This window comes from Platalea leucorodia (genome assembly GCF_965183815.1).
Source record: "Platalea leucorodia genome assembly, chromosome: 3".
NCBI lineage: Eukaryota > Metazoa > Chordata > Aves > Pelecaniformes > Threskiornithidae > Platalea > Platalea leucorodia.
In genome coordinates, this window is record NC_138825.1 from 76,147,670 (window position 1) to 76,436,027 (window position 288,358).

Below are 288,358 nucleotides of genomic sequence, written 5' to 3' on the forward strand. Positions count from 1 at the left end.
CTGTTTAGTCTGTCTCTCTCCTTCGTGAAATTTAGGTCAGTCATCAGGCACAAATTTACATCTGCTGTCTAAGAGCTTTTCTAGAACTAAGTCTTGGCAGAGGTTAAGGATATCTCCCCCTCCTTTGGGACACATACCTTTGTTGCATACTCTTAGGCAGCAGCAGAGTGGTTAGGACACTGCATTACTGAATAGCAGCTGAAGAGGAAATAGGAGATTGGATTCTGGGCCTTCTGTTGCTTGAATGACACCAAAGCAGGTTCTCCTGTCTCCTAGGAGAGTGCCCCTATCAGCAGGTGGTTGCATGTGAAGCATCTCTTATCTTCAGCTTGGGTTTTTGCCAATCAGTGCTGAGGAATAGAAGACTTAAAGGCCCAAAAGAATAAGGAAGCTTTAATCTCCTAGGCTTGCTTATGTTTTTTCATTAAACAGTAACTATAAAGCTTGCATACATTGTACTGAGTGCAGGGACTAAGGACTCTTCAGCAAGTGCCCTTATTACTCATTTATTTGGATATTATGAAAAGTTAACTAATGTATTTGAAGCACTTAGAAAAGAAATCAATCAATCAGTGGAACTGAATACCCCTAAAAATCTTGTTCTGAATTTGGCAATTTGGCACATCTAAAGGTGTGATAAAAGATAAAGTTACTCTGGATAAGCTTGAAAAACCATGGATGTTGTTGATTTCTTTTGTTTAAAATAAGCAATTTCTGAAGCACTGCAGGCAAAAAGCAATTCTGTGTCAGTCAGGAAAAGAAGAAATTAGGGAACTGACTAGTAATCTCATGCTGGAGCAATAGAGAGAAACTCAGGTTACTGGTAGTGAAATCTTTATCACAAAACAGGTTTAAAAAGTTCCAGCTAGAACATGTGGTCTTTAAACACGTATTTTTTTTCTCCAACAACAACTAAGAAAAGGTGGAGGTTTTTTGGTAAGAAATTCAATTTCCTTTAAATAAATAAATAAATAAATATATAAAAACTTACAGTGATTTTAAAAGCTTATTTATTAAAGTACAAAAATATAGTCTGGTTTTTAAAGTATACCTAAAGATTCACCAGAACAGCCACAATAACTGCTATCTTTAGAAAATGATGAAGAAAAACAATCAGGGGATGCAGGAAAGGTATTGTGTAATGAAAGACATACCCACTTTTCTCAAAGCACAAGAGGTCTTGGCACTGACAATTCTTGTTTTAAACGTCCAGTCCTAACGCCTTATTTCAGAACGATATGGTTTTGCAGACAAGCCCACAACTACATTTGATTTACTGACTGATTCTCTTCTGTTTCCTTTTAAAGATAAAGAATGTGTTTAAAGCCGAGTGTGAGAATGTGATCACTTCTTGGAAGGCTCTCTTCCCTCTCTGAACAATCTGAGACTCTTTCAAAGTTATTTTTACAGCATAATCATTTCCTATTTTTCCCTGCGTATTAGTACTTTCACTCAAGAATCATTTTCTTTGAAAAAAGCATTGTCCTAATGCAAACACACCACTTACTTAATTATTAGAGAAAAAAAAATTAAATAGGTCAAAAGCTTAACTCCTGTCCTCAGAAAAACAGCTACACAAAATACTGTCTTCACAAAATAGCTTACAAAGTAGCATAGGAAGAGGAAGGTGGAGGTGCAGTGGGTGGGGAGACTGCAATATGGCATAGTACTTAATACTTTACAGATTGGGGGCAGTGTTGTTTAATCTTATTAGCCAAGCCACCAAGTTCCTGCTTTTGGAGGAAAGCGAGTATCACTGATTTTCTAACTAAAGCAGCTGCAAGATTACTCAGGACACATCAGGAAACGCACTGTATTATAACAGAATCCAGTCTCAGGCACTTAACTGCACAGTTTCCAGAAAGAATTTATCCAATTTCTGTACTTGACTAGGACTCCATAAGCAACACATAAAATTTTCCTCCCAAGGATCCGGAAACAGAATCATGGTGTCTTTCCTTACAATCTCTCCTAACTTCAATTAACATATCATATTAGATTAGCAGATCTACTCTATAAATTTGTTTTCTTCCCAAGTTTGTATCTCCAATGGTACCTATCTCATGCTTTGAGATATAAAATGATCAATATACTGGTAAGAAGATTAATTTTATTTGCGAGACTCCAAAATTATTGAGGTAGACCTGTGTGCTGATGGGGCCTGCATTTTCAGTGTCATCCTTCAGTAGATACTACTAGAACTGGTAGGTGATGATAGTATCTCAAGCACACAGAGAAGTATTTACAAAGGGAATATATATCTAGGAAGACCATATTCTGAATGAACTTCATCTCCAGTGATCTCTTTTGGGGATTACCCGTATACTACTGTTTGCATTGCCTTTTTTTCCATGTGCATATGCCTGGTAACATCTACTTTGTGCACTGCCTTGAGAGTCTGTAAAGTGAATTTACACAAATACAGTATTATTAATTAGCATAAATAGCAGTATTTCCATCTTTAAATGTAGGTGTGCTTTGATTTTGGAAAGAGTAAGAAGTGCAACCATGTTTAACTGATAGATATTACACTAAAATAAAATTTTACCAATTTCTGGCTAAATATCATATACCTAGTAAACAGTTCCCTGGTATCTTTAGATATTATGTAACTCAATTTTGGGAAAGCATTTGGTACTCTCATGAAACCTCAAAAATCACTCAGAATGTGTTGGATAGATTACAATGCTGAATGAGAGGTACAAAGACAAGGACTGTGTGAAAATTCTGAAGCTTCAGGAAAACAGTGAATATTGCAGGGCTCAAGATAAAACTGTGAAAACTGACAGCAAATAAAAGAATCTCAGGATAAAGGACAAGTAGCAACCTATCTATACGTGTGGTGCCACAGGAACTGTTGTGAGGCCTTGTTTTATTTGACATCTTCATTAATCCCCAAGAGGCCACAATGTGGACAACTTTGAGGACACTGAGATATCTCAAAGTAACTTAGTGTGGCTAAAATGCAGTCAGAAAACAGTAAAATGAAATTGAGTACAAGAAAAAGCAAGCTACTGCTATGGAAAAGACTAAGAGAAATATCCTGGAACAGATTCTGGAATATATTCAATAGGATAGAAATACCCCAAAGGCATAATATTTGTAAAAGATCTAAGGATAACAAGCAAGCAGAAACTACAAACAGATTTGTAACAGAGTACCAACAGAGAGACTAATTTAGATTTGACTTGCATACTTGGAAGCACCGAATCCTGGATCAGGAAGGTAACCGTTTCTCTATATATAGCTGTACAGCAGACTGTAGAACATTTTATTTGTGGACAACCAACAAAGTCCTTCAAGCCTCTTGGTGGACCAAACATTGATACCCTCAAGTAATTAATTCTGCCCTACACATGGAGGTCATATGGTTGCCTGAAACAAAGTAAAAAACTCCATCCGGACATAAACCATAAATTCTTCATCCACGCTCTTTACAACCATGCCTGGAATTTACCAATGAGTTCTAGGCATATTATGAGGAAGATCTCTGCAAATTGGATGGAATTCACATAAAAATAACAGAAATTCTTTGGGAGCTGGAAAGACTCAAAAGGAAATGTTACACACCTAAACAGGTGTTACCTTACTTGCTCAAGGTAAGCAAGTAAGAAGTTCAAAATGTTTTTTTCTTAACATTCAGTTTCTTCTGGAAAATTATTTCAAAGGAACAAACCCCAAGAAGGAAAAATAATTATTTGAGGTGATAAAAGGTTATATATACATAATTAATTAGGAACAGAAAGATTTAGACAACACAGGAAACATATACTGAGTTCTAAACTACAGGTAATTGTCCTAATAGAAAAAAACAGTAGGCATCTGAAACTGCAACATTCATATATTACAGGGATCGATACTGACAGAGATGGACAAAGCATTTAATGGAGCTCTGCCACCTCTAATCTAATCTTAAAACGTTTTAAGTTTACTCTTATGGCGACACTCCTCTCTCTTTTTGGATAACAGATGGCTGTTTGTAATCTGCATATTGGACTGAGGCTTCTTTCACTTTGTCTGATGCATGAATGAGGAATGCCTCCCATAAGTCAGACTACATGGCAGAAAAAAATATAGCATCTAAAATTAAATGGATTTCACCACTTACCATCCAGCCCCTTTTCTGTGATTCATTCACAAAAACACATTTCACATTTTAAAACAACAAAAATTCAAATAATAACCACACGTTCATGTGTATTTGGCTACATAAGTTATAGGAGACTGACAGGGCTTCTGGCAGTTACAGTACTTGAAGATTTTCCATTATGAAATCTTTTTAATTACTTACTATTTGAACCATTTGGGCTAACTCTCTTCACACCAGACATATTTCTCAATGGAGAGTTTCAACTAAATGCTTCAGCTATTTATCAGAACTAGAATATGAAAAATTATGTTTCACTTGCCTGTTTAAAAACAATTCTTACAACCATTTCCCTGAGCTGCGTTGTATGGAATAAAAATTTCAGAGTTTGGTAGGGATATGTACACATGTAGATATGTGTACATATAAATTACATGTAGATATGTGTACATATAAACTAAATAATACACTTTTAAAGTTAATAAACCCCACCCAGTCACATATGCTTTCTCCTGGGAAGACGACGGAAGGATCAACCAAATGCAGCCTCAACTGGCAGCTCTGTTGTAAAAATAAACCAATGACTTTTATTTTTACAACAAAAGCTATTCAAATGCTCAAACATTTTTCCCTTTATAGTCCACTACTTGCCAGTAACTCTCACTGTTGAACATACCATTCCCACAAACAGTATTAATGTTCAAATGTTATATGCCATTACACACAATTTTCCCTTTTAAGTCCATACCCAACTTTTATAGTCATTAGACCCAAGCATTAGATAGCAAGTTTTTTAATTATGCTGATTCAGCAATGCCACTCATAAAAACAGCTCTAGTGCTATTCCTCAATTACCTAAGATTTAATCAGTTCATCTTAATCAAATTTCATCAAAATTCTCATTGTCATACATCCAATCACCAAACTTCACTTATTACTATACTGTTAACTGTTCCCCAACAATGCGTGTGTTCTTGCTATACTAAACTTAATTCCTTATGCAATCATATAAATATTTTGCTCTTGACAATAGGTCATTCTCCAAGCACGGGAGGGAGCCTCAATCCCATGTACAGGATGACATGTAGAATTCTGTCAGAACAGAACAGATCAGGAATCTCATCTTTAGAATTAAAATTAAGTTTACTGACCATTTTCTTACATTACGCATAAGCTGCTTCTCAATTAAATACACTTTCTCAATTTTTTTAAAAAAGTCATATAGTTCTACATTGTTACACGTGTAATTCTTTATTCATTTTTTCATTTCAGTTTATATAATTTTCTTGAATACTTATGCGTTTTCCTGTACACGCATTCACTGGCAGGTTTTTCTGATATGACGCAACGGCAAGACCTGAAAATGTTGGAAAAAAAAAAATTGTTACTTTCAAAACAAGCAAAAAATTTAATAACTTTCAAACAAAACTTCTGTTTGAAATATAAGTTGCTAAATGCAAATACAACCCAGGAAACAAAAATGGTCAGAGGTGGCTTTGCATTTTCATATAAACATTACGTATGCGAATTTGTGTACACAACTCATTTACAGATATGAACATATACATAAGGACATGACACGTGTTGTAACAGGGTTGCATTTTGTGTTACAGTCAAGGTTTTCTGAAACAGAAAGCTATACCATATCCATGGTATACAATGTATTTTGTATGATGATGAAAACTCATTTATCCTAAAGGCTAAATTGTCTGCATCAATTAGAGGAACCCGCTATTGAAATGTTTGGTGAACTACATGCAGTTCTTCTAGAATGTTGATCATCAGGTGCAGTCACATGTGATAACCAGCAAACATCATATAACCCTTTTCATAATCTCATCAACCTCCATATTAAAACTTGCTCAAATGCTCTGCCGTGCTACTTTCACTGAGAGAAGAAATTCATTCCTCCATTGGTTAGAGATCTTCTTTCATAGTCAGTTAACTTCCAGTTTATATCTAATCATTCTACATCAACACTGTTCTTTGGCTTAAATATTTTTTCTTCTTGCTTACTCCAAAGTTATGGATATCCTTACAAAGTTCACTTATATTCTTATTAATTCTTATATTATTTGTTTTTCTAGATGAAGCCAACTGACTTTTATCTTCTTGATAAAACAGGCTTTTCATATCTATAATAATTTTTAGAACCCCACCCTGTACCTCTTCTAATTTAAATTCATCCCTCTTGATGACTTAAAAAATAGTCCAAATAAGCTATGACCAAGATCTTGTATAATCACATTGATATATCACTTGCTTTGATAGAAATAATTCACCTGATGAAGTTTAGGATTGTATTTATCTTTTACACCCCATCATGGGGCTAGATTCCTACTACTCTGACTCCCAGATCTTTTTTTCTGTCATTTCTGACATTGTAGTTCAGAGCAGAAAATTCTTAGCCATTTTAAAGTGTAAATTATTGCTTTTCATATGCAAGATGTTATGACATTTCTATTATTCCAATCCAAACCACACAATTCTTCCTACATAATATGCCTGTTCTCCTCCAAATTTAAGGTTACCAGGAACTTTTATTTCTACACTAAATAGGACTGCACTAAAGATATTAAATGAGTGGACTCTACCTGTAGCCAGCTTCCAGTTTTACAGTCCTTCTTTCAACACAATCCACTGTCATTTCCCATTAGCAATTCTTTACGTTATGCATCCTACTTAATTTCTCATGTGGCACTATACTGAATCTATTTATGAAGTACAGATTAAATCTATTTCATTTGTCAATACAATTAATTATTTTATAAAAAAAAAAAAAAAATAGCCAGTTACCCCAACGAAATCTACCTTTACTACACCAATTTTTTTTTTTTTTTACTTCTATGCCTTTGCTTATCCTATGTTTTAATTTGTTTCCCATGTCCCACATACTGCAACAGTTGCACGTAACACTTCCTTGGGCTCTCCTTCAAACACATTTGTTACTTTCCAATCACATGGCACCATTCTTGCCCAGATAGGTTTATTAAGAGTCTTTGCTAAAAGACTGCTTTGATACTTCTAATATTTTCATAATCGAGACCTAGGTTAATTTTCCCATCAGGTTTCTAATGGCAAGACATTGTTGGTGTAAAGCCATTGATCAAAAGCGTGACTGCCCTGGTTCTGACAGAACCTGACTGCATTACACTTCAGAACCTATTGCCTAGCCTGTATCTATTCACTGAGAACTAAAAAATAAATAAATAAATAAATAAATAAAATAATTCTCATGAATTAGGATCCTAAGCATTATTTCCAAAGCACAAATGAATTCAGCAGCCTAAGTGGCACTTTAAGCCAGTTTGGTATCCTACAAGTGGCTCAATTCCTTGCTGTTCACATGCTGTCCTTAGATTTTTATCTGAAACATCCAGAGAGTACTTGACTTTCCACTGGTATGATGGGCATGCACAATGTTGCCTCAAATTCTGGCAAAAGTGGGCCTAACTACCTGGACCATAAGCAAGGCTTGCCAGGACTCTCGTATGAGGAATCCTCTTGTGTACCCTGCCTATGACGTTCAGTCTAATAAGCGTTCTTAAAACATGGAAGACCATCAGAAATCAATCTTTCCTAATATTTTGCATAGGTGCATTAGTTCATCCATTAACCTACTGTTAAGGCACTCATGTGAAATGCGGATCTGTTTTCAAATCCCAGATCCAGTCGACTTGGAAGAGCAAACTACCTTTCTCTGTTCTTTTATCTCCCAAGTAAGATAAAGGCTGTACTTGCTTAGGTACCTAACTCTAGGACTCCAAACTGAGAATCCTGAGAGAAGACTTCAGCCTTACTCCTTTGGGCAGGGGAATATTCAGTTTATACTTTCTCAGCATTTCTGGACAGCTTCTCACCCAGTGTACTCACTTTTGTGGACTAAGAGGACTAGTTCTTGCCCTGAGTGTTTAGGGAGCCTTAGAGCCTAACATGAGACTACGGATTTTTATATGTGGCAAAGTATGCACAGGTTTGGCAGTCCAAAATTACACAGCATAGCACCAAATATTTTAGTCTGAAGATTTAGACTTTTTTCATTCACTTATCCCGTGGGGCACACCGGGAAATAAACTTCCTGTGTAATGTAGACAGTTTGACTGCCTAGGTCAGGATACCAACTGGGCCGACCACACGTTACTCCTGATCCGTGTGCCCAGGTTTTCTCCCTGCAGAAACCATGTTTCTGTCCCCTGAAAAATCAACACCTGAGAATACATGGGCCACACTCAGCCCTCATTCTGAAATATAGTTTGGATAAATCCAGGGCATCCCCAGACTGAGAGAGCACTCCAAGATTTCAGACCATAGACCTCAGAAATACTGAACATCTGGGAAATCAATAGGAACTCAAACATGGATACATAAGTCAGTTTTGAAGTTAAGATGCACTGTTCGAAATTTTACCTTTGTGTTATAGTCTAAACTTTTATCATCAAGTTCTGTTGCATTCTGCTACTATAATTAGATATTTGAAAAATGTGGCTTTTCCCTGGCCCCTATCACATATAGTCAATAGATGTGTCTGCTCATACTTACATTTATAATTTTTTGTGAACTGCAGATACCATTTTGTGATGAGGTTTTTTTTTTTTTTTAAGTAGGTACATAGTAAAGATTAGAAAGAAAGTAAGAACTGATCTGCGTTTTGTGAAAGAAAAAAGGCAAAACTATATTGATTTTACAGGGAAATTCTAACTTTTAAGACAGTCATCAGTTATGGTGACAACTAATACTATTAATACTCAAATTTTTATTGTACAGCTGTTTAACTGTGCATGATTAGAAGCAGTTATGTATTCAAGCTTGATTATTTTCATGCAAATACATGGCTGGCTAACGGGGAGAACAGCTGCTGCTTAGCAACTGGAGGAACAGAGAAAGGGGGTGACTTGCTTTGTAACAGGAAACTGGATAAACCTTAGAGAAAGTACATACAGAGTTTGACAATACCAGGGAAAATGGGTGGCAGTGCTCTCCAACCATGATGTTTCCTTTTGCAATTATTTTCAGGTAATAAAGGATAAACTACAAGAAGATTTATATATAGTAGATGCATACACACGTGTGGATCAACAACAAATAAAACAAGTGCTAAAGGCAAACCCTGATGCACAAGCCAAAATGTAGGAAATCAAGAAACGGGCTTTGTGTCTGTCATCTACTGTAGGGGTTAAACTGACTTTAAGACTTCAGCAACTTAAACCAGTGATCAACTTAAGCTATCACAAGCCAAGACTGCTGGAAGAAGTGTTCTCTTTTTCTTCCTGCTGCTCAAACTCAGCCCCTGCACTGCCTCCTTCTCTGTGCAAGCACAGGTTTTTACACACCTACATAATGAGGCAGATCAGGGACCTGATCTAGGTTAAAACTAACCCATATTTTTTTAGCTGGATCACTTTTACCTGGATCAGTTTCCAAATCCAGTTTGTTATGCAGCTATTCAAATGCTTGCACTGACATGAGGAGGAGGGCAGGGGACCTCCCGTGACAGTGCTGACTCAAATCTTTTCTGAAAATATATTCTTACCTTGGTGTGACCCTGCAGACTAACTTATTGACTTGACTGCAAGAAGAATACGAAAGCAGAAGTGCACTCTAAGAAATGAAGGGAAACGGAAAAGGTACAGCTCAGAAAGCACGTGAGTTCCATATAAATGTCTGCATGACTCTAAGACTAACACTTGGATCGAGCTATTTACATCAAAAAGGAAAGTCACTTAACTTTTTTTCTGACGGCAACGTTCAACGTTTTCAGAAATCAAATTAGTACCTCATACGAGCAGGAAACTGGCTCTAGGTTAGGTATCAACTGGTTTCATCTCAGTCCTGCTGTCTTCTGTTTGCAACAGTGCGTCCTAATTCAAAGCACAGTTCTCTCTGATTTAATAAACATTAAAATTTTGTAATGAAATAGAAGACTCTGAATGACATGCTTTAGTGAATCCTTCTTTATGCTTCTGAAAAGTTAGTTATTCCAGCTATCTACGCTATTCTATTTTGGGCAATTGCTTTCTCTTCAGCAAGACTACCAGATATGAACTTGTACCTACACCTCACACACCACACTCATTTAGAAGAAGCCAGAATCCTCCAGTAGCTTAAATGTCTTGGATTATATACCAACCCAGCTGCGGTGCAGACACACATCGTGTCCTGCTGCCTGTGTATATGACAACAGAATATAGTAATGGACTGGTATCCCCTAGCACAGAAGAGGACTGCAGATGTCGTATCTTAAACTCATGCAGGAAGGGGCACCAGAGGACATTTGCCGGTGTTCAAAGACATTAAGCCATCAGTGAATTAAACAGCGGTGGGAAGATAACAATGCTCAGGAAGTTAAGATGATCATGTGAACAGAAAGACAACAGAGCACGGAATGGAGTAACATGAGAACAGAGTAGTGCCCCTACCAGTCCTACGGAAAATGAGGAGAATGTATTTAGTTAAGCAGCAGCATAAAATGTATTCAAATAACGAGAGTTAGAGACGTTATTTGTTAACGTGCTTCACCGGTAACCTCCTAGTGATTTATTAGCTTTTGTGGAATTTAAGTATTCATACGAATATTCTTGCAGTTCCAAAGGTTCTCCAAATATTAGCCTTGCAAATGTAAATATCTGTCAAAAAATTAAAGTTGTAGCTCAGTTATTCTTTAGACACAGTGAAAATAGTTTGGGTTCCAACCCTATTTCAACTACTTACTTCTGTGACAAGATTTCTTGACAACTAGGTAGTTTGACTTTTTTTTTCTGTTTGCATAAAAATGAGTTTAAGGAGGAAAACAGAAGCGAGCTGGAGAAAATAAACAGCTTACAAAGAAAGAGTAGGAAACCAGTTACCCTTGAGCAGACAGGCAAGCTTCCTGTTCATTACAATGAAAAAATGAAGGGTAGCAACTGCCTGACCTGTCTTTTGTTCAAATCTAAAACCAAAACATATGTAAGCAAAATGTGAAACATATGTTTTACATATTGGACTTTTGTCAGATTTTATAGATTTGTACATTTGTCTCATATCATCCAGTCTTGCACGCATATGTAACAATATCATTCTAAGTATATGTAGGAATATTTGGCCTTTTTATAAGGATGATCTTCCACATTGCCAACTCTTTCGATATTTGGTGGTTTGTTTTTTTTTTTTTTTCCCCAAGCCCTCAGCTCTGAGACAAAGAGACTGGAACAAGAATCACAACTCAAGGTTTTTGTTATCATTTTAAATGAAAACCTGCACGAGAGAGCTGGAAAACGCAATATAAGCTCTCCTAAAGGCGCAAGGACCAAGTAAGAGAAACCTATATCCTCATAAATTTTACCCAAATTAATGACAGGGGGCAGGGAGGCACCTAGCTCTCAGGACTCGCTTCCTCCCCGCTAACGCAGGTCTCGGAGGGGCTGTCTCGCCCACTTCTGCTGGGGCTCAAGCCGGGTGCCTGACCGCAGCCTCGGGGCGCCCCTCCCCAGCCGGAGAGGGCCCGAGCTTGCGGCCTCGGTACTGCGGTACGACAGGAGGCCGCCCCCTCACCCCCGCCAGGTACCAGCGCGGGCAGCTCCCAGCCCGACCTTTATTCCCGGGTCGCAGGAAGGTAACGGGCAACCCCAGAGAGAGGGGCGGGCAGGGGAAGACAGAAACGCGGCGGCCGTGGGGCGAGCGAGGGGGGAGGAGCGCGGTGCTGGAGCACGCTGCGAAGAAGGGGGAGGAGGAGGAGGAGGAGGAGGCCACTGACGCGGGGCTGAGCCGCCCCGAAGGTCGGCGGGGAGGCCGCCAACAGGCCGCGGCCGCGGCCCAGCCCCCGCCGCTCCGCCGCAGCGCGCCCGGCCCCGCCCTGCCGCCACCCGCGCGCTCGGCAACGGCACCAACCGCCACCGCCCTTCCACAGGCCTCGCCCCCCACCTCCCCCGCCAGCCGCGCGCAGGGACCGTTACAACCAAAGGGGGCGCCGGCTGCAGCGGAAGCGCCACCTGAGCGGTGCCGCCCCGCCAGCAAAGGCGGCGGGAGGCTTCCCCGTCTCCCTCCTCGCCCCCTTCCCTGCCGCCTCCATTTTTTTTATTTTTTTAGCCCCCCGTCTCCCCGCAGCGTGCGGAGCCTCACCTTCCCGCAGCGAGGCGGCTCGGCATCCAAAATGGCGGCCGACCCAGCTTAACCCCATCGCGTCCCAGCAGCGCTCCCTTCCCTTCCCCGCCCCGACCCAACCCGTCCCATCCGCGGCTCGGGATTCCGCAGCCTCACCCCAGCCCGCCCGGCCGATCGCCGAATCGCCGAGCCCCCCCCCCCGCCTTCCGCCACCGAGGGGAGGAAGAGGACTGCAGAGATTCCCCCCACTCCCACGCACGCTCGCGCCGCGGCTGCTGCGCCCACCCGAAAGACGGAGGGGAGGGCGGGTGGGTGTGCTGGGGGAGCGACACCTCCCCCGCTCGCTGCCCCCCCGCCCCGCCCCGCCCCGCCCCACCCCACCCCGACACACGGCCCGTCCACCTCCCCGCTCCCCCAGTGGTTGCGCCCGTGACATCATCATCATGGCAACAACAGCTGCAGCCCGCAGCCGGGCAGCCGCCGCCGCCGCCGAGGCGTCCGTGCTGCCGCGGGGGCAGGGGCCCGCGCTGCCCGTCAGGCGCTCGCGGCCGGCCGGGCTCTAGAGCCCGCGGGCCGCCCCGGCCGAGCGCGCGCCGCCGCGCACGCGCCCGGAGGAGCAGCAGCAGCAGCAGCAGCAGCAGCAGGAGGCGGCGGCGGCGGCGGGGAGAGGGGGGGGAGAGAGAGAGCGAGTGAACAGCGACAGACAGAGAAGGCGCGTGCGAGGGCGCGCGCCTGAGTGTGTGTGTGTGTGCGCGCGCGGGCGGGCGGGCGAGGAGAGGCAGGCGGGGGGCTGCGCTCGCTCGCTCGCTGCGGCGGGGGGAGCCGTGCGGGCTCCGCGCTCGCTCGCTCGCTCCCTCCCTCCCTCAGTGCGTGCCTCGGCGGCGGCGGCGAACAACATGTTCTCAGTGCGGATCGTGACTGCCGACTACTACATGGGCAGCCCGCTGCCCGGCCTGGACCCCTGCCAGTCCCACTTCCGAGAGGCCCCGACCAGGCGGGTGCCCGTCGTCAGAGTCTTCGGCGCCACCCCTGCAGGTAAGGGACCCCCGTCGCCGCCGCCGCCGCCCCCCGCCGCCGCCGGCGGCCGGGCGGGGACGGCCCCGCTGCGGCGCGGGTCCGGCTGGCGCCGGGCCCGCCGCCGGCCCCCCCGCGGCGGAGGCAGCGGCAGCCCCTGCTCTTTGTGGCTGGGTCGCGCCCCCCCCTCCCGCCGCTGCGGCGCGTCTCACCTGCCAGCGGCGGCTGCGAGGGAGCGCGCCGGGCCCAGCCGGCCCCCGGTGCCGCGGGGCGGCGGCGGCCGGCGAGGAGGGTACCTGCCCCGGGCGTCCCCGCGGGGGAGCCCGGTAGCCGCTGCCGCGGGCGGAGGTGTCGTGTCGTGTCCCGTCGCCGCCGCCCCCCCCTCTCCCGGCCGGTGGCGGTGGGGGGCCGCGGGGCCGGGCCGCAGGTGCGGGCCGGGGCGGAGGGCCCGTGGCCGCCGGGGCTTTGTGCGCGGCGGGGGCTGCCCCGAGCGAGCGGCGGCAGCTGTGCAAACACGGGGGGCAGCCGCCCGCTCCGCGCCCCCCGCCCCCGCGAAGGGCAGGGTAGCGGCGGGCGGGCAGGGGGGTGTGTGTCTGCGGGGCGAAGGGGCGAGCGTACGAGGGGAAATCTTTGGACGCAGTCACAAGTGAGACTTGTGCGGTACTTACAAAGTGGGGGGGTGGTGTTGGTCTTACGCTGGCGTGGTACAAATCGCCTAAAACGACTGGCGTCGGTGCTGCACTGCAGGAGGGAACGTCCTAACCGCTGGCCACATGTTGCCCCCTGAGACTTCCTAGTGTCACATCCCGCTTCTTCATTGCCTCTTCTCTGTGGGCTCCTCTTCCCCATGCGTCTGAAGTACGTTTCTGACCGTCAGAACAAATTTCTAACAAATTTAATATTTAGAGAAATGAATTTAACATTTATTGTAATTTACTCATACATTAAATATTAAGTTGGGGGAAAAAAAAGTGTTCTTTGAGATGTTAGACATGTTAAGCATCACTGCTTGTGATCCCTTTATACTTATGTTGTGTAATACTGACCTTGGGAATTAAGGTATTTCTGCATATTTTATTGACTTACATGTTGAAAATGAGGTATTGGCATGTACGTTAAATGTTAGGCAAGACAAAAACGGTGTAATAAAAAAGCATACTAAGGGTATCTTTCCCATCACCCAGTTATTATAGCAGAGCAGATTTTTTTGTTGTTTTGTTGGTTTTTTTAATTTTATTTATTTAGAATTACCTGTCTGTTCTCTGTTTAGGCACAGAGAAATGTGAGATATAAAAGCTGTTGTGATCTGATGCATCTACAGCTCCAAATTATTAAGTGGATCAGTGGGATTAATAGATAAAATATTGAAATAGTGGGACCTATTTTATTGTAGTTCTAATTTTGCATACAAATGAGATATTATGTAATAATATTTATGTAATGGCATGAGTAACTATTTCATTATTAAAAAATGTAGAGCCCGAGGTTGTCTGGCAGGTAGCAGGCTTTCTGTGCGTGCATGTGGTTAACTCATTAAGGCTTATTTTCTTCTAAGAAAATGTTTAGGCTATGCCATATCATGAATGTGGCATCATAAAGTAAACAGCGAAGTAGTTTAGTTGTCCAGCTATTAGGAACACAGTAGGAAATCCCTGGCTTCCCAAACCATAAACTTTAATATTAGTTTGCATAATGGAAGTGTTTCTAATTCGTCTTGGTTAGACGAGACACTTCACTACAGTCTGCAAAGGAAGTGTGACTTGGCTATCTTCTATTTATTTCCCTGTTAAATTTATTTCCTTGTTAAATTTCCTTGGTAAAGGCTTTTTTTTCCTTTCTCTACCTTTGGTAATGTTTGCTAATGAGCCTCAAGAACTTCTTATTACATCTCTGCGTTATTTTTTTTCTTTTTAAAAAAAGGAAACAAATGTAATTCTGTCTCTTTTCAGAGGTGTTGGACCTAAGCAGTCATTGTCAGAAGTAATGTATGTGGCTTCAGAGAGAGGGCTCTCCAATTATTTACTTGAGTGTTGAAATATAAAATGAAATTAAGTAAAATCACTTATATCTACACTGACATTTTCTTTGATGAAAAAGAAATAGTAAATACAGCTTCTAATATAATGTACAAGACAACAGGGTGTACTTATTGTTTGGCTTACAGGTAGTGTGATGCTTGTCTTCACTTGAGTTGGTCTGGATAAGAATAACCCTTTCTCACTGGGTTTAACATGTATGTCTTGCCCGCGGGAAAGGTGCTCAGTTGCCATGCTGCCTACATGACAGCAAACTGCGATGTCTGTATAGGCTGCTTCACCTCTGGCATGATTAGCTCTGCACGAATCTTAGTATGTTTAAAGCTGTGTGTCCATGCTGTGCAGCTAATTGGGAGTCAGGTTCAGAACAGACTCCAAATTCCACCTGCTGAGTGAAGGGGGATTGATTGGTATGTGGAAGCGGCTTATGCAGGTGTTCAGAAAGTCGAACGTCTAGCAGCACTGTATCTTGTGTCTAGTATCAGCTATGGACGTTGGCTCTGAAGGCACCTACCTACTCTTTCTGCCTCTTTTTCTGGAGGTATTGTGCTCAGTGAGGTATATGAATGACAAGGATTGCCAGTGTTCTTATCTTTGAGGGCTTTTATGTAATCCTTTACTCAACAATTGATTTGTAAACGTTGGCTGGTACGATCTATAAAATGAAAGTGGTTTGTGGTGTGGTGGTTGGGGGAGGTAAAAACCAGACTTTTAATTAAAAATAATGGAAGGATGAACTCCTAGAATGGACTGTGTTGGCAGTAACGTTTGACAACTTCTTTAGGTCTTTTGAAGAAGAAATCTCATTGTATTTGGCAAGACTATGCAAGTTTTCTCTTGATGTCCTACATCTTTGCATAATAAGAGCTCGAAAGGCAAGGAATCAAAATTTTGCTTAAGCTCAAAGATCCACCTACTATTTTCTGTTGTTCTGTGAAATACGACGAGTAAAATTCTGACTACAGTAGCAAAAGGTGGCGTGAAGCACTATAAAAATTTACGTTTGAATACATCTTAGCTGGTTGAGCCATTTCATTCCATTTTAGCTGTTTGGTGCTTGAAGCAGAGTGGCATGTCTGTTGACATAGTGACTTGGACAAAAGTATAATTTCAGAAATGCTACAACACTGCCATGGTGGTTATACAATGAATGCAGTGTTAAATTCATGCTTTGTTGTATAAGATCGTAGGTATTATTTGATATAGTAGTCTTTGTATCTCTAAAGGAGTCTTGTAATATTGCTGTTTATATTTAAAAACAATAGATTTTAATTCACTAGGTAATGCTCAACTATGAACAAAATTTCATTATCTTCTCAGGCAGTATTTCTTTTTTGCTACCTAGCAATTTTTGTAAGTGCTTTTCATAAAAAAAAAAAAAAAAAAAAACCACACCCTTTGAGAAATTGCAAGGCCTGTTTATTAGCGTGAAATCATAATGAAAATTTAATTTTCTGTTTATGTATGGTTTTTTGTTTAATTGGTAATTCTTGAATTGTCGTTCTTACTGCTAAGTTGCGGTGTATGGAGGTATCAAAGTTTTTATTTATTTCCGACTAGCTTTTGGCCATTTCAAGCCCTCGGAATCTTTCCTCAAGATTTCACTGACTACTTCAAGATAAGTATGTGAATGCTCAGTTGGGTGTTTCTGTCAGGTGCTTATTCAACTCGAGGAAGACAGAACCAAACTGTAAATCCATCCATAAAGGAATCAGGGTGAGACTAGATGTTAGGAGAGACATTAACAAACAAGGTGAGGTTGCTAAATTATTGCTTCACTTAACAAGACTGAACGCAAGTAGCTGAGGCCACTAATGGTAAACTGCATCAAGATACCTGTTGGCATATGATAATGAGTATTGTAAAACAGATAGTTGAAATATTTTAAACAATCAGAATTCCAATTTGGGTGTGATTTGAGGCTGATATAAGTGATAAATTTTACAGAAATAGTTACACATTTTAAAATTGCTTTTGAAGGGTGTTAGGCTGAGAAATGTGTGTTCAATTGACAGGAGGGACTTTGGAGAAGGCAGATTAGGAATTTACCTAAGAAAAAGCAATGTGTAATTTGAGGAATAATATAACTCTGCTGTCCTCAACTGCCACTTTATGTATTTGTCTCTTCTTGCAGGGTTTTGTATTTTACATTATGAAATCACTGATGAATCTTACTTCAGGGCAACGCAAAAACTCAGCCAAAGAGGAGGATGTTTTTAAGTTACTCTTGCATGCTTCTGATGCCAAGTTTTTCTGAGGCTAGGTGTAATTTAGAGTAGGGGTTTACAGTCAGCAAAATCTGCATGTGTTTCAGGTAGACGTCTAAGTTTGGTGGCTTCACTTCTCTTTGGTTTTCTGAGAGGGGGGGGGAAAAAAGCAGAGGCAAATGCTCCAGCTCAAATGTGGCTCCCTTCCAGCAGCAGTAGCTCTGGTATGACTCAGTGAGGGAGCCTGCTTATCTTCTTTCTTCTGCTTTTCCCTCCCCTTTCCCCCTTCACTGACCTGGCGAGCCTGTATATCTGATCCCATCCCAGTGTCTTTTTCTCCTCTGTTGCTGCTCACTTGAGAAGGAATGAGCTCATTGCAGGAACTTGCTGCTTTTTATGCTCTGCTCGTGATTAACTTTTTTCTCCCCTCATTTTCGCTACCATTTCAGACACTGTGTCCCACAATGGTCGTTCCCCATATCCTCCTCAGTTCATTATCCCAATGTTCACAGCTGAGCATCATTCCAGTTGCCGCTACTTCCCATATTCCATTTCTCAGAAGTGGGTGCTTCTTGTTAACAGTCTTCCAGTCCCTTCTGTGGCATCATAGTGAGGGTATCAGGATGCAAAATAGGATACAGCCATTGTGGTGAGGCTTATGCCTCTGCCTTACCTTTCCACGCCCTCTCCCAAAATATATCAGCGTACAACTCTTGATAGGGGGTTATTCTGTGGACTGCAGCACAGCCTAGAAGATTTTCAGCGTCGTACGGTGTAGTTCCACTTCCAGCATACCATTTCTTCATCTTGCACTGGCAGGCTTCTCTTATTTCTGAAGAACTATTTGAAAAATAACCTCATGTCCATTTGTTTCTCTTTTCTCCAGAGGTTTATAGCTTCTGTGAGATGTGAACAGGGCTGGAGTAGGAATGAGGAATTTGAGATAATGTATTTATTCTGAGATTGTTTTCAGTGTTTGAGTTTTGTCAATGATGTGATTGGAGGTCATTAGCCTGTAACTTACCTGGTTCTTAAAAGGATGTGTTTTCTAGTGTGTTGTAGGTTTGGGTTTTGGGGGTTTTTTTGAGAACCTTCTCCTTTTTTTGAGGCATTCGTTACATACTTTGTATAGATTGCTGGCTGAGTTGTTTGAGCAATGAGAGGCTGCCTGAATAAACTGTGAGATTCTGTTCTGCTGGCATGAAACTCGTTAAGTAACAAATTTAGTACCCATGTATATACAGTTTGCTTTAATTCTGTTTCCTAAATAAGCCTTAAAATATTGTGACAAAATCGATGTTCTAACTAGAATCCAGATATTGATTTCATAACCATTCTTCTGTTTGCTACTGTAGAGTACCTCTTGGTCAAGTCACTGAATATATTTGCGCTTTTGTAATTGAATCAAAAAAATACATGTATAACTGACACTACGTGCTTAGAACTCCATCAGCTGCAGAGTTCAAAATGTTTCACAAAGTGGCTGCATCTATATTGGGTCTAATATATAACTTGGGACTGATTTTTATGATCAGTGCCCCTGGAAGTAGACTAACAGCTTCTCTGTCTCAGCTACAACTTCCAGTTCTGTTACATACTTCTTTTTGGCTGCTTGTTGAAATATCTTTTTTTTCAGTGTGTAAAATGAACCTCCTCAAAATAACACACTGTCCTGAAAATAGTTGTCTCTCTTATTTTTACCAGAGTAGCACATGCATATCACAACAGAGGTTGGCAGGATTAGACAATGTGTAAACACTCAGTGAGAAACAGCTCCTGCTTAGTAATTTTTGCAGTCTGAGTAGACAAGATGAATCTCTGGAAAAAGGAAACAGGTGCGGTAACACCATGCTATCTGTTTCTTCTCAGTCTCTTGTTTCAGAGTTCCAGTATTGATCGTTTAATACCCTGTTCTGCTAACTGTTGTCATTACCCTGTTTTTGTCCTTTACCCTTGATTGACTTGATTGACCTCCGTGTGCAGTGGGCCTCTGAGAGGGATGATGATGATAATGAAAATGTAACCATTTGGAAAGAGGCAGCATGAACACTCACACAAAAAGATTTACAGTGGATGTTCAGTCTTACAGATGAAGCAGCTGAAATCTTTCAGAAAGATTGGACAGGGTCACTGGAGATTCAGTCTCATGTTAAGGGAGATCGGCTGATCAAAATCTCAGGACAATTAGCAGTCAACTTTTTTTTTTTTTTTTTTTAATTAAGCATTCTATATCTCCAGCTATTGCAAAGCCAGTTTCTGAAAAGCCAGCATCTCATCCTCCTCATCTGTCATCTTTGGATGTGGAGTTGATAACTGATGAACTTGCTTCTTCCTTTTTGTCCGCCATGTCCTATGTACTGTCCCTGTGTGTTACAATTGGGTGCATTTTTTAAGTTCCTGTATATGTCTCCTCTATATTACATTTATTCTATGGGGAAGAATTGTTTCACTGTCTGTTGAATTGCTATCTCATGTTTCAGGAACATGTTCTTGACAGACAGCAAGGTATACCTGTGTAACGAAAAGAATGGATTTGCTTAGGGTCCCACATCGAATCAATAGCAGAACTGATAGTACAATGAAGAAGCTACTGTCTACAAGCAGTGTTATTTCTGTGCTACTACCCTGCCGAATAATAAATTAATGTAAACAATAATGTTCTTTTTTATGTTGACCCAAGCTATAGTTGTGGTAACAAGTATAACATTAAGGCCTAGGCTTGATTAACAAGGTCCAGGGACCGGTTGCAAAGATCTGCCATGAAATCTGTATAGTTAGGCTGTAATTGCACTGTTATTCATGATACCTATATGTATTCTGGTGAAACCAATAATTTTGAGGAATGCAGTGGAATAATCAAGTATATGAGCTTGCAAACAAGCAGTATTTTTCTGCCTGTGATACAGTTACTTTAAGACTGAGGATAGAGCTCCAAATACGCAAGAATCTAAATAAATACCAGAAAAGTTTGTACTAGATATAGGCCCTGTGTGAAATGCCAGTGTTTGCATAGGCTTCATTCACGCATGTTTGTTAAGGTTCTTTTCTTTCAAGAGCTGCTTTTTATTATAGGGAAGTTATAAGGTGTGTAGAAGTTTGTGGGTTTTCTGGCAGGACATTTAAATAAAACTTCACACTTGCTGGCTGGGGTGGGCCATATGGCTTATTAGGGAACCATTTCATGTCTGTATGCTCCACCCTTTCTGTGATCAGCATGCAGACGGCCATTTCGGATAACTTATTCCACCACTCATATATATGCAGTCCGTCATGTTGACTGCACGTTTATGAGTTCATGTTATGTGACCTTGGTGTACGTGTGCATGCCTTCTCAGATTCTCAGGTTGAGGAGTCATCGTCCCTGGAGATATTCAAAAGCCGTCTGGATGTGGTCCTGGGTTACCGGCTCTGGGTGGCCCTGCATGAGCAGGGGGTTTGGACCAGGTGACCTCCAGAGGTCCCTGCCAACCTCAGCTATTCTGTGATTACTGAGATTACTCTTGTCAGCAGTGAGTATCCAGGTGCTGTGTACAGCCTGCTCATGTGTCCAGGCAAACACAGTTGCAGCCAAATGGTGTGGAAAGGTTGCCAGGTAGCTGTCTTTATGTTGATTACCCTGCAGCTGTAAAAGTTACTGGAAGGTTTTGGCGGTGTTAATGAAAACTGATTTAGATTTGGAAAGAAGAGAAAAAGAAATGGTCATTAGAGACCATTGCTAGGCTGGGTTTGTCCCTCAGTGGTGGGTTCTTTTCTTAAAAACTACAGAGAAAGTAGGAGCAGCCACTGCTTATTTACATTCAAGTTGTGCCTCTGTACTGTTTGCTGACTAAACCAGTGTTTACTACAGCAAGGGTCTATGTCTTATTTTAGGTGCAATACCAACATGCGGCACTCAGTGCGAATATTGAAAGGGCTGTGGAATGTTGCACCTAATCCACAATACTTGGCATTACTCCTCAGGGGAGGTTTACAATACAAGTTTTCTGAGTTTTGTATAATGAGATGTATAATGAGTCTTTCATTTTGTGTTTGAAACTACCTAGGTGGGTTTCTGTATAGCACAAATCTTATTAAGCAGTGGGAATTGGAAACTGATTCAGCCTTCACTTATGCAGGTACTGCCTTCAGATCAGTAATGAACAAATTTTTATTGCTGCCACCTCTGTTATATTTATTATCCAGATGAGGAGGTTATTTTCTGGAGTTCTCAATATAGCAGCTTTTATATTTCCTTTTTAAAAGTGACCTATTTAACATAGCTAAAATGTTACAAAAGACTTTCATTGCAGATGAATCTCCCTTCATGTTCTTGTATGTTTTTATCCATTGACGGTTAAGCAAATGGTTTTGTGGCATTCACGTTTGTAAGTAGTGAAACCTATTTTACTGTCTGTAGGAAATTACAAGAGATTACAGGCAGTTTCTTATGCTGACGTAAAATGAATATTTTTATGAAATACTTGGTATCAAATATTTTATTTTTTGAGCTGTTTGAATTAGCTTTGGAGAACTGAGGCTTAACCATCTTTACTGTTAGACCTAAATAGCAGCAGTAAAAACAACCCACTTCTGCTGTGAGTATTATGTGTTTGTCTATTTCCTGCAATAGAAGTGTGTTTTTACCCTCAGATTAATGTTGAAGTTGGAAGGGACCTCTAGAGATTGTCTAGTTAGTCCAAGTGCCCTGCTCAAAGCAGGGTCACCTAGACCAGCTCCAGGGATGGAAATGCAACAACCTGTCTGGATAAGTTCCAGTGTTTGACTACCCTCACAGTAAAACAAAACAAACAACTGGGGACGGACACACACACACACAAAAAAAAAAAAAAGTCCTACCCAAAACTTTAAGTTTCTTGTGCTTCAATTTGTGCCCATTGCCTCTCGTCCATTCACGGGGCAGCACCAAAGAGAGGCAGACTCACTCTTCTTTACTGCTTCCTGTCAGGTATTTATACACATTGATAAGATCCTTCCCCCCCGCCCACAGTCCTTACTCTTCTTGAGGCTACAAAATCCTGGCTCACGCAGCCTTAATCATCTTCATGGCCTGGCTCCAGTATGTCCATGTTTGTCTTGTACTGGGGAACCCAGACCTGGACCCAGCACTCCAGATGCATCTCACCAGGGCTGAGTAGAGGGGAAGGGCCACGCCCCCCGACCTGCTGCTGCTGTTCTTCCTAATGCAGCTCAGGAGGCTGTTGGCCTTCTTTGCGGCTGAGGCACGTTGCTGGTTCGTGTTCATCCAGGATCCCTGGGTCCTTTCCTGCAAAGCTGCTTTCCAGACAGTCTGCCTCCAGCCCATAGTGATGTGTGGAGTTATTCCTTCCCAGGTGAGGACTTTGCATTCTCTTGTAGGGCTTCATGAGGTTCCTCTCTGCCCATTTCTCCAGCCTGTCAAGGTCCTACTGAACGTTAGCACAACCCTCTGGTGTATAAGGCACTCCTCCAAATCTTATCATCTGCAGACTTGCTGAGGGTGTACCTGTTCAATGTCCAGGTCATTAATGAAGATGTTAAACAATATTGGCCTCAGTATTGACCTCTAGAGTACACCACAAATGACTGGCCTCCATGTCCTGTTATTGCAAGGCTGCTTCTCCGCACTTAAGTTTCATTTCTCTCCCTGCTGTGTAACAGATCTGTTTTAGAGCTCTCCAGTGTGTGTTTTGCTGTTACCTCTTTCTTTTTTTAACGTGCCATCCTCTGAGGTGAAAGTATGTGCACTTCATTTCATTTCTGATTACAGCAAGGTTTGTTTTGTAGCATTTATAAAAACTTCTAGGAAGATATCTCGGGTACGGTATGACTATGTAAAAGTAATAAATCCTGAGTCTGTATTTTCTGGGTTTTGATGGCATGTTTTACCTGGACAGAAAACATAGGAATGATGTAAAATAACTGAAGATAAGTCATTATTTGACTAAAAAGGTGTTCTCTATCAGAAATACAGTTTAAAATTGTCCCATATTCAGGTCATTATTCAGGTCATTATTATGTTTTTTTAATGTATGGTCCTTAAGGAATTTGTGCATTCACGTGTACGTTTGTAAACCTGCGGTTCCCATGCAGAGATGAATTTAGTATCTTTACAGTTTCCATTCCTGTTTTGAGTCTGATGCATTAAAAAAAAAAAAAAACAAACAACAAAAAAAAACCCACCAACAAATCCTCCACCTTAGGATAGATGGGAAGAACAGAACGAAGTTCTGCTAAGCATTTACGGATTGTGCCAGCATGTCAGGTTTTGGTGAGCTTGTGTTCTTACGCTGGCAGTTGGAAACCTAATCAAGGAAATAAATAGTCATTTTTGACCACTGCTATAAGAAAGATGAAAGACTTAAGAACAGAAACCAGTTGGTTTAGGCAGTGTGCAGATAATGGTGGATAGTCCTCACTCCAAAAAAATTATGTTCTGTATAAACAGAGTGTTAAAAGGTGTAGAAAGAGTGATATGTTATGAAAACAGATGGCATGGCAATATTGTTAGTCATTATTTTGAAGTGGAATTTTGTAGGAGGGATTGCCTGAATGGAAAAACAGGAGGAGGGGAGGATGTGTTGAAAGGAAGGCTGGGAACGGAAAGGAATATGTGGAGCATGTGAGGTGAGCTGGGGAGGGGGGGTTGGAGGACGGAGAATGCAGGGAGCCAGGACTGTGGAAAATATTGACGTTGGAGTTGCAACAACAGGGACCAGTTATCTAAGGCAGTTCCCTTTTGGTTTCACTTGCTTTGGCTCACGGGGCTGATTCATCCCCTGGAATTTCTTATCTCCAGACTTGTGGCTGGAAGTAGATGAGGTGTTACATGAGGTTTATTGCTCTGTGCAGTGGGAGAAGAGAAAGAAAACAAAGTGGTCTGTCCCCTCTCCCCCGACTGAGAACTGTCCAAGAGGTGTAGAACATAGCGGAGAACTACAGTATTCTCGTGAGCACTGTGCAGTTTGTGAGCATGTTTTGTGTTGCCTGCTTTCATGAAAATTTGTATTATTATTTTTAGGTTAGGGGATGTGAAAATGTAAATAAAACAAATTCTAAATGTCTGGTGTTCATCTTCCCAGTGTATCAGTAGAAATAAACTAAAACCAGCCAGGCTTCAAGCCTGACTGCAGTGTGGTGCATGCACAAGAAAACACATCTTTTGCTGGCAGAGAAAGATAGGTGGGCCTGCATAGTGTAGGTGCATATGGGGCAAATTTAAAAAACAGAACAAAAACCACACACAGTGACAAGCAGATCACTTCTTCAACTGATCACCTCTTCCTCAGTGTAAATGGGCTTTCTGTAGCCTGTTCGTATGCCGTGTTCTTCAGTTGCTTCCATAAAAATCTCACTTGTTTTGTGTAAGCTTGATTTGTTGAAAGACAGCCTTAGCAACATCTTATTCTTTCCAAGAAGTCTTTGGCTTTTTCAGAGTGTCATTCTGTTATGGAAACCACTAGCAATACAATGTTTTAATTCTATTAATAATTTGGCTTATGTACCCATCTGACTCACAGTAAACCATTTAATTTCACTGAACGTTTGAATTCTATAGTTTTTAAAGGATGAGTGATTGCATTTTTTCACTTGTACCCTCATGACCAGGGACTTGGTATTTTGATAGTGGAACACTGATGGTGAGAGGCTGAAGCTTATGCATTTGACAATAAAGTTGTGGAGATAGAATGGTGATGGAAAAATAACAGTAGATCAGAGTGGAGTTGGCCAGAGAATCTTTAGTAAGAAGTTAGTTTAGGAGAAGACCTGGTGACTAAGATTGCAGTGTAATGCTTTTATTATCTGAAGATATATAATTTGCTATACGAGGGTCAGGAGGAGCACAAATAATGTTTAAAACTGAGTAGTACAAAACTTCGGCTGTTTTTACAGCGGCTCTGCAGCAGCCGTCAGTTGAAACTTAAAGCTTGATCATACAGTTGAATCTCTGCACATGCCTCTAAGATAGATTGATGAGTTTTCAAATCCAGTAGCTTGCATTTTTTTCCTTCTGTATTTAGTTAATGATTTTAAATGTTTTATGGTGTGTAGTATTGAACAGGAGTCTCTTAGTCCAAGACTTTGATGGAGTAAACATCACTTTGCATAAATGTTGCTTTCTGAAGCCATCTGATTTTATTTGGCTTGTGTTTGGACAAATGCACAGTGTGGTTATTACTTAGTGCTTTTACACTAGGAAGTCACTTAGAATTGCGGGGAAGAGGAGGGGAAAGACTGATGCAATATATTTGCTGAGTTGAGGAGGCTTGGCGGGGTGGTGTTTGGTTTTGTGTTGTTTTTTGGGTTTTTTTGTTTGTTTGTTTGGTGTTTTTTTTTTTTTTTTTTTTTTTTTATGGAGGTAGACTCAGTCTGTTGTCCTCAAATAATTGGGTTCTTTGTTAGCACAGTGTAATTGAGGTTTCAACTGTTCTAGACCTGAAAAGAACTTACTGTTTCAGAGTATTTTGTGAGCTGCTTATTGATGCTGTAATGGGTAACTAAAGAAGGGGAGACAATTTTCTACCAGTTGTGTGTTCTGAAATATTGCACACACCGAAGCTCTGCAGAAGAATTCTGCTGTTTCAGTTCATCAAAGCAGTAAAACGGATACCGCTAGTGCTAGAGGTAGTATATTCATGTGAGGATTACAGGAACAGATATACATGAAGAGAAAAAGAGAAAAAAATAAAACTTGGGGAATTAGAAGTCCATTCTATCTGCATTCATGAAGGAGTCTCTGCTTTTTTCCTTCAAAATGCTATTAAAATGGTTTCTTAATTTCTTCAAATATATAGTGATCTGTTACATATACCAGCCATTCCTTAATGTAACTAGACATGATGGAGTTAGATATACTCTGCTATTCTGAATATAAGCCTGGCTATTCAATGTCTGTAGATTGTATATTTAAATGCATACCCAGAACCATAGTCTTTTTGACAGAATAGAACCTAGTATAGCTGTTACAAATCTTATGATACAGTTTTCAACAAAATTTTGGATGTTAAAATTTAATATAACTCTAATTTTTCACCTTTTTTTTTTTTTTTTCCAATTATATGTGATAGGCAGAGCTGTCCTCTAAATCTTTGGCTCTGTCAATACTAGCATGATTGGATATGAGCGCAGTCTCTTGTGATTATACTTTGAAGTGTATGTTTCATTTGTTGGTGTGGGTTTGTTAGGGAAAATTAAAATGTTTGGGAGACTATTGTTTAAAATTCAGTTTAAAGATGAAACTTGTCATTAAGGATGATAGTGTCATCTATACAAAAGGAATGGCTTCTAGTAAACTTCTATAAAACTGATGCCAGTTCTTTTTTTTTGTGTCGGTTTTCTAAATATTCTTAAAAATAGGTTATTTTCACTGATGCCAGCCAATATCTCTCAGTGTTGCTTTGTTACTTCTTGGGTAGATTTTTCAATGACACTTACAGTGCTAGTGAAAAGGATGGCACGATGTGGTTGTCATAGTGGTGGTGAACCGGACCTTAGTTGTAACTCCACAAATTCTTTCCAGTGTTCCAGCTAAGGAATAAACCATGAAATCCTAGTTGTGATTACTGTTAGAATACTAATCAATTATTTTTAAAAGCAGAATTTTTCTTTCCTCCTTATAGTGCTTGTATTCTCACCATCTTAAAAGAAATGTGAGAACTAAATGTAGTTCTATGTAATGTCTTAAAAAATCACTTTATGAAAGAAAGCAAGATTTACATATTCCAAAGTACAGCAGCTACTTTACAGCATCTGATTACAATGATTGTTTTTTCCAAAGCACTGTGTTCTAAGCAGTCTCTAATTTGAGTGTTTAATGTATTGTGATTATTAATACATAGAATCATAGAATCATTAAGGTTGGAAAAGACCCTTAAGATCATCGAGTCCAACTGTTAACCTATCACTGCCAAGTCCACCACTAAACCATGTTCTCAAGCACCACGTCTACCCGTCTTTTAAATACCTCCAGGGATGGAGACTCAACCACTTCCCTGGGCAGCCTCTTCCAGTGCCTGACTGCCCTTTCGGTGAAGAAGTTTTTCCTAATATCCAACCTAAACTTCCCCTGGTACAGCTTGAGGCCATTTCCTCTCGTCCTATCACTTGTTACTTGGGAGAAGAGACCGACCCCCACCTGGCTACAACCTCCTTTCAGGTAATTGTAGAGAGCAATAAGGTCTCCCCTCAGCCTCCTCTTCTCCAGACTAAACAACCCCAGCTCCCTCAGCCCTCCTCATAAGACTTGTGCTCCAGACCCTTCACCAGCTTCGTTGCCCTCCTCTGGACACGCTCCAGCACCTCGATGTCCTTCTTGTAGTGAGGGGCCCAAAACTGAACCCAGTACTCGAGGTGCGGCCTCACCAGTGCCGAGTACAGGGGCACTATCACCTCCCTGGTCCTGCTGGCCACACTATTCCTGATACAAGCCAGGATGCCATTGGCCCTCTTGGCCACCTGAGCACACTGCTGGCTCATGTTCAGGCAGCTGTCAGCCAACACCTCCAGGTCGTTTTCTGCCAGGCAGCTCTCCAGCCACTCCTCCCCCAGCCTGGTTGTTGTGACCCAAGTGCAGGACCCAGCACTGAGCCTTGTTGAACCTCATACAGTTGGCCCCGGCCCATCGATCCAGCCTGTCCAGGTCCCTCTGTAGGGCCTTCCTAGCCTCCAGCAGATCGACACTTCCACCCAACTTGGTGTCATCTGCAAACTTACTGAGGGTGCATTTGATCCCCTCATCCAGATCATCAGTGAAGATGTTGAACAGGACCGTCTCCAGTACTGAGCCCTGGGGAACACCACTCGTGACCAGCCGCCAGCTGGATTTGACTCCATTCACCACCACTCTCTGGGCTCGGCCGTCCAGCCAGTTTTTAACCCAGCGCAGAGTGCACCCATCCAAGCTGTGAGCAGCCAGCTTCTCCAGGAGAATGCTGTGGGAGACAGTGTCAAAGGCCTTACTAAAGTCCAAGTAGACAACATCCACAGCCTTCCCCTCATCCACTAAGCAGGTCACCTTGTCATAGAAGGAGACCAGGTTAGTGAAGCAGGATCTCCCTTTCATAAACCCATGCTGGCTGGGCCTGATCCCTCGGTTGTCCGCACATGCTGCGTAATGGCACTCAAGATGATTTGTTCCATTACCTTTCCTGGCACTGAGGTCGGGCTGACAGGCCTGTAGTTCCCCAGATCCTCCTTCCGACCCTTCTTGTAGATGGGCATCACATTTGGTAGTTTCCAGTCATCTGGGACCTCCCCAGTTGACCAGGACTCCTGATAAATGATGGAGAGTGGCTTGGCCAGCTCCTCTGCCAGCTCCCTCAGTATCCTTGTCCATGGGGCCAGATGGGATCCACCCTTGTGAGCATCCAGGTGGAGGAGCAGGTTGGTGACTGCTGCCTCTTCAACAACTGGGCTTCATTCTGCATCCTATCTCCATCTACATAATGCAAAGGAAGTTTATATTCTCTAATATTATTGTTTGCAAGCCAAGATCGGAATTGAAAGGAAAGAATACAAAGTTTTTGTATGTAAGGAAGCAGTCTTTTTTTTTTTTAACCTTTTTTTTTTTTTCTATTTTTGATTAGTTTTCAGTTGACCAACAGAATTCATCGTGATACATTACGTATTTTACAAGGAGAAAAGTGGGTTTTTTCATCAACCTATGTTCTAGTAGCTGCCAGCATTTAGAACAAGGAAATCTCAAAGTTGATCTTGGAGGCTAGCCATGTAAAAGGATAAGGCGCCAACTGCATGAAGTGTTGTTTTTTTGGCAAATAGCTTCTGTGTACACTCATCCCTAACTCAGAAGTACATCTGATCTGAGGTAGTTTCTGCTTTTGTGAGTTAGTTTAGCTCTGAATTCATGAAGCATAGGTCACATCTGTAGTGAAAATTGTTGATCTTTGACTGTTTTTGTAGTTGCACAGTGAGGTCAAGAGCTCTTTTTCCATTCAGGAACTTCAGTCACATTTTAAAATAAGCTCAGTTGCAATTGGACATCGTTGTCTCTCATTGCCAAGCTGTATGTTGAACTATTTAACTTTGAAAAGGCTTCTAAAAATCATCTCTCATGAGGCTTAGTGGTATTTCTACATAGGGCCAATCATAGACAAGAGGGTTTGTAATGGTTGGAATTGTTGTAGTTTTGTACTAAAATTTGCTCAAGCAGTTAAGAAATGTGTTTAGAAAATGTCGGGTTTTTTTTTTAACTGTTAGTAAAGAAGCTGATGAAAATGGAGTGATCTTTTCCAAAAGTGAGAAAGAAACTGATACAAAAGGAATTGTGGATGCAATTAAAACTCACAATTTCCATTAAGTATGAAAGGTGAAAAAAGTGAGAAATGCAGTAGAAGATTATGATTATGATTAATATGTATTTAGAAATGGTTGCACTTCTTCCAATGGGGAGACAAATATTTATGTTCTGTAATTGTCTGTTAACAAAGAACTGGATACCTAGCTATTGAACAGTAGCAGCCACAATAACAGGATTAATGTGTCAAAAATGTCACATTTAAAGGTTTTTGTTAACTCGCCATTGTTGTGGGAAATCATGTATTAGATCTTTCTTTCTTTTAAGACAGTTTCTTATTATTTGAGACATTAAAATTTCAAGGGACAATTCTTCAGTTGGGTGCAAGGAAGTTTGTCAGTAGATGATATGGCTAATGTGGTTCCATAAATTGAGACTTGATTTTTCAAAAGTGTATAATATTCACAGTTCCTATAAAATCCATGTATTTCTGACCTACCTCCAGGAGTTCCACCATTTTTTTTTTTAATAGAAATGTGCTACGAATGTTTTTATTTAGAAACAATAATTGGAATCCTGTGTTTTTTCTAATGCATAATTGTCAAGGGTAGTTAGTTATTTGTAGGAGAGAATAAACAGAACCCACGGTCTCATTTGTGATTTGTGTATAAGGTTAAGTTTTTAGTTCTTTATGACTGTAATTTTTAAGTGATTGCTATTTTTCGTGCAGTCATAACTTCAGGTTTTTGTCTCCCTCACAACTCCCCAGTTCATGTCCTAAACAGGATTTTATACATCAAGACCCGAAAACCTGATAATAGCAAGATAAATCAAAAGACCTGTCATATCAAACCACTGCCCTTTTAAGGAATATCTCTGTTGTTTGGTCATTACTTTGTACTTTTACTAATTAGAGTTATTTTAAATTAGATTAAAGTCTTGCATTCGTCCAAGTTGGCCTTTCAAGATTATGTTCAGATTGAAAGCTGAGAATCATGTGCAGAACCTTTGCAAAGACATTTGACTTTTCTTTGTTTTAATTCTGCTCCTGCAAAGATTTTTTTTTTCTTAGTGTTTATCACACATATAGACTGCATTTCTGTCTGAATGCCACGTATGCAGTTAGCGAATGATTTTGTGCTTTAAAATACTTAAGTAATTCTTAATTTGGTATTATAGGTGTAGGGCCAAGACTGAGGGATTGAATGACTTGTACGAGGTCATAAGGGGTTTGAAGTGGGATTCATCCTTTTCTTGCCTTTAAGTGTCTTAATCACAAGACCATCATTTAAGATCATGATATGCACCAGTGTTTCTAAGAATTCCTCACGAGATATCTGCCTTTATGCCATAATATTGTGTGCAGATTTGTACAGCTAAGCTCATGAGCAATAGGCTGGAAACAGACATTGTAGAATATGTATGGAAAAGTTACAAAACAAAAGATGTTATTAAAAGGTTATATTTTGAGGGGAACTAAAGATGGCTAAGTTCATCAATTTCAGCTTGTTTCATCAAAGTTCATGCTTTTCTCATCGCGTGTTAAGAAAGATTTTGAGTATTCTGTACTGATGAATTATTTCAAAGGCTACAGCATAGCATTTTGTTTTCTGAAGGTTCAAGTTTTGACTGTGCTGTGTCTTCTAATGTTTTTGAACCATATTCAAATACAAGTCTGCATACGTGCTAGTGCACTTCCACTTTCTGAAAGAATTGTTTGAAGGATAGTCCCTGACATAGTTTGGCTCACAGTTCCTTTCTTTAAAAAAAAAAAAAAAATCCTGGACAGGGAAACTTGGCAGACAGTCATATTGGAAAATAATAAACACGCCTCTGCCAGAAGTGTTTGAATTTGTTACAGTCATCTGGTCTGGACTAGTAGCTGCTTGGAGATCTATGAATAGCAACAGTAGAGGCAGAGGAGCAATTTTTCTACAGGCATAGGGTTGAAATGATTCTTATTTGGAAGTCTGCCTTTGTCATCAAAGGGTTAGAAACATAGGTTTTTTTCTCTTAAAGTTTTTTTCTGAAGAAGTTAATATGTAGTAATAAACAGAATTTAAAATTTGCTGGAACGTTCATTATAGAACAGGACAGTGCAGAAACACCCCGGTGACACTGATGAATGATTTTCTGACCAAAGCCAAGACAAAAAATAAATAGCCTTACCTGTGGTTTTAGATCTCAAGGTCTTTGGTGGTTTTGATGGCAATTCTTTTCTGCTTTTCCTAGAAATAAAGGAATTCTTTGTCTCTTAAAGGGCTAGAGCCCCAGAGGTTTTAATATTCAGCTTCTCTTTAGAGTTGCACAAGACTTACTATTATTTTCTCTCAATACGAGGTTTTCAGGTTGTTTTCCCAGTCCACAGCCATCGCTATTAGTACTATGATGTAGCAGTCACCTGTGTGAGAAGTTCCTGTTGGTCTGTGCTTTGCTCTCCATGCACTTTGTATTTATTTTACTTTTGATATATTCAAGGTAATCGACTAGAATTTGAAATAATCAGTTAAGTGTTGGTCTTAACTATGCAAAATACTTCTTAAGCACAGATTTTTATTCCTGGTTATGGTCTGTTTTCTCCAGTTGTCCAAATGTTTGAATGTCCACTGGAAGAGTAAGTGTTGAAGAGCAGTCTGATGGTTAGGGTGCTAGAGTTTAGATTTTGTTTTTTCCATCAATTTCCTGTGAGGCTTTGGAAAATGCTTCTAATATCTATAAAAATAAAAAATAAAGTAGAACAAAAGTCCTAATTTATAAATTGGCACAGTGCTGCGCAGGTAGTCTGATCTAATAATTTGAATCTACATTATTGTATTTTCACCTCTTGGTCTAATTGCAAATAAAAAATATGTCCTTTTCTCCATTGTCCTGAACTTTGCTATCAATACTTCCAGGTTGTTTTGTTTTGGATGCCTGAACAAGTTCAAGTGTGCCAGTTTTTTCTTAAAATCATTGTTAATAATCTCATCATTATTGTTCAAAGGTTTGAATTAACCCTTTCTCTCAGAAGGACCAGGAGCTGGGACAGCGAAATAGGTTTCATTGTCCAGAATAAAAGTGATACCATTAGTACTGGAAATAAAATGCAAATATTTCAAAATCTGAAACACAAGAACGGGAATATTTGTTCTGTGATACTGCTGTTCTCAGAGATTTTTCTAGATTTGAACTAGGGTCTCTAGTTAAGTAGTACTCTTATTGCTTTACAAAACTGGGTACATCCTGAGAATTTTTTTTTTTAAGTGAGTGAGAGATGATGGTGACTTTATACTTCAACAGCCCAAAACCATTTTACTAATTAGTAATCTTTATGGACTGTGAGTTCTGCAGCAATAACTGTCCAACAGACCTCAGGGACAAAAATATTTGAGGTATGATGTGTCAGTGTACTTCTCAATTTTTATAAACTTCATCTGTCTCCTGACCCTGGATGATTAGCATGAAGTTATTGCATGGCTTCAGGAAGACAGCCATGGAACTCTTGGAAATGTAAATAATTGCTCCTGAGGAAGACTCTTAAGTGCTCTTTTAAGGTGTGTCTTCACTAAGCAATTAGCAGTAGTGCTTTTGGTTCTTGCCCAAAAGCATATCATATTAACTAACTAATACCATTTACATTAACAACCTGCATGTGCTTTCAGATTTGGTCAAGTTTACTGACTTTAGGGAAAGTCATAGATTGGAATTCAAGCACATTTCTTACTCAAGCTTGCCATGACAATGCAGGTAAAATTATTTGAGGGCCTGTAGTCCTCCAGTCCTCTTGCTGCAGTTGTTCTCTAAAGGCATGTAAGCTGACATAATGTGCTGGTAAAAGCTCTTAGAGGATCTCAGCATGAAAAGTAGAATATACCACTAGAGATACATGGATGAACAAGAACGGTATTGAAGATGCAGAATCACTGAATGGTGTTTTACAAGGTTAACCTGGGTCTTCAGATCCGATTGCTAATCTTTGAATTCTCCATGGGGTAAACAGCTGCAAAGGGATCTAAACGCACACGTGAATAAAGCAAAAGCTATTTTCAAAGAGGTGGAGACAATGACTTCTCTGACAATGGAAAGAAAAATATGTTCAGTAGCTTCTAGTCCTCTTTGTTTTCTTTTAGAGCTAGCTTCTACTATTCCAGTAGTTGTAGCATGGGAAAAGAATGGTTTGGGAAGACTACCATATGTGTATTCTGCCATCAGCTGAAAAAAAGACCTAATAAATGTTTGTTTCTGTAAGCCCTTGGGTAAAAAGCAATAAAGCCACTACAGAAAACCAACTGGTATGGAATAAACTTGTTTCAAATGTTTACTTTTATAATAGTTTCATCAAAAGTTATATTCAAAATGCATAAAATTAGCTCTCATCGCTAATCTATAGTGTTATGCCCAAGTTTTACCTGTTACTGTGATAAGGAGACTTCATCCTGTTTACTTACAAAGTGTTCAGTGTCCTGGGAGTTAAATGGATTACATTTTGTTTAGTTTTGTCCCCTCCCCATTGCTCCCTCTCTTAGGTAATATTTAGTCCTAAAACTCTCCAATGTGCTTTTTGTTGTTTTGGTTTTTTTTCAGATCTGTACTACTCCTGCTTTTGTACAAAAACCCCTTAGTCCACGTGGACCTTTGATTAATGCAGTGAGATGTCTGCATTTTGTTTGGATGTTGTTATTTCAGTTATCAGGTTGTAGTGAGGAGCTTAATGAAGTCCTATGGGTATCTTAAATGTGGGATGTCCTCCATCCTATTAGTACAATAGTAGCTTTCAAACAAATTGCAGATAAAAAGTGAGGACTTACTTTGATCCAACTAGATGATGATGATGATTACTTTCTCAGTGCATTGGAAATGCAAGTTCTCTTGCATTTGTTTTAAGCATTCCTGTTGCTGTTGATGATCCATTCAACTCAAAGGCTTAATACAGTAAGATTTGAAGTATTCATATTAAACTTGTATAGATATTTGATTCCTTTTTCTAAACATGGTAATGAGTAGACATAAATTTACAAAACCTGAATCAATAAGGTTCCGTTAGTGGAACTTTGCATGCAGGTTTGTGTAATATATGCTATTCCTTGCCAGCTTCAATTTAAGCAGGATTTTGTGTAAAGCCAAGCTTCTAAGAATAATAGCAGCAATCCCAGGGGAGATAAAAGAAAGCATCTTGAGATGCTTTCCCAGGTAGACCTGTGTTTTTTGATTTGTCATCTTAACTTTGTTTTCAAATGAGAACTAGTTCTGTAGTTACAGAAACATTCAACACCAAAACCGAGTCAGTCCAATAAAATGCTGTCTGCTTGAGCTGTCAAAGAGCTTAAAACAATAGCTCTGAGGTATGAACTAACCCATTCTTAAAACTATGCCAATTTGAGTGCCAATAGCGATGTTCTAAAAGCTCAGGGTACTTTACTGTTTCACTCTTCATTGGGCTCTAGAAAGTAGTACCATACTTACATGCATCTTATTCGCATTCTGAAAAATGTAGAGCTGAAAGAGTCAAGTAAATGAGTAAAAGAACATACGTACATGGATATTAAACTAAACAGCAGCAAACCCTTAGATTTGGAATCGCTCTTCTGAAATAAGTATTGTAAAACTTCAGATTTACTGATACAATTACTGTCAATTCAGGATGCTTCAGTCATAGGGCATGCACATGTTAATTGCTGAAGTTTAATGATAGTTTTTCTTCAAGGAAATAAATATCTTCACTGCTTTTTATTTTGTTTCTTTTTGTTGTTGGGCTTAAGGTTAACTGTGATTGGATGGCTTACACATTTGTCAAAATACATTCATGTAGAAACTGGAGTCAAATGAAAAAAAAACCCTACTAAAATACTAGATGATGTTGTAGGCAACCTGCTTTAGGTGATCTTGCTTTGAGCGGGGAGGTTGGACTAGATGGTCTCCAGAGGTTCCTTCCAACCTCAACTGTTCTGTCAATCCGTTATGTGACAGAAGAATTACATTTCATATACCTGCATTAAAATAAGTTTATCCAACTAGTTTGTATTTCGGATTATTTTGTTTTTTGTTTTGTTGAAATATTTTAACTTGTTCTGTTGTCTTCAATTAAAAGAAAGAATACCTAAGTCATTTCTACATAGTATTTATTAATGCAATTGAAACTAAAAACAAGTTTTCAGCTCTTTCTCGGTTTTGAATAGCATTGATTTATTTGCCAAAACTGAAGATAGTTGTTCTGCACCTGCTTGAGAGACATGGTCTCTGTCACAAGCTGGATTTAGAAAAACTCTGTAATTCTAGTCTGCTTACTTTTCCATTTCCATGGATTGATTTTTCTTTAAAAATGTTTGTGTTGGGCATGGTTTCCTTAACTTTTAAAAGCATTTAATTGAAATTATGTTCATGGCTTACAGCAAACATAAACCTCAGTATAAGTTGTTACACTTTCAAACTTAATCCTTAAAAGGTTTACTTTAAAAGGAAAGAGTTTGTTTGAAAGTTACTTAAATGGAAACAATTTGGGTTTATGGCTGTCTCCTCCTAATATGACCCTATCAAGAAGTTTTAATAGTTTTGTGTATTTAGTTGCTGAGGGGTTTTTTTTTGTATCCATTCTGTGGGAGTCAAATAGTACTGCCCACGACTTATTTCAGTGGTTTAAGGCTCAGGGCTGTGTTGATTATATTTTAGTTTACATTAATTGGTCTTTTCAGAAATGTGATTACTAAATAGTGCTGACATATAATTTGTGACTCCCTAAAAATATAGGGGTGACAGTTAACTGTTTGGATAAAGGACCACGATTTTAACCAGGTGAAATTAAGGGAGAAATTCAGTACAGCTAACAGAGGTGCGCTCTAGTTGCTCATGCTGAGGTATTGCAGCTGTTGCACTCAAGCATTACAGACTTCTAAGAACTATCTGAGTTTGAGGAGAGACAGTACTATTAAGTCAGTAAGTGATTAAATCTTCAATCATGGAACAAAGGCAAACAGCCAACACTTAGTAAAATTTGCATTATTCAGATTAAGTTACATTTGCTTGTTGGCATTTAACAGCTCACTTAGCATGCAGAGTGTGCCTACAGCAGATTTGCATTTGTCAGTTTTGGTGATTGCAATGAGTACCAAAGAACTTTAACCTAGGAATACTTCAACACGAGTGAAAAGAGGAGGGAAGAAAAAAAAAAAAAAAAAAAAAATTCTGAGTTTGGCAGTGCTCTTTTAGTCCTGCAAGTAAAGTTTTAGAATATAGACATTTCAAGTGGAGTGGTCCTTATTTGAACGAACACACCCACATGCTGTAACTACTATATATATATAGATTAAATGTACATAGTTAAAATGTTATTAAGTTTTCTAATATACAATGTATCTTGCATTCAATTTGACTGGTTTTGAGCTCTATCATAAAAGTACTAATTCTTGCATGCTTTTGCACATATGTTTTTGTTATTGTTATTGATGCATTTTTATGTTTTTGTTCTTCTACTGTTTGTTTTATTGCAGCTTTATTGTTCTTTAACCATGTGCCATGGAGTATAAGTGTACTGGCTCTTTCTGGCCTGGTGAACAACAATATTCATTCTAACTGTAATAAAACTAATGAAAGTAATTTATTGAGAGTAGAGGACACAGAAGAGCTGCTTGGCAATTTTTTTTTTTTTTTAAATACTCACTGCAATGTACAGAATTCAAGGTAAAAGTTTTCTGGTAACTCAGAACATGTCACCTGATACTATATGCTTTCGTTTGTTTTGAATTGTAATATGTGGTTGCAGAGTAAGAGCTGGAGTTCGATTTTTAGAGAATTTTAATAACGTTGGGGCTTTCATCCCTTTAAGGAGCAAAAATATTTCACATGAGAAGTTACTGGTTATAATATTTATTTATAATAAACTATTTTATTGCAAGTTTACTGTGTAATTATTTTGTATCAATAATGTATAGTCTTGATAGAATTCAAGGAAGGCAAAGAATTGCAGAAAGTTAAATAGTGCAGCAGTCATACATAGTTATGTAAATCACTTGATAGAGTTTGGGTATTCATACAAAGCGGGATGTTGTATGTAAGAACAAAGAACGTAAGCAGTGTCCATGGTATAGAAAACGGTGACTGTGAAAAGAATTTAGGGTCGTTGCAGACAAGCAGCTGAATGAGTATCAGTGTGATGCTGAAAGAGCTAATGTCATTTTTGGTTACATGAATAACAGGAGAATGCTGCAGAGGTTGAAGGCAGCATTTGTGAAACAGATGTGAGAAGCCGTGTGTCTGACTCCTGCGCCAGTGTATTTTAAATTATGTTGAAAAAATATAGAAGGCTCAGAAGAGAGCTCAAACATGCTTTTTCCTCCACTAGAGGATATTAAGATATATTTTTGTTAGATTGTATCAGGAGCTTGTGAAGAAGTGATGAGAAGTTCTAGTTGAGTGAAGAAAACCATGGAAAGAACAAATACCTGAAATTTAAGCTGGTCAAATTCTAACAACAGCTCAAACAAATATGTAAGCAGATAAGAGTTTGAGAGGGGAGTTTAAGGGATTTTGAACTGCCTGTTAAAGGGAAGTGGTAGCCTTCTCCTAGGGCTAGACATGGATCTTTCTAGAATGACTGCTTCTGTCTTGTCAGCTACTGGACAACCAGGTTAACTTGTAGGTCTGTAATATCCTTGAAGGCAGATAAATTGAACAAATCTTCCCCCATAACTTAAAAAAAAGAAAAAAAAAGTACATTAAATATCAATCCGCTGCATCAATAGGATTCAGTGCTCTATCAGTGCAGGGTTGCATCTGGGTGGGAAGTACTGCTTCTAGTTCAGTCTCAGCAATGTGGACTACTAATCATAGGCTTGTGAAGCAGAAAGATTTGAGTTCCAGTTCCCCATTAGGCTCCTTGCATTATCTCAGAGCTTACTGGCTTGTGCTGATCTCAGGTGTATGTAAACAGCTGACCCCAAGTATTGGGGATTTAGATAAAATCTGTGGGTAGGATTGTGGGTTCCGTAGCTTGGAGCTCATGGGAGAGCTCACTAGCTTTGCAGCACTGCTCGGATGGTGTTACCCTGTAGTAGCAGCTATGCAAACTGTCATGGCAGGAGCAGCTGATACATTGTAAATTTATGTGCTAGTTCCACCTGCTGTAACTTCTGCGTGTGCTCATGCTTCCAGGGATGACAGGCAAAACATCGTGCCTGTACTTTCAAGCATTTGAGCAGTCAGTTGTAGTGTCTTCACCTGGTGTCACTGTCACCATGGGTGCTGTCACAGCGCAATCAGAATTTGAAGCTAAGTGTAACTTTTCTATGAAATGTGTCCTGGGGTAATCAGGGTCTTTCTCTGACATCTTACTGTGAGGGAGGGAGGTTAAGTGTCATAGGGCAGGGAAGCCTGTATTGTCTTCCAAAAGCAGCTGTTAAATGCACAATTTGAGTAAACTTTAGCTCGATAAACCAACTTTTGAGATTGGCTTGTCCTTAGAAATGCATCTGATTAATAATTCAGCATGTGCAGGATTGGATTCTCCTGACTGCCTGTGACCTAAGAGCAGATGCCAGTACTATGAGTGCTCTCAGGACGTGTAGCTCACGGCATAAAGGGCAAGTGGCTTCAACCTGCTGTCTGTTGTTTCTGGTTATAAGACAGAATCCTATGATGAATGCATACTTTACTCTTAGTAAGTAACTAATTAAATTCTTAGCTTATAAAATAGATGTGATATGGATAGAATTTCCTTGCCCCTTGATTCTTTCTCCCTTTCAGATAAGCGGTGGTTCTTTATGTGTAGTAGCCTTTCGGCCAGGTGCAAAGCCAGAAATGTTTGGGTTGAATCATTGGGCTTCATTATGTATCCATTATTGCTGAATATGTCTGGTGCTTATTGCATTTTGGCAGATACTATTTCATTGTTTTCTTTGTGTGAGGAAGCCCTTCTCCAAAAAGGTGTAAAAGACACATGAGATACCTTTGCAGGCAGTGTTTGATCTGATTAGATCTACAGAAAGATCAGGCAAGCATGTCAACCTAATAAAGCCAGTATTTTAGTAAACAGAAATGCAGTTTGGCATACCCAGTCTATTTTTATTCAAACCTCTTTTCATTATATAAAAAAATAACACTGTAAAAAGCAGCTTCAGGAGAGTACAGCATCAGGCCAGACCTGGTTTGATTCTGTACAGCATAAAATAGAAATAGAAAGCCTCTGCTGTTCTTTTCTAAAGCAAGTGTGTATTTGTTCCTGTTAGTGTTGAGCACTTCAGCATCAAGTGTACCAATGCAAAATACAGCATCACAATATTCTTTGAAACAGTTATCTTTATCTCTAAACAGATTTATTTGTTTATGGCAATACAAGTATTTCACTGGTATTGCTCTGATTTATGGCACTGAGAGACCTTCCTGGCACTGTCATTGCCCTTGCGTCTTTCTGAGAGTATGAGAGGTCATTGCAAATACCAGTCAGTATTGTTCTGGAAACAAGTGTTTCCAAATAGTCAGGCCCATCTACTGAAAGAAGCTCACCCCTTGCCGTCAGAGATTTCTTACTCAGTCGTACTTTACACAGCCCATGTTGATGAAATACAAGTTGGAATGAATCATTGGAGAAATCTCAAGTGGAATGGAGGGATAATTGTGCTCATACAAGGAGCAGCTGACATTGTCATGTTTACTCCAATACCTGCACCAATCACAGGAGGACTGGGCCTCTTCTAGGCAACCGGCTTTATTTGTTGTCTCTGAAGTTAGATGTCCTTCACTGAATATTCACTGAATTCAGTATTATTCATTTATGTCCTTCACAGAGTATACGCTCCAGCTTGAGTGAGTGTTGTTCCTGGTTGAAACCCAATTCTTAAAGGGGAGAAACTAATAAAGGAAGAGATTATTTGCCAGAAGATCACTGCTTTCTGGCCAGTCCAGCTATAAAATTTGCCTATTGTTCCCCTTCTGTCAGCAGTCTTCATCTGTCAATTTGAGGGTTCAGGCAACTCACAGAAACTCCTAAGCTACAAAGCTATGCCAGATCTTCCTTTTTGAGGGGCAAAAGAGAGGTCTAAAAAATGGGCTTAGTTGAGAGGACTTTATGCTCTTTAATGTCAAGCTATCAAGCAGTCTTCATTGTATTCTTCATAAAGCTTCATAGCATAGCATCACTATGATTTGCTTGGCAATGTAAGTTGCATTTGATGCTTCTGATTAAACGTTGCTGTGGCTTTGCTCCTAAGAAGGTTTTAAGGAAGTGATGACCATTGATCATTCCTCTGCTTAAGGAAGGCAGTGAAACTTACAATTTAATTTAAAATTTTACAAATATTACAAAGAATTGATTCTCTTTGTGTTTATGAAACATCATTTTGGAGGGTTTTTTTCCCCCTCAGCTTCAAAGGGAAATGATAGCATGACAAAAAGTGGTGCTCAGTTTCTGTTTTATGTTATATATTGGTGTAAAGTTTTAGCTTGGATGGTAATAGGAAGAAACCTGATTTAGTATCATCTGGCAACTCAACAGAGGTGAAAAGTCAGGCAACTGTAGAACGTGGTGGAAAGTATTGGAAGTTTGTTAGAAGATGAATCTGGTGGTGAGAACCTGAAATTTCACCCAGCTCTTCCAAATCTTTATGCATGTAACATGCCTCTAAAATATAGTTCCAAATTTACATGGCAGGGAATCACTTTTCCACCTTCTATTGCTGTTCTACTTTCTAGCTGTTTTTAGATGTAGCTGATTGTGCCCCTGAAACACTGGGGAGGTGTTGTCTGTACAACCACTGTCTTAAAGTAGGCTGAATTACCTGTTGAAGGGGTCCATCTGCCCCTACTCCTCTTTGACTTAGAAGCAGCATAATGCTTGACTCATTAGACTGGATGAACCTCGTGATTAAAAGAAAAGGTAGGCCTCTGGACCAAGAAAAAAGATCCATCTGACTAATAGTACGTAGGTATAATATGCGAATTGGTAGAGTTGATGGTGTTGTTCCTACTTTTTTTTTATGGTTCTTTCTCAACACTTATCTTTTTCCTTTTTCCTTGTAGGTCAAACTTAAGTAGTAGGAGTCCTTATGCTCGTTTCACTGTTAGGTTCATGTAAACAGTACTGTTCTGTTGACAATTAGATGCATGAAAATAAACGTGCTCTTTTTTTCCCCAGGGGGCAACAGTACAGAAATATCTTTATGGAGTGAACGGTAGCGCAAAGTATGTGATACAAGTTTTGGATTCAAGTACACAGAGTGAAATGAGCCAAGATAGGGAATTGCAAATAAAGAGCCTCACACGTAAACAGGATGCATGGGCCCTAAAAGTGCAGGCAGGTAACTAGACAGATCATGTTATTTATACATGGTGTGATAACTACATGAAGAGTAATTTTATCAGTATAGTATCTTGTGTCTACTTATTTTTGCAATGATTCTGCTTTTGCTGGAGTAATTGACTTGGGACTAGGAAAGTTTTAAAAATTACTTTGACCATATTAGCTTCATTTGAAGTTAGACAATCCTTTATTAGATGTGTTTCCATTAGAAAAAGGAAAGTTACATTTATGCATGTTTATCATGTACACTGGGGGCTTGTCTGCACAATTTTTTTATAAGCAATGAGCTGCAAATTAGACTGTTAAGCATTTCTTTTTAACTAGAATAAAGAGACTTCAGAAAATAGCATGTTTTGTAATACACATCCCTAGAGCTATATGTCTTCCAGTTGAGTGCAGATGTTAATTATTAGTTGGTTAACCTCAGATTTCTCTGGAGCAAAAATGTAAGCCTGGTCACATGGCAGGCCGCAAATGTTGTTTTCTATCATCAGTACTTCTTAAAAGTTTTCTTAACAATAGTCTTACTTTTTTCTGAATGTTTAAATAAATTGGCATTCTTTTGCGTGCCTAGCTACAGATTGTGGTGGGTGTGTCTTGAATCCTCTGTTGGGGTATTACAATTAGATTGCTTCTGTTTCACTTTAAAAGAAGTGATCTGATAAATCATAATTCTGTCACAGTAACTAAAAAGTGCTGTACTATCCCTGAGGAAGCATTTGTGCAGATATGTTTGAATATCCAATGCTGAGCCAATTTCTTGTGCTATGATTTCTTTGAGAACTTTCATGCATGTTTGTTTTCACTGTATAGGTCTTTATTTATAAAGGACATTCCCCAAACTGGCATTGGTTCGCTTTAGGGTGGGGGGGAGGGAATTGTTGCTGTATGACACTTTTGCAATGTTTGCGTTAAAAATTCTTTTAATTGGTTTGGGAGTCATGGCTGTTTTCTGACCAGTAGGTGTTCAGTAAATCTGTCTTAAAGCGGTGCACTGGAAACTGTACTGGTTTTGTTCATTTCTGGTGTATTGTGATCCCATAGCTTTAAAGTGTGAACACATGATTTCACATTGCTTATTTATTCTATCGGTTTATGTTGTCCAATAAATAACTGTAAAGTATATAAAGCTTTACTGGTACATTTCTTGATTATGAACAAACCCCCTTTTAAAAAAAAAAGGAGGGGGGGCAGAAATGCAAATTTCCCCATTGACTAGCCACTGTCTGAACTCTGATCCAGTTATGTTAACATTGATATAATTGCTCTGCTTTTAGAAACACTTAATTTGCTTTACATTCTGGATTAATTAGGTTTTTTTCTTCACATGAAACTCAAGTCATCTTATGTTGTTTACAACCAGTAAGAATAACAGGAGTTGTGTCTTAAAAACGTAGAACAAATCCCCGTTTTATTAGTCTTTGGAAGTTACTTGCTTTGTCAATCTAGTTTGCCAAAACTATTGTAAAATACTGGCTGGGCAGCTTGCTTTAAAAGGAAGGAACATCTAGAGATCATTATTGTTTTTAAAATCACTTACAATACTTTAAGAGTTTTCTGTCAGTAGCTCATGAAAGGCTGACCTCAAAAAAGACTGTTTGCTCAAATATTTTATAGCAGTTAGTTAACTGGCATTCTAGTATTTCCTTGTATTTGCAGAAAATACTGGTTTTTGTCTCTCTTCAGTGAAATTGTGGAGGGGGCACAATGTAAAAGCTACATACGTGTGCGTACATACTGTCTAACCATTCCTTCCCACTTTTAAGAATGTGGCAGTACAAGATTGTTTTCCTTTGCTTTTAAAGTAGCTAACATTTAGGTTATAGTTTTGAATGCTGCTTATACTCTATTAGCTGACATTAATACTGTATGAAGGAAGAACTGCGCATAGCTGCTCTGTGCAGCTTTGCCTCTGTGTGTGCTGGCACAGTAAGTTGTGCAGTTATGGTGAACTTGGGGAACTGCTATGTGTTGAAAGGGTAATCTTTTTTGCAGGATGAATTTTTAGCCAGATCAGTGTTCCCAGCTCAGTTCCTAGTGCAGATGTCCAAAGTCTTGTACAGTCTGAAAAGAGAAGTGGAGAAAGGGAGCAAAAGCACATGACCTAGGCAGTTTACTTTTCATCTGATTTGTCTCTACTGTACAGCTGAATTGCTTTTTCTAAAGGATGATCTTTCTGTGTCATGTCTTCCTTCTGTATAACCACCTGGAGGATGTTTTTGTATTGAAATGCTCAGAGCGCAAAGTTGGGTTTGGGGTTGGTTGTGGGGTGTTTTTTTTTTTTTTTCCTTATGCTGTATTTTGCTTTTTTCCCTTTCCCTTGCCTTTCCTAGAGGAATAAAAGGGTGAAAATAAAAAACTAAGGAGCATATATAGCAGGTTTAATGCTTTGGTTTTGTATAGCTGTGTGTTATTTCACTTCTTCGTAAGTGTTGTTAATGTTAAAAGTGGGTGGGGGAAAGAAGGTAGTATCTCGAACATTGAGGTGTTTTCCATTCAATTCACTATAACCTGAAAACTCAAAGATCTAAATGGACAGTTTGTTATATGTTATATGATTCAAATGATGCTTTAATAAATCTCTTTAACAAATTACTTTAAAGTGTAATAACTTAAAGCATGCTTGTATTTCAGCAATAATTCATAGCTCATATTTAAATAATTTTGACATTTTAATTTGGAAAAAACAGCCAGTAAGCAAGAACTTTAACTCAAATGAATCTGTATACCTTTATAATGTAGCTTCCAATGTGCTGGTATGAGAAGTAAATCTTTAGCAATTCAGCTGTAGTATTTGCAACCAACTGCATTCATGGTTTCACCTTTTGATATGCTTGCTGAAGGTGATGTGTGCAGATGCTGAACATGCAGTACTGTCATAAAACTGTTTTTAGATTAAAGTTCATAAGGAATCTAGTACATTATTCATTCCAGCCACAAGGTGACTCATGCTGCTATGTTGCTCTTATAGGGCTGGAATTGTATGAGAAAGTATAGATTCACGATAAAGGACAGCATACAGAAATAGCTGGAACCAAATGCGGTTTGTAACGTACCAGGTTCCCTCTTTTTGGCCTGGCATGATCTTCATTGAGAAGATTAAATAGTGTGGTAGATGTCAGTTGTGCTGAGGTTGAACTTACTGTTGGTCAATTTGTCTTTGGTAGGTGGTAGTTCTCAGAAATTACATGCAAGAGCTGATGTCATTCTTACACTAGTAAAGAATACATGTCATGATACTAATCATGGTTGCTTAGTTCTGTATGTTCTGGTAATATATTGCTGTTTCCTATAGGAATTTTATGACTTACCAGCAACCTTGAACTTCGGTAAATTGATGCTTTCAGCTTAAACACGTCTAGCTTTTACCTGTCTCAAACTCTTCCATTATTCAATGTCTTGTTGTTAATTTGCTTGCTTCTTTATACTGTTTATCAAAATGTAATAAATCATCAGACGCCTAACCTGAAATATCAGCTACATCTAGGCAACGAAGGAGAAATACAGGCTTATGGACCCTTGCAAATACCAACAGAAATTTTGATAATAAAGACTTTTGGTCCTTCTGTGTCCTGAGGGGAGGTGGAAGTTACTTCAGTTCTTGATCTAGCTCAGCAAGGTCTGTCAAGTGGCATCTACTGGCCAATTCAAATTGTTTTTTCACCTTCATAGAATCATAGAATGGTTTGTGTTGCAAGGGACTTTTAAAGGTCATCTAGTCCAACCCCCCTTCAATGAGCAGAGACATCTACAACCTTCAAAGCTGCCAAACTTTAACTAGTTCCCCTCCCATTTCATCTTGTCCTCATCTTCTGTAGGAGTTCTGCAGTCCCTGTTTATCAGTGTTGCATATAAATTCTTTGTTAAAAGAACACCAGGGTTGCAGTCACTAAAAATTGTGATGGTATGCCAGAAATCTTTTCCCCTGTGTGAAAGCATTAGGATGATTTTCAATAATGTGATCAAATGCTATTTTTTCACATTCTCTCTAGCAATTAGCACATGGTGCTTAGTGACTTTTTATCCAATTACTCAGCTGGTAGGCATAATCTTATTTATTATCCACAGTCAAAAACTTAACCCAAATAAAACATTCACTTTGAGAGGTTTGTTTCCCCCCCCCGTAATATTGATGTATTTTTTGTGAAGGTATCTGCAAGTCAGAGCTGAGGTAATATTATCTTGAACATGAAGAACTGAGATTCCAAAATGAAGATATTAGATTTAAATTTTTTTCAACTTTTGTGGGGTCTCAACCTGAAAGTATTAGGGTTTAAGTTTTTATAATATTACAGTGATTAATGATTTAATTAAGTATAGAGATACTTAGCAGTTTTCTAAATAATTTTTAGCTGTCTCAGTGTAAAAAAGGCTCCCTCCGCCTTTTTTACATATGACTTACTCAGCATCACAATAAAAATTCCAAGACAAAGGTGGGAATGGTATCTGTTTTCTAGAATGATATTCATCTGCCTCAATGATGAATCTTTCTGTATGTGTTGGTGCCTGCTTTATTGGCATAAATTTCTAACCACTGTGACAAATGAGATATGCATTATGCAAGTAAACTCGTTCAGCATGTAGTTCTGACTTACTTGCAGATTCCAGGTCTGTCTTGTGTATCAGGTGAAGCTAAGGTTCTGTGAAAGAATCCCTATCAGTTGCACAATTAAATTTTTGTTTAATACTTATACCTGAGGAGCCAAAGGCTTAAGGAGTAGCACTTAGTTCTGGCACGCACTAAGATTTCTGTCAATAGATTGGCTGTTTGAGTTGCAAGTTGAATTCAGGTTGTTATCAGTGGTTATCATCTGCCAGACTGCTCTGTCTATTTTTCCTGTCATTCTCACTCCTGCTTCCTGTTTTCTCCCTGTATTTCTTTATCTCGCTGTTTATCTTTTCGCTCCCACTCTGCATGCATGGTTTGTTTTTTTGGGTGGTGGTGGGTTTTGTTTGGTTTTGGTTCCCCCCCCCCCCCCATTTTTCTTTCTGCGCAGATTGTCAAGCACTGGAACAGGCTGCCCAGGGAAGTGGTTGAGTCCCCCTCCCTGGAGGTATTTAAAAGATGGGTAGATGTGGTGCTTTGGGACATGGTTTAGTGGTGAACTTAGCAGTGCTAGGTTAATGGTTGGACTTGACAATCTTAAAGGTCTTTTCCAACCTAAAAGATTCCATGATTCTACATCAGCGACAGATACTTCTGAGTAACACTTCAAAACATTTCTTGAAGAATGCAGACACTGCTATAAAAACCTTGTCTTGGCAAGTGAAACATCTAGTCTATGCAGTCTTTACAGCCACTCTGAAGGTTATTGAGTAAATACAAGACAACCACATGAAATGATCTGTCCAAGGCAAGCAGTCTTTGGATACACGCTTTCTGTGAAGTGCTCAAATGTTTAAATTTTTTTGCTGTAGCACTGAGACAGAAAAAGATCTTGCAGTTCTAATTATATGAAGAACTAGAACAGTGTGTGTGCTATCAATTAATGACTGTAACAAGCCTAAGATAAGAGTGCTACAAAGACTGGGCATTCTTTGCAGAAAGAAAGGCTAGAGCAGGCAAGAAGCCATGAAACCCTTCAAGTGCTGCCAAGAGACAGCAGACTTTACAGAAGATGAAAAGAGGGGGATGGATGCCTAATTCAAGATGAGGAAGTGAAATAGCGTGTCACAAAAGAAACCGAAATAGGAAGTAAGATACTTTAATAGTATTGCAAAATGTGCAGAATAAAATAGTAACACCAGCTGTATTACTGAAAGAGCATTCATTTACATATTTTGTAATATATAAAAGAAGAAGGCATAAAAAGATCACATTTGAAGAGCGACAGATGCTGTGCCTGCATTTAGCATCTATTGACTTTAGTGAATGCTAAGGTCTTTGTTTACCTGGAGTGGGGGAAAAAAAGATGCTTGTTAGTAACCAAAGCTGAGGGTGTGGCAGAGATCTGAGGACTATATTCACAGTAGAAGACAAAAAGCTGAAACAGAGATTCTTTTGAAATACCATGGATAAATCTGTAGGAAAAGAGTAAGTCTAAAAAGAGCAAGTTTCATTTACTTTTGGTTTCAAGGACTTCTTTTCTTGTGTAAGACTCTTACCCTCCCATGTCTTTTGACAAGCAAGCAGGCTATCTAATGTTTTGGCAAGCAAAATAAAAACAGAGAAATAACATAATTGCAGCGTGATTTCCGTATACCACGATATTGTAGTGTAAAGGAGGAGAACATCTTTTGTCAGAATAAAAAAAAAATACTGAAAAATACTATAATCTGAATTTTATTTTTCTAATGCTGCTATTGTTTCTACTGCTTAAAACCGTTATTTTTGCACTTGCACAGTACCTCTCGAGTTAATCCTGAATAGCTGTTGAAGATAACTATAATAATTATTGAAGAACTGTTAAACTGGAGCGAAGAGGTTAAAAATGATCTGAAGGAAAAAGGGATGGTAAGATTTTTTTTGTGTGTGTGTACGTGTACAATACAAACTATAGAATTGCTCAGGATTTACAATTCTGTTAGACGAATCAGGATTCAGACCACCAGCTTTCAAGAATACAGCTTCTGTAAATCGTCTGTGGAGCTGCTCCCTCTGTAACAGCTCTATAGATTTGAATTTGGCTGGGCATCAATTCATAGCAAACCAAAGGCTGCTATATCAGCTGAAAATCATTTCCCTTGTGTAGCTGGTTGAAGGGTCCTATCATCAGAATCCTTAGGGAAAACTTCTAATAAGGATTTGAGGTATGTGCAGTCTCAATTTATAGCATCTTTTTTGAAAGCATCAATGGATTAGAGCATTTTATCACCCTATCTGCTTGCTGTAGCTTCTTCTTCCCCCACTTGGAAATGTCTTGAACGTTCTGCACCTTCGTGTGTAGCCTTCCTTAGAAGGCTCATGAACCGGCTTATCTTTCACTAGTATGTTTTAAAATGGGTTTGTTGTTAAGGATAATACTTTCTCCCACATTGTTTAATTATTATATTAATACAACAAATGGACAATGTTTATACCATTGCGTTATTTAATGTAAGTTATGGTAATGTGACTAATTTATGGAAAGTTTGTGGTTAAATATGTTGTTACATTGAAAGGTTTTATTACTTTGGGGATTGGGGCTGTGTGCTGTTTTTTGTTAATATGGGTAGGCTGAAAGTTCTACTCTTGAGTAAAGGTTTAAAGCAGTGACTTTCAGCTGTAACACCCTCTGAGATCTTCTGATGAAGTTATAGATCCCAAGGTAGCAGGTATTAAGTCTACTAACACTAAGACTTGCTTTACTTTGTTACCTTTTCCAAACCTTCTGAAACAGTTTGTAGGCTCTAGAGGTTGACATCCAGGGGATTGTCTCTGTTAACCCGTGTGTGCCAGGTTAGGCTTGGCTAACAGCCAGATTCCCACCCAGCTGCTTGCTTGTTCCACCACCACCACCCCGCCTCTGGTAAGGCAGGGGGATAAAACAGGAAAAACAGAAACAGTAAAGCAGTAGGTTGAGATATGACAGGGAAATTGCTTACCAATTACCATTGTGGGCAAAACAGACTCAATTGGGCAAAATTAACTAATTTATTGCCAATTAAAATCGATTCAGGTAGTGAGAAAGAGACTCAAAGATTAAAACAGCACACCTTTCCTCCCCCCTCTCCCAGGCTCAGCTTCATTCCTTCACTCCAGACTCCCCAAACCCCATACGCCACCCCTGGCCTGCAAGCTCACACGGGGGATGGCAGGGGGGTTGCAGTCAGTACATAGTGGTATGTCTCTGCCACTCCTTCCTCCTCACATCTTTCCTCTGCTCTGGTGTGGGCTTTCCACAGCCTGCAGTTCCTTCAGGACTATCCTTGTGCTCCACTCTGGGGTCCTCCGCAGTCTGCAGGGGATATCTGCTCCGATGTGGGCTCTTCCATGAGCTGCAGGGGAGATCTGCTCTGCCACGCAACTGTTTCTCCTCCTCGTGTCTCTGCCTTTGGTGATCCCTTTCTTAAACGTGTTTTCCCAGAGGTGCCCCCAGCTTGGCTGAGGGGCTTGGCTGTGCTCTGCAGTGGGTCTGTTGGAGCTGGCTGTCTCCTGCACAGGGCAGCCCCTGGCCTCTTCCCACAGCGGCCACCCTTGCAGCCCCCACCAACAGCTTGCCACATAAACCCTGAACACGAAGTTAGTAAGATGTTAAGAATACAGTTTATTTTCTGGGTCGTGAAGTTCTGTTCCCTGCTATTACTGTCGCACACCATATAGCCCTTTCAAAAGCTTATAGAGGAATTTAAAAGGTGTCTGAAGTAAGGAAGTACTCCCTAAGTATGTTGCTGCTTGTCCAAAAATGGTAAGCTTAGAACATACAAAAGATGTTAAGAACTTCTTTAATAAAATAAAAAGGTATGGGCAATAAGGAGTATCAAGTGTCGCAAATTTGCTTATGGGTATCCTAAGGACAGTGCTTGTTTTTGTGGAGCACGTCATCTGGCTTTCATCAGCTGGAGGAATAGGCTGACATGACAGTTACCTGCAAGTGGGAGATCTTAATGCAAATACAAAAGAAAAGAAAAATTCCAAGAAATATTCACAGAATTAGTTAGCATTGTTTGAAGAGTAGAAGAAGAGAAAACAAACAGAATGTGGTGTCATTTACTTGTTAATGTAAACTAATCTGACTCATGAGAGTGTGTATACTCTACAGTGTATCGTTTCTCTGGGATAACACAAGCTTGGTGGTGTTCAGGAACTTATCAATAGTCAACATTTCTGAAAAATGTCTATTGAAGAGAATACTGATGAAAATCACTGTTAACCTCATCACAATTAATGTCAGGGTTTTTTACCTGCAGTTTACACTAACAAATAGTCTTTGGCAATATTTCTGGTGCTTTTTTTCTAACTAGCTATCTAGCTGACAGAAAAATACCTGTTTTCTTCCAGTTCAACAACAACTTTTCAACTGGTTTTGTCTGACACAGGAAAAAGAGGTGAATTGTGATTGGAACAGTGCACACTCATTACAGTAATAGGCAGATTAGCCTCCTGCGGGGGTGAAAGTTCAAGTTCAGTTACCAAGCAGCAAAACTTTTTCTCCTTTGAATATATATGCACCAATTTCCATTTACATGTGGCTTGTGTTACTTTCATCAAGAAAGACTAATAAGATAGCTAAGAGAACTTGTGTAGCAGTAACAGTCTTTAATGAAAGCTAGTTGAAGGAAATGGAAACAAAAGGCTGTGTGACTACTCTGCTCCCCCTTTTTTCTGCTGACTTATTTTTTCATCTTTTACACAATGCAGTAAAGTACACACCATTGGTTTATCTAGGACTAGTAAATATGCTCTTTTCTATTCAGCTATGCTTTGGTCAGTGTGGTCTAGTATGGACTGCCTCTGTTGCATTCATGTGGTTGCTTTTCTTACTGGAATAGCAGCTTGGCCTGTGTTGCCAACCTGTGTATGATAGCTAGAATCTGTAGCTGGGGCCAGCTACATTTTCCTCCTTGATGTGTTCTAGTTCATTTTAGCTGGCATCCTAGTGATTTTTGACACTCCTTCTAGAAATATTGATATTGTCCAGCTGCTTATTTGAGTAATCTGTCAATAGAGGAAGCAAGAATAACGTTTTGTATATGGCTCATTTTGTAGATGGGTGTTTAATTAAGCAAATACCTAACCTTGCCTTGTGTGTCTGCTTGTTTCTACTAAGAAAAGAAGAAAATATTGTTGCCATTTCTCATAACACACAAGTAATCAAACTTGTGAAGAATAGTTTGTACATAGCTCATCCTTGATCTCTGAGGTGCTTAACTTCTTTGGTCTCCATTATTTCAGGAGGCTTGTACTTTTAAATTATCTTCTGCATTTCTGGACTTTCCTGGTTCTAGTTTGACTGCATAACAGTAAATTTCATGAGATATTTTTCCTACAATCTCCACTATGAAGTCAGTTATTTTGCTTGGTGATAACTGTAGGCAATAGCTGTTCCTTTCTGATGATGTACCTGTACATCCTATAAATGGTTAGGTTTATCAGTAGTTCTTCTGCAATTGGAGCCCAGATTGTTTTCTAATGTCACAGCAGGAATTCAAAAAAGGTCCTAATCAATCCAAGGCAGGAGGAGGTAGTTTTATGGAGATCATCAGAATATCTTCACTGAGTTGACATATTAAATATCCTGTCTCAATTTTTATGCTTTTCTTGGGGTTTGCTCATTATTTATGTGCAAAGGAACAACAGAGTCTCTCTTGCATATTGGAATAAAACCCCACAAGTTAAAAATTCTCAGTAAGACAGGTAGTAGCCTTGCTTTTGGGGCTTACATCTGATATTTTCCATCAACAGTAATGCCTAATGTAAACAGTAGCCTGAGAGGCCTCAAAGAGTATTTCTTTCGTAGGTACCTCACAGTTGAAAGTATCTGATGGACTTCAGTTTTGTGTGACTATTGTATGGCTTTCTAGACTGGAGAAGACAAGACTTGGTGAACCAGGTGGTCTCTCGGACTTAATGTTTCCAAGTCATACAATCATAGAATGCTTTGGGATGGAAGGGACCTTTAAAGGTCATCTAGTCCAACCCCCTGCAGTTGGCAGGGACATTTACAACTAGATCAGGTTGCTCAGAGCCCCATCCAGCCTGGCCTTGAATGTTTCCAAGGATGGGGCATCCACCACCTCTCTGGGCAACCTGTTCCAGTGTTTCACTACCCTCATTGTAAAAAATTTCTTCCTTATATCCAGTCTGAAACTACCCTCTTTTAGTTTAAAACCATTATCCCTTGTCTTATCGCTACTGGCCCTACTAAAAAGTTCCTCTCCATCTTTCTTATAAGCCCCCTTTAAGTACTGAAAGGCTGCAATAAGGTCTCCCTGCAGCCTTCTCTTCTCCAGGCTGAACAGCCCCAGCTCTTTCAGCCTGTCCTCATAGGAGAGGTGCTCCATCCCTCTGATCATTTTTGTGGCCCTTCTCTGGACCCTCTCCAACAGGTCCATGTCCTTCTTGTACTGAGGACCCCAGAGCTGGACGCAGTACTCCAGGTGAGGTCTCACCAGAGCAGAGTAGAGGGGCAGAATCACCTCCCTCGACCTGCTGGCCACGCTTCTTTTGATGCAGCCCAGGATACGGTTGGCTTTCTGGGCTGCAAGAGCACATTGCCGGCTCATGTCCAGCTTTTCATCTATCAGTACCCCCAAGTCCTTCTCCTCAGGGTTGCTCTCAATCCCTTCGTCCCCAAGCCTGTACTGATACTGGGGATTGCCCCGACCCAGGTGCAGGACCTTGCACTTGTCCTTGTTGAACCTCATGAGGTTCACACAGGCCCATTTCTCCAGCCTATCCAGATCCCTCTCTATGGCATCCCGTCCCTCAGGCGTGTTGACTGCACCACTCAGCTTGGTGTCATCTGCAAACTTGCTGAGGGTGCACTCGATCCCGCTGTCTATGTCATTGATGAAAATATTGAACAGCACTGGCCCCAGTACGGACCCCTGAGGGACACCACTCGTCACTGTTCTCCATCTGGACATCGAGCCATTGACCATTACCCTCTGGATGTGACCATCCAGCCAATTCCTTATCCACCGAACAGTCCACCCATCAAATCCGCATCCTTCCAATTTAGAGAGGAGGATATTTTGGGGACCGTGTCAAAGGCCTTACAGAAGGCCAGATAGATGACATCTGTAGCTCGTCCCTCATCCACTGATGTAGTTGCTCCATCATAGAAGGCCACTAGGTTGGTCAGGCAGGACTTGCCCTTGGTGAAGCCGTGCTGACTGTCCCAAATCACCTCCTTGCCCTCCATGTGCCGTAGCACAGATTCCAAGAGGATCTGTTCCATGATCTTCCCAGGCACAGAGGTGAGGCTGACAGGTCGGTAGTTCCCAGGGTCCTCCTTTTTACCCTTTTTAAAAATGGCTGCAATATTTCCCTTTTTCCAGTCCTCAGGGACTTCACCTGACTGCCATGACTTTTCAAGTATCATGGTGAGTGACTTAGCAACTACATCAGCCAATTCTCTCAGGACTCTCGGATGCATCTCATCAAGACCCATAGACTTATATACATTCAGGTTCCTCAGGTGGTCACGAACCTGATCTTCTCTTACAGTGGGAGGACCTCTGTCCAAATGATTAAGACAACTTATATTTGATATAAAAAGCTGTCTGAGCAAATTAATTGAATGGATACGAGTTGGAGATGTGACAACTGAAGTGTGTGTTTAGGCACTCAGTAAAAATCGGAGTTTCAAATGTGATTTTATTTGGTGTTACCTATGCTGTTATCTTTGAACCTCTGAGATGTAGAAACATCTGTTCCAGGGTTCTCAGACCTCTGGACCTTGGGACCTGCCTGACGCGTTTGCTAGAGAACTTGAGAGGAATTTGTCTTTTGGAAGATAATGGATTCAAGGAAGGTTGTGGACTTCTTGCTTGAATCTAGAAACTGCCCAGAAATCTGGGCTTCTGGGTAGAGGATCTTTGTGCTGCTTTCAAAAGCACAAGAATGCCATTATGCTTCTAGGTTTGGAGAGCGATGCCATGTCCCCAAAATCAACGATACATTGCATTTTCTTCTAATTTGTGAGATCTCCTTATTTGCTTTTAGGAGCCTATTGAAGTGGTGTGATGATTATTCCAATTTTGATCTTTTTTTTTTCTTTTTTTAATATGGAGAGAAACTTTCCTCATACTAATTTTTTACCTTTTTTCTCTTGTAGTGGTATATTTAGGCATCTTATATGTTTGGATTGAGTTTTTTTAAACGTAATTCAACTTTACATCTGAATGTTCTGCTTTTCTCCCATCTTTGTTTCCTCCCCTAGTTCAAGTGGAAGAACAAATTTGTTGACTGACTTTTCTTGCTGCACTGAGCCATCTCATAGATGGAAGATTGAGGTCATATATTTTTCGTATCATCAGGTTGTTTGAATTTTACTGATGCAAAAGTGTTGAAGAAAGCTGGGCACAATTTCAGGGCTTAGTAGTGTGAGATAAAAAAGGATACAGGGGGCCTGCTATTGGAAGAAGAATACTTTCAGTAGTCTGATTCTAGGCCTATAAATTACTCGTGAAAGTTTTGTTTCCTTTCTTGAAGACTTGCTGAGACAGACATGGCCATATCCTGAATAGGATACTGCTGCTCATTTGAACACTTTGTCCTGTGTCTTCCTAGCTATTTTGTACTCCTAGAACCCATCTTTTTTTTTTTTTTTTTTTTTTTCGCTGTGTTCCTCTTGTATATCTATCCCTGTAACAGATTTTTTCAGATATGAAAGTACTGTTACATCCATTTCACAACGAGAAAGTGCATCATCTATGGTAACTAACTTGCCCAAGGCCACACATGAAGTCTCCCTAGATGGGAATTGAACTCTTGTCTCTTTGATTCTAGGCTAGGTATTACTTCAATATGTGCATGGTTATACAGAGATTTCTAATTTTAAATTACAGATGGAAAACCTAGCTCTTCTCCCTCTCTAAGGATCTTTACATCAAGGATGAGGAATAATGAGGAGTCACAGGCCCTCATTTTCCTACTGGATAAGCTTTCTTTTATTTTTTTTCATTTCATGAGAGTAGAGGTATTACATGTTACAAGGAACAGTTACTGACTAAAGAATTATAAATAACCAAACACTCTATTTGGATTCAAACGAATGTAAGTAAAAAATTTTTTTTTTCTGTCTTGTTTACAAATATTCCTGAAAGAAATGTTTTCTCACATGCCAGGGAAAAACTGAAAGCCTTGACACAAATATGTAATATTATATATGAAATATGGTCTTTAGGCTTTGTTCTTGATTTTGTTTTGAGGATATCTTCCTGCTGCAAGACCTTATTTTATTATTCTTGTTTCTCTAGTATCCAGTATTTAAGACTACAATGTGTGTAGTCCTCCCTTCCTTCTCACCCCTTGGAAGAAAGCTGACTTGATTCAGGACTCTGGGAAAAGGTTGAGAGTTTCACTTAATCACTGAAAAAGTTACATTAATGTAATGTACTACTAAAGAACTCTTTGACATTAAAAGATTAAACTCTTATGTTTTTGAATGACACGTCAAATGTTTTAGGAGGGAAAGACCTTCCCAAGTTTTGCTAGGGAAGGGATTTGTCTTCATCAGAGTATTACCTTACTGGTATCAGTCCGCGTATGTGATCTATTTGCTTTCTGTGAGAGGTACAGAATGGTGACTTTAATTTCGTAAACTGTATTAGCACTGTAAAGTAATTGAGTCCTATCCAGTTTCAGTAGCTCAGTTCTGAGTGATATTCAGTGATCCATGTCTTGACAAGCCCATTCCAGTGAGCAACGCAGCTTCAATTCAAAGCACTATCTAAACTGTGCAGAAGATGCTCACATTGCACCTACCTAGCAGAGTAGATTAAGTACTCCTGTTACAACGTGGTGTTGCTCTCTGAAGCCTGTTCCTGGAGAAAGCATGAGTGAGATTGCCTATGGTATGGTAACTTTTATTGTGGGAAAGAAATTACTTTGAAATTGGGTTCTAATATTTATCCCACTGACAAATTTTCATTTTTGGAGTTGTTTTTCCAACAGGATTGTTACTTTTCCCACTCTCTCTAGTTGTCATTGTTCACCAGTTGTTTTTCAATTTTTTTTAATCTAGATGGTTCAACAGTTATTTTCAAATACCTATTAATCTTTTAAAGATGGTAGTGTCATATCTTTTGGGTTCTAATTACTTTGCTTTACTATTGCTGTTAAAGGAAGGAAATCCCTTATGACTGTCTAGCCTCTTCTGCATCCTGCGGTGACATGCTTGATGTATTCACATGCATTCTTCTGCTAATACTGTCCGTGTTTATTTAGTCCTGCCGCTTTACAAAACTGCGCTTAAAGTACTTTTAATAGATGGCAAGTGTATAAAAAGCCCTTTGTCTTCAGTCTTCTGCATCCTTTTTTTAATCTTCAGCCAGAATTTTCCTAAAATCTTGGGATTTTGCCATGTATTTAAGTGCTGCTGCATTCTCCTTTTTACTCCCACCCCATTGTATTTTACAATTGTCTGGGAGAAATGGATCATAGTTCAGCAATTAAAATAAGTTTTAGGGAGAGTTTCAACAAAACTGGTTGTTCATTTACATATGGCAAGGAAGGAGCCTTCAGTGCAGACAGTAGGTTGCAACGAGTGCCCAGGCCCTTCTCTTGGAGAAAGCTAAGTACCTGCAAAGATGCGCACAGGCTGATGATCTGTTGCGTCAAATGGCCGAGTTGCAGGAAACAGTTAAAAGGCTGCGCAGTATTAGAGGGGCTGAGATGGAGATAGATAGGTGGTTTCAGAACCATGTTCCTGTGGCAGACACCACAGAGAATGAGGCATCTTGGACCCTGGTGACCCACAAAAGCAGCACCCTGATTCAGTCCCCACCCTCCAGCATTACAATCAAAAACAGATATGAAGCTTTAACAGCTGTAGACATCCACGAGCAAGGAGAAACTGTACTAGCAGCACACAGTGGATACCGCAAAAAGAAACAATGAGTGCTCGTACTGGGTGGCTCGCTGTTAAGGAGCACTGAGGCGCCTATCTGCCGGCCTGACAGGGAGTCACGAGAGGTATGCTGCCTTCTAGGAGCTAAGGTGCCACAACTTGTCAAGAGCGCAGACTGCTATCGGTTGCTGCTCTTTCATGTGGGCACGAATGACCCCGCAAGCTGGAACCTGGGCAGAATCAAGGAAGACTACAAAGCCCTGGGGGTGCGAGCAAGAAGTATTGGTGCCCAAGTTACCTTTTCTTCCATTTTACCAGTTAGAGGAAAGGGTGCAGCCAGAAATAGACGTGTAATGCAAATCAACTTCTGGCTTCATGGCTGGTGCCATCTTGAGGGTTTTGGCTTTTATGACGATGGGACATTCTTCGATGACTATAGCCTGTTAGGGAGGGATGGCATCCACCTGTCTAGAAATGGCAAGGGAATCTTTGGCAGCAGGCTGGCCAACTTGGTGAGCTTAGCTTTAAACTGAAGGACTTGGGGGGCGGGGTCCAAAGTGGCAATGCTCCCGCCATTGCAACCAACTGGGGAATAAGCTAGGCCAGCCAGAGCAGCGACAAATGTCCCTTAGCTGCCTCCCAAGATGAGAACCAGAAGACCAACCACCTCAAGTGTATGTATACCAATGCATGCAGCCTGAGGAACAAACAGGAGGAACTGGAGCTCTGTGCCCAGTCAGAAAGTTATGATGTCATAGGAATAACTGAAACATGGTGGGACAACTCATATGACTGGAGGTTCGCAATGGATAGCTATAGGCTGTTTTGTAAAGACAGGCAGGGAAGAAGAGGAGGAGGAGTCGTGCTCTGTGTTGAGGAGGATCTTAAATGTTTAGAAACCAACTACGGTGATTGTGGAAGCCCTACTGAATGCCTCTGGGTCAAGACCAGAGGGGTCATCTCCAAGAGGGATCTTACAGTAGGCATCTGCTACCAACCTCCAAGCCAAGACAATAAGGCCAACGAAGCAGTATTTGGGTCACTTAAGCAAGCTTCAGGTCAACAGAACCTGGTTCTTACGGGTGACTTCAACTACCCAGTCATTTGTTGGAAGAACAATACAGCAGCTCACATGTCATCTGTCAAGTTCCTGGAATGCATTGAGGACTGCTTCCTCATACAAATGTTAGATGTGCCAAGTTAGTCAGTACTAAGACAAAGGCTCTAGATTTTAGAAGAGCAAACTTCAGCTTTCTCAGAACTCAGTTGGATGGGATTCTGTGGGAAGCTGCCGTGGACGATAAAGGAGCTAGTGAGTGCTGGGAGTTTGTCAAGAACACTCTCCTGGAAGCACAAAAATAGTTCATCCCCTTTAAAGGTAAGGGAAGTAGGTGGAGCAAGAGACCCCCTTGGCTTTTCTGTGAGCTTCTGAGTCTGCTCAAAACCAAAAGAGAGGCATACCAGACATGGAAAAGTGAACGAATACCTGTTGAGAACTACAAGGGCATTGCCAGGGTGTGCAGAGATGCAGTTAGAAAAGCAAAAGTTCAGCTCGAATTGAAATTGTCCAGAGGTGTCAAAAACTACAAGAAAGGGTTCTTCAGGTACGTAAACAACAAGCAGAAACAGAAGGAAAATATTGGCTTGCTGTTAAACAGGAGAAGTGAATTAGTCACCAACAACGCTGAAAAGGCAGAGGTTCTCAACACTTTCTTCACCTCTGTCTTTGCCAGCACTGTTGGGCCTCAGGCCTTGGGAACAAAAATCCAGGTTGATGCAGACACAAACCCACCGTCAGTGAAGGAAGAGTTGGTATGTGACCTATTACAGGAGCTTGACCCCTACAAATCGATGGGCCCTGATGTTGTCCACCCAAGGGTGTTAAGAGAGCTGGCTGACGTCATTGCGAGGCTGCTTTCCATAATCTTTAAGAAGTCGTGGAGATCAGGGGACATCCCAGAAGACTGGAAGAAGGCTAATGTCACCCCCATCTACAAGAACGGGCTTGAAGGAGGATCCAGGAAATTACAGGCTCATCAGTCTTACTTCAGTCCCTGGGAAAGTTATGGAATGAATCCTCCTAGGGGCTATCAGAAGTCAAATGGAGCATGTGATTGGGAAAAGCCAGCACGGATTCACCAAGGGCAAATTGTGCTTGACAAACCTGATCGCCTTCTACGACAAAGTAACCTGCTCGGTTGATGTGGGGTGAGCGGTGGACATAGTCTACCTGGATTTCTCCAAGGCTTTTGATAAGGTTTCCCACAGCCTCCTCCTAAAGAAACTCATGTGTTACGGTCTAGACAAGTGGTCTGTGCAGTGGGTGGGGAACGGGCTGACAGGCTGCATCCAGAGGGTGGTGGTAAATAGCTCCTTTTCAAACTGGCAACCTGTCACAAGTGGGGTCCCCCAGGGATTGATATTGGGCCCAACGCTGTTTAGTATCTTAAGTGATCTGGGCGATGAGATCAAGTGTACCCTGATGAAGTTTACTGATGATACCAAACTGAGTGGGGAAGTGGATACTTCGGAAGGGAGAGCCACCCTGCAGGAAGACCTGGATAGGCTGGAAGAATGGGCTAACAAGAACCTTATGCAGTTCAACAAGGACAAGTGTAAAGTCTTGCACCTGGGAGAACATAATCCAGGAGTGCAGCACACAGATTTTCATGTGCTAACTGTGGTGAATCCTTAGGTGCTCCTCGTCTAACTTGTAAATTTTATTCTTAAACTGGACAATACAGTAAGGTCCCTTCTTCATAATTTTCACATTTTTCTTTTGTACAGAAATTTGTCCTATTTTATTTTAGCAGAAAGAAATTTTTAGAAGTTTAAGGCAAAATCAATTTTTTCAGATGGTGAAAAAGCATTTCTCTGAGGACACTTGAATAATAATCCTCAGGTTCTCTAGCTTGTTGTGCTGTGAAATTAGGTGTTCATATGCTTGGGCGGGGGGGCTGGACCAGGTGACCTCCAGGGGTTCCTTCCAACCTCAGCCATTCTGTGATTCTGAATAGATTGCATCTCATTTTTATCCATACCAGATCATCCTGTACAGCTGAGCATTCTGGTGGTCAGAAGACATCAGTTCTTGCATCTTCTTGAGTAGTTGTTGAGCGACTTAGCATTCCTTTATCATACTGGTTTCAGTTCTCTTCTAATTATATTGAATTTTTCTGTCTTAGGGTTGCTACAGGTTTGTCTTCTAATATTTTAAATGATACGGTAGCTCAAGGATTATGCTTGGTACGAGTTCCTAATAGTAATGCATATGGCAACCATCTTCAAAAAAAAAATAGCAGGCTGGCTTTCTTAATCTCTCTTGTGAGTTTCAAGTATGCAAAATGCTGTATTTTCGTTTAATACTTCAGTAACATTTATGCTGCTTGCTTTTCTAAGTATGGGTTTGGGGGGTGGGCTCACTTTCTTTACTGTCTGAAAATATTGCATTTATATTATTTTTGAAGTATTGGTTCATTATTATTCTGGCTATTCATCTATATTGACATTTAGTTTGCAGTTTCTTCTTTTCAGAGAAAATAGCCAATTTGCTAGTTGAGTATCTCATAATATCTCAATGTTTTGTGTATTGCCTCTTTTCTATGTTTTAGCAGCACTTTTTGTGTTCCTTCATCCACCACTTCATTTAGCGCCTGAAAAAGACTTGTGAATAAGCCTCAGCTTTACTTCTAGATTTCTATATGTTTACTCAGCAGTCCCCTTGCGTCATACACTGGGATGCTTGATCTGTGACTTGCAGATAAATTCAACCAGTGCAGACTCCATTCTTTAAGAGAGCATGGGCCAGAGAAATTGTTTGGGCAGCAGCCTCCTCCTGGCTGATAACCCATTATCACCACAAGCCCTAGCATTTACGTACACATTATGTTCATTTGTTAATAGAGATATCGTATGTACTGCTTGTGTACAGAATGGTTGTGGTGCACGTGCACAGTAGGTCCATGATGAGGCCACAGCATGAAACGTTTTAGTGGCCTGTCCCATCTGAAAACTCTGGGAATCACTTCGAAGCATCCAGTTTTGCATCGGGAAATTCTGAGGAAAGCGATCATATAAACCATACGTTTTTTGCTGCAGAATCGCTGTCGAGCACCACTTCCATTGATTCTACAGATGTAAAGAGACTGATGAATAGATGTAAAAATAACATCTGCTGGTCGCTGTAGCAGTCACTGCTGTTGTAGTGGTACAAATTTGCTTCTGTCTATATCTCTGAGAAGAAACAGAAACGTAAGATTGACACATTTAAAGCATAAAACTTCTTAACCTTATCCCAAGCCAAGTTTTTAATTTATGTTAATTGATGAGCCTGTGTGACCTGAGACCCTCAGTGGGTAGATCTGTTTTCTCCCTGTGGCTCTATTGGAAAGAATCCACTAGAATTTGTCATGGCTTAGTGCAAACCATGGTTGCTATTACTGGAGTCTGGTCTTCAGACTCAACACCGTGATATTTGGTGCAATTTGATGCTTTTACTTAAATGATGGTAGCAAGCGACTGTTCTTAATACTAGCAGGGTAAGACTTGTACTAATGTGGATTGTAAATAAAAATAGCAGTATAACCAAATACCATGGTAAATGAGTCAGTACTAACAAGGATCAAAGTGAGCAGCTGTATGAACCCCTGTAACTTTACAGCTGCTGGCCTAATAGGAGTCTTAGATCAGCAGTGGCTTGTTTGCTTTCTCGACAGAATCAAAAATGAAAAGCAGCTCAGTGTGTATAGTTTATAAGCTTTCCCTGGAGTTAGGTGGTAATTTGACTCTTTGGTCATTTGAAGGCTATGGTGTTTTTCATGGGTTTTTTGCATATAGAGAGGAGTGCAGGGGAAGGGGACAAAAGGAAATAGAAGGAAGCTTTCTTCGTACGTGTTCTTTTTTTATTCAACAATAAAATGCCATTTCAGTTCAGCAAGAATTGTTAAACTGCTGCAGTAGAAATGGCTATATTGGTTTTTTAAATTTAATTAACTTGAGTAATCAGGTGCTAGCTATAAAAGCATTATTAATTGTCTTGCGCATAACTTGAAAGGAACCTGTATTTAAGTACAGTAAGTTTAGACTGTCTTCCAGTTCTATTTATTCCGATGCTTTCTAATTTTGTTTTCTGGAGAAATAATTAACTATAACTCAGAATAGTTGGGCAACCATTAAAGCAAAGATTTTTTTTTTTTTAAAGTGTTATCAAAAAGAACAAGAGTTCATAGCTACTAGTGTTAAGAAAAAAAAAAGTAAGTGCAGAACTGAGTTTGACTGACAAGTTGTCACCTGAATTTATAAAATTTATAGGGGGATAGACCTATATATTTGCCAGAAATACTTAGTCTGTAGCTCCAATATCAAATTTAGTTTGGGGTAGGCTGGTTTGTTCACTTGTTTTTTAGAAGCTTCAGTAGGCATTCAGACAAATAATTTGTATGAATTCATTTGAATTTGTCCCTGAATGTGATCCTAGCATACATTCAAAAAAAAAAAAAACCTAACCCCCCCACCGCTCCAACCCAACTAAAAAAAAAAATATGCAAAGCCCTCCCAAAAAACCAACCAAACAAAAATGAATAGAGGTACTGTAGAGTTTAAACAACTAATAATTTTCTCTTAATTATACCGGGGGGGAGGGAATCCTTTATTTCAAAGCCAGTCTTAAGTACAACCTTGAGTAAACACTCAGATATGTTGGTGGCTTGGTACAGAAAATAAATGGTCTGCTACCACTGCATGGATCAATACTCTCTCGGTTGACGTGCTACTAATAAATGACTTATCCCACATTAGGGAGACAGAAGTTTTCCTGCCATATAAAGCTGTTACTGTCCTTTATTTTACCATTAAAAAAAAAACCCTCTAGTTCGTAGTTTCTCTTTCTTTAGTTTCCTCTTTTTTTTTTTTTAGTGTATTATTATTTGAAATACATAATACAGCAATTTCTTCTCTTGAAATAGTTTAAAAGCATGGGCAGAATTCATCATAGATGATGACCTCAACATTATGCGTATATAGGTTGTATTTAAACATTGCTGAAGAGACTTGATGGGGATGACTTATAGGAAGAATAAAATTCACCTTGGAAAATGGATTTGTACTACCATCCTTAGAGCAATTTCTTTCACTTCTAGACATTATATGAAGGTCTGATAAATATTTGAAGAAAGAACAATACATCTGACCCCCAGTAAAAAAAATACAATGCTGTTTATGGTATTTGGAGGCATGCATTTCACAAATGTAAAAATCTGCAAGCAGTCTTGATTCAGAAGCTCTGTTCTTCCTGTGCTTTAATGGATCTACAGCTGCGTTCCCTGGGTGGCCAGTGGTGCACTAGTGTGGGTATGAATGAGTGTAAATAGTTCAGGCAAGGTCCACCTGCTGAGAAATAATCTGTTTGAAAGAATGGACTTTTGGAAGTCTTGTCATTGGTCTTGTGGACCAGTGAAGTTGTGCACCCTATTTATCTCCTGGTTGATGAAAGCACCGCCTTTAGATACTGTTTTGCTATCTTCATGCAGGGAGTTTATCCAAACAAAATGCAAGATGATATATTTGGCCTATCATTATGGTGCGGTGGGGGTTAATCAGCGACATGCTTATAGTATTTTTCTGTGAAACTTTTTCATTGACCAGTGAGAAGTCATGAATGATTTTTGGGGCTGGAAGGGTGGCGAGCAGGACCTGATGTTAGTTTCAGCAGTGAATGCATGCTCTGTTGTATTGTGGTGAGGAAAGAACAGAAAACACACATTACAGTTGAGACTAGTCTCCCAAAAAACATGGTAGGTTTGGGAGATCCCGGTCCACATCACTGTACTGCCTTGTCTGAAACAGAAGCTCAAGCTGTGGTCTAGTAGAATGGTTTTCATGGTGTATTCTTTCATTCTGCTGTTACTGCGGAGTCATGAAAGTTAACGCTGGGAAGTAAACGTGTTGTTAGAAGGCTAGAGACCTGCATATGCAGTAGAGACCTTTCAGGGATCCACAGATTTAAAATGTTGAAAATCACCTGGGTATTTTTTTTTCCATATCCTAACTTGCACCTTAAAAACTAGAATCTTGACTGGCCTTGTAGATGTTCTGAATGGTCTTTTTAATTTCTGAGAGGTTGTATGCTCATCCCAGTGAGGAATGGGAAAAATTTTGATACGGCAAAATTTTCACAAAGGCTGAGAAACCATTAACCATCCAACAGTGACTCAGTACGAAAAATTATTCTCAGAGAGGTGTTGTGTTATTACTACAAAGAAAATCGTTAGGATTACGATTGTATAACAGCAGAATTTGCCACTGTGTATATCACGTAACCACATCTGTTCTGTATTGCTGTTGTCAATGAATCAAATGTGAGAACTGCTCTAAATTGGTACCTTTTGTTTGAAATACACCTGAACTTGTTTTGTAAATTTACCGCAGAACCTGAAAATAACCTGCAAAAATTCAAACTTAGGGACTCCTTAAAAGAAGTAAAAGATGTAGTCATTAGAAAATAAATGTTTACCTTTTCTTTTTTAGGTCAGAAGACTTGTCTCCACTTACATGGTATCTTTCCTTACCTCTATGTACCATATGATGGTTTTGGACAGCATCCGGAATACTATCTTCGTCAAGTGGCATTCAGCATTGACAGAGCACTTAATGTGGCTTTAGGCAATCCATCTTCTACTATTCAACATGTTTTCAAAGTGTCATTAGTATCTGGAATGTAAGTATGACCTGTTAGGATTTCTGGTTATTTGTTTTGAAATGTGTTTGCAGTTGTACTAAATAGAAGCACTTACTATGGACTTGAGTGACTGCAGTGCTTTTCCTTTTTCTTTTCCCCCATGTGTGTCTTCATACAGGCCTGTACAACTACTAAATAATTCTTCTCACTTGCTTTGATTTTAAAATAATCAACAGGTTTTCCCCCCAAACACTTGACATAACCATTTTTTCCTAAACTTGGATCCTAGTGTCTATAATTTTTCGAAATCTGTTCCTTTTAGCTTTTTCTGTCTCTGCTATTACAGCAGTACTTTCCAGCCAGCATTTTCTACCTGTCTGGGTTATTCTGGGTTCCCTGTGACCAGCCATGTTTTGCAGGAGCCTGACTCTAGATCTCCTTTTCTTTGTTCACCTAAGATGGCCCCTTTAGGAAGCACATCACAGAGACTGTTAGCTCATGTTTATCCATCTGATTCTCCCAGCAGCACAGGCCATGAAGTGGAGACTCTTAAACATTAGTTTTCTTATCTGTCAAGCTGACTGTTGTGTTTTATTATTTGGTGTAGCTTTCTACTACTGCTGGAACTATATGCTATTATAGAATGTTAACATTTTAAGGATTCTCTTAATTTTTGAGTCGCATAACCAAAGACTGAAAAATATGTCAAATCATAGTGAATAATAGGAAGCTGTCCTGGAGGAACACAGTTAGTCTATACGTGCATTGAATTTTTCATCTTCAAAACAATGTGAATGCTAATTTTCAGTACTGTGCAGCACTATCTTTTACTTATTTTTTTTCCCATGCACTTTTGAAATATGTTCTTTCTCAGTTTAGGAAGATAATCTTTCTGTTTCCAGCCAGTTTTAGTGGTACCTTCTAGATATTGCTAGTAAAGTGGCTACAATAACTTCTTTTCCTCTTCAATCAGAACTTTCTGATGTGTTTTTGCAGTAACAAGGAAGGTAACCCACTGCATTTCTTATTTTTGTCCTTTTTCTGAGAACTATGTGAATTGTAGTATAGCTGTTCATCTCAACAGTAAAAGCTGGGCAGAGTCAACTGCTGAAGACAATCTTTCCTCGAATCAGTGAGAAAACAGAGATTAGGAGAACCTGCCTCTTTCACCTCTCTTGCCTTACAACTTCAAAACAGTCCTTACTGAAAGTTCAATACTCATTGCCTCAAAGAAGCATAGGAAAGAGCATTTCATCTATTGTGTTTGCTTGCATAAGAGGCTAATGGGAAGCACCTAACAGAAATTATAATACGTCTTCATCTTTACCTGGGTAGATAGACATGCTTATGTAGTCACAAAAAACTATTTGTTTTCTTCTGTTCTGACCTGAGTCAGATTCTGCTCATAAATATTATAGTGTCTCCATGGTGAGAAGCCTATATTTTTCTTTAAATCTTGGAGTTTATCTTAAGCCTTCTCTTCTACATTAGCAGGAAAATTGTTATGTAATAAATAAATAATAAAGGTGTTTGCTAAACCCTTGTAAGTTTAATGTAAGACTTTTGTTGCATTAACTTCCAAACATAGTGGAGGTCCAGGAATAAAAAAAGAGGTGAAATATACTGTCCTTGTGCATTGTGAAGTTAAAGTAGGTGTTCATAGCTAACCTTGGAAGTGTTATAAATCTTGCTCTCCCTGCTGCCATGTCAATGTGAGTATGGATCACTTGCCATGCAAGTGCTGACTTTTTTTTAAAGTAGCTTTTAATTTACATGCCTACAGTACACTGAGTCATTATAACTCAAGGTATATAACCTGTCATTAGGTTTATACTATCTCTATAAGAAAGAGATTGATTCATTATACACGATCTGATCTCCCTTTTCAGCTTAACAGCTTGAAGTTTGTTTTTTCAACTTAGCTCAGTTTTAACAGCATAAACATTTTTTTAAATGGTTCAGTCTAGCTTTTGGAGATATTAAATGTGTGCATATTTAACCATATTAAGGATGGCAGTATTAATGCTGTAGTTGTGCAGTTCTGCTGAGTTTGCATTTAATTTAGGACTGAAATCCCTCTTACTACTGAACTTCATTTTTTAGACTTAGCAAGTAAGCATCCCAGTTGCATTTTTATATAATATTTTTGATAAAGACATTTTATTTTGTTTTTTTTTATTTTTTAAAGGTGACATTTTTAATGTATGCTTTCCTGACTTTCTGTTGACTTTGGTTGTGATTACTGCAAACTGTAGACTTCTTGCATTCACCCAGTGTGTTGAATTATGGCCTGTTTTCTTAACAAGCTGTTTTACAAGCATGCTAGATTAGATTAGAATTCTAGATGTTGAAAAGTCAGTAATTCAGTCAAGTATTACCAAAATTAATGCTGGCTGTTCAGCCTCAGTTTAATCTTGACATATTCATTATGCTATGTATTCTTTAATTGCATTCTCAAATCCTATTTTCTTCAGGATTCATGCCTCATTTAGTGCACGAGATGATTAGTAATCACTGAAAAGGGGCAACTATTCACTCTTTTAAGCTGTTCTTATTGTTCAGTTATTTATGTTACACAGCCAGTATTTACTCATTTGCACCTGATCTGCAGAATTAATGTCCTTAAGGACTTTGTTACAGCATTTATCAGAAGGGCTGAAAGCTGTTTTGGAAGCAGTCCAGCACTAATAAATTTGTTAAGAGTACTATTATGATGGTGTGCCATCAGTATGTTTACATGTGCGGAAAGTAAGAAACAATGTTAAGCCATAAATGCCTTCCAATTTTTTTTTTTTTTTTTTTAGATATTTTGATATGCATAGGACCTATTCTTTTTATCTTTGACATATTATATAGTAATGTAGTGCTCCCCTTTGGCCTGACGTGTGGGAATTTTCATTCTCCTGGATATGCAGTTTGTCTTCTAATTTTTTTCCTTGGATTTTAATACTCTTTATAGTAAAATGCGGTTGAATAAATGCCACAGCATAACTGGCTAGCTTCTTTCTTTTACTTCTTCCTCTCCAGGCCTTTTTATGGTTACCATGAAAAGGAGAGACAGTTTATGAAGATTTATCTTTACAATCCTGCAATGGTAAAAAGGTAAGGATGTGGTGATATGAAGTTCTGGCTGATTTCCTTATATCTTCTATTAAAAAGTCAATTTTGAAGCAAGATTCATCTACATCTTAACAAAATAAAAGCAACAAAATTTTTGTCCAAATTTTTCAAAACACATAAAATTGCTAATTTTAAGCACACCAATATTATTTTTAAAGCAGTAGCATGTTAGGAAAGCAAGACCAAAATATACTTGCCTTTAGTTGTCTTGTATTAACTGTAATTCTTGAACACTTGAACAAATTTGCATCATGTTACTTTTCCTGTAACTCTTAAGGAAAATGAGGAAAACTCTTAAGGAGAACAATGTAGTACTCTGTCATATATTATGAAGTGAATTTTAGTAGTTTTTAAATTCCAGCACCCATTATTAAATTTAAAATATACTTGAAAAACTGGATAGTTTTTGTTATTAGACAGTTTCTCTATTTCTCAATAGAGTAATGTTCTGTTAAATGAAAGCACAGCTGTTCTCAATCTTACTGTCACAGTAGTTGCAGTAAATTCAGGAATAAATAAGGAGAAATTATTTCTCAAGCATAAACTGAAAACCCTTGCGCATGTAGTATTACCTGTTGTAACTGTGTTTTGGTTTTTTTTTTTAAAGATCTAATACATGATCATAAGATAGGATTGTCTGGGTTTTGTTCTAGGCTAGTAAAATTTTGCATGATGTTAAATTTCTGTCTTAATGTAATCTATATGCATGTATGACATGACAGTTGTTTCGAACTTTGGAGCTTCTCATGTTTGAATTACTCATATCCAAATAAGGACTAACACTTCACTTAAATTATTCCTTTAATTTTTCTGTATAAAACTTTATTTTTTAACCCAGTTTGTTGCATTTAGAAATGCTTAGTGCTTTTCTTTGATTTATAGATATATCCTGTTAAATTTATTGCACCAATTTATAATTATCCAAATACCTGCAGTTATTTTTTAATGTGTAGATGTTTAAAAGAGCAGATTTGTCATGCTTCTAGGAAGTTGTTAAAATACTGCTTCTGTGTATACAGTATGTAACTTTAAAACCATGCAGGGCATCTTTGTATATATGTCAAGGAGAACTAGAGAGACTTTCAAAGTTATTACTGTTGTGTAGGCATACAGCTGCCATAGTTACTCTGTAGAAAGATTTTCATGGACTATAGTGGCTTTGGATCAGTTGCAGGAATAGTACATAGTATGATGGTTTTTGAGATTTGTATGTTTGTTTAAGCTGGAGTATTCGCAGCTCCTTTGTAATTAACACCCAAATATTGAATCATTATTAGCAGAGATCATTTTTTGTGGGTCTGTTATTGTGAAAACAAAATTCTTAAGTTAAAAATACAACTAAAGCAAAATTTAAGAAGTTTAAGTATTTTATATTTTGATAAAATCAAATATCAATATTGTTGTACTGGAATAATTTTTGGTTTATGTCCAAATTGTCTTTAATTTTAGAGTATGTGAGCTTCTGCAAGGTGGAGCCATAATGAACAAATCTTACCAGCCTCATGAAGCCCATATTCCCTACCTCCTTCAACTCTTTATAGACTACAACTTATATGGAATGAATTTAATAAACCTGGCTGCTGTCAAATTCAGAAAAGCAAGGAGAAAAAGTAAGGTGTTTATTTCTTAAGACCGAATAATTTTTTTGAAGGCTAAAAACTACTATTTTGAACAAAATGTCGCTAGCTCTCAGACTTCTGCCGTAGTTTGTGGCTGAATGGGAATCTTGTGTTGTTGCCCTATAGTTTGCTTTCTGTGTCAAAACAAAGTCTGTGTGTAGCTTTCTATCATTTTTCCTTTTTGTGCCTGTGTATTGGGATTGAGGAAGAGTCTGCTTCCTGAAATGAGATGCTATACATCAAGAAACACATGTTCTGTCAGCAGCACGGCTGTGACCATTTTCACAAGATGATCACACCTCTTTCCAAGTTAGAAGATTAAAAATAGTTGATATTTAGTTGAAGAATTTCCATGGACGATTGCATACTAATACTGTTGCTTTAATTTTTTGACGTTTGTTTTTGATCCCTGTATCAATTATAATTCATTTTTTTTGCTGTGGTCTTGTCTTTACAAAATTATGGCTAATCATTATGCTCTGCTGACAAATAATGTTTTTAATTGAAACGCTTGTGTTTTGTACTAAGGTCATTTGCTCTCAGGTGAAATTTGAAATACGAATGTCTGAGCAAAGGAGGTATTTTAAATTTTCATTTTAAAGAATTAGTTTGGCATTTTGAGTGTCCACACTTAAATAAAAATGAAGTTGGACAAGAACATCCATAATGTTTTCTAAATGCTTCAGTATAAAGGGGAGATAACAGTAGGAAAACCATAATGTCTTTGGTACTTAACATTTAGGAAAATAAGTATTGTTTACTTAAATCATAATTGTTCCTACAGCTAAAGCAAGAGTTGAAAAGAATGGTAAAGTATCTTTCTCTAAAAACAGCAAGTAAGAATCATGCTGACTTTAATTTTTTTCCCATTATTTTTATGCATATATATTCAGACAGCAATAGATTATTTTTTGTAAGTGATTCTCATCTAAAGAAAAATATTCTTTTCATACTCAACAATAGGCCACACTTTTTTGCTGGTGTCCAAACTGTAGGAAGACAAAAGCTCAGCCATGGACAGAGCATCTTCAGGATCTTCAGTCCTGAGGAAGTATAGTCAGGTACCTTTAGCCTTCCAAACCTCCAAAGCGGCCTTCTGGAGACATGCAATGCGATTGTATTGAGTAGTTGCTCCCATCCTTTTTCCATAGCTCTTCTCGCTCTCTCTTTCAGATGATAGGTGAAAGACATAAGCTATTTATATTCTCCTTCATCATTTATTTAAGGATTAGAGACCTAGGTCTTGAATGGGAAGAACAGGGTGAAAGAGGAGCATGGGCTGAGGCCACTGAACTGTAACTATTCTGGTAGGGAAGAATCCAGTAGGATAAAAGCAAGAAAATGACAGACTACCTTGTCCTGGCTTGATCAGATAATGGCAGCAGTGCTCCCAGCAAGTATCATAACGCTTTGAGTGGCTCCACATCACACATGTATAAGGAGCCTGCCTCAGTCTGTTGCAGTCCCCGGGCACGGGATCACTGTCTATTACTCCTAGCACAGCAGCTGAATGATAAATGGTTTGTCCCTGGTACAACCTTATAGAGGCAATGCTGTCAAGAGGCCAGTCCTTGCACAGCAGCCCTGAGAAGAGCCAGCCTTTCTAAGCTCAGACCTGTTAGAGTGGTGTAGAAGGCACAGCCTCTGCTTATGACTGACACGCTTACCTGCCTGTTCCACAGCTTCTGTGTCTTGGGGGTGTGCATTCATTTTAGTCATGTGTAGTTTGTGCCGTGCAGGCCAAGCTGAACGTTGTTTCTTAGGTGGCAGTAAAAGCCTTTGCCTAAAGATGTGCCGCAAACAATTACTGTTCTGCCCTTGCAGATGATGGTATAAAAATCAGTCTGGCAAGAAATAGAAAATTCAATAATAGATCTGTTCCTAAATGTAATTAAGCAGCCTCAGGAGCCTGTTTCCAGTGGTATTTTTTTCATTGAGATACGTAGACTGTTTTGAAGGCTGAGAGAGGTCAGCAGGCAGATTTGTAGTAGCAGGAATACTCTGCCTTCATCAGCCTGTATCGAGAAGATGCAGGAGTTCTTTTTTTCAAGTTCTCTTTATGGATAGTGAGGAACAAGGCTGCAAATTCATTTGTGCACCACACGCCACTAAAACTATTACAAAAGTTTTATTTTCAATAGTTGAATCTTCTTCTGTACTATGACTCTGAAAGACCTTGATGTGTCGCTGCTACTGTTTTTCAAGATCTTTGTGTCAAGCAAAGGGGAATATTGAGTCTCCTTAAATCTCTATCCCTGTAAGTAACTTTACTGAAGAAACAAACTGATACAGGAATTCAAGCCTCGATTTTTAGAAGTATTTGAAAGTAGGATTCTTAGGGAATAAGAAAGGGGGTAATGCACTGAAAATGCTCTGGTGTGATATTTGAAATGCATATGATTTTTAAAAATAATAGTATATAATTTACCAGTTGGCCTAAAATCTTGCATAGCTGCTGTGATATATTTTCCTTTAGAATATACATCTATTCAGTCCCATTTCATCAACTCATAATAATCAAGTTGCAGATGAAAAATAACAAGATGTTTCCATGCATAGTCAGCTTGCATTTTAATATGGACTATTAGTCGATATGCCACACAGTAAAACATGGTTGTGTTTCTTCCTGGACCAGCTCTGCCCAGGGGCAAGTCGTCACTTTTGAACAGCACAGGCACTAAGCTACGCTAGATTTGAGCTGGGTCTGTGCAAACAGGATCAGATATTTTGTGTTGTCTTTCTGGAATCACTTGCTTAGGCATCGCAGTGCATAGACCGTCTTAGTGCAGGTGTGGCTGAATGTGAGCTAGCTCCTAGATAAATACAAGCATGTCTTTTCACCACACTTGAGTGCCACATTTCCAGTGTGAGTTTAGTGTCTGTGTGCCATGTCAGGACACTTAGGAGTCTGAGGTAGGGGCAGGGTTTGCAGGAACTAGTCTAGGTACAGTAGGGTTGGTCTGGAACATATTTAATAAAGCCTGCTGGATTTCAGTTGCTTCTATTTGTAGCTCCTAAGGCACTTTTGGCATGGTGTTTCCCAGTTGCTTCTGTAGTAACTATATTACTCCGGGCTTTTTGCTACATGACATATCCCTATCCCTGGTATTCCAAGTACTGGAATTCACATTGGCAGGACTTCTATGAAATTTACTTTGAAATTATAGAATAAAAATGCATATTCTAACAAATATTTATTTATTGAAGGTCTCTGGCAATTGAACCATTCAATTAGTGTATCTTTAACAAATGCAAAAGTGTTTGCTATGGCTGAAAGGTAAATTTAATAAAAAAACCTGCTAATGTGTGACACCAACATAGCTGAGAAAATTCAAGGTTCGAGCTGGTCTTTCACATAGAAGTGGGAGACTGAGTAATTTTCAAGGTCTTCTCCCATTCCACCTCCCCCCAGCTCCATTCCTGGGCTTTTTTCTTTCTTGTGCCACATCCTGTGTATATTGTCTTTCCTTCCTCTGAAGAGTGAAGGTTCAGGAGGAGACAACAAGGGAGGTAGTAAATCTTCAGAGGGGACGTCTCCGGCATGACTTTGGAGCACACTTCCTTACACTGAGACCTCCGAGCAAACTTACACGGTGTTTTCTTTATTTGTAGGTCAGACAACATCTGCCTTCATTGCAGGTTTTCACTTACTGCTACTGCATCTGGAATATATTGTGTATTCTCTTTCAGCTCACAGATGAGAAAAGGAAAAGTGTGAAGTAGAATTCAGTGTTTTCTTTGACTTCTAATTTCCATTGGGATCTGACCTGAGGACCCAGACACTTGGAATTCTGAAGTTTACATCAGACTCTGCATGATTTACTTTGAAACTCACACAAATAGGAAAAGATTGAATTTACGTTAAGATATGACTAGAACACAGCAAATGTAATTCTAATAAAGTCAGTGTGTTGAGAATATATTTTTCTTTTTATATGTATCTACGTATTAGAAAGAAAGTTAAATCATTTAAATGCTAGCATAGTTACTTTTTGAACATGATATCATGCAGTGCTATTTATTCTTTAGGAGCATTTGGACTGGTAGTATTAAATAATAAATGCAATTACATAATTATATGTGTAAAAAATATTGCCACATAAATGAATTAATTTCTCATTCTATTTTTCTTTCTAGGTGATACATCAGGTGTAAGTAAACGTCATAGAATTCATTTGCCAGAAAATTCAAACAGCGCATCTTTCATTGAATGGGAAGAAGATGAAATACCAAGGTCAGCATGCCAAATTTTTTTTGTGTGTGCTGTATTTTCTTATATGCATCAACTTGTATATACTACAGGGTTCCAGTCTCGCATTTAAAGGACCCTTTTATGTTTTATAGGGTTTTTTAAAAAAAAAAAAAGTGCTAACGTGACACAATCATTATTTAGTTTGTTTGTGTAGTTTTGGTCATCTGATGCTTTCAGGCATATGGTTGTAAAAATCGAAGTGGGAGATAACAATAGGAATATATGTGGCAAATTCAACTTTCTGGTTTTTGGAAGATATGTTTCTAGCTAATGACTTCAGATGAAAAGCTAAGCAAATTTAATAGTTATAGAGAATACTTACACATCAGTTCACAGACTCTGTTTTTGTAATCACCCTTAACTAACATGAATAGTGTGCTGTCAGACTATTCCAATTTGTCCATTTCAAATAATAGCTACATAGGAATCTCAGCACAGAATTTTCATATCTGTCTCCCATGCTCTTCCTTTTTTCTAGACATTTCCTAGTCTACAGCTTGTAATTTTTAATTGCTTTACTTCTATAAGAAAAGGAGTATATCTGGGGTGTTGGGGTTTGGGGGGAGAGAAACAGACAATATCTGGTGCTACCTTGATTTGTATGGTTTACCCATAACAAGTTCATTCTTTGAGCTACTTTCTAATGTTTGACAGGTCCTGTAAAACACTATCATCTCGTAGTCTTCTCAGTCTTTGGGTAGTTCCTGTCATTCTTCTCTGAATAGCTTATCAGGCTCAATATGCCATGCTCCTTGCTAGTGTTATGTACTGGGAGCATTCGATCCCCCAGTAGAAACAAAGTGCCTTAAAACCTTACGTCAGATTTTTCTAGTGTGCAAAAACTTGAGCTTGTGCAAGGCAGTATCTGTTTTTCTGATTCTGCTACTCCTGCTTTAAGGAGGTTTTGAAACAACATTCATCTGATAGTTGTCTTGTGATTTTACTTGTGGTCAATTCATATCCAGTTCTTCTTGGGCTATTTCTTCCCCTTTTTCGCTGCATACTTCATTCATAGTCGGTTTCAACCTTTATTTGGCTCAGTTATGTAAGCCAAGTTACTTAACCTTTGGGGGGTTGGGTCATAAGTTAGACCGGGATTATCTGATGTTACTTTACACAGATCTGGGGAAGGCAGATAAAAAGAAAGCAAAGTAGCACTTCCTGGCTGTCAAACCCAGAGAGGGATGAGCCCAGCACAGCAAGAGCCAAGGGTGTCTTCTCTGCAGGCACTCATCCTCATGGCTGTATCCACAAGCCTTCTTTCCTCCTCCTTCCACACTTTTGTGTGTACAGCCAGGGGTGCAACACCTCGCTTGTGCCAGTCCTCCTCCAGCTCTCCCACACATTTCAGCAGTAGGATGTTAGCAGTAATGGGGCAAATACCAAGCCTGTCCACTTCCCTAGCATTCATTTTCTGTACTTTTGCCAGCAGGAATTTCTTTCTTGAATGTAAAGCCTGAATACTACATAGTATACCAAACAAATTCTCTCTAGCGCCATATGCAATGATACTGGTAGTTCTCTCCCTGATATGCTTTACAGTCTCATTTACCATGTTATTTTGGCTTATAAACATTTTAGGATTTATTAGTACAAGATGTTTCTCCTCTTCCTTTTTTTCCAAGTGATAATCTTCCATTTGGAAGCCCTTACAAGTTCATATAGGGTCTTGCATCCCATTTATAAATTTCATCCTGTTTCTATTATTCTGCTTCTAAGTTATCCTGCTTTCATTTTATGATACTATGATCTGGTTATGTATCCAGTATGTCTACCGGCTTGCCTTATCAGCATATTTCATTAGTACACTCCTGCATTTCCTGCCAATGATATTAATGACATGTAAACTCAGTCCCAAAAACTGGTCTATATTCAGTTCTACAAATTTCATATCAACCCTCAGTCTTTTTTTTATAACCAATAGGAATTTTGTGTTTAGCCAGCTCTTAGAATGCTTTAATAATTTAGGAACTAATTTACATCTCCAACTGAAATTGTTTCCCATTTGATACTGTGTCAAACATTCCTTTGTCTAGAAAGTGACTTCTTTTATTAAAGGTGTTCCAGCATGGCTGTCTTCCACATACTGTAGCATGTATATGCCACTGCAAAGTAACAAACCTAAACTCTTTTCCATTTGTGATTTTACTCTGTTCTGTATTTACACAAAATTTATTGCCTATTATAATTTCTCCTGGATTGTTTGTGGGAGGCATCAACTTAAAACAATGTTCTTGTAATCAAACCCATACTGCAGTTTGTCCTACTTTCAGATTACCTTCCTACTTTTATTTCCTTTAAAATTCTGAAAATTTGCATCTAGGTTGGTTTAATGGGCCCGTAATTGTCATGATCAACCTTGCTGAGGGTAAGTCTGACCCAGACAGTATATGAGATATCTATCCAAGGAAGCCCTTGTAACTGTTTCCTAAAATGATTGTGGCTCAGATTTTTTTCCATACTGTTTTTATTCTTGCGATCTACAGCATTATTTGGTATCTGTAAAGCTGCCCTTCTTCCTTTATTTCTGTCTTTCCTTAACAAAGTATATTCTATATTCCAAACATTTGGTTTCTGTGTATAGCTATATCAACAGCTATATCGATTTTTAGTTTCATGTGCAATACCAGCACAGTCCCCTCACTTTGTTATCCAGTCTTCTTGAGTTCAAGTTGAGATGTTCAACTGTTTTGTGAATTGTTCAGCAAAAAATTTTTACTTACCATATTTCATCATTTCACCGCTATTTCCAGCAGCATTTAGAATTTCTCCTGTGTGTCAGTACTGAACTTCTAAGTCTTTGCTTGTCCTTTATATCAAATATGAAGATGTCATAAATCTTTCCCTGCCTTTCGCCTGTACACTTAAGTTGTTCGTTGTTTTTTTTCAAGAAAAAGCAAAAGGAGAAGAGAGTCAAATGTTGTTTGAGACTGCAAAATTTCCAGGGCTGCCTTGTATTCTTAGTGATTGCGATGTCTGTTTAGACTCATTATCCTTGGTTTTGTGTACATTGAGAATAAATTTTCGAGGTAGTCCAGCGTGTATCTGCCAAGTCCTTGCTGCAAGTGGCAGTTGACGGGTTCTCCGATTTAACCAAGTAGTGCCAGTGATTTGGCATTTCTTGACTCTAGTGTACATCAAGTGGTTGAAATCTGATGCTGGATACCTGGTAGGTAATATGCAAAATATTATTCAAAAGTTATGTATGTAACATTAGCAGCATTTTGCATGAGTAAATGCCAGTGGTGGTTCCTTATTTCAAAAAACATTTGAGAACTATGCCAAAGTTTCTGGGTGACTGAACTCACTCTTCAGTACTAGAGAGCACCTTGCTACTCTGCCACGTCTCCAGAACAGTATTTAACCCAGCCATGTCCTGTCTTGCTCCTGGCAAATCTCTGAATTACTAACATGCTGCTGTAATTAGTGTACTGTATTAAGCCAGGCACAATTCTTTTAATCTAATTCTAGGGTGATTCTGTTTTGAAGTAGACAAATGTCCAAAGCCACTAGTGCCCAGGAATCCCTGATGTTGTAAGGCTTTTAGTACGATACTTGCCAGCGTTACCAGACTGGAACCTACAAAGCTCACTCCTTAAAATAGGCAGTAGTCACCTGAGTCTGGCAGCGCTATCCAACAGTTTTGACAAGAGGAGTTCTTCACATGAGACACATTTATGTTATCCCTCAGGTAGCTGATAATAAATGATGAAACACTTCCATGAGTTCCAGTGACAAAACTTTCTGGTAAACACCAGGCTTGGAGTAATCTGCCGGTCAAGTCTACCACTTGGACATGCTGTGTTAAAAGCAGAATGATTGGTAGAATGCTTTTGAGAAACACTTTCTTTTTTGAATCCTAGATTTGCTATTGAATGCTAGTTTATATGGAAATTGAGAGATCTGACAAATAACAGTATTGCACAGTCTAGCAGTTATGTAATGTTAAAGATTTCTATTAGATTTGTGGCTGTCATAATTGCTTTTCTCGCTTGTCAGGATGTACATGTTTTTATTTAGCCATTTGATTATTAATAAAATGTGCACATTATTCAAGTCCCTGGAACATCCTGCAAACAAAGACATTTTTTTCTTCCATGAACAGAGTATGGAAAATTATGATGTTAGAGTCCTTATCACTGAGTTGAGTGACACCTTTCAGATTCTCTGTGGGGTTAAATTTTTATCTACTATCCTCAGTTTAACATTATAAATACCTGAGATGTAGTCATCACAGAACTTGTTTCCCTAGGCTGTCATTAATGTTGGTGAATTAAGATACTGACCTTGATGTCCATTCTTCAAGGTTTTTTGAGGGCTTTGATCTAGCTAACTGTATGTAGTGGGCACTTTTTTAATTGTGCGTCCACTGTTGCTTTAATTCATTGCCTCAGCATCTGAGGAACCAAACCTTGGTACTTTCTTTGAGCACAGGTTTCATCCTACATTATTATTATCGTGCCAGTGGATAGTGCCAAAAAATTTTTACTTTCTCCAAAGGTAAGGAGCATTCTTTCTATCTGTTCTCAATTTATTTGGAGCTTTTTCTATAAAGGTGTGAAGGATTTGTATTGCAGTTTTTCAGCATAGTGTGCAGGTATAAAAGGTAATTTTAAATTAATTGGTTTGAGTATCTCAAGTAGCCTAGCCATGGCAGCTCAGTGTTGTGCAACCCTTGCTTCTTAGGAGAGTAAACTTTTGTTCTCTTGCAACTAGGTTGTTTCCATTCCTATGCCATCTCACTTAACCCTGCCTGTCATATATCCGTATTACAAGTTGTACCTTGTAAACAATTCTATCTGTGTTCTCTTTTACAAAATGAAACCTAGATGCTATGAAAAGCTTTGGCTGGGACTTGCTAAGTCGTCTTTTCTAGCCTTGTTCTAATGCAGATATTCTCAAATCATGGTTTTGACATAGATAAGATTATCTGTTTCTTTGCAAAACTGATGCATGTGATGTGAGGCAGGTGGTTAGCCTGTCGTATAGGGCAATCTGTGTCAAACAGACCACTTCTGAGTATCTTCCAAGGCATAACAACTGCTAATGACCTGAAGTAGTTCATAGTTTCAACTAACTACAGCTAGGAGACTGGACATGTTCTGACTTCTTCATGCTGTCTTCTCACCTGAGCACTGTAGCTGCTCAGGAAACATGGCTTGATCTGGAAGAGTGAGAGGTACAGTTGCTTCGTATATTTTCCTGATGTGTTGTGCATGTTTGTTCTAGGTGAGCAAAATCAGCAAACCTAACAGCTGACCAAGCTATTGACAGTACTCAGATCAGATAGTTCTCAAAGAAGCACATAATCATGTTAAATAACTGTACATCAGGACAGGTTGTACTCCTCCCTCTCCCTCTGACATTTTTGTTTTGTTCAGAGTAAATTAAAATGTTAGAAGGGCCAGTGAAAGCTGTTCTGCTTTCATATGCCCTTTGAGGTTTTTCCTGAAGTGGAAAGAAATGGCTCCTTGGCCTTTGTGGCTTACCTGGATGTTGCAGAAGCTTGTGGTGCTACCGCCCTGACTTCTGTTAGTGCAAGTGTCTAGCAACTCACCTTGACAAGGGTGTTAAATGCCAAGTTAATGACCCGGTTGTATTGAGACATTTTTCAAGTCTTATGAAAGTCTTACTGTACATGTCAATTGCCTTTATTAGCCTCCACATCAGTCTTTGGAGTGTGCAGTTTTGACTGCCAGCCCTGCCTTAATCCTGAAAACGTTAACAAGAATTATGATGATAAATCCTAAATTTGTCTCAAAAAAGGGCTCTTGTTAGGTCAGTGTTTTTAATTTTAATAATTTGCCATGTTAATTGGAATACTGTAGTTTTTGACAGAAAGACTTCTTATATCTGTTTGATTAGAGCTTGGACAAAATGAGCTTTTCTGCTTCTAATCGCCCAAATCATTTGAATCTTGGTGAGTTGCAGACAAAGAACGTGCTTCAAATCATTATTCTTATGGAAAAAGACTTAAGTTATAGTGACAACTACCAGTTTGTTTTGAATTTGGCAATGTTGAATTTAGTGTTATTTTTATAGGATAAATCCATATTAGAATCTCTAAATAAATAAGAAATCTGATTATTTGGAGAGCTCTCGGCCAATTCTGTCTGTGATATTGATCAGTTCTCAAGACAAATCACTGGCCACGCTCTTGATGGGGATGTGGAAAACCAAGACATGTTTTTTTTGAGAAAATATCCTAACTAGTTAAAGGGAAAAGAACAGAAAGTTGTCTTCTCTCTCTCTCTCTCTGGACTGTTTTTAAAGACGAAATTAGTGAAAGTAGGTAGCTCAGAGCTTTGCTGTTGTATCTACCAAACAAGTCAAAGACAGATCTTGACCAGATTTCTGGTCATTTACATGTGTCATTTAGCAAAGGAAAGTATTAAAATCAAACTCTTCTGATACCAATGACCGTTGTGTATTGTGGTCCCTTTTCCCTTGTTCCCAGAAACGCTTTGATTTCATGAAGGGAGCAGACAGAATTTTTGCAGCCTCCTCCCTCGTTCTTGTTTCCCAGTGATCTTGCAGTTCTTTCTTATTATGTGATCAAAATGCAAGTTTCAGCTTGCCTGCAGTTCCTGTCGCCTGCCGTGCAGGCAGGCTCTGTTTGAATGCTTTGATGAATATGAGCACCCGAAGTGCGTGACATGAAAAGTATGCATGTTGATGATGGTACGACTGGGAAGGGAGGGGAGTGATGGCAATATCTTGTCCTTAAAGTGTGCATTAGGGCATGGGCAGTCTACTTCTGCTAAAAGGCTGAGCTGCTTTGGTTTAGGAATTGTATGATATGCTTTCTTAATTCTCACAATAACTCTGAAACAGTAGTGCTGATTTGGAGGAATTAGTAATCGTATATTAATGCATAGCATCTTACAGTTGTTAATGAATTCTACATGATAAGTACTTCACAACTGCCAGACTGCTTTTGGATGTTTAGAATAAAGAAATATCCTGCTCTGCCTTCTATTGCTGTAACTGAGTGAAACATACATTTACATACAGAGTGAAAAATACATTTACTCTATTAATGCAGCCACAAAATGTGACATCACAAATTTTAAAAGTATGGCTGCCAAGAAATTATTCTGGAAACTTTTTCTTCTCTGCTTTTAAACTACATGCTTTCAAAATGTTAAGTTTCAGGCAGTTTCTAAAATTGACTTTCAGGATGCCTATTCCTTTTTTCATATCCCTCACTTCATTAAAAATCCAATTGCTGAGATTTCTGTTTTGTTTCTCAGTTTCATATTATGTATAACACAGGATTTTACTTTCCAGTAGAAGTTCCACTATTCTAATGTGGTACAGGAGGAGAGCAAAGATGATTCTTGAAAGCTGAGTCTGCTGTAGAGAGGTTGAGGTTATCGCAGTAAGCCCTATCAGCCTTACATCAGGGAATATTTCTTTCTTACCCCAGAAGTCAAGTTACGCATCAGCTGAGCAATTGAACTAGTAATACAAATAGAACTTTTTATTACTTTGGTATATAGAAAGAGACAATGACCAAATAACTAGATCTCCTTTCAGTCCTCTCTGTCTTTCCCCTTAGAAGTGCCAGTAAATAAATATTCTAGGACTGGTTTAATTTCTACTTACATTTCTAACACTGGTTATTTCTGTCTTCTCCAGTTCTTTGCCTAAACAGTTAAGGTAACAAGCTGTAAGTTTAGTGGGTTTTTTTATCTCCACTGGAGATGTAAAAACAAAAAAAAAAAAAGTGGACTTTTTCAGAACTTCACTCTTTTATGGTTAAAAATAATTTTCTGATTTCCTTGTAAGGTCTCAGTGTTCTCTCGAACAATGCAGGAAGCTATTTCTGCATTATAAAAAAACATAGTTGGTATTTCAATTGACTGACCTTATTTCTTCATAGGTGGACAAATAGATACAGGTGTAATAAAGTAGTTATAGCCTAACAATTTTGATTTTCTGTGTGCATGATACTGTCACCTAACAGTCTTACAAAGCAAAGTATTTGTTTTCCAGTGCCTTTCTTAATCTTGATTAAGTTCATACACTGTTGTGGACCTAATAAGTAATTCTTGCTTTTGTGATCACAAATGAGTGTGTTTGGTATCTTAAACTAAATCATATGATACATTGATACACTTAAGAAATATTAGATCACCATTCTACTGACAGAACTGGACAGCAGTCAATAAAAGCTCACATTGTGTTATACTTTCAGATAAGTAGCCCTCTTATTTTTTTTGGAGGGGAGGTGTCCCCTTTCTTCTTTTGAAGATGATATCTCAGCCTTTGCCCTTTGGGCGGTAGGACCTCAGTTTGTGGAGGACAGGGTTGTTCTTTCAGGGGAAGCAAGGAAAGCTGAGGGCCAGGAGGAAGTGAGACGGGAGAAATGTTGCACCCATTTAGAAGTACTCCTTTGTTCTGTACTTCATGTACAGCGTGGACTCTTTGCGTGGACTGAGTATCTCGGGGGTTCTGGTACGATGATAAAGCAGTAGCCCACTGAAGCTGCCTTGAAAGCAGCTCTTTACCTTCTGTTTGGGTTGTTTAAACCAGTTTACTTTCTGCAGTGCATTTGAGAGAACCTCTTGGTCTTCTGCTGTTTCAAAATCAGGCAAAATATTTAGAGCGTTCTTGCAGGAGGCATCCTAGCAGTTTCAATTAGCTCTCTAATGAGCAAATCTACATGCTTTGCCCATGGATAATGCTCTTCAGGAAGAACACATGTCTGAAATAGCTTCAGTCCTAACTTCATGTAATCTATAGTTTGCTGATGGTCTGTACCATAGACCTCTGCAAAAGGAGTTAGAAGTAAATATTTTTCTCTTCTAGAATATTACAGTTTGAGAATGTGGTGAAGGGGTCAGTTTTGTTTTTTTCTCTTGGCGTGCTATCTTATCTCTTGATAATTAATATGATGCCCTGAAGCCTTTTAGACATTCAAAATATTTTTGTGGTTGAGTTCTCTGATGTTTTCTGAGAATTCATTAGATTTTCGCTCTTACAACATAAGTGAAGCAGTTAGATTTTACATTCCTTTCACATTTACTATTTCTAGATCGTTAAATACTTTATTTTCAGAGAAGGTGTCGGGGACATCCAGCTTTTAATTACATCATCTACTACCTCCTTGCACTATAGTGACTTCTATTCAAAGCTTATAGAGAGCATTGAAAATATTAATGGATTATATCATATATTCCATGCTGAGATTTTTGAGGCTCTGTGTATGTCAGGGAATGTAGGAATACAAGTAGATGTTGTAAGTCACCAGTTAATTAACCTAAATAAAGTTCTAAACAATAGCATATTTTCCCTGAAGAATAGCATATTTTAACTGTGGGGAGCTTTGAGGGGATTTTCTGTGTTTCCCTAAAAATTTTGAAAAGGGTAAACAGGCTTCCACATAAACCTGGGAGAAGGTTTCTCTTTCTTAGCTTCCTCCATGGACTCCTTAACATTACTTCACTGACAGCAACAGATGGAAGGCCACTGACCTTAGCAGATCTGAAAAGGCACAGTAGGAAGATGATCAGATCATTACACAACAAGCTTGAATCTGTTTCTAGTATTTTAAGTCTTTACCAAGACATTTATCCTTAGTTCTGCTCATGTTTGGGATGCCAATAACCTGTTTATATTCACTAGGCTACCCCTAAGCCCCCTAAATAAATTTAAAAAAAAAAAAAAAATCTGAAAAATAAAACATTTTTTTGCTTCGCTTCCCTTAGTTGGAAATGTTAAACTGTTTTGCATTGCTCTGAACTGTGAATGAGAGAGAAAAATACTTGCCGCTGTGTTTTTTGGGTGCAAGATCATGTGAACGCAGATGGTCCTATTGGCTGAGAGTTCTATTTGAGGAGGACAACATTGTTGTAATTGCTGTAGTATTTAGAGTTGTTTACCACTTCTCTCACAAAAGAAAAAGCTAATCCCTTTCAGTTGAATATGCAAATTTCTCATCTAACTAAATTTGTATATGACCATTAACATAAGGACTTGCAGGTGAGGATAAGAACGGGTAATACTGTGTTCAGGTACTCATCCCCATTCCCCCTGAAATGTTGTAGATGTCGGTCCAGTTAGAAAGCAGTGATGATGCAGTTCAAAATCAACATATTGATAAAATTAACCTGTGGTATTTATGTTGTCACAGCTCTTTAATGTTGAAAGGTGTTGAGCCACAAAGTACCTGTGAATTGGAGGTGGATGCAGTAGCTGCTGACATTTTAAATCAACTGGATATTGAAGGTGAATTGTTAATAACTTTCCATTTAAAATGTTTTAGGACAGGAGCTATATTGTCATCTTTTTTAAGGCTCAGCTTAGTTAAGCCACAATCCAGATTTCAGTGTTAGTGAATTGTTGATCTAAAATTCATAAAGTTTAAAAAAAAAAAAATTGAATGAACTCTGGAAGAAAACAGGTTATAAGAATAGCCTATTGTCAGAGCAATAGAAAGAGATTTTTTGTTAATGTATAACAGATGGTTTCAGACGTATAAGGAGAGTAACTGAAATATCAACATCAAGTATGCATGTGTATGTACATGTATCTATACATACATACGCATACGTGGTGAGAAGACCAGCAAAAGCCAAAGATCTAGAAAATGAATAAAGTTATACTTTAACTTTTACATAACACTGAATCCTAGAGTAAGGCAAGAATTGCAATTAAAAAATAACAGGTTAGAATGACGAAAGAGATGAAGAAGAGCGTCAGAATCTAATTTGGGGGGAACAATGCTTTCCATCACATCAACAGACTTCCCTTCATATATTATTGCATATTTCAGCCCAGATTGGCAGGAACCCTGGTTTACAAGCTATATGGGAAGATGAAAAGCAGCGACGGAGACAGAAACGTGAATCTTCTCAGATTAAGACACCTGAGTCACAAGGTAAAAAAAAAAAAAAATAAAAAAAAAATTGTGCAGCTGTTTATCAAAAACTGTGAATGAGAAGCAAGCAGGAGGCAGAATTTTACTCAGCGTATCAAGTCTGAGGGCTTTTTAGATGTACCGTTGTTTCAGTTCCAAGCTTACTGATTGCCCAGTACGTGTATTCCAGTTTTAAAAGCAAGATACATAACCTTGCCTAAAACCATCTTGATTCAGCTAGTTACAAAGCATTCTAGGCAGAATGAATGATAATGACAGTTAAGATTGCATGCTTTATGATGGAAAATGTTTAAATACTGACAAAATTAAATCTCTTATTGTGAAGCTTTCCATGGTAGTTTATGCACAAGGGCAGTTCCTTTGGATTTCTGTGGAATTATAGCTAAGGTGATGTTAGATGAAAATTCTAAAAGGATGGGCAAATCCCTGTATTTTAATGTAAAATTCATTGCACAGGGAAGACTGTGCTCTGCAAATTAATTGCATAATGAACTGAGCTATTCTCTGTAAAACCTAGGCCGTGTTTCTTTTAAAATATGAATGATATTTGGCAAGTAAGCCAGAAGATTGCAAGAAGGAAAGAGGCAGGTTCCTGGCTAAGGCAGACTGCTTCTGACTGTGGATTTTCTCCTGCATTTCTGTGTAATGTTATTCAGGCTGCATAAACCAGACGTTTCAAAATTGTTCACTGATTGTTCTTTTCCTGGATGCTCACCTTGGTGTAATTGCGACGTGATTTGTAAATGCTGTTGATACTCGCAGTTGCAAATGAGATCAATGGGAGTATGTGAAGTATTTTAAAGTGTTTAAATACACTTGAAAAATCAGCCCTCAAATTTGGCACATAAAATTAGCGGACACTTCAACTTTGAGCCATTTCCTAATAGGATTAGTAATTTTAGCTGCTCTCTCTGTTGAGAGATCAAAGTAAAACTGAATAACAAATATTTTTTTAAATTTTAAAGACCGTGGATTTGTGCCAGCAACAGAGAGTGAAATATTTTTTCAGAAGAGACTTAAAGAAATCCTCAAGCAAAATGACTTCTCTGTGTAAGTGTTTAGCCATTTGCCATAAAGTATAGTATTCTATGCAAACCTTAAATATGCATTTAAAAATTGGTTTTCAATTAACTAGAACGTTGTCAGGATCAGTGGACTACAGTAATGGATCAGAGGAGTTCTCTGCTGAGCTAACACTACATTCTGAGGTACTTTCTCCTGAAGCCTTTCAGTGTACGCCAGCTAATATGGTAGAAGTGCATAAAGATAAAAAGATGAACAAAGGTGAGTATTTTTAATAGCATAATTGTTTAGGCATAAATCTATGTCATGCTTTGGCTGTTTATACTATTAGCAGAAGTAAGCCAAGGAAGAGCTGATTGTCAGTTATGAAAAAATGAAGAGTAGTTCTGCTTTTTATTTTCATCATTGTTAGAGTAAGCCTTTTTAAAATTGCCATAGCAAATAATGGAAGCATACTTAAATACTAAAATCCATTTTAAAGTGGCTTGCTTTCATAATGTATTGATGTCTGTGACTCTTTGAAGTTTTATCCCTTTGCTTTTTGTTTTTCTTTTAAAGAATCCAATAGGATGCGTACTGATAAAGACGAGGAAGCACTTATTAATGAAGAAGCAATTTTAAACATTGTGGAGAATAGTCAAAGCTTTCAGCCTTTGTCTCAAAGACTGAGTCAGACTACAGTTTTTAGTGAGTATGACTGGAATGTCTTTTATTCCAGGCTATTTTATTGTTCCACAGTCGTCTTTGTGTTCACTTACATTACCAGTTGTGAAAGAAAGTAAGTAGTTTACCTCAGGGAGTTTGTCAAGCAGGTTGAGACTTCACACACACACCCTACCACCACCACCACCACCACCACCAAAAAAAGACCTTATATTTTCAAAAAATGTCACGTGGACAGTGTATTTGTAGAGGCTACTGTGCTTTACTGGTCCACTAAGCCTGTCCTCTTGCTAGGTCAGCTCAATGCAATCTCATATAGGTGTTGCTCTTCCTTATGCTCCTAGGGTTATAGGACTAAAACTATCAGAATACAGAGGATTTTGACTGTCTATCCATGATATTCTTGCAGTTACTGCATCTTTCTTACAGTTATGGTAGAGAACATGCTCGTGGGCTATCTTTAGAAGCTCAGCTGTCTGGAGATACTGGTGGATAGTAGGCTGATAATGAGAGGCAAGTTGCAGCAGAGCATTTCCCAAAATCTATGGATACAAATGAATGGTTGAAGCCAAAGAAACAAGAAGTAAAACATTAAAGAGGGTGAGAAAAAACATGACAGCAAACAAATGTAGATGGCATGGGGGGGAAACAACAATAAAATAACAGAACAAAGGAACTTGTATGAAAAGCTACTTCAGGTAGAAATAGTTCAAATACTCTAGAGGAGATTAAAAGCACATAGTTCATGCTATTTCTATATACATTCTTATGTAAATATATGGTATAATGTTAATATGCACTAAAGTTGGTACTACAAGGTGCGGGGGGTGGGAATATCTAAACCTCATAGCTTCCCGTGCTTTTGATACATATATGGTGTGAATATGTTCATGGACAACAAGATGCAGTATGGGCAACAATATGTGCCTATGGGTAATACAACATACAGCAATATACAATCTTTTCTTGCAAAGAAAGAAAGAGTGGATGGAGTGAGATTAAGAGTATTTTTCAGTGCTGTTTTATTTTGCAGAAAGTAGGCAAGATTTTGGTTATGGAAGTTTTATAGGCAAGGATTTGGATTTATCAAGAGAACTATAAGTAAAGAAGTTACGTGGGAGCTAGCAAACATGAGCATTGATTTATCTTTTTTTTGGAGTGAGAAGGTTGTGCTGAGAGGATGAGAAGCAGCTAAAATAATATATAGGGTACTTCTTACGACTATGTGTGTGAATTGCTCAACCAAATAGGAGTGTTGAAAGGGTCTGTTTTTTCCAGTGGCTAGGGAATCAAATGGAGATTTTGACTTTTTCTCTCTTCCCGCCCCCCCCCCCCCCCCTTTTTTTTTCCCCTTCTTATCATGGCGCTACTGATTTTGACTTTTTCTCTCTTCCCGCCCCCCCCCCCCCCCTTTTTTTTTCCCCTTCTTATCATGGCGCCACTAATTGCTGGTGTCTTGTGTGACCATAAGTAACATGCTGCATCTTTGGGTCTCTTATGCTCTTTCATAGCATGGACTAGTCTTTACTGTGTCTTTGTAGAGTCATAGTGTCACAGGGGCTGTGAAGCACACTACTTCTTCTGATGCTGCTGTGAAGTACGCAACAAGGTTTATATTAATGGGAAGTAAAGGTTGGATTTTAATGATGGACCTCACAAAGGGCAAGGAGCCAAGAACAGAAAGCACAATTGAAAGTGGGTTAATTCAGAACTCTGGCAAAGGGGATGGTTTCCATTCTAAACGGTTGCATGGTGTCTTGTGAAGCCTTTGTAAAATATGGAAAATGCCTTCCTCACCGATGTTGAGACCTATTTTATATGATTCTCAGGATCATTGTAAATCATAGGATATTTCCTGAGGAAGGAAAGTAGAGATTGTAGTTCTTCAGCCAGAGGAGAAGGAGAGAGAAGTAACAAAGATGCCTGGTAGACTGGAGATCATAAATTGGTTATGAGGTCAGATGAAAGGTAAGCAGGAGGAGAGTGAGAAGAAATTGTGACTTGGTAGGATGTTTAAGAAATAAAAATAAAGAATGAGAAGGCAAGTGCATGAGTTAGTGTAAGCTTGGGTCAAATAGAGGAAAATAAAAAATAAAATTTAAGGGAGGAGTGGAATCAGATAAACTAGGGGAACCTAGGAAGAGAATAGGTTATAGCAAAAATAAAAGGGAGGTGAAATTAAGCATTATAATAAAAGACAGAAGGAAAGAAAAACTAGTTGGTAAAAATCAGCATCACCTTTTATGAGATGCAGTGATTGAAAGTCTTCCAAGTGATACAGAGAGAAGTGCCCAACAAAGTTAATGCAGCCATTGAAGTGGTGAGAGCAAGAGAAGGCAGTGATGCTTCAGAAGCTGGCACTCATGCTGAAATAAAAGGGGAGAGTGAGGCTTTTACTGAATGTGAGGAGCTAATGGGGCGGGGGGGAGAGAGAGAAAAGTGCTTCCACTAAATCTACTACAATCAGAAGAGGAGGGCAGAAATAATAAAAAAAGAAGGTTGCCAAGATTCTAGATAAAGAGCTAGAAAAGATAACAAATCGTAAAACTTGAAAAAATTATATGAAAAGAACTTTGTTTCTGTAGCCTGCCTTGCTTTAGTCAGTAACAAACCAGTAGATTTTAAAATACTGAGGGGTTTTTTGGTTTTGTTTATTTAGTTTTGTTTTTTACTGGTAGACTATAACTAGTCATTTACAAGTAGAACAAAATGTAGATTCTACTTTTATGGGCTTTTTCTGCAGTGGACAATAGTGCTGATGAGGCCATGATTGATCTGTTGGCTGGACTGGAGAATGATGGATATCAGATGGGACATCACAAACCACACTCTCACCATCGTTCTCTTGGAAGCTGTCGAAATTCTCAGAACAGTGATGATGAAGAAAATGAGCCGCAGTGCGAGAAAGAAGAAATGGAACTTAGCTTGTTAATGTCCCAAAGGTGGGACAGTAGCATTGAAGAGCCTGGGCCAAAAAGAAGGTATATATGTGATTTTCTTTTCTTAATATGTTCTTTTCTTCCAGATCCTTCTTCCCTCCCACCCTGTTTTCAAGTGTGCTATGAGCCCAGTGAGCCATAGAGAGGTCTCTGTTGACAGCATTGGAAAAATCTTGCAGATCTTGCAGTTGTTTTAGATGATGCTGTGAATCATCAGTTTTATATGGAAATAAAGATTAAATGTTTAGGCTTGGCTAGACCTAGGCTTCTAGTTTGCTGTTTGAGGAAAAATTGAGTAGGTTTTTTTTGTCCTACAAGACCAAATACAAAAAACTTTAGTTGTAACCTCCTTTTAAGGTCACACCTTGGATGTAATACAAATGTTAAGGTGTATCTTGTACATCTCATGTGCCTGTAACTTTTACTGAAGTGAATATTTAAGAAGTATTCTTGTGAAGACTGACCCAGAAGCCTGAGAAAAACACCCATTTGTTTCCGTGCTCAAAGCTTAAATCAAAACATGAATGTTGCTTACTCTGCTGGACTGCTAAAGGTCAGCAGCTTGAATATTTTTAAGGCCAGGATTCTTGGAACACCTTCTCAGGTTGTAATGACCTTTTGTACAGTCTGCACTGACAGACATTGAAAGAAGCTATATCCAGTTTCTTGTCACCCCTGCTTTGGGCAGACTTTCTGGTATTTATAATTCTATTTGAAAGATGAGAGAATTCACAGATGTAACTTTTTTTTTTTTTTAACATCAGAAATCATAATTATACTATGATTCAGGGAGCAAGAGAGGCATAGAAATACTTAATCTTTTCTTTGCTGAAGACATACAGAAAAGTTGTAACAGAATCAGAAGTTAGATCATTAGTCTCCTAGTTATAGAGACAATTCATCTCTAAAGCTACTTTTCCTATCTGACCTTTGATTTTTCTTTGTTTTTTTCCTGACAGTAGTCTGAAAAGTTGGAATTTCCATCTAAAACACTTAATGATAATCTTCAGTTTAGTAAAACCAGCCTATATCTTGCAGAATTTATTAGCTCAGACACAGCTCTGTATGGGCATGACTGTCCTGGAGACAGGTAGGATCCTGAAGCAATTAACTGCTTTTATGCAATAAAGAATCCTATTTAAAAACTTAAAGACTTGATGAGCTGTCTCACGAATAACTTGCTCATATATGCCTACATCTTAATCCCAGACAGAAAGCGCTAGGGAGAATGTACATACCAGGTGCCTCCACAGGGAGCCAACTCATGTTCAGAGGGAATTACAAGCTTTGCTTCCGTGTGATCTCTGCAGAATTTGGACTGACTTCAGAAGAGAGCATGAGTATCTCTGCCCCCTGCATGATTCTGCTCATGCAGAAAGGGCCAGATTGAGTCTTAACAGTGGATCCAATGTTTTTCTGCTCAGGCTCATTCTATCTGTACTGCTTCCTAATGCATCCTACCGTACCCATACTATCACTTTTCTGTTATTGGGTATTCACCGATCTTCCATTATCTCAGAAAATATATTGAGATAATGAGGAGTAACAACACCCTACTGGCTGAATTAAATGGCTTGGGTTTGATTTGTGCTGAACCAGAGCAGAAAGCCCATCAAGACCTGGACTGGTTCAGGTATGGTGGTATCATGCTGTGTTACACAAATTTTCCTGGAATCTGAACTGGTGGGCTTGAATGCAGAGAGATCCAAGTTGTTATCTGCAGAAGTTGTCTCCAGCCTAACTGGGTTTACTGAAGTTGACAAAGATTTGCTTCATGCACAGGATTATAGCATAATTCAGGTTGGAAGAAACATCTAAATGCTGTGTAGTCCAGTGCCCTCATCCAGGCAGCTTTGGATGGATCAGTTGCTCAGGGCCTTGTCTGGTCAAGGTTTAAGTATCTCCAAAGACAGAGATTGTGTAGCCTATATGGGCAACTGTTCCAGTGTTTGAACACCCTCATAATGAAGAATGTTTTCCTTGTACGTAACATTCCCTGAGGCAGCCCTGTGCCCATTGCCTTTTTCATATTACAGCACACCTCTGAATCTGGTTTCATCTTCTTTATACCCACTCATCGGATACTTGACAAGTGCAACAAGATCTCCTCTTAGTTTTTTCCCAAGGCTGACTAAATCCTGTTCCCTCAGCCTCTCCTTATACATCGTGTGCTTCGGCCCCCAGTCACTCTAGTGTTCCTCAGCTGGATTTGCTCCAGTTTGTCAGTGTCTGTCTTGTAGTGGGATGCCCCAAACTGAGCACAATACTCCATATGCAGCCTCACACCTACTGAAATTGGCTACAGTCTTGCAGTCACAGCCCAAGATGCAACTGGCCTTCTTTGCTACACAGGCACACTGCACACTCTCAGGTTCAACTAGTTGTCCACCTGGGCTTTTGCATTCTTTTCCACAAAGCCACTGCCTAGCCAGCTCTCTCCCTGCCTGTACCAGTGCATGGGGTTATTTCATCCCATTGTGGGACATTTGGATTTGTCTTTTTTTGAAGTCCATGAGGTTCCTGTCAGCTTATTCCCCAACCTATTGAGATCTCTTGGAATAGCAGCCCTATTTTCCAGAGTGTCGATTGCTCTCCCCAGTTTGATATTCATTTGCATATAGAGCTGAATGTCTTTGCACTGTACTTTTTTCATGTTTTGGGAACATAGAAGAGGGAGAACTAAGCTCACTTAGGTCGTGGCCACTGTGTACCTAGCTGTGCTTGTTACTTAGGTCTCTCTTCCAAGTCATGCTGCTTCCAGACTTGAGTTAGTCTGGAAATTATGGAGCCATATCTGAGCCTATTGTTCCTGAACTAGTAGACATGGCTTGATCTAAGTGGGCTCAGTGCTGAGCACATTCAGATGTCTGTGGTGCTATTATACATATAATTCATACTCTGGTTGAACTCCACAGATAAAAGTTCTTCAGAAGTAGACTGTATTTAGGTTATTGTGGATTTTCCTTCCTGTACCTTCAAAACAGTTGTATTTATACCTTTTAAGGTACTACACAATAATGTTTTCATATATCAAGCTACTAGGATAGATTATTATTACCTTAAAAACAAAAAACAAACACAAAAAACCCAAACAAAAAAAAACCCCAAACCTCAGTTCCTTAATATTTATCTAGATTTCTCTCTTGTAGCCACAGAATAGGTTATTTCTATGAAGAATTATGTTCATCTTGTGCTTTATTTTAAAGAAGAAGAAATCAAATTCCTAAGTGCTTCTACAGTTGCAATATACCGGAGGGTTTGGTTTTGGCATTTTTCTATATATTTTTTCTTTTTTTTCCCCCCATATAAAGCCATGGCACCTTAAAAACCTAAAAAATTCATAGCAGCTTTTCTTTGTAGATTTACTTCTTTTTTTTTTTTTTTTGCCCCAGCAGATTTATGACTGTAAAAATGGCAGCAAAGAACAGTTAACTTAGTAAAAGCGGCTTAAGTATTAGCAACAGCAACTTCAGAATGTTCAAGGAAGAATGGAAACAAGCATTGTTTTGGTGGCTGTGCTTTAGTTAAGCCTGCCAAAAGGCAGAATTGTTATAATTCATTAAAGATTCCTTTTTTAAAAAAATTAAAAAAGTAAACATCTGTTTGCTAAGAGCTGAACTGAAATAATTTTGCATAGTTGGTTTAGTCTTCAAATTTCAAGCACTTTTAAGCAATGAAATTAAATTCCAGTAAAATTGAAATAAAATTAAGTATCTAAATGCCTTTTCTCTAACTTCTTAAGCTAGTGAATCGTGCTGGTTTTGCCTGCAGTTTTTAAATGGTTGGCTACCACTGTTGCCTCTTAAAATAGTAACATTGAATAATATTTTGAGTTTCTCAGTGAGAAATTTAACAAATTTTTTGTTTCTTTCCCTTTGCTCCCCCAAGTTACACAATGATATAGCACCACACCCCTCTGATTTTGAGGTTCCCTGTGGCTATTGGTATTTTCTAAGAGAAGTATTGTGCATTAATTAGTTCCTTCATTTTCTCTAGGTCAGCTGGCAAAAACATGCATCGAAGTTCAACAGAAGAGGATTCATCTTCAGAGGAAGAAATGGAGTGGAGTGGTAACAATATGCTCCTAACTAATCTCTCTATACCTCAGTTAGATGGGACTGCAGATGAAAATGGTGGTAAGTAAATAGAAAAACAGCTTTGGAAGTTGAATTATTACCTGGGTCATAGTTCGTTTTCAGATCAATTTGCTAATTCTCCAAAGCGCTAACCATTTTCAGTTCTTGTTTCAATTGGAAGGAAATGCTCTCAATGGATTGCAGAAGCAGGCCCTTGACATCTTCCTTATAAGCCAACGATGTTTTAATCTTAACGCCCTCTATGAATTACCAGAATCTGCTTTTCCTATTGTATTAATGACCCAAAAAAGGGAATTGTTCAATTAGTTTTATGGAAAAGATAGTTACCTTGTTGCAAGGGGTATTTTTCTGTTACTATTTGTTATGCAAATATGGTGTTAAAATTAACGATTCTGTAGGATCATTTATCCTGCTAGGATTTCATTGTAAATAGTAAATGTATTATTGTGTAAATTTAGATGGTTCTTTGCTTTGCAAGTACTTGCCACACGTTAAAGACAGTGAGCCTTCGTTTGAGCCTATGTTTCATTCAGCAGATTGCATGTTCACATCTTGGGATTGCATGAGTTAAAACTATGCAGGGGCAAAGCTGATGCAGAAGAAACTACCTTTCAAAATCTATAAAAAATTAAATTAATCTGTAGAGATATCTCTTGCCATCTCTTTATAACCTGCTGTCTTTGATCAAAATAACCTTAGTTAATAGAATGCACACTTTGAGGTTACACAAATACATTAATATCATTATTTGTTTCATTAGACAATCTACATATTTTCACATTTATAAAATTCGGTTGAGTAAAACAATGTAAAATGTATGCATCTTGTGGGGAAAAATACATATCTGTATCCAGGGTTTTCTCAGTATTAGGTTCGCTTTTGTTCTTGGTCTAATCAACAGTAATTGTTCTTCTTTGTTTAGAAATGTTGTATTAGTCATACTTCATTGCCTTTAAAATTTGAAATTTGTGGTTAACATCACTTTGTACAGAAGCTTCTTTCTTAATCCATAGTACAAATTGGTTAATGTAAAATCTTGTTTGTGCTCATGCATGTACCTCATTTCCTATTGTTGCATTTGCTCTCTGGGGCAGGAATGTAATCCTTTACAAAATTTCTGTATTAGTTTGTGTCTCTTGAAGCTATTTGACAAAAATAACAAACATCATATATTAGTGTATAAAATACATATGTCTTAATATACCTATTAGCAATTCTGTATTAGAGAAAGTGACCTATATGATCTTATTACATAGACAACCACAGCTATTCTTTTGTGTTCACTGTTTAAACCATAGTTTGCTTTTTCCTTTGGTTTAAAGGTATAATGGTAGGGTTAACATGTGACTTGGTGTACTACTAATATGATTTGGTTTTGCAAAATATACAATTGTAATTTCCTTATTTGCAGTACTTTGTAATTTAATGTAAAAAGGGATGCTTCTGGCTAATGAGACTGTATCTTAAATCACTGTTTAAATTTTAGAATATTTTAAGTATATGAAATATCACTTGCAGAAGAAGAGTGTCAGCTTAGAATGAGTTTACTACTGTGAACTTTTGCATCAGTTTCTTATAATAGGAGATACAGTAAATTCAAACCAGATGTCAGTCCAGTTCATCTAAATTAGAAAATGCTTATCCACACATGAATCTGTGTCCATAACTTCTGACTGACTGACAAGTATTTTTGCAATTTTTTTATCTGAATAGTCAGGTATCTTCCAAGTGTTCATTGACACTTCACTGGACTCCCATTTTCTTGGTTTTCAGTTAATCATCCTCATTCTTTGTGTGGACTCCTACCCTCAAAGAATCATAGGCAGCATCTCCCAGCTGTGTTTCACAGCTGAGGGACTCTGTGTATGCATTAGGAAAGGTTATTAGAAACAGATTGAGACTTCCTTTTATTTTTCTCACCTGGCAACAAGTAAATTTCTAAGCTGAAGGCAGCATGAATCTAAGATAATCCCCAAATTGGTTGATACTTACAGTAAAGGCCCAAAGGATCCCCCGCCTAGTACGACAGTGTGCCGTGCCTGCTTTCAGGTCATACAGCATGTTTCATAACTCCTATCCCCTTCAATATTTCAGCTAAAGATGTGGACACATGAATAAATTGCTGTGTGCCAGGAGCTCTGTGGTAACTGCCTCTTTGCAGAGGAATAAACTCCTTGAATTTATTTGGTGCTCATTGTGGTTATGAGCAAGCACACAGTTGCTGCAAACCAGTTGTTAATTTGTGAGTTACCACCTGCCTGTCCACACTTACCCTGCAGTAAATGTGGTGAAACTATCAGTGAAAGAGAGAGAAATCATCCCAGGTATCATGTGATGAGTCTGCACAGGACAGTTACCGCAGCACATGCTGGTCACAGATCTGTGTGGGAATGTTAATGCATGGATATGAATTCATGATCTCACTAAATGATGTGAGCTCCTTGCATAAACACCCGAACGGGTGGTGGATTGCTCTGCTTTATAAAAGTGCAGCAAACTACCTATGCTTAGCGCACAGGACAGTTAATACAAAGCCCTTGCCATGTTGTATGACAGTACTTCAGCTTTCTGTGCAATGACTTTTCTATATGGGGAAAGTCATTTTAATAAGTCCTTTGTTTTTCAGAGCCAATGAGTATGCGTACTTCTCAGGGATAAAGCAGGATACAGGCTTTTCTAGAAATCAATCTGTATTTAGTTATCTGAAAGTGATTTTAGAAGCCGCCTTTCAGAAAACCAGCATGAAATCTTTGGCAATTGTATGCAAGGTTACCGTTTAGGAGTAACTGACAGAACAGCTGAGACACAAATGTACTGACGACGTGATTTTATAAAGCAGCTCATGTGCTCAGGATCTGTAGATGTCATGATCTTAAATGTAATGTGATTTAGAAGAGTTTTGTTTCTTCTTCGGCTGGGAGGGCTTTCAGGAAAATGTCATTAAAATGGTTAATGCCTTAGGTTATTTTTTTTTTTACAGGAAAACTAGAGTAAAATTGCTTGTCTTCCATTTCAGACAATCCTTTGAATAATGAAAGTTCTCGAACTCACTCCTCCGTCATTGCAACAAGCAAAATGTCTGTAAAGACCTCAATCTTTCACAAAGATGCTGCTACGCTAGAACCCCCATCTTCTGCTAAAATTACTTTTCAGTGTAAACACACAAGTGCCCTTTCTAACCATGTTTTGAATAATGAAGATTTAGTAGAAGACCTCTCGCAACCAAACACAGAAACAAGACCTGAACTTTCAGTCCATGCTCTTACAAAAGAAAGCACTTACTCAGCAAAGTACCTAACTCCATTCAGCAATAGTACCCATGCAGAAAACTCACACAAGGAGAGTAACAAGAAAGACACTCTCCCAGTTCCTTCATGTGAAAATAATATTTTTGAGTATGAAGATGATATTTCATCAGTGAGCAGGCAGATACCTAGTAGGAAGTATACTAGCATCCGAAAGGCTGAAAAGGATGTCTCTTTTGTGCATGTGGGCCGCCATATTGGTGACAGCATGTTGAATAAAAACTTATTTAACTTTTCCGATTTGAGCCACTCCAGCCACTCCAAAGGTAAAATGTCCTCTGAAGTAAATGAAAAATCCAGCAGTGCAAATATAAATAGTTTTTTTCCAGCAACAGTTACAGAAAATTGTGAATTGGTGTCTTGTTCAGGAGGCAGTCGAACTGTGGTACACTCACTTGAAAACAACACTGATGAAGGTGGCCTTAATAAGCTTAAAATTAGGTATGAAGAATTTCAGGAGCATAAGGCAGAAAAGCCAAGCCTCAGTCAACAAGCAGCACATTACATGTTCTTTCCTAGTGTTGTTCTTTCTAATTGTCTCAGTCGACCACAGAAGTTAGCTCCCGTGACATATAAATTACAGCAAGGCAACAAACAGTCCAGGTTGAAGCTGAATAAAAAGAAACATAGTTTTATCAATCATCAGGAGCCTGCAAGTGTAAATGATGTTGCATCAGTGAAGGAAAGCTGCTATACACAAGGTAATGCTTGTAGTAACATTCCTGATAAGGATAGTGCTTTACCTAGTGACTTAGTTCAAGTTCCTCTTGAGGCTTTTGAAAACAAAATGCCTACAAGTACTGCTAATTATACTGACTGCCAGTTTGCAGATGGATCTCTTGAAACTGAGCAGTCATTTGGATTATGTGGGAATAAATATACGCTCCGAACGAAACGGAAGGTAAATTATGAGACTGAAGACAGTGAATCAAGCTTTGTCGCACACAACTCAAAAATTAATCTACCTCAACCGATAGAAGGTGTTGAAAGTTCGGATGGGCCTCAGAAGTCTCGAAAGCGTAGAAAACTTTCTAAAAAATTGCCACCGGTTATTATTAAATATATTATCATCAATAGATTTAGAGGGAGAAAAAATATGCTTGTTAAACTAGGGAAAGTAGATTCTAGTGAGGAAAGAGTAGTACTCACAGAGGAAAAGATGAACTTATATAAAAAGCTTGCACCTTTAAAGGACTTTTGGCCAAAAGTTCCTGACTCTCCTGCAACCAAATATCCTATTTATCCACTAACACCAAAGAAAAGTCACAAAAGGAAAGCAAAACATAAGTCAACCAAGAAAAAAGCTGGAAAACCACAAAAAACAGGTAGTAAAAATATTAAAAGACCTTTATCTTTCAGAAAAAGGACTCATACACTTCTTTCTCCTCCTTCACCGTCCTACAATGCTGAAGCTGAAGACTGTGACTATAACTATAGTGATGTTATGTCTAAGTTAGGTTTCCTTTCTGAGAGAAGCACAAGCCCAGTAAACACATCTCCACCTCGCTGCTGGTCTCCCACTGATCCAAAAGCAGAAGAAATTTTGACCAACCTGGACAGAGAAGCTTTATTTAATAGGGGGCCCAATATGTACAACAGCAAGACTGTTAATTCTAGTGTAGGAAAAAATAGTCGAGCAAAAACTCAGGTTAAGAAATGTAAAAAGAAATTTGCTAGCCCCACCGTATCTGCCAAGAAAAAGAAAAAGATTAATCAGGCTGATAAAACAGCAGATGATGGAAAGAAGAAACCTAGAACAAAACAAAGACAAAAAACAGCTGAAAAAGCATCCTCAAGAAAACGCGTTTTATTTAAAGATGAAAAAGGAAATACTCACTCTACTGCAGAAGTGAAGTTTGTGCTGAAACATCAAGATCTGCCTGAGATTTCTTACAACTCTGTCAACTCGCAGCCACTTCATAATCGGAAAGACAGTCCTCTTCCTGGCTATTCAGCAGGATATCTGCCATCAGCACAGCTCCCTTCAGCAGCTGATGCACAAAGTAATTCATCAGGCTGTTTTCATTCATTGATGGAAATTGATAAGCCTGTAGTTGCACAGTGCTTACCTGCTTCACGAGAAGACTCTCATTCATCTCTCGCATCTACTCCTGTGGCATCTGGAAGGGAAGTACCAAAACCGAGCTCTCAAAGGCCCAGAACTCAAAGTGCTATATTTAGAATGAAGGATTCTGCTCTCATTCAAAACATATTTGATCCATCTAATCACTCAACTCGGGTAACGCAGAATGTGCGCATCTCTAAAGATAAGACTTCTGCAAAAGCAGAAGAGATAAAAAATTTGCAAAATAGATATTTACCACCAGCTGGGAAATTAAATGAAGCTCGTGACTCTTTGGACACATCGAAGATGGATCAGTTACATGCCACTAACTATTTGCATTGTAAAGACAGTAACCAACAGCAGATTTTTTGTTTACCAGAGGCATCCAGGCATTCTGATCCTTGTTCTTCTATTAAGTCATCTGAGGAGAGCCCTGGGCCACTCCAGTTGCCTAAGAACTGTTTCGTAACGTCTTTGAAGAGTCCAGTGAAACAGTTAAATTGGGATCAAAACCAGAGAGGTTTTATTTTGGATATGGCACATTTTAAACCTGAAACAGTAAAACAAAGGTCTCTGTCAGAAACAACCATGCAACCAAAACCCATCTCCCAGTATAAAAACAGGACTATAGTGGCCCCATCAGCATTCAGTGAAGGACAGTCTGGCCTAGCTGTTTTGAAAGAGTTACTCCAGAAGAGACAGCAGAAAGCTCAGAATGCAAACGTTACACAGGAACCATTACCAGCTAAAACACAGCTGAGCAGGAATATACCATGCCCTCTTGAACAGAATAAAGCAGTCAAAAGGTCACGGTCAGTCACATCACCAAGAAAATCTCGTGCTCCCAGGAATACAAAACCTAAAGAAAAAACACCGAAACTTTCAAAAATGGAGTCTTTAAGCCAGCAGATCAGTAGTCGCATTGATCACTCTGTGTCTGATGACAGCCCCGGGTTTTTTTCAGACCCTGGTTTTGAAAGCTGCTACTCGCTTGAAGACAGCTTGTCTCCAGACCACAATTACAACTTTGATATTAATAGTATAGGGCAAACTGGATTTTGCAGTTTTTATTCCGCAAGCCAGTTTGTCCCTGCAGATCAAAATTTGCCCCAGAAATTCTTGAGTGATGCAGTTCAAGATCTTGGTTCTGGACAAACAACAGAAAATGACTTGCTGTGTCATAATGACCAAAAATCTGAGGAAGAAAAGCAGCATTCTTCAAGCACAAGTAAATGGATGCGGTCTGGTTCCCTAAGCCCTGAGCTTTTTGAGAAAACTTCACTGGATAATGAGAACCACTGCCATAGCCAATGGAGGAAAAACGTTCATCCTTCAACTTCTAGATCTAGTTCTATTGATACCTCTTGTATGCAAGAGACTGAGGTCTGTTTAAATGAAAAATTCAAATTGAATAGAAATGCAGTAAATAAAGAGAGATTTCTTAACCTTCCTCAGCCAACCAGCTCAGACTGGATCCAAAGCCACATTAGAAAAGAAACCACTTTTGAACCCTGTCAACCACTTGATTCAGTTAATACCTCTTTTACATCCATATTGTCTTCTCCTGATGGTGAACTTATAGATGCAGCTTCTGAGGATTTAGAATTATATGTTTCAAGAAACAATGAGGCATTAACTCCAACTCCAGATAGTTCACCAAGATCAACTAGTTCTCCCTCACAATCAAAGAATGGAAGTTTTACACCTCGTACTGCTTACATTCTTAAGCCTCTCATGTCCCCACCCAGTCGTGAAGAAATCATGGCAACTTTGCTAGATCATGATCTCGCAGAAACAATTTATCAGGAACCATTTTGCAGCAATCCTTCAGATGCTCCAGAAAAGCCAAGGTACTGTGTTAAATGCACTTATGTCTACATATGCTTGTGATTATATTAAATTTAGTTTATTCCTGTAAACGATTTTATGCTGTTACGTGGCACAGATACATGAAAGATCCCATCTGATATACATACATTTGAAGCTGAAAATTACTGTACTTCCCATGCGAATACCCATTTTCATTCATGACACTTTGGGTTTTTTATTTCTTGATATTATTATAGTAAGTGGGAATGTGCCTGCTTGGTTTGTAGAAGATAGATACTGCCCACAGGAATTGTATAGTGAGAAAACTAGTTAGCAGGACTCTGCTTGTATATCATCTTGAGGACTGCCTGCAGTGCAGTTTAGAGCAAAACAATAATTCAGACTACTTTATTCACAGGGAGATTGGAGGACGGCTTCTCACAGTGGAAACTAGACTTCCAAATGACCTGCTTGAGTTTGAGGGGGACTTCTCATTAGAAGGTCTACGACTCTGGAAGACTGCGTTTTCAGCAATGACAGAAAGTCCTAGACCAGGGTCTCCTCACCGTTATGGTCACTCTACTGTTAATAAAAGAGAAAGTAATAGCCATAAAACTAGTGAAGACAAAAAAATAGTCATAATGCCATGCAAGTGTGCTCCAAGCCAACAGCAAGTTCAGATATGGCTTCATGCCAAAGAAGAGTATGAACATTTCAAGAAATTGCCTAAGAATCATCCTGCTGAGCTGGAAAAGACAGCTGAGAATTTCAGCTCTGCAGTATTGTCTGAAGAAAAGTCTATAGAATTAGTAAAAGAAGCTAAAGATTTAAATTTTTCTAGCCTGGAAGATGAAAGACCTATTGTGCCTACAAAGAATTCTCCTGCTTCCGTGGCAGAAACTGCAAAAACACAAACCAAGGAAACCTGTGATAAGTCTATAAGCACTATAGGAACTTCTATAAATACTAAAAATGAGATAGACTCTAATAAAATTGCATCTGAAAGTAAGACACTTATTACTTCAACACTAGAGCATGATAAGGAGGAGGAGGAGGAAGATTATTATGTCAATTACAGTTCACCAGATTCTCCAGTACTTCCTCCTTGGCAGCAAGTAGCCTCTCCAGATCCCAAGCAGTCCAATTTAGAAGACACAGAGTGGAAAAGCCAGGATATTATTTTGTCTTCTGTGGAAGGAAATGATATAGTACCTGTTGGAAGTGCACAAAACTCTCCATCCACCCAAGAGGACACTAGGACATCCTTTGACACGTCTCCATTTCCAGTTAATGAAGATCCTGGAAATTCTGAATCCATTTGCCTGCATAGTACACCTATTGTGCAGAGAAAAAGTCAAGATGGAGTACCTGAAGTTCTTGGGTTTACTCCTTTATCCACAGGTAAATCCATTAAGTGATTCTAATGATACACAAAAAAAATTGCCGAATATGATATTATATTTCTTTTAACATAATGAGAATATAATTACATCTCCACGAAAATATATTTAAAACTAGTTTTCGAAAGGAAAAGGCCTGTGCATTATTGTTAAAGTAACTTACTGAATTATGAAAAAAGTCTAGAAGCAGAACACCCTTTTTCTTCCTGATGGTCTCTAGTATCTGAACTCTGAAGTGCTGTTAAAAACTTAATGTAAAAGTATAGCTCATTTGGGGGATTTTGAAATCTTGTTGGTTATATTGCTTGTATTTTTCCGAACACAATCTCAATGGAGAGATGTGAATAGCATTGCAATGTTCAAGATGATAATCATGTGAGGTTTGGTAACTTACTTGCCTTGTACTATACATTCCTAAATGTCCATAAATACCAAATTGTAATAGTTGTGCTTTGGATTGGACAGAGAATAAAGTTGTATTTGTTTACATATAATATTTGTTTATAATGTTAACCAAATGCCTCTGGTTGTTTTCAGCATGTTGTTTAATGTCCAGACAATATCATTGAGGCTAAGCAGTTTTGTACTCATATATATTTACAGAACCAAAAGCCCAGAAACTAAGCCACAAGAGGGGAAATAATACTGATGGTCTTCGAAGAGTACTTCTAACCACACAAATGAAGGTAAATTAAGGTTTTATGTACAGATGTATTTTTATTACACCACACATACACATTTCCATTCTCTTCCTTCTGTGTTGTTTTTTTCTTTTGCTGTTAAGATCTTGAAAATACATTTAAAATGGTAGGTTGCAATTGCTGTAGAATCAGTGTACACTCAAAGTTAGAAAGAAGAAATCAGTTTAATTTGCAGGAGGGGGAAAAGTTAGATATTGAGACTATGTTCTGTGTTTTAGGGTAGTGAGATGCTAATGAAACCCTAAAGAGACACTGTGTAAGGGTGTTGTCTTTTTAAGTTCTATTGTAATTTCCCTTTTATATATATATATGTGCGCATATATATGCACACACCCATGTCTATTTATGTATCTCTGTGTGTGTGTATTAGTTTTCAGACAATGCTCTAAGCATTTTCTGAAAACAATGTAGGCAGTGAGTGCCACCGGCATGCTGACAGAGTAGAAAGGGATTGCATTAAATGATCAGACTCGCATGTTTTCCCTAAACAGTGTTTCTGCTCCCCATGTTGGAAACAGAAAGGTGGGCTAGGTGCATTACCAAAATGACCCAATAGTCTTTTCTTTTGTTCTTAACATACTGGTATTCACCCAGTTCAAGTGAGTACTTAATTGTACCCTTAATTCAGTGCCTTAAAAAGTGGTGACTGAAACAGAGGGTTTTGATGAACTGTTGCTCAAGAGAGACTAGAGATTTGCTGGTTCCCCTGTCCTCAGGCTTCTAAGAAAACTATTATGTGTGGGGTTTGGGTTTTTTTGTGTTGGTTTTGGTTTTTTAAAGGATACAACTGTTGTTTCCCTGTTGAAAAATTACATGAGGAGATAGTGGAAGCTTTTTTTTTTTTTTTTCAGTAATTTAGTGTAGCATTTTCATTGATAAATTTCTATTTAATATTGCATATGAATTTAGCAACCTGTAGTTTTTTCGATATTATACTGTGCTTTCTTTTCTTTTTTTTCCCCCCCGATAAGAATCAGTTTGCTGCCCTCGGTGCTCCAAAGAAAGAGACTTCTCAGATTGAAGGGCCATCTTTAAATAATACTTATGGTTTTAAAGTCAGTGTGGAAAACCTGCAGGAAGCAAAATCTTTACATGAGGTAATTTACTGTTACATGTTATTTTATAAAATGGTAGTTTATCATACTGGTTTTATAATAGCAGAATTTAAAAATCTTTTCCTCCTTGGTCCCTGCCTGACTTAAAATTAATCAGTGTGTGATGTCTGCAGCTTTAAGCAGTTGCTCTCTAGTTTCAGCTGGATCGCCAAGTGCCTTTGTTTAATAGCGTTGAACTAAATTTCCCAGTATTTTTGCTGAGAAGGTGATAAACATTCCTTTAAAAATAAGCGAAAGATCAGAAGGAAGAAATAGTAAGTTTTGTATAAAACTTAGTAATGTTTTTCTATAAAAACATTACTGGAAAAAACAGTTGACCATAACTGTCATGGATTATTTCCTTAAGAAACAAGGCATCTGGCATCATTCAGTCGGGCCCTCCGTCTATCTCTACATGTTACCTTCTGAACCTGTTGGCCAGTTTCTACTACGTTTAACAAAATGGTACATGTCTCAAAGAGTGTGTCCACATATTTCATGTAGATCAGTGGTTGGTCAGGGAAGAGAGATCAAAATTGGTGCTGGAGAAAGGGATGCAACGTGAGTATAGTACTGCTGTGTTTGGCTGCTCACTGGCCAGCCAGCATGTGTGTGCTCCCAGACAGTCACCACATCCGTGGCTTGGAATTGGCTGTTGATCAATTTACAGATGAGATGGGGAGACACAAGTTTTATGTGCTGAGTAGATGACATAGGAGAAGCCAGAAGAAACTAATGATTTTGCAGGAAATGGAGATAGACCTTGATAGTAAAATTTCATTTGAGCTATGGCTGTACTGATTTAGGCTGCAAATCTAGAGGAAATCAGGCTGCCCCCAGGGCAGCTTACATACTCGGAACTATTTGTACCTTTTCCCTTGTAGTCCCTCCAATTTACCTATTAGTCCACATTATCAACTATATTATGCAAGACAACAGAGCAGCAACATAGCATTGAAACAGTATTAAACACTACAGTATTTATTATAGAGTCAAAACTGTACAATATATAGGGATTAGCATTTTCTTAATGCAAACCATTCTGCAAAAAGCTGTAGCAACATGATGTGGAAGTTCATTAATGCAAGTGAAGGGAAAGTTAGGTATTCCCCGTATCTTCCTGTAAGTGACTTAGTCTTTGTGCTTGTTTGCATGTCTTGAGTGAGGGAGGGAAAGCAAAGTATAGATTATAAAGTGATTCTTTGTTCTTGATCAGTCTGAAAACTTAATTCAGCTCAATATGCAAAGCTGTTTGAAAACATTACAGGAATTTACAGTTGTTGAAGTTGAACGTTTCTGTTTGTATTTTCTGCTTTTGGTAGAAGAAGATAGTGCTCAGAAACAAATATTGAATTTTAATAATTTAGTATAAAAATGTATTAAGTAATTAATCTTTCTTTGTAAGATAATGCTTTTTGCAAAAAAGTGAGATCCAGGGATGCATGTTTAATCACTTCTATTAATTTTCAAGTGTGACTTCTTAATTACAGTATAATATGACCATATAAATGTCTGGATTGAGTTCATTTGCACTAATAATCTCCTCTTAAATTTTTTGAAGAAAGCTCCAAAACATACTAACTTACTGTATTTATTTGTTGGTAGGTCCAACACCTTACCCTCATCAGTATGGAGTTACATGCTCGAACCAGACGAGATTTGGAACCAGACCCAGAGTTTGATCCGATCTGTGCTTTGTTCTATTGCATCTCATCAGACACAGCACTGCCAAATACTGATAAAAAAGAAATCACTGGTGCTATAGTGATTGATAGAGACAGGACACTCTCAAGCCAAGGTTCCTATTTCTTTTTTTCTTAATATATTTTACAAAAATGCTTATTTCATAGTAATCAAACAGTAGCAAGCAAAATATAATCGAGTATCTATGTTACTATTTAGCTCATTTAATTTTGTCTTGTTGACTGTTGGATGAATGGCCATATTAAACATAGAGTTTTCCTGCTTATATCTTCCAAAGAACTATTGCATGGGCTGTAAACCACAAATAACATACACATGTGCAAAATATCTATGTTTGCGTACTTGTGGACAAGCTCCTGCAGTGTTCTAAAAGTATAAAGAGGAAAACCTGCCTTTACTTTCCTACTCAAGTTGCTGGATAGCTACAAGTAGAAAATGTTAAAAGCAAGACAGTATGTTTTATATTTTACTTAAGGGTTATTTTTGTGGTTTTATCTGATCCTTTTAGGATCTAAACAGGGGCCCTTATTCTATTGTACCTTTTTGGCTTTGTTTAGACCAGTGATACTCAACCTGTGGCTCTAGAGCCGGATGTGGCTCTTCATGGCCCTACAGGCGGCTCTCGCAATGTAGGCATCTGATCGGCGCTCCACTCTATCAGGCAGCGCGGGGAGCACTGAGCAAATGGACCAGCAGTGTGGGAGTCGCTGAAGTTCCCCCTCCCATAGGGGGAAAGAAAAGGAGCTGCTGGGATCCCCCCACAGGTAAGAGTAGAGATCACCTCCCACCCAGCAGCCGTGGGGCAGAATGGGGAAAAACTCGCCCTTTTGCCCCTTCCACCCTTCCACCCCACTCCTTCCTAGCAGCCAGAAGGGGTTGAAGACAGAATGCTGCTGGGAGAGAGGATGCTGATGTGTCATATCGTGATGTATCAATATGTGATGATGTTAAGGCAGCATCATCACACATTGAAGTGTCATGATGGAAAAAAAAAAAAAAAAAATCACACTGTTGATACTTGATTTTTATGGTGCTCTACAACTCCATTTAATAAAGAAGTGGCTCTCCAGCTGTTAAAGGTTGAGTACCACTGGTTTAGGCTAGTAAAAAAAAAAAAAAAAAAACAAAAAACAAAAAACAAAACAAAAAACAAAACCCAAAAAAAACCAAAAATACAAAAAAAAAAGTTCTCTTTCTTTCAGGGTTTCTTTGGCATTGTGAATGTGTATTAAACCACAAAATACTGTCTAAAATTTAAGTGTGGACAAAAACCTACCAAAAATATATTTAGCATTAAGGCAACAGCTCCTTCTTTTACCAGTTTATTTTCCAAAGTATTGTAGATATTATATCATGTTAAGCTAAGTTCTTACTATTCTCAGTGAAGTTTATTCTGGTATTATATGCTTGTTACTATCTTTAAAAAAATTATCTCCATTACCTTACTAAGTGAGATTTTCCACAGTGTAGCTGCTATGGCTCCCTAGGTGTGTGCCACTGATAAATTATCAAGAAAAAGCTCCCTGTAAAGACGTCCAATAATATTTTGAAAAAAACAAAGGTTCTGATCTGGTTTTGTTAGTGAAATAAAATGATATGTTTAGTTGTTATTGTGACATTCCTTGCTTTAATTGATGTGTGCTGTCAATATTTTCTTGGTTAGAATTTTTTGAGTTCCCTGTGGAGTGACTTGACATTGAGATATACCTTTTTTCCCTTTTTGTATTATTATTGCTTTGTAAGTTACAGTACTCATTTTAACCTCTATTTCTGAAAGCACACTTTTTTTAATTCTCAAAATCTTAAGAATGTGTTAAAGTAGAATGCCTTTTAAAAACTCCAGATTGTTGCCTTAGTCAGAGATATTACTATCTGTTGTATAGAAAAAATGAAAAGACAGAGTATGTGTTGCGTATTATTCATTTATAGAGGGTTTTTTATACGGAAGGCAAATGCTGAGTTCCTGCATGCATATGAATTTAGCTATTATTCACACATTATCAATGTAGACACTCTTAATGTGCACTAAGTGAGCAGTTGCTCGTGTTTTTCCATTTCTACTATTAACTTAGCAGTGTTTTTTAAGTGTAGTGAAAAAAGAACTATACTATGTTATGTAGCATTTTCATTCTTCAAAGCATTTTGCAAAGTGCTACTCTAAGCTAGCAATTAAAATTTTGCATGAAAACACTGTGTGAGCTGTTACATGGTCCTTTAATATTTCTAATTCAAAAATAGTTTTCTAATAGCTGGACTCTTGTCAATGTAAAATGATGAAATTTCTCTTGAATTGAATTTATTTATATTTGAGAATTTGTGCAAGATTACCACTATGGTAGAATTTTACAAAGTGAAAAGAACAAACTTTTCCACCCAAGAGGAACGAAATAAGTCCATGGAATTAATTGTGATAATAATTAGTGTTAAAGATAAAAATAGGTTGTATTCCATACTTCTTTTCAGTTTTATGTTTTATTCTAAAGCAATGTTGTTGACTGAAGTCATGGAATTCCTTCTAAATTGTAATGATTTTTTTTTTTTTTTACTTTATTTTCTAGGGAGCAGAGACCAAGCCCCCTTGCTCACAAGATCTGGAGTTACAGGACTAGAAGTCAGTTACGCTACTGATGAAAGAACTCTTTTCCAGGAAGTAGTGAATATTGTAAAAAGGTAGCATATCTGTACGTTCTGCTTTTATTTTTCAGGCTTGGTACAGCAGATTTAGTTCCTTCAACCCTTGCCAGTCTCTCAAATACTGATTTTTGTTGTTGTTTCCCTCAAAGGCTTATTTCTAGAGTGGACAAGCATGGTGGTCTTTCGAATAAAAATACTTTTTGCTTTTCCTTTTCTCTGACAGCAAGAACATTCAGATCCTCTTAAGCAGCTGAGTTACAGTCTTGAAACTAATCAGCCCTATAAGTAATCTTCTTTAAGATACAACCTTTCCTGTTAATCCCAGAATTCATTACACATCTCTCTCTGGAACTCTCAGAATAGTAGATATTAACAGTGCTGAGAGCTATAGAAAACCCCTCAGATGTGAAGAATTTTTCTAGGGACTCTGAGGCAAGACAGAAAAAAAGCTACATGGTACTGAAACTGCTATGGACAGATTAAAATAACCAGTACTTGAAAAATCAGTTTCCTTCATTAGTTTTGTCTTCTCTGAATGGAAATCCCCTGCTCCATCAGACTTGGAAAACTGCTTGTTTTCCCCATCTCCACCAAGGCTGGGAAGCCTGTTTGGTATCCCTCTCGGCTGGTGAGTAGGTGGAACTGCAGATGTCTCTCCAGGCCCTACTGACAGAGGTGCAAAGCTGTAAAATTGCAAGGAAAAATAAACAGATTTAAACTATGAGTCACCCTGCTGGAATAGAGGCACAAGAAAAAAATGTGTACTAGGCAGAGTACATTTGCAATTCTTTCTCTCTCCAACCAGAAAACCTCTGATGAGAAAGACATTGACCAACCCCATGAAGCCAGAATACAAAAAGAGTTGCTGAATGCAACCAACACAGGGTGGCTCCTGGCAGAGCAGCAGATCCCTGTTCAGAGAAGACAAAATTCAGGTAAGGTACATAATTTTATTTTTCTCTTTCTTGGAAATCTAGTGCTCCATCAAACTTAGGAAAATTACTGAGAATGAGAAGCTGCCAATAAATGAAGCATTCTCCACTAGTTGTGTGGAAATTTAAAAAGTGACAGTACATAAAGAGTATGAGGGAGAGAACTCAGCAGTTAGAATATGTATCGCTGAAGAACAGAAGTCGTCTACATCTGTACATATTGAAGGCATTACAGAATGAAAAAAGCATGCCATTTTTGTAGTACTTCAAGATGGAATGTACCAATCACCAGGTTGCTGACTGAGAAATCTCTTCTTAAGAGATCCTCTCTTTCAACACTGTGCTAGTATGCCTTTTTGACTCAACAACTTTATCTTCAAAGATTGAGTTAGTTAACTTGTATTCCTGGAAGATAAAAGATTAGATCTGTTAATGGAGAGGCGGACTGCTGTTGTCATCTTGGTCTACTTCCCTCCTAAGCAATCAGACTTCTGCTGAACTCGCAACAAATATGTTTTTAAAACTTGGACCACATCTACAGTTTGCAGCTCTTTTCCCTCTTTATTTTCTGTAGCCTAGGTGAAAGAGAATAAGAAATTTTTCTGGAGTAAATGTCTTCTATTTCTTAAGCACAAAACAAGTGTCTAAGCCAAGAGTAGCTTTAACTGAAGGAAAAAGTATGGTGAATCTACTTGATTAAAAAGTAGTGGACTGCGAAAATCTTCCTCAATGGGAAGTGAACAAGCAAGCAGCTTTAATGAAAACTTTCAGCATCAGAAATTATTTTTAAAACAATCTTCTGTTGCTGTTTTTAGTGTTGTTCTTCCCATCACAAGCTAGGTACTCTAGTTGTTCTGGTAGGTGCACTTCATAGTAGGTCTGATAGGTTAGAGAAACAAAACAATCAGGCCATGTTTAAGAAGCATTACCACTTGGAGTTCATGGAGCAAAACTCAAAATCACCTTAATTTATCAGCAAAGGACCATATCAGTATCTTATGTGATGATGTATGCATCAGGCTAGAGGATAATAGGTTCTTGTGACCAAGTAGCATGCCCAGCATGACTACAGCTTGCTTTTGGTTCAAGTTCTTGGCCTCTTTGGGTGTTGGAGGGAAGGGTGGAAGAGTGAAATGCCAGGTTCCTGGCACAGTGAATGACAGAATATCTGTTTAGTCTTGATTGTCAATACCAGGAACAGACTTTATCAGCTTGTTGGTGCACTGAAGAGAGGGTACCTCAGCTATGGGAGGAATTGTCTTATGCAGTCCAATTGAAGAATTCTTGTTCCCATTTCTAGTCATTCTCTTAGTTGTTGGCCTAATTCTTGCTCTTATTTCTTATATGTGAAATTGTGGAACATACTCATTTGTTTCAAGTTCCAGCCTTCTACTCCTCTATTTAGGCCTTTTGTTTTTAATCTGTTCTGGTTATCAAAAATAAGAAATGGTTGATTCTGTCACTTCTTGTCAATAGATGTAAACTCTGGAAGAGCACAGTAGAGAATTCTTGACCACTGTTCCCAGCACACAGATGAGGGAAAGGTGATTCCTGGGAAACGTATCACTTCCTGCAATACTCTTAGCTCATCAGACGCTTTTTCCATCAGAAATCCGCGTGCGTTTTGTCTTTGAACAAATGACCCAGAATATCTACGCAAATAGTCTTTATAACGTGCTGGTTGATATTGAGGGGGACAGATGCTGAAGCAGAGCGTGATAAATTACTGAGGTTTTAATGCCTGCCAGTGTTTTATTCTTGGGCTGCACCACTAGCCTTTTGTCACTGAAGAGTGTTTCCCAAATCTAACTTTTCATAGCAGAGCTAAAGTTACTCTGTTACATGTTCACTGAAGTTGAGTATCGCTCCAGAAAGTTCACTGGAATTGATGACATGAAGTTGGATTCAGTTATACCTTCACTGTGAGGTTGTTCAGCGTGTGCTAGATCTGAATGATTAACATGTGCTTCCACCGAGATGTCCGTAAATACCAGGTTAAATGTTCTTCTGTGAAGATGTTGTCTCTGATTAACTCGGGGTAGTTGGCAAATGAAAATAAGTCATCTTGAGGTCGGTAGACCAGAAGAAGACCTGGTTGTTTCTCTGGAATTGTGATCTGTGATTTCATCTATGCTGAAAACTAGCAGATTTGTCCAAATATTGAGGGGAATAAGCACCTTTATTTTTAGGAGATTATTACTGAGAGTGATTCAGCTGTGAAATAGGAGTACTTAAAAAAATCTATGTAGGGACAGCTGAAAGAAAGCACATCATTGTAAAGGGAATTTGAGAATTCTCTTTAATTCTAAAAGGTATTAAAATACTGAGCTGCTTGAGAGTTGAGAGGCAGGAAACAGTTTGAAAGGACGAACCATAGAGGTGAGTTTGGAGGAGGCAGGGAAGAATAAACACCATGAATTTGCAACAAAGAATACCATAACTAAAGTGGTTCTTGGTACCTTGACAACTGTCTTGGAGTTTGAGAGGAAGCTTCACCTACATAGATCCAGTTTTCCCTTCTTTAGTAAGCTGTCCTCTGGCTGTAAACAAAAAAATAGGACTTCAGCTCAAAACTGGCATAAAGCAGCTGAGAAACAACCTCCTTCCCATCCTATGCAGCCAGTGTGGATGATCTACAAGCACAGAGAGCCAAGTTGTAGGCTTTTTGGAGTTGTCATAGGGGATTTTTTTTTTTCTTGAAATGGAGCCTGTACCTATATTGCTGTCTTAAAGGATTCTGTCATGCTGCCTGAACAGCCTTCTTGAATAGACTCTCTCTTTATCGTAAGGTGTCAGCTGCACTGAGTTGGGAGAAAAATTGGAAGAATCTGTCTACTTGAAAAAGTAAAACAGAACCACCCCTCTGTCTGAACCTAAAGGCAGAAAAAAGAGTAAACACATTCACATAGCTCCATAAACCAGTCAGTACAAAACACAGGAAAGCTGGCTGTTTAAAGAGGAGAAGGAGGAAGGGAATGCTACAAGACTGTTTGTCTTGAAGATTTAAAACGTGAGGGAAAACTAGAGATGTCCAAGCCTGATGGAGCAGTGGATTCCCATGAAAGAGAAATTAAATGTCTGGGCCTCTCCTACACTTATAATGCAAATTGTGCTACTCCTCTGTAAGTGCAGATACTACCAGATAGCAGAAAAGGGCTCGTCCAGCAGGCATGAGAGGAGCAAAATTTGGGGAATTCATGTGGGAATGCAGTCCCCATCTCTGTGACACACAGATGATGCGGAAACAGGATGAGCTTGAAGAAAAGTAGTAGATTCACTGCTACCTGAGACTCACCAGCCACCCATGACTCTGTCTCCATGGAAGCAGTTTCTGATAAAAGTACAAAACCACAGTATAAAGTTGTAAGATTTTTCTTAAAGATTTTGGGGATAAAACATTTGTAAATTAGTTAGTTGTTAATACTTAACATTTAAATATTTTGTATAATGTTTTTCTTATAAAGTATGATGCCAATCAGTTTTTTGTATTGGATACAATGCATTATATTTGTTCTTCCGTAAATGCTCTAGCAATGTTTTCTTTTTAAAATAGAGATATGTTAATCTAACTTTCTTTTCCCAGGCCAGTAACATCTTCTGTGGCGTTTTCCTGTAGAAATCTTTACTTAATGTTCTGTATCAACTTTATGGATTTTTATTGTCCAAAGCAAACTGGAACAATGTTTTCAGAGATTTCAGTTATGTATTTGAGTCACCAAGTATTCTACTGCCATGCACAGTTACTGCTTTTGTCTGTATCATAGGTCTGGCCTAATTTTTTTCCCCCTTTTTCTTTTAATTTTAGCTGGAAGAAGAATAGCAGTCAGGAAAACCAGACACATGATAAAAGGGAAGGCATAACTGGGAGCTTTAGTGTTCATTCATGAAATTGTCAAATGAGAAAGAGGAAGAGATGGCATAGCAGCACATACAACTTAGCTAGAAAGGAAAATAATCGCATTTCTTCTCTCTGCAGCATGTATGAGTTGAATGCTAATGCTGTCGTCTTTAAATCCTGCCAGTATAAATGCTGCTTTTCATCTTTGCAGAGAGACTGGCAACAGCATGCAAAGCAGTATCAGTGCCCATCCTTTTAACAAAAGAGCACTATGTTGGCAGGCACACCTCTTATTCCTGTCGTGTTAGTCCTAGCCAGCAGCTTTCAAATGTCAGTATTACAACTTAGTAGTTTCTTGTAGGTGTAAAAGCTGGTCTCATTACAATTTCTTTTAATAAAACAGCTTAAACTGATAATGAAGACCAACTGGATAGTATACTGTAAAAATTGAGAAGGGAGGATGAAAAATATGAAACTTGTCCTCTCCTTAGCTCACAGCCTGTCATCTTTGTGGTACCACATGAAAAGGGGAGAGAGAAAGCAAGAGAGACAGACAGACTTCAGTTGAGCTCATATCAGCTAAACCTGTTCATTTTCCCATTTGGAATAATGTCATCCTTTAGCTCCAGGCATCTCCTTTTCTCTAATAGCAAAAAGAATACCACAGGAGGTCTCAACAAATGACATACTGGTCCATTGGTACAGCTGGTACATGGGATTGGGCTGCAGGAGAGGCGACTTCTGCTGCATAAATTGAGACGGGAGTTGATCAGCAAGGAAATAAGCAGCAAGAAACAGCAGTGCCTCATGTTAGGTGCAAGAAATCTGATAGGTCTGGTAAACCTGTTGCATAAGGAAGACCTTATGCATACTGCAGCGCAGGAGTTTGGGGTCCTAAGTGTTATTCGGTAGAAAGAAGTTCTACTTGAATTTAATTTTACTTTTCCTTCGAAGATAATTCAGGGATACACTTAACCAAAAATTATTTTGATTGTAAAGTTAAGGAAGTACCTAAGCATCCATAAATTTGTTAATACTAATTATAGTCCTTCATGCATATACATTGTGAATGCATACAGATATACATACAAAATACATATATGTGTAACTTACTGCAGTATATGAGCAACTCAATTGCTGGTAGTGTTTTTATTGTCTTTCATGCTTTCAGAAGGATACCGCTTGGATCCAAGTTTTAAATATGGAAAACTGAGACTAAAGGATTATGTTTACAGGGAATTTACAGTAGGGTTTGAATTCACCATTTACTAGCTACTCTACCTTGTTTTTCCATGTAGATAGCTTTGTATGAGGGTCATCTGACTGAAACTTAGACATCTATATTTCATTGTCAGTGTCTAAGTAGCTACCCTCATCACCATGTATGTTAAACAAAAAGAACAGGATCTCATTCTGCAAGAGGTGGCTAAAATACAAGGAATAATTCACCCAAAGAGGCCTTTTATCTTCAATGACAATAAAGAGCCCAGCTTAGAAAACCTGAGATGCCAAAATTAGTTGAAATGAGACCCTCCCCTTAATGCATGTGCACTATCTAGTTGGGAAGGAAAAGCAGAGTAAGTAATGCACTGTAAAGTGATACCCTATGACTCAGTAATGTGCCATTATAGGCAATCCCTAATGGCCTGTACGAGCAAGACTGAGTTCAAAACTAGCACACTGGGTTTTTTTAATCTTTTGAATGATAAACTTTCCAATCTACATGTGAATTTACATAAAATTGTGTTAAGTTAGATATAATTTATTTAGATAAGAAAATGCATGTATCTGAAAACATCATAAACTAAAGTGGTTTTATGTCTTGTCCTATAAAACATCTTCACATCTGAAGGATATTAGAGAAACAATTCTGGAGATTATGTGCAGATGGTTTACAGAGGTCATTTTATTCATCATCTTAAAAGAGAATAGTAAGATTAACTCAAGAATTTATGAAATGTTGTATTCAGTTGCAATACAAATAGGGGTATTTGCAGTAGTAATGTAATAGCCCACTAAAATTTGGTTAAGAAGGAAGTGAGGGAGGTAATGCACTACTTGGGCAAGGAAAAACCCAAAGCAACTGTCCTTCATCACGAGTGGTAGCTGCTAATATAGTTATGGCAACTTGCTGCTCCCAAACAGTATGCTTGTTTCTATTCAGAAGAGGCTTAAAAGAGCGAGCAAATTCCTGGCATAATGAATACTGGTTTATGTAACGCATAAGCAGTTCTTCACAAATTTCTCATTCACGTTTGCATCTATCATGGAACCCATCTGCATAACGTCTTACCCTGCATAAAATCTACAAGTATTTTCCATTTTGAATTATGTGAAACCAGTTTTCAAATATGAACGTAAATGACTGCTTCCTTCATTTTAAATAATCAGTAGTGTTTTGCGATATGCTAGGACCAGGATAGTTTAGCTGCAAGAATTAATGTGAAAATATGTTAATTTTTTTAACGTTTATTCTATGACTGTATAAACCATTACATAATTCCTTTTTATTTCAAAGCTTAGATAGAGCTATCTGTAACTTTGGAACCTCAGTTGGCAATTGTTGTATGTTGTGCGGAGCAGCAAGTGGTCATAACTCTTTGACACTGATTCTGCTGCTGGAAGGAACTGCAGGCTAGCTTCATTCATTTGTCCACAAATTGTTCAAAGTAGCTTTGGGTTTGTACCACGGGTAGAATAGACTTCCAAAATGAGTAAATTTACTGCTTCCACTCCTGACGATCATTTCCTGTCTCCAAAAACAAAGAATCATTCATTTGACATTAACAGCAGATAGCAAAATACTGCCCAAATACAAAGTGCTAGTTCTTTTACTTTCTCTAGAATGCTAGAAAGTAAAACTGACTTTAGAATCTTCTGCTTTAGCCAAAAATTGTATCAAAACCACTCCTTCACAGGTAGAAGTAGGTGGTAAAAGTGATTTTTGCAACTTTTGCTGGTTGGTGCAAAAGCCCAAACTTTTTTTTTTTTCTTCTTTCTTTCTTTCTTTTTCCTCCCCACAAAAAGTTAGTGTCCGTGGCAGAACTGTGGAGAAGCTCTTCTCTGGAGCTATTCTCAGAGTAGTTAGTTACTTCAAAGCAAGTTGTCATCTGCCTTTGACACACAAGCAAGGAAGACACTTTCATGATAACATCCGAAGCTTCATTTGTATGATACAACTTTAACTTAGGATTTGGGGAATGGGTATTCTTCTATATCCAACAGTCAGGAAATGTGGCCATTTTTTGATGCGTTTAAGGATGCAAAAATTACAGAGCTCCTGTTCATAAGCCAAGGCCCCTGCCTATTTCTCCCATAAACTAAGGTCTACAAGCCTGCATCCTGCTGTGGGGTTGGGCAAGGACTGTGATACAGGGCCTCAGCCTGTCGTCCAGTCCTCTGCCTCCTGACAGCTACCCTTTTGTCATTCAGTTGTATTGAATGCTGCCTGCTGGACCTCAAAACCCCTTGACTGAGCTGCATTGAAAGAAGCAGCTATTCTTTCCAGTGAAGCTTCCTTTCTTTTTTTACTATAAAAGATATCTGATGTCACTTTGGCCAGTCTCTTTCTGCCCAGCCCAAGAAAATCATTCTCGGGCTCTTCAGCAAGTGACCAGATCATGACTTCTGGTTTTAATAGTGCCTACTCAAAAGGTAGATGATACAGGCTCCTCTGGGCTAACTCCTACCTGTGCTTTGACTTAGAAGCCACCTTGTTTGTCCTTCTGTCTAGTCAACTCTTCTCTGAGCCTGATTGGAAGATGGGCAGTGACTGTGTCGGAAGACCATTCTGACTTTTTCTTTTTGTCATACCTGAGCCAGTCAAATTTTCCACCTGGCATGAGATACAGCATAAAATGAGTTTTTCTTGAGTATCTTATAGAAAGGAGGTTATCTTAAAGGAAGAGTTATTTAAATAGAACTGGTAGATATGGTTGCTTTTCTCCATGTTTCATTTTTGATAACTCTCACTAACTGTGAATTGTAACTTTCCCCAATAAAGAGTCATCGTTTAGGACTACAAGCGTCCTCTGACTATTATAAGCTACACTGCAGTATGCATGACACATTGTTATTTGCAAAACATTCAAGTAGCCTAGTAGCAAATTCTATTCTATTTCATAAAGGAAAATAGTACAACAAGGTTTGAGGACAGGACTATATTTCATTGCACATCTGTTTTGTGCCAGTAGCTAGGTTTCAGTTTATGCTCAATACAGCCTGATTCCATCGATAAAACCTGATTAGACCTAGATTTTGTTCTTTATTTGTAAAGACTGAAATAATATAAGTATGTAAAAAAAAAAAATGAAAAAAAGGTTTCCCAATGAAAATATTCCTTCTAAAATTTTTTTCAGTTAGATGTTACTGAAAATCCTAAAAGATTGTCTGTTTTAAATATTGTCTCCTAATCCAGATGCTGCTTTCATAGAAACCCATTGTGGCTGCTTCTTTTTTGAACTCACCGTGATTAGAATGAAATCCTGTTTATACTCTGTTCATGGAAAATATTTTTCTTAAATAATATGAAGCTCATTTTCCTTTTCCCCCCCCCTCTCTAGATATGACCCAGACATTTTGTTAGGCTATGAAGTCCAGATGCATTCCTGGGGTTATCTCTTACAGAGGGCTGCTGCACTAAATGTTGATCTATGCCAGATGATTTCTCGTGTGCCAGGTAAGTTATTGTATAGGGTTTCAGTTCAGTTCCAATAGAAACAAGTTAAAATCTATGAATAAATTTAAAAAATAAATGCAGAATATTTCTTCAGATGGACCTCATTCTTCATTATTGCTGTTATGTTATAGGTATAATCACACACACAAGAAAATAAATTTGAAATACCAATGAGATTGTGGTTTTCAGTGTTTTCTGAATTTTTTAAATTCCTTGTGTATTCCACTTTTGGGTGTGTCCTGTATCCATGAACCTAGACTCATTTTCAGTTGTCTTGTGCATTAAGTTTTCAGTTCTTGGAGGTGCTTCTGCTATCAAACCTTCTCAGCTTCAGTCATATGTATATGTCATTCAGGGTACCTACCATAATCATTATTCGTGGTTTCTCTGGCTGGGATATGAGGACATAAAGATGCTCCTGAGCAGCACTCATCTTGGTCAGCAGCTCTGTAATAAAATCCTGACTTTCAATAGCCATTCTTGTACTGTGGGCAAATTTTGTTGGCCCAAGTGCTGATGATTTCCTCCAACATTCAGAAAAAGATCTGTTTGGGTTTTTTCATTGAAGACCTGGGGAAAGTTATCCAGAAGAGTGGTAAGCCTAGTGTCTATCCTTAGCCAATCAATAGAAGCTATCATTCTGAAGAATGCACTTAGTGAACAGCTAAATAAATGTGTTGCACCTGAGAAGAGTCAAGATGACTTTGTAAAATTAAAAACTGTCTCAAAAATTTGTTGTAGTTATTTGCAGTCATCAAGATGTGGATGAGGGAGATACAATTTTAAAAATTAAAACAATTGAAAAAGCGGCTTTTGTTAGGGCTCTTGCCAAAGATCTGTACAGAAACTAAATAGCCATGAAATAAGAAGTGCTTTCCTGTGATTGTCCTGTTAAAAACTTGATCCTGTTACTCTGTAATGGTCGAAGAAGCAAATGAAATGTTAGGAATTATGGAGCAGGAAAAATATGAAGCAGTGAATGTAAATGTCAAAATCTGTAGTGTTCTTGCACCTCAAATACTGTGGTTCTGACCTCTTCATAATTTTTCCCCCATCAAAATGGATATAGGAGAACTGGTAAACATGAGAAGGGTAATCCAAATGTGTCTAGTAATTTAGTAAGTTAGGATTCCAGAAGAGACAAAACTGGATAAGGAAGGTAAAAGCCTATGAAATCTTGAGAGATATAAAGGGAAATATGGATTGGTTGTTCATGGTCTTTTCCAATGCAAGAACAAGAAATCATCAAATGAAGCTAGCAAATGGCAGCTACAGAACAGGAGTTGACTTTTCACCCCTGGGTTGTTGAACTGTTGAGTTCCTTGCCACAAGATAGTACAAATGCTTAAAGTGTATGTTGCTTTAAGAGGAGATAAATTCTTGGAAGAAAAATCCATTTGAAACTATTATATATGTGAAAATAATGTCTGGCCCAGGAAGCTGCAAATGGCTAGAAGCTGGGAGAGTTCTAGAGAGATTATCGATAGCTTCTTCCCCTGTTCTTGAAGCATGTGCTTTTAGGTACTTGATAGAAAATGATACTGGGCTAGTTGCATCGTTGGTCTTACCCAGCATAGCAATAGCATCTTTTATGTTGGCATCCTGTGTGCCTGGCCAGAAGAACATGATGTTTTAGGAGAGCTACGTTCACACGCTCCTTCCTTGAGGTTTGAATATTCATGCATTCTTTTGATGCCTTCAAAATCTTTTGATGCTTTTGATACCTGTGACCTGTTTAGAAAAGGTCTGAGTTATAGAGACCTCCCAGGGACAAGAAAACATAAGAACAAATTTGCATCTTCAGTTGAAAGTTGTTGGCAACTGGACCTTGGTGAATTTTTAAATACTCTAATATATGAAAACAGGAACACATGACAGTTTAAATATGAATTGGCCATCAAAGGTCACAAGTTTCCTTCTTCAGCACAAAGGTCTCAAATTTTTTCTTCAGGAATAATAACTGATTGCATGAACCTTGTTATTAAATTCCCCCGATGTCTCAAATTGAGATGATACACTGGTTGCAATAATAATGCTTCTGGGTACAGTCTCCAGAGGTATTGAAGGAAGTTCAGAAAAACTTTTGACCCCTTACACTGCAAGATTTGCAATGTCTTTGATAAGAGGAATGGTAAGCATTGCAGTCAAAGATTTCTTAAACCTCCAAAGATCACAAAGGTTTACTGCTCTACTATAGAAGTATGGCTGAACAAGCTCTTCAGTTTGAGACAGGTAACTAATGTGTCTCTGCTTTTGTTCTCAAAGGCTGAGTCACAGCTCTTGTCTTGCAGGACAGCTATGTCTGCACTGTAGTTGATGCAGAATCAACAGTTACATCAGCAAAGCTCTTGATAGTACCCGTCTTCATGACATAAGCTGTTGTTCAAGTTACTGGAATTGGGATGCACATGAAGAGTTCCTCAAAGAAGAAAGGTTACTTCTCTGGGAACTGTATGGTTCTTAATGGTGATGTCCCTATGTATTTCACAGTCGGGCTTCCTTCCCTGCAACTATGAAGCCCTACACAACATGGCTTCATTTCTAGTGAAGGAAACCAGGGTCGTAGCCCTTAGCATCTTTGGACATAAAGTTCCAGTGGGCATGCAGGACATAGGCATCATCTCCACAGCAGTGGTATTCATAGCACAGATGTTCTGGTGCCAGGTGGTAGATGCACACCCAGAAGTGGAATACATAACACTTAAAATGTTTCTAAGAACTAGTGTTACTGTAAGGTAAGTAATTATTTTTTGACTGAACTGCAGGAGAAACATAAGGAAATGTTCACACTGATGAGCTCCTCCCAAAAATGTCATGCCATAAGTGTGAGCTTGCATGCATGACCATAAACGTACAAGTGTTGTATTCTCTGTTGCTTTGTGGCCTCCTTGTCCATGGTTTTGACCCCATCTATGTTCCTCTTGCTTTTCCAACCCCTATGCTTCATATTTCCCTCCCTTCTTCACATGCTGTATTTTCAGAACAGGAAGTGCTCCTTCAAGCAGTATGCTCCTCTTTCCTCCTATTGAAATAAAGATGGAAGGTACTTTTCCTTCCCTTTCCTGTGATTTCAACTTAACAAAAAGAAAGCTGGACTTCTCTCTGGTTTTGCTTTATTGGCTGAGTCTGGTGCTGCCTCTGCCATTTACAAGTGAACTATTCATAAGTCATTAGGACACACCACAAGAGAAGTGAGTACTGTGCCTGTGCGTAGTGGCATTTTTTGTGTGTGCACTGTGGCCTCCTGTTTCCTCCTTTGCATCACAGCTCAAAGTTAGGGAGCGGGTAACAGAGGATGAGGAGACTTCTTTTTATTTCATCTCACACACTTGAAAGCTAGGAAGAATGTCCAGTTCTGCTTCTTAACAACTTTGTTTCCAAAGAGGCTCATGTGGTTCTGGTATATTCCCCACACCAGTTATAGAGCACTGCAGGTTTTTTTAATTTTGCAATGCTCATCACACGTGGAGTCTCTCATTCATCACGTCTCTTTTGTGACCGCAGTATACTTTGTTGCCTGTCTTTACCAGCAAGACATGAAGCGAACTTAAGAAACATAGGGAATCTCCTAGACAAGTAAAACAGAGCTAGGATGACACTGTGGAAAACAGAACTTACTGACAGTTTCTGCTTCCGATAAAAAAAAAAAGGGGGGGAGGGGGTGGAATGCAAGCTCCTCACTTTCACAGGAGATCCATCACGTGGAAATGAAGAAAAGCAGAAGAAAAAATGTTGCTGCTTGTGGGGCTTTTTTCCCATCCAGACAGTTTCAAGAAATGTATACCAAAAAGACTATCTTCTTTCATGTTGTATTTCAAAGCATGAAAAAAACCAAGGATGGCAAAAGAGGATATCTTCCCTGTACTGTAGTCACCACCCTCTTACAGAAAGATTCAGAGTGCTACTTCTGCCTCTGCATTTGTTCCTTCCTATTTCCTTCTCTTTCCATTTGTGCTGTCCAGAACTCATGTCTACCTGCTCCCACTGCAGTGGGTTTGCTTTTGCTGTATGAAAGGCCCTGAGTTTTCTTCTCCCATGACCTGGTTCCAACTGTGTAAGATCATTACAAGTAAAGCCTTGAGTTATAAACTCTTTAGGGCAGAAATCACTTTTTTTTTTTTTTTTTTTTTAAATTTATTTTTGTGCACTAATGTGTGTGCAGCTAGCTCTCAAGTAACATTCAGTATTGCTTAACCAATATATTTGCTATGGAGAATATATTGCCATGGACACCATTTCAATGAAACCAAAATAAGAGTTATCTTCAGAGGGATGTGCAAGAGCAGAAAAACCTGGGGGAGTTTTATTTAGAGATTGTGTGGAAGACTGGTAAATAAACAATCTTGTGCAATCAGTAACAGTCTTTATGCATTCTTATTTTTCTAGAGAGCTGAAGTTGGAAGAGGGATAGCTTGAGCTGGTCTTGACTGTCCTATAACTTGTCTAAATACATTCTCTTTTAATGTCTTTAGATGAAAAGAAAGAGAACAGATTTGCGGCTGAGCTGGATGAATATGGGTCAGATACAATGAGTGAAATACATATTGTTGGGCGAATTATCTTAAATGTTTGGAGAATGATGAGAAATGAGGTAAAATTTTTAAAAGCTTAATGTATTTGACTTAGTGGGGTTTTTTTAATTATTGTAGACTTTGTTGAAAATTTCATATAACTTATGTAACTTTTTGTTCTTTGTTTGTACACCTTTTCAAATAGAGCAGTGTGCCACTTTGTGAGAGTAGGTTTTGCGTCTCACTAAAATGTAAAATACTGAAGCCCTTATCTTTCAGTAATGTTTCTTAATTATATTCCTTTTCACTTCTTTGTGGGTTTTGAGAGCAACTTACCTGTTTTAGCAATTTGTCTAGTATGGTTCTTTTACTAAATTAAATACTTGAACTTATTTTAAGCTGGCAGACTTACTCGTTGTTTTGCTGTTTATGACCTTACATTTAATACTCAAATGGTTCAGTCTTTACAAATCTTGTTCTGACCAAATTCAGACCTGATCTTTGTGATCTACTTAATTCCTCATATTCTTTTCAATTGATGAAGGATATACTTTCCTGACTTCTAAATAGTTAGGGACTTCTAAGTAGAAATGTTTACCTTTTTAACAAAAAATACTAATAAAAAGTTAATAAATTTACTCATTACAGTTTTTGAGAAGTAGAGATTTCTTTGACTACGAAAGACATCACACATCTTAATACATCCTCTGTGTTTTTCTAGGTGAATCTAATGAATTACACTTTTGAAAACGTGGGCTTTCATGTTCTTCATCAACGTTTTCCTTTATTTACTTTCCGAGTTCTGTCTGATTGGTTTGATAATAAGGCAGATGTCTACAGGTAATGATCTATTAATTCATTCTGTTCTTTTTAAGGCCAGATTCTTAACATTGGAAAGGTATAAGCTAAAGTCAGCATAGGAAGAAATAATGAATTTAGCTCAGGTACTAGAACAGTCTGTATGCAGCAACATGAGCTTATTTACTCTGCTGTTCTGCTATGTTCTGTTGTGTAGTTATACCCTCAATATTTCGTCTTTGTGTATTTTTCTGTTTAAAGTACACAAAAACAAAACAAATTTTCAGTTACAGTTTCAACATATCTGAATAGATGTACTACTTTGAAGTTCTGCAAGGTCTTTATTTTGTATATACTATTCATCAGAAGGACTTTTAATGAACTGTCAGGTTTCTGTTTTACTTCACAGTGCATGTTAACGAAGCTAGGCTTAAAAATAGTACAAAACAGAGTGCAAGATGTTAAGACAGTAAGTATAGCTGCTTAAAAATATCTTTATATGACACATCACACTGGGCTTCAGCGATGACTTGGAGTGATTTGGTATTGCGTGATATGAACAGTTCATAAAACTGAGTACTGATCTGAATGTCATTCGTGACATACATATAATTTCTGTAAAAGTTAAATACTTTTCAACTAGGTGGAAACTTGGTTTAGTGCTGAAATTATGAAGTTATGTTCAACTGAGGTAGGTATTCTTAATACAGAAGGATGTTTCCACAAAAGTCCACTCAGTTAAAAAACCTATGTAAACAGAGGAAGAAAAACTCGAGTTTCTGTTTCAGTAATCCCGTAGGGCAGTAAGGAAAACAGGATATGGTATGTCATTGAGATACGCCTTAACAGTAGTTTGCTGTAACACATTCTGTGTATATCTTTAGAATACATAAGTGTATGTTTATGTGTGACACCTTTTTGAAAGAGCTGTGTGAAAATGTCCTAGGGGAAATTTTATTTGCTGGTTTGTAACAAGCTATCATAAAAATACGTTTTTCTTAGTAGAAAGAGCAGCACTCTCCTGATTGTTTATAACAAGGCATTCACTTTTGCAGATGGAAAATGGTTGATCATTATGTTACCCGGGTCCGTGGGAATCTCCAGTTGTTAGACAAACTGGATTTGATTGACAGAACAAGTGAAATGGCAAGACTTTTTGGCATTCAGTTCTTACATGTATTAACAAGAGGCTCCCAGGTAAGATTTAATTTTCCTTACACTTCACAAAAGCAAAATAGTCTTTACAAAATGTTTTAATTCTTCAGTATCTTTTCAGTCAGTATATATATTTTCATAAGGTCACAGAAGACTGTTTTGCATAACATGAAATTGAAATGTAAAGAAAGGCAATCCAAAAGCAGTAATAATGGATTGAATGGTTAGTCTCAGAGATTAAAAATAGAGTGCCCCAAATGTAATCCCAGCAGTGAGTCTCTTCTACTGACTTTGAGAGCACTAAGTTTTCCCTTTGAGTTGGTATTTTTCACACTTAGATGAGTCTGAAAATGAATGCTTTTTGAAAGATTATGAAATACAATTGAACATGTTTTAGAAAGATGAGGTGATTTTCTTCCAGGGCAGACAAAGCCACATCGAATATGTTTTAAGTGACATTTCCTGTGAAGCAGACCTCTGGGTGAGATTTGATGATCAGACAAGAAGGGCTCTGGCTTTATTAAGTACGTTTCATGCAAGATGTGTGTGGTTCTGTTATTTTGATACTAGCATCAGAGGGAGCGGGAGCAGGACAAAGTGAGATTTACACTACTCTTTCTTTGAGATCCCAGCAGTCTCCAGTAATACCAAAGGCTTTCCTTGCCCAGGTTCTGAGTGACTAGACTAACTAGACTGTTTTCGTGGCTTCACGTGAGCCCTGAACAGCACCTGAAATGAGAGACAACTACTCTCACTTACATGTCTCTGCTCTGCTGTTGTCATCTTCTTTCCTACCATCTTTCTGCTTTCTGTTTTAATAGACATGTAGCTGAGCTGACCAGGATTGATTATTTTGCCAACTTCTGTGGACAAAAAGACAACTTAAAAACTAATGTCCTAAGCGGACCAGCATTGTCTTAAGCCAGCCAGAAACAGGAGTGTCTGAAGCTGCAGTTCCTTAACAATTCAACCCAATTTAAAAATATTGCCACCTTTTTTCCTTTGACTGCAGTTGCCTGTCTCATCCCTTGACACAGTGCAGGTTCTTGTTGGTCTTGCTATATTTGGGGGGGCGGGAGGGCAGTGGCAGTGGCGGCAAAACCGTGGTGGCGTTCAGTAGAATCATAGAATGGTTTGGGTTGGAAGGGACCTTAAAAATCATCTGGTTCCAACCCCCCTGCCATGGGCAGAGACACCTTCCATTAGACCAGGTTGCTCAAAGCCCCATCCAACCTGGCCTTGAATGCGTCCAGGGATGGAGCATCCACAACTTCTTTGGTTAGCCTGTTCCAGTGCCTCACCACCCTCATAGTGAAGCATTTCTTCTTTATATCTAACCTAAATCTACCCTCTTTCAGTTTAAAGCCATTACCCCTTGTCCTATCACTATGCACCCTTGTAAAAAGTCCCTCTCCAGCTTTCCTGTAGGCCCCCTTCAGGTACTGGAAGGCTGCTATAAGGTCTCCCTGGAGCCATCTCTTCTCCAGACTGAACAACCCCAACTCTCTCAGCCTGTCCTCGTAGGAGAGGTGCTCCAGCCCTCTGATCATCTCCGTGGCCCTCCTCTGGGCTCACTCCAACGGGTCCATGTCCTTCTTATGCTGGGGGCCCCAGAGCAGAACGCAGTACTCCAGGTGGGGCCTCACGAGAGTGGAGTAGAGGGGGAGAATCACCTCCCTTGGCCTGCTGGTCGCGCTTCTTTTGATGCAGCCCAGGATACGGTTGGCTTTCTGGGCTGCAAGCGCACATCGTCAGCTCATCTTGAGTTTCTCATCAACCAACATCCCCAAGTCCTCCTCCTCAGGGCTGCTCTCAATCCATTCTCTGCCCAGCCTGTATTTGTGCTTGGGATTGCCCTGACCCATGTGCAGGACCTTGCACTTGGCCTTGTTGAACTTGATGAGGTTCTCACAGGCCCACCTCTCCAGCCTGTCAGTGTCCCTCTGGATGGCATCCCTTCCCTCCAGCGTGTCGACCACACCACACAGCTTGGTGTCATCGGAAAACTTGCTGAGGGTGCACTCAATCCCACTGTCCATCTCGCCGACAAAGTTGTTAAACAGGTAGATAGGTATTTGCCAGTTTAGCTCCCTGATCTCGTTTACCATGTCATCAGAAAAGTACCGCTGCTGGAGCAAGGGAAGAGAAATGCACAGTTAGGGACAGGGAGGGTGGGACTGGCATACTGCCAACGTATATATGCTTAAACTGTCGTGATTGCAGCCTGCAAAGACTGCTCTGCCTGTCATTTTCTGAAATGACTGTGAGTGGGAGTGAGGAACAGAAACATGCTGCATTTTCCATCCTGACTGTTCTTTTCTCTTTCCTTCTGTGCACGTATGTTTTGTTTCCATTGAAACTTTCTAGATCACAAAAATGGCAGTTGAAACAATTCCCAGTCACCTCAAATAATGTTTTTTTTCAGTCAGAAGAATCATCGCGACCTTTCATGAAGATATTCCTTTTCTCCTTAGCTGAAGAAGATGTTAAAATGTGTCACGTCCCACCTGGGAGAAGGGGAGGGGGGGGGGCGGGGGGACTAAGATTCGTAAATCCTCTCGGGGTGGGTTAAGGTGGGACAACACTCAAGGTCCGTACACAAACGCCAACTTTAATGGAAAGCTTCTATAGAAATAAATATTGAGTACGAATATTTGATACCCGCCAGCCCTCTCACAATTATATCTACCCCAGCTATGTGGCTCAGCTATGCAGCTGTATGGAAAATCGAGGTAGGCCATGCAGTACTTAACTACAATGTAACATCTTTAAGAACTTACTAACCTTAGGAGAAGTGAAAGAGAGAGGGGGAGAGAGAGAAAGAGGCAAGAAGAGGAGAATTACCAGTCCTGGATCCAGCACTGGACCTGCCGATGGGGGTATTCAGTGGAGAGAGCCCCCAAGAGAGAGCGAGAGTCCCTATTTATAGATTTCAGTCTCTAGACCTCTGGAACCTTTTCTCATCCCAGTTCCAGGAGTGGCAGAGATATGGCAGCCTATGCTGCTGCAAAACTACACTTTCAAACCCCAACCTGTTTGTAAGGCGGCAGGGTCTTGTTAAAGCTGTTGGTTCTGTAAGTTAAAGTTAAAGAAATTATACCTAACTCATTCAGTACAATGATTGAATACGTAGTGCGTCAGGCAGAGGGCTTTTGAACAGTCATTTAATTGCTAACAAAGCACAGGATCTTAGGATTATATAGGATTGTTCTTTGATATTTTGGGATTTTAAGTCCTTTGCCACCCATGTATGTAGTTTTCAGCTATTTTGTTTTTTATTGTGAATGGACACAGTGAATACCTGGCTGTTAAGTCTTTTAAAACCTTACTGAAGCATTGAATAATACATTGATAAATAGGGCTGTTTTTTTATCCTGTTGCTTCCTCCACATACGACATTTTGTGATGTCTTGAACAAGGTGAAAGTTCTTAAACTTTTTGTTATTTTATGCTTCCTGTACTACTTGTCGCATCACCAAGGAGAAAGCATTATACCCAGTGCAAAGCAGCAAACTTTTGAAATGGGCTGACACAGATTCTTCCCTTGGTTCTCTTGCTGCCAAGTACATTCTAGTTACTTCTCATGGTCAAAAGCTTGGAGGCACAATTATCAACTTACACAACTCGTATGTCATTTCTCTGTTTTCCCAAATGTTGAAATAAAATTGCTGTGCAGATTCCTATGGAAAATGGTCATCCACTGCATGTTATACTTTCTTTTCTTCAATGTTCTGCAAGTCTAACAAACATACAGTTTAGCAAATGCTCGTTCACTGACTGTAGCATGGCCATCCATATATATTGTAGTAGCCTGTTCGATATTTATTTTTTTAACCTGAGCTGGATGTTTATTTTCTCCATAGATAAAAATTAGAAGTACTTGATTTTCAATGATTAGGGCTAAGTGATGAGGAAACACAGGGGAAAGTTCCACTATAGGTCACAGAAAGTACACATTAAAAGTAAGAGTATGGCTATTTATTTTGGAAAACTAATTGTCTGTACTTTAAATTCAGGAAATATAAGTGCATATTTACACAATTTTAATACACTCATGTTTATTCTGCATTTTTGAAATCATAATTTTATCCAAACTGTTTTGCAGTATCGTGTGGAGTCTATGATGCTGCGTGTTGCAAAGCCAATGAATTATATTGCTGTGACGCCCAGTGTCCAACAGCGAGCTCAGATGAAAGCCCTGCAATGTGTTCCCTTAATAATGGAGCCAGAATCCCGCTTCTACAGCAATGCTGTTCTTGTATTAGATTTCCAGTCATTATATCCTTCCATTGTGATAGCATACAACTACTGTTTTTCAACCTGCCTGGGACATGTTGAAAACTTAGGAAAGTAAGTTGTTATTCTTTTCTCACAAACTTTGATTCCGTAGAGACTTCAGCATCTTTTTCGAAGGTGCTGAGAACCCTTGCTGTCATTGGAAACAATAGGCATGTATGAATAGCAGCATTTTCTGTTACGCAATAGAGGTGATAAAGATCTACCATGTGGGTGTGTGCATGTGTGTATACACGCACACATACATATACGCATCAATATGTATTTGCAATACAGAATTAGACTCCATTCTGTTAAAAAAAAAAAAAAAACCTACCTCTGTATGTGCATGTATATGTATGTGCACGTGTTCCATTACTGTGGTGATGCTAGTTTTTAATATTGCTTCAGAATAAGTTAAAATGATATATAAATCCACTACCTATTTTCAAAACTGGACTAGTATTATTCTGCTATATGTTAATAAATTGTTGTTCTCTTTTAACAGTTGTAGTTCACTCTGGTCTTAACTATTCAAAATGAGATGATACAATGGGTTATTCTGTGTAGCATCTCTTACTGAGCTTAACAGTAATTCTGTTAATTGAAAAAAAATCTCATTGCTTATTATAATTACCTCTATAAAACAATATTTGGAAGAATGGGAAGATGCATGCAGTGATTGCTAGGTGTCACCATCAGGTTTCCAAGTTTCTGATTTGAAATTCTGAATTTGTAGGAAGAAAATATATGCAATGTGTTACTTGGTAAACATGCATGGTTTCCACAGGGGATTATGGTATGAGTACGTGCCTCCACTAACTCAGCATTTGGAAATAATGCATTAATGCAGAACAGAAATGATAAATTACACGTGTTGGAATTTAGCCATTTATTACTGCTTTATTCCTAGAGCCTTTTGCATGTAGCTAAGAAATTTTAAATGATAGTATGTTTGTTCATACCTGAGATTATAATTGTGGTTGCATCCTTGCTGGCACTATCAGCATTTTAATGTGAGCTGATGCTTTTGCTTCATTGGGCTGTAAATGAATGAATTGTCTTCATATTTAATTTTTCTCTTTATTAGATATGATGCATTCAAATTTGGCTGTACGTCTCTCAGAGTACCTCCTGACTTACTTTATGAGATTAGGCATGATATCACAGTGTCACCCAGTGGAGTAGCTTTTGTCAAGGTAATGATATTCGTGCTCTGTGACAGGCGTTTTCACTTGCTGTCGGCTGACTAGCTTAAGATCAAATTGATACTGTAGTTTATATTTTGCTGCATTAAGAGCAGGCAGGCAGAAGAGGGGAGGTTCAGTCTCTCATTTCCCAGTGTTTTTTGATATTTGTCAGAGTGCTGAACTTCTGGCAGTTCAGGAAATAAAATGTCATCTCTATGCTTCCCTTTATACTGAAAGCTTATTTCATCTATAATTAAACTGTATTTTACTTGTGCATTTTGGGGATCAAACAGTAATTATCTATGTGTAACACTTCATTCTTCTCCTGCCTGTATAGCAGAATGCTTTCCTAGAAAAAGAGTAATGGTTCGGGAGATGAAACTCCCTGACTTGCTTTCTATTTTTCTCATTTTACATTATGTGTACTGCTGGCTGATTTGTAATGAATTAATAAATATGGCCTGGAGCTCTTATAAATAATTAGCCAATCACCAGCATACATATATTTAATGTAAAACAAAAACTTTAAGTAAAGAATATTTGCAGAATTTTTGTAAGATAATATTCCTTTAACATTTAACATTTTGAGAATTAACAGTTAAATATTGAAGTCCCATTTTAGTTAATAAGGTTATCTAAACATTGCATTAGGAGGGCTGATGAAAACAAGGAACAAAAAGCTATTTACCCTGCACTTAAGAGCTTTGCCTGTATTCTAGGTTGCTCGTAATATTTGTGGAAGAGCCAAACCGTTGGTGCCTAGGGCATCTTGCTAATTAATTTGTCTTCTTAACAGTGATTATCTAACAGTTCTGGGTTTTGCTTTTACTTCTAACCATTTAGGTCGGGCTTTTTAACATAATTTTTTCTTTGTTCCCTTTATGGCAGCCTTCAGTAAGAAAGGGTGTGCTGCCAAGAATGCTAGAAGAAATCTTGAAGACTAGGATAATGGTGAAACAGTCCATGAAGGCTTATAAGCATGACAAGGCTATAACGCGAATGCTTGAAGCTCGTCAGTTGGGTCTTAAATTTATAGCTAATTTTACATTTGGCTATACTGCTGCTAATTTTTCTGGAAGAATGCCGTGCACTGAGGTAAGGGATGCAGAAAAAACATGGAAAAGACACTATTAATAAACTATAGTCAGATAACACAGTATTATTATATGAAACATATTTAATCTAAATACCTTTGTAAAAGCTGTTTTTATTTGTAGTACTAAAAATCAGCAACTTGGGATTTATTTATGATAGTTTTTAAAAAAAAAAAAAAAAGTGTCTTATTTTTCTTCTTCCCATAAAAGACCATTTGGAGTTGGCATTTCTGCCAGACTCTCTCCAAAGATAGATTGGATTACAGTTCTCGTAGTGGAAATAAAATAAAGTATTGTAGCTGTTTCATAGGTTTCATAAAAGGAGGAATCAGCAAAATCCAAAAACTAGAGAACATGATCCTAAGCGATCTTGTCTCACTCCTTACACTTTTAATGTGCCTAAAGAAGTTTAAACCAAATTTTTCTTTATTTTTAATTCTTAATAATTTTTGGTGGCTCTTCCTTTAATTCTTGCTATTTTGGGGTAATGTAAGCAACTTTTTTATTTATTATATGCATTTAAACCATGAAATAAAATATATTGTCTCAATATAGTAATTTTCATAAACAGATCAGGCAAGGTTAGACTATGTTTACCAAGAGCTAGTATTGGGTTTAGCAGTAGAATAAAGATTTTGAATTTATCTTTAACTTTGCAGGTTGGGGATAGCATTGTCCACAAAGCCAGAGAAACATTGGAGCGTGCTATAAAACTGGTGAATGATACAAAAAAATGGGGTGCTCACGTTGTGTATGGTGATACTGACAGGTAATTAACGGTCTGCTTCTTACAATATTTTAAAATCATAGTAGTTCTTCATAGATATATTTTTCTTTTGTCTCAACAAGGGGAATTTATGATACTAAAAAGAGTATGTGGACCCTCTTTGGAATGTTGCTTACTGCCTTCCAGAATATGCAAAGTAAATAATACTTATTTTCTTGGAGTTTCTTTTAAGACTCTTAAAAAGCACTTTGAGGGTTTCCTTTCTTTTGAAAATTATGTGGAACAGAAGGGGGGGCGGGGGGAGGGGAGGGAATATTTTTTCAGGTGTGAATTAATATGTCTTATTTATCAAATGAGTATTTTTGCGCCTGTTGCTGATGCTATTTTTATTTTGGAAAATAGAGTATTTATAATATCGTAGGCATTGCACGTTGATACTTAGAGGAAGGCACTATTTTAAGCTTCAAAAGTGGATGCAATTCAAAAGCAGCCACCAGAGCATACAAAGATATGATTAGGTTGCCTGAAATACGTCATATAACTATCTCCCCTTTCTCAGTCCATCTTTCATCTAAATAATAGCCATGCTCTAGGCGTATCCATCTCTGGTGCTAGACTTGCATAATTTTTCAGCCATGGGAAACAAAGCTTGTCTCTCTGTCCTTCCTTAATAACTTGTGAATCCAGTGACTGTTTTCAGACAGATTTGATGAAAGACTTGAAATTTCAAAGTGGCTTCACAAAAAAAAAAAAAAAAAAAAAAAAAAAAAAGTTGAAGAAAGGAAATAAAATCCTATTGCTGCCCATAGTGGAAAAAAAGGGCGTACCCAGAGCTCTTGAGAGTTCTCTCCTGGGAACTCAAGTTTTGTAGTGCCTGGGAGCAGTCACATTCCCTGCTTCACTAGAGAGTCTCAGCGTTCATCGTGCCTTTGGCACTCCTGATCTCATACTGACCACTGAAGTTTCTCAGGTTTTTGGCTTTTCTAGCTGAAGGAAGAGAACCAAATTGATAACAACATCCCTGCCTTGCCACCGGGAAACTATAGCTTAGAAGTTTCAGGAATTATGTTGAACAGATTTGTGCTTATTTCCAATGTCTGATTTCTCGTAGCATGTTTGTACTCTTGAAAGGAGCCACAAAGGAGCAGTCTTTTAAGATTGGTCAAGAAATTGCTGAAGCTGTAACAGCAACAAACCCCAAACCTGTTAAACTGAAGTTTGAAAAGGTAAAAGGAAAATATTTTGCTTCAAGTGTGTTGGGTGAAAACGTTATCCAAAAAAAAAAGTGAAGATAAAAGATTTTTCTGGACACTAAGGTAGCATAAGGATATACACCAGTCGTGTGCTGTACTGTTTCTGCGGGTATATTGCAAGCTCCGTAACGCCTCAGGGACCTTGTCAGAGGAGCACTGCAGCATGAACAACAAAAAGAAATATTCCTACTGTCACATCAGGGTGCCTGGTGTCCTGTTGGGCTGGCAGCACCAGGCAATTTGAAATTTTTGGAAAGGTCTCCCTTAGTTTTGTACTACATACATAGAATCAAACCAATGTGCAACTTGGTAGAGAAAATGTACACCATCCCTTGAAGTTATTCCAGTGCATTAATCACAAGCCTGATATTTATTCTTCAGCCAGTCTTAGCACACTTCAGGATATGTGTGATACACATACATATAAAACGAAAAATGATAAAAATCTATTCAGTAGGCTTTTGGAAGAAGTATTAATGACAATAAGCCTTTTATAGAAGAGCAAGGCAATGTGATACTAATTTTGGTGGAGGTTTATCATTTTAAAGTCATTAGCAATCAGTTCAGGTGCTCTAGATATTTTCAAAGTACATACCTGACTCAACAGGTTCAATCAGAATTTGTAAGCAAATTGCTATTTTTCATGGAAAATACAGTAGAAAAATATTAGCAAGAAAAGTCAGGAGACCTGTGGAAGGCAGGGCAACTTTTCCTCACTGACTAATGTACAGGGACCCTTCCCACTTTGAGGCAGTTCTGTGTCATTAAGCTGAAGGAGTAATTAGCCAGAAAAAAATACTAGGTGCAAGGATATACTTGAGAAGATGTCAGAGTGCTTCACTTCAAGTGCTGTTATTCACTTGTGGGTCAAAATATTGAGTGCTCTCCCAGGGTATCTTCCTAGCACAGGAAGAGAAAAATGCCTCAAAGCTGGAGCATCTGTTCAAGAAGTGGGACACCTGTGTGCTGGACCTTCTTCAGCCTGAGGCAATCTAAACTCACTGCTCCCTCTTCCATGAGAGCTAGGAAGATGTGGTGTTATCCTCGTAATGCTGGGAAGAAATTGTTCCCCACAAGCGATAGGACAAGAGGAGATGGCCTGAAGTTGTACCAAGGCAGGTTTAGGTTGGATATTAGGAAAAACTTCTTCACTGACAGGGTAGTCAGGCACTGGCACAGGCTGCCCAGGGAAGTGGTTGAGGTATGTAAAAGACGTGTAGATGTGGTGCTTAGGGACATGGTTTAGTGGTGGACTTGGCAGTGCTAGGTTAATGGTTGGACTTGATGATCTTAAAGGTCTTTTCCAACCTAAATGATTCTATGATTCTGTTCTATTCTATGATTCTTTTAAAACTGGTCAAGGAATACTGACACAATCAAGAATGAAATAAGAGGTTGGAGAAAACAAGCAGAAGAGACCATGACCCTAAAAATCCTTTCATGAGGAAACTGTTCTCCAAGCATAGGCATTTAAAAAGTATGCTTTCCCCAAATCAAGATACTAACTGATTTTAGGCACCTCATCATTAGATGAAATTTGAAAATAGGAAATTCAAAGCCGCTGCTTTTGCTGGGGAAGTTTTCTTCTCTGATGTTCAAAATGAAGTTGTTGTCTTTTTAAGAGAGAGAGATAATACAGTTACATTAAAAATGCCGACAGATGCAATCCAGAAAAGCAAGAGTACTTGAAGCAAATTATACTGTGTGTCACTTTTCATCTGAGCTTCAGGTTGCTTAGCCTTTACAGCTGGATGAAATATAAAGTGCTTTAAGAACGGACCACCACTGAATCCCAACTTCCTCAGCCCTCCTTTAACAGTCCTTTGGTCTAGTTTATTGGTTTTAATGATTTAAAAAAAACCACACAACAACAAAGTAAAGTATTCCTTAGGAAACCCTCTATGTTCAGAGCTACCTTATATTCCCAACACATGCCAGATCAGGTTATCTTCTTTCTAAACATTCTAGGTCTACTTGCCATGTGTCTTGCAAACTAAAAAGAGGTACGTGGGTTACATGTATGAAACACTGGACCAGAAGGACCCAGTATTTGACGCAAAAGGCATAGAGACAGTCCGAAGGGACTCCTGTCCTGCTGTTTCCAAGGTAAAATACTCATGTGTTTTCTTCCTGAATTAAATTATAGTATTCTGTTATTTCATTGTATATTTGTCCTTTCTCAGAGTTTCTGGTCCTTGTGAGTTGTCTGAGACTTCGTCTGTTTTTCTGGTATGAGCTCTTTGAAAGATAAATTGAAGATCTTGCACAGCATTACAAGGACTTGCACTTTCCAACTTAACTACTATCTTTCAGCCCCTAAAGCCCCCATAAAAAGCCCACAGCCCCATGTAAGTTCTCTAGAAGACCATTCTTGGTCCCGTTCACTTTAACTGGAAGTAAGTATTACTCCAAGATGAGCGAGGCACGCTGATGTGTCTGCTAAATAGCTCACTTACATAAATCTAGTTTAGCTAAGAATTCATTTAAAATAAACTTCCTTGCCTGTTTATTTTAAGCTGTGTATTGGGGGGTTAAAAAGAAAAGGTTCTTAATCAAGTCAAAACAAATTTATGCCAGTAAGAAAGGTAACCACTTAGGAGGATTTCTTTCCATTTTTCTTTTTAATCCCAATTCTTTTGTTTGCTGAGGTGGTCAGAAAGTCATGGCAAAATATTTTAGACGACGGGGAAAAAAGATCTCCCATACTCTGGAAAACCTCTGGAACTGTTGAAACAGTCTTAGTGCCGGAGTATGGATAATATCATGAAAGATATATCAAACTGAGGAAAAAGTTGTACAGTAATGTGTTTACGAATGTCTTTGAATGGAAGAGAATGCAACCTGTTGTCATATTAACATTCACAACTGATACTTTTTCTAATCAGTGTATTAATATTTCCATACAATTTACTGAATTATTTGGAATTAATTATTTTTTAGTTAAACTTATGTGTTTTTCTCACCTTTCCCCTTTGGTTGTGAAGATACTTGAGTGTTCTATCAAGCTGCTATTTGAAACACGGGACATAAGTCAGATCAAACAGTATGTTCAGAATCAATGCATGAAGTTACTGGAAGGGAAAGCCAGCATGCAAGACTTCATCTTTGCAAAAGAGTACAGAGGGAGCTCAGCTTACAGACCTGGATCCTGTGTACCAGCCCTGGAAATCACCAGGTAATGAGATTAAGAAGTGCTAATCGTAGATGTTTTTTCTCTTGACCTTTGTACTGCCAACTGATGGGTAGCAGTGAGATGTCTCCTTCAGATATTGTCGCAGCAGTTGGCTCTGACTTTCTTCTGTGTGCAAAAAGAGATCGGGCATCAGATAGTCGTAGAAAGCCATTTCATAGTCCTGGAATTCTGAGCCACGCGTGTTCAAGAGTACAGTCTCTTGTCAGGACGCTGTAACGGTGGTGTGTTCCCTGCTGTTACTTATGCTTTGGTTTTTGTACAAGGGCTTGACTCTCCAAGATTGCCCATCACTCACAGATATTGGATATGTTAAAAATCGTAATAGTGATGTCTCTCAGTGCTGTGAAAGACGTTACCATACATAAGGTCTTCAAATTAAGCCATGCTTTTTAAATAAAATAAAACTCAAGTCCTGGGTTAATACCTGCTTCAAATTGAATTGTCCTTTGCTTGCTGGGTACTTGAGCTCTTTTTAGTACCCTGGCTGCTCTTTATTAAAATATTTCTTTAAAGAAGGGGTAGCTAGAAAGCAACCTGCATGCAAATCTACGTGACCTGAAACAGGACATATCTTTAGGGCTTGTGTTCCAAGTTCTAAAATTTGGGTCTGACCATGAGACAAATTAAAAATGAAACAACTTGGTCCTGTGCTTCACAACAGACACTTAACTTCAGTCGTCTGGAGAGCTGCTAATATAATCAGATGGGGAAGTTTATGAGCAAATGAAATATCTATGAATTTGTCTTTGGATGCATTATAAAGGCTATTTTTAAACAGGAGAATGCTTGCCTATGACCGTCGCTCTGAACCACGAGTTGGGGAGCGAGTGCCCTACGTCATTGTGTACGGCATGCCCGGACTGCCCCTGATACAGCTGGTGAGGCGGCCCGTTGAAGTCCTGCAGGATCCCAACCTGAGGCTGAACGCTACCTACTACATTACCAAACAAATCCTGCCACCGCTGGCCAGGGTGTTCTCACTTATTGGCATAGACGTCTTCAGCTGGTACCATGAGTTGCCACGGGTAAGTGTTTGAAAAGAAACCGCTTACAAATGCAGTGCATCTATACAGTGTTCGGTTTTATCCTGACTTTTAATGGCATGAGGTTGATATGAGGCAACAGCAGAAGTTACTTTACAAGGCAGTGTTTGATGCCCAAACATGCAGACCTGATTCTTGGATCTTCTGTGTGGTTTTTTTTCCACTTAGTAAATCAGTTTTTTCGGCCAGCCCTGATGTGCAGGGCTGAGCACACTGTCATCTTGTATTTTCTGACCCCTTCCATAGTTTAAAAGAATATTTTGCCCTAACTGTATATTTTCAGCCGTAATTGTATATGCATCTATTTGGCTGCACCACCTTTTAAATCTTTTTAATAGTAGATTCTGGGACTCCTGTTTTTCCAAGATGTTCTGAAGATTTTTTCCTCTTTAGAGAAAAAGCGGTAATGCCCCAGCAGCAGGAACATTTTTTTAAAAATCTGTATCACCAGAAATTTTAAACCAATTATATCCAGAACTGACTTTCCGAAAGGTTAAAGAAATTATTGAGATGCAGGAATAGAAGCGTTAGGTAGCTGGATTTTAGTTTGTGATTCCCCTGACAAAAAGGGATGGTGAAAGACGGTGTGTCTGTGTAGTTTGGTTACTCTGCTTGGTGTAGACTTCAGCAGCATAGTAGTACGTCATGTTTTCCGCTGCAGACTTTTAATATAGCCTTGATTGACTTCATTTCTGCTTCTTTTCTCTGCCTTTCCGATGGCACTGTGACACTCACCTTAAGTATCTCCCACAAGCTGCTCTAAAAAGGCAAAAAGAGCCCTGACTTTCTGCGAGGCCAGGGAGCACCGAGGAGGTCACAGGGAGCAGAGCAGCCGGGTGTTTGAAGCAGGAGAGCGAAGGATAGCACAAAGCCGGAGTCATGCAGCACCCGGAGCAAGCGCAGGGAACAACGTTCCCTGGGCGAGGGGGCAGTGGTGGAGCTTCGTCCGGGGAAATCGGAGCATGAGCTAGAGCCACGGACCAAAGGACGGTGGCAGCTGTGTGAGCGGGACGGCACCGGCACAGAAACTCGAGGGCAGGCAGGATCCAGAAGGCAGCCCCTGGGGCTGCAGCCAGGGCACGTTTGGATGTGAAGCAGATCAGCACCTACAGGAACAACTGCAGGAGGCAGAGTTTGAGATGAGATCAGGAATTTAGCACGTGACGGAGGATTTCTTTGGTTACTCTTTTTCTGGTGAGGTTCCCTGTGAAATAGGTGTGGGTGGGCTCTGCTCAATGTATCGCTTCAGGGCAAGAGCTACGCTCTTCAGAGTGATGCAATCCATGTTAATAATCTGTGTATGAGCCCATGCCCTGCAGGCTGTGTTGCACTTTCATACTCCTTTTAAAAAAAATAGGCTATATAATCTAGGAATAAGGTGAGCTGCTTTCTTGAAAGTTCATTACCTCTTAATTATTTTTTTTAACAGATTCAAAAAGCTGCCTCGACTGCCCGCAGTGAGCTGGAAGGACGCAAAGGCACAATCTCCCAGTATTTCACGACCTTACACTGTCCCGTGTGTGATGAACTGACCCAGTACGGGATCTGTAATAAATGCAGAAGCCAGCCACAACATGTGGCAGTGATTCTCAACCAAGAAATCCGAGAGTTGGAGCGTAAGCAAGAACAGCTGGTCAAGGTATGATTAAAGCATTGTCAGACGTCTGTCAGCCAAGGACAGGGGCTGAAACTGCAAAGCCGCGTGTTACCGAATGCCCCCAACAGAAAGGGGAAGTACAGTCTGGGCGTTGAACGTGTTACAGCTTGTTTGCTTTTCCCCTTGCTGTTGAAGGCGGTGTAGCAGCTGTTACTCTCCTTAGCTTTGCGTAAAACTGAAGGCAGAGGGGGGATCAGAGCAGAAGATGCTTTTCTTCTGTTTTTAAAGAGTATCTTACGTGATTTGTAGGTGCCGTTTTATGACGACAGTGATGGAGAGTTGTGGAAGTATGGAAGATTTAACTTTTTTGCATTAAAATAACTGATGATGTTCTAGTAACAAAAACGTTTGTCCCAGAAAATTTATTTAGTTGTATGTACAACATGGATGTGGCTTAGCTTGGGGGTTTTCTTGTTAGCTTTCCTCTCGATAGGAATTTTCCAAGCTGTTTTTTTCCCTTGAGCTAGAAGTCAATTAAGAGGGTAGCTGACTGTGCTCACGAATGTATTATAGCAAAGCACAATGCCTCCCCTTACAGAAATATATGCATATACTCACCTAATTTTCGTACTGTCGTATTTTATAATTAATAAATATCTTTGTTAAAATTGATTTTTAGCACTAGCACGTGAACCATTTTAAAGACTTGTCTGAATTGCAGGGGATATAAATGTTCCTGTAGTCTAGGCATTGATCTGATAGGTTCCCATGGGGCTCTGTTGCTAGAAAACCATAATAATTCACTCTTCATAAATATTGCATTACTAAGGTGTGGACTTCTATTTCTTGCTGTATTTTTGTAATATTTTCTCTGATCTGCACTGTAAATGGCAGTAAAGGAAGGTGATGCACGTTCTGCAGTTCTCCTGTGGTACTCTGAACCTTTCACATTGCTTTTGTTCTGGAATAATTGAGACCTTGGCAGATTGGTCCAGCCCCGCGGACGGACCAGCGGGTTTGGTCAGACCGTTCTCGTGTCCACGCAGCAGGTCGGCAAGGCCTGGGATCCCGTGCTAGTCAGTGTTCGGTGACTCAACCTCTCTGTAAGAGCATCTGTCTTACTTTAATATGAAGATGTATAGATCCTTCACAGCTTAAATTCTTGGCCCTCCTAGATTATAAACGTGCCAGAGCCAGCAGAAAACTGATACAACACTGAATCGTACGTTATTTTAAAACCCATTTAAAAATTACGTGCCTTAGATTAAGGCCATAGGCTTCTCCCCTCTACACAAACTGAACTTAGAAAGCGTCTCGAGCACCATTTAGTTTGGTCCCTTGTGTTCAAAGCAGCCGCAGCCTCTTTCGAAAGATCTAGGGTGGACTTATTTCTGAGGCTCTTCTGGTGGTTACAAACGTGGAACAAACGGTTCAAATCCTGTTCCACGGTCACGGTTGGAGGTCGGAGGATGCGTGTCCTCCGAGGTGCCGCGTGTGGGACTTGGCCGAGAGGGGCTGCTCCCCTCCAGCTGTCGTCAGTTCGAGTTTCTGGTCTGCAGGGATTCGGTGCTGAAGCAGGTCTGGCCGAGAGGGTCGCTGGTGCCCAAGTGATCTTAACATGGAAAGAAGGAAAAGAACTAATTTTAAAAGCAAAGGATATTTTTTTGATTTGTAGTTCAGACTCTGCAAATGGTAGGATAACGTTGTGTAACACTTTGATGTTACAAAACGCAAGTGTGGTTGGAAGCAAATTTCTGGGTTTTTGGAAAACCGGCTGGAGGTGGCAGATACTGGGAAGGATTAAAAAGAAAATAGCAAAGCAGGGGCCTTTAGTTTTCTGAAGGTAGCTAGCTTTGGAAAAACTGTGCCTGCCGCTATTTTATTCCATCAGGTATATCATGTTAAAAGTACTTTCCAGCAGCGTTAACTAAATTAACGAGTAGTTCCATGAACGAGGAGAGCAGTGGAACGTGCGTGCCCTGTGTATTTCTGGCTTGGGGTTGATTAACTCTGACTTGGAAAGTAAAGCTCTAATTGAAGCTTATCCTGAAACAGGAGTAGTTCGTAAGTCCCTTTCCTGCGCAGAGAATAACTGCTGAATAACAGCGTTGTCTTTCGTCACTAGGAAACTTTTATACAGGATAAGTTGATCCTGAATACTGAACACACTGCCCCACTTAAATCCACTCAGCTCATTTACCTTATTTTGCCAAGCACCACCAGATACAAGTAGAAGTTAATGAGCGGGGCCGAAAGCCGAGCTGCGCAGCCCAGCTGTTGATCTCTGCCCAGCGCAGGGCGGGCGATGCCTGCGGCCCGGCGCCGGCAGCAAAACGAGCGGCCTGGCAGCGGCAGGGGAGGCCGCAGCAGAGAAGGGAGCCGCGCTGCATCCCTGCCTTGGGGAAGAGCTTGGTGCTGGTAGGGCTGTGCCTGTTCCGCTGCCGCAGTGTCGAGGGCTCGGGAGTCCCAAGTGACTCGTGCCTTGCTCGTGTTAAACTGGAAATAACCTTTTGCTTTTTTACGTGTGCTCTAGATATGCAAGAACTGTACAGGCTGCTTTGATCGACAGATCCAGTGCGTCTCCCTCAACTGTCCAGTACTTTTCAAGCTCTCCAGAGTCAGCAGAGAACTGTCAAAGGCACCGTATCTTCGCCAGCTACTTGACCAGTTTTAAACGATCTGTGTTACAGGATTCCAGGTGCTATTTTTGTTTTCTTCAGTGTTTACCACACTAAGACTATTGTGCATGGTGCTTTTTCAATTCTCATCTAGTCCAGGATTTCCATTTTAAGTGTTGGGTTTATTATCTGAATAATGAACGCTTATCCTAACTAAATTAAAAAAAAAAAAAAAAAAATACATTTGTTGATCTATGAATAGCTCACTTTTTAAGATGTACAAATTTCTTCTTTCTTTCATGTTTCTAACATACTGTTTTATAATGCTGATGTTGAAATAGCTATGTGTAACATCTTGTAAATCCATTTCAAAGCAGCAGTCAAGTTTACTTCCTGGAGGAAGGAGCACTGAAAACCTCTTGAAACGATAAAACCATTAGTGTGTGTTCTTGAACTGTCAGTATCAAGACGTGTTACTTATATATTATCCATTCACTTTATAATTTTGTCTGCGAAATATTTTGTAAATACACTTTTTTACTTTTCAAACAACTGAGTAAAATAATGTGCAATGACTTTTATACAGATAATTTTAAAGTTGGTTGGTATATCTCCTCCTAAGTTTTGCTTGATTCCAAGTAGATTGTTATTTTGATCAGACTGTGCAAGCAGTAGTATCATGTGTAGCATTTTGAAACATTATTTTCTAAAAATTGCTGTCTTGCTTTAGCTATTAATGGGGCATTGTGAGGAACTGTGCAAAGACATTTTTGTTACAAACCTGTGGGACTGTTGCAATACTTTAAATATAAAATTTTATTCCATTTTTGCTTGTTTTGTATAGACATTTCTATTGCTTCTAAATATGCTTAAAATATTTTCTTTCCTTATGTACTGTACAGTTAAATCTTATTTGCCACCATCTTGACAAAATGTGTATTTAGAATATTTGTATAACTGTATAAAATGGAAAAGGAATTATGTGGTCAGTGCATTGTTTTCTAAACTGGAAATCATTTTGTTTTAGAAGTTAATAATGGAAACCATATTAAAGTTGAATAAAATGATATGGTAAAAATTACGTGCTTTTTTTAATGTTTACCCTCAATTGCAGACGCCTTTGTTACCCTCCTTTGGTGCACACAGAGTCACGTAAGCAGGACTGCTCACATCAGAGGTAAGAATCCACAGCTCAGTTTCCAGCTTGAGCTTTGGGATCCAAAACCTTGGCATCAATTCTTGGAGGCCTTCCCCAAACCAGAAGAGAAACATTTCCAGCTTTCCATTAGTCAAAACAGGAGTAAGTTTTAAATTTAGAAGTCCAGAGTAGCTTTGAAAAATAGAACAAAACTTTATTTACATCAAGGAACCTGAGCGCCTTCTCCAGTTAAGAATTTATTACATTCAAGATACAAGTCAGTCCGTTAATTTCACATTATACAGTACAGTGTAAACCCACACCAAGCAGAATAAAAACTATTAAATATAGAATAGAACATCCAGAGATTGCGATGCGCTTTTATGCAAAGTAACTAAAAAAAAAACAAAAAAAAGTCAAGGCACAAAGCTTTGCCTACTCTTGCAATCTGGCATTGCTCATGTACAGAACAAAAGTGCAAATGCCAGGACTAACGTCTCAGTGCTTGCGGTACAATCCAGCGCTTGGCAGCGCTTCGGGGAGAAATATTAAGTGACGCTTAACTGCAAGAGGGTGGGCAAGCGCTCACCTTCTAACTCAGTCCTGGCTTTATGGACAAAAATATGATTCTTAATAAAGTCAGATACCTAATCCATGGACAACAGTTTTTGTCCTCAACACAGAGATTTTTCTAGCATAAGCAAGGCAATGGTAAAGTAACAGAGTTTACTTCAAGTAATTTCAACCCATAACATGGAAGTTTAAGTGGTGAAGCTTTCTGGAGAATCTTTAACTTAAAAGGCACTGTAAATAGATCCTCGCTTTAACCGTATACGCCAGGACACAATTTACTTTGGAAGGAAATTTAAACATGTAAAAACTAACATTGTCTAAAAACAGCCTTGAGGAACGCCAGAATCCAAGAGCTAGGAAAGCTACAGCCTTGAACATCAAGGCTGCCTGGAAGTGCTGCGAGCTGGACTCATTGTTGGAAACGTCCTACATCTGTTTTAATCTTAAATTGCTTTAAACTTTTCATTCTCATTGAAGGGCAGCCCCTGCTATTAAAGCATGCTTTCAGGGGATAAGGAGAACAAGTTCACTCTCTAAGTACGTTCCATTTCAAGTCTGAGGCCAGAACTAAGACACTGAAGGCTCTAAGCGCTCGCTAAGATGACTCAAAATGCAGACGTCGCCCGGAGAAAGGCCTCCACGTAGCACTCGGCCGCGATTCTACATGGTGCTGCTCCAGAGGACGCGGTTCCGCTCTGCCTTCCTGCCAGTGCTTTCGGGATCCTTGACCTCCTGCAAAAGGCTGCTCTTACCTTGGCATTCCAGGCTGTCCCTCCATTCCTACAACTCAGGCCTCCTGCTTATAAGGGGGGAAACGGGGGTGAATTCAAGTGACTCATGCAGGAATTAATACAGCCGGGGGGGGGAATCTTTGTTTTGCACGGTATTTTTACATTTGTTGGGAAGACGTTAGTCAGAAACACAAATAACTGTGTATATACAAGCAGTAAGCAGATAAGGTTCAAAGAGGTTACAGCATATTTCCCAATGCAGCTTTGATTTCATTTTCTGTTTTTTTTAGTACTTGATTATGCAAGACGTGTAAACTATCCCTGAGAATCTTACATGCAGGACATTCCAATTTGGAATTTCATTCCAAAAATTAGCTTATGAATTGGGGATTATTTAAAATCTTCCCACTGCCAGGTGTGTTTCTTAAACTCATTTTCTTCTGGCAACAAGATCTCAGGTATGGGGAAACTTCTTTACATCGCCATCGACTCCCCGGGTACCGCCTCGGGGTTGCAGCGGGGAGCTGCCGCAGAACCATTTCCCCATCTTTTGTCGTTGGTCCTGCGCCAAACCCAATTCCTGCCAAAGGAAACCCGCGACCTCCCCGGGGGGCCGGGAACTCTGCAAAAGCAGAGCAGGAGCCGTTATCGCTCCCCCTCCACCAGCAGGATTTGTCCTCGCCCTCAGCGAACGCCCCCGACTTTCTGCGCACGCAGAGCAGGTACTGCAGCCTGCAGGAGGAAAAGGGGGAAAAGGGAAGCTGAAGAAACGCAGGCTTAATCTGCGCTCCTTCAAGTCACCGCCTCTGCCACGCCACTTCATTTGTTACCGTACGCAGCTGGCTGAACGCGCGCGGCCGTGCAGGCTTACTCCTCTTTGTTGAACAAACGCTGTCACGTGCACCTAGAACAGGGCTTGGGCTGGTGTTTAAAAGCATTTGCCATTACTTTAAGCGAAGGCGAGAACCCTTGTGTAGCAGGTGAAACAAGGCCGTATTTTAAAGTGCAGGTTCATGCATTGCACTGGAAAAAGATGCCACAGAAGTGCACATACACACAAGGGAAAAAAAAAAAGGAATCGGGCAAAAGCACAATGGCATTTAAGTGCCGAGAGCAGAGGGAGAGGGAGGCCCTTCCACATGGCAAGATGCAAAAAAAATTATGCATTTTGGCTGCAAGTTGATTCCTGCTTCTCACTAACTTTGCAGAAGGGAAAAAGCCATGAGGTTCTTGGTTGCACACGCCGAGGACAAGAGAGGGAACACAAACAGCCCTGAAACCACAATGAACGTCTAAGGTTCTGTGCTATGCTACATCTAGAGCTCTTGTTAATAAATTAAACTGCTTAGCAAGAAAACTACTCATAACAGTGCAAAGTAAAAAACCCCAAACATGAGCACATTCTGATCACACAGCCTTAAAAAAAAATCCTTAACCTACAAATTTGGCATTTCAAGTAGACAAATTGCAAGCCCGCTCTTTTGGAGTCAGATTTTTGCCGTTGGCTGCTGCTTTTTTTGCTCGTACTGGGGAGGGCTCGCTGGCACGGCTGGGCCTTCCCGCGTCTTCCTGCTTGGCGGCGACGAACCTACCCCTACCAGCCACTGCTGCTCCCCTCGGCGGAGCCCGCCTGCAAGTCAGCGCCCAGGGAAACACACCCCAGGTGGCACCGATGCAGCTGGCAAGGGGCAAGCGGCCGTACAGTACGACCTGCAGGGATCGCCTCATCGATAATTCCCCCTCGTTCTCAAATTTGCATTTTAACACATCGCTACGTTAAAGTCTGGGCACAGGAAGGCAGAAAAGTTGTTACCACCTTAGTTTAAGCAACTGGCTTAAAAATACCACAGCCCTATGTCAATACCTTATATTACGTAATCTGTTTATATAAAATTTTCTCATCTTCTTCATACATTTCTTGATTTCTGTGGTAGTGCAGTCATTAAAATCACAAGTGCAATCACCAGTACTTGAGACTATTTCGATTTGTCACCACTGTTTAACCAGTAAACCAGAGTTAAGCATTATAGCAGATGAATATGACCCATTTTGTCCCCCTTCCCATACACTGCTTTTAAATGCCCTAAAGGCATGGTGCCACTCCTAAAAAGTAATTTTTCATCTTTTCTCGTCTAGTGACAGAACCAAAAGAATTACATAGTTTGCCAACAGGTTACCCGATTTACAGCCGCTGGGCATCCCCTGAAATTTGACTGGATTTCCTGGTTCATGTCACCCACAAACTTCCAACGCAGTAGAAACAGTCGTCTTTCACGAGATAAGACAGCTCAGCATCGCAGATGGATTTCTCTCCTTCTCATGAAAACATTTTGGGACCACGCACCTCAGAACTGCACACTCCACCCAACCTCCAAAAAACTGAGTGGTCCGAGCAGTCCCCCTCCTTCCCAGTTAGTTCTTATTACAGCATATAGAACTTAAATGCATGCCTCACATTTAGAAAACATCTCATGTTTTAACGTTTTCCGTACAGTCTATACATTTTATCACGTTACCCCATTCACGTCATGGCGGACTTTCCGACTCTCAGACACATCGCTGCAGACTGAAAATGAAAGGAGAAAGGGCCGGACGGACACAGAAATGAACACGCGGGCTCTGCACCACTACAAAAGGAGTCTTCAACCACTCCTACAATTCCATTGCATTTCCCTTTTTTAAAAAAAAAAGTCAGCTTGGATTTCAATCGTTCTTCTCCCGGTCAACATTCACATTTTTTCTCCCAGGGGAGCCACCAGCAACCACTGGAGAATCGCGCAATACATGGTCCAGATGGGGCTGGAGGGAGACGCTGGCTGGAGAGTCCCCGGGTATCTTACGGGAGGTTTCTATCACAGAGTTTCTCAGCGTGTCATTCATTTCTATTACCTCAAAGTCTGCTTCGTTCCACTCTCCCGCATCCTCCTCATCCTCTTCATCCTCATTCAGCCCCGAGTTTGACAACAAAGCTTTCCGGTCCTCGCTCTCGCTCATTGCTTTCAAGTCGCTCTCACCGGGGCAGGTGGCCAATTTGTACATCAGAGGGAAGAGTATAACTGTCACTGCAGAAGTCACCAAGGCGGTGTACATCACCACGGGAACGTGGTGGAACCTTCCTTGCAGATACCCCACCACGGCAGGAATGCACATCTCGCCCAGCGCGGCGCCGATCACAAACAGGGAAGCCGATTTTCCTTGCACGACCGTGTACTGTTCTATCCAGGAAATGCCGCTGGGGAAGATGGTAGCCATCGACGCTCCATACATAGCGGTTCCGACCCACAGCGAGGCTGGGTACCTCACGAAGAAGGCCAAGCACGAAGAGGAGACGGCAGAGCCTACGATACTCAGCAGGATCATGGTGCCGGGGTACAAGCAAGCAGCACAGAATATTGCCACTCCTCTGCAAGCAGCAAACGTGCCCCAGAAGACAGAATTCAAAGCGGCCGCTTCGTTTTCTTTCATCTCGGCAAAGACCTCCGCGTAAGTAAATATGTAAGAGCCGTACGTGACCTCCGCTCCCACGTAGCAGAAGAAAAACATGAACAGGAGAATAATAAGGGCATAGTGGTATTTGGCAAACATGCCTTTCTGCAAAGAAGCCTTTGATTTGTCTCGAGCTGAGCTGCCCTTTGAATACAAAATAAAGAAGAAGAAAGAAACGAGCAGAAGATAGGTCCCTATGACAACATAGGACCACAAAAAATCTGCACCAAGATGGTGTTTCAGTGCTGACGCAGCTGATGCAGCTGATGACGTCGGCACAGACCTCGGGACAGACTGGTTTGTCTTTCCAGCTACTGGAAGGTCTTTAGAGTCGGAGCCTCCCAAGGCCATTTTAGCCAGGATTGGAGCCACAAACGCACCGACAGCAAAACTGAAGTGTAAGGCCTGCATATGCGGCCCAGCCTCTGCTCCCCAGGTATTCAGTGCCAGTACATTGCCACCTGCGGATCAGAGAGGAGGATTCAGTCATTTTAGGCTGAAACCAGATATTGGGTTAAAAAAAAAAAAAAATAGACAAACCAAACCATAACCTGTATTCATAGAATCACAGAATGGTTAAGGTTGGAAAAGACCCTTAAGATCATCGAGTCCAGCCGTTAACCTATCACTGCCAAGTCCACCACTATACCATGTCCTCGAGCACCACATCTACCCGTCTTTTAAATACCTCCAGGGATGGAGACTCAACCACTTCCCTGGGCAGCCTCTTCCAGTGCCTGACCACCCTTTCAGTGAAGAAGTTTTTCCTAATATCCAACCTAAACTTCCCCTGGTGCAGCTTGAGGCCATTTCCTCTCGTCCTTTCACTTGTTACTTGGGAGAAGAGACTGACCCCCACCTGGCTACAACCTCCTTTCAGGGAGTTGTAGAGAGCAAGAAGGTCTCCCCTCAGCCTCCTCTTCTCCAGACTAAACAACCCCAGCTCCCTCAGCCGCTCCTCATAAGACTTGTGCTCTAGACCCCTCACCAACTTCGTTGCCCTCCTCTGGACACGCTCCAGCACCTCGATGTCCTTCTTGGAGTGAGGGGCCCAAAACTGAACCCAGTACTCGAGGTGCGGCCTCACCAGTGCCAAGCACAGGGCACTGTCACCTCCCTGGTCCTGCTGGCCACACTATTCCTGATACAAGCCAGGATGCCATTGGCCCTCTTGGCCACCTGAGCACACTGCTGGCTCATGGTCAGGCGGCTGTCAACCAACACCCCCAGGTCCTTTTCCGCCAGGCAGCTCTCCAACCACTCCTCCCCCCGCCTGTAGCGTTGCATGGGGTTGTTGTGACCCAAGTGCAGGACCCGGCACTGAGCCTTGTTGAACCTCATACAGTTGGCCCCGGCCCATCGATCCAGCCTGTCCAGGTCCCTCTGCAGGGCCTTCCTACCCTCCAGCAGATCGACACTTCCACCCAACTTGGTGTCATCTGCAATTATCTATATTATTGATTCAGTTTGCAATAATAGCAGGTTTAGCAAATACAATGTGCAAAATCGTAGTTAACTGAAATTCTGCCTGTAAGCACCTTAAATCCATGTGATTACTTGAGCTTTCGAAGGGTATTCACAGCAGTCAAAATGAAGAGCCACACACTGGCTTAACTCAGCAACAATGGCTGTGCTTAATTACCCTACTTGACGATTTCCAGCATTTTTCAGCCTTTTTTCCAAAGAGCAAATTTAACTGCTTCCCATTGCTATAACTTTTAAAAGCAACAATGCACAACGCTAAGAATCAGAGGCCTCATTAAACAACATCTCAGGAAACATCAAGAATCGCTTGCTTATGATGGGCTGGGACTACCCCGACTGCATTCAAACGACTTTCCGGAAGCAGAAAGGTTTACAATACCGCTGCAGAGACCAAACTACAACACCCTCAGATCAACAATAATGCGAGAAAATTGGAACTCCGAGAGACGTTTTTAAGTAGTCCCCGAGAAGAATGGAGGAAAATAAGAACAGTAACTAAATTCCTGTGCTACAGTACAGCAACCCTTGTCACGCAGCACTAACACTCTTCCAAATTAATTCAGTTACGCTCGACTGCCGTGCTCTTACCTTCTCCTGCTGGGAAGTCTCCCTGCCTCAAAGGTCGGACTTCCAAGCAGCACACCCACCCACTGAAGGCATTTTTACAATAAGCCCACAGGATTTTCCCATATGAAGAATTTTTAAACCAAGTGCCGTGTATAACGATCCTACCAGAGGCAACAAATACACCTCTGCACTCAGGTTATTAACCATAACCCGTGCCATGCAAAACCATCTTTTCCACTACCGGATCCTATATCACGCTCTCTTTAGTGTTAGCAGAGCTCCCTCAAGCTCCGCAGAATTAGGGCAGATGGTTCCCATCACTCCTCGGTGTTGCCTACCTGCCAAGCCACCGGAGCCAGGCCCTGCCTGGGATGCTTCCAGAGCTGTTTGGATAGCTAGGCTAATTCATTAGCCAGCTCTTACTCAGAAATAAGCCTGCCCCGAAGCTGGTCAACCAGATGCAGTCGTACCTTGCTGGCTAGTAAGTAACTGCAGGCTCCCTGGGTAAGCCAGGAAAGTCAGCACGCTGCTGGGAAGTCACCGGAGAGGTGCCAGGTAAGCGGCCGCCTGTTGCGGCTTCACCACCACCTTCTACAGCAACGCCAGAACACTCCGCCACCGACGTATTTTTGGTTGTTTCCTGATCCCCATCTGCAAGTATGCCGGCGTTACCCACCCGTCTCTTAAGCGTGCTTAGGTCTCTTGCCATGGCCTCGCCTCCTGATCCAAACCGCCTGCTACCACCAGCCATCACTAACTCATCCTTTCTAAGCCATGCCCAATGAACTAATTTCTGTGGGAATTCCTTTCTCATACCTCTGGTGTAACTGACCTTTCCAACCGCACCTGCAGGCATCTGCTCTGCAACGTCACCGACACATCTCCCTCCAATAAGGAGCCTCTACTAAGAAACTGGTTTTCTCAACAGGTTTCCAGCAAAAGCCTTTTTTCCAGGCCATCTGCGGTATGCACATGCCACAGACTTACAATTTGGTGTATGGAATAAATTTATATTCCCAAACACCTAAGCGAGGCTGGCCAAGGGCAGCAAATATCCCTGAATTCAGGGAGAGGGATGACAGGGTGCTGTGAGGGAGCTAGGGCAGCGGATGCCTGCTGTGACTCCCCAGACGCCACCCGGCCAGGTTTAGGTGGCCAACTCCCCAACACAGCAACTGTGAGAACCCTCTCTCAAACACCTGGGGTTGCTCAGGACTCACTTCGCTCCAGCTGACGCTAATGAACCGTAACCTGACCAGCTTCCTGTAGGTGAGTAATTTAAAGAAAACACTGTTTAAAGAGCACGTAGCACTTTCTTTACGCCTGTTAATTGCCCACTGAAACACATACTGATCTTCTCCGGGAAGCAGGAGATACCCAGCTCCCCAAGCCCCCTGCGGAAGGTCTGTAACAGAGACACAAACACTGGAAGTCTCAGGGCCAGAATAATCCAAGAATCCCGGCCAGGTGAAACAGCTCCCCTCTTTTAATTCAAGACGTGTCAAATGAAATACCAGCCAACAGTTTTGGTGAGCTTGAAGTTTCCCATTAGTGTGGTGAAGGAACTATCGGACCGTATGGTCCCTTACCTGTGTCTAGAATTCCCATGGAAGCTCCAATAATTGACATCAAGACAGTTAACAGCAGGGATTTCTTACACCAGGGTATCCCATAAAGACCAACCGTTGTTCCAGACATGGATAATGCTGGAAAGGTTAAAAAACAAAACAAACAAAAAACCCAGATACTACAGTTGCCATTTAAACTACAAAACATACAGAAGACCAAGAAATACAAATGCATTCATCGTCATTACAGTTACAGATAATCCAAATAGGTGATGCAACCTAATTACCTCAATTAATGATTAGCAGAAACAGCTAGAAAGTTCAACAGAATCATTTTTCACTTGGAAAGAAGGAATTTCATCGGAATACAAACACTACATGAAAAACCTGTTTTGCTAAAGCTTTGTTTGCAAAGGGAGTAGCATCTGTTGCTAGAACACCAAGAAGCCGCCTTCTGCAAACTTTTGATTTAGAAGTGCTATTTCAGTATCTTCTGCAAACTTCGCATCTGGAAATGTTACTTTACCACAGAAGAAGTAAAACGTGCTTTTGAACAGTACTTTGAACAGTTTTTTTTGCTCTAAGAACTACAGAGCATTACATTTGGCTCCATTTTAAAAGAACCCAAATCACTAAGCTCTTAAAATCCTGTAAAGTGATTGCACCTTGGCCAACAAGCAACCTCCATATAAAAATGCTGACTTTCATTTATATTCTGTTCTCACACGAGGGATGTGTTCCAAGCGATTTCTGGAGTTTTAAGAGACACAACAACAAAACTTCTCATCATCAATTCAGCAGCAATTCATTAACTGTATTAGTTTTGCTATTATTAACTACACCTACAACATGCCATTTTGAAAAACCTTTTTTAGCAGATAGAAATTATTTTTATTACAATTTGGAAGGAAGTTCAGCAGTTAAATTCTATGCTTATAATCACCTTCATAATAAAATAATCTGCAATTAATATCTTGAATTTACAGTATGAGGTTTGTAGAAAGCTTGTGCCAGTTCAGACGTCTCTATTATTTTTCAAATCAATGCTTGATCATAGGTGGGGCAGATGATACTTAAAGATCAATGGGGATCGATGTAATTAAGAACTTACTTACTTAGGTTAACTCTAAACAACAATGGAAAAAATAAATATCCAGAACCCGAGAGCCCTACCATGACGCTCGGAATACACGCCTCGAAACATTTTTGAAGGCTAGTGTGCTGAGCTGCATGAAGAAAAATCTAAAGCCGGGGTGTACTAAGTACAGGTTCTCAGATGCCCCGCTCACGGCTGAAACGTAACTTCTCAGCGAGTTCTCAGCAGTCCACTTCAGCTCTGCACCTGCAGACTGGTACTTAAAAGCTTCCTTGACGAAGACAGATTATGTCTTCAATTCTTTCTCTGTACAGTAGCAGAGTTTCAGCAGTTGAAAGACGGGAAGTAAAACTACGTGAGCCAAAAGCTCTTACAGGCAGCCTTCAGATAATAGAAATGAGAGAAGATTCAGTAGTTCAAATTGTGCTTTTGCCATAAGCGCTACAAATTGGTAAGGATTAGGAGATGAATATTTTTCCAAGCATTGTTGACAGACAGCTATCTTGTCTGATACTTCAGGAAAAGAAGCAAATTCTAAACTATTTCAAGTTAACACTCACTTCCACAGGTGTATTAATTCCGTTATGGAAGGTAAAGCCTCAAATGTCGGACGCAGACAACTCTGACCTTGTCAGATGTACAAGGAGGCTAAAGGAACCCCACTTTACAGGTGTTCTGGCGGAGAGAAATAAAGAACAGGGAGGAGACCAAGTAAAGACATCTTAGAACAAAAGCACTGATCCAGGAAGATGAAGACAAGGGGGGCGAGGGGGAAGAGAGAAGAGACAGACAGACGTTATATGACATGACTACTCCTGATAGCAGGAGACAGGCATACAGGGATAAGAAGAGACTTAGTTCAAACACCAGCAACGGAAAACGGACCTTCTCATACCCTCTGAACGGACCCTGTGATTACAGCACGGTCCTCAGGGGAGGCACAGTTCTGTTCAAATCTCCCTGAGTAAAAGTATGGGAAGGAGAAGGAAAAGTGTGAGCCCCGGTGTCTGCTTTAGTCCCTAACTTACAGCACGAAGGCACGTACTGCCGTTACTGCGCTTGAAAGAAAAAAAGACAGGGCTTCCACTATTTTAGGTGTGCTCCGAGAATCTCTACCTGAACGAGACACTAAGGCGACTCTGAAAGGAGCACCTCATTTCTGGATGCTGAGCGCTGCTCTTGGCGACCTGACGGCCGAGCAGCCCCGCTCTGCCAGGACGAAGCCAGTCCTGCGCTCCTACAGGACAGAGTTTCCACGTGTCCAGAAAACTGTCAAGATCATAAACTGTGGTTCCTGTAGAATTTAAATATTTTCATAGCTAGGCAGCAACTGAGCAGCAAGTTTCCACCATCACAGGTGGTATTTAATGTTTTTCCACTTCACATACGTTCTAATTTGATTAAGGCCCTCCAGTCAAAACCTCAGGACTTTTGTCCAGCACGCAAAGATGATGCCTTCTGCTGAGCTCTGAGGAAGGGAAGGGTTTCACGAAGCTCTCCCCACAGCAGCGTACCCTCAGCACGACTGCTGGAGGTTTCCGCTGTGCGGAAATGAAAACCAAAACATAGTTTCCCCTGGTTTGTTTATGCATTTCATAGAGTGACATTTCAGAAGCCTGTATGTTCCAAGAGGATCTGTACTGAGCATATTACTTGATACAAAGGAAAAAAAAAAACCTCCACTTGTAACTTTTTTTGTCCAAACCAAAGGCACCTTTTGGTCAATTCAAACAGGTTTTGTCAGTTCAAAAGCAGTCACCGCTACTAACGCGCCCAGCGAGCCCAACCGCTTGGAAACGATGCTGTACCGCAGTAACGCGGTGTCAAAAAACGAACAAAACAGGATTATCGCGACAGCGAGCGGCAGCACACGCGCGGCGGTTTACGGGGAGCAGCACCGCGTGCCGCAGGCCCCCGATTTGCATGTCTCGGCCCCGCCGCAGGAACGCGACAGGACGGCCTGGCAGCCGGCCCCGGCCCCGGGCAGGGAGCGCCGGCCCCGGCCCCTGCTGACGGGCGGTTCCGCTCACGGCCGGCGGCCGCGCCTGAGGACGGGCCCCGCCGCGGCCCGGCACTCACCGAGGAGGAGGTGGGCGTTCATGCAGTCGAAGAGCACCCCGCCGAGCACCGACCCGCCCAGGTAGCCCAGGGACCGGCCCACGAAGATGTAGTAGATGTCGCTGACGTTCTTGTGGACGTTGGCGGCCAGGTTCTGGAAGGTGGGCCCCAGCACCGCGATGCTCATCCCCTGCCAGGCATTGAACGGGGGTGAGCCGGCGCGCCGCCTTCCCCCGCCCCGACAGGCGGCCGAGCGGCTCGGAGCCCGCCGGCGGCCGGAGGGGAAGGGGCCGCAGGTGCGGTGAGAGCCCCCCGCCCGCCCGCCCGCCCTCCGCCCCTCCGCGCTCACCAGCCCCAGGAAGGCCGCGCAGAGCGCCCCGGAGATGCACCAGCGCAGCGCGGCTCCCTCCCCGCCCCGGCCGCATCGCCAGCCGCCACCGCCGACCACGGCCACCTCCGCCTCCGGCGCGGCGGGGAGGCGCGGCCGCGGCCCCGCCGCCTCCCCCGGGGCGGCGAACCGGACGTGCTTCTTCCGCTCGGCGCCGGCCATGGCTCCTCGCGCCGCGGCGCCGGCACCAACGGCCGCTGCGGCCCGCGGGGGAACGCGGCACCGCCGGCACCGCCCCCTCGCATGGCGGCGCGGGGGGAACTACAGCTCCCGGCGTGCTCCGCGCCGCGCTGCTGGACCGGGTGGGGGCGGCCGCGGCGCGTGCGAGGCCCCGCCCGTAGCCGTTGGCGGCAAGGCGGCCCCGCGCGGAGGACGGCGGCGGCTGCCCCCCGTTTTGCCTTTTGGCTTCTGAAGCGTTTTCCACGGGCTGCCGCCTCTGGCCGGGTTTTTAGGATTGGTGTTACGGGGGCAATTAACACCCGAGCTTGCGGACGGCAAAGAGCTACGGTCTTACACCGTACTGCTTTCGTCATCCTGAGGAGCCCGTTAATTCAAGAGTGCCCTCGTGAAACCAGAAATGGGCTTCTCTGCAGGCCTCACTGAGCAAAACGATAATAACCAAGGTTTAAAATGGATCTAAAAAATTACAATTATTTAGGATCCCCTTTTACAAGTAATATTTTTTTAAATGCCCAGCCTACCTTACAGAAGTAAGATGTGGGGGGAAGAGGCCCCTAGCTAGAGGCAGCCCTTGGCAGGCCGGCCGGCCCCGGGCCTGCTTTCCAGGGCGACCCGCAGCCAGGGGAAGCCCCGACACTTGCACTTAACCCTGCTATCAATTTGCACGCTTCGCTACAGCACCGCTTCACTAAAACTTGGCTTCTCTTGCTTTCCATGGATGGCATAATCAGCACTCAGTGAACAGCGCAGATAAATTTTTTCAAAGTCCCATCTTGTACTTTTTTGCTCTCGGAGCATTCCTTGTATCCACTGGGTCAGACACAAAGCAGGAGCTTCCCCGCCCCCAAATTTGTGTTCTCACATAACTTAAACCATCCTGGACCTCTCAGACAGCTTAGCATCTGAGGTCTTTGTCTTCTACGTTGCACGTGTCATGTCACGCTTATAAAGCTTGCCAAGACACAGGGAGTTGTTGGGTCTCCTCTTAGCTTATATTAAAACACTCTTATATAAATTACTACTACTTGCTAAGAGTAGTTCACAGGCTTTTCAAAAAGTGTTTCATTTCATTATTGCTGTTCAGCACGGAGCTGCCACTCTCTGTAAGAAAGGTTTATCTTTCAGAGTACTTGTTATTTTTAAGCCTGACAAGCAACTCAAACACAATTCCAAGTGGGATTTTTTTCTTATTTTGTTTTCCGAGTTGTTCAGAACAGAAATACGTGTTAGAACGTAACAGCCACTGTACGTAAATTGCAGCAACCTCATCCTGGTTCTGCTGGCACTGGTTAGCATGTTGCAGGTACAGCTCCAGTTTAGGATAACCTGAGGGAATAGACATACGCATTAAAAAAAAAAAAACCTAGCTACAACAAATAACCATGCAGGATAACATTTAAATCTCATTGTTCATAGCCATGTTAATATCTTTGCAACAAGTGCAAAGTCTTACTGTCAGGTATCTGCAGCACGCTGCTGAGCTGCTGTTCATAGGTCCACAGGTAGAGAGTTATTTCAAATAAAATTATTTCAAGCATAAAATAACAGTATTTGTTTTATGAAAATCCTATACAAGTCAAACCACATTTCTAATTAACAAGGCAAAATACGAACATCTAGCTTTCACGATAAATACTGGTATAAAAATAGCTTCCTGAAAAAGGTACAAAAGTATTTGAAATGTATTCCATAGGCTTCTCATTTTTGTTTTACGTACTTACAAAGAGGTTTTGTACCTTGAGAGTGTAGAAATGGCAACAGCACTCAGGCTCTTATAAAGGTTTCGGGTGTCTTTTACAAATTTTAATTTGAAAGACAAGCAGTCTACAGAATAACCCCAGGCGGAATGGGAATGTTTCCCCCTTATCATCAGATACGTTTATTAAAGAAAAGGAAATATTTGGCCCTGCTACAAAGGAAAGGTGAATGAACTGAAGCTGTCAATGAGGAAACACTTCATACTGCCGAGGTAAGTCAAGGTGAAACGGGTAGTAGGCCAGTAAATGATCAGAGGTCCACTGAACATACAGAATTCTTTTAAAATGCCACTGACATTTGTTCTGTAACCGTTTCCCTCCCTCCCGCAGTATTACTTCTGCCTTTTGTGAATGCAATTGTTCTCTAAGTTTGATGTTAAACTCCAGAATGGAAAATAGAGTAGATGATAAAATTTTCAGAGACATGTACCTCTGGTAGTTTAGGTTTATAAACCATTAGTCTTAAAATGGATCGTCAGTGCCATCAGAATGAAATGGGTTGCACCATATATTAATTTAAGAGCAAATGCAATGGGGACATTCCAATCAGAACACAGCGGTAATAAAAGCTGTAAAGGCTTTGGTATAAAAGTCTGCAGATAAGATTCAATAATTATCAGAATATAACACAAAATTACTTTTAAAAAATTTTTGTTTTACAGAACAAGACTAAAAATGATGCATGCAGTAACAAATGGGGCACTTAAGAACTACCATCTTTATTCTGAATAATTTGAGATTGATCACAGTTACTTTAGCACCATGAAAAACATCAGACATTCATTTCTTATCCTTCTAACAAAGCAGAACTTTAAGGAATGGAGTTAAGGCTAGCAAAACATATCTCCTTTAATATCAAAAACAACATACAAAACACGAGGTCTAGAAACATACTTAAACATGTCAGTGTTATCAATATTAGCACACATTTTAGTATAAAATCACTCTAATCTTAGCATACGCAGTTCTGAAACAAAACTGTTGACGCTATATATATATATATATTTTTTAAAAGACTAAAAGGCATACTGAAAATATGCCACAGTTTACATGACTAGAAACTCACTGGCTGTCTGGAACTATAATGGTGCTGAACTTGTCCACAGTGAAACACACAAAAGAATAATTATTCTTCCTCAGCTGCCTCCCACATTCCAGCGCTACAGCTCCTGTCATTAAATGCAGAATGTTTCCATATGCCCTGGTCAAAATATATTGCATTTATATATAAGTACACACACACACACTCTTTTAATATCAGAGGGTCAGTTCTGACAGAAGAGTTAAGATACCCAAAAGTCAGCTTCCATAACACACCCAGCTCCCCGGAGGGGAATCGGGCGCCAAAGGCGGCAGCACCTCTGCTCCCTGCCCAGGGAGGATGGCCAAGCCCCTGCGCCTGGGCTCCGCAGCGAGCTGCCCCGTGCCAGCAGTGAGAACCCGGCTGCTTAAGCTAACCCTTAAGGACGATCCTAAGGATAGTAGCGTTGATTTCCCATCCTTAGATACTTCCTTCGGGGCTGCAAGGAAGCATCTCCTGTCCCTTTGGCATGTACTATCTGACACAAAAAACCCAAGCAGGGCATTTTCACTTTAAAATGGTAGTGTCCATTTTTTTACATCATAAGCGTTCATCTAGCATGTGTGAGAACTGCCTTCAGCACTCTTGTGAGTTGATTCAACCTCACACGTCCCACTTCACAAAAACGTGCTTAGTCTGTCAGGCTACGGCTATGCAAAGGTTTAATGCTGGGAGGAAGTTTGAGAAAGGAAGGCTGAAAAGTACTATGCCTATCTGATACGGTGTGCATCAGCTTTGACAATCCAGTGTCACATCCACAGGGAAGGGGAGAACATATATGCCCAGACATCACACACGAAGAGCCAAAGGAGAAAAATGGCAGTTGTCTACCTCATCTGACACAGAATATACCCTGAAGGATGGCCACAGAATGGCTATGTCCTCTTGAGTAAGCAAATTCAGGAATGTCCATAAATGGTCACTGAAAGTAAATTTAGAAAGAAAAAAATTAAATGTTAATGCTGAACAAAAAGATCGGGATGAAAGGAATTCTAACTAAGAGTATGTTAATTTCAAGTCTGGGTTTGAGACTTGTACAGGTCCTTTAACATGTAGCCAGAATAAATCCAACGATGCTGTTTTTTATAAATTATACATTGTATATTGTTGCATAGCTTAGCTGTAAATAAGAACCTGAAGGGGTTTCATTATTTCAGACAGATATATTAAGATATACAAGGATCTCATACCTACGGAAAAGACCTAAGTGTCAGCCATACATAAAACCAACCCCTTGCTCAAAATTAAGGCTTGGTTTCAAGATCTGGTCTATTAAATTGCAGCATCAAGTAGGACTGGAAATTTCACACTGCCGTTTTAAGTGAACCTCTTTCTACTCAATTTCTTCTGAAGCTTACCCTGAGAACATTTAATGGAAAAAAGACGATTACTCTGTTTACAGAAGGGGAGAGCAATGTCTATGAAAAGTACTCTGAACTGTTTTCAAGAGAGGGATACATCTGAATGATTTAAGGGTTTTCTAGAACTAAGCTAGCATTCTAATTTTAGACTCTACCCCCAACAAGATTAAATCTGGCATGAATTCAGTCATCAAAATATGAGTTCAGCAGGTTTCCCCATGAACAGGTTTTCGCACCTAAAATTAAATTTTGTTACAAAAATTTGTTTACAGTTACTCAGTCAAAATAAAATTGAATATTCAGTGCTTTTCTAGTTTTCATAATAGCAACCATTTCTACATTATTCAATCATTTTTTCATAGATGTACTAAATAGTTGCTATTTGTGTTGGGGTTTTTTGTGTTTTAGTTTGGGTCAGGTTTTGTTTGTTTATTTTTTAAAGGAAGACATTTTTAAAACCTCAGGGTATATAGAATCCAGTACAGCTCTAAGTTTCTCAGTGGTTAGCCTGCCTCACTGCTAGCAACCTGAACTTTACTTTCATTTTAACTGCATGTTATCTAGCTTTTGGACACAATCTTCTTACGCTTATGTCCAATAAAGAGCATTTTCTATTGGACATTTCCCCCATAGATACAAGCTAATAGTAAAGATGCTAATAGAATACTCATACGTTAAATTTACTTTTTTTACCTTTTCAGAAAAGTCATTTTTTTCCAAAGCCTTTCCAATTTTAGCATTGCTGTAAAACAAGCACTGGCATCAGAAATAGGTTCATTATTCCATCATCCTCACACCAGCGTCGCTTCCTTACCCCTAACTCCGCTTCCCTCTTGTCTAACATCCCATTCACTAGCTGGTTTTACCATAGGAATCACTCCTAAACAGTTATTCACTCATCATACTCTCTTCTTTTTTTAAATGCTGTCCTTCATATTTGTGAGCATAATTTACATTTTTAGTTACTCAAATATGAGAGTTTGGATTTTTATGTACAGATACATTTTTAAAGGGTATGGCAATAATTAATCCATACTATTGTTATACTATTTCTGAATCATTTCTAAAACTTAACAACGATTGTTTTATATTCTCTCCCAGGTAATTTATATAGATACAGAGCAGCAAGTCGGGAAGATGCCACAATTACATCAAGATGTCTGGTCACAATGATTTCAAATTGCATCAGTGCTAAAAAGCAGCCTTGTTTTTGGTTAAAAACTCAAAGCTAAAACCCACGAAATGTAAGATCTGTGATGAATACTAATGTTTCATAACAAAGCAATAGGAAACAAGAGGCTTTTACCAAACTTACTTAACACCTTTTTGCATTGCCCGAATAGAAGAAAATACTGAGTAACATGTTCTACAGAAATACTCCAGACAAGAACAGCATAAGCTGTTAACATCATTTTGTAATGAAGGCAGCATTTTGTAGTCATTTTAATTAACAGTACTATGAATACTTTAATGCCATTTTTAGAAGTACTGATGAGGTGCAGAGGCACAAGTCCCAGTGAACCTAAAGGGACCTCTGTTTTACAGATTGGTTTGGTTGGGTTTTTTCCACCTTCCAAGTCCCTCCCATACACTTCTAACATTTTAAGACTCAATTCTTTTAAGCCTCACTCATGTAAGAGCAGGGATTGAAACTCTGCAACATAAAAAAAAGGTATGAGCGTTGGTCTCCAATAATTAGGATGTTTTGCGTGATTATATTTAAAGGACTTTTGTAAGTTGGTAGATGTAAACATTCTATGCAATAGTATTGCTAATATAATGTTTATATTGCAAATGTACATGGGCTTTCTGAGCAATTTACTACAACTCTGGAGAAAGAAAAATAATAAAAATAGAAAAGACAATAATAAAGGTTATAATTTTTAAATGGTATGCCTCCATGGTTTATGTAAAGAACGGGTATTGTTACTCATTAAGAAAATGCACTTAAATGTGCATTCTGTCTTCAGATCACATTTAGTTTACTCTTTGCTATGACACTTCTAAACAAGAAGACAAAAATTGGTGTCAAACGGACCTGAAATAAAGAATGGTTAAGTATTCCACTGCATTGCTGATCCATATCCACAAATAAACAATGTACTTGGAAGTGTTTTATGATAAACCGAAAAGCAGTGTTTTCATCTCAAAGGATTATGCTTTCAAATAATTTTCAGAAATACCTGCTTGACAAACAGTGCATAATACCTAAGAATACATCAGTAATAGGGGCCACGTGTTTAGTATGTTAAGCAAGAAATAGGACATGCAAAGGCATTACTTTATATTCAAAGAAAATATGGAGCTATATCCTACACCCAACTGAACACAGCTATAAAGACCTATCATAAACCTGCATCTTCACTTAGTGCAAAAAAACTCTTTAATGGTTGAATGTCATTTTAATAGCTTGTGTATATTTCCATGTTAAAAACAACTTATTATTGCACTTAGAATGTATCCTTTAAAGCTGTCTTGTTTTTAAGAATAAAAAAAAGAACCTAACAAGTACAACAGAATAATTTGACGTTTAGTCTAATTCACAATACTGCTCCAAAGTATTACTGTCAATACAATTTCAAAACTATCAGCTATTTGAGGTTTAGCAGGGAAAAAAACCACACACATACATTAATAGTATTGCCTTCACCAAATAAAATATTTCTATCATTCAGCAGCTTTACTTCTGAACGTGTTTGCACATGGAGCTTAGTTTGTGTATATTCAAAACCTGTGCCCATCAAAAATTTCATCCTTGATGTTCTTTGTTTGGGCTACTGTGAAAATGTGAATGCAAAAACAGGTGAGTGTTTAAGCAAACTGAGCAGGCTGGAGTATTCGGGGAAAAAAACAGATGTTTAATAATTTATCTTTCTAATGCAAAACGATTTCAGGAAGAGTTAAGGTAATTAAAAAGATGCATATTCGTGTTCATGATATAGAATTATAAAAGACTGTATAACAGCATGAGAAACTTCAAAAAACAGATCAGTCATAAGAGCTACTACATTTCCCAGTATAAACACCCACGGGTGTGCCTGCATTGGACCATAAAAGTTATTGAAGAATCCTGGGTCAGTGAACCAAAACCAGCTTTCACACTTCCAGAAATAGGTTCTGATGAATTAGAAAAATATTCTTTTCACACACGGAATCACTACGCACGTACACACTAATGCTACAAAACTTCAAATACTTTGAAAATGTGGCTTGAAATCAAACTCAACGACTCATCAAAAAAAGTTCAATAGTATAAAAGATTCTTATAGCTGTTTTGCAATTTGAACAATGGTTCAAAACTTCTTCAGTATCATATAGTATCTTCAGCCACAAAGTACAAATCTAGCTTCAGTAGAAGGTCAAGCTGGTACAGGAAAAGAAAGCATCAAAAAACAGATTCCATTTCTTTGTCTGGCTTCTCTGTAGTGTCCAACACCAAAGTACTTTCATTTTCCAGCATTTTCTCAGTAGTTTCTCCATCAGCAGGTTTTGCTTTTTCTTTTAACTTCTGCCGTTCATGGACCCAGGGGATGACACATAAGATAGCCCCGCCAATAAGGGGAGGGACTCCGGCCAGGTAGAATGCGACATCATAGTTGCCGAGGCGATCACGCAGCAAACCTGGAAAGACAGAGAGTTACCACTGGTAAGTAATGGGGCATCGGGAATCTACAACAAACATGTCTTTTCTTTGGATTCAGAAACTTGAGAGCTGGCACGGATTATTATAACCACTAATCTGACTACCTGATGGCCAAACATGACTACCTGATGGCCAAACATAGGTGTACACATAGGTAGAAGGGTATTCCAGAGTTGATTCAAAGACTCCAAGTAATGAAGAACTCAGTATGTCACCACTCGACTGCTTAATTACCACCTATCCTTAAAAACACGTACCCTATTTCCTATTTGAAAGTTGCTCATTTCAGCTTCTCCAGCACTTGAATCTTGCAATGACTTAGAGAATTTTTCCCTCTTTTGGTAACAGTTGCCTTTGATCAAGGTGCCTTTTAATCTTATTCTAGATATACTGCATATGTTGCATTCCTGGTAGCCTCTTATTAAAAAGTGAGTTTTCCAACAATTCACTCTAATTGCTCTCTCAAAACTCCTCCCATTAATCAAATTCTATTAAGTATTAATAGCTGTGATAGTGTACCCAGATCAGCAAGTGCCTCGTCTATGCTGTTCTAGCTTTAAAATTTTGTTCTTTATAATGCTGCATAGTTCAGTTATGTCTTACTACGTATCTTTCAGTAGCACTCACAAGACCTTAGGGTAAATTATGATTGAAAATCATCAGTGGTAAGGATTATAGCTTAAGCTATTTCCATCTCCCAAAGAACTTCCAGTTTTTATCTTCAAAACCTGTACTTTGTCAAACAGTCTCCCATCAAAGAATTAAAACAGCAAATGTTCCTACTTCGAAGAAGCAGTTAAAGTGACTGGAGCTTTTATCCTCACAATTGTTTTCGCATGAGCAAATTTTGGAGTCCAATTAGTTTTCAGATTCTAATTTGGAGTCCTTCTGTAACACTATCAACGTATAGGCTGTCACCTCAACAGCATGGAAAATGTCAGGTTTCCAGTTGGATTGAGGACCTATCTTTCTTTTGAAGAATGTTTTACATCTGCATAACAATAAAAAAAAGACTGAAGCAAGCTTTAAAGGAGTACAGTAAATTAATAATGAGCAGCAGTTAAATTCACCATATATTCTGGAGCACGTACCGAGAAAACTTCCAATGTAAGTGCACTGCCTATGATGTAAGAACAGAAGATATGGCCAAGAAGTCGTGCAACCGTAGAAACACATTTACAGCTACAGACCATATCTACACTTACCTGCAATGGGTGGACCAACTGTCATGGGTATTGACATGAGTCCTAGTAAAAATCCTATGGCCTGGGAGACATCCTGAGCCCCAACAAGCTCAAAGGCAATAGGAGCCATAATGCAAATGAAGCACCCATCAAACAGGCCCATGAAGAGACAGACAGCAATGAGACCGCCAAAGACGTGGCACAGTGGAATCATCATAGACATCAGGCCAATAAAGAAGAATGAGGCCACCTAAACATGACCAAGGAAAAAAATACAGAAACATGTTGCATCAAATCAGCAAAGATAAAGGGAACAGATGAGCTTTCTTGCATTTGTAGTGAATTAAATTTTCTGCCTGTATTTACTTTAAAATAATTATAAGCAGTCTCCAGGGATTACCACCATCAGAAGTTACATACCAAGATAAGACAAACACATGTAACTCATGACATGCAATCAAAGAAATTCCAAAAGTTTTCAAAATCCATTTGTAATCAACTATCCTTCAGTGATTATGTAAAGTCATTTCTCGTAACATTTTTTGAAAAGTTACTCCCTGCTCTTTTCACAAATGAAAGCCACAAAAATATCAGAAGTTTAATATAGCTAAAACACTATAGTTAGACTTCTCAATTCTCAGTTCTGTGTATTCTGATACAGAAAATACAAATATTATCTGAGATGAGTTTATATTTAAGTAGTAATGTGTTTATCTGTAGACAAACTCTAAACAAGATATTGTTGACCAGATTCTTTGTATTATCATATTATGGTAAAAGCAGCACTAAAACCAGAATCACTAATCTTTGTATCCAGAAGAGACAGAATGCATCATTCCTCTGTTACTAAAGATAGAATTTATAAAGCAAAATCCAGCAAAACAGGTCCATAAAACAGACTGCAGAAAGATGACAGTTGAACTTGCTGGGTAGAACTTGTGTAAGTTGTTCAATTATGAGACAGTAAAGTTCTAAGAGGAAAGAGGTTTTATTTGCAGTAGTCAAAAATAATTCTTAAGTAATTTTTGCATGAGATAAGATGGTAGTATGAACTGTTGGACAATCCAGAACACTACTTGAGGTGAATATTCACTTTCCCTCAAAAATGCTGTTTTGAAACAGAAGAGCTGAAGATGCTGGAGCATGGCTTACCAAAAGTGAACGTGTTTTTTTGGCTTAAAACTAGATGAAACCAACAGTACTCAAAAGCATTCTAGTTCATGCCCTAAACAAAAGTCCACGGTTTTCAATTCTAGCTATTTGAAGAAAAGAATAAGAAAGCTCGTAGTTTTACTGCAAGTTTGGTATTTGTACTTTGTAAATCACGTGTAACATCTCAATGCTGCCTTTCCACTTTTTATCTTAATATTGACATTTAATACCTATTGTGACACTTTCAGGAAATCAGTGCAAATGAATGAGATGATACATAAATTTAGAGTCCCTGATAATAGAGACCAGGATTGTAACCATGGCAACAAATACTCCATCTTCAGAAAGATAGTTCTTTCCTAAGAAATGTTGTTTTCAATAATGTAGTACAGATAATAGCCATTAGATGTCTCCCTTGTTATTCACTTTAAAACAACAAAACAAGAACACCAAGTGGCTGATGACATGCTAGTTATTAACTAAAGTTTTTCCAAAAATCTACACTAACGCTTCTACTTTCTAAAAAAAATATCATTTATAACTGTGGAGGGGAAAAAGTGTATATCTTCCTTCATCCCCAAGCTTCAGCATTTCTGGAAGCTGTGATTCTTTCTGCAAGTAAACCCCTTCATTCAGCAAAATCTCCTCAACTAAGCACCTCATATGCCCATGACTTTACCTGTGTGCACTATGCACAGAACATACTTGACCCCAAATTATCACCTATCAAAGATCAATAACAGAGATCCAAAATCCTTAACAGAGGAACATAGGAAAAAAATACTAATCTTTCTGCAACCATTAAGAAATCATGGAATAAATCAGGGAAAGCAGAATCTAGAGAATCCCCAAAGGCTTTCTCACTCACATGCTAATGATTAGTAATTTCTTTCATTCCCAGCTGAAAACAGCCAGCAGGTAGTAGACATGTTTCCTTAGCATTAAAAAGAGAATAAAAAAATCAGAGATTTATGAACTTTGCACCAAAGGTTCCTAGTATCAAAAACCAAACATTGAGTTTCCTAGAGTTTTGAAACTTCTCAAATTTGAATCTCCAATCAGTTAATTCTCCTTACTTAATAGTATCTGCAACCAAAGCCTTCAGAATATTGTTCGCATATTCCTTCAGAACTGTGTGAAGACTTACCTGTAAATAAACTTTTTTTGCACCATGAATATAATCTGCAACTCTGCCAAAGATCAATCTGCCAACTCCTGACGTAATGCCCAGACACAGCAGAAGCACTTCTTCTGGCACGCTGTCACCAAATCTGTCTTTTACATGCTTCATCTGTTTGAAGAGAGGGTTGAGAAAAAAAAACTGGCTTTAGAATTAAAAGGAAGATAAACCTTAGAAAACTTGAGTTAAATAGAAGTAATCTGTGAATCTCAGACTTACAAATATGGCTACAAATGGTCAACTAACTTACTCTGCTTTTACAGATTTTAGAATAAGTTTTGCACTGGTTTATCAGTATTAAGTGCAATACATTAAAAATAATCTGAAACATGTTGTTGCTTTATTCACAATTAAAGAACTTAATTCAAGAAAACAAGGCTGCGCCTAATACCAAGGAAATTGAAGAGAACCTAGAAGCATTGTCCCCAGCCACATTTAATTTACTAGTCATAGATTTACCATAACGCAGAATCCACAAGGGCTGCCTAGAAGTGGTTGCTTCACCAGCTGGGCCATGCTCTGAGGTCCGAAGGTACCGAACGATTAATGAGTATCAGCACAATACTGTGCATTAAGACAGAGATACATGCTACCAAGCTTGTAACATAGCTCAGGGCGGGAGCAAGAAGCAGAGGGGCAGAGAGTTGGAGGCCAGACAGCGCAAGCAGGAGGGGCCCTCTAGACTGCCTCATCCTGACCTCCATCACCACCCTGACATCCAGGGGCAAGGAGGAAGAGGAGCGGGAACCACCTGCAGTGCCAGACACAACAGCAAGCACTTCCAGGAGAGGGTGCAGCTACAGCAGCAATGAGTAGGGCAAACTGGAAGAATGATTTATCAGCCACTTCAACCTAAAGAACTAGAGCAACTGACCGACGACGGTCCTGACACCAGACTGTCAGCTACAATGTGATGAACTACCAGTGTCAGTAATTCTAACCTTTCAGGTCATGTTAAAAATCATAAGACTGGCTTGATGGATTTAGATTTTTTTATATTGTCTGTTTCTACAGTGTTTTTTGTTTCGTTGTTGCTGTGGTTTGTTTGGTTTGGTTTTGGTGGGGTTTTTTTGTTTCGTTTTGTTTTTGTTTTTTTAAAATCAACCATGAAGACCAGAAATTACCCATAAGAAAGATTTTTTGCACAATCTTTTTGAAACACATTTGGCAATACCAAATATGCCAAAATGGGCATTAGATGTAGATTAGATGTAGATTAGATGTAGAAATCAGTTGCATAGTCCTGCTATCTCTGTGCTCATAACTAGTCCTGAACAAGAAAAGACTCAGAGGTGTGAAGAAACAAACGGCAGAAGCTGATTATAAGGAAAAATGTAGTAAAAACATTTGAGAGACAAGGTGACCACAGGCCAACAGATCTGGATAGACAAAGCTGCACACCAGTTTTTGTCATTAATTCTGGTTATGTGATATCACTTCTAAACTAGAGAACCATTATTCTCCTATCTATAAAATTGAAAAGCTCCATTTTAGTAAATACTTCTAGAGCAAAATAGTCAAGATTCTTTCCTGGCCAGAGTGTTAATACACTAGCAGAGCCTTTTTATTTTTTTCCCCCAACATAAACAGGATTTGCTGAGTGACGGTGATTTTCTTAACTATAAAATCAGTTGGGTTTTGTTGACATGTCACAGAAAGTCTATGAAATGTAATATTAATTTGTCCAATAGAATTAATTTTGTCAGAAAGGAAATAAGAGTTAGTGGGTTTGTTTTGTTTTTAAAGAATAACTTCTAACTTCAGTTGAAGACAGACACTTGCTCTTTCTTTTTTTGAGGCATTTTTTAATTTGCTTTTTAAAGACACATTTGGGAACAGAATCTGATGAAATTTTTCTTCTGGAATAATATTTAAACATGAAAGATAAGTTGTCCTATTGATTCCCTTTCTGTCAAAGGTGAGAAGAGGAAAAGCTGACAGTTTTCCCACCCCTACCTTTCTGTGCCTGCCAACACCTGCTGGCCCAGCCAGCGAGAGAAGCCAAGGTATTTTCTGCCATTCTTGTCACCTGTTCTGCTTCCATGCTTCTGCAGCCTCTGGCTTGTTTAATTAGCAGACCTGATTCACCCACTCTCCAGAGGCTTTTCAAGAGGTAAGATAAAGCTCTACATCTAGATAACTATTAACCCTGCATCTGCAACTGAGTAACTGGATTTCTCAAAGCAGCCCTCTCAAGAGTGAAATGCTGTCCTCTCTCAGATCAAGGGGGGAAAATATTGGATTCAGTCAACTCCTAAAGTAGGAAAATAACCACTACTCATCTCTTATCTCCAAATATCTAAACTAGGATTTATTTTTTTAGCTTTCACTCCTCTTAAGCACACCATAACCTTAAAGAGAGCTTCCAACTAGATGCAAGGAGAAACTTTTTCCCCAGGAGGGCAGTAGGCAGCAGCACAGGCTGCCCAGAGAGCTTGTTCGGTCTCCTTCTGTGGAGGTTTTCCAGACCCAAGTGCACAAAGCCCTGAGCAACCTGGTCTGACCTCAGAGCTGACCCTCTGATCCTTAGCAGCATATTTATTTTTCAGCGATACAGTCACTAAGTAAGCTGTAAGTAACAGCAGTATTATTAACTGAATTTCTGAAAATGCAGCAATTCAGGATTAATTCAGTACTGTAAGTGCTACCTCATTATGGACTTAGAGACACTTCTTGTAACTATAGGTTAAATACATTTACTTATGATGAAGTAGCTTAAACAAAATTCAGATTTCCACAGATTTTTAACAGATAGACCTACTCAAAAATCCCATGATGGGCAATTACTTGTGAACCTTCTCAGGCAGCATCTCATGCACTAACTCTTGCCATTGCAGAGCTGTACAGGCTGTAATTATATGACTCTTTAGATATTATCTACAGCAGTCAAATGGGGACCCAGGCACACAGCAGACACATTGAAGGCCAAAGCATTTCCCTATGGGTTTTCCCTGTTCTCAGTAATGTAGCTAGCTCTTCACTCTCATTAGAGCTGTGCGCATGCTGAATTGCAGGGCTGGTTTTTCCAAATGTAGAAAAGGCCAGTAATTTTGCCTGAGCCAACCAGTGCAAGATTTTCTAGACTAGCATAGCTTCTTTACTATTTTAAAGCAAGTTATCATTGTACAATGCAATTTTCCAAATCAAGACACTGACAGCGGACAATACAACTGAATGCATCCCTGGCAGCAGCATTTTACCTTATACCTTTGCTCTCTGTTATCAGGGTAATGCATACAAACACAGATCTTATTGTCCAAATTCTCTTTACTGTTAGGATGAGACTAGAAGAAAGATTAACCACTTCGTAGTGGCTGGAATGCTTTCAGATACACTGTCCTAGCTAACCTCTCTCCATCCAGCCAAGACCCAGATTTTGCCAAGATCTTCCATTCAATGCACACACATTTTAGCTATATTCATGCACTGAATCAAAGATAGAGAGAGAAATCTGAGTATAGCTCCAGTTCCTTTTTCCAAACAAAGAACCTGAATCTGAAAGAAGTGGTAATGAACTAGTAAGAAATAATTCTTTCTCTGGCAACTGCTTTCCTCCTGCGTATATTCCATTTTGGGAATTTCCAATCAAGTAAAGCTTTAGCAGGCTAAATGCAATGCAATCTTTCTCGCCAAACGAGATGGCCAACAGCAATATATAACCTAGAAAAGTTTGAGCATGTGAAAACCAGCATTTTCAAGTCCTGATGCAAGTCCTAATGTCTGACACTGTCCTTACACTGGTTCTGAATGAAAAAAGGAAGTGTTTACAGAGTACTGCTGGTACCATTTGTAAATTGGAGATACTATTCCTAACTGCTCCAAATTCTTTTCTGAAAGAGCTGAGAGGGGTTCTTTTGGGTGTTATTTTACTTTCCCAGACAGGAAAAGAAAAAAAGGATAGCCTACACAAACTTTTCATTCTTCATGCTTTCCAGAAATGCATGAGTTCTATAGAAATCCAGGCAAAACTGTACTTTCTTGGAATGCAAAGTGGTGAGCCGTACCTATAAGTAATGAAGATGAAGCTTTGCGTGTGGTGTCAGATGAGTCTAAAACATAACCTTACAGACAAAAACTATGATCAGAGACTGACTTGATCATAGGTCTCATGGTATGGAGTCTGCCCTGAGGTATAAGCACTTGTAACATCCAGAACTACTTTAATAACATTGTTTTTTTCAGTACTAATTGGCCCTCTTAGCCATGCAACAATTTTAAATCCAGACACCCAAAATAATTCTAGGCATGTATAATGTATGAGACTTAGCCATCAATCTAGGCACGGCAATACCTCCATAATCTATTGATTTGATTACTACTACCATGCCCTTCAAAAACCCATTCCGTATTATTAGAAGGCATGATGGCCTTGTCATTCCATCACTCAGAATTTGTTTTTTCCAAGCTGTAAGTGCAAGAAAGGCAAAAGACAAAAATAAACTAAGTGCATGTGCAAGTTAGGATATTAGCAACTGACGGGACACAAATGGAGTGGGTATATGTAGAAAAATTATACTGGTGCCCATCTTCAAGACTACAATTAGATCTTCAGAATTTCAGAAAACTAAGAGCTTGGGTTTATTTCACACACATCTCCTGAGAAAAGAACAGCCTTACTGACGACGTACAGATCTTTCTGTACTGTTCATGCCATCACACAGCAGCCTTCCTTCAATGAACAAGTCAACCACATGCCTGAACAAGCCAACTCCTTCAAAGGCCTAGAGAAAAATATTAACTGTTGCCTTGATAAAGATATATCAAGAACTTTGCAGTGAACTGTTCTGGAAGGTTGAAAGATTCCAGATGGGCTGAAAAGCAGAGCATAAAGTAACTCTAGACACGTCACTCTATTCTCTAACATAAAGACTGACCACAAAAACGGGGGGGGGGGGGGGGGGGGGGGGGGGGGCGCAAATATCAGAGAAAGAAACTCGGTTGCCAGAGAACCATACGATACTAGGCACAGGGAAGATCATTTAATGCAAATACATTTCTGGTCCAGACTCCACCAAAGAAACTTTTACTGATGAGCCAAAAGCTAGCAAACGAACGAGCAGCTCCTAACTCCTGAACATCTGAAACAATGATGTTCTTCATGTTAAGAGACATGAAATAGCATTACTAATACCTAATGCAGATCCATTTTTAAGGGAGTGCCATCGTCCTGAGATGAATACAGTAGCATTTTTTTTTTAGAAATTAAGTGTCTTCACATGACAAAAATATGCATATATACATCTTGAACATAATCCCTGTTTACATACTTGCTACAACAGTGATACTTCCTCTTTCTACATCTGGTCAATTTAATCTACATAATGAACAAGAAACAAGGTGATTATTACATGGTAATAGGGAAATTTTCTACTATTCCACTAAGTAAAGCAGATTAAACAGAATAATAATTCTGATTAGATTAAGAAAAACTCAGGTTGACAATTAGTTAAAATTGTTTGGTTTTCCCCCCGAAAACAGCTAGTTGTGAAGAAATTTGCCCTAAATAATAATAAAAAAAATCTCAGGGCTGTTAGATCAAAATAGGCAATCAGTAGCAGAAAACTTAAACTGGAGAAACCAATAATATTGTTTTAACCAAAAAACAATTTTCCTAGTTAGAGTCACAGACGCTAATAATTTTTAAAGCAATTAAACCAGTTCTCAGGTCTTGAGAGAGTGAATGCCAGTTGGTAGGCCTGAAAGATATTCAGGGATAGTGCAAGAAAGCATGACTGAGAAAAGCCTGAAGGATGGGGGACAATGCCTACACTGCAGCACAAGAGAGTCCATGACTTCTGCTCTTTCCCTCGTTCACTCCACTTCATCTCAGGGTATTTTCAGGTCCTGTCCTCCACTGGCTCCTGGAGGTGCCAAGAGAGACTGGATCCCATTGGAGCCACAAGAGACAGCATAAAGAAATGGGCACAAGGATATTGGTGGATTGGTGTGGCTTGGGTGGCAGCAGCAAGATAAGTAAGGCACACACATTATCTGGGGAAGCTCACAGTGACTGAGAACAAGGATGAGGAATAAAGCCAGGGATATGTAAGAACTGAAGTATTACATACATGAGGACTGAGAGTTAAATTGTTAAATAAACTTACCCTTTTTAAGCATTTTTTAAAATTGATTCTCATTTGTGACTACAATCCACAACTTACAGTCTTAGTTCTACCCATCCCTTGTGGCCCTAAAGCAGTGTTTCCTGGGCCTATCTTACTCCCAAAACTCAACTAGCCACTATGTCCAAAGTGAGCTACTGTCAGCAAGTCCTAGGGAGTTACAGGTCAATCACATTAACCTGAATTTCCAGAATAGCAGCAGCAAAGGAAACAAAAAGAACTATTCATAAACATTTAACAGGTAACATCATAAGCTAAGGATCAACATAGATTTGTGAAAAAAACAACCCTCATTTCTCTCTATTACATGGTAGGCAGCAAACCTTGACAGAGGGAAGCACAGATGTAACAAATTTTGACCTTGGCCAGTGTTTTGAAATTCTCTCAAACATAACAATTCTTATGAGCCAGTTTGGAATATGTGACTTAAATAGAACAACTGTAAAGATGGATGTTCAAATGTTTGGAAGAGCTATTTTTAAATAGTGATTCACTGCAAAATTGAATATGCCAAAGAAGGCTCTGTAAAAACCTGCCCAAATCTACCACTATTTCACATGTTCATTAATGATATGGACAGTGAAATAGAGAATATATGTATTAAATTTGCAAATTACATCAAATGATGAGTACTGCAGGCACTGTAAAGAAGACTAGAATTCAAAATTATCTCGGCAACCTGGCATCTCAGTCAGTAGTGTGAAATAAATATGATTAATTTCCATAAAAACATTATGAGGTAAATATTCAAAAAACATTACGTGAAGTAAAAATTGGATGCATGAATACAAGATGGAAGAATCATCTGGCAACAGCTCTTTAGAAAGCGAACTGAAGGTTTAGCAGATTAAACTTCAGCATGTTCTAATAATATCATCATTTTGCAAAAATAATAGAATACATCAATTCATGACATGATGTGACCTTCACATACTGCTCAGTACCGGTAAGGCCTCAGCTGAATTCTTATGTCCTGTTTTGGTCATTACTCATTATTAAAAGACATGGACCGGACCATATGTACAGAATCCAAAAGAAAGATTTGGCAATAAGCAGAAAATTGATAAGCATGACTTATGAAAAAAGATTACAGAAAAGAAATATTTAAGAAGTTCCTTTACCAGAGTAAGTCTGTATTCACAAAACTCGGTAAATTGGGTAAAGTTCTGGGATACCACCAGTCTTATTTTCTATGATTCATGAAGTGATTTGATGGATGTCTTAGTATAGTCACAAATACATACTTATTTAGTGTCATAACTTGGAAACTCTTTTTTGGCTCTAGCTTGGTAAAACTCCACTGCACATTTCATTAAAAGTAACCTTATGACTGAAGGAAGCAATTTCCTGACATCACCACTTAAATTTTAGAAGCATAATGTAAGTAATTCTTTTCAAATCATTGTGGCATTTACTAATGCGATAAAGTGTTATCAGGTTATAACTTATGTAATTAAAACTGAGCATATTATATGATAGGCTATGATTAAGAAATTATGGAATATCAAAACAATGGATTAAGATATCCTGTACAAACACCTAAAGTAACAGGAAAATACTTCACTAGCCACTCATGATTAACATTGTATGCTCTGGACTTATTAAAAAAACACTTTGGCTAATTGTTGTAAACACAATTTAAGATGGATTCTCAACACAGCTAATAGAAGTGGAGCAACTAAAAGCTAGTATTAGCAAGTTTATCCTCTTTATAATATTAAATTAAAAGCTTATAGTACGGATTAATTTTATTTAGCATACTTCAGTAAAATTTTAATACAAGTCTGCTGCTACACATCCAGTTTAGTCTTCCTCAACTTTAAAAAAAGAAAAAATACATCTATTGTACTATTCTGTCTAGTGATGATAATGCCTTGGCCTTGAGTTCCAAACAAATAAGGTCAAACTTCATTAGCCTAGCTTAAAAAGAAAAGAATACTGAGAAGAGGAATATAACAGCATATGCTATTTGCCCAGAAATAAGTGCAAAGATATGTTAACAAAAGTGATTCTTTTAAACTAAGAACTCTTAGTAGTTATAGTTACTTCACTTAAATACATAATTTCCTTCCTTATTTTTTCCTAAATTGGACATTGCTGGAAATATTACATAAATTTTATAGAAAGCACATATTTAGCTTCTGACAATTCAGTTCCAAGCTGAAGGTAAGCTTACAGTTGACTATATGCGAGGACAAGTGGGACTGTGTATTCACCAATTAAATGAAGTAGTAAGTGGAAAAAAGGAAGCGCTAACACCCTTTAATACAACAAGCAAGACCTTTATTAGAATATTGTGTTAGCTACAGCATTTACATGTCACAAAAGGATGTCTTCTCACTGCTGAACTTACACAGATGTCAGCCTTAGCCAACTAGTCTTCCTAACTGATACAAAAAAAGTTTCTTTGAGAGACAATTCAGAAGCTTTGATGCTGATGCTCCAAATTGCTCTGTGGAGAAGCTTATTCTTTGGACCATAAGGACTAGTCAGTCACACTAAAGGTCTTCAAGTCAAGTGAGGTGAGTACACCTCAGCTTGAAAAACGTCTTGAAAGACAGCTATGAGACTTGATTCAAGGTCTCTGGAATCTGCTATACTGAAAAATTTATCAGGAGAGAGCTCATGATCTGTAACTACTCAGACAGGAAGATGACAAAGGCAAAGAGAAACACTGGAAGCTGGACTAAGATCAGACTGAAAATAAGTGTTTATTGGCATCAGTGAAAGTAATTAGCCAGGAACAAAAAGCTTTTACAAAAGGATGCATTTCTATTTTACAAAATAATGCTGTTACCTCAAGTAAATTTTTCAACTCACCAGTAGAAATAGCAATAAGATTACCAGACAAGATTGTACAACTCATTTGTGCGAAAAGAAAGGAGCTAATTACAGTAGTCCCTTCTAAAATTTATGAACATAAAGATTGTATTTCTTACCTATCTTGAAGAGCAACACAATAAGCAACTAACTTGGAGTTAACTGGTTAGTAAAATCAGGATTCATTCATCTGCCTACATGTTACAATGCTACTGTCATCTTCTAAGAGAGGTTGACTTCCTTACACCACAACAGAATTTGTGCTACTTTTATCAAGTCTCTCAGGACTAGGCTCCTTAAGGCATAGGACTTAGGTGAGTAAAATCAAAACATAGATTCTCAAACCTTTATTCAGCTGCCACATAAATCTGAGGGCATCCATAACACTTTGATATCAGAGATCTACTTGTGGACATGGTCATAATCACCTCAGCTCTCACAGAGCTGGGTGAAGTGCCTGTCTCATTCTACTGAAAACGCAGAAGAAAGCTCTCACAAGAGTCTCAATTCTAGATGGAAGTCCCAAATACATTGCCAAATGTCTACCAGATCAGGGCCCAGGGAAATTGAATCAGGTAGTCATATTTTCATTTAAAACACAACAAGAAGAGATGATAATGACAGTCTCCCCTCCTCATACAGAGATACAGCCCTTACTCAGGATAGACATTCATGTTCAATTGTCTTTCCTGCCTGGATCAATCCAAAACGACCTCTCCCTTTTCCTAGGAAATATTCCATTCAGTAGTAATGATAAATTTTAACTCAGTCATCAGAAAAGAACCTGAAAAATAGCTCACAGCTTGACAATTACTGGCAGTCAAATGGAAAGAGCTAGGTTCCAGGATTTCCTCAAAGGAAAATTCAAAATACATGGAAAGAAATTCACAAGTCTGAATGGGATTTAAAAAGCAAAGAGGGTTTTCTATGCAGCTCTTCTTGGAGCAGAAACTGGACACAAAACCTGGTCTGTATACGAATGAAGGAAGGTTCTTCACTTAATTTTGGAGATTAGGTTTCTTTACTCTGTATGAGGATAGCAGGAAAAAACATCAGCTGTGATCTCAGGCTTCTGGGCACTTGTGGAGCTTGAAGAGTTTAGTTCAGGTCAAGATGCTTCAAGCATCCAAAGAGAGGATGCTGCGTTTGCCATTAAAATAGCATTTTAAAAAAATACACTTTACAGTTTAATCCAGCTTTGAACTATATGCTCTGTTTGCTATTAGAATAGTTTGTGTTATGCAAGAGTACATTAACTAGTGTGCTGTTAGAGACTGATACAAAGAAAATCATAATGTAACTCAGACCTTTCCATCTGGTACTGTTGCATAGACCTGAGAAAGACTGCTTTGCTCTTATCCTTCAACATCATCTTATTGCTTGTACCTGAGCATACCCGCTACCTAAAAATATTTTTTGTAAACTTTCATTTACTTTTACTTCTAAAAAAAAAAATCAGAAAACATTTGGTTTATTCTTTTCTGTTTCTACTCTTTCTGTGCTTATGATTTTTATTCTTCTCCAGTACTTATTTGGAAAACATAGTTTAAATATGCTTTCATAACAATTACAAGTATAAAGTAGGAAATAATTTCTTTCTTTTCCCACCACCACCCCCAATGTTAAAAGTGGACAATCTAGCTAAGAATAAATACTGCCAGATCAACATTGAGGAATACCAGGAAAGAAACGGGTGCACAGGATAATTACAGAAGTGGATAAAGGGGGAAAATTTCACTAACCTGGGCAGTCAAACTGCAGCAGATGTTGAGATCTGAAGGGAGATAAATGCAAAGATTAGAAAAGCAAGTAAAGCATGGGGAGCCACTGAAGATTTGGGGTCTTGGAGAGATCTGCTTAATAATTACATTGGACCTTTACAAAACCAGTGCCTTAGTCTTCCATTGGAGACAGAAACATGGTAGATTAAGTGGATGAGAAAGGTAAATAGTGCTAAAGTTGACAGCTATACCTACAGTTTTAACTTTTTTAGATTATCTACAGTATAGAGAAATATCTATTTGACACACAGTTATCTGTTAGTACTGGACATAATTTAAGAGATACTATCCTATCATTACAAAGCAGACTAACAGCAGAATCTGGGAAATAAATGATGTAGTAGACAAGTGACTGATGTAGGAGATCTGAAGAAGTGAGCAGGTTTTTTGAACAGCAGCCCATAAAAGCAAGTGAATGCTGTGATGAAGGCTGATTTTTTCCAGTTTGAGTAAAAAAGAAATACAGACATACCAATTAGATATTAAACATTATTTTACACAACATTTTAAAAGTAGCAAATTTATGACATAATACCAGTGGTTCACAAAACAAAGACAGTACTTACCTTACAAGAACTGAATTTCTTCAAGATGTGCTATGTGTATGCACTTTACTGTGGATATGCACATGTTTTATATGTTTAAGTTCAGAGATTTTTGGTTACTAGCGTCCATACAATATACATCATACTTTTCATCATGCTTTGCACTCAGACATAAAGGACAGCGTTTATATCTGTGCTTCTGTTTGTCTCCACTGTGGAATCAAGGGGCATAGGACTTAAGGGAGGAGAGAGGTGCAGGATTAGGACTGTGCACACAGAATGCACAACCTGAAGAGCTTCATTTATTGCAAGGTGTGTAACTCCTTTCTACTATGGCTCCTTCAGCAGATGCACATCCCACTGCAGAGAACACAAAGCAACTGCCACCACCTATGTGGAGATGAGCACACTTGCAAGGAGAGCAACTGAAACACTGGTTTCTCAACGAGGAGTCCATCTAAAGATGTCACACCTGACAATATTTCCAGAACACAACATCAGTAGGCAGGGCTTGAAGAATTAAAAAATTTTTGTACGGATGATGACTAGGGTCTTGTTGGGCAGAATGTTGACTACTGCAGTGAGATTCATCCTGACTATCCTATAGCTTGTCCAGATACAGTGGCTCAGATCTGCTTGGAAAAATCTTGATTGGTTTCCATACCCTTCGTATTTTCCAGTATCATTCTTCTTAATGACCCAAAGCTTTTGCTTGCAGTTTACAAGTGGAAAATGGCTATTTTTCTGAATGGGCAGAACAGAGAGACTGTTTTGTCCTGAATAAATAAGGCCTTTCAGAAACTGAGTATATGGAAGTAAATACAGTTTTCAAAGTACATAGCAAGAATTTCAAGTAAGTTCCTAGAAAAACTGTTGGTACAGAGGATCTCATGAGAGCTTGGCTCTTCATTTCTCCAAGTTGATTGCACAGGAATACAGTTTTTATTGGCACATGTTGTAGGGGACAAAGGTTCAAACACTGAATTTACAGAGCAGAATCTGATCTCTTATTAAGAAAAATAAGGCACATCACTGATACAGAGTGAGAAATGGGTAGAGACAAGTCAAAATAGCTGGCTGGTAAAGAACAGAGCTGAAGGACAAATCATCCTGGTTCAATTTAAGGCAGCAGTCCAAGATGATAACACAGTTGTAGAATAGTTAAATTCCATGAAGGCAAGGATCTTACACTACAGAGGGGAAAGGGGGGCAGGGATCAAATCTGGTAACAGAAATGTGCATCATATCAGCAAGTCCTCCTGTTCACTGTGTTGTTTCTAAGGTGAAAAAAAAAAGATTACTTTTCTTAGCTAAAGAACAGGAACAAAATGGATGTTCCAGCAAAAGATAGGAAGTATAGACCAGTAGAGAGCATTATCTTTTTGTCCAAGGACAGACTATGTGGGCACAACACTACACAACTTCAAAGTAAGAAACACAGAAGATCTGGAGACAGACTAAGCCACACAGAGGACAGACAAATATTTATCTGAGCTGTCTGATTTTGTGATGCAGCCTAGAAAATGAGTTTGTTTATATGCATTAAAAAGATCTTATGACTAACAAAGTACTTTACAGAGATTCCAACCATCTCCATGCCCCTCCCAGGAATAAAAATGCATGTCTTGTTGAAGGTTTTGAATGCAGTTTAGCTTCCATCTGAGAAGCAGACCGCCTAAATGATTTAGCCTTTAAGTGCCCATCATCTGTTCAGATAAGATATATCTGAAATACATTGCTTTAAAGCTTCCCTATACAGCAGAAGGACCATGACCTTTCTCTCTGATAACAGAAAATACAACTGCAGTATTGACCATAGCCATCTTTAAGCCCAAAGATTGTCTAGAGAACAGATTCATGAGTTCTGTTTATATTTTTTATATTCTGTTTATTTTTTTTTATATTATATTAGTTCAGTTTATATTTTGAGGGCACTGTATCTGTCACTAAAACCAGCAAGCTTCCCCAGTGAACTAGTTGCCCTGGATGTCAAAAAGAGGTCCCTCAGCCACTTAAACTCTTCCAGAATTTCAAGAAAGCAGAAGCATATATATAAAAAATACCTACCTGTGGAACAGGCCAACCTTAAACAGCCCATATGTGATCACAGATGTAACCTGGCACGTGGCACAATGTACATTTTCGCTGTTGTGTTTTGATCTGCAAGCCTGAACAGGGTCTAGAACTTAGTGCAAGAGAGGTATGCCCTTGCAAATGTGGAAACCAAAGAGGCCACCATAACCTTTATTGAGCTTTTTGATCAGGTCTCTAAATATTTCACCACTAAATATTTTCTGTAGAGAAGATCTACTGTATTAGTCAGCTACCTCAAAAACCTGGGTTAAAATCCTCAAAGCTGTCAATAATTCAAATGACAAGGGCTCTGGTACTGCTAATGGTTTTGACCTAACACAAGCTAAGGAACTTCACACACATGGTAATGTAATAGAAATGCTGAATTCTGAAAGTTAAGACATAAGAACCAGTCTCTCAATTACATTTCATTTCCTTTTGCAGATGAACAGGTTTTCCCAAACCTATTCATTTTTGGAGATGAAAGTGAGTAATTTCCTATTTCCCAGGAAACTTCCTGTTGTGACAGATATCATTGGAAGGACAGCTGAAAGACCATGGGAGGTAATGAACAGGAAACAAACTGAACTGGAAGGATTATCCAGATGAAAGAGAGCCCAAGATGACTAGGCATACTGGGTAATGCTGACTCAGATGCTCAAAATGGGACAAGTGGTCTCCAAAGGATAACACAGCGACGTACTCAATCTGTCACAGCTGCTTGTGGACTGAGCAGAGCAGGGGATTACTGGCCTGGTAAGAATGCTTGTCATCACTGGCACTCCTTCCCAGCCATTCCTAAGGTCTATAAAAAGAGAAGGTGGCTAAACTGTTTACCTTTATGCAACATATAATACCGCAGGAAGCAAGGAATCTGCTCTGAATTCTTCCAAACATAGCATATTCCTGGTTTAGATACAGCAAAGCACAGCACCACAGAGGACATACATACTACATTATATTTTTATCTCCTAGTGAAAAACAGCTACACAGTGTCCACTGCTGGGAGCATGTCTGTACCTGACAATGGTCCTGGGGCTGCTGTATCTTTTTGGAATACCTTTTAGCTGGCCAGCTGCTTGGAAGCCTCTTTGCTTTTCATTGTGAGATGCACTTTCTTTACCAATACAGCTGATGAAAATCTTAAAGAGTCCAAGGTGATGCTTTGTTTCTCAGGGGCAGTTTCTAGAATCTGAGGCAGTATCTACCTATTTTTTCCAAGCATTAAGTCTGCAGTCTCACTTCCCTGTTCCTTGGAGGTCCCGCTGAACCTATTCCTGGCACATGCAGATTCAGAGAAGCAGTGAGACAATCTTCAGTAGCTATCTATGGAGGAGAACAAATCCAGTATTTAAATCTGTCTCCCAACACGGATTCTCTCAAGGAAGTTGTTGGAAAAGGTGGCCAGGCACACACCATTTTTTCATATTTTAAACATGAAGCACACAGACACAGAACACATGCACTCCATATAGCTACTGCTAACCAAAAATCTCTACATATGCAAGTATGTACCCATCATGGAATAGGAACATGGATAAGCACCAAAAGGAAAAGTCAGATTTACACAGTAAGTTAAGAAATAGGCAGCAAAGCACGGTGAGAAATATCGAAATCTATTTTTCCTGAGCTATTCTGAAGTTTCGTGTTGTGGTAACTTTCACATTGCTTATCATTAATGGGTAGCTTTGTACACAATTCTATAACAATATTTAAACAGTAAGCCTAATTTTCAAATAGATCTAGCCATTCTTTAAGAGTATGCATTTTCTTTATAAAAAAAGATTTAGACTTGGAACAGTAAACTTTATCAATACACATTTTTATTGCATTGTCTACCATCTAGTTGCTTTTTTAAAAGTAAAACATGTAATAAATGTTTGCACTATTTTGTTCAACTATTCAGTTGTTCAGTTCAGTTTTTCATTCTGCAAGGTGTCAAACTTTACAAATAAGACAGGACTTATCATTAGCAAGAGGCATTTAATGAAAGTAACTGCTAAACCAAACCATGTCCCAAGACAAATTACTACGGAACCTTAGTAGTGACGTTAGTCACTGCTTAGAAAAGAGTAAGCAGTGACAACATACATTGTAAGCAGTGTTTCTTTTCACCCTGCTAAATAAAGCACAAAAAGCAACAGCATATCTTTTAAACTACCTAACACGTGATGATATATCAAATTTTAACAGAATTGACCTAACAAGCTCATAAGAATTAAGGATGTATGATCCTGATTAAGTACATACGTTTTTAAAGGGTAAGAGAGAACAGCACTAAACACTTAACATTAGACTGATTCCTGAAAAACAGAAGTTATCTGTTTATTAGCAGAACAAGTGGCACAGAGACTAGGTATACTTTCTTTCAAATATACTTGATATTCAAATATAATCATTTCCTTGTGAGACAGTCCTTATTAAAAACAACTTGGAAAGAGTGTTTTGCATTAATCTGACAGATTTCTGTTGTGGACTCACAGTTTAAACCTGAATGGTCTAAACTAGTTTGTTTTTTTTTTTTATTTGGCTATTTGCATATTTTAGAGAGTCAGCAAAAGGGAAAAAAAAAAAACAAACTCTCAATCACTGCAGTTTAGGCTGGATTTAAAATTGAGAGGAGTAACAACCATTTGATTTAGTAATCCTATGAATTATCAGTTTGCTATTCAATCTGAATTAATATTAAAACTATATAATAAAGTTAAGTCAAAACCTATTTATAGTATTTCTGCCAACCCAATTCCCCAAAAGTCACATGGAATGGAACACCTACTAATGGAATTCGACACCAATTAAACTGGGATAAGAAAAGCTCTCCCTTTTTGGTTCTCCCCTACAAGAGCCAAAAGGAATATGATGCTTATTTTGCAAGCAGCTGGTACCTACCAGTCAGGGACTGATAATTCTTGCCAGCTCCTTGATATGAATCCTATCTAGCATGCCATATAATTAATTTGTTGATTTGTTTAATTTTAGTTAGAGCCTAGTTCATGAGCAGGTTATTTTCTCTGGTTTTAACAGCTTTTACTCTGTCTAGCAAATACAGTGCAGCTGGTTAAAATTGTTAAGAGCTGGCTAATTCTATTATTCCAAAGCCCAAAATGAGCTTTTCTTTCTTACTACAAGTTTCACAGCATGCATCCTCCTTTCCAATATGCTTCAGAAAACACAAGGGAGACAGACAGAAATCAGAGCTGGCCTCAGAAGCACTCAGAGACCCTGCCGGGGACCTTAGGAGCTCCTCCATGGTGCCAAGCCAGCAGACAGCAGCTGATGTGCAATGACTAGAGCACACCGAGTCTGCAACCGCCAGCTGCCATGGACCCAAGTGGTGACACACAATGACCCTAACCAGTAGGGCCTGTGGCACCTGCATTTCGTCACATGGTCAAGAGCACCCAACACTCTGGCAGAAACTGCCTTTCCAGGTGGGAAAAATGGGACTTGATAAGTACAGGAACCAGGTCTGAGAGCTAAGGGAAGAGTTGTAGGCATGAGGCTCCATGTATAAGTGTTTTTTCTTATGGCACTTGCAACCAGCATCCCATTCTAGCAGCCTGGCTATTGTCGGCCAACATTAACAGTGGGAAAATTTCAAGAGTTTTAGCATAACAAAAGCTGTCACTTGTCCAAGTATCATATTCCTTTTCCAGTATTGCTACAATTTTAAAAATGCAGTAAACAATGGAACAATAGTAACTTTCATTTGCTAAAGCTGAGGAGAGTAGTCTCTGGTTTGGTAGATGTACCAGCAAAAAGTCATTTTTTTCTTATAGCCTTTGACTTATCTGGAAGTACATACTTCTGGAAGTACATAAAATGTGGGTTTTTTATCAAAAGCAGACAAAACTATGATAAAAAAAGTCCAGAGCTATCTACTGGAGTTGAAGTATCTGTGTTGAAGGGCAGAATCCATGCTGTTCCTTCATAAACACTGACGTATTCACTTTCTCAAATACGAATCCACAGAGACTGCCTGAAGTTTTAAATAGTCCCCCCAGCATACATCATTGCCCACCAGCAATAAATGCTATGGTTCTTCACTTAATGTTTTCATAAAAATAAATACCCCTTTCAATTAAAAAGATTTTCCCTTCTTTTTGAAATTATTAAATTTGAGTTAGAGGAATGAGTGCTTGCTTAGTTCTAAGAGCAGACCTGAATTCTGGAATGAGTTTGCTTTATGTAGAAATAATTACAGAAATAGTGGGTTTAGCTGCGAGAACACTTCATTCTTTAAGCCCCAAGCAGAAAGTTTACTGTTAGTCCTACAACTACATTCTCCAACCCAGCAAGATTCAAACTCCTGCTTTCTGTCACAAAGATTTCTGCTTCTGAGGATATATTCATCTTCGTTAATCACATACAAAATAATCATAAAATAATCTTAAATATATGACCTGCAGGTATTAAACTCTCTTCATCCTGATCACTTATCCAAGACTGAAGGTTAGAAAAAAAAATCTTATACGTTCTGGAAGTGGAAATACTGCTATTTATGAAATGCAAGTTTTAATTTTCTATTTTGACCTCAGTAGAGCTAGGGATTATTTTATTAAACTATTTGTTTTTATTAAACTATTTGTATGTCAAGCTTTCTGAAAGATTAGTGAGCACTTACATAGTACTTACTGGACCATATACATAAGCAAACAGAAATCTGACATTGATGTACCTACATAGTTTCTTTATCAGTATAAACACATGAAATTTGATTCCAGTTCATACTGTTTCTTACCATCCCTGTCATACTCACTGATCAAAGTTTGGTTTAGGCCTTAAATATTTCAGAGTATGGTCAAGAGTCCTGGGTACATAACACAAGTTAAGTAGTACCTCAATCCTCCGTAGATTCTTCATGTATATTGAAAAGTACCTACATTAAATTTTGGATAGAAATCTGAATCATAAATAATCAAATGTTTTAAAAGATTAAAGATAAAAATCAAGCTATTTTCCACTCAATGCTATCTGCAAAGCCAAGAATGAAAGCTAAGCTTCTTGTTTAAAATTGTTTAATTGTTTAAGATTACATTGTTTAAGATGATTTTCCTCTCTGTTTTACAGGAGGATCAGAGAATTACTCAGTAAAATGGAATATTTAGAGACAAGTAAATTAAAACAAATTTCCTCTGAAAACAAGTTTCCTCTGAAACTCTGTGCAAAAAAAAAGCTGGAATTTAAATCTCTTAGTATAATTTTGAAGTAATCTAAAATATTAGATTCTAACTGCACTTTGGAATAGTTTTATAATGTTATAAAACATTATATTAGAAACAGCCTTGATCAAGTTGTTTTCCTGTACTGGAGATGTATTTCACAATCAGAATTTGTGCCAATCTGATATGGGGGGAAAAAAAAGCACTCAACAGGAGTGAAAGCATGCTATAAAAAGAAAAATTATATCATAAAAAAGATACAAAGTGTTTTGTCCTCTACAAGTCAACCAGCAGCTTTAGTCCTATCTAGAAACAAGACACATTTGTACAAGTGTCTTGGTAAAAAATGGCAAGCTTTTTGTTAAATAAATGTATTTTAGAGGTTCTGTGTAACTCCTTGTATAGCCTTGTTCTTCAGTTCTCTGTGTTAACGGTCATTTATGATCTATCCAATAGTTTTCCCTACAACACTTCCCTTCTACTCCTCTGAACACGGTTTTATTTCAAAACATTTCTACAAAACTTACAGGGAATAGGATATGGTGTCACAATAGCTTAGTCATCTGATTGTACGGTCCTTTGAAATTGTCTAATTAAGTGTTACAGAATAAGATCTACACAATTAAAAACTAAGTAACAAGAACTAGCCATGAATAAAAGTCAGTTTACGGCTGCTCAAAACAAACCAGCCCCTACTCTAAGATAATTTTTAAAATAAATATCTGAGGCAGAGTCAGTAATCTAACCACTGTATTACCAGAAAGCAGTGACACCACTTGCTATATTGCATACAAACCCACGGGCTTTTAAGAAGTTGAAGATTTCTGACAGAATTCAGGACATTTATTATTATTAATCTTACTGTTCTATCATGGTTGAATATTAAATATTAATATGATCCTTCTGTTTTCATAGTGGGTACTAGCGCTACTAGTCCATGCTGTTTATCAAATATTCTTGAATATGAGGATGTGTAATGGTCTAAATAGAGCATCCCATTGCAGGCTGTGGGCTTTTTTTTCCCCTTTCCCTTTTAAGCTTTTTAGTTTGCACCACTTCAGTTTAGACAGCACAACCAGGAAGCCATTGAAAAATAATTCATGTTTAAGAAAGTAGTGCAATGAGTGCCAGCCAGATACATTTCATGTAATGCATCTCCCAGTTGCATCAAAATTTCTTAAGATTAACAGTTTACTACAGGAAAAAAAAAATCTGCTAGGGAAACAAATTAACTTTTAGTACATGTATAAGAAATAGCTGATTGACAGCTTCCCCATCATCAGAAGCTAAAACTCTACCAGTTACTGTAGACAGCAATAAAAATCAGCTGAATTGGCAGCTAGGAGCACCGGATAACAGGATCAGTTATATTAGCTTTGTAGTTTACCACTATAGCACTAAAGTTTGAGAGACAGAAAAATCCAAGCATTTTGCTTTGAATAAACCTGGAAAATGGTCAATAAAATATACCTTAAAAATGTACAGTTTAAAGCATACCTCAATTTAAAGGAACAAAAATTAGAAGTTTTACCCATTTTCTGCTATTTACTTCTTCCATTATTCCTCTGAAATGCACAAGTATCATTGGCAATGTATGCAGCTGAGTACCAAAATAAAGAATTCTCTTTGGAATAGTACAGAATACTTTTCAAATGCCTCTTTTCATAGTTAAAGTATTTTAAACCTTAGACTGAGAACAAGGAACTAGAATTTTAACTGCCTCAACTAATAGTTCTGATTAGAGCCCTCTTAATCACAGACAACATCAAAATTAATTTCATGTTTCTCCCCAACACAACTTGCACTTTAAATATTGCTTCCTATCACCAATGGTTTCCTTAGTCTGTAACACAAAGAGAAATAGCTGTAGTTTTGAATACATCATATGTAGAAAGAAACATGCACTTACCAAGTGAACATAAGGCACAAAGTATCCAAAAAGTGCAGCTGGGATCCCAAAAGCCCAGATTCGGTAACTGGGAACTTTGAAAACGGAGAAATTGCAAATCTTTTTTTCAGAGGGAAATCTGAACTTTCCCTTCTTTCCTCCCTCCTTGTCTTTGGTGTTGGAAACAAGGGGTTTGTACGTAAAGCCAGCCAGGAACAGAACAAACATAAGGACGCACAGGACCCGCAAGGTGTTGTATAGGCCAACAGAATCGATCAAAACTCTCAAGAGGAAGGGCAGCGACACAGTGAACAAGCTGCTGCCTGCAGTGACAATGCCATTCACTAGTCCAAGGCGTTTCTTGAAATAGTGCCCAAGAATGACCAAGGATGGCTGGTACGCAAATGAGCAGCCACAGGCAAATAAGACTCCGTAGGTGAAATATAGAGGTTCAATAGTGCTATATCAAAAGAAAAAAGAAAAAAATCATTAGTCTTTTGTACAATACTGTATGCTCACATTCACCTACCATCTGCAAAACAGCTTTTTAATTAATTGACATATTTACAGAAGTGAGTTAAGAGTTTGTTTGCACTTGTAGTTGATATACACTGTGTCAGCTTAATTCAGCAATTATTCTATTTTCCTCCACTGAAAATTTCATAGAATTCACTGAACAGGTAAAAAAGCAAAATTATATTTAAGTATAATTACACCAAATACTCTGACTAAAAGAAAGTTTCAAAGTGAGAGTGAATTCACCAAATGTAAGTTCAACCATTGCTGGGTTTATAATTTTCTTTGGAAAAGAAAAAAACAATTTGTTTTCATTTACACATTTCTTCACTGTGCTAACGGTTCAAACATAATACTGAACACTCCTCATGAACCCAGAAAAACCAAGTATTTACATAGTTTATTGTGAAAATACAACAGCAAAAGTAGTAAACATCATTATTAAATGAAAAATAAAACAAAAATAGGACTAAAACTTGACAGTATAATACATTATTAGCAAATGATAGACTTTAGGTATTATTTTTTTAGACAAATAATCCCCTTTTTATTAAATATTCTAAATTCAGTGTTTTGATCCAGATATTGGATATGCTAAGAAAAAAATAGGAAAAAAAACATTAATAAAGAATGAAACATTTCAGCTCATATTAAGGAGGATCTTCATCACAAGGTTCTTCACCATTACCATCTACTACACAACTGAAATGAAGCAGAGCCATTGTATTAGATCACAGGCAGATGCGTGACATTAAAAGGTACCTTTGTGCAAGAAATTGTAGCAGTGTTAGTATAATTAATTAAATTAGTATTATAGTATTGATAAGTCAACAGAAATATTTTTTACATTTAGATGAAGGAGGCAATGTGTGAGAAGTGTTTTTATACAAGATTTCTGAGGTGGCACATGATGACTTTTTTTTAATACTATGTTTTCAATGAACCATGGGCTCTTTTCTGTCAGCTAACAGCTGCTTTTAAAGCAGTTACAGAAAACCATTTAACCTGTTAGCCAATATATATATTTTATTTTTTTTTTTAAGGCCTATGAACGCTTTATGTAGTGCTTCTTGTCATAGGATGTTACCTGCCAGCATCCCTCTATACCAAAATACACTCCACAAGCTTCCCATGCAATTACAGAAATTCTTAGAAAACAGTATTTGACTAACAAAGGTCTGACACCAGGAACTCTGGTTTTGTGTATTACTGTGAAAGAATATTTTTTGTAACATAATATTGTTGCTTTCTACATTAAACTATCAATTCCTAAAACTGATTATACACAAGGTAAGCCAGTCAAAACAACATAAGGGGGAAAGACCGATTACCTTTATCAATGGAAAATTCCCAGGAAAAATAAAAACAGAAATTATAAAATGAGAGTAGGAATATAATACAGTAAGGACAGAGAACTTCTGCTTCCATTCAAAGAGTTTGCAGCATGACATACATAGTAAAATATTTTCCTGCATTACAAATACTCTTACATCTCAGCTTCCTAAGAGATAAAATTTATATTAAGAAATCAGTATGTAACAAAAGCAGTAAATCATATTTACATTTATCTACTGTACAATATTTTACTTTTAGAACCTTGACTTCTATCTCTGAACTGTAATCCCTCAATTAACTGATAACATCATAGGCATAAATCATTTTAGTGTAAGTAACAATGAAACACAGAGAATGCACATTAACATGGCATGTACTCTAACAAGAATTCACCTCTCCTTTCAAAGTGCTCCTCAAATTCTAAAACAAAATTCAAATAAGCTACGTATTTTTTAAAACCTTTACAAAATAACTTCCTTTTGCATGCCTCTTCTGTGCCCTTGTTCCATTGGATGCCAGGGAAATACAGGGATGATAGCATTTTGTTCAAAGGAAGAAAACATCTTTCCTTTATCAAGAGGTTTAATTTATAATAATGAGACTGTTTTAGTATTCATCACTTAACACACTACTGGTAAGCAAGGAGGAAGAAAGACTTTTCCAAGATGTATTCTTTTAATTTTTACCTCACCTGTGGTAACGAGCCTCTTAAAACATATTAGGAAGTGGGTTTTTTGTTTGTTTGCTTTAATAAAATGAATTAATCAAAATATTTGCACTTGGATTAACCAACAAATAAAATAAAAATCATAAACTTGCTTGTGTAACAAGAAAACAAAGCTTTCTTTTTCCCATAAGTATAACTTATTCCAAGAATAAATATAAACACTAGTCTCGGTACCTAAGACAGAACTATTTGTCTTCTCTTCCTGTACATTTGTGGATATGTTTTCATATTAGGGGACATATGCCCAAACTAGACCTATTAGCTCAGGCACAGTGCCACACAGCATGGCTAGTCGTCCATCCAGATTACAGCCAGCTCACATCTATCTGGTTCAGAGTACAGGGATAGAAAACATTTTCACAAGCCTGTCTGTATAGATAGATTTTCATCGATGTAGGAAACTCTCCTGAATTTTGCTTTTGATTGTTCCTGTACTTGTTATGCTAAGGGTGGGGGGAAAAAGCAGACTGAGAACTAGACGTAACTGTAGCTTATTTTCCTGCTACTTCTTACCCTATCTTCACTAACCAATTTCTGCTGATGACTAGAATAAGTGAGTAAATTTCCTGTTTCCTCATCTTCTACAGGGCATGTCCAACAAATCAGCTGCTCTTGAACTCCTTAGGAATTATTCTGCAAGAGTTACAGAAATGTACAAAATGAAGTGTAATCTGGAGAAAAACTTCTCGACTACTGTTCAAGTTTTCTCAACAACACAAGAAAGAACTGAGATTTTTCTTAATAAAGCCAATAAGCCCTAAGTATATGTCATTATACCAAGGTTTTCACTATCTCTGTGTTTGGCAATTGGACCAGTAAGAACAGAAGAAAACATCACATTTTACTACAACATTAACACCTTCCTGGAGGTCCTACTGTATATTTATCAACATTAAAACAGTGTTTGAAAAGCAAATTGAGGGGACGGGGCAGCAGGGGAAAACAGAAACAGTGTTTATGTACCTGCTAAAACACAGCATACATCAAGCAAATATACAAGTTTATCCAGGACAATGCTGTTGATCTTATAGCATTAGTCTTGCTTTGATACATTTATACATAGTGGTTCCTGTTAAATAGGAAGTGCTGTTATGAGGTTATATTATATTTTTAAAATTACTTTTGAAGTTGAAAGTATCACTTGGAGTTTTCACAAGTCAGTTAGAAAGACAAAAACAAAAACAAATAAAACAAGGTTTCTGCTCTAACAGATAATATAAAGTAGCACTGCTTACTCCTTCGTATTCTGTTAATATGATCAGCATTACCACTACACTGTAAAATAGATAAAATACTTCTAATGTAAAGAAAAGAATTTTTTACCTCACAAAAGAACTTGAAAGGAGTCCAGCAAACCCTACTGCAGCTCCAATAACAGCTACTTTTCGACAACCAAATATGTCTGTGAATATGCTGACTATTGGAGAACAGAAGAAGACCATCCCCATAGAAAGAGAGCTGACCCATGCTGCAAAACAGAAAAAGACAGCATTTTAGAAGACCAAATAATTTAAAGATTTCAGCAAGTATCTGTTTTAGTTCAGCAACATAAAATCTTAGATAAAAGTTGGGTAACAACTGGATAACTATTTTTAAAATATTTAAATAAATTTTAAAAATATATATTTACCTAACATGGTAAAAAAGCCTGACCAATTTACATAATCAACTAATTTAGACTTTATCAGCTCAAGGAATGCAATTAGCTACAGAAGTTATTACTTTTACTTTCTTTTAAAAAAAAGAAGAAAAAAAGAAAAAAACAAACAAGCCACACAATTATTCCTCCCGTAACTAACCTAGTATTCAAACTGCTGACTAGGCCATTAAAGATACCTTTAAGGCTCCATATCCATTCTGACATTAATTAGCACATTTCACTTGATTTAATTCTAGACTTTAATGACTTTAAACAGCTAGGTTTGCTGAAAAAAAATAAAATTAACAAATTTTTAACTTAACTACATAGATCTAGATCATACTGAACATTAATAATGACTAAATGAACAATAGGCTTTTATACTGTAATACACACATTAGAAATATGATTTCACTTTAAACTAAAAGAACTTGAGCTACTACAACCATTTCCATATAGAATAGGAAAATGTCACTACATCTGATACTGCTCCAGCTTTACAGACACTGTTAAAACTGTTCTTTGTTTATAAATGAGTCTTTAGATCATTAAGATTCAGTTCAGGTGAGTACACTAAAGTTTCAGCCATAAGTGTTTTTATTCCAAGTGTATCAAAAATATCTTCAAATTACTTAGGTAGAAGAGAATTTGATTCATTTTAAATTAAAAGTCAGCTTTCTGCTTCACTTCATACAGGTGTTCAGAACCACATCATTTACTTGCTATCATCTAATTGTTCTTTCAAATGTGCATTACTCATGTTACACCCAACAGTTCTCCCAGGGCATAAAGGTAAATCAAGCTGCTGTAGCACAATAGTTACAACAAATATCTTCAAGTGGGTAAATGTCCCCATCTATTGGGGGGGGGGGGGGGGGGGGGGGGGGAATTGTCTAAACAGGTAGTGGAAAAAGCTGCTGATGCAAGATGCATAGGAAAAAAAAATATCGTAACTTCTTTTTGAATTGTACAGAAGATGAAAGAACTGTTTCAACCTGGAATGGATCTAAATCTGCGTAACTGGAATTTTGTTTAGAATATCTTTCCTAAAGACATAGTTAGATAAACAATTGTGATTCAGTGATAAGGGCAAATAAAATTATCTGGGGAAAAAAAAAATATAACCAAGAGACCTAACGAAGAATATTTGCAAGTCTATCAATACCAAGACTTAGAAGCAGCGTTGTTAAAGCACCAGTAAGCCCTACACATTGATGAAGACCTCATTGTGCAAGGCACTAAAGAAAACAGAGCAAGACAAACAAGCAAACAAAAAAAAAATTGTTTCTTCAAAGAGTTTAGAATCTAAGTGAAAGACAAAAGAGAACAGATGGCTAGAGAAAAACAGAAATGAGAGTACATGACATAAAACCTTTATTTTAGGGCAAACAATGATCTCAATGAACCATGACCTAACTGTTTGGGGCAGAGGGGTTGTTATTGGGGTTAAAAAAGCATGTGATAAATATAATGGAGTTGCAAGGCACAATCTGAAGAGGAGTGGGGTACTTTTATGGGTATTGTCGTGGTTTAACCCCAGCCAGCAACTAAGCACCACGCAGCCGCTTGCTCACTCCCCCACCGGTGGGATGGGGGAGAGAATCGGAAGGGCAAAAGGGGAAAACTTGTGCGTTGAGATAAGAACAGTTTAATAACTAAAGTAAAATAAAAATAGAACAGTAGTAATAGTAATAGTAACAATAATAATAAAAACAAGTAATAATAGTACAATAGTAATACAAAGCAAGCAATTACACTGTGCAATTGCTCACCACCCGCCAACCGATGCCCAGCACGTCCCCCAAGCAGCGATCATTGCCCCTCCCCCGGCCAACTCCCCCAGTTTATATACTGGGCATGACGCCATACCGTACGGCACAGCCCTTTGGCCAGTCTGGGTCAGCTGTCCTGGCTGTGCCCCCTCCCCGCTTCTTATGCGCCAGGCAGAGCATGGGAAGCTGAAAAGTCCTTGACCAGTGTGAGCGCCACTTAGCAACTACTTAGATCGGCACTGTTCTCATCCTAAACTCAAAATACAGCCCCATACCGGCTACCAAGAAGAAAATTAACTCTATTCCAGCCGAAACCAGGACAGGTATTTCCTGGGTATGAGGAACCCAGACAAGATAGCCCTGCCAGCCTCGCACCTCTGCAGCAGAAACACGAGCTGTATGAAGGGAGAGCACAAAAGACTAGGAAGAGCAAGGCCCCTGTGACACTGACTGAAAGGCGAAGACCAGATTTATGAAAGGTCTGTCCTTTCTCCTCCTCTGCAGGCAAGGAAGGCTCAAAGGCACCTTGGGTGTGGCAAGAGATGATTTAAGAGATCTGTCCCACTTTACAGCCCAGATGGCTCCTGATGTTGCAAGACAACATTATACCAACTACAATTTGTAAAACAGGAGTCAGAGGGAGTAAACGCTCTCATACAGCCTGAAGACCAGCCAGTTGCGAAGCTTCTAAGAAATCCAACTTCTACGAGACTCCTCATCTTTTTACTTATCTTTCCCAGAGTGAGCTACATAGAGCCTGCAGTGCTACTGTCCAAAGGAGACTGCAGACACTAACAGGCAGAATGTTCATGGCTTCCTGTCACACCTCCCTCCCCAAATAAATGATAGCTCCACCACCACAGTCCTCAGCGTCTCTGCATGACTTGCAGGGCAGCAGTAAGAATCACAGAGTACCCGTGACACCTGCGATATCTGCAAGGCCAAGAGAAAAGGCAGCTAAATCTTGAGAAGTGAGCATTACAAGACTCACTGTCATCAGATTCACGGTGGTATGAAGGCACCAAAGAATGGTTGAACCTCCTGCCAGCATTCCTGCCTAGGTATGAGAAGACACAAAGGCAACTGTGGCGCTAGACAAGCCCACCAGAGATTACTGGTTATAAGAATCCAATCTCACATGGACAGGTACATGCACCCCATTCATGGGGACAAACAGGTAAAGAAACTGGGCAACTGAAACTGAGTTTAAGTAGCTTGCATAAAGTCACAGACTAAATTACTTCAGAGCCACGGATACAAGTCCAGCAGTCCTAATTTCCAGTTAGCACAGGCTGTGATTTAACTAGTATTCTCCTTAGTGAAATCAAATAGTTTACAGTACTTTTTAATGTCTTATACCACTAATAAAATAATTGGAATATAAAAGCCCAAATTGAAAACTTTCAGCTCAAATTACATTCAGTTAACATCATGCTGACTTTGTCTCTTCATGCTTCCAGGTACTAATGAAAGAAATACGCCTTTCTTCCACTTGATTCTCTCTTCTTTTTGTTACAGCAATGACAAGCAAAGCCTAAAAGAGAAGAAAGGTTCCCACTGATTTTCAACACAACACACAGTTAAGAGGAAGGACAGCAGCCTTATCTGAAGTGTTTCAGAACAGCACTGCGCTTAAACTGCAGAAGTGGGAGCCCATGCTTTACCATTTACCTACCTAATGGAAACAGGCCCTTTAAATTACAACTTTAAGTTAATATGAGGGTCTTGGGTCCTGCAGAAGTGTAACTTAAAGAGATATTGTTGGCATGTCTTGTATGAACAGCTTTATTATTCAATTAAGAGAATGTTCTTGAAGTTTAACTTCACATGTATGTATAGTTCCAGAAAATTTACTGTATTCATGCTTTGTGAAGAAACCTAGCACCAAAAAGAATTAAGATATAAACAGAACAGCACATGTGTAGATTCTTAATTTCCTTAAGGCAAATAATTCTTGTTGCAATATCTTGATCCTATGAAGAAACTGATGGCTATAAAAATATATCCAACAGATCCAAGTAATTTTCTATTTCACTTTGCTCAAGTAAGTTTTCAAGCATTCTTGCACTTTTTCACTCAGTATGAAAAAGGTACAATGAATTGTCTTCCACATTTTTTAAATAGAAATTACAACAACTGTCCCGAATAAGTAATATGAAAAATTACAGATGCAGCTTGCCAGAATAATAACTGCTTGAGAGAGCTCTCATTACATATTAAAACATTTCTCCTCCAGGCTATTGGCCACTTTCCTGGCCACAAACTGGCTGTATTCCAGAGCTGCTAATTCAGATACTAATACAGCGCCTAATTGCTACATATAACTGCATTCATATCCAATACACAAAACATTTTGATTGCCATAGAAGAAAAGCTATTCCTACTTTAAGGACTTAAACCTTCCTTAAGGCACCAGAATTTAAGAATTAGCTCCTGAAAACATGTAATTGCAGAATAACCAATTCCGAAGCTTCCCTAGAAGATGTAACAGAAGTTATCCCTAAGATAAAAATATCAGACCAGAGAGCCTATTGGTAGCATCTACGCTGAAAAGTCTGTTTATGTGTTTCAATGGCACAGAATAGATTACAAAAACCCAAAGTTTTATTATAACTAAAATTATTCCAAAATGAAATGTCACTGCTACATGTTCTTATCAGTTCACTACAAACATATGCACTTCAGCTATAATCTGAGCATGTCTCATATTTCTTTAATTATTTCCCCTGTTCAAAAGCCTATAGCAATGAAACTATAGCACATACTCCACAAATAAGCTGCTGTTTTACCATGAGTTTTTAAAAATCAGCCTTAAAGTGTCTTTTGTCTTCAGCTATGAATATAGTACCTAATATCTGAGCATTCACAAAATCATTCCCATCATCACAGCTAGATTACGTAATACATATTTATCTACCAAACTATGAACCAAGCTGTTAAATGCTTCAGTTCCTTGTTTAGACTCAAGCACTAGGATTTACGAGACAACAGAAAAGAAAGCATTAATACCATATCGCATTGGAATGCTTTATCATGCATAAATTCAAATAAAGGCTACTCATCCAAAGCATTCCTCTTTACAATCAAAATTTTTCTATGCATTACAATAAGAACCTTATTAGTTTTATCCTCACAAGTGTCTTTCAAGTAGTTGGCTTAACACAGTAATAACACCCTTCATTCTTTAGTGAACTTCAATAATTTTTTTTTTTTTTTTTTTTTTTTTTTTTTTAGTATCTTCCCCTGAGATTATTCTGGTTGAAACAGGGAACAAAAAGCTACTGTCTGGAAGACAAGTGATATGAGGCAAGTGAAGAGAAGAATATTTAAATTGAGGATTCAAAAAAAATCAACTCAAAAATATTTTGTTTCCCCACATTAAAAAAATAAGAAAGAGTATGTGTGTGTAGCTCATGCAGCAAACGAAGACAGCAGTAAAATTACAGTTCACTGGATAGCTTCCAGAATAATCTGTTTGTCACTACACATACTAAGACAGAAGCACAGACTGTGGAAAGTGAGAGCAAACTTTCTTCATTTAATATAACAGATTCTCATGTGCAAAGACCTATAGCTACGCTGTTTTTTAAATACTTGCAAAATAGACTGGCCACCCATCCCCTAAACCAGTACCTTTGCTCACTGTCAGACATCCTTCCCAAAAATCAGTTCTCCCACCATCTCATTATGTAACAAGTACAGTAGTTCAGGCCATGAGACACTGCTAATACTTTTAAGCACAAACTATAACGATGCTGGACAATGAGAAATTACTGCGCTAACTTATAATGAACAGAAAGTACAGAATCAGAGACAAACTGCTTCAGAGTCAATCTCTTGATTTATAAGATGGAAATAATACTTCTCTCATACTGAAAGTGTGTGAAATTCTTGTTTTGTGGAAAGTACTCTACAAAGCAGATTTCTAAGAAATAAATTATTTTTAAATGATTGTGTAAAATAAACAATATAGGACAAGTTACATGAATGGCAGATGTTTAAAAATGTTTCATTGTCTCACATTGAAAAGGTTTGTGCAGAAGTAGCATATTACAATAAAATCATAATGCAGAGTTAATATAACTGCTTAAACAATAGCACTTAGTAACTTCCGAAAACTCAACTTTATTAATATTTAGGAGGGTTTTCCTTGTATTTTCTAAAATACTTGGAGAAAAGGGAAGGACAATATTTACAATATGAAAATCTTCATGCTTCTATTAAGTTATTAGTTAGGATTTATGCAGGAATTATGAAGCCTGTATGTACTCTCCCAGCCTCAAACTATTAACAGCTGAGGGAGTTCCTAAGCCAGTTTTTTTTCCTACTAAACAAATTTGGACATTATTTTTTTTCCAGTGTATTTATCAATATTCTGGCAATTCCTCCTCCATGAACTGCCATCCTCTCTTGGAACAGTTATACGTTTTAAGCATCCACAACGTCTTACAGCAAACTGCTCCATAACTCAACTATGGGCTGTGTGAAGGACCTCCACTTCTATTATGGCCATTTACATCCAAGGCTATTCTCTTCAGCAAAGCAGAAGACTGGCTTCCATAAGAAGATTTGTTATGAGTGTAGCTCAGGAGTTTGAGAGATCCTGTTTTGGAGGAAACAGAAGTGGTTGTTCAAAGTTATTTCTGGAGATAATTTGCTCGTCTCCAGCTAGCATTAATAATTCCTTGCCTGCATAGTCACATTTACATGGCATTTATTTTTAAAAACAAAATAATTGCAATACGGTGTAGATCAAAGTCTGATTTAGCCCAGTATCCTGTTTCTGACCACCACAAAATACTTAGACAAAGAATATTTGAAAATGGGCTAGCATCCTGCAATACTTTTTCCCTGGCTATGCCCTCCCAAAAATCCAGCAATAAGCAGCTTAGAAACCTCCTAAGCAGAAAGTTGCATCTAACCATTCTTCAAGGACATTTAGTTCCATCAATATTACTTTGGCTTCACTGCATTTTACTGTAATCAGTTACAGAACATGCTCAGGCACCAGCACATAAAAAATAAACTCCCCCTTTGTTTTGAACCTGCTCATACTTTAATTCCTCTGCTGTAAGAAATATGAACCCATCAACCCTGCTAAATTTCCTCTTGCAATCTATGATTTTATATGCCTTTATCAGATCTGTTCATATGAGTTTATTCTCCAAAATGAAGCATCTTTTTGACGTAGTCTGTCCTTGTAAAGAAAATATACTTTTCTCTCTTCCGTCCTTATATTGAGTCTAATTGTATCATACTATTTCTGAGACAGGGTAGTCAGAACTGCATACAGTATTTATATAGAACGAACAATAAGTTTCTGTGCTAACACAACTTTTTTTTTTTTTCATTCTCTATCTCCTAATTGTCCTTCATTCCCCCCTCCCCCTTTCTTTTTTAAAGCATTGCAACTGGTTCAGAGTAAAGATGCTTAGAAAACTATCCATGACCTTATTCTCCTGCTAATGATGACTGATGTAGAGGCATTTTTTCAGCATGTATTTGGATTCTATTTCTCCCCATGAGATACATATGTACACTGAATTTAATCTGCCATATTAATCACTCAGCAATAACACAAGAACTCAGCAAGTCTAACAGCCAGCCACCAACATGCTCACGTATGAGAACGGGCTACGAAGTTTGAATTTGTTCAGCCTGCAGATGAGAAGACCAGCAGCTCAAAAGGAATCTAGCTGGTGCCTCCAGATATATAAACAGGTGATTATTACAGAATGTAGAGCTAGTCTCTTTTCAGTGGTGCACAGTAACAGGACAAAACAACTGGAACTGCAATAAAGGATATTCCAATTAGATGTTATGAAACAACTTTTCACCATGAAGGTAGTCAAACACCAGCATGTGTGGTCCAGAAAAGATGTGGAACTTCCATTCTTGGATATATTGAAAATTTGACTGGACAAGGCTGTGAACAACCTGATCTAACTCAGAAGTTCAATATATTTTTAACTTGGCCCTGCTTTGAGTGAGGGGTGTCAGACCAGATAACCAGAGCTTCTTCCAACTCAAGATATTCTAAGACACTATAATTTATGGAAGGATACTGTTCTAAACACCTGCTTCTTGAAAAACTGGATACTGAAAATCATGTTGAACATTAGCAGCTCTTCAGAAAAAAAAAATTTTAGGTTGGCAATATTAGGCCAACCACCAATCCCTTGTTTGTGAATCTTAAAGATTTAAAAACTCTTTCAGGTAAGAGAAAAAAAAATAGAACTAAGCCATAAGATTAAAACCCTTTTCTTTTTTCCTTAGGAAATGGGAAGGAGTGGAGGTATCCTTGAATTCTAAGCCAAGTAGATCCTTATAAATAGATCTCATGAAACTAATTGTTAGCATTATAGATATAAGCTTCATTGCTTAGAACTACTGTATCTCCGCCCTACTAATGCACTCTTTCCATCAATATTGTTTGATTCTTGTTGCCTGTGCCCAGAAGCATGGAGTTACTCTTTGCCTAAGGCACTCCAGATACATTCTCTTTTATCCATTATCTATTTTTCTTTCTCTGGGGAAATTTCCAAAAGGGAATTGTTCAACAGATGTTAGGTAACCAACAGAGCAACAGAACCATTAGACCCAGCAAATATCAGAATAACCTCCTGTGTCCACAGAAAGCCTCTTTAGGTCAGCCTCCTGGAAATTGCCAACCCTATTTTTATCCAACCTATCACTACCCAAAGACGACGTCAAATGCCTTGTGCTACATGCCTTGCTTACACATGCCTGTGAAAGTTGTTTCAGAGACTGCTCAGTAGCTTCTCATGAATTCTGAGGAATTTCATTAGTTGTGGGTGCAAAAGGGAGAGCAACTGAATTTCTACATAGCTGTTCCCATTACTGAGCAATCCAAAGCCCACAAAAGAGTATGTCAGTGGAAAAGGAAAGCGGATGTTGAAATGCATGTACTGTCACATTTAGAATTCCTACTGTCAAAAAAGTGCACTGCTTGTTCTGTTCAAAAGAGATCTGCTGATCCCATTAGAGAAAGTATGTGTTTAAGGACTAAAAATAAGTGTATGACCTAATGCTGCCACAGGAAGTATCCTATATTCTGAACTCAGGTTACATGGCTACAGCTTTCAGTTTGCTTACTTTCAAGTGTATAGTTTGCAGATGTCTGAGCTAGGCTCTCCCTTAAAGCAATATTATCCAAAAAAAATTAAAAAATTAAAGGCCAATTTAAATGAAAATTCTAAAGTATTTGGGGCAAAGAGAATTTAGTGCAAGGAAATACCATCTCTTTTGGACACCAAAGCTATCTTGAACAGGCTTTAAGAATCCAAATTATATATAAAGGATTTAACCAGATTTCCACAACACACACAAAGAGATCATGGCCAATACACAAAGATTTATGAACCAGGAACTAGTGGAAGTATCTGACAGGAATACAAGACATTGTTTTTTTCCCCACTCTTTTTTTTCTTGTCCCTGAGAAACAAGTCTTTTACTGAATAACCTTATTACTGAAAGATACTGGTAGTTACAATGAGTTGGAAACCAAGAACTAAATATGACCCACTGGATCCCTGTAAAGGGATCTTTGAACAGACGCCCTGTTTCCATATCACGAGCATGAAAGCATAACTCTGTTTTCAGCAGACATTAAGTCATTATCAGACAGTTTGAATTAGTTTATTCCGAATGAAAAGATTGAACTCAGATTTACAAATAGCTGTAAGCTTTCCTGTGCTTATGCATAGCATCTCTTCAGTATATATGCCTTGTGAGAGTCCAAAATACTACTTCAGGTTTGCATGTACCATTTTGATCTTGATGCAACAAGGTGGAAAGAAGTTAAACTTGCCAATATGTTGTCAAATTAGCATAATAAGCTCATATAGTAGGAGTAAGAAACAAAACCAAACATTATATCAAGTCAGAACATACACTGATTTCTTCCAAGGCTTTATACACCATAAGTGTCCTCTGACATGACGCGTGACAGAGATGAAAGACCAAGTGCCAGAAGAGATTCACGTATATCCTTAATACAGTGACCCTCCCCAAGCTTACTATTTACAAGAATAGGACTAGACAGGTTTAAGCCTCTGCCTTCGTAAGTAATGAAAACACAAGATCAGAATTTCTACTGAGACCAAGTCTTCAGGAGCATAAGCAGCAGGAAAACAGAAAAGTCAGAAAAATGGGTATTCGTGCACTGACAAAACAGCCCATATCACTGCAACTAGCTGATTACTTAACCACCATCTAGTTTACACTCACTATAATAACACAAGCTTAGGCAGAGTTTTGAGGGCTTTTTTGCTTGTTGGTTTCCCCTTTAACAAATAAAAAAAACCAGACAGTAACAGTGAATCCAAAGCAAGTATCATGGGAAACTGATCATGACATTTTCTTCAAACTCTAAGGCATAAAATAGGAACCTGAAACAGTTAAAAAAAAAAAAACAAACATGTTCTTATAGGCAAACAACTTTTACTACTAGAGAGACTGCAGATCTTCTATGTAGTTTAAAAAGTTAGAGGAAAACAAACAAATGCTTAAGTTAGTAAAAGCTAAAACAAAAGCTCAAAAGTGAAAAGTGCACTGTTAGGCAAAATATTGCTGGTAGAGATAAGTATTAAGCCTTCAGGAACCTTTAAAGGAAGGCTGAAGTCAATCATTAACAGAAAAACACATGCATTTGATTTCATGGCAAACTGAGCTTGACCTTTGACACTTAAAGTCTGAAAATGCTGTGGGAAGAAGAATAAACAACGAACAAATCAATAAGAAATGGCTGTAATCACTTGTTTTCCCTTTTAGAAGTCAGAGGAATGTTTTCTGCTGTCTGAGAGAGTTTTCAAAGCACAATGTAATCACATTTTTAACTAATGGCCTAAAAAAAAATTGAATTCCAGATCCGATTTCCAGGCATGTTTTTCCTCTTTCCTTCCCTCCCCTCAAATTAGCATTGGTTTCTTTATTTTTTTTTAATACCCAACAGTTGAACCCCAAGGATCACGTCCTGTTTTGATTTAGGATCAGTAAGGCTCAGCATAAGAAAGTATTAGCTGTTAACTTCAAAGATGACAGCCTGATTTGCCAGAAAGCTTTAATCCTAACTGCTCTCACAACCAACAGCTACGCACATATTCCAAACATACCTGCAACCAAACATGTCATACAATGGTCTCATGTTTTAGAGCTACAGCATAGATTAGACTCAGGACCCAAACTCCTAAGCTCTTAATGGAGCTACTAGTCTTCTCCCTTTCCCTCACCTCACTTGCACTGGGGCAAGACCTGCAAATCAAGGTTGGCTTTTAAATAGCACAAGGATATATTCCATTTCTACAGCATCAGAAGTCCTTGTGAGACCATGAAAATAACAGACAAGATAAAGAAATCTTACTTCACAAGTCAGTCTGGTACTCTATTTGGAGTTCAGGAGTATAGTTTGGCATCAAACAGCTCACAAACTAACCCTGACTTTTCACATGCAAAGATCCTTCTGAATCCATTGCAATCAGTTAAGAGACCCCATCACATCTCAGTAACTTCATGAGCATCCTCAGGACAGATTATAATAGCATGTATTCTCTGATTACGTCAACATATATTCCCCTTATGTTCTGTAGGTCCCTACGGAATAATCAAACTTAATTTGGGTCTTAAATCCGTATCTTCAAGGCTCAAAGTGTTACCTAAAAGATCTCCTGATGTTACAAACCACCATTCCCCACTATCCACCCCAAAACAGTCATTAAGAGCATCACATTTAGGGCTTTATAGGCAAACTACAAGTCCCCATTTTCAGCAAAGTACAGACTATTTACCATAAAGAAAAAAGTACACTAACCAAACCCAAAATACTATTACACAGAGCAAATAAAACAGAAGAACAAGTGATTTTAGGACAAATCATTTAGATGCTGTAAGAAGTAAATATTTTTCAAGGTAAGATCTGATGGTTGAACTAGCATCTGCTTCAGAGGGGAAGAATCTGCATTTATATAGAAACAGAAGTGTATATTTTGAAACAGGGCATTTCAATCCAAAAAAACAGACAAGTGTTCAGAGGCATGTGCCTGCATGTAGTGTTACAAGTACAAACATTGAACTAAACAGCAAAATTGCCTTTGCAATTGTAACACTATTTTGTGCTGTAAGTTATGTGGAAAACTACACTGGGCTTCAAAAGAAGCAACCTTAAGGTAAAGTGAGGTGACAAATAAGAATTTCAGTATGCCTATCTTTCATAAAGAATGCTTACCTTCCCCCCCCCCAATATTTACATATAAATTTATCAGTCATCACAAATACACTGCCAAATGGAAATACAAGTCCAAAATTGGACTATTTTTAAGTGACACTAAGAATTAAATGTTGTTTTCATAGGCTGAGGAAAAAAGGGGATTTACAGGCATCACATTTTCTTTCATCCTTATCTCCCATTCTCTTCCCTTCAAATACTGAAGGCTTAGGAGAGTAACAGGGGTACGGTAAATTTTTGCACAGTAAACAAATGGATTAAAGCATTGTCCCTTTCAGAGGATTAATAGGAATAAGGAATCATTTGCATGGAAAGCTTGATAAGAGCAAATACACGAAAAAGCATATATGACAGGGTAATTCTCTGTGTCAGCATGTGCCCTTTATATCAGTTACACGCACACATGACTCAGCTCGTGCACTCTGTAACCCTTGTAACCAAGAGAACCAGCCACTCTAACTCTTGACCTTGTTCTTCTACCTCGTCTCCATCCAAAAATGTTCAAGTCTGCCAATATCACTTACTGGGACAACAGACTATTTCTCATTAATTTAGTGCCCAACTACTCAGGCAGTTACCTGTCTGATTTCCAGCAATCCAAATGCTCAGGTTGGCACACATCTAGAAAACCTGAACAAACTGCTACTTTGCACACACAAAGTAATTTTATCTTAGCTATACAGCTGATAAACCCTCAGGAATGTGACATGCTGCATATATATTTCACATATGCAACTGAGATAAATCAGTCTGACAGATACAGGACGTATGAACTACAGCTTGTTGAAGTACTTCTTAGCAGATTTGGAGTTCACATCTGTCCCATCTAGTCTAATACCCAGTTTGTGAAAAATCAAAAGCAAGAGGTTATACATATTTTTATTCATAATACCAACAGGATTTTGACTAGAGTCTCTAGACACTGCAAATATTTCCCACCAGTAACAGTTATAATTTAGATGATATTTACAGTTAGTAAAGTACAAAAAAAAAATTTAAACAAAAAGCTTCCTGTTGAGCTGTTGAATCAGAGGCCCCCTCTCCCAGCCATTAAAATGTTTTTTCTTAGGAAAAACTACTGAGTCAAACATGAAAGCAAACACTTCCTCAAAACTATTTTAAGGAGCACCATGTTTAAGTTCATATCATACAGCTGAGAATTTAAATTTTACTGAGTTTATTAAAAAAAATTAAACTCAGTTTTTCATAGCCATTTTCAAACAACTTCACACATTTCATGCTCAGCACCAGGTACTTCCACAGCAAAATACAGCAATTTCATTTTAAAATACAAGTAAGTGACCAAGTAACTGAGCTACTTGAACATTGTTTTATCATCTAAAAACTACAAGATTTCTTTTGAGTTAAAATTGTATTTACTTGAGATAGGGCACAAATTTTATTCTGCAACATTCCTCACATATATAGGTACTCTTTAGCATTACAGGTGGTCTCCTTTATCACACTGTATTTCTCTGCAAAAATTATTTTGTTACACTTAAGACATCCAATCAGTTCTCAAAATACTGAGTATACTTCTAAAGAAAATATTTCTTTAAAGTTTTACATAGGTAAAATCTAGTCAAAAAATAAGGGAATAATAAAGCATATATATATATCATATATAGATAATGAAAAGCATGTATAAACAATGACATCTAGAATAAATTTGTTGTTTAACTCAAGAAACACATCTTTCTATTCCAATAATATTCCTACTACATTACTTATTTTTTTACTTTGGATCCACCTATTAGTGATCCTTTACTAAAACTATGATACCTGCTCCCAAAAAAAAACCAAACATCAAAGTTCGGTTAGCAGATACGACTTTCTGAAGATTCTTTTAAAAGAAAGAAGAGTTTTCCTTGATAAAGATCCCACTATCTTAAAAACAAAACCAATAGTTTTACTGAATATTTTGCTGTATTCTGAAAAATATCAGAAGTCCAAACCTCTTATTTATAAAAATGAGTACATACAACAGCCCAGAACTCTGAGCCAATCATACTGCTGGTTCATTCCCTCCCCTGTTTTTTACCAATGCCTTTAGCTCTTCAAGCCTCTGAGCGGCTGTATTAAAAAGACTCTCTGTACCCACCATGAGCAAACAGACACAGGCACACACTGTCTAGTATAAATTTTTCTCTGAAGTCCCAGATTAAAACATTGTTTATTAATTCCTTAAGGTATGAAAGTCTTCTCTTGTTTTAAAAGAAACTGTAAAATTTAGTCAAAAGAACTGCTGTCAGTCATCTCCTTCAAATATCTGAGGAGGATTAGAAGACCTCAGGGAGTTTCAATGCCTTACTCCTTAATCATTCACTAGAGAATCTTTATCTCTCTGTTTGTTGAAAAGAAGCCTAAATCCACCACTCTGCCTAGCAATTGCAACAGTCTTGGCTTAAGCTGCACAAATCTGTAACACTTTCCTGCAGTGACTCAGCCATTTTTGTTGTGTCAATGGCAAGAACTGGTGTATAATCAGTATAGAGATTTTTTTTCTCCCAGTTATATTGCGTAATAGCACATTATAGAATAGTATAACAGTTGTTATCAAAAAAGAAAAGCACTCAAGTCTTTCTGCTAAAGGATCTATCTCCATCCATTAACATTGCACTGTAATTTCTTAGAAGAGTCTGAGCATTTTAAATGTGATTTTATTTTATCAGCTTGCAAACTAAGCACCAAATAGCTCAGCTACTAGCACTTCTACAACCATGTTTACTTAAATGCTATTCCCAGAACAGTAACCCCACTAGATCAATTAAGGAATTACACCAACAATTTGCTATCTTTGCAGTCAGATCTTAACTCCAAATTAATAAGTGAGCTATTATTCCCTATTTCTAATTTTAAGGGGAAGGAAAGGAAGGACTAACAATAGTATTAAACATAAAAATGCTATTACATCATAAACAGTAACTATCGCTAGATAATGTGTGAATAATAATGATAATACTAATATTATTAATAAAAATAATAATGTGCCTATAATGCGTATCCACACCTCACAGAAAACAGACATATTACATATACAGGAATTTTTGGTCTTCTAGAATATAAAAAAGAAAGCTTCTAGCTCTTATAATGATCTAAGAAGTTTAAGACATAAGGCTATTTTCACTGACAAAAAAAAATTACAGCTTCCAAGAGGAAAAAAAAAAAAAAAGAGGCAGGAAGAGCATTTTCTTCTCTCAGAAGAAAAACAAGGAAAATTGCTGTTACATGTATTACATGCAAGATCCTGAACAAAGTCTTTGAGTTCTATTGCTCATGTAGTAAAACTCTGTTGAGCTTGGTCAAAGGCCTGCTGCGGGCATCACTGCTGACCTTAGCGGGTATCAGGTTGTGTCTTCCATCAAGCTCCATTTGCACAGCGTTAGGTTATGTGATAAAAGATCATCTGCACACCCACAAAGGGGCACAGAGAGGCAATGACAGGAGGGGGAGCCCAAATAATATCCTGCCCTGGCTCCTCCCAGGCCCACAGCAGGCACCAGCAGCCCTGATATCACCAGCCCATCTCTATATGCCCACAGGAGCACAGGGGTGAAGGCAGGTGGGAACCCAAGCTGCAGGCTCAGAGGAGGGGACACCCTGTCCGGTCCTCCCTGGGCTGTCCCAGGAGACCCTCAGCCCCCATGTCCAGGTGTGGCACCCATCAGGAGGGGTCAATGCCAGGGCACTTTTGGGACCAACGGGGATTACTGCCTCAGGGCATGGGACACATTGGGGCATGCTGGGGAAAAGCATTTCAGGATTGCACAGAACTTATTATGGGATGTTCAGGAGAGGAACCAGGAGGAATTAAGTGATCTGGGAAGGAACAAGTGCAAGAAAATAAGAGGGATAAGAGGATAAAAAGGACTGGTCACATGTAAAGAGTTTGCTGGTCAGTACACTTCTCTGGCCACGCTCTGTGCCTGATCAGCACAGCCTGTCCTGTCTTCTTGCTAAATTCCTTTCCTGGGCAATGGACTTCCCATCTGTGTGCATGCCTGAGTGTCTGAGCCCAGCACCTGAAGGAATCCACATTGCAAACATATACACATATTATAGATAGATACATACACACACACATATACTCTCACTAGCAGACCTCCATTCTGTTCAGCTAGAGGGGAGCAGGATGAGGCTACTAGTGCTATGTTGACATGGGCGTGATGCAAGCGTGATGCAAGCGTGATGCAAGCGTGATGCAAGCGTGATGCAAGCGTGATGCAAGCGTCTGTCAGTTCACCTGGGTGGCTAGCCTTGAATACATGTGTATGTGGTGTACATGTGCACTTAGTGTGAGTGTACCTACCAGAAATACATTTTCAGCCTCCCTACTGGTTAAACCAGGAACACAAAGCTGCAGCAACCCCGCTTCTCTCGGGCTGTCAGATCTGGCCTGATTATTTTCCCAAACACTTAAGGATTAGAAAAACCCACCACCCACCACAAAAAAAATATAGTCCTATTTAAAACACACTAGTCCTTCCCTTCTAGTCCAAGCTTATATTTTCAGGAAGTTGCACTTGTCGTACAAGAAGAATTACTTCTGTCAGTACTTACTGGTATTACTCTAACATACAGAAAACCTGTAGGAAGCTCTGCACTTCCTCCCAAGGACTCTCACAGTGTAAGAAGAGTTGCTAGGACAGGACACTCTCCTTGCAGCAGCTGGAATACAAATTAGGGAACTTAACAGCTGCTCTAAACTACACAAGCCAAGACATCCAAGAAGAAACAGGATAGCAAAGTCCAAATATCTTTATTGAATAAACAACAGACCTCCATGTACTGATTCCTAATCAGAAATATGGAAATTTGGTGCATGTAACTTCACCTTGATGGCATAACATGGTGTAAACCAGCATTAGGCAAAAGTTACTGGAAAGATTCTCTCAAGACAGATATCAGCAGGTACAATCAAAAAGCAAAATCAAAAAACATGAATTAATAGTATGCCTGCCCATGAGTACAGTTAGGAAGACTTTTCAAGTAAGACTGTAAATAAAAATTTCAGTCCAATAGACTACACACATAATTAACTATTGGGAGTGGGGACAGCAAAAGAATAGCATCTATTTTTCAATTATTCTGAAATTATTAAAAACTAAAGCATATTGTGAGTGTTCCTTTAGCTGAAGTGCTTCAAAGAAAAACTGTTAACAGTCAGCATCCCCTAGCCAGCCCAAAGAAAGCAAAGAATCAACAAGGCCTGCTTGCTTGCAATTCACCCTGTAGACTGGAGTGCAGAAAGCTCTGGCTGCCTGTGCTTTATTTAATAAAAAGCACTGGGTGCCAAAGAAGGAAGAAGTCAGCAGTAATGTAAGGAGCCCTTGGCAGTGCAAACCTGGTAACAACTACCCTGCCAGTCCTCTAGGAATCCATCTCTAAGAGAAGGTGGTTGCTCTTCAGAGAAAGAAAAAAGTACAGTAAACCTTCTCTTGCTCTTCAGAAAGCAGAAGAGCTTTTTTTCCTCTTACGCAAGGAATGCATACTCAGCCCATGAGAGGAAAAGGATCAGCAGCCTAAGACACAAATAAATTGCAAAGTATCGAGCAGGTTAATAGGATTTCAGGATGGGTAAATCTGCATGTATGAACAAGACAGGAACCTGCAATACCAAGAACAAAAAAGGATTAAGCTGACAAACTCCAACAGCTAAAGCTGGTGTGACAGCAGAGTCCTGCGTCTCCTCTGGCACCAGCCAAGTAGAAAAGCAAGAGAAGAGGGAGAAGGAAGACTAGAGAAATTTCTTGGATGGCAAGATAGGAACAAAAAGATTCTAGCAAACAAACTGTAGCCCAATACAAGAATGGGTAGCTGGAGTTACGTTAACAAAGTGAGTCATTTTAATAACAATTCAGACAATTGGTCTGGTAAGCATGTTTTGGTAATTTAAGGGGCAGTAAAAGATTAAGAGCTGCTAGGTGAAACAGAGGCAAGTGTTCTCTCCCTTTCAGTACAAATGTAGAGACACTTTGTAATGGAATCATTAAGACTGAGATGATTGGAGGATGAATAGGAATGCCTGGGTGTGGAAACACCAGGAAGAATGGCAGAAGAAAGGCCTTTAAGAAGAGCATGGTTGATGACACCTAGATTAGCAGATCAAAGATCACAGTAGAACTACAAATCAGCTCCTCAAAATACCCAAGTCAGTAAAACAACAACTACATTTACACTAAAACAAGGAATAAACTATAGACTTAGTCATTAAGAGATAATGGTGGGAAGATAAATAACAGGATTGAAGCTGTAAGACAGCCAAGATAGAGAGACAAAAGACTGAGTAAATCCTAATGACTCAGAGGTGAAACAAGTTGGAAGAGATCCTCACCACTGCCACCTCCTATAGGGTACAAAAGTCACATCCAAATTCAGCACACAGCTGCTGACCTAAGAAGAACCCAGAAGACATGAGGATTTGATAGCAGGAATCTCTCATCGCTCATTTCATTGGCAGGATTTCTAGCAAGAGCACTTCAACACATTCACCTGTGTGGTCTGGCTGCTCGACAGACTACTCTGATACAGATGTCTCCATGCTCATGAGTACGTGGGTGTGACTGTGTGAGTGTGTGAAAGTGCGTGTGTGAGAGGGAGGGGGTGTTTGGTTGGGGTCTTTTGAGTGAGTTTTTGGTTTGGTTTGTTTTAATTAAAAATCACCTCCCCATCCTCTAAGGGCTCACAGTGAGCTTTGCTACAACGTTATTCATCACACAAATGGAGGAGGATGAATGGGGCAGGTAAGAGGAAAAAATGATGCTGTTGGAGACACGCGAGAAATAAGACAAAGGATGTTAAGGCAGAGGATATTCATCAGCCTCCCTAAACAGTTAACAAGACCTGGCCTTAGAGAAGAAACAGGAGGACACCACAAAACAGTCTAGCAAGGAGATACCAAGATAAGCACCAGAAAACAAGGCTGCTGATAAAGCCGATAAAGCAAGAATCACTTGAACCATGAGTGAACTATCCTAATTAACACAGTAAAAACCACACCTCCAGCAATGAAGCTCCCGGCCCAGGCAAAGACGCTGCCCCTTTAAGCGGAGACGAGGCTTCTGAGAACCAACAGAAGCAAGGGTGAATACGCGGAATTGTGAAAATACCGACAACAGCTACTCAGAGTGTATAAAATGTCACTGTGTGTTAACCAAGGGGTGCTAGCTTTTTGGAGTTACCACCAAGCACCCATCTCCACGCAAACATGAAATAAAGAAATATCTCCTCTCTGTGTGTTATTCGGCATTTTTTTCGGTAAAAGAACCCTGGTTTTTGGGACAACAGTACTGTAGCAACAAAGGAAACAGCCCGTAACACCCATTCACATATAACCCAGGCATTAAGGAATCACACATACTAGCCTTAGGACAGACCATTTTATATCTGACTCAACTTTCCCACTATTTGACTGGGGGGGGAGATTTGGTTCCAGGAGAAATTCCTGCTTTCCTAAATAGCATATAACACTAGTTTATTGTGAAAAAAAACCAATACAGCAATTTAAATGCCAAACCATTCCAAATTCAACAGTCTTTTAAAGCTCCAATTTAATTAACTCTCTCCCTGGGTATTCCTGGCTTATGAACCTCACAATTTAAAGACCAATTCAGACAATTCCATACACCAATACAATGATGTTTCATTTTAATACATTGTTAGACAGTAACTTATATGTGGTGCCTTCCATTTAAGCTAGACAACATAAGATCACATGTCACTTGCACCCTTCAGTCATTTCTTAGGATTACCTACTGAACCCAATTAAATTGGCAAAAAAGTAAGACATTAAAGAAAACAAGTGAAAACAAAAACAAAGTAAAGCTTGTTAAAAAACAAAGGGAAACTAATTAGAACAGGAATTTGATCTAATAAATTATTCTGCATGAATAATGACTAGCTTGTCAAAATTCATACTGTCTGTTCCTGAAGCTCACAGCTGGAAACAGCAGGGATATTTCAGGTCAAGAACGAGGTTCTTTGGCAAAAACTACACAAAGACGTTTGCATAGTTCTCGCCAACACCATACTTAACTTGAGGCAATGCTTTTACTTTCAGGAGCTCTGAAGTGACTCATTTTTAAAAAGAATTACTAACATATCCAATAACAAAAACAATGCCTTCTGGTAGTTCTACAACCAGTTTACGCTTAAGAATATTACGAACTTCATATGAGAAATTACAGAAGCTTGAAAATAAAGAGACTCAAACCAGCAATGTTTATGAGAATTATCTTCCTTTGGTAAATGCAACTAGGGACAGCCCCTTAGAAGACAGAGGACCAATTCACTAAACTTTCTCATGCTCAAGATGACTGCTGTCAAACAGGGCCATTCCTGCTCTTAAAAAGCCTGCAAGGAAGACTACATGAGAGTATCTGTCTCCCATGCCCCTCAGCCACAAAGAAATCTTCACATAATCCTGCCAAGGCAAACAGATGATGCCATAGACTTCAATACCGGTGACCATAAATAATAGTTTTCCTGACAAACAGAACTAAATATCCTCTAGGTGCAGGCTAGTAGGAGCTTCATGAAGAACACTTACCCTTTTCATAGCTTTAATATAGCCAGATACGATAAAAATATTATTAAAAAACGTGAAATATGGGGATAGGAAAAAATTTTTATTCTTGTTTGAGAGAAAAAAAATTCCACATGGCAGAGATACAACTAGGAATTGTTTTAAAAACTAATCCCCTAGAAGAACAAAGGCACTTTAGCAAATTATTTGAGAAATTATATTTTTAAGTGTCTTCTGCATTTTGTTAAAAAACTAGAATAAACTTACAAGAAAAAGTGAGAGTTATCTTACTCTTTTACAAGGTTTGTTTTTTTTTTTTTAAGAAGGATTCTCTTCTCCCTTATTTAAATTTTATCCTAGAAAGCACTAAAACAAAACAGAAGTATTTCTTCAGCATAATGAAGTCACCTCCTCTGATGCAAGGCCTCTTCAAAGCTGCTGAATATCATGAGCTTTTGTACATCCAAAAGCAGCTTTAAATACTTATCATTCATCAAGCAATCATGAATCATGCGATTAAACATCTTTTGAATAAAAAGATTTTTAAGAAAACAGTGCTCAGATATAATCACTTGTTGATAATTATCTGGGTATGCTAAAGTAACATGCCATTCAAAATAAGTCTAATGTTAATTGCTTAGAACTTCTTACAGCTTTCAACAAAGGGTTCATCCATCACAAAAGATTCTTAGAAAAACAAAGTTTCCATTGAATGAGAGGAAAAGCCCTCAGAGGTATGAATAAACTGGCTAAAAGAAACAAGAAGAGGTCAAATTAGCATACAGAGAGCAGTTACCACCAACATCCAGAAAGAATGCATGTTGAGTCCCCTTGCTGTTTGGTAATATTAACAAATCACCTGGAAAAGGGAGAAGGGCTGAAGGGACAAAAATCCTCATCTTAAAACAGAACTCAGGTGACTGCAGCAGGAGGGTGGGATTTGTTTGTTTGTTTTGAGGGTGGGTTTGGTTTGGGGGGTGGGGGGAGTTGTGGTTTGTATGGTTTTAGAGAGAGAATATATATGGATGATGTAAGAAATTTTTTTTTATTTCTCAAAATGTAAAAATGGGATGGGACTCACAAAGTTATCAGAAAGCACATTTAGAACATAAGAAGTGTGAATTATGTTAAGAAAATAAATTCAACTGTGCATCCTCTACAACTGAGCATTCTGAAGTCCACAGGTATTAAGTGACTTTGAAAAAAGAAATTGATATAGGGTGGGCTTCTCTGTCTCTCCAAGTCCAAAAACCACTGACCAGCCAAAGGGAAGAAGGTATATAGCAGGAAGGACTACTTTAAGTTTTGTAAGCATCAGTTACTAGTATTGGATACAGATCACTGGCTTAGATCAATTTGAAGTGTGACCTATGATTTTTACATAATTCTATTTGCTCATGCATGATACACAGTCATGCAATATGTAGTGTTATAGTCTCTTTCATTAAGCGTTAAAGCCACACAGCTTGTTTTACAAGAGATAATATGGATAAAAGAAAGACTTCACATGCACCAAGTCTTGATAATACCACACTGGAAGGAGCGAATACAGGGCTGCTATGTGCCGGGACCTCAGCATGCTAAGAAATGGGTCAGCAGAAACCAGAATGAATTCAGAGGCAGATGTAAAGTCCTACACCTGGGATGAAAAAAATAGGAACCAATAGAGGCTGCAGGTCTATTGCTTGGAAGGGGACATGGGGGACTTCATGGATGCAAGTTGAAGCTGAGTCAGCAGTGTGCCTTTCAGCAACAAAAACTGACTGCACTCCAGGTTGCATTAGCAGGAGCATTGCCAGCAGGCTGAGGGACATGGGCATTCTGCTTTCACAAGGCTGTATCTGGAGTTGCGTGGAGTGTTCTGCTCCCCAGAACAAGAGAGAGAGAGACATTGACATATTGGAGAGAGTGCAGGAGAAAGCCACCAAGATGACTGAGGGCTGGGGCACCTAAAATAAGGGGAAAGACTGGGAGAACTGGGTTTGTTCAGCCTTAAGAAAAGGCTTAGGAGGCAGGAGCAGTGCAGATCTTACTGCTGTCTACAACTGCCTAAAAGACAGAGAAAACAGAACCACACTGCTCAAAGGTGCACAGCTGTAGCACAAGAGGCAGAAGACAAGATGGAACATGGGATTTTTCACCATGAGGATGGGCAAACATTAGAATGTGTTACCCAGAACAATAGCAGACTCTGTCCAAACTTGGACTGGACCCAAGTAATCTGATCTGACTGAACTTGCTCTGAACAGAGGGCTGAACAAGACAGTCTCCAGAGATCCTATCCAGCCTTAATCATTCTATGATTCTATGAAGAGTTTCACAAGCAAGGGTATTTCCTATAAAATCTACTGCCAGGATACTTGAAAGGAAAGGTCATAGAACTTTCGTGCAATTAACAGGAGGGTCCGTGCAAGCACAGCATAAACTGAGGTTTTGGAATGTTTTTATGCAATGAGATTCTCTTCTCCATAGCTACCAAATACAAATAAAATACAACTGAAATATCAAAAAATATGGTTATTGTTGTTAAGTGAAACATCCCTTAGTTTACCCTAGAGGTTTGTTCCCAAGTGGCTCAAGCTGATAACTTTAAATAAAACATTAATTTTAATCAAGCTTCTGCCAAAAAATTAGAGTTGATTTACATATTTCTGTCACCAGCTCCTGATTCTCTTTGGAAGAGTTATCATACCACTGAAGATGTAAGACAAAAAGTTGAACTCTTATTCAAAAAGCTTTCTGATCAGGTTTAGCACCAAGATTGTTTTCTCGACCACAGTCATGCCACTGAGCACGCTGACACAATTTAACCACTCATTAGTCACAGTTCAAATCTCATTAAAAAAAGCAGTAAATCACATGGTCAGAGATGTATGCAACCATTTATGTCCAAAAGAAAAGCTATGACTGCTTCTTATGATACCATGTTTTCAGTTTCCATTCAAAAGTTAAGTCTGGATGCGAACAAATTTTGCCTCAAGCATTTTAACAGCTAAGGACTTGGAAGCCTGAGAGCACATAAATGGAAGTTCTAAGGAGTCTTTCTGTCCTGCACAGTAATCCAAAACAGTTCTAGAACTAGCATTCATTTATTAATCGCATTAATAAGTTCTTGATTTAAATTTAATAGAATTCCTTATCCCTAAAGTTATGCAGAAAAAAATCCAGGACATGTTAATAGTCAAGACAAAACATCCATCAGATACACCACGGGAAAGTTAAGAAAAGCATGGTAAAGACAAACCAAAATAAATTGTTCAAAGAGTACGTGGAGTCAATAAAAACTTTACCTTACTGTCTAGAAAAAGAAGGTCCCTTCCAACTCGGGACATTCTATGATTCTATGAAGCCCAGCATCAGCAAGAATAGCAGTCATTTATACTGCATGTCACATTTGCCGTCTCATTTGGAAACCTTTGTGCAATATGACAATTTAAGTAGCTGGTTTATATCAAAATATGCGATTTCAGGACCTACATCTACATTTATACTATGATGCTGAAAAAAATGCTCTAGTCTACCATACAAGCTTTTTTTTATTTAACATCAAATTATTAAATGCCAAATGCTTATATTCTATTTACATATATATTATATATATAATTTTTTATATATATATATATATATATATTCCACTGCATACACTAACTTCTTTGTAAAATTCACAAGTTGACCCATCTGGGTTTAGATCCAACTTTCAAGTGTTCAAGAAAGGTATAAAGCAATTCTAATTAACTCCAAATTAGCAATAAAAAGACATTAGGAAATACCAAATCAAGTAAGTTTCTATTAGCAGTAGTCCAGGAAAGCAAAACACTAAAGTACTTACAAACTCAAGGACAACATTGGGAAAAAAGTAACTCGGTTCCAATTTGCTCTCCTTCTAATAAGTGCAACACCTGTGACTACTCAAAAATGCCAAGAATAAGCCATTTGCTGGTTTGCACATGACAACTGCATGTGCATTGTACAGGAAACCCATAAATTTGAAATCACGTACCTCTGTATTTTATCAGACTATTCAAATAAGTTCTGAATAAATTTAATTTGTATTACTCTAATCAATATTAGCAAACTTCAGATCTATAATGACAAATACATATCATAATATTGACTTCTTTCCCTTAATGAACATATTTCCACTGTGTACAGGTTTTATGAACAAAACACTGGAGCTGTATGGCAAGAACAAATCTGAAAACAGTAGGCTGTGTTTGATTCTGCTTTTACACTTTCCTGAAAATCTGTATGTGTCTGCATTCAGAAACAGAAGTTCCTGTGTGCAAAAGGAAATGCCGTTTTCTGTTTGTGTGTTAAAACATTATGTATTTGCAGCAAGTATCTGTGACGCTACATACCTTTTACAACTCTACTGTTACCGACCGGTGGATGCCTGAACATTGGCTGTTGAGGAGCGCTCGGAAGCCCCCATGCCGGCTCTCCTCCTGCTCCCCCTGCTCGCTGCAAGCATTCTCAGTAGCCTTTGGGAGTTATGCGGAGCCATGAGCACCCTTTCCTCCCGGGGCGGGGGGGTACGAGTGCTTGCCACAAGCCATCTCTGGAGAGGAAAATATGCATACGGACCCCCTCTCTTTCTTAGTGTGCTAAGAACAGCTGTAAAACCGACCCATCCAGCTGAGGGTCTGACCATGGCTAGGTCTAAGGAAAAGTGGTTTCAAAAGCATAGCTAGACCTACCTCCAACACTAATGGTATATCTAACTAGAGTGTATTTAAGATTGTGGAGGATATTGCTATAGTCCTTAGGGGTATAGAAGCATTTGACTTCTTGATGCACAAACAAATTTAAACAGATGAAGTCTGTGAAGATGCAATATGGCTTTTTTCCCTATTATTTAAAATGGCACTCTGAAGACAAATTTAGAGCAGTATTAACATGAAATTCTGTGACAACTCTAAATACGAGTCAAGCATGACTTACTGAGATCACTTTGTCCTTAAAGAATATTAATAGTGTCCTTATATGGCAAGTCTGCTATATCCTGATACTTTGACAGCAATTAAAATAAATGGAAGGAGATTAAATAAATAAAGCCTACTTCTTTAAATTGAGGAAGTTTCAAGCAGAGATTCTACAATGAAAAGACTGTCTACAGGAAGGAAGTCCAGTTCTCATTGACAGGCATAAACATACTGCATGGAACAATTACTTCCAATCAGAGTATTTCATCTGAGTTAACCCAAGGTATTGTTATCCCTTTGCCAGAATCCCTGTAGAATTTTGATCTAAGATTTAATGTAATAAACGTTGTAATATACATTGCAAGAGCATCAGAAGGAATATATCCTGTAATTCATAAAGACCAGGTGCAGAACAGGAATTTGACAGGGACAAATATAGGATTTCTGTAGCCTCGCAAAAATGCATAAACTGCCCATGGCAACTATCTGCAGAGACAGAAAGTATCCATCAGGTCAGAAAGATCCAGGGACCACTTAAATTACTCCCTTGTTATCCTGCAAATACAAGATGTTGAAAATAAGTTCACAGGCGTTGTATTCTGATAGGGTAAATTTTTAGGTGGATTTGAGGCTTGCTTATCTAATTATTTTGGGGCCCTGAAAGTTTCTAGATGTATGTGTGGGGGAGGAAGCCTGCTCCTAGACAAAGTAAAAGACTCCAGTGAAGTCAAAGCAGTAAGGGTGGCCTAAGGCTACTGAGTAGGAGCTATGAGTCATGACTCCTAACATCCTCTTTCAGGCTGCACTCCAAAGGCAAAGGAGCGATGACCACCAGTGACAAGGAGCATGACTTTCAAATACCAATACCGTAAAGACATAAATCACAAGTCCACCGAGTTATCAAGAACAAAAAGGATTTTGAAAGCTAACCTGCTTAAGTTATGTCAAATAAAGGAGAACAGAGAAAATTACATGCATGATTTAATGTCCCAGGGTAGACCGTCCAGAGCTAAAAAGCACATGCCTTCCTCTATGTCCAAATTAGAAGGCCAACCCAAAAATGAGTAAGAGTTACTTCAAACCCAAAATGGTTTGGTCATTCAAAACAGCAATACATACTGTATCTTATTCCACATATGTCCTAACTCTGTACTGCCAGAAACATTGACACAAATTTCAGTCTTCAGCTTAAACTTCAGCTGATAAGTTTTAGTATAACTCATAAGGGGAAAGATAATATCTATCTCCACACACTATGTATACTGCAAGGTTCAACTGCAGTAATTATGAATAAAAAACTAAAAGGTCAGCTTCTGTTCATTTATGGTTAACTTTTTTAAATAGTTCACTAGTTCTGACAGTTCTATAAACTTACAAAACAAGTTGCTTTAAGAGCTAAGATCTCCTGCTCAGCAAGCAATTATCCAAAGATTAATGTCCGGTAATTCATTTATTCCCTTCAATGAGCAGAAATAATGGGGATTGGGTTTCTGTGACTTTAAGCAGCTCATGCTCAGTTACTACCAGATGCTCAAAGTCATCACAATGAATCAGAGCAGGAAAATACATTAATTGGATTAAGTGTTACTTTTACCTTTCCCTCTTTCCGATTGAAAATGAAGAGCATTTTACTTCATTTAATATGAGGAATGTAAAAGTAAATGTAGTAAGACTAATATTAAAACTAGTAAAAATAACAGAAGAGTAATTCCATTTTCCTGCATTTCTTCTCTGGTTTGAGAGCTCAGAAAAGAAAATGGTTGCAAAAAACTCAGCTACAGAAACTGTAGAAACCAGTGCTTCACCGTAGCAGTTTGCATCAGTAAAGTATTGAGATCTGATACATACAGGAAGTCAGAGACCCTACATCTTGCTGCTTAAGATCAGCAACAACAAAACGAAATCTTGAGATGAACTTAAGGGGAAGAGGGAACAATTTCAGAAACAAAAGACCTAAAATACCCCAAGCCATTTTCTAACAGGGCAGCACTGACCTTTCCAGATGCTGCCCATATACAGACAATAAATGTTAAGAAAAGAAAGAAGTGGCCCTTCATTTGCATGCAGAACCTCGGGAACGCCGCTGGTTGCCTACACCTGTTTAAACTAAAACCAGGCAGCATGCTATTCCAACAGTCTATTTTCATAGCAACTGGTCTATTTTCAGAGAAACTGAAAGCATTACAGGAAAAAAAAAAGTAGAATGCTCAAGTTAAATAAATTATAAATACAGAATAGGAACATTTTAATATATAAGATATATTCAGCATATGTAAAAGTGAGTACCAATGTGAACATAATCAGGACTTTTTACATCAAGAGATCAGCATTCATAACATCTAGGCTTTCAGATTCAGTTTTTCAGTTGTTCTAGCTAACTTGTAATACCAACATAACCTAAAAGTATCTACAAATTCTATGTTATAGCTGTATACTTTCAAGTTGTATTTGCTACAATGTTTTCTTATGTGTTTTCCTTCAAATAAGAAAACATTACCAGAATGCTTCCACTTTTATGTGCTTATATCCAGCTAAATGTTAGTCAGCTAATTTACTTATTAGATAGTTTCCTCCTAAAAACAAACTCCAAACTTCATTTACAAGTATTTAGTCATCTTCATGAGATATAATTAACACATGACCAAAAGTCTCAAATAGCATATTAGCCCAGCCAACACTTCAAAATTAAAAAAATAGTTGACTGGCAGGTACCAACTGGCATCTCCCAGATACTTTGGCAAAGCATTATGCCCTGCCATGACAACTTTCAGAGGAGCAAGCACTGCTTCAGAGAGGAAGCAATTTTCAGTTTCCACCTCCTACCAAATGTGTGGCTCAGCATGAATTCCCTCTCCCAGAGATGGGACATAACTGACTGGCACTGCCTGGCCTCTATGTATGCCAGGTGCTCTGCAATCCTGCCAAGATCAAAACTGGAAACAGAAAGGTTACAGAAGGGGAAAAAAAAAAACCACCCAAAACACCACACTGAGCAGCTATATCTTGCCTCTGAGAGCACACTTTACTAAACTACTTCATCTTTCTTGATGTATTCACATGGATTTTTTTTCTTCTGTGTAACTTAACCTTGCGCATCAACAAACCACTGGCCACAATCATGCCTCGGAAAAGCTGCCTATAACGGCCTCATATTTGGAAATGGCTGAAAATAATGCAGAACCTATAAGTATAGTCTAACTGTTGGGAGCTGTATAAACAAATCTAAGCATTCCAACTACAAGATGAATTTACCTTTACGTCTGAAGAACAGAATCACACAAAAGCATTAGCCACAGAAACTCAGCATCAGCCTGTTTTTTGCATATGCACATGAACTAAATTCTAGAGCAATTGGCGGGTGAAGCTCATACAACATCACATGGAAGTCAGTTCAGCAAATACAGCTAAATTAGTAACTACATACAGCATCAGAGCATGTAACAGTTCTGTGGGGCATTGTTTTCTGTACTGATCTTCTCTCATAAAACTTCAAAAGGGAAGATAACTTTGACAATAAAATCCCTAAAGATCCAACTAGCTGGGTTTGTAAATGTGATCCCTAACTAGCAGGCACTGGTGTGCATGTCAGAGTGTGGATACTGTTAGAGTGAAGACAGTACAGATGTAGCACATACTCACAAGCGTATGACAGTATTTTTTGTTGTGCCCACCAACAAAAATGAACCTCTCAGGGTCAATACAGGACACCTGGAGTTCGATTCAACTTCCATGTTAAAGCACCCAAGTGTAGATGTCTGTGTGAGCGAGGAGTCAAAGCTCCTGCTAGAGTCAGCAGAGACCTAGTCAGCACAGCCAGGGTAAACTGCAGAGTTTCAGCCCACCCTAAAGTTGCCGCCTGCATCTCATCTGCCCAGCTGAAAAACTCTCCAGATTCCACTGAATGTATAGACTAGGTCTCCATCTACTATGATCCGCAAGTTGAATCCCATACCTTGCCAGTTCTCTCCTAGTGCAACATCATTCTTGCATGTTTTGCAGCACTGGCTGAAAACACCTGTGTTACCCAACACTTCAATACAGCAAAATAGACAAGCAGAGCAAGGCAAAGAGAAAAAACACCAATAAAAGCAACATGAACATTGCAGGTCCGGTGTGATGCCAAGCATCACCAAATGATTGGCACCAGTGCCATTTAGGAAGGTGGCATTGCACCTCAGTACATATCATGCCTTTCAGAACACAGTAAAACCCTCAAACCATCACATTTGCTTCAACAGTCCCATAGTGACCCAGATAAAAACAGGAAAAAAAGGCAAGGAAGGGAACAACTATATATAGTTTACCTATTTATGATTTTAGCACATGCCAGAAATAACTACTGAGGGCAAAAATGCAACTATAATACTTCCAAACTGATACTCCTTAAATTAGAGACAAGCATATGAGCAGACTAGCCCTGAAATCCTATGGTACTGTTTTCTATCACAAAACATCTGTGATATCCTTGTCTTATTAAACTGAAATTCATTACTTACAGATTTTCAGAGGACCTGTACCTGTCTAAGATAAACCAACTGGACGTACAAAAAGGCTTTACAATTATGGAATGACTTCAGAAAAAAATGGAGAGAATAGCTAAAGGCAAAAAGTAACTGCTAAAAAATGACAATGCCAACAGCAAAGCATAGCTGTAATCAGCAGCAGTACACATCAGTTTGGAAGATAAGAGCTTATATAATCAAGCAAACAAATCTCTGTGGATGCAGCATTCTCACTAGAGGGTGGCTTAACAAGACACGTCCTACCTTTAAAATGAGCAGATTGATTTTTACCTTTGATCTCTTCTTCACCAGCCCTAACAATTGGTGGAGGGTCCTTCTTCCTTCCTCTGCATTTACACTAGTCCCAAACCCCCCTCATTTCAACTATCTTAGTGTAAACACTGCTAAGCCATTCTCTACCCGCCTCACAGATTCCCACTAAACATCCACGAAGTCCCTTGATCACAAACCCTTAATTCCATTCCTCGATCAAGGTCTTTGTCATATGAAGCTACACTCAACACTTCACTGCAAAGTTGGTCACTACAGGCACTTATCCAAGAAAACGAAGAATTTTATTAATTATGCAGTTTCACACTTAGTGGGAAGATCATCTTAAAATTAATTGATCACACCCCCAAGCTCTAGGCCGTGCACACAAGGACAGGGGGTAACGGCATGGGGAGCCTGAGAGAACAATGGTTACTTTAAGTAACTGGACAAAACCTAGCATTTACTGTCTTAAAAGAAAAAAAAAAGCATGATTTACTTAACTTCTGAGAAGATCCAATAAATCTACTGATCAGCTACAGTCACATCAACCAAAAATTCACAAACTAGTCACCTCATCCACAGTACTGTTACTAGCCATTTCTAAGGCCACTCTTAATTATCTAAGTCCATTGAGCCTCTATTTTAGATTTTAGTTTAACACAGAAAAAAACAGTGACCAGGTTTTGCCATTGTGCCCAAGCTGTGGTATCTCAGTCACAGAAATTTTTCTCTTCCAGAAAAACAGAAATAAGTATGTTGAAGACGAATTACAGAACAGTTCATGCAGTGCTCTACCGAGCTCTGCAAAAGCTTAAGAAAAGCAGAGCTCTAATCTTGTTTTTAAAGCAATGTCTTGATAAAAACAGTCAAAGCCTTTGCATTCTAAGAATACTGTTTGTAATGCCAACATCTTCTGCACAGTAAACACTGACCAGCAATCTCTCAGGCTGAGTTCCTATCCCAAAGAACTAGCCCTCAATTTCCACAGAATCCACACTGCTTATAAGCAAAAAGCTGTGAGAAACACTAAGATTTATCACCTTCAGAAGGCAATGTAAAACTTGCAGCAAGTTTTCATTGTGAAATTAAGTCTGTATACTTTTCATTCTGATCCTTAATTTGAAACCTACAGGAATGCTCTCACATTAAGAATCTACACCCTTTTTGTTTGAAACTCCAGAACAACCACATAGGTCCAGTTGTAGGCAGTCTTAAACATGGTACAATTTTTCACCTGGCTTGTAAATTTACTGTTTATAGCACCACACTTACCTACCCTGATCAGGAAAATATGCACCTAGAAGACTGGTAGGTGGGATACCTCATAAAACAGGAAAGAAATCTCAGTTGCTCAGAGGCAGCCATGACCATATCCCAAAGAACAAGCAGCAGAGTAGTTTGTAGGGTATCTGCCTGACCCTACCTGTATTTTCCCAATACAATTATCCTCAATACAGTTAGATTCTTTACAAAATATTTGACAATATTTTGACCAATTGCTGAAATAATACATGTTCATCTAAAAAAAATTATTAATACAGTATACAGTTGTTTTTTCACAGACCTTGATATAGAGACTGAACTTGTATCATATAACATACATTAATAGAAAATTAAATATATTATACTACATGTACAAAAGATTAATACTATCTGAAAAACAAATGCACTGAACAGTGTTAATTTCAGGATTAACACTATTTGAAATTAGAAGATTACAAAAGTATTTTGTCACATTTCTTGAAAATATTTACATAGTCAAATCAGTTTTGCAACTCTGAGGTAGCATGAATTGCATGCAACATACTGTTTTCTTTGCCTAAGATTAGAAAAAGCACTAAAAATCCAGAACACCAGAGCTGGGTCATGCTGACTAAACTTCTGACTGTACATACAAAGACTAACATTGTCCATACCGATTTTGTGCAGTTCTACTCCAGCCTTCCCACTAAGCTACCCAGTTCTGTCCCGGTCCTCCCACACGCACCTTCAAGGGTCAGTGATTTCACCGCATGAAACTAAATGTTCATTAAACTGCTGCACTATGAACAAAAGACTTTGATATGTACAGAGGTGTAAAAAGCCATTAATGCTCCATGCTTCAATTTGTAAAAAGTGGGATTACTCTGATAGGATTAGAAAATACATCTCAAGCTTGCACATTTTATTTAAGCTTCCAGAAAACTTCCTAGTGTTGATTTAATTTTCTAGATCACTGCCTGCACCCAGCAGTGTCAGAAATTATAAGTTGAGAGTTCTAATTTCTTTCAAGTTTGGAATGCAATGTTGGGTTTTGAAGAGCCTAAGCTACATAAATATTTCAAAGGTAGGAGATGACTTGAAGGTATAAAAGAACAAAGGGCAATTTCAAATTTGCTTTTATGTGCCAAAACCATAAAGGCTTGCTTTGAAGTACATACCTTCAGTTTTGTCACACACATGACATCTTAAACCAATGAACTCAAGCGGCCACAGGCAGTATTTTTGCAAATGAATTAAAAGAAAACCCAAAAGTCATCGTATAAATTGTATGCTCAAGATGTGAAAAAAATGTTATCTAGCAGCACAACATCGACTTTCTGAGAAGGTTGTTACTCTAAACTGTGACACATACCACTGACACATGTCCAAAATATGCACCATAGTTCAGGTTCTTGATTTCAAGCTCACTTGCTTTGAGGTTAATAGCATCTTTAGGTAAAGCACCATTACCACACCTTCTTTGCTCTTAAAAATAAGCAGCTGATGTCATCAACCAGTTCAAACCACTCAAACTACTATAGTATGGGCTAAACAATAAGTAGGCTTTCAGTCTCACCTATGTGACCCATTGAGATTACTCCAATCCCAGCATGTTCTCCAGCATGTTTAATTATAACACAGGATCAGGTTACTGTCTAATTAAGCCCTGGCTGTGTGGCCCAAGAACACTCAGTACTTCTGATTCTTTTGATAGGACATACAGGCCTCCTTGGGCAAACCAAATTGATTTCTGTTTTACACTAGTGTCCTTGCTGTTCAGCTGTTCATTCTGTATACTGCTTAGCTGCCATCCAGACTCTAGTCTAGAGCCAACTAAGCAGCTCCTTAAGAGACATGCAGATAGTACATGCCTGGATATAGAAAGTAAACAGGATAGTCACAGTTGTCAGTCCAAGGACAACAGGGGATTCTGGAGTGCCAATACCAGAAACAGCACAGACAAAAGCCTCCAAAGATAAGGCCCATCTCAACATTCACTAAGGATCACTTTTTAATGAATACTAGCATTCTCTTTTCTTTTCTTCTTGAATTCTCTGGCTCTTAAGCATTCAATGCAATACAGTAAGAGCCCAAACTAGGACTTCTCTAATTAGAAGAATTCCTTTTTGGTGTTGTAGTTAAGACTTTTTTTTTTCCCGTCTCTCCCCAAAAAAGAGCAGCTTTCTTACCTTGTACACAAGAACAATGTTGCTGGTCATCATATAATGATTATCAAAGCTGTGTTTTGTTCCAAAAGAAAGGACTGTTCATTTCTTCTAGAATGCAGAAGGAGAAAGCTTAAAGATCACAGTTTATTTAGGACTCTACCATAGTGTTTTATCCTTGCTCAGAGTTACAGCACCAATAAAATAGTTTATATTATTAAATATTTTAAAAATCTGTCAACTGTGGTATCTACATACTTCTTTACAATGAACTATGAAGTTTTTTGTGTACTTACTCAATGCATTTTCTATTTGGAACCTCATTATTGAAGCATCTTGAAAAAATGGCTAAAACCCAGACCATGAGCCAGAAGACAATCCTTACTGCCCATTTTACAAGTCATTTGCAAGAGGATGCTAGTTAGAGATTAAGGGATTTAACAGCTAGCATGTTTTAAATTACTTATTATTCCTCATATGTATGTGTGTATATATATATATATATATATCTCTTCTCAAAAAATACAAAAGAAAAAACTATTCTGAGGTACTTTGAACACATACACAAAGTACAGCTCTACTAAACAAAGCACACTGCAGAAGATAATTAGCCAAAGAATTCGCTACTTCTGCTTGTTACAGCAAAAAGGCAACAAAAAACTTGCTTTACGACTTGCAGTCTAAAGACAAGCCCACCACCTAAGGGAGACCATGTTCCATAGGATTAGAGACATGCTGCCGATAACAGCAAAAAGCTGGGCTCAACATCCCAGTAATCCCTTCCTGTGTGTGGGAACTAACACTGATGATTTTTAAATTGGTCCCATCCTTGCTAAAGGGCTGCTACTCCAACTTAGCTATTGGAAAGTCATTCCTATCCAGTTCCCATGAAAATTAATGGCAGGATATAAAACAGAGCTGCTATTACTGTAATAAATTAGATTTCTGGAAGTAAAACAGATAATGTAAGATCACAAGGGAATGTTTTCTCATAGAATTATCCTTTCTGTACATATTTGCTGAAGGTTAAACTGCAGTAGACTAAGGCTGCATTAACTGTGTGTGTTCACAAAACAAAAGATTAAGAAATTTGGAAGATATATGAAAGAACCTATATTATTCCTTCTGCCACAACGGGTATTCTAATATAAAGCATTTATGTTATCAGTGCTACATCAGCCTGGATGCAAGTAATCAGTACAACTCCTTCCTTGTAGTTCACAGAGCAGAAGCAATTTCAAATTGTGCAATTACTTGCCAAGCATTATAGATCAGTGTTTATTGAAGAAGAAAAAAAAAAAAATCTTTATTTTCCTTTGCAGCAACGTAAGTTAGAGTTTTATGAATATTCCTCTCATTTCAAAGCATGTTCTTTGAGGAATAGGATTCTATTAAGTTTTTTATTCATAATTCAGACCAACAAACCCTTCTTTTGCCTATGATGTTACATTACGTAAAGATTTGGAAAAAAATTGTCTTAAAAATCCAGACTAAGAGTTATATAGGTATTTCTGAAAACTAAACTGAACATTTTTTAACACACATTTTGCTTAAAAGTAAAAGGCTAGAAAATATCAAGAGTTCCAATTATAAAATTTTCTTAACATTTAGCAAACTAAAGATGCTTTCATGTCACCGATCAAATACTTACAAAACATTTGGGAATTGGTATAAGTATTGGTAAACTAATCCATAAATCTAGAAACAAGGAATTGAAATACAGATTAGGATAGTTTCCAAGAATATAGCAATTCTACAGCTAAACCTGAACTGCCACTCACTTCCTCAGCTAAGATTATCCGCACATGGCTCTTGAAATAGTAAATAATATCTATATAAAATTTAGAAAACATTAAATACTAAATTTCATATGACTGTTGAACCCTCACATTATGAAAGGGGCTGGCCAGGAGCACAGCTCCAACAGCACAGCCGCAGCAGCCAGACACAGCCGTTTGCCAACAGCAGGGCACACCAAAAAGGGCCAGCAGCTCGTCTTGGAGCAGCAAACACTTGCTCAGCAGTGGTGGTGCCACGGGGCACAGTCCCCAGCAACCAGTGGAGCAACTGTCCCTGTCACACCATAGGTGCCGACCCAGAGCGTGCTGCTGAGGGAGGATGCACCTGAGAAGGTCTGGGGCCCCTCGCTGAGGCAGCAGGAGCCAGACTACTTGCCTGCAGGAGGTGTGCGCTGGTGGAGTATGTGTTACCAACTGAAGGAAATGTGGGAAGAGGTCAGCACGCTACACAGATGACAAGAGATTGACTTTATCTTCTCCAAGACCCTGAAGCTTCAAATAGTCTAAACCCCCAACTGTGCTGAAGGAGGAGCAAGTAGTCTGCTTATTACTGTGAATCCAGCAAAGGGCTGCAGAGATGGTCAAGGAATTGGAGCATCTGACATACAATAAAAGGCTGAGAGAGATGGGGTTGGTTAGGCTCAAGAAGAAAAGGCTCAGGGGGAATCTTATAAGTGTGCATAAATACCCGAGGAGAGGAAGTAAAAGACTGAGCCAAACTCTTCTCAGTGGTATCCAGTCAAAGGACAAGGCAATGGGCACAAATTGAAATACAGAATTCCATTTAAATGTAAGAAAAAATCTTTTTTACTGTGAGGGTGGTCGAACACTGGCACAGGCCACCCAGAGAGACTGTGGAGTCTCCATCCTTGGAGATGGTCAAAACTCAACTGGGCAAAGTCCTCAGCAGCCTGCTCTAGTAAATGTTGCTCCAAGCAGAGAGGCTACAACCTTAACCATTTTGTTATCACCTGTAATTACTGAATTAATTCAAATTGGCTAAAAGAGTAAATAGACAAATTATGTTATAACAGTTTGAGAACAGTCCATTACATTTCTTCATGCAGAACTAGCAACTGAATAAAAGGAAGAGAGACCGATCACATTTAAACTTCAAGTTGGCCTGTAACAACACACCTCTCAAGAGGCTAAAGAAATCAAATAATGAGAAAAAAGACAGAATACTATCAGGAAACTTAAAGTATCTGGAGGCAAAGCAGACTAAGTTAAAATGAAATCATCTTTATGGACAGGCAAACAGCCCTAAGCATTGGTACATCTTGCTATGCCTAAGAGGGTCTATTAATAAACATATACACTTTCCTAACTACCTTTTTGGACAGCAGTTATTTAGGCTAATTCAAAAATCAGGAAGGAGCCTCAAAGAATGGTAACCAAAATGGATGAGTAAGACGACACTGAACAGACTACAGGGACCAATTAAACAAAACAAAGCTGAAGAGTAAGGAGGAATGCACGCTGGAAAACTTCAAAGTCAACTAAACTCCACTGAATGCAGGTATTAATAAAAAGCAGCAAGAAAAACATTGTTATGCAAATAATGCAAACTAGATAGCACAATGTCATCATAGTACATCATGTCATGCTGTAAACCAGCAGAGCCTCACTTGGAATCTGACACACAGTACCTTTCTTCTCCATACTACAGAAGGTTATAGAAGCATCAGAGACAATGGCAAAGAAATAACATTGAGAGTATGAAAAAAGTTCCACATGGAACAAAACCATTAAGACTTGAAAGATTTATCCAAGGAAAAGACATAACGAGACATATGCATGAAAAAATATATATGTACACACACCAGTCCCAAGCCACTTTGAAAGCAGAATGGCAGATGACAGACCAGCAAGACATCTAGATAAAGCATCTTCAAAATGAAGGACAAAAAAGTTTCTTCTGCTACTTGTAAATCAAACCAAGTTTGAGTCTTCATCCATCTGCAGAACAGTCTAACCACATGATATTGGTGATTACTTGGACTAGAAATGAGAGCGCTCAATAAAGAGATTTTACATACACCCTTTAGAAATTGCCATTTAAGGATGAGACTGGAAAATAGTTTTAATGCTATCTGAAGAACCATCAAACAAGCCATTCTCTTATGAATAAAAAATAAGCCAAAAATGAAGTTTCATTTTAATTTTTTTTAAAGATGTTTTAAACTATTTTAACCTCATCTTTAAGAACTCTTTCATTACTTTGAGGCATGTAACTAGATTAGCATAGCTACAGGCAGAAACTAACTACATTTAGCTTTTTAGAGTTGTAACAATGTAATAGCTTTAAGAGAACTTCATCTTTACTGATACGGTTACACTAACAGCAAATTACCCCGCAGGACATTCAATAGCATTTTGTTTTCAACCAACTTCTCACCTCATGAATAAAGTACAGTAAAAACATAGTATTTAGGCGGGTTTGGTTGAACGAGATTTTAGAGGATACAGTTTTGTCTAAAAGGCAGCATGCAAAAGCTCATAATTTCAGGCTTTGATGCAGAGTGGTGGCAACAGCCAGCCATCTTTAGAATTTTACAGGGATGTTTCATCCCTGTGAAATTAAAGTACTGCCTCTAAAGAAGTCCACAAAAGTAAACTGGTAACTAGCTTTCAGACACATTAGGAAAATTACTCTCCTTAATTAAGCAACTTGTTGCAAGTTAAATCTGCAGTTGGAACAGGAAGAGATCTAACCAATGTGAATTCCAACAAGAGGAAAAACACAAAAAGACAACTTAACTATCAGGCACAAGGCTAATCAGTCTGCAAACTAGTTATCAAGAGTACAAGAGAAATGCTCCAGAGCTGGAGGCATAAAGACATATCTGCATGTGTATATGCATAAACAGTAGTGGTAGTAACTATTCTGTCCTAAAGAGAGACAGCATACTAAAGAAATTACCTTCAGCTTTCCAGTTTGACCCAGTCATAATTTCAACTACTCCAGAGCCTTCATTTACATACATGTTTATAACAGCAAAGCCAGGTCAGAAGAGTACAAAAATATGACTGCAGCTGAATAAAATGAATTGTTACTTTTACATCAGGTTAGTTTTCTGCCAATCTGCTCCCATTGCTGGTTCCCTGCACTGGTTTCAATGGCCACACAAACATGGGAAGGAAGCCTGACTACAGCAGCACCGGTATTCATGGGTCCAAGTTTTTGTGGAACTACATCCTTCATTGCAACATAATCCTTATTGACCAAACTGTTACATAGTAGCGTGCTTTCTTGTACCTCACACAAGTTACAGTTGTGTGCTCCAATAACTTTTATGTTGCAAATTTGATTTATTCCTTCTTCAAAAAAAACCAACCACAGATAAAGAGAAGTCAGCTGCTCTCTCATAAGCCATGTGACAGTTCCAGCTTGCCAAGCTTCCCAATTTACTGGAAACCACATCCCATAGAATCAGAGGTGAAAGTGTGGTTATGAAGGTTACAGAGCAAAGTCTTGAATGATAACAAAACTGCTGATGGTGTTTTGATCTCTGAAGCAAAGCTCAGGAAGATAGCAAAATATTCAAGGAAAGAGTAAAGGGAAAACTTCTCAACTGCAAATTGCCCTGTTAAATTAAAAAGCCATCCCTGCTTAGCAAAATTAAGTTACCATACATGGTAGTGGTTCGCTTGTTCTCAACACTTGTAGACCTCTGTAGTCATCCAACATCATTGTCGCAGTATCTGAGTCATGGCCTGGATATGACAGCAAAGGCAGAATTCTCCTCCCTGCCCTACCGGACCCACAGCAATCCAGCTCCAAGAGTCCCAATGGTGCTGATGGTGCTAAGCCAGCTCAATGAACTACCAACCATCCTGATATCCAGATACACCACCAAAGGCTGCAAAGTCAAACCAAGGGAGATGCATACAAGCATATGGATGACCAGTTCAGGCCCACTGATGCGCTGTCTTCTAATAACGCTTGCTAATATAAAACAAACATGAGGATGCAGAGCAGTAAAAACAGTATATACGCTCACTGTGCAGGGCTATTTGTACAAGTGAAGATGAACAAACATCGAGAATAACACAGAACCAGCATTGTAAATCATAGAAAGAGGAGTAATCAAACTAGTAGAACTAGTATTTTTATCTGCCTTTTTTTTTTAATAAAACCCAGTATTTTTCTCTGTTGCCACTAGTATCTTAGTATTTATTTGCCTTTTGAAAACAGGTATGTGTACATACACACACAAAAGCCTATACAGTAGAGGCACCTACCAAGAGAGCACAACACAGGACTAGATGGGGCTCACACACCAGATCTCTAACCAAGATAACACAGGGGCTGGCTCAGCGCTCCACGGCCCTCTGTGCCAACGCCAACAGGGAGAGGAACCAAGCACTCTTCCTGCCAGGACCTGGACTGGCCCCGGGGCTCGATCCTTTCCCTTCAAGGACCAGCAGACTACAATTGCGTTTGAATGCTATTTCCAAGGACTAAGAGCCTCCCCTATTTCATTGCCATTGTGTTTTTCCACCCGACTTGTTCCTCAAACACAATGAGCTATAAACAAATGAACAGAGTAGTTTCCTGAGACTTCAGGCACATCTTTCTGGAAGTTTTATACTTACGTTGTGGGCTTTTCCTCTTCTGTAGTTGTGCATCAATTACCTTTTGAACAAAAAACTGGCTACACAAGGAAACAAAGGAAATGCTTATATAGCGCACTACAGAAGGAAAGAAACAAGCTTTTTACTAATACAAATACCAAAATATTGTATGCTAGTTATGTTCAAAATTTTTCATAAAAATTATGGATTATAATCAGATGCTCCTTGAAGAAATTTGTGAACCCTTTATAACCCACAGCACAAATTTCTCCATTAACACTCCTAAATCCTGCAACAATGTTATAGTTATTCATCTTATTTATCGAGTGCTGATGCTGCATTCCGGAGACAGCCTCGCTGCCTTGCCTGTACTTTTGGTTCCTTCCTCTGCTTATCTGCAAGGCAGAGTCATTTCTTGACTACACCCTCCTCCCATTTTGCCTTTGATACTGATAAATCCATCCAGCTACTAAAAGTAACAAAAAGAGCACATACTATGATTACTTAATTCCCTCCCATTTTGCCTTACATAGACATAGGCATCCATTATTAAGAGATTACAAAATGTTATTAAGAGATAATGAAAATAGCACGTACTACAGTCTACTTAATTCCTCTTTCTGAGGAAAACACCAGGCAAGAGACAACTACCACTTGGTCCCAGAAGAGCAGGCACACAAAAACCGCTGGCAACACACATGCTTCTGGAAACAGCTAAGTAATCTTGTAGTTAAAGAAGTCGAATTCTGTGGTACTCTGGATCAACTGCAAGATTCCACAGACACCTGGGATCCCAGGGCAGATTGTCTGGAATATTCATGCCTCTCAAAAAATCAGCATTTCAGATTTTAAAGAAATAATTTTTTTCAGAAGGATTAGAATATTAATCTTTGTATTCCAAAGCAAAACCACACAGCAAGAAAACTTTCATTACAAATCCCAGTTTTCAAATTCATTAAACCTGACTCAGACTCAAGTTTGCACTGCCAGTTGAGCCACAATCAGTCCGAACGCAAGAGACTAACTCGATTAAGTACTATAATCAATACCATGGGAATGATCAGGCTAGGGTTTTCTCTAACACTAAAATCGTACTGACTTCATCCCATTAGCCATTCTTTTTCTTTCTACAGCATGCCAGCTCATCCATCAGTGTTCAATAAGAGCTACACTAAGTGCAATTTGCCATTTCTGATCATATCTCCCTTTTATGGCAAGCTAAATATTGTATCAGAATTTGTTTAGTTCAGTTCACTCTTGGTCCGATCTTCAACAAGATAAAAAAATAGCAGACAAACAGTTTTAGGTGATGAAATTCAACATTAAGGAACAAAAATTCCTGCTTGATGGCTACTGCTTAGCCCTTATGGTGCCCAGACTCATTAGGTTACTTTCAGGTATTAAAAGGAAGGACACCTTTTTATCTGCTGTTCTGCTGTTTACAGGAGGCATTTTTGTATTTTCAGTCCTCCTCCTTCACATGCACACAAGTCACCTAGTCAAGGCAACTATCTCATGCTATTTCCCCCAACTTAAACCCATTTGGATTTAAAAAAAAAAAAAAAAGTGTCTTCTGCATTACCCAAACCAGATCACATCTGACAGAGCAAACCAAAATGCATCTGTGGCTTTTTATTTTTTTAATAAAATAAAAAAGAAAGTGATGTAGGAGGTGCTGGCTGCATCCAGGACTCAGAACTCTTCCTGCTCTTCTAAGCAGGATGCAAAACAACTGGGCTCTAAATTCAGGTTCCATTTCCCGCCGCCCCCCCCCCCCCCCTTTTCTGCAGTTGGGCAAATTTTCAAAAACATGGGTGGAGCACACCTGCAATCTCACCTCACTTAAACATCAGTGGCATGATTACTCTTCTGGAAGGTAAGAGATAATAATTTCAGTCCTCCTCTTGTTGACTATTTTGACTACTGCACTATTACCTAAAAGTCAATTTTTTTTTTTTTAAGTACAAGAAGACTGTTTTAAGAGATTGTTACTAGAGAACTAGATCCTCAGAAAAAGCAATTACACCTCGGTACCATGAACAGACAGAGCATCAACCATCCATGTGCTTCTGCATTTCTGACTGGCCAGTGGCTCCCAGGTCAGTGTGCAAATGTTCACAGCACCTCCTCTGAACAACCTCATTCTTCTGTACAGGCTAAAGAGCCTAGGCGCCTACTTCTGGATGTGCATTTCCCTTCTGTGAAGCAAGCACTGCCACACCTGATGCGTACACATACATAGCTTCCCACCTTTCTAGCTCAAGAAGACCAAGCGATACACCTTGTACATCACCACAAACAGTTCAAACGCTGGAGAGCACATCACTTAATGCTCCACCAGCACAGCTTTCCAGCTTTCTTACTTCAGTGTAAACAGCTGCCCTGGTTTTCCACTTCAGACAAAAATATTAAGTCAGGGGAGGAAAATTAGCTTCTTTGTCTCCTACATCTCAACTTTAGGCCCACTTATCCCAATATTTACGGAAGACATAAATTTCAGAACTCTTTTAAAGGTCTGTAACACCATTCTATACTGAGAAAGTTTCCTAGAAGGCTTACACCTCTGCAGGGCTATGCAGCTGGAACACCTTTTTTTAGTAAGGAAGAAAAGCAAAAAAGACGATGCTTGTTTTTTTAAATATTTCATTTTAATATTTTAATATGTAAGCTACCTTTTAAATAAGCCAACTTTATTTATTATTTACTATAATAAATTATTATAATTATTAATTCATTATTATTGTGAGAGCCAAAACCTGCATTTCCTCAACTTACCAAGTCAAAGCACAAGACACTTTTCAAAGAGAACTTACATAAAATAAAATAGAATATATGCTCACCTTCGAATTAATTGATACTTATGTGTCTAGAATTATTTAGATTAGTAATGGCAGAGTGGAGATTTGATTCTGATAATACTGTTATGTTTTTAGAGTTTAGTAAACATCATTAACTTTACTGGTGAGTTTGGGGATGTCGGTTACAGCAGCAAATCTGCACATCAAAATGCTGGTTTTGGCAACCGTTAAGCCCATTCTTTCCATATTTTAAGTGCCGCTATACCCCACTGTTATTTAATCATTTAGACTAATCATTAGCTAACAGAGGCGGGAGAATAAAACTTTCTGGGACCAAGAGTACATGCATTTTTCCCCATCATGCACAATGACAGATGCCTAAAAATACTGCTGTGGAAAGAGTCCGAGCGTATCTGCTTCTCCCTCTGCAGCTTCTCCCCCGAAGTCCCAGGAGCTTGCTGCCCCAAGACCTGCCTCTGGGGCACGGCTGTGAGCGCAAACCCTGGCAGGGAGGAGAGAGGGGCTCCTCTTCGCCTCGATGAGGCGAGCATTTCCGAGTCCCTCAGCCCAGCCCCACATGCTGGCGGCGGGGCAGGCTCCGGCCCGGCCCCCACGCCCGCCCGGAGGGGTCTCGCTGCCTGCGGAGCCCGCGGCCGCCCCGGCCCCGCCAGCCCCGCGGGGCACGGACACTGACAGCCGGGGCGGCTGCACCGCGGGCAGTGAGGGCTCCCGGCCGGGGCGCCTTCTCCGCCCGGGCTGGGGGAAGGGAAGGCCCGAGGCGGAAAGGGCTGGAAGCCACCCCGACCCCTTCCCTCGCCGCCCCTCACCTGTTTTGAACGCCAGCTGCTTGTCCTCGCCGCCGCCGAAGAGCTGGAGCATGGAGACGAAGAGGACCCCGCACGAGTTCTGGATGCCGAAGACGGCGCCGTTGCACCACATGGCGGCCAGCATCACCACCCAGCCCCAGCCGCCCTCGGGGGGCTCAGGCGCCGCGCTCCCGGAGCAGCCCGCGCTCCCGGGGGCCTCCGTCGCCGCCGGGGGCTGGGCCCCGCTCTCGCCGCTCGGCGCGGCCGGGCTGTCGCTCCCAGGGCACCACTCGCCGCCGTTCTCCCGCCGCGGCTCCACCACCACCGCCGCCGCCTCCGGCGCGCTGGGCAGGGGGGCGGCGGCGGGGTCCTCCGCGCCCTGCGGCGCCGGCTGCTCGCTCACCGGCGCCATCCTCAGCCGCGCCGCGCCGCTCGCGCCGCTCCCGCCTTCCTCCTCCTCGCGACCTCTCGGCCCCCGCCCGCCTCAGCCCCTCGTCGCGGGAGCTGCGGGCATCCTGCTGCGCTCGCTCGCTCGGTCTGTCTCTATGTGTGCGCGCGAGCGAGGCCACCCCGTCGGGCGCGCCCGCCCCACGCACACGCCCCGGCTTTCGCGCCGCGCCGCGCACCGAGGGGTGCCCGGTCGCCGCCGCTTTATTTTAAAAGGGGGGCTCCCGTGGGGGCGTCAGCGGCACGAGGGCTTTCCTCGGCGCCGATTGGCTGAGGGGAGGGAGGCGGGGGGGAGCGAGGGAAGGGCGGCGGAGCCACGCTCCTCTCCCCGCTGCCCCTCCCGCCCTCTGCCGCTTCAGAGGAGGGGGTGGGGCGGGGCCGGGCCGCGCCGCGGCGTGTCGGCGATAAGAGCGGGTGTCGCGGCCCCTTGGCACCGCCGCCGCCGCTGGTCGGGGAGGGGAAGCGGGGTGCGGGGGCGGGCGGGGGCGCGAGCGCGAGGCTGGAAGTCAACGGTTAACGGCCGCCGCTCGCGCTGGGCGGGAGGCGAGGGCCTCAAGTCTCCACACACAGGTACCGCACGCTGGCCTCGGCGGGGAGAGCAGTAAACAAGCCCCTGGCCCCGCTCCCAGAGCGAGTGAGTTCCCCGTGAGGCAGGGCAGTTACACCCAGCGGTGTCCTGCTGCGGCTACCCTTTCTCGGCAGCCGTGAACTGAGGGAAAAGTCTGAAACTCCCTCCCCGGCGGTTTGCTCACAACAACCGAGTAGAGCAAAACCACCCCGAAGCGCTGAGCGCGGGGCGCCGCTCCGCGCCTTCCCCGCGTGCGCTGACAGCCGTTACTCTCCCCTCGCGGCCGTTGCTCGGCCCTGCCCGGCGCTCGCTGGCCCCCAGGGAGGTCTCCATCGCCCACCCTGCCTCCAGAGGGGAGGGCCCGGGCTCCGGGCTGTCGGCCCCGGTACTGAGCCGCCCCGCTGCAGGGCCCTCGGGGCATCCGCCGTCGCCAGGGAGCAGCTCTCCGGGACAGCTCTCCGCCTCCCCTCGGGCCACCCTTAGCACTTTTCCAGGGGTCTCTGAATCTGAATTCTCTCAGTGCCACTTTTCCAGGGGTGACCGTGGTGAAACCGTTTCTCCCCGGTTGTCTTCCTTTTTTTTTTTTTTTTTTTTTTTTTACAAAGGAAGAGAAAATACTTCACTTGCACGCCTCACGTTTCCCGCTTGCACAGAAGCATCAGCTCTTGACCTTTCCTCCGCATAGCCAGCAAAGTGAGAGGATAGGGAAAGCTGAGGTCATGAGTATTAAGTGACAAGCTTTTCGACTGGCGATCCCGCTTCTAAACTCTCAACCGCACATCTGGTTACGTGTTTGGCAACTACTTACGCTTTAAGCAGTTTGGGCCTGATGAGGAATAGGAGCTTCTTGAGAGAAAATCAGCAGATTAAATCTGGATACTTCGTCCTTCCTCATGAGACCTGGGGGGCTCAAAGCAGCCTCTTGCATTCATACGCCATCCCCGTTTCTTTCATCAGAACCCGGGCTGCTACTGCTACATCTGTCGCGCCATCCAACTCCCGTGCCTGCCTGTTAAAGCCTCTTCCTCCGTTTTTGACCCTGACTCACCTTCTCCCGCCTACCTACCAGTGGCCACATGGGGAAACAAAACTTAGTCCACAATAAAGCACAGATTCTTAAGACCGTGCCTTGTTCAGCACAAATTACTCAGTCACTCTCCACATAAAAAGTAGTAGCTAAAGAAAGAAAACCATATAATGACGGAATGAAAGCCTGTGTGATAATGCACATTGAATGGGTGTCAGCTTTAAGAATGCTTGGCTTTTGGAATTAATTGACCAGATTAAAAATATATCAATAAAAAATAATAATATAAATAAAATAATAATAAAATAATAATAAAAATCAATAAAAATTGGTATTTTTATATCTGCATGTTTAGTGTCCTCCAATTTGTTTTAAAATAAGTTAATTTAAAAAAAAAAGTTTACAAATACATTCATGGTAATAATGAAGTGCATTTTATAGATGCACTAATCTTGCTGCGTACTCCTTTTGTCTTGTTAACCATGCCCATCTAAGTTAAACATAAAAACATTACACATACGCATACAACGGCGGTGGAACACGGAAAAAATAAAAGCCCATAACAAAATACAATAAAGCTGTATGAAATACATAATAATTGTCGAAGCAAAGAGAGAACTTTTGGCCGACCATTGAAAAACACATCTGTTCCCCCCAAGGAACAAGTTTTAATGCTTATGAAAAACCCCAAGCCTATCATAAGCTTAAACATGCTCAGAATATCTCGTAAGCAATTTAGCATGCAAAAGTTAACACTTTACATTCTCCAGCAAGTCTTTGTCCAGAGGCTGTTGTCCAAATCTATTGAGCTTTCGTACAAAAAATCAAGCTTCGCCCACCACAGTGTAACATTTTTGAACAGTTATGACAGAGCGAACCTTTTTTGGAACCAGATTCAATCTTCATTACATTTGCCAGCAATGATGAACTTAATTAAACTTTCGGTCGTATAGGAATAAACACGGGCAAAATCCAAGACTGGATCTGAATGTGACCGATCAGAAGGGGCTCAGTTCTGCCAGCGCTTACATATGTTTCTGACTTTCAGTTAGACGCCTCGGATTACTTCAGCTGCCTTCCTGAATGGGGGGCTGTGACCTGTATGATAGAGGGTCAAAACAGCTTCAGGGAAGAACCACGTGTTTTTTCTGGTTAGGGCAGCGTTCAGTTAACCACAAGACTAATTCCTTCTCCACGTGTTTTCCAATATAATATTTATGTACTGTGGTTTCATTCCCCATAAACACTGTCAATGACTCCCCTCGCCTTTTTAAGATAAAGGATGAGTTTTTTCAAAAAAAAAAAAAACATTGTGAACGTATCGTGTGCAACTTCCAGACTTTTTTTTAAAATAAATTCTATTTTCCAGTTGTTAAGTGTTTCTATTCACTTTTTTAGTATGAAATAACTATTTTCCGTTTCTCCTCACATTGTTGGGAATGGAGAGTCACAAAATCTGATTCTCCAGCACATATACAATTTTATCAATTTGATGGCTATAACAATTCTGCATGTTCCTTCAGGACTCTGTAGCTTATTGTCCTGTTGCTATTTATCTAAACTAAAAAGAAAAAAAAAAAAAAAGGTTTCTATTATCAAAAAATTAGGGCACCTAGGGCCTTCCTTTACAGGCTCTTTCTAGAAGCCTTAAGTAGGTATCTAGGGAAACTTTGTACCTCTTTGCTTTTTGGTACACGCTGCTCCTGTCAAGAACTAAGTCTCTTCCCTTTCCAGAGAGGTCTCCTGGGATCTCAGCTATTTCCCTAGTAGTTCCCAAGAACAAGAACAATAAAGGCTCACTCTTCACAGTCAGACAATTTTCAATCCTCACCTTGCATAGGAAATGTTACTCTGCAAACAGAATGCGGGCAGGTTTGACTTCAGTTTGGTTTCTAAAGTTTTTGTAACCCTAATAATTCGCAATAAAAGTATTGGCTTTTAAATTGGCTTAAAAATATCGAAGAATTTAAAAAAAAAAAAAAAACTATTTGAAATTGAAAAAAAAAAAGACTACCTCTGGAAAGATATGTAAAAGCAAAGCCACCCTTGTAGCTCTGTTATTTGAGCCCTGCATGATCACAAGAAAAATAGCTAAAAAAGAAGGGGAAAAGGAAGGCAGACAGACATGAGGGAATTGCCATAAAAATAGTGAAAATAAAGAGATTACAGACTTGTATACAGGTAACTGTATCTATTTCAGCTAAATTGTTGTTATGAGCAAGGGAAAAAAAAAAATCATAAAACCATCACCAAAACAGAGAGGAAAGTGAAAAAAACCAGCTGAGAATGGATAAGCTGAGAAACGTGATGTGAGAAACACCTTGGTTTTGTCTAAGATTTGTTGATAGCAATTTACTTCTTTCACATGTTTTATTAGTACCCTACAGCTGATAAAACGAACAAACAGCAGTTGTGCATGCAGAAGATGTAACGCTTGTGTCAGACATCTGCTGTGGTGGTACTTAGGTTATGCCTGGTTTAGGATCAATACGTAAAACGGCAGTGCCAAAGGAGGAATTTGCCCTGTCATTTGCAGGCTCTCAAAAGCCACAGACCAGGAAATGGCATCTTCCGCAACCCTATCTGAAATTCTAGCCAGCTCCCTATTAAAAATTCACTTGCTTTCTCACAAGGTGTTGAAAACAGACCGATACTTCAGTAGCTCTCACATGCAGCATTTTCTTCGACCATAAGGAATGTTTCGATTGCCACCTACTTCAAAAAAAAAACTTTACCTATATAATTGAAGTATGCTGTTAGTGACACACCAAGACAGCTTTTTCCATAAATCATTTTATTTGTACGAGCATTTCAAAATTATGTAGTATTCTGCAAAGGTAAAGTGGACGGGATACCAAGCCTGAAGAGTACATGTTCGGAGAGTTTAATTCTTCCTTCTTCGGTTGATCCGATTAGAATTTACACAGTAATCAATGAAAAGGGTATGCCTACATCATCCAGGAAAAAAAAAAGGTCTTTAGTTAAATGCCTAACTTTGTCACAGATTTGCAACACGCGGTACAATAGATGCAAACCCAAGAAAGACGGGCACTGTACAGAGAGGACATGAGGCTAACACAAAATTATGCGACCACTTAGACTAATGCATGCTCTTGACGATTAAGCCTTTTTGTTGTTTAATTTTCAGCTAGTATTAATAATGCACCTATTCAACAGAAGGATTTGACCTTAAGTCAGAAAGATGAGATAAACAGGATAACGATTAAAACACAAAAACATACGCTATCACCAACTGCAGGGAGATCAACATCAGATTAAATCCCATTCAGTGAGCAGTGTTTATGCCTCTCTCAGCCAGACAGGATGTTCTACGGATGTTTCAGACTGGGCTCCAGCTGAGCAGCGTGAAGTACAGGGACTGCGTCTCACTGCTGAACCGAGCGAGTCACATTTTCAACGACAAAAAGCACAGATTTTACTTGTTTACTGTGGGGATCGTTGGGACCGTCTACGTTTTAGCATTTCATAATACCTACAGTAAAAGTTTCCTAAAGTGCTATTTTTGTCAAAATACAGGTTCCCTCCTGCTAGAGAATTTTCTTTTTTGTCCTTTCGAAAGAGAAAGAGCGAGCAGAATGAGAGAGGGAAAGAGAGTAGCCTAAATGTCTAACTGGTGAAGCTGAGGGTAAGCAACAGGTCCGATTCCCACTTCTATGTTTATTTAAAACAACAGTTCCAGACTTAACATTTTCCTCTTTTAGGTTCACCTAAAGCATGCATTACGGCTCACGTCTGGCTCCCTTACAAATTAAATTCATTTTTAGTTTTTTATTCAACGAAGTGTAGATGGGACATGACCGGCTGTTATCGGGGATGTAGGCAACATGTAACTGCGATTATTAAAGGTAGGGAAGTGAAAGAAAGCGGTAGTTATTAACTGTAAAAGCCTTCTGCCCCCTGCAAATCTCCAGTTGCACAAAGCTAAGTTTTTGGCGGCAGACTTTTAGTGTAGGATGCCGCTAGCCTACCTTGTCACTGTCGCCGCTGTGAACATCTGATCAGAGCTGGTCATCTACAGTGTTGGTGGGAGGGAGTAGGGAATTCCAGGGGACAAATTACTTTAAACATTAACACTTACGATGAGATAAGCGATAATAAAGGAGCCCAGATGACTGGCTTAGATGTAGATGTGAGAACTCTAGGCACCTAAAATTTAGTGAAATTAATCCCACCCTTGGATATCAAGTTGAAGAACATCTGAAGATAGTTTTTATTCAGACCCCAAACATGGGATTTGTTTTGATCCCGTTGCTAAATGAGGAAGCATGAAGAATACATTGCCCTGGCATGATCATTCACCTCTTTCTTGGCAGTGAAATAGCTAACACTGTTGGCAGCACTCTCGTTCAGCTTCAAAATTAGCATCTCTTTCAAATGAGCAGGAACTGCTTCAAGCCATTGTTTTAGGCTGTCTTCAGGCTTGGTTTGATACCACTATCCAGGTCGAGTATTTCATATTGCATCCATTATCATAGGATCTAAGCACCTCAAAGTTCCTTCCTTTGTTTACATAGATTTAACATCTTCCAGACCACCTTTGCAATCTCAAGAACTCAATTTTTTTTCAGCAAAAGTTCGGAGCACCAGAGAAGCCAGTGTTTGATCAAATAAACCCAATCCGACTGTTGTCTAGAAGCAGATTTTGGTTGTCTGCTCAGTTGCTACTCAATTGACTTTTCAGGTTGCAAAAAGTCCAAAAAGCAAAGAGCCACTACCTCCACCAATACTACTGAAGTAACAAACCACCAGGAACAGAAGTGACACTAATCTTGCTTGCTTGCTTTTCAATAATTCTAATTTCTATTCATGTGAAATTAACTTTGTTTATCGCCATTTTCTTTCTGTCTCTTTGAAAGTGCTTCTGTATTAAAGGCTACAGCAGGGGTTAGCAGGTGTTAGTGGCCCCATTTCAAGATATGATTTACAACACTGTCAGCATTTTACTTACTAGATAAGCAAAACTGTGTATCTAAATGAGTCAATTCAAATATTAAGTCATATGAAAACTGTTAACAAAGTCTTCCATGTAGAAAGTCTACTTGCCTTTGCAAATTGAACAGATTTGTGTCAAGAAATACAAACATAAAAAAAATCTGACATTTTAAGAGTAGTATAAGGATACTAAATATATCAAGGAATATTTTCAGGTTGTATATATTTGCACTGAAATACTTAAAATATACAGGACATATTAAATAGATGATAAATCACTTCATACAGCACATTACCTTGCAGCTGGCACAGAAGAGCTTCATTTCATTCTACTTTTCTACTCACAAAGAGTTGCTTTAATATACGAAAGAGTAACAGAAAAGCACTCTTTTTTTCAATTTTTTTTTTTTGAAATTATTGTGCTAGGTCTACACCTGTTTCTTAATGATTGTCTGAAATCCTGACGTTGAAGTTGGGTATCCCACAGCAAAAAATCCAGTCTGTTGCAGGTCAGTTCAGAACAAAATTTACATATTCTCTCTGGTGCAATTTTCTCCAATTGATAGATTATTCAACCCACAATTTATCCCATATCTGGTAATATGGGTAAAATAGATTTCAAAAAAAGGCATATGGAAATTCCTCATTCACTGTGCAAAGACTGTATTTTGTGAAATAAACATAACAATTCTTGTGAGTACCATCAAATATCTCCTCTCTCTCAAAAGCAGAACTAAATTAATCCTTGAATTGACAGGGATTATTTTTTTTAAGTTAAACAGATCCCATATCAATGGGATCAATTTACTTAGTGGCTAAGTAAAAATATACTACCTGCTCAGAAGTAAGCAGACACATAGGCCCTGCACTTTCTATTTATACTCTGATAAAAATCCATCCCTACCAGATTAGTGGGATAACCCTTACTTTAGATATAGGAATAAAACAAATGAAAACAGCGAAAAAAAAGGATCTATAGTACAGCATATATTCACACAAGTCAATTTCGTAAAGGAAGCCTAAATCTAACTGTTACTGCCTCCCGTATCGCTGAGGTTGAGACAGACAGTGCGCTGCCCCTGGCTAGCCTCACTCACAAGGACTACCAGGTTACCAAATAGCTGGTCATTCATAGTGCAGCACTTACCTGAAAGCCAGGTGTACATCGTCCAGATTCGGCAGCTCCCAAGCGTGAGTTGCAGACCCTCTGAAATAGCGTTTTTGGGAACTCAAGGGATGCAAATAGACTAAGATTCCTCTCCGGGAAACCTAGTTTGCATCCCCTAAGATGGATAAAATTAATAATCAATTTGCTTTATCATCATAAGATCCTCTCAATTATTTAAAAGAAAGACTAGGTAAAGATTCTGCATTACAGCAGCATGTGATCACAGAGATGTGGCACAACAGATGCAGTATCAGTTTTCAGGCAGAATTATTCAGTATATAAAATGTCTAACTGTTTAGGTGGCTGGCTCTGTCTTATATTTTAGTTACAAACACTTTAAAGAAAAAGGTGAGTCTTCCCTCCTTCTCTCACCAGGGCGAAGTCAAGGTCATCTTATTCAAGAGTTAATTCTCCCTGAGATAGTAATATTTAAAATTAAATGACACTCTATCTAAAGTATTTTGCTAAAAGCCTTGAACTCTTCTAAGCTCTCTAAGCAGCATCTTCTAAACGTTTAAGAAGTTGCCAACTGTTCGAATAATATAGTACTCAGAGTACCATCCTTTCAGGGAAGATCATGTGCTCAAATTGGGCCAAATAAGCAATAAGCTGACATAAAACCAAGCCACTTAAACCACATGAATGATTCCTAAACACTTAGGAATCTGATTTATAAGCATACGCAGGCAGCAGTATCACAGTTTCAAAACTCACTTTGCTGAAATTTACTGCAGGATACTACTGTGTACTAACAGGACTTTCCAATTAATAAGACTTACAATGCTACTGACTGGACACAAAAACCGTGTACTAAATGATGTACAATTCTTCTATTTGAGGTAAATTTGCTGTGGAGAATAGCATTATTAATCATTAAGTCATCTCAGACTTCTATATCACTATCCAAACATGCCTAGTATTCTCACTAAGAAAGTCACCACTGACATAAGGAGGTGATCTTAAAAATAACCCGGGACCCTTATTTTTACAGAAAGAATGTTTTCTGACCTTTTACGACCCACTTTGTTCCCAGACATTGTAATTCTGTAGTTCCTTTGATCTTAAGGCATTTTGCTAACTGTACTTCTGCAGGATACCTGATGTACTGCTACCGGTCACTGGAAAAGCAGAAGCTAAAGGACTACCAGCCCTTTCTTATACATACCAATGTATGCCCACATATAGAATAGGGTTTGTTTTTTCATGAATTAGCTTAATATATCATGGACATGTGGAAAAAGTTGAACAAGAAGAAAAAAACCTATAGACTGTTCACATGTGAACTGTTGTGGAATAACTACAGAGCTTTGACTTCGGTTCACACATGATATACTGTGGAGTAACTACAGAGCTTTAACTTCAGACCATCTTTTACTTTACACAGTGTAATAACTTGCACCAGCCTAACGAATGGGTGTTGTTAAAGTGGTGTTAAATCTTAGCGCGGAAGCACTTGTTAAAAACCTTCTCACCTGAATACATCCAGTCTCCTATCTGCTTTTCTCCTCGGGAAAAATAAATTTGTTCTTTATTCAGTGTTAGAAGGGTTGATTCACTCCAATTTAAATATAATTAGCAAAATTGTTATGCAAGCTGCAATTGCCAGATCTTTATGGCTGGTAATACCGCAGCCAAAGTACACACTTTTTTTTCTGTTTCCAGTATGACTTTGCGAGGCTATCAGCTGGAAAAATCAGTTTTCTGGTTGTGCAATGAATCCAATCGTAGCCAGGAATTAAAGATACAAACAAAAACCCCCAACCTTGTGTTTGACTTCAGCTTTCACAGTAGCACTGATACTTCAGGCTAACCTACAAGGGGATTTGAGTGCCATTTTTTCTCATTTTGCTTTTCCTGATACGCAGGGGAGAGCTAGACTTCTGATTTTTTCTAGCCAGGATGTGCACTTCTTATAAAGATGAGATGTGAAGCCTGTTTTGGGGACCAATATATGTATGAAGTATTAACTGGAAGCGCTAATTGTCACGTGTGGGTTGATTTCTGTTCTCTGGTTAGACATCGATTTGTTGTGATTGCGTCCAGCCTCGGTCTCCCGCATTTCAAAGACTCGCTGACGCAGACAGACCCAGTGCTCCTGACTCTGGATTTCTCAAGCAAATTGCCAGGTACAGATCCCATTCTCGCCACCCTGAGTCTCTTCTGTCTCTGACCCCCAAACCAAGCCTCCTAATGACTTGGATTAATTCCTTCTGAGTCTACCTTGCTGTTTCCTAATAACATGGTTTCCTAACAACAGGTTTCAGAAACAACTTTGGTGTTAAAGCAAGGGGCACAGGCTTAGTACAGGAATTTCTTACCCATGAACATGTAAGAGTTACAGGTTTGTTTGTTTTTAAACAAACTTTTGAACGTAGTCCCTGCGGTCTGCTTAAACTATTCACCACCAGCAAATCCTGGGCTTCCTTTGAAGCCCGAGGCCAGACCAGCCCCTCCAGACTTCCGCTTCGACGGCCTTGCTTCTGGTAGTGCAGACTCTCTCTTACTCAAGGAAACACTTTCTTTTTTTGACAATGAGAGGGCTTCTAACTCGGGGTTTCACAGAGCACTGGCCACGAACGATAGAAAGGCAAGGGCAGACATCGCACGCTTCTGGTCCGTCTGCAAGAGCTCGGGAAAGGACCTTGAGTTAAAAACTGTTAATCACACTCTCAGTCTAGGAATTCAGTCGCTCGTAGTTTGATCGTCTCGGTATGACTGGGAAGTAAAACATAGTATTTCAGTGAGTCTGAAATATTAAGTGCTTAAATGTAAACCAGCCTTTTTGGCAGGACCCTGAGGTCCTCTTCCCACTAATTTTCCTTCTTTGCTCCTTTCAGTCCTCAGTCTCACATCAGGGCAACTAAACTTTGAGCCACGCAAAGCTAGATAAAGCTTGCCTCATATCCTATTTATGCTTCTCGAGGTAAAAAGGTCACCAGGGAATGATTTAAGAAACGTTTTCCGCCACGCTTACTCAGGACTTCTGTACTTTCTGTCCCAGTCAGCACGATAGCTAGGAACTAAAGTGTAATGCCAGCTTGGACCTCCTTCTTAACCCTTCCTCCTCCCCACATTGGGTGTTACCCGTCCTCAGCCGTAAAAACTCACAGCGTTCCCTAAATACCACACTGGAGTTAGCTGTACAGAGCCATTTCACTGTGACAATGAAAGAGGAATTCGGGCAAGGAAAAGGATAACGTTGGTATATTTGTTCATTAACATAGTTCCAACTTGCTGTCTTTTTACATCATCCCTGAAACATTCTCCTTATTCAGCAAAGAAGCTCACCCGAGTTTATTTTCCTGCAGCAGCCTTCTCTGCTAACCTGTTCCAGAAGTTTGTCATTTATGACATATATTATCCTTACCTGCATGCTCTGCTTTTTTTTTTTCCTTCTGAAATTAAACAGCTCATTTCCCCTACATCTGTAACAACAATAGGAAACGCACACATATATTAAATTTTTCTTTAATTTCAACTCTCTGTGTTGATCAGGACCCTTTGATGTGACAGGACGCATCCCAGAAACAATGTAGATTTTACAATACCTTTAAAAAGGGACGAAAAGTTTTCTGTACTGCACGTTACGCCAGCGTAACAGAGAGTTAAGTGCCGAGTGAACAACTCAGAACAACATTAAGTGCTCTTCTCCTTAACATATAACAGTACTTATTTTACAGACTGAGAAGCTCCGATATCTGATCTGTTAGTAGATGACAGGAAAGCTGAACTCAATTTCCAGAGGTGTTTTCACACTCAATAGAATATTACCGAGACTCACCTACTGCAAACTCCTGTTTCTGTAAGCTTTAAAGACCGTTTAAGGATCTCTTCAAGAGCAGTAATTGCCATCTACCGGCCAAGCCGGGAATGGTCTTTATCCACAATTTATTTCTTCATCTGTCTGGCTAAATTTGGAAATGGATTTGAGCAAAGGAGGCAGAGTAACGTGGGAGCGGGACAGTGCAACCGGCAGCGGAGTCGGCACGCCGGGACAGAAGCCTGCACGTACTTCCCCATCTCACGCTGGAAAAAGAGGAGAAACACTGCAGAGGAGGAGAGGAGTTTGGGGGATCCATGACATTACTGGGGTTTGTTGAGGTGTTGATTTAAAACTAGATAGCCAGGAAAATCATTGTTATCTTCTCGTCTGGAAATTAAACGTTAAATGTTATACTTTTGAGTGACAAAAAGAGAATGTAGGGGAGACAAAACCCTCGCCGGTGGGAGAGGAAGGCCAGGTCTCTGCAAATGTCTGTCTCCAGATCAGAGCCGGTTAGAGGCAGCAGGGAGGCACCACAGTAATACCCGCCCAGTCTCACCCAAAATCCTGTGTGGCACAGCATGCTCAGCTCATCCCCTGACTCTCCCCTCTCATCTGCTTTTTCCCAGCTGTGACTTCTTATCTCCCAAGCCCTTCTGTCTCCAAACTCATTTCGCAACCTGCCCCAGAGTCAAACCATTTCTCCTCATCATTTCAATTCAGAACCCCCAACATTTTCCATCTTTTTTCCCATCCTTCCCTGACTTCTCTTTCTTCCCAAGACTTCTTCCTTTTGCCCTACTCTCACACTCTTTCCTGTCCCTGACCTTCTTACCCCAAGAAGCCCCAGCCCACAGGGCACACCTCTTGCCCCCAGATCTCTTTCTGCGGGGCTGCTCTCCAGCCTCTCGTCACCCAATTTGTATGTATAACTAGAATTACCCCGTCCCAGGTGGAGAATCCGGCACTTGCTCTCGTTAAATTTCATACGGCTGGCAATTGCCCGGCTTTCTAGTCTATCCAAATCTCTAAAACGAGTCCTGTTATAGCTCTTTTCAAGGTGGGGGACAGGGATTGCTGAACTGCACCCAGCAGTCAGGGTATGGGCACACTTTGAATTTATACAACAGCAAATGTTTGTACTCTATTTTCCTCCTCCCATACTAATTCTTAACTTTTGATTTGTTTTTTTGGCTGTGAGTATCAGAGTGACTTTTTCATGAGACGCGAGGTCTCATTCCCAAATAGCCATGGTTAGCTCAGAACACGTAATTTTTTTTAAGCTGATGTTAGGTTTGTTCATCACTTGCACATACCAACACTGAAATTAATTTGACTGGCATTAAAATGGCTTTCGCAGAAGAGTCTGCTGGATATCTTTGCAAGGGGCACTCATCTTTACAACACCGAGTTATCCAACATCAGCAGCACACTTTGTCATGTCGTTGTGTTATCAAACTACAAGGTGTGGAAGAATTTGAATATAGCCAGTAACTGGGAAGCAAAATAGCAGGTTAAATTCAATACTGAGAAACATAAATGTGAAAAAAACCTTCTCTGGGTACATAAAATAATGGTCTCTAGTATGTTATTATCATTAGAAGGTTCATTACAGAAGAGAGATCTTGGACGTGTTTTGGCTCCTCCTCTGGCAGCAATAGCTCCCGAAATAATATTTAACAGCAGGCACATAGAACACTAATCATTATTAAGAGTAGAAAATCAAAAAGAAAGTGTTGCCCATGTCAGAATTAGTCATGCAAGAATACCTTTGATACTACGCACAATTCTGTTCTCAGAAAGAACATAACTGAGCTAGAAAAAGTGCAAAGAGGGCAAATTAGCAACATGATACAGCTTCTAGGTGAAAAGCATTTAAATTGATCAGGACTCTTCATCTTGGGAAAGAAATCGGTAAGGAAACTGAGGCCTGTAAAATCACGAGTGGCATGAAAGAGGTGAAGGGAAATGTTTATCTGCTAACTCTCAAATAAAAGACCTAAGGGAGATCCAAGAATATCAGGCCTCAACTTTACCCCAATAATTACTACTTCACTCAACAAAGCTGAATTATGGAACTAATCAATACAGAGTGTTTAAGATGCCAAAACTATATACTTAACAAACCAATAGGAAAAGTCATGAGAGAAAGATGCAGTAACAGCAAAACACAACAAACTGGAGATTATTTCCAGCTGAAGAACTTTATAAACTGAGGCATCCTTATAGTAAGAAACAATGGGAGATGTATTGAAATAAGGCTCCGTCGAACTTCTCCCTGTCCTCATGTTCTTTCCCAAAGCACCTGGAACAGGAGTTACTTACCTTAAACTTCCAGGGTGAAGCACAAATGCAGTTCCTTGCTACCACAGATGTTGCAGCTTATTTTCCCATGTTTGGGGAAATTGCATGGGCAACCCATCCAGCACGTAAGGGGTGAGCCTTACCTTTGGAAAAGTCGCTCTCTAGCTCATGTCCCCTCAGATGAAAAGAACTCTTGATGTGAATTGAGGGTGGTTGTTCTTTTGGTGTTGTGACACGGGTGAAAATTTGAAATGGGTAGAAGTAAAAATGTCAAAGTACAGCAGTGTGCTTCCAATTAACCGAATTTCTTTTTCTTCAACCTACAAAATGTTAGCATTGATGTTTGCGTTATCAGCATGTTAGACTGAATATAAAGGTACGAAATGTTTCCATGGTCACAAATCAACTTTCTCCTATCCCCAGAGTTTTCATTCAATGGGAAGTTTTGTCTTTTCATTCTGATTTGGAAGAACACAACGTTTGCAAATGTTGCGATTCCTAGAAATTCCGTTTTCCTAACAGCTTGTTCCTCACCATAGACTGACTACGAAATGCCAGTGTGTTTGTCTGGAAAAGGCAGGTTCGTGTCACTTACAAACGTTCGTCTCGCAGATATCTTTATTCACACAACTGCTAATCCCTAGTGATCCCACTAAGATCTCTCCCTCAGCAGGAAGCCAGAGCCGCAGTGAGCTCACTTCGATTTTCTGGTCCATGGAAGCTGGATCCAGCAATCCTCGTATCCCACACCCAAACTATTGACCTAAAACAACAAACCACTTTAATCACACAAGTACTTCTTGGCAAGCACAAAATACAAAAGAGGAATAACGATTCTCCGAACAAAGAAACAGGAATGCTTGTTCTCATTAAGGGTTTCCCTTGAATTTTACTCAGCAGCAATAAGAAACAGGGTTCTCCAGGGCAGACGGTGTACAACACTCTTCTGCAATGTATGACTGCAAGTAAACAGGAGACCTCGAAGGATAAAATCTTAAGGCACCTTGTTTTTTGTTTTTTTTTTAAGGAGAAGTGACTGCAATGCAGGAAAGCCATGTTCAGTCTCTGAAGAGCCATGTGCTACTTCAGCATCTGGGTGAGGACTTTTTCTTTACATCATGTTTTTTACCGTGCCTATCACAACAGGGTTCTGGGATCCTTCTCGGAGGAACCTGGGTATTACTGTCCTGCAATAAATAAATAATTGTAAGCATTCAAAACTTGTTCTTCTTGACGGTTGGACTGTGATTTGGATAAGAATAGAATAAGATTTAAGACAAACCTCTCCAAAAAGTCTGCTATAAAACAGACTGTGTCAAGTAAATATGAATTTGGGAAGTTGTGTTTTGTTTTTTTTTTTTTTTAAATAAGTCAATGGGGCCTAAGACCTTTTACAAATGGAACATAATTCATGATCCTTAGGTAAGAATGATATGTCACTTTATACTGTAATGCACTTATGGTGACCCATACAGCTGGGGGGACGGGGGGGGGACAGGGACAGTTTTCTCTGAGTGCCATATAGGAAAAGGTCTTAAAGCTCTTGCTCCAACTTTCATTTTATAATTGATGATTCTTTCTCCCCTGCAAAAACCACTTTTCATACGGGTTTCAAAATTGGTTTTGCAGATATGACTAAGTATCATATAAGTTCTTATCTCTCCTTTTCCTGTCTTCCAAGTCAGATGTCTAGTTCAATGTCCACAAGGGGACTTGGAAGACCAGAAAGTTTCTGATTTCAGTCATCTGGCTTTTGCTGTGACAAAACACGTTTGCTAATGCCATGTCTTAACAGTTTGCCTGTTCTTTCTTAACACTCATTTGATTTGCTGACAGAGTTAGGCCCATGGAAACTAGCTTTTTACCTACCAGGTTGAAAAGTTCATTCTGTTCTACTTTTTAATAGAACAACAAAACTTTCCTGTAAACTCAGCTCCCAGAATCCATTACAAGTCTAGTGTAGCTGGCTCTGACCAAATGCTGGCACCGTTTTAATAAACCACAAATTTTTGACAAATTTTTTCCTTCTTCTCCGTTAGCATTTAATACATCTTTTCCTCCAGGCATACTAGTCAGGTAGCATAAATCTCCTGCCACAAGCATGAGTCTCTAAAGGAACAAGATTTATCTTTGACAGAATCTCATGCATGAGACCATCTTTAGGGTAGATTTATTGTGTCCTATACAGCCCACATGCTGAAAAAGCATTTCACTTTTCCCCTTTTCACCATATTCCCTTAACTGTACTTTTTCCTTAACAGGGGACAGCTTTGTCTATACACACTTAAACTCTTCAGTCACTTTACCACGTAAGCCACAGAATAGATTTCCTTCCAGGAATTGAAAGAAAAGTAATTGAGAACCTAATCAGCTATTACCTCCTGAAAACAGCAACACAGGTCTAATGGAATTTAAATAAAATTTAAAATATTTTTCATAACTGGAGAAAATAATAACTAAATCTGTCTTCAAAAGCTTTGAGGCTCATGCTAAGATGCAGTGTTAGCTTTCCAAACATAACACACCATCATGCAGTATTTCTGATCATGCTCAGACTAGAACAAGCACAACTTAATCTTTTATCCAAGTTCATTAAGCAAAAGTGTTCAACGCAGCTCAAAAAGTCTTATTCATCGCAGCTCCAAGTCTTATTCATCACCATAGCTCCATAGTATTAGAGGGAAAAGAAGTATGCTGAAAAATCTTCAGAGTGGAGAAAATCCTTCCAGCTAAACCAGAAGCCACATAAGGAGTTTTGTCAGAAGGTTACTCCTGATGGAAAGGAGAAGTTTCCTGAATATTATTTTGAAGGTTGCCTTAAAACCAATCTGAAGAGATTTCTTTGTGTTTTGCTAAAAGGCACACAGATGAACTAGCGTCTCTCTTACTACTGACCAGGGCTGGGTAGCATTGGTCTTTGTTGATAAACCTCAAAACCTCTGAGGGGTTTTCTTTGCAAAGAAAATCACAAATTGTGCGTGGGTTCCACTTAGGTCAACTTCTTTCCAGCCAAGCGCTGTTGGCAGCTGCTGCAGCGGCGCCACAGCACAGGCAGCACAGGCTCCGGCCCCAGGAAGGTACAGGGGAGCCACCAACAGGGACCACAGGCACAGGGAACTCACAACTTGCACATTTTACCTTTGTTCCTAAAGCAAATCCCTTCTGAAAAAGTCAGTTAACCTTTGCTGTCACATCTGGGATGTGACAAGGACCTGGGGGTGTTGGTTGACAGCCGCCTGAACATGAGCCAGCAGTGTGCTCAGGTGGCCAAGAGGGCCAATGGCATCCTGGCCTGTATCAGGAATAGTGTGGCCAGCAGGACCAGGGAGGTGATGGTGCCCCTGTACTCGGCACTGGTGAGGCCGCACCTCGAGTACTGGGTTCAGTTTTGGGCCCCTCACTACAAGAAGGACATCGAGGTGCTGGAGCGTGTCCAGAGAAGGGCAATGAAGTTGGTGAGGGGTCTAGAGCACAACTCTTATGAGGAGCGGCTGAGGGAGCTGGGGTTGTTTAGTCTGGAGAAGAGGAGGCTGAGGGGAGACCTTATTGCTCTCTACAACTACCTGAAAGGAGGTTGTAGCCAGGTGGGGGTCGGTCTCTTCTCCCAAGTAACAAGTGATAGGACGAGAGGAAACGGCCTCAAGCTGCGCCAGGGGAAGTTTAGGTTGGATATTAGGAAAAACTTCTTCACGAAGAGGGTGATGAAGCATTGGAACAGGCTGCCCAGGGAAGTGGTTGAGTCTCCATCCCTGGAGGTATTTAAAGAACAGATAGATAACAGTGCTTGAAGACATGGTATAGATGGACTTGGCAGTGATAGGTTGACGGTTGGACTCTGTGATCTTAAGGGTCTTTTCCAACCTTAATGATTCTATGATTCTACCTGTAAAACGGTGTTAAAAGTGATCTTCACACGGAAAGTTGTGATGGGGCTTACTGGCAAGTGCAGGTCCCAAAAACCATTGGTTTCCTTAAGAACAGACTCAGAACCGTAGTAATTCTCAAACTCAGGCACCGTCTTACAGATATTACTGTAGTAGTAATATCTGTAGTATTATAGTAATATGTTATACATATTACATATAGTAATATACTCTATATAGTAATATCTGTATTATTATAGAAGTGGCAGGAGCTCCCTCACGTCTCCCATCACGTTCCCAGTCTTTCGCTTCCTCCCCAGTGCCGCAGCGCACCACCCAGCTGTGCTGTGAGCCAGATCGGGGAACTGATCTAGCTTCAAGACAAAGAGCCCTCCCTTTCTCCCCCCTTCCCTCCCCCTTTAAAGCCAGTTTAATTCCCTGATCTGGTTGCCAGTCCCACAAACAGCTGCACCTTTGTAACTCCTTACGTCAGCACTGCTGCTGAACTCTCCAGATGGCGTTATCTATGAAGTGTTGGGTTTGCGGTTTGGGTTTTTTTTTTTAAGAGATATCATTATGTATGACCTGCTGCCTTTGAGAAACTGGAGGAGGCTAACGGCAGGAAGGGTGGGTATCCCTCTCTCTCTGGAAGGAAAGCGAGAAGGAAATGCTCAGCAGTTACCAGGTCTTTGAATCTTTCTTCAAGGGAGCCTTTCTGCTCAGCCCTGAAGAGATGAGCATCTGGGACGCAAACAGAAACCCCTCACTCATCAACTACAGAGTGCACTTGAGTTGAACAGCTGTTTGCCTACAATATCACAGAAGCCCCTAGGTATCTCAGGTATGTCCAGAGAAGAAAGGAGAAGAAAAAAAAAAAAGCGCCTACAGACTTCTTTTCACGACATAAAAAATAAAGCCTGCCTAATATTTCATTCAAATAACCCTAATGAGCAAGGAATTATCCCCGTGTGCAACGTAAGCCAACAGGAGCTGAAATCTGTCACTTCTTCTGAATTAAAAGCTTATTACTGTTTATTGGCATGCTGCATGTGCACTTCAGAGGGTCTCATTAATTCTTCATAATAATCTGTTTTCAATTAAAAAGGTTAAATGACTGTGATGAGGTGAATGCAAGTTCTGCATTGCACTTTTTGCAGCAAACCATCTCAATACAAACTTCCAGATGCGACTGCCCATCTTTTGGCAGTGACGCACGCCAAAGAGCTGTTTGCTCATGAGAACCAGGAGAGCTCAGCTCTGCTTAGAGATGTTTGGTGTGAATTTATACTGCTAAATACCTTACATTGCTTTGTTGCATTGGGACTGGTTTCTGTCACACGCGAGGGCATGCCACAACAGGAGAGAGAGGAAACATTTTGCCTGAATCTTTTCTTCCCCCTCATTTCTGCATTCCCTTCCTCACCTTCCCCCAGAGGAGAGGGCAACTTCTGAGCCAAGGAGCTCAGTTTCCACTGGAGAAAGACATTAGCAACTTGCAACCAAAACTGAAAAGACATTACTCGTGGACTTCTTTAGGTTAGGAAAACAGAAACCCTGACTTAGTACAAGGAATAGACCTTTATCTGAAAAGCAGGCAGGGGGGAAGAAGCTTTTAAACTATCTTTTGGCAACAGCTGATGTTAGGCCCCAGCATGCCTACCTACGGCTAACGCAGATAGTCACCGTTGCAGCAATAATTCCAGAGCATAAAGCAGCACTAGAAACTCTCCTGCCTAGAGGCCAGCAGCAGCAATCAATGGTTTAATTTTGCAGATTTAAAAAGGGGAGAAATAGTGCCAGCACCTCAGTCCTAAGCGAAGGCCCTTTCACTGCACATGTGCTGAGCGCTGCCTTCACCACAGAGTACATGTTAATGTCAGGAAAGAGGGAGATAAAGACAGATTTTAAATGCATCTTACTTTGCATTGCAGCACCACGTATGTAAAAAATCCAGTTTCTTATGCATTGCTCAGATCTTTGCAGGCAATGTAGCCCAAGGTAAATGTACGTAACCCCCTGGCAAGGGATAATCAACCAAGGATCTCCTTCCGAGTTTGCTGAGCAAAGCTTGGCATCCCTTCCCCTGGCACCAATGGGTCAGTGCTCTTGCTCACATTCTCCCACTTAGGTAACAACTGGAGAAACAGGCCTGGTTAGACCTTTCCTGCAGATTTCCCTGCCTGCCTGACGTGCCTAATGCTGTGGTTGACAGGACACCTCTTCATCCCATTCCCTCTTTTGATTCCGGCTCCTGACTCCTAGCTTTGGAGTTTGACTCCCGATGCTGAACGTGGCTCTTGATTCCTTGTTTCAGTTTGTCCAGACACTGTCAATAAGCGCCTTGTTACAGTGATCAACTGAACAGAGAATTAAGCAAATAACAGCCAGTGCAGAGTACAGCAGATAACTGAGAAAGATGAGGAAGACCAATATGACCACCAGCAGAACAGAAAGAAGAGATTAATTTAACAATCACAATGAGCACTAAAGGACAAGAACTGACCTTTTGCCAGCACAGAGAGATGATCTGGCCAAACACGAGGAAACGGGTCACTGCAGCTGTGCCTGGTTTGCTTTGGAGGCTGTCAGAGCGAAGGAAGTCAGGAGGAGAAAATTGCAGCAATCAAAACAGAAGACAGTTGTTAGGGCCACATGGCCGTACTTCGGTATCATGGAAGGAGGGAGAAATCCAGACATTATAGGTGTTGCGTTACATCACAGGAAAGATTATGGGATTATCAGGGGGGAAAGAGGGAACATGATGAGAATTTGGGGGGAAGTCATTAAGCACACATGTTTTCTGTTAAGTTCTGTTCAAAACTTTACCTCTACTTCCCCTGAACTACTTTGTGCTTATCTTAGAGAAATGGGGGAGGGGGGGACGACAACATCAAGTAGACAGAATATGACTGAAAGTCAAAGAAAATAAGAAAGAAAAAGGAACAGATGCCTTAGACCTTTCTCAATCAGCATACACCTATTGCATTCACAGATTGCTCTGAGTAGATGATTCCTGTGTTACTTAGGATAGGACTTAATCCCAGGCTACCTATAAATTTTTCCTCTCCCATTGCCAGTCGTCTTTTCTTTGCCCACACAGCACTGAGGTCCCTCCACCCTACCATGGTATCTGAGCTAATCAATTCCCAGCCTTCTCCGGTAGGTCCCTCAGAAACCCCACGTCCTCCCCAAATGTCGTTTCCAGCTCCTCCTCGCTATCTCCTGCATAAATGCCTCAGAGCAAAGCTCTTCTTCCTGTGCAAGGTTAGCCATATTGTTCATTTTGAGCATTCTTCCATTTAGGAAGGCAGTCCTACACAGGCTTTGCATTCAGGAGCCTCGTGTCTCTTTTCCTTGTATGTTTTTAGGAAACCTGACTTCCGATACGACCGAGCTATTCCTCAGCTATATCTTTGGATTGCATCTGGGATGTGTCAGCACTGCTAGAGGCACTTTAGCAAAGTCCAAAAGGAAGAGATAAATTGCACTGGAGACGGGAGAACTATCTGCGCCACACGTAACACACATGTTAATATGTATTATGTATGGCTGTTATATATATTATGCACAGCTAATGTTTTCCACTTCCCTCTCTTTAATATTGAAAACGTCTCTAACACTGTTCTGCTCTAGTCTCCTTACCCCCCTTGTATTTGATAGCATGTGGAATAAGCAACGAGCAGCCTTTTTGCCCCCAGCTGGGGGATGCAGCGGTCAGTGTGATACCTGGCACATCTGCGACGTTTAACTGTCCTCCCTTCGCGCTCTTTTTAACCCTCCCCAGCTCTACCAGCTGCGCCGAAGCCAGTGGGGGAAGGAAACTCTCACAGTCAAACCCAGAAAGCACTTAGTTAAAATAAATAAGGTTGCTAAGGAACTGTAGAGATAAACTCAAACCCACAAAATCCAGGAAACAGAAAGGAGTTCATATGCTCCTTTCAAACACACACCACTCATTGCTCTCAGTGCTCAGTCTGTCACATTATACTAGCACAGAGCTAAAAGGCTGCGATCACACGTCCCCAGGACTGATTCCCAAAAACGTGAGAATCCCAAGAACATAGCACGTCGCGCCACTCAACAATATCTACCTCTCTTCCTACTTTTTTTGATTACATCACACATAAAAAGAGCCAAGTAAACTTATAACGCAGGTAGACTATAAATTCTATGCGTATCCTTAGTTATCTATAATGACAGTAGCCTAGTTAACAGCAGCAATGAAGATGCCGGCAGCACAGCTGGGCAACATCAGCATACAAACCCAGGGTCCGCAGAAGGCACAAATCGCACCCTCCCTGCTGTTGCCATCCCGCCAGCTAGACTCAAGGCAGCACGGGCTTGACTGCTGATTCGCAACTCCACCTCCATTTTACCACACAGGTACAGCCTCAGGAGCCACGCTTTGCCCACAGGGATTTTCTTGAAACCAAATGTATTACTACGCTCAACCCGTAAATAAAGCGATTGCCAGTGCGTTGGGAGGGAAGACGATGAAAGCCAAAGGGGTGAACGCGCCAGTCACGCCTTGCCCGTGCCACGCAGACCCTGGAGCCATGTTTATGTGTTTTCAGAACCTGGTGAACTCTGGAAGCAAGGGGCAATTGAGGCGAGCCAAGCCCTTTTCATCTGCTGCCCTTTGAGCACCGCATGTTCTGTTCCCCATGCACACAGCTATGCTGCAGCACCTGACAAATTTCCTCACACTTTAAAAGACCCTGGGAAATAAGAACATGCCACTAGAAAGGTTATATTTAGCCCTCCTATCTCCATTCACCTTGAGTTAAATCAGATACTCAGAACGTAGCAATTCCCTATCATGCAGAGGTGCAGTTAGCTGTACATGCCGTACATCTGAAATCACACTAGCCACCAGTCCTGTGGCTTAATCACTGCCTCACAGGAAGGCTGAAACTTCTCTGAAAGAAATGGGGTGAACTCAGTTGCTAATTTGGCTTCACCCTATCTCATCATATGGAGATCAGAGCGGTTCATTTCTGCCACGAGAAAAACAAGACGGCACTTCCACTTCCCACTCCGACTTTGCACCAAAATGGCACCACTTTGAGTAGTACAAAGTATTTATTAGAAATGGAGCAAATTTTAATCTGTGCTAACAACACAACTTTAAAACGATTAGTATGAAGAAGCACAGCCTAAATATCCTTACACTATATCCAGGTGAATTCCTCCTTGCCTCACATATCCGACGCATTCTGGACCACGTGGCTGTATTTGACAAGTACAAACAGTAAGAATAAAAGAGTACTCACACGCACGGCCCCAGGTGTGGGACACCAGGCACTTCAGGTTCTGCTTCAAGCCAGCAGAGACGAACGACCCCGCAAAGGGTGAACAAACGCACCGGGGCTCTCCCCACGGACCAGTTTCCTGCGCTCGAGGACTTTGCATCTCCCTGAAGCTGCGCGAACCGCAGGGGCTAAAGACTCAGCCAGGCTGAAGCCAGCAGGCGTAGTAGCCCTCGCCCGTCCGAGCTTCCTCTTCACACGAGGAGCAAACCCAGCAGCAGCCTGAAACCCAACCAACGCCAGGACGCAACAGGCTATCTCTGAGGACTGCTACCGCATAACCGTCTCACTTTTAGCATCAGGTTGTTAGATGGTCTACGTTACTTTCATGAAATTACGTTTTTAAACACCAAATTAAGCACCAAAATTAGATTCCAAATTAGCAAAACACGACTTGCAATCTTTTACGACTATACGTTTGACTACACACCCATAAAAAACAGCATGCCCGTTAGTACAATTCTTCTACAGCTATTACCAAACACGGCTTTCAGTCAACAGCGTAGTGATTTGTATTTCAGAAAGATATGGTGGGAAATACAAATCTGAAGTAGTTTATGGAATTATCAATTTCTCAAAGACATGGTTATAGATGGGAGAAAAGGATTTGGAGAGAGCCATGCAGTTTATTTTGTGTGATGATACAAAAAAAAAAAAAAAAACCCCAACAGGTAATACATTGAAGATAAATATGTTTGTGCCCTCAAAAAGATCCCAAACTTTTAAAGCCCTTTGTTTTTCACACTACAAGTTTTATCAAACCAGTACAGCAAGAACATAACGTGTGGCATTTGCACAGCCACAGTACAGCTCAGCTCTCGCACAAGGAGAGCACAGCTGCCCAACTGCTTCCATCCAGGATGCAGAAGACACGCAAAAATAACAAACTGCCTATTCCTGACGTGACACTTCAGCTGATTACACTGAGAAAACTAACAAGAAAAGATAAAAGTATTACAAACATAACTAGGATGAGCAAGTTTGCTGTGTTGATAACCAAGTGTGTACACTTTAATCATAATTATGCTAAAGGGCAGAGTAATAGCTTCCAAAGAGACAAGCAGAAGAATAAAAGCAAGGCTTTTCACTATGTTCCAAAACATAGAACACCACACCAAAGTCTCGCTAAGCTCTTAAACTCTCATCCCCCTTTACGCAAGTTTTTAATTGAGTCTTCACTAACTCGTGAGCACAAACTTAGAAGGAAAGCAGGGTAAGCAGAAAAGACTTGCCCCTTTCATGGTTGCTTCACATGCTTCCATTCTCAGCACAAATCAAGCATCAATGATTGAAATTCAAACTGTAAAGGTTTCATTTATGCCTAAAGCAAACATCAGGTACTTTGCTACCATGGTGATGAACACAGCAAAAACACCTTAATTGCTCCTGATTCTGCAAGTGTAAAGTAGGGCTTGGTGCCATAGTTAAAAACATAATCCAGCATCAGGCACATATTGTGAGCTCACACTTTAGAAAATGGTTTATAGTTTATTGAGTTGTGCAAAACCTGAAATACATAAACAATAAACGAACCGAGAAATTGTGTTGCATATGTTACGCATATACACTACTCTGGTCTTGTGCAGAATTTGCAAGATGAGTTGACTGATCAAGGGTTCCCAACATAATAGCCATAAAGCTGGGAAATGAGTCACCTGCTTGACTAGCATATGTTTGCTAACACCAAGAGAATAAATACTCAGCTTCGGAAAACTAAGCAAGTTATATCACATTTTTTATTTTAAATAACCAGTTCCATGTTAAAGCTCAATACCCCCATGTTCCCTTTAAAATGACCAATGATTAAAAAGATTTTTTTATAAAACTAACAGCTGCTGAATCTTTTATGCCTGACACAGTTATATTACAATATATATACTAAATTTGAAGGTACAAAGAGTTTTCAAAGCTGTTCCAGACTATCAAGCTGATTTTGACTTTTTGGGACTAACCCCACCATCTTCAGCTGACTTCTCTGCTGGCCTCTTTTTTAACCCTTTCATTTTTCGCGTCTGCAGTTTACTAAGATCTTGCTTCTGCATGTGGATTCGACCGTAAGTTGTACCAAACACATCATGGGAGATATTCTTTTTCTTCTTAGGCTGTAAGTGAAGAAGAACATTAGTGTTTCTGAGTAGAGAGAGCCAGGAGCTCTGGTGAGAAGCCAGATATCTGGCCTTACCATCACCATGTTCACCAGTAATTAAACTACCAAATCAAGTGCCTAAAAGCAAGGCCGCGTACATTATTTGGAGCTTAGAGATTAAGATTTGTTCTGCTCTTATATGCTACCAGAGGAGAGTTTGTATGCCAGCTGATCACGACAAAAGTGCTATGGCCCCAGAAATATCAGTTGGCCTATATAAAAGTAAGCTTTGGTCAAATACACAATAATTAATACTTCAGCTTCTGCTCTTCTTCACATATGGATCTGGAAGTAATATACTTTCCAAGGTACATACCTTCAGGGCCTTTGGTTGTTTTAAAGACAGCTTATAAAGGTCATCTGAAGCTAAATGTGTCCTCCTCATAACCAGGTCTAAGGAAGGTCCCATCTCTTCCAGTTCAATTCTTGGTATTTTACAGCCAGATTTCTTCAGAAGCACCCTAGAAGGGAAAACCAAACAAAATCAACATTGTCCTCTGTGATAAAGATTTATCTGTCTTCCGAACTACAGGATTGAACCTGCCCTTTAGGAAGACTATTAAAAACAATTGCTACTGCTAACTCTATTATTGAGAAAGATGTCTGTCAATAACAGTTTATACTATATTAAATCTGTTCCATCACGATTTGAACACATCCAAAATATAACCTGGCTACAGTAACTTTTTTTTTTTTTTTTATTATTTTAAAATGAGACTAGTATTATCAGTATTACTGTTAAACTCTGTCCTAGTACCCTGAAAGCTGTATCACTCCCCAAATTCAAAATAGTGCCCTGGGTATTAACGGACATGAAAAATATTTACTGTCATTTACAGCAAAATAATCTGAGCACTAACCAAGAAAGTTCTTTCTTTGCTTGTTTTGAAGAATGAGACTGATAAAAGTGGTTTTGTTGTAAGAGAAATCAAAATCACATGGAACACAAGCTATGAGTGCTCACAGCCTGCTAAGGCAAGGCCATGAACTGTGAGGGTGAACACCAACGCAGCAAGAAAGATTGTCTTGTCCTGCCTTTTCCTGTTTTTCCTTGTGTATCGCTGGCTGCAGCCCACCGCCTGATGTTCTCTGATGAACACCTAAACAAGGAGAGTCCTAGAAATCAGCCTGAGAACAGACTAAGTCTATGAAGTCTAAGACTCGACTCTGACTTCACCAAGTTAATTCACACCACCCTACTAATCCAACCATACGAAGAGCAGTCCTCCTAGCTAGAAGGGGGAGCTCAACAAGGAAGGAAGCAGCAGGTTTAGGGCTTAAGTGTTTTCCTTCTGCTGTACAAGTTACTGTGTTATGCTGGAACACTTCTACACATTACATGTTTTAAATGCAGCAAACTATTGCTCAGGTCTGTTCAATTACACAACTATGGGCTAAATTTGGGGAAGAGTTGACAGGTGTACTAAAAAGCAAACAAATAGATAAAACACATACTCACTTATAGCTTCGCATGTAAATTTTCCCATCTACGGCTGTGAAATGCAAAACATACTCTAAACCAGCCAGACGGATACTGGGCACACTAGGACCTCTGAAGAAATCTGAAAGAGTATTTTAAAAGAATAAATGCCAGGTTTCTTGGCTGAAAACCAAACCAACAGACGGCTGTAACAAATCGTTTTTTTCATAATGGACCCACATCACATCACTGATGTGAACTCCTTGCCTATCTAGATACTTTTATTGCATCTAAACTAAGCACAGCTACACATGGGATGGCTCTAGAAAATCCAAAACCGTATGTTTAATGGGAATCTCGCACAATATCCGCTACTTAAAACTTCAGCCCAGCCAAAACACAGGGGAGAAACTTAACATTACAGGTGTTAGCTCCTGTACTGGTGAAACCAAATGTGCGTAGAAATCCTGACAGGAACACAGTGACTTCCCAGAGATAATCTGGTACCAATATACCCACTGCCTAAAAATAAGTGCATGGAGAAGATCAAACATACTTTCAGAGCAGTGACTTAGTTTTATTAAGCTAACTGGGATAATTGCATTGTCTATTCTTCTAAATATTCAGCTCTAAAGTCAGAAAAATGAAACATATCTTATTTTGTGTTTAGGCCAGTTCATGCTCAGCTGAACATAGATGGACACAGAGAAGCCGTTAGTTCAGATATCTGTTTAAAGACACCATTCAACAAACTGATACTTAAGATTCTTAATTAGAGCCAGATTTGGACAAGTATGAAGAAGGATCAAAACCAGCACAAAACAGATCGAAACTGTATCTTGTCTACTCTTACTTACATTTTCTCTCACTGACTTGGGGAAAAAGTTAAATATAGTTTCTTTCACACCTCCCCCACCACAAAGCACTTCTGTCCTTTAGGTAAAGCAGTACTCATCATTACAATTAATGTTTTCTCTATTTAATAAGCAACACGTAACTATGAAAACAAGACACTTTAAATACTTGCTTAGTTTGCAAAGACAACGCTGAAATACAGGTTAAATACAAAATGAGCCGTCTCTAGTGAGGTTCCTGTATCAGGCTACGAAAAAAATACTGTGCAATCACCGAGCTTGCAATAAGCACAGCAATCTGTCCAACATATGCAGAGGGTGGAGAAAGAATGTGACCTTGACTGAGGGAACAAGGTGTGCTAATAAACATGAGAGGGCAATGCTGACACATAGCAGAACTGCTAACAGATGCAAAACACATCAGTCTTTTCCGTTCTGTCCCATTTTCAGATCCCTCGTCTAGTTGTCTTTTCCTCCACTACCTTTTTGAAGAGTATCAGCACTGGAGTGACATCCAAAACAAAGTCTTGCTGGCAAATATCAGCTGGAAGCTAGCCAGGAAATTTCTTTGGTCAATTAAATACTCTCTCTCCTCCTCTTGTGGGTTGAGCTTGTAGTTAGAGGAAAAGTTGCAAATAAAACACTTTGTTAGCTTCTGGCATATATTTTCCCTTCAACTAGTTCTCTGCAGGTACACAAGCTTACATTTACAGTGGTTTGATTGGCAACACCTCCCTTTCATATTTTCCTGTGGCATCATACATCTTTTTACCCACAGGATGATCTCTTCCAACAAATGCAGGTGGTCAGGAATTTCTGTTTCCTGGCAATGCTGAACAGCTACAGAAACCTTACACTTCAGTATACCCAGAGAGCTGAAGTTTTTTTAATGTACTCTTAATTTACAACTCTTGCTTTGGTTGGACTAGAGACTTGCTTTCTCCTTACTTTCCATTCCTAGTTCTTTCTCCCCCTTGTCCTCAACATGTTTCCAGAACTTCTAATTCACTTTTTCCTGAAGAGAGCTTCACAGGACCTTTCCATTTCCAGATTAAATTCCTGAGTTATTTTGGAACATGAGTCTATACACTCCTTTTTGTATCAATTTGTATCCAAAAGCTGGTAACATTGTAACCTATGTAGCTATGGTTAGCATCATCGGAGTGCAAACTACATCCCAGACATTTCCCAGCCATCCCCTTTCTTGGCCAGAAGGAACCCACAAATCTTTTGAGACACTCCAAAAAGTCTGTGTGAGGAAGGCTGTATGAAGAACAAGCTGATGCTCAACCCAAAATTGTAGAGGTCTCCTGGAAACCAACATTTTAGAAAGTGTATAAGCAAGTCGCGCAGCGCCTAGCCATTTTTAGGATGAAATGGGTATGCAGTAACAGAACTGGCAAGCAGGTAGCATTGTAAGAGGTGAAACATTTTATAAATACAGGCATAAGAAGTTATTAGAAGTTCATGAACTGCATTCCAAGGACTTACATTGTGAATGAATTCCTACACTACCACATCAGTAGGCAATGAAAACCAAAAGAGAAAGAATGGGATGTCTCTGTCTTCCAGGTCTCTAAAGAAAAATGCAGCTGCCATTTATTTCTCCTATATAACTTCTTCCACTTCACAGTTTAAGCAGATGATAGGGTTTGGTTACCATGAAGACAAGAATTCACCCTTGCCTTTAATTTTACAAAGAAACTGCCGTAAAATGATATTCCAAACATGCATAAACCCTTTCTATAGCACAAAAATCAATGAAAGCTTGGTTGTTCGCCAGCATCACATTGCTTTGGCAAGAAGCTGCGAGCTATCTCATATTCCCTCTGCGATCCCAACAATACTGCTACAGTACCAAAATATTTGCAGTTGTTATAAAGACATTTTTCTATCTTTCTTAGCAATAGAGTGGCATCTTACAAGCACTATCTTTTGCAGGAACAGAAAGAATCAGTTCCTCCCTATCAGTTAAAGGCATCTTTGAAGTAGGTCAAATTATTACCCAAATGATTTTAATTGGTTAGTGATACCTTCGAGCCTTTACACTCCTTTTCCTTTGTCTGTTGTTTTGCATTCAGGTATTTCGTAGAAGTCAGCAGAACATTAAGACCTGGAGTACTTGGAGTACATTCAAGAAGAAAGACTGGGTGTCGATTTGAGTACATTTGACTGCAGAGTCATTAAAGGCAAATAAATAGGAGAGGAGAAAGGACAGATGAGCATCAAAAGAAATAGGACAGGAAAGACTAGTTAGTTATTTGGCAACTATCTAACGACGCATGTCTTCCATTTAAGGTATCAAGCTGTTTGATCATGGGGTGCATGAGCACATCTGGATGCCAATCACCAACATTGTGCAGATGCCTGAACAAGATACACTACAGAAAATAATGCACCTGCTTCCTGCAGTGTAAATATTCATTCAGAGTGACACAAACATGCAGTATTAAAACTCACTTATCTTCGTATTCAATATTCACCCACCTTCAAAGGTTTATAAGCACAGTTACTAGCCCTTCATCTATCCCCAAGAACCAGTCAGCTATATTGAGAGGATGCAAATTTTCTCCTCTCCTGCTCCCTTTTCAGTCTCATTTCAGAAGAGCATCTTGCTTTAAGGAATTATAATACTACGGGGGGGGATGGAATCTCATTTTTAAGGTCTGTTTCTAAAGAGCAATCACTTGTCTGTTTGCCTAGGAAAAAAGAGCCCAATCAATATTAATTTTATATGAAAGGGAGATCTTGCAAAGCTGTAAGATTATGAGTTGATACAACCCAAGAATGGAACGGAAAGAACAAGACTGTTCTTATTGGGCCAGTTTCACTATTTTACCAGAGCTTAAAAAAAAAATAATTCTATTTTTAGGAAACCTATTAAAAAGAAAAAACACACCACCCTACTTACTAGATCTAGTTCCACCAAACAAGATGCGTTTTTTAAGTGTCAAGAGATACAGTACCATATGACTTCTATGTCCCAAAAAGCTACCCGAAGAAAAGTATAATCATTCTTTGTAGTTGCCCAGAAAAAAACCACAATGTGCTTTATCTTCCAGAGCCTCCAACCTTGAGATAGTAAAAAAATTTATGCCAGTTTGTTTACTAAGCTCCAAGCCTGCCTTGAAGTTATGACACGGCTATTATCTACAGCTGGTTTTTACTGCACATGTTCTTTCCAAGTACTCTGATCAATGGCACTTTTGTTAGAATTGGTCATATTTCAAACAGAAAATGCTTTCATTATAAAAACACAAGCTCAATTATACTGATTTGACATCTTTGTAAGCAAAAATATCCCATTTTCTGAACTTAATCCACTGATTTAAAATTAGATACTTCAAAAATATTATTTAGTTAGAAAGGTGATGATCCAGTACAATTACAAGGTAAAGACTTTTTGAAAAATGCCAGCATTTTCCCACAAAGTCATGAATTTTAGTGAACACAAAGTTTCAACTTCGGAGTCTTTTAGGCTATTTTTTTCCCCCCTCTAACAGTCCTGACGATTAGTTAACTTTAATTTCACGTGATGTGATACTTAGAAGTGCCTGTTCTTGTATTCTTTCTGTGCTGAACATAAACATTTATTGACAAACCAGCATTTCCCAACAGATCATATTATCGCAGATTTATGCAATCCTACTGAGCAAATAATCAAAATACTGACCAATAAGAAGGCTCTTCAGTCTTCTGTATTCTTCATTTACATCAAACATGTCACCAGCAAATATCAACATAGGTTTTGTTCCTTCAGGACATTTACTGTTCTGCAGAATAAGGAATTTTAAAACAGAACAAAAATTCAGACTGTATTAGGGAACGTATTATTGACTTAATAGGTGGTTAGCCATTTGACACTGAACAAAAAATTGTTCTGACCTGTGATCAATATGGACAGAATAGACACTTTTTTTCATTGAACAACACTGTATGTGTATGGAAGGTCTTTGTTTTTAAAAGGGTGAATTGTATTATCCTTTGTGTTGGATTAAAAAAAAGAGATGATAAAAAAATGTGTAAGATAACACCTTGTGGTGAAAACAAGTGAATTTGACTGCAACTACTAATAAGAAAAGTAAAATTAGAGGCAAACAAGTCTATTGTACTTCTGACACTGGAGAGTACATGAAAAAGGCTAAAAGAATACTTTAGCCAATCACCTAATTTTAATTCTGGCCAACAAATACATTTACTTAACTATAACTTCCCTGCTATAAACAGTGTTATGAAGATACACTCTACAATCTGACTTCAAGGGGAAGATTCACCTTTATAAACTGTCATTTCTTCACGATCCCTCTAGACTGTCCTGCTAATTTATACACTGTGATGAGAATAAAGACCATAAAAACTCCTTATTTTTGCAGTGTATGAACTGCTTGATACAAAAGTACACACATATGAAATATGTTTTAGTCTTGCCAAAATGAGCCTAACATAGCCATAAAAGGTGAATTTTCTCTGCGTTTAAGTAATCAGGATGTTAAATCCCTGTCTGAATTAAGTATAGTTCCCTGAAAACTGGCATTTACGTGCTACTGAAAGTTAAAGAAAATTTCAGAATCATCTCGGTCAGCAGAATGAACCTCTTTGGTTACAATTTGAGAAAAATGATTTCAGTTTTCAAAGCCTACGCCAGTTTATATAGGAACCTACCATGAGCAGGACCTGACTAAGCAATTTTGTAACTGTACCTCTTTAATTAAAAAGGAAAACATTAGCAATAAACCAAGCCTAAAAAAAAATAATTTGCAAAGAAAGTTGCAAGCTTGCTCAAAACAACCAAAATTAAACAAAAAGCAGAGAATAAAAATAACATTCTGGGGTACACAAATTAGCAATCCTCATATACCACATGAAACGCTTTTTTAAACAACTCCTGTCCTTACTTGAAAAGCACAGAAAAAGCCAGTGCACCCAAAAAATCCACCAGCAGATGTCACTGAAATACTGAATTAGCAATTCCTTACCTTAACATCTTTTAGGGATACAAACTTCTCAACGCCTAGCTCAATCATGTCTAGGACATGATAGTCAAACATGCGACCTGTGAAAGTGAAAAAAGAAAATCCAGCTACTTAAATATTCATTGAAAACTAGACTTTTCATTCAAATACAAACCCAAGTGAGACATATTACCTATTATCAGGTTGTTAGGTCGCTTCTTGTTATGAGAGCCAAACAGAAACAAAGAACAATCTGATTTCTTGGAAAAAAATTCCTACAGTCGAGGAAAAGAAAAAAACCTCATGAGTTCCAGTTTGTAGTGTTGAAAATATTTGGTGAAGGTACACGTCACAAACACGTGAGTTCAGGAGATGCTTAATGAGAAGAGCAACTGCATTTACCAGAAGAGTTTTGAGCACGTCCAGGTCCACATAAGCTAAAATTGATAACTGGATTCAAGGTTCAAACAACAATTCATTTCTTTTTTTATTTCCCATTGCAGTCTTAAAGATCAAGCCAGGCAATTTTTTTCTTGCCATTTTATCTGTAATGGCCTTTTTCATAATTCCTCATTATCTGTTTTTACATAAGATACCTTCAACCACTTCTTGCCTGAAGAGTAAGTATTTGCAAGTTGGCTGCAGTTGTAATTCCTCATTTTAGTTACCCAGCTAAGCTTCATGCAGCATATCATTAGCTTTGCCTAACAGCTTCTGAACCACCAGTTAATTCCCTCAACAGCAAGTCTAGGAACATCTGCAAATATCTAATGTTCTCACACTTGGGCATGAGAGTCCTACTACAGAGCAACTTCACATCAATTCATTATTTAAGACTAAGATGCTAGTTAAAACCAAGCCAGTGGTGACTATCATAGAGAAGATCTTTTCTCCAGGTAGAGCAGATAGAGAACCTATTAAAGTATTATGGCCAGAGCGAACATTACAGCAATTCTTTCCGAGGATGTCCAACTCCAAAGCCTTTTTATGCACTGCTGCTTCTCAAGGCAGCCCCTCGTTCTGTGTATCAACCACAGTACCCAGAGCAGTCGTGAAGCAGAACAAACCACTGCATCTCCTCCCACCCCTGCAACAGCAGCAGCTCAGAGAGGACTTTGCAGCTCTGCCCCTCTGGAAGTTCAGGAGACACCCCCCCAGGAGCAATCCTAGGCTGGATTACACAAATACACATACACAGGCACATACAAATCACACAGCTCGGTGCTGAGCTCTGCCACCAGGTCCCTGAAAAATACTGACTGTAGACAGATCAAGAACAGAACCATCCACTTGAAACACGTGCTCATACAGCCCTGTTTATCACTGTGTGTTGATATATGTAAATTCTCCAACAGCTGTATGATATTTTATTAAAAAGATGCAACAAAACTCAAATGCCTCAAAAGTGTCCTGCATATACTGCAACATCACATACATTGCAAAATTGCCCTTTTAAAAAAATGCCTGTAACCAAGTTAAAAAACAAAACAAAACAACTTGATTTGACTTTACATATCTTTCTAGGCTCTGATTATTTGTTGACACTGTTCTCAATGACCTAACCCCATTGTTTTGAGGTTACAAGAATTAAAGATGGGATTGTAAGAGATTTAGTTTCAGCAAATAATGTTGCAAATCCTTCCTTGCTGCCTACAGTAAGTTTTCCATTCCACTCATAATATTTTAGGGATGGCTGCATTACTGTGCTTCATGCCAAGAACAGAACAGAAGCACATCCTACAGAACCTCAGCATCAGTATTAATGCAGATGAAGTAACTTTTTATGCTGGTGTATCTATGCCGCAACTGCAATGACTTTTTGTTCCTGACACATTAAAAATGCTTTAACTCAACTGTCCAATAAAACTTCAGCAACTCCTCTAGCACTGACTATTGGCTACCTTCACTTTTTTAAAAAGGATCCTTAATGATCACTAAGGATCCTTAGCTCTCTCCCCTCCTCTCCCTTTTTATTTACAGAGAATTCCTTAGATATGTTTCCCCTTTATTTTCACAATCCTTTTCAGACAAGCAAGTGCATTTGTGCCCACTGGGTATATATTGATTTTTTTTTTTCCTTCACGCACAGATTTATTTAATACAATACCCCCAAATTCCCAACTTCAGTGTGCATTTTCAGTGAGTTATTTCAACAACTGCCTCGCGCATTGGAAAGCTGACCTTTATTTCCCTATGTGAGTCAGCAGTGGCACAGAGCAAACATTACCAAATCATGATCAGTGGGAACCACACAACTTATTTTGGGATAAATCATTTTTGTCTTTATTGTAAAACCACAGCTGTACATCACTATCTCCTTTCTCTCATTTTGTTGAAGGAAATACATATACTGCTTTGATGACAGACATATTTCAGCAGTTAAAGTAATGCTTCAATTGAAGTGAAAATATGTGCGATATAATCTTAGGATTAGCTCCTCTATTTTTTGCCTTCCTGCTCATAAATTACCTTGACCTTAAAACCTTGAATCAACACCAAATCCAGACAAAGGCATATCACCAAATCTATTTCCAAATACACACACCCTTCCAAAATACCCTCCAAGCCTCTGAAGAGCCACTTTTGCAACCCCTTTGCAGGCCAAATACAGATATTTAACTGAAATCGCACATTCTTCTGGCAGTTCTTGACTGAATGTTGGAACAGAACTCTCAGCGACCATCTCACGCTTGCACAGCTGATGCATGTGGTACTCTGTTGGGCTTTTCTTCCTCTATTCAAACACGAGGAAGTCACAGAAAGCTATGACCCCTCCATTTAACTATTTTAACCTATGAATTCACCAAATTGAAAACAAGTTGTTCATAAGCTATGGCACTTTAGAGGACTGACTTTTAGAAAATAAAAATAAAATTATTTATTCTTCCTTTCATATCAAGCACTGTTACTTATAATAGCACTACAGGCTCCTACATTTGCCTGTCAGTTTACAGAAACATGCATTTAAGGTAAAGACAAAGTCCTCACAATATGACAATTCTGTCTTGCAGCCAGAGGAAAAATATGCCTACTGACACCACAAATCTAGACATAGCCCTACCTTCAACTTATCCAAACTCCCTATAAACTTTGTTTCTCATCTACTTCCTCACAGAGTAACAGCAAATTGTCCCCGATAAAGTTCTTCATGACTTGAAGGCTGTAAAATGTCACAAGAGAAGATATGGTTTATACTTACCAATGACGTTTGATCCTCAAAAGGCCTAGTAATATTTTTCCTGGGGGGGGGGGGGAGAAAAAAAGAAAAAGATTAAGAAAAAACAAAAGAACAGGCCCAGATAAGCACTTCTAATTAGTTCTCTGATAACATTAAAATTCTGCACTCTACTGGAAACCCCAGCAGTAGAGGTTCAGTTTCAGTTCAAACCGTAAGCCATATTAATACTGCCAAGAGTTCCTTAGTGCCGCAGTTGACATTTTAAGTACTTCACTCCACGTTTCCTGTCTCCTGGAGCCTGACTTCCAGACCACCACCAGTGACACTTCATAAACAACTGCCTTTCCTTGTTCATCCAATGTTAAATTTGCACTACACCATACAGATACCGGGTTCCCATTTTGAGCAAGACGTATCTATCGTTATAATCTGTAACTCAAATTTATAAGAATTCAGATATAAGAACTCCAGCCTACCCACCGGACAAAGAACCTCACAAGCTGTTTGCACACATCAGTCAGAGAAGCCAATTGTTCAAGTTTGCTGAATCCTGCTCTGTAACAGTAGGCACAGAACTGGGCTCAGCACCATCACTGATCACGTGTAGCTTGTTTCCAGCCTAGTGAAATTTATGATGAATCTCACCCCTTCTGCAAGCCCCCACACTAGCCAGCATCTCTATTCATGCTTTGAAATTACCAAAAGCTGTCTTGTCAGAAGACTCAAAGACATCAAAGTGAGACCACTTACTTTTTATACAGTACAGCAAAAGGCTTCTTCACGGCATACTGCGAAAGACAAAGTTAAACACGTGTTATCTCTAATACATTTAAGTACACAGCACTGCTTTTTCTAAAACCCTACAACTTACAAGATCACATGATATAGAGTAATTGTGCAAATCAGTCTAGAAAAGAAGTCACTTCAAAAGCTCTGCTCACAATAATACTCTTCAAGTTAGTAGTACTTATCTTGGTTCCAAATTAATTGCAGAAGAACTTATTTCTAGAAGCTAAGAAATAACAAAGTAACTGAGAAACAGCTGAAATCAAAGCCATGTAATGAAATCTCTGCTTCTACGGGCATGAGGAAAACCAGGCAGTGAACAACAACCTGATTATCATCGGCATAAGATGGTAAGAAAACAACGAAGAGTGTAGCAACAGCTATAATATTTTCAGGTATGGAGTTAGGAGACAGGATTGGTATGTTTAAGTTTTAGGAGAGGTTGAAAGCTCCATATCAATACACACAAGCAGTTTACAGGATTCTGCGATACAACTTCAGCTGAGTGATCCAGTCCCAATTCTGTACCTAATCCTCTTGTTTCCAAATGGACTTGCAACATTTCAACTTACATACTGGGCAAGCGTGGAAAAAATAACGAAGAGAATAAGCTTAAAACTTCTGGCAAAGAAGAAACTGGAAGAAAATAATCTCCATCGAGGGGCAGGTAATGACACCTTTGGAGTACGGGTCAATCCAAGACTTGGGGAATAGGGAGAACATGAAAATATTGATCTTGCAGCAGAGAACATGCAAATTGTAAGAAAAAGAGAAAGGAAGGTACTCTTGGTGTAGCACAAAAGCTTACGTAATTAAAGGTCGCGTACTATGTCCAACAACTTACAATGTCTTTAAGCACTTCAGTCACTGTTAAGTTTGCATTTCCTCCTTTTATGAGCATAGCATTTTTTGTATTTTCTTTAAGTTTGGGTTCTCTCTTCTCAAGAAATCTTTTTGCTCTCTTAGTTTTAGGCTTTCTGTAACAATAAATTAACAGTTTAAAACTTAATATTAGTAACAATAGTCAGGCAACACAGAAAACAGTAAAAACCCCAAGAATTGGAAAAAGCGGTGTTCAAGTAACTTGTTTCAGTGACTCAAACTAATCCCAACCTGCAGAACTACAATCAATGCTAAAAGTCCAGTCTCAGATGAGTGCGTTTTACTGCCACTCCTCTTCCTCTCTGCCCCCCCAAGCTAGCAAAGGTGATCTTACCCAGTCTTGGGCTTTTCAGATTCTGCTAATTTAGAGCTTAAGCTATACCAGAATTCCCACAGACTACTGACAGGCTGAAAGCTTCCCCTCACACCAGTCCCCTCCCCGAGTCAGAGACTCGCACATGAGAAGAAAACAAAGTTCCTCAATCGGTGGCACTCGAAAGAAAAGCTCAAGTACTGCATACGCGTTGGCACGGACCAGAGAGCAGCACCGTGCAGGATTTAGGTGAAATGCACCAGCCTCAGCAGGGGCGGGGAGCTTATATAAACGAATAACTAGACGGCTTAAGAACTACATTTCTCCACTAGATGAACGTGAAGCTTTTAATATCTTCTCCGTGAAGCATTATATTTATTTTCTCTTTAAAAACAAACAAACAGCCCCACACAGGTACTTCCAACTGCAGGTGCAGATTGCTCCTTCAAGCGTACAGAAGTACCTAAGTTCAACGCCAGCCGGTCACCACGGTTCCTTTCAGCTACCAACGGAGTAAGGGCTCTCTTGCCACCAATACAAAGCCGGCAGCGCTCGGTTTTCCTGCTTCCCGCAGGCCTTTCCCCTCCTGCAACCCTCCCCACAGCCGCCCCGGGCCCCGCAGCCGCCCCCGCCTCCTCCCAGGGCCCGCTGCCGCTGCCCGGCTACCGGCCACCCCGCGGGCCCGGAGGGGGTGAGGTGACACTCACACCACCCGGTCCAGCGCCTCCATCGCTGCCCAGCCGCCTCACGTGCGCGCCCCGCTGCCGTCAGGCAACATCATCCGGTACCTCACATCCGCCGCGGGAAGGCGGGGAGGGCAGGGCGCGCGCCGGAAAGCGCGGGGGCGAGGGCAGTGAGCATGCGCGGGGCAAGCCCCGCCCGCCCCCGGGGCGCGCGTCGGGGCGCCCCCACCCGCGGGAACGTTTTCGTTCCCGTGGGTGCAAATTAACGAACGCGCAAATAATGACGTGAGACAAAAACTCACGCGCGCTTCTCCTCCCAGTCCGAATCTCCCCACAGGAGAAAGGGAAAATTCAGAGAGTCTCTGAAACGAAACTCGGTAGCCACGAAGTTCCCGTGCAGCAGGTAGCCGTTCCGGCAGCGCTGGGCATTCTCCGCCGCGAGCGCTCCCCCGACCCGGCAGGCTTTCAGAGATTATCTGCGATAAAGTCGTACGCATTCACAGTGTTTCCCGGAATTCATTTACATAAACATGAGATTTCCTGGAACTTATTAACATATGCAAATGCACGAGGCGCATGCGCAGCCCCCCCCGCCTTGGTGGTCGTCGGGGGTCTCCAGAGGAAGGGTGGTGGACGCCTTCGCTGTGCCCGCTGGGCGACCGCCGCTTGCGTTCCGGGACCGCGACCTTCAGGGCTGTTGTTGTCACCCCCTGCAGCTTTCCCGTCTCCCCTGCATTTGTTCTCCCAAGGCCCCGTTGTCTGAGAGGGGGTGATCCCCGAGCCCCCTTACCTTACAACCATTCTAACGACCCTCTAAATCACAAAGGCCTTTCTTTCGTTTAGCTAAGTGACTAAGATATTTAAAATACCCTCCTTGCCGCTAGGCTTTGATTCTTTCAGGAGGCATTTTGATGCGGTGGCTTTGTCTATCTTGGCTTTAACCCTTTCAGATGCAGTCACGCAACTGCGCGTAACTGCACGCAACTGCGCGTAACTGCACGTAACCGCGGCAGCGGCTGACCAACTCGTCTCTGCCTTTCTTGCTTACCCTCCTCTCATCCCTGGCGCGCTGGGAGCCCCACTAAAGGTGTATAGCTAAAGCATGCCATTTTAAGCCCTCTTTCCCCCCAAATTTCCCTACTTGGAAAGGCCAGTGCAGCTATTACGACTACAGAACATGACCTTACACCTAACAGAAACCAACTGCCAGAGATTTATTTCTGCCTAAAATCCCTAATGTGGTAGCAGCACTTTTAAACTGGTATCCGCTCTTAATCCAAAAAGCTTCCCGTTATTTCAAAGCCTGCAGAGCTGTTCAGATTTGTTGAGGTTGCTGCATTTGCTCCTCCAGCTGGTGTTTAGCACAGCATTAGCAGCCTGGTCATGAACTTCTGTCCAGTTTTTGTTTACTTACCTCCCCTTCCAGTTTCAGTCCTAGCTACTGGTTCGGCTAGCCTGTGCCTTCCCAGGACAAGAAAAATATTTCTGTTTTCTCTCCTCTGAGAGATTTACACATTGCAGAGTATATAAAACAGTACGAAATGCCAAAAGTTGATCTAATAGATCTTGGACGCTTGACATACTGCCTTTGATTTTAACTAGACAAAGAGCTTTTCTACAACCTCTCTAAAGACGACAAGTCGTTTGATTGCGACTTGAAAACTGAAGGTACAAGAAAGCCAAACTACCCATCGAAATCTAAAGACCTAAAGCAGAAAAATATCCCCTGCCTGCCTACATCTAATTCAGAACATACCCATCTCCCAGCCTTCCTGTGAGCTAAGCGCTTCATGTGCTGCACTCTGCTGTTGTAAGCCCGCTTGTCTCCGAATCTTTTCCAAAGTTTTTTTTTAAAACCTTTTAAGTGCTAACACTGAAAACGAACGCTTATTTTATCAGTAGTCTGAACGTCGCATACGCTGGTAACTGTCACAACGCGCACAGAAAAAGTGCTTAATACCAGACATGGCAAGGAACTACTGGGATGGTCTAGTGCCTAGGCACAAGGACACGAACAATATAGAATAACCAGGCAAGGGTGATTACGGTAGTAAGCCTATGTCCAGCTATCATACTTACCCAATACCCTTTTTACTTCACACACACCCCCACCCACCAATTTTGAACTGTACTTGAAAAAACCAACTTGTTGGGCTTTTTTGGGGTGAAATCAGTAAAGCTGAAGAATTTGCTATCAGCAGCAGTGGACTCATAGCAGCTGCTTTCTGGGAGGAAGGAGGAAGAGATGGGTAAAGAGTGAGTCTCGTTGCAAAAGTCAGGGCTAATAATAATAGAAACAAAAGTTTGAGCATTATAAATAACATCTAAAATCTAAAAACCATTGTTATGAAGGTACTCATAGTTTATGATACGCCTAAAATGTTAAAAAAAATTATTCCCAGATAAACTAGAACAAAGAAACAGCTTCGGTACACTACTGAAAGAAAAGGCTGAAAAAGGTCAGTCACCAATTCTTCTAGAATACTCCTTGCACATAATAAAAAAAGATTTGCACATCCATAGTGACAGATTTAGCAATTGGTTAACAAAACATAAGAGAGAGTTGCTACATCTGCATGCTGACAGGCTCTTGGAGCTCTTGGAAAAATAAACTCTTGGAAGCACCTCTCTGTTCTCAGCAGCAGAAGCTACGATAGCGAGTGCTTTCTACCTGCAGCACCCCCGGTCTCTCTAGCAGGAGGTTCAGCTGCCAGCAAGCGCAGCCCAGCACCACAAACGCTCCCCACTGCAGACAAGAGCGTGCATTATACCGGTTCATAGTATTCCCGAGATCGTTATTCCAGTTATAATTATCATCTGTCTATCAGCACCACGCAAACCAAGTTTGAACAATGCTTTTAAACTTCCCCGGACTGCAGTTAAATCCAGAGGGAAGGCTGAGCCACCTCCCTGAAACCTGAAGTGCAGACACTACCATGTGAAAGATCCGTACCCAGGCTGGAGGCGGACAGAACACATTCCCTCTTCTTCCTCACCTTCCTCTCCCCGCCTCCTCTTCCCCCATGATTCAAGTTGCTTCTACATACAAAAACTGAATAGTGGGATTGATGGTTTGAAACCGTTGCACTGTTTTGATGACTTATCTTTACTGATCCTGTGCTGTGAACAATGCTGTGGGTGAACTTCTCTGATCATTACTAATTAAAGTATTACATAATTATGCTGGAATTAATTAGGTATTCCCATCCTCACAGCACTGTTGCAGTTAAACTATTTTGAGGGAGGCAGACAAAGGTAGGAAGGAAGAAAGGTCAGGAAGAAAACATTTTATGTTTAACAAAATGCTGTGCTTTTAAAAACATTATCATGAACGCACCACATACTCAACTTTTATATGAAATACTACGTGACAATATAAATGATGCAGCAATATGTAATATCAACCCACAGACCAGCTGGGGGCCACAATACAGTCACATGGATCAGTTTGGGAGCCACTGATGCACGGTTACAGGATCTTCGGCATAAAAACCTTCAGAAAAATGCCAGAGGAGAAGATCAGAGCCAAGACATTACTTGGGAAAAACAACAACAAAAAAAAAAAACACAACAAAAAACCCTTCCTTTTGTACAACATACATTATATTATATACAAAATGGGGGAAGGAAGAGTGACAGACACCTCATGAAGACCCAGATTTCAGTTGCTGACTAGTCCACAGGGGTTTTCAAGACTTGACTGGACAAAGCCTGGAGCAACATGGCCTGAATTCAGCGTTAACCCTATTTCAAGTGGGAAGCTGGACAAAAGACCTCCTGAAGTCCCTTCCCACATGAGGGATTTCTAACATCCGTAAGGGAACAAAGGATGCTAGAGAAAATCCAAACTAAGAAATTTGATGAGTAATCAAACAAGTAATAAAAGCCACACTTACTTGAATTTTTCTTTCAATAACTGCCATACAAGAACAGACATAGTATGGAGCTGAATATGACACACAAGGTGAAGCTATACTTGAAAAATTCAGGACTTTATTCAATCAAACAATGATTTTTTTTGTTTTTCTTTTTACAAAATATTCCAGACTGTGCAATACATCAACATTTTTCTAAGGTAGGGGTTTTTTTTAATCATGTAACCATTTCCTCCTCTTCAATTTTGAGGTAGAGATACACGCATTTCCAATAAGCATTTTTAAAAAACACTTAAGCCCTCCCCACTATAATCCAAACATAAAAGCAATGCACAAGAACACAATGTCCATTTTTCCACTACTAATTGCTCAGATAAATTGGAAATCATGTCACAGCCTATAAAAGTTGGCATTTAAAAGTTGGCCCATTAACTCCATGAAGAAATCCTGAAAAGATCAGAGTTGATATCATGGAGGGGCATCATCTAAGGCAATGCTTCCAGAAGGAGAATCCTCTGCCCCAGAAGCAGGGCTGTCAGGCACAGGAATGGAGGCATCTATTTCCAAGCTGTGCTGCTTCTCCAGATCACAATTCACGTCAGAATTTCCTCCGCCACTCACCTCTCCCTCTGACTCTTCAGTCAATTTGTCTTGGGCCTGAGCTGACTCCTCAGAATCTTCTTTTTCACGCAGAAAGCTGCAAATTGTATTAGGTCTGCTGTAGGAAAAATCTCTGTCCTTGATCTGTAACCACTCCACTCCACCTGATACAAAGAAAGAAAAATTATATTAGTGACAAAAGGAGTTAAGAGTTAACAGCAGGGGTTTTTTTCTTAGTTTAAGTTCACTGTTATGAAGGCTGAGCCTGACCAACATTTAAGTAAAAGAACCACTTAGGATAGAAAGATATATCTTTCAAGAATTTGGACCAACACTAGTTTTTGTAGTGAGTCTCACCATGGCGCTTAAACCACTGATTTTCCTTGAAAAGTAAGGCTACGAATAACAGAAAGGCATTTGGTAAAGAATGACCAGCTTAAAATTAAGAGAAACTTAACTGTTGATACATTAACATGCATAGGCTAAACCAACTTAACCAAGACATATAGCTATAGGATTTTATGCAGATACTGCAAGCATTGTGTGTGGTTCAGCGACATCACCAGCTCGGTCTCTAAGAAGAAGCCACAATGGAGATAAAATTATTAGGAAAGTAATGAAAAGCAGGCATGTCAAGATACAAAACTATGCTACGTCCATGTCACGAGTACTGTGTCCTGCTAAACCCATACCGTAAAACCAGAGAAGAGAAACAAGAATCAATGAGAGTAAAGTTGGTTCTACATGGGAAGAGACTTCCAAAAAAAACCAAACAAAAACAAACAAACAAAAAAAACAACAACAACAACAAAAAAACCAAAAAACAAACAGAAAAAAACCAAACCAAACACCAAACCACAAAAAAATGCAACAAAAAGTGACAGAGACTAGAATTCTACTTGGAGGAGACAGGTCAGAGAGGGCAGATGTTTATAAAGCTGTACTGGGAAAACAAGTAGGGATTGACTTTATCTCCTAATGCTGATAACAAACTAACTCACACACTCATTGGAAGTACCAGATTATACATTTATAACAACCACAAAAGCAAACAAACAATCAAGAAAACCCACAGTAAAGCTGTACTTTTTCCATACAACAGAAATGTGATTTGAAAACTAGCTGCCATAAAAAGTGGTAGAAGTCAAAAGTACAGACAGGTTCAAAAAGCAAGTGAAGATGACAGAGCCTTTATAGACTAAAGGCATAATATTCCAGATGAAAACTCTCATCAGGATATTCGTAAACTGCTGAACCCCAGAAGGATAGCCAAAAGAAAGGATTACTCATGTATATGTCCCCCTCCTCCTACTTTCCACATACCCATTTACTGCTGTCCGTAGTCAGAAATACAACACAGAACTAAAACACCTTTGGTCCAATCCAGTACAGCAGTTCCTGTTGTGTTTAGGTGTCAGACATAACCCTTACACTCTTAAAATAACTTAAACATAATTCAAAATGCTGAGAAAATATTTTACAAATGTAATAAAGAGAATAAAATGTTTGTTCACCTAAATCTTACAACATCTGGTAATATGATAGCGAATGGCATCAGAGGTACATGAATGACATCTTCTTACACTTAAGAATTTGTGTCATCTCCTGAACTCAAGTATATCAAGCTCTTACAACACGTATCGAACGGACTCCAGATAGAACTGGGATTCCTCTCCCACTTAGATTTTTAGGCAGCACATATTGCCAATTCACAAGATGTTGCAGTTCCTTTGTATGCACAACATTAAACTTCTGTCAGGGTACAGAAACAAAGTGTCTTTCAGCAGGTGTCATCATTATTGCTCCTCCAGAACAAAACAGGCCTTTGTATTAAGCAACATATTCTCTAGTCTATTGTACTTTAAAAATAATTGTTTAATATTACCTACTTAATGATATGGAAGGAAGAAATGGCACATGCTGTTGATAAGAATGCTGATGTTTGGTTAGGGTTAGATTCTAGGTGACATTTCATGTTTTACCTCCTATGACCAATGTCCAGCTGACTGCCCATGTTTTATGTAAGATGGCTACATATTCTCAAAACAGGAAGCAGTACCACTGACTTGCGTGAAAAAAAAGCAACTAAAAGCAATAAGATACTGCTAATGAATACTACTATATATAGTAGGATACTCAATATCTGACTATGTAAAAGCACTGACTTCCGTACGAAAAAAACGCCACTGAAATAAAGCAAACATATGAGTACTGAGTTCTGCCTACAGAATGAAAAATCAATATGAACGGTCTGCTAGGTGTGTCTTTGCAAGTAAGTTAAATTCATTTACAGTTAACTGTAAATTCAGTAAGAACAATTCAGTTGTAGCACATACAACATGGAACTTGTTACTAAGGATATCATAGATTCTCAACAATTAGAGAGACTCAAAAAGTCATTAGAAAAATTGATGGGGGGGGAAGGGGAGGAAATCAATGAAGAACTACTAAACAGCACCTCTGATTTCAGAACTAGTGCCAAAACTTTTAGATGACAGAAAATCATAGTAGGGAACATCAGCATATTTTTGCCCTGCTCTTACACTCTTCTGTAGCAATCTCCTACTAGCCACTTCCGGAGGCAGCACTGGTCAGAAGGAATCTCTCCCTCTTTTTTTTTTTTTTTTGGTGTTTTGTTTTGTATTTGTGTATTTAAACATACACATTTGTTGCCTAAAGAAGAAAGTTCTTCTAACTTCCTGCACGCTCTTGAATTAAACGCTTAATCAAGGCTGACACTCCTAAGCATAATCTATCCATGTCCCTATGCATAAGAGCAGAGGCACTAACCAACGTTCTCTTCTCCTTCCTTCTTTTCTGTCAAAAGCGTCCGTGTCATGTTCAACTTCTTCATTGTGTGGCACTTGTATTTCAGCTGTACTTTTTGGTTGCCTTCTGCATCTACTATGAAGAGAGGAGAAAAAACAATACCCCAGACTCAATCATTATAGTGAATTCCACTATCAGCTGAAACAAGATAAATGTTTTTAACCTCCCAGGCTACCACAACTAACAGGACATCAAATCACAACAATTACCATGCTCTGTGTTTTCTTCAAAAACCACACAGGTTCCCAAGGTATCTGTGGAAAACAAAGTGAGAAAGTCTTAGAGATTAATTTGTATCAGCTGTAGATACTGCACCCACTGGCACAGCTCTGGGAACGTTCTGACTTCCAGCCTCTCGCAAGGGCCCAACGCTGGTAACCACGCTGCCAACTCAGGAACAGACAGGAGTACCACGGTCACTGAAAGTCACTACAAGGGAGGATTCCAGATCGCTTTCTTCCAGATCAATGTTGTCACCATAAGGCAAATGGGAGAACTACAGATTGCACAACATGTCAGTCCTGCTTATACAGGAGACAAGAAGCGCTTACTTTAAGGCATTTTATGTCCCACATTTTGCCCTGCAGAAATACCAGCTGGTGCGCCCCGCAGTCAGCTTCCAGACATGCTTTCCAGTAAGTAACATGGATGCATGGCTAATTTAGCAGTGAACTCAGACTGGTGCTGCTCTATATGGTGTTATACAGACACCACCCAGAACTTCAGCACCTCACAGGACCACGTTCTCCATTTGCAGTGCCATTAACCAAGGTTACGAAAATTCCTTGCGTCACGTGAAAAAGGAGAGATTGTATCCACACCATTTTTCCTACCTTCGTATTCTCCTGCAAATACATATCTGTCCACTTGTAAAATGGGCCTCTCTGTCTCTATTCCCTACAAAAAGAGGGACAAAATTGCACAGATGTCAGGTCTCTATTAGCCCAGGCAAATGTCTTGCTGTAAGACCAGAGAAGACAGATATAGCAGAATCCAGATTACATCAATTCCTTGAAAAGAAAAATAGTTAAAAAAACTAACATAAGGTATTAACAGTAAAATAAGTATTCCATAACATGGTAAATGTGAAATTAAAAGTTTCTTTTGGTATTAGAGAAAAGGAATGGATTCAAGACAGTAAAGCTTTCTCAAACAGTCAGCTTCATATGAAGAAAAGTACATCTTTAAAACAGGATTTATGGAAGTGGATAAGAGAGTTCTGCAGAGGATATGATTTTACAGAAGCTAGCAGGCTCCTGAAAGAATAGCAAGACATGCAATTAAATTAACATTTATTAGTCTTCAAAAAATGTAATAAAAGTCGTTTTAGTCATTACAGTTGACCCTGAGGTCTTTGCAATGTTTAACATCAGGGGCAGGAGGAGTTTTCTTTCAGTTTTTGTAGGAGGCCTAGTTAAGCAGTGATTACAACTGTTACAAAGGGTTTAGCCAATCTTACTGCAGAATCAGTGTACTGTTAAAAAAAAAAAAGTTATGGCAATTTTTCAGTCTATCATCATACATATTACTTTAAGTATATTAAATACAAAGAATATACCAGATAATACTGTTCTAGTAATCACAACAAAACCAACAATGCTGAACTGGTCTAGAAAATGCTCTAGTATGTTAAAAAGGATCAAAGAAATTTAGATCAAACTGCAGCCAATGGTTTATCTAGGTTACAGTAAATAAATTTAAAGTGCTGTTATTTCCTCTAGGAAATTAATTTAACCTCCATTTTAAATTAACAAATAAAAAAAATAAATATTTGCATGAAAAAAAGATGTCATTTTCTAAGCTCCAATTAATACAAGTTCTATAAAGTGGAATAACTTTCAAAAGTCTTTGGAAAATACACAAGGTGAAGAAGTCCAGCATAAAGTATTACACCAGCACCAGAAGTGCAACTGCAGGGTCACAGAAGCTTCTGTGATTAGCATGTCTACATTGTGAAGGAGTTGGAAATTGTTGTTATTTAATTTTATTTTTTTAAACAAGGAGTGGGAGAGTAAGGCAGCAGTTCTATTCAGCTCATTCCCTTCCCCTACAGCAGAGCTTTTCCAAATACACAGGCCAGGATCTCATTGTTCTTAATATGATATACCTATAAACTGTATTTTGATAAAAATTAATGTCTGAACAGAATACACTAATTAAAGCGAAATGTCTTTTAATAGTACATCATGAACATAAACATTATTCAGGACATGAAGATAAGCACATGCTAAAAGTTTTGAAGATGAGGCATTACGTGGTAACTTGTGTAAAACATAGAATATCACACAGGTTAATATAGATTTGTGCAATTTCCCTTTCGTACTTTTAAAAAACGTAGAGTATCTAAGATCAGCAAGATTTAAGCTCTGGGATTCTCTTTCTGCTGCATTAGTTGAGAACATCAATAGCATTAAGCTAACATGTAGAACATAATTTTGGTTGTTTGTTCTTGTTTGGGGGTTTTTTGTTTGTTTTTTTTTTTTTTTTACTACAGGAAATTAATAAAAAAATGAACACATCAGTACTAGGCAACAGCATTAAGCCTTTAATATTCAAAACTTTATTTGCGTTCCTTTTTCGACTATGCAAAAATGGGCACTGTCTTCCCCGTATGTGACCAGCATCACAGAAAACTTGCTAAACAGAATAACACAAGGCAGATCTTTTATTGGCGTTTTAACAACAGTTGTCCACTACGAAAAGCCTCAAGAAATGCTTACTCTGTGGAGCGAGCGCAGGTAGATGTGGATACGAGTAGGATACAGTATGGACACTTTAAAGTTTTTCTAGTAACATTACAAGAGAATCTCAAAGCACAAAATTGAAAAGAATCCCATTAACACTATGGAAGAATATGTAGCCATTCAGCCACCAGTAATGAGATTTTCAGAATTGACTCTACCATCTCAGATACATTCCGATCAGTGGTGTACTCCGAGATGTTCTCTTCCACCTTTTCAGTCCATAATAAATGTCTAGTTTCAGAAAGTATTTGCAAATCAATAGTACTTGTACTATCTATACAGCTGTCACAGTCCATGTAGGCTTTGAAAGGCAAATAAAATTTGTCCCATACAGAGAAAGTGATTAAACAACTCAAAAGGATGGGTAAGCCAGATTCTTGCAATAACCTCACAGTGAAGCAAACATCCAAAACTGTTTACCAAATGCTTAATACCCAGTTATCCTTTACATTTACAACACTTGAACTTGCCAGGCAGTATCTGCAAAAAAAGCCCATTGTAAATACAGTGCAATTCAGAAAGATTTTGGCTTTACCTGTCAGCTGTATTCAAGTTCAAGTTTAAGTGCTTAACTAATTTTTTTAATGTGTAAAATACATAATTTGAAAAAAATGAACTTAGAGCTTGAAATCAGAAGGGATAATGGTCCTATCTTATAAATACTTCTGAAAATATTTCCTTATATTCACATAATACTATATTCAAAGACCTTCCTTATATTCACATAATACTATATTCAAAGACCACATGCCATTTCTGAAATAGAGAGAGCCCACAACATGCAGCCAAATACGGCCAAGACAGTGCACACGATTCTCTAGTAAAGATTTGATGTAAATGTTATTGACTTCAAGGAATTTCAAAACAGCCTCAGTCCCTTGTTCACATGCATACTGACTTACCCCTTTCCTATTGTGCTGTAATCACTCACCAAAATCTTGCATTTGTTTTCACATTTTTCTAAGAAGTCTGAATCAATAATTCCTGATAGTTCCACCATGACCAGTTGCTCCTACAAGATAAGTTTATAATGTACATCTGTAATTGATACACCTGAACTGAGGGGGGGAAAAAGCCCCCCCAAACCAAACCAAACCAAAAAACAACCCAAACCAAAAAGAACAGCGTAAGGAGACCCAGACCTTCAGAATAAACAGACCCCAAATTTGACTTGTTCTGCATTTTGTCCAGAGAAAACGGCAGACATATATTGCAATACCCACAGAAATACAGTGACCCATTACTCCATCAGACACCTGTTTCACACCTGAATTTCCTGGCCTTTTCTTCCTAGCTAGGAAGGGGGCTCTTTTTTCACCCTTGAAAAATGAGGATCGGTATGGGTAAATGATCTATGAATTATAACAATGTGACCAGTTGCATATTCCAAAATATGTTTTTTCAAAGCTTTAGTACCTACCTAAATAAGACACCATAGCGAGAGGTTAAGCAACGTGTTGCTTGAAATGGTTACTTTTAACTCTTTGTAACATATTGCTTTGAAATCAATTCCTGTTTGCAATTCCTTACAGTTTTGGGTGAAGAAAATGCAGAAACAAAACAAATAGCCACCTTGAAAAATCTTTTATTCAAGGAGCATAAGAGTTTTCAAGAATCACCATCTACTAAGCAGCCATGAATATACATAATAGTAGAAGAGCAATAGTTTGTATTTTCAGATGTTATGGGGCGTAGGAAGCAACTGAAACTGGAAGAGTGATTTCTGACAACGCCGTTTTCCAGAAAACCTGTAGCAGAGCAGCCAAAACGATACAGCTTTCGGGACACGACCGCTGCGGGGACAGAAAAACCCGACAGGCCCAGGGAAAGGCGCTTAGCTCTGTGCCCGACCCCGCCACCAGCCCCGGGGCAGCCATGGCGGCCCCCGCGCCCGGGTCTCCTCACGGGTCCGGCCTGCCCCGCCGGCCCTCCTGCAGCCGCCGGCTCCCGCCGGAGGCCTTACAGAGATACAGCGAGAGGAGAAAGGCCACCCCCTCCTTCTCTGGGGCCGCGGAGCAGGTGCTCGGCCCCGGCAGCCCAGAGGAGGGCGGGCGCAAGGCCCTTCGCTGCCCCCCCGGCCCGCTCAGCGCCGGCGGGGGGGAGAGGAGGCCGGGCCGGGTCCACAGGCGGGGCACGCCCCGAGGGGGCCGGCCCGGCCGGGCCCCATCCCTTCCCCTAACACTGCTCCGACGAAAGGGGACGCCCGGGCAACGCGTCCCGCTACCGGCATCCACCCACCTCCACCTCGTCTTCCTCTGCTTCGTCTTTCCTCTCGCCCTCCTCCGTGCCCTCTGCCGCCGCCATGTCGCCAGTGAAAGCCCCGCTTCCCCCTCGCGCCTCAGCGCGGACCACGTGGGCCGGACGCCGCCATCTTAGAGGGCGACCGGTCCCGCCTCCCGCCCGCCCGCGCTGCTTCTCCCCCCTCCCTGCGGCAGGAGGCGGGCGTGAGGCGCGTGCCCGAGCGACCGTTAAGCGGTGGGGCGTGAGGAGCGGGCCCGGGGGGGGGGGGGGCGGGGCGGGGGGAGGCCGGAGTGTGGCGGTGCCGGGGGCCCTGGGGAAGAGGGTGAAGCTCGGCCAGTGGGGAGCCCGAAGGTGGGGTGCGCGTCGGGGGTAAGATGCGGGGCTGTGGGAGCGGGAGGAGCGAGGGGCAGCCGCAAGGGGGTGGGGGAAAGGAGGAGTGGCAGCCCAGGGAGCTGGGCTGGGGCGGGGCGGCTGGGTCAGGAGCCGCCTTCCAGGGCCCGAGCAGCTTTTGCAAGTGGGCTTCGTGTCCCCGAAGCTTTCCACCTCCGAGGTTTTCCACAGACCCAGCAGTTTGCCAGAGTGGGAGTCACGCTCCGTTGCTCAGTCCTCGGTTTCTAGGTTGAACGAGGCGCATCATCCCTGCTAGACAGAGTCCTGGTGTCCCCCTTCATCCTGAGAGCCCATCTCTGCACCTGTTCCAGTCATCTCCCTTCTTATGTGCGAGCCTTGTATGCACCGTTGCCGATTACATGTTGTCAGACCCTTCTTCAGTGGAAGAAAGGGAAGTGTTCTGCTTTGTGCATGGTTAAATTGTATTTGCTATTTTCATGGCCTGTGCCTGACACTTTCTGGTTATCTTGTCAGGTTCGAATACACTCCTTTCTGATTCCCATCTGATAAGGATTTCTGAGATAATGTGTTAATTTATTTCTTTAAAAGCGCAGGATGTTGCACTCCATAATCCTCAGTCTCATACTGGATTTTGTAATGTAATTCTCCCTTGTTTTCCTTCTGTATGCTGTGTTTCTGCTTTTGTGCCAAAAGTGTCTTCATTGTGTCAAAGTCATTAATTAAAATACTAAATAAAAACTGATCCCAAGGGAGTTCACTGTAGATTTTTTTTTTCCCAGCCTCTACTTAACCTCCATCTTATGTAAGACAAACATAAATGTCAGCATAGCACCATATCAAGTGTTTAACAATGTCCTGATATGCGTTTCTCCTTTTCCTAGAAAAATCACTGATTTTAAACATATCAAATAAGTTTAGCAGGATTTTTCTTTGGGAAGCCAGCATTAGGCTTCATGTAATTTTCTGTTAAGCTTTGTGGTTTTAATTATTCTTTTCTTAGAGCTGTTTTAGAATATTACATACTGCTGTGGTAAGAACAGCCTGTAAATTTGGATTAGTTCTAAATACAGAAAAAAATGCTAGGGCATGTTACCTTTTAAGTCAGGCAAATTGCAAAGGCTTGAATTTTGACTGCAGGGGTTAATAACTGTGGAACAGATGTTTGGTATATTGCAATTGTTAATTATTGGTATTTTAAAATAATAGTTTGTATCATTTGCTTAGTGTGGGCTGCTGTATTTAGGGGTTTTAGAAAATAACAAAAATAAGTTTTTGAGTATTTGATTTCATGTTCTGCCACTAGAAGGAGATAGATAAATAAAATTATGCTTAGAGAGCTTGTTCAACATTTCTGATAGACGTTTTTAATGAGCTTCTAACTTTCAAAGCTGTGTGTAAATGTTGGTAACTTTAGCTAGTTGATCTTATGCTGCGTAATATGAGTACCTGTGTAGTAAACCCAGTCTTTTAATAGTTCTTAACTACTGGTTTCTATTTATTAAATTGCTATATTTGGCAATTACATTTTTGCACCAGGTCTTCCTGTCTTTAGCTAAAATTTTTGTTGTTTTAACAAAGTTCTGACTGAATAAAGCAGAATAAACTCTCTATTCTGAATATATATATATAAATTAATTAATCGAACTGACTGTGCTTCTGTAATGTTGTGTTAATACCATCATTCTCTTTTTATAGATGAGAGGAGATTAAGTGACTTAACTAAAACTACAGAAAGCCCTTACAAGAACATAAACGTGTGGCAGATCAGCCTGTGTAAATCATAGACAGGCATGAACTGCTGATGAAGGAGCCAGGACATTTATTTCCTTTTATACCAGCGCAAGTGTCATGTAGTATCTGGGGTCATCTCAGTCTCATAGTTATCATGAGTCAGGGCATGCAGTTGGATGATGGGAAATTTTTGGTGCATTAGTGCCAAATGCGTTTTAAGAGACTACCTCACTGTCAGGCTAAACTTGCCATGGGCATTAGTGGTTGTCATATGCTGGTTGGTCTGTCATATGCTGGCAAGAGTATTTCAACAACTTATCTCTTAAAAGAGATTGTCCTCGGAGTCTGCCAGGGCGATTGAACTATTTGGTGAGATAAATATGGAAATATATGTTTTGAGGATCCAGGTTTCGGGTTTCTGAGGCCTCAGCTAACAACTCTTGTCAGTGGTTGAACAGATTTATGTGTGCATGCTGCCAGAGGCAAGTACCTAGGTGGCACTTAGGTCAGTTTGAGTCAGTGACGACCAAATGGTAAACTTAAAATAAATGATCCTGTTTGAGATCTACATACGTAATATGTATGCACTAGTTTCAGTGGGTTCGCTTGCAATTTAAGCATGATAATGTGTATTTTATTTTGGGCCCTGTAGTTTGCAGATTTTATTTGTGGAAGTTCATGGATTAGAGACTTGGACTGTCTATTTTAGCAGATAAACATTATTGCAGTTAAGGTAAGTTACAGGAAATTGGAGAAACACATAATGAATAAATTCTGGCTTTCTACTTTGTCCCATTTTTCCATTTTCTTTCGATCTTTATCTTCATGCTTGGAGAAGGCAATCGCCCTTTCTCCATTCCCTCCTGAACGCTTACTTTCTTTGTGAGGCCCTGGCACTCGTCTAAGTAAAAGGTTAAATGTTTTGTAAAAACACAGGGTAAGACAGAGTCTTTGTTTAAGTTCTTGAGTTTTGTCTGTCTGTTTAGACTGTGAGTGCCTCTGATTGAAAACCTTTTGTATTATGTAGTGAAAAAACACAGAATTTAGTATTTAAAAAACTATAATAGATCATATGTGTGTGTGTATACACACACACACAGTGTATATATAGTCTATATATCTGTACTGTTTGCTGAATTGACTGCCTCAGGAGAAGGGTGTTGTGGTTTCTAGGCTTATTTTAAATTGGAAGTGTAACTAAAATTGATGATGTGACAAAAGGTGATTGCCTGTGAATATCAGAAGAGACTCCTCAGTAAAATGTTACCAT

The 288,358-nt window shown here is 39.5% G+C and overlaps 5 protein-coding genes across 8 annotated transcripts; 1 reads left to right on the forward strand and 4 right to left on the reverse strand.

The window, feature by feature from the left end:
- Positions 1-12,751: 12,751 nt before the first annotated feature.
- REV3L (REV3 like, DNA directed polymerase zeta catalytic subunit) lies at positions 12,752-142,244 on the forward strand. Of its 2 annotated transcripts, none has more exons than XM_082306518.1 (32): positions 12,752-13,201; positions 64,879-65,068; positions 68,057-68,131; positions 69,599-69,759; positions 73,906-74,002; positions 84,159-84,253; positions 84,801-84,905; positions 85,871-85,955; positions 86,041-86,189; positions 86,487-86,615; positions 89,335-89,572; positions 93,527-93,666; positions 96,644-100,847; positions 101,225-102,207; positions 102,810-102,892; positions 103,879-104,004; positions 105,607-105,799; positions 108,264-108,375; positions 117,672-117,787; positions 122,260-122,378; positions 123,020-123,138; positions 124,152-124,293; positions 128,357-128,601; positions 129,617-129,725; positions 130,605-130,811; positions 131,470-131,579; positions 132,649-132,763; positions 134,759-134,896; positions 135,775-135,965; positions 136,762-137,008; positions 138,456-138,665; positions 141,157-142,244. In XM_082306518.1, the coding sequence occupies exons 1-32, from the start codon at positions 13,063-13,065 to the stop codon at positions 141,295-141,297; spliced, it is 9,513 nt and encodes a 3,170-aa protein (XP_082162644.1). In that variant the 5' UTR covers positions 12,752-13,062; the 3' UTR covers positions 141,298-142,244. The 2 variants fall into 2 exon arrangements, with proteins under 2 accessions (XP_082162644.1, XP_082162645.1); XM_082306519.1 differs by having other exon boundaries at positions 93,527-93,663.
- A 1,388-nt stretch (positions 142,245-143,632) lies between these two features.
- Positions 143,633-154,493, reverse strand: MFSD4B (major facilitator superfamily domain containing 4B; the record flags this gene model as incomplete). Its single annotated transcript, XM_082306131.1, is given in 5 exon segments — positions 143,633-147,630; positions 150,811-150,927; positions 153,965-154,146; positions 154,148-154,263; positions 154,266-154,493. Coding segments are annotated over 5 exon segments (1,887 nt in total). The 3' UTR covers positions 143,633-146,386.
- A 2,481-nt stretch (positions 154,494-156,974) lies between these two features.
- SLC16A10 (solute carrier family 16 member 10) lies at positions 156,975-234,871 on the reverse strand. The gene is made up of 6 exons (XM_082306144.1): positions 234,123-234,871; positions 190,162-190,306; positions 186,282-186,720; positions 165,837-165,980; positions 163,559-163,787; positions 156,975-162,331 (listed from the first exon to the last, which is right to left on the reverse strand). Exons 1-6 carry the CDS (start codon positions 234,511-234,513, stop codon positions 162,096-162,098), a joined length of 1,584 nt encoding a protein of 527 aa, XP_082162270.1. The 5' UTR covers positions 234,514-234,871; the 3' UTR covers positions 156,975-162,095.
- Positions 234,872-259,081: 24,210 nt separating this feature from the next.
- RPF2 (ribosome production factor 2 homolog) lies at positions 259,082-272,897 on the reverse strand. The gene is made up of 10 exons (XM_082307038.1): positions 272,742-272,897; positions 271,684-271,816; positions 270,804-270,841; positions 270,075-270,114; positions 267,069-267,150; positions 266,900-266,976; positions 265,597-265,696; positions 261,109-261,211; positions 259,966-260,110; positions 259,082-259,605 (listed from the first exon to the last, which is right to left on the reverse strand). The coding sequence occupies exons 1-10, from the start codon at positions 272,762-272,764 to the stop codon at positions 259,426-259,428; spliced, it is 921 nt and encodes a 306-aa protein (XP_082163164.1). The 5' UTR covers positions 272,765-272,897; the 3' UTR covers positions 259,082-259,425.
- On the reverse strand, positions 271,709-285,313 carry GTF3C6 (general transcription factor IIIC subunit 6). 3 transcript variants are annotated; one of them, XM_082307041.1, is made up of 7 exons: positions 285,004-285,313; positions 283,697-283,777; positions 280,855-280,918; positions 280,231-280,275; positions 279,983-280,096; positions 277,214-277,356; positions 271,709-271,816 (listed from the first exon to the last, which is right to left on the reverse strand). In XM_082307041.1, the coding sequence occupies exons 1-7, from the start codon at positions 285,067-285,069 to the stop codon at positions 271,808-271,810; spliced, it is 522 nt and encodes a 173-aa protein (XP_082163167.1). In that variant the 5' UTR covers positions 285,070-285,313; the 3' UTR covers positions 271,709-271,807. The 3 variants fall into 3 exon arrangements, with proteins under 3 accessions (XP_082163167.1, XP_082163166.1, XP_082163165.1); XM_082307040.1 differs by lacking the exon at positions 271,709-271,816 and having other exon boundaries at positions 276,712-277,356; positions 279,983-280,093; XM_082307039.1 differs by lacking the exon at positions 271,709-271,816 and having other exon boundaries at positions 276,712-277,356; positions 285,004-285,312.
- Positions 285,314-288,358: the final 3,045 nt, after the last annotated feature.

Excerpts from the sequence above, each read along its gene's own strand:
- REV3L (XM_082306518.1), top strand. The coding sequence starts at position 13,063 with ATGTTCTCAGTGCGGATCGTGACTGCCGACTACTACATGGGCAGCCCG. Across the intron at positions 69,760-73,905 it reads CAGAAAAGCAAGGAGAAAAA|GTGATACATCAGGTGTAAGT; the intron begins GTAAGGTGTTTA and ends TTTTCTTTCTAG. Across the intron at positions 124,294-128,356 it reads TATTAACAAGAGGCTCCCAG|TATCGTGTGGAGTCTATGAT; the intron begins GTAAGATTTAAT and ends ACTGTTTTGCAG.
- SLC16A10 (XM_082306144.1), bottom strand. The coding sequence starts at position 234,513 with ATGGCGCCGGTGAGCGAGCAGCCGGCGCCGCAGGGCGCGGAGGACCCC. Across the intron at positions 190,307-234,122 it reads GCAGCTGGCGTTCAAAACAG|CATGGGTCAGCTCTCTTTCT; the intron begins GTGAGGGGCGGC and ends TCTGTTTTGCAG. Across the intron at positions 165,981-186,281 it reads TTGTGCCTTATGTTCACTTG|ATGAAGCATGTAAAAGACAG; the intron begins GTAAGTGCATGT and ends CTCTTCAAACAG.
- RPF2 (XM_082307038.1), bottom strand. The coding sequence starts at position 272,764 with ATGGAGGCGCTGGACCGGGTGGT. Across the intron at positions 265,697-266,899 it reads TATCCCTAAAAGATGTTAAG|AACAGTAAATGTCCTGAAGG; the intron begins GTAAGGAATTGC and ends CTTATTCTGCAG. Across the intron at positions 259,606-259,965 it reads AACAACCAAAGGCCCTGAAG|CCTAAGAAGAAAAAGAATAT; the intron begins GTATGTACCTTG and ends CTTCACTTACAG.
- GTF3C6 (XM_082307039.1), bottom strand. The coding sequence starts at position 285,069 with ATGGCGGCGGCAGAGGGCACGGAGGAGGGCGAGAGGAAAGACGAAGCA. Across the intron at positions 280,276-280,854 it reads ATTTGCAGGAGAATACGAAG|ATACCTTGGGAACCTGTGTG; the intron begins GTAGGAAAAATG and ends TGTTTTCCACAG. Across the intron at positions 280,097-280,230 it reads TGAAGAAAACACAGAGCATG|TAGATGCAGAAGGCAACCAA; the intron begins GTAATTGTTGTG and ends CTCTCTTCATAG.